This window comes from Salmo salar, chromosome 02 (genome assembly GCF_965601325.2).
Source record: "Salmo salar chromosome 02, fSalSal1, whole genome shotgun sequence".
Classification (NCBI taxonomy): domain Eukaryota; kingdom Metazoa; phylum Chordata; class Actinopteri; order Salmoniformes; family Salmonidae; genus Salmo; species Salmo salar.
This window is the reverse complement of record NC_138292.1, coordinates 86,582,915-86,871,272: the sequence shown is the minus strand read 5'-3', so window position 1 is coordinate 86,871,272 and position 288,358 is coordinate 86,582,915. Positions and strand designations below refer to the sequence as shown.

The following is a 288,358-nucleotide window of genomic DNA, read 5'->3' as shown; positions in this document are numbered from 1 at the left end:
TTGATAGGGTGCACCACGGGTGGCACGCTAGCGTCCCACATAGCCCCAAGAAGTTAAAGTGACTATGCATAGACGATAAACAGAGAATAGCAGCAGCGTAAAAGAGGGGGAGTGGTGGGACTCAATGCAAATAGTCCAGTTAGCCATTTGATTACCTGTTCAGGAGTCTTATGGCTTGGGGGGTAAAATCTGTTGAGAAGTCTAGACTTGGAACTCCGGTACTGCTTGTCATGCGGTAGCAGAGAGAACAGTCTATGACTGGGATGGTTGCGGTCTTTGACCATTTTTAGGGCCTTCCTCTGACACCGCCTGGTGTAGAGGTCTTGGATGGCAGGCAGCTTAGCCCCAGTGATGTACTGGGCCGTACGCACTACCCTCTGTAGTGCCTTGCGGTCGGAGGCCGAGCAGTTGCCGTACCAGGCAGTGATGCAACCAGTCAGGATGTAGAAACTTTTGAGGATCTGAGGACCCATGCCAAATCTTTTCAGCCTCCTCAGGGGGAATAGGTTTTGTCGTGCCCTCTTCACGACTGTCTTAGTGTGCTTGGACCATTCTAGTTTGTTGATGATGTGGACACCAAGGAACTTGAAGCACTCAACCTGCTCCACTACAGCCCCGTCCATGAGAATGGTGGCGTCCTCGGTACTCCTTTTCCTGTAGTCCACAATCATCTCCTTTGTCTTGATTACGTTGAGGGTTAGGTTGTTATTCTGGCACCAACTTAATGATTGTGTTGGAGTCGTGCCTGGCCATGCAGTCGTGGGTGAATAGGGAGTACAGGAGAGGACTGAGCACGCATCCCTGAGGGGCTCCAGTGTTGAGGATCAACATGGCAGATGTGTTGCTACCTATCCTCACCACCTGGGGGCGGCCCGTCAGGAAGTCCAGGATCCAGTTGCAGAGGGAGGTGTTTAGTCCCAGGTTCCTTAGCTTCGTGATGAGCTTTGAGGGTACTATGGTGTTGAACGCTGAGCTGTAGTCAATGAATAGCATTCTCACATAGGTGTTCCTTTTGTCCAGGTGGCAAAGGGCAGTGTGGAGTGCAATAGCGATTGCATCATCTGTGGATCTGTTTGGGCGGTATGCAAATTGGAGTGGGTCTAGGGTTTCTGGGGTAATGGTGTTGATGTGAGCCATTACCAGCCTTTCAAAGCACTTCATGGCTACGGACGTGAGTTCTACGGATCTGTAGTAATTTAGGCAGGTTGCCTTTGTGTTCTTGGGCACAGGGACTATGGTGGTCTGCTTGAAGCATGTTGGTATTACAGACTCAATCAGGGACATGTTGAAAATGTCAGTGAAGACACCTGCCAGTTGGTCAGCACATGCCCGGAGCACACGTCCTGGTAATCCATCTGGCCCCGCAGCCTTGTGAATGTTGACCTGTTTAAAGGTCTTACTCACGTCGGCTACGGAGAGCGTGATCACACAGTCGTCCGGAACAGCTGATGCTCTCATGCAGTGTTGCTTGCCTCGAAGCGAGCATAGAAGTGACTTAGCTCGTCTGGTAGGCTCGTGTCACTGGGCAGCATGCGGCTGTGCTTCCCTTTGTAGTCTGTAATAGTTTACAAGCCCTGCCACATCCGACGAGCATCGGAGCCGGTGTAGTATGATTCAATCTTAGCCCTGTATTGACGCTTTGCCTGTTTGATGGTTCGTCGCAGGGCATAGCGGGATTTCTTGTAAGTCCCGCACCTGAAAGTGGCAGCTCTACCCTTTAGCTCAGTGCGAATGTTGCCTGTAATCCATGGCTTCTGGTTGGGGTATGTACGGACAGTCACTGTGGGGACGACGTCCTCAATGCACTTATTGATAAAGCCTGTGACGGAAGAATCCTGGAACATGTTCCAGTCTGTGATAGCAAAACAGTCCTGTAGTTTAGCATCTGCTTCATCTGACCATTTTTTTATAGACTGAGTCACTGGTGCTTCCTGCTTGAATTTTTGCTTGTAAGCTGGAATCAGGAGGATAGAGTTGTGGTTGGATTTACCAAATGGAGGGCGAGGGAGAGCTTTGTTCGCGTCTCTGTGTGTGGAGTACAGGTGATCTAGAATTTGTTACCCTCTGGTTGCACATGTAACATGTTGATAGAGATTTGGTAGAACTGATTTAAATTTCCCTGCATTAAAGTCTCCGGCCACTAGGAGTGCCGCCTCTGGGTGAGTGGTTTCCTGTTTGCTTATTTCCTTATACAGCTGACTCAGTGTGGTCTTACTGCCAGCGTCTGTCTGTGGTGGTAAATAAAGAGCCACAATTTTTTTTAATAACTCTCTCGGCAAATAGTGTGGTCTACAACTTATCATGAGATTCTCTACTTCAGGCAAGCAAAATCTCGAGACTTCGTTATATTTCGTGCACCAGCAGTTGTTTACAAATATACACAGACCGCCCCCCTGTTCTGTCTAGCCGGTGCAGCGTATTTCCCGCTAGCTGAATGTTTTCCATGTCGTCATCCAGCTACGATTTGGTGAAACATAGGATATTACAGTTTTTGATGTCCCGTTGGTAGGATATTCGTGATCGTAGTCTAATTTATTGTCCAATGTTTGCAAGTAATGTTGATGGGTAAGGGCAGATTTCTTGCCGTCGGCTGGTCCTTCCTATATACCTGCGTCTCTTTCTCTTGCCAATGACGGGGATGTTGGCCTTGTCGGGTGTCTGAAGTACATCCTGTGCTTCCTGCTCGTTGAAGAAAAACCTTTGTCAAATCTGAGGTGAGTGATCGCTGTCCTGATATCCAGAAGCTCTTTTTTTGCCCTACAATACGGTGGCAGAAACATGATGTACAAAATAAGTTACAATTGACGCAGAAAAACACACATAATAGCACAGTTGGTTGGGCGCCCGTAAAACAGCTGCCATTTCTTCTGGCGCCATCTTGATCCAAGTGAATAATCTTGTAGTATGTGACAGATGGTCAGTGTGCTCACCACCACTACATTGGTAAGACTAGACCAAGTGAATAATCTTGTAGAATGTGACAGATGGTCAGTTTGCTCACCACCACTACGTTGGTAAGACTTAACTAGAGTAAAGACGGCCAGAAGGCCATCGCCGACGGTCGTTTAATGTGAGCTGGTCAGAGACACAATCGCTGTCTCCCCCCAATTAGTGCGCATTCATTGTTTCCTAATTTCAATGTGTGAATTGTTTGCCCTTTGATTGTTAGATGTCTCACTGTTTGACAAACATCGCTGTAGCTCTTTCACCACGGCTTAAACAGATAGATTTTTATGGGGGGGTTGTATTATGCTAATTATATTTCAGTGGGGGTGCAGACATCAACTCTAGAGGGTTAACCTGTCTCCCCCCTTCATCTACACTGATTGGACTGGATTTAACAAGTTACATCAATAAGGATCATATCTTTCACCTGGTCAGTCTGTCATGGAAAGAGCAGGTGTTAATAATGTTTTGTACACTCGGTGTATATAGTCTTTTATTCCTGTAAGTTCACGTGGAACTGCATGAAATGTGTTTTTACTTTAGTTTCCAGTCATTTAGAAATGTGTTTTTGTTTCCAGTCATTTACAAATGTGATCCCAATGTCCCACATTGTCCTCTTTATTAATAGAAAGACTCATATACAGTATAGTATTAGTTTAAAACTAAAATGGACCAATCCTGGATCGCCCCCTGTATTATCAGCCACTGAAATAGGACAGACTTTGTCCCCTCTCTGTTTGTCTACTCAACCCAGAGTGAAACCAAAACACCCCATGCAGCCCATGGCAACCTGATGACTCAGAGTCATGTCATAAACATGTACAACGGCCACCGTGAGGAAAAACAACTGATATTCACCATCTGGGACCATTCAACAGTCTAGATTTACCAGGTTATTACTAAATAAACTGTTCACCATCTGGGACCATTCAACAGTCTAGATTTACCAGGTTATTACTAAATAAACTGTTCACCATCTGGGACCATTCAACAGTCTAGATTTACCAGGTTATTACTTGTAAATAAACTGCTGCAAAGTGTAGCTACATCAATACCAGTGTACCGTTATAGCTTGCCATTGTTTACAGATGTCTCGTTGCGTGATGAAGCAACGTTAAGACAGCTAGCTGAGCTGGCCAGTTGCATTCTGCTGTGAAAGCATCCCCTTGACTGGACACAACCCAGCGAACATATATTTTGGAGAAGATCGGGACTTTTTCGATGAAAAGGCCGTGAACATTACATGTCCTGGTCCAAAGGGCAGGACAGAAATATGCTCTCAGGCTAGATGAATTTGTTCATTTAATGACCTGAACCAGAGTTACTCAAAGGATCTGATGATATAGGCCTCAGTCTAGATATTGGTTTGACCTTCATGTGTTTTAGGTTTTTCCTAATTGTAATCTACTACCTTTTAGTACTTGAAGTTAATAGGGTATTTTATGGTTGAAATCTTTATTTTTTTAAGCCTCACTGCTTTATCACATGGCCACATTCTCATGTTCCAATGTGAATTCTTTAAGAGATGGGCGGGTCTAAGGCTCTAGAGGGTGTGAAAGATGCTAAATGTCTATTGTTGTAGATATACAACAATAGACAATGTAATACTGTTAATGGTTTGCCTAATGGGGGAACCTGGTGAAATAATGTTCAGAGAATCCATTTAGACAATTTGGTGAAAGTATTCCTTTTCTAAATAATATGTTTCCCAAGGATTAATGTTTTGTGAACAAAGAGCAGCACTGTAGCTGTACAACAATAGACAAAAAGTAATATGGCACACTGCTTCGGGTTTCAGCAACTTCAATAATTTATTTATAGCCTAGACTCATCCATTATCCTGTTAGGGCTAGGGGGCAGTATTGACACGGCTGGATAAAAAACATACCCGATTTAATCTGGTTACCACTCCTACCCAGTAACTAGAATATGCATATACTTATTACATATGGATAGAAAACACCCAACATTTTCTAAAACTGTTTGAATGGTGTCTGTGAGTATAACAGAACTCAAATGGCAGGTCAAAACCTGAGAGATTCCTTTACAGGAAGTGGCCTGTCTGACCATTTCTTGAACTTCTTTTCCATCTCTATCATTTACTAAGGATCTCTGCTCTAACGTGACACTTCCCACGTCGTCCATAGGCGCTCAGAGCCCGGGAAAAAACAGAATGTCGTCATTCCAGCCCCAGGCTGAAACACATTATCGCCTTTCTCAAGTGGCCGATCAAGGGACACTGGGCTTATGCGCATGACCCCGACCGCCCCCGCCTTTGGGATTTTTTCCTCTGTTTGCCGAAAAGGAGATTCCCTGTCGGAATATTATCGCTTTTCTACGAGAAAAATGTCGTAAAAATTGATTTTAAACAGCGGTTGACATGCTTCGAAGTACGGTAATGGAATATTTAGAATTTTATTGTCACGAATTGCGCCATGCGCGCGACACTTCTTTACTATTTCGGATAGTGTCTGGAACGCACGAACAAAACGCCGCTATTCGGATATAACGATGGATTATTTTGGACCAAACCAACATTTGTTATTGAAGTAGCAGTCCTGGGTGTGCATTCTGACGAAGACAACAAAAGGTAATCAAACTTTTATAATAGTAAATATGATTATGGTGAGTGCTAAACTTGCCGGGTGTCTAAATAGCGAGCCCGTGATGCCTGGGCTATGTACTTAGAATATTGCAAAATGTGCTTTCACCAAAAAGCTATTTTAAAATCGGACATATCGAGTGCATAGAGGAGGTCTGTATCTATAATTCTTAAAATAATTGTTATGCTTTTTGTGAACGTTTATCGTGAGTAATTTAGTAAAATGTTAGCGAATTCCCCGGAAGTTTGCGGGGGGTATGCTAGTTCTGAACGTCACATGCTAATGTAAAAAGCTGGTTTTTTATATAAATATGAACTTGATTGAACAAAACATGCATGTATTGTATAACATAATGTCCTAGGGTTGTCATCTGATGAAGATCATCAAAGGTGAGTGCTGCATTTAGCTGTCTTCTGGGTTTTGGTGACATTATATGCTGGCTTGAAAAATGGGTGTCTGATTATTTCTGGCTTGGTACTCTGCTGACATAATCTAATGTTTTGCTTTCGTTGTAAAGCCTTTTTGAAATCGGACAGTGTGGTTAGATTAACGAGAGTCTTGTCTTTAAATGGCTGTAAAATAGTCATATGTTTGAGAAATTGAAGTAATAGGATTTTTAAGGTTTTGAAAATCGCGCCACAGGCTGCAAGTGGCTGTTACGTAGGTGGGACGCAAGCGTCCCACCTAGCCCATAGAGGTTAAACTACTGTGAAAACAATAAGACAAAATATGTATATTGTTGCTCACTTGACTGTCTTTTTAAGATAATTGTCAAATAAGTTTGTAAAAGCATTTAAACATTCATTAAGGACGTAAATTGTTGTACAACATCATGGGGATCACCTTTTAGCTAAAAGAAAGTTGATTTCTGCTGTTGTGGGCCTTTAACCTTCTGTCTGACTTTGTTGTTCACACAGGAGAGAGACAGGACTATCGTGGATCCTCTGGGGAGCCTCAACAACATCATGACGCTAACGAGGCAGAGAAGAGTCTCTCCACATCAGAACATCTCAAACACCAGCAGAGACCCTCAGGGAAGAAACCTCACCACTTCTCTGACTTTAGAAAGAGTTACTCAAGATCATATTCACTAAAAGTACACCAAAGAATTCACAAAGGAGAGAGAACATATCGCTGTAGTCAATGTGGAAAGAGATTTGCTCACTTAAAAACACTAATATTACACCTGAGAATACACACAGGGGAGAAATGTCACAGCTGCTCTGATTGTGGGAAGAGATGCACCTCTTTAGTCACCCTTAAAATACATCAAAGAATCCATACAGGAGAGAAACCTTATAGCTGCTCTGACTGTGGGAAGAGGTTTTTTTGGTCAGGACATTTAAAATCACACCAGAGAATACACACGGGAGAGAAACCTTATAACTGTGACCAATGCGGGAAGAGTTTTACTCAGTCAAACAACCTGATATCACACCAGAGAACACACACAGGTGAGAAGCCTTACCACTGCTCTGAATGCGGTAAGAGTTTCTCAAGAACAGATACACTAAAAGTACACCAGAGAATCCATACAGGAGAGAAACCTTATAGCTGCTCTGACTGTGGGAAGAGGTTTTTTTGGTCAGGACATTTAAAATCACACCAGAGAAGACACACTGGAGAGAAGCCTTACAGCTGTGATCAATGTGGGAAGAGTTTTACTCAGTCAAGCAACCTGATATCACACCGGAGAACACACACAAGAGAGAAATATCACAGCTGCTCTGATTGTGGAAAGAGATGCACCTCTTTAGTAACCCTTAGAATACACCAGAGAATCCACACAGGAGTGAAATGTTATAGCTGTGATCAATGTGGAAAGAGTTTTACTCAGTCAAACAACCTGATATCACACCAGAGAACACATACAGGAGAGAAGCCTTACCACTGCTCTGACTGCGGGAAGAGTTTCTCCAGATCAGATTCTCTAAAAAGACACCGGAGAACACACACAGGTGAGAAATCTCATAGCTGTGAACAATGTGACAAGAGATACTCTGATAAAAGATCTCTGATTAAACATCAGAAAATTCATACATGAAGGAGTTGTTCTATGATATCAATTAAATAATAATGAGTATTTTGACGATGTTCTATTGATTTCAGGGTAATATGGATATTAGCCTCATCAGGGGAAAAATCCAGGTTCTGAATTGAAAGAGTACTATTTAACAACAAAAAAGTGTTGCGTTACACTTACCGCATTGTTGACCCACGTGAATTAAAATGCAACATTTCAAAATGTAGTTAGCTGTTTGCTACTAATTGTTGTCTCACCGGTGATGTACACATTTTTCCCAGATTCCGTGTGGTTTTTGATCTGTTAGTTTTAACAGGACGTGCAACTTCATCTCCCCCCCCTCTCGCGCAATTTATTTCCAAGTGATATCGATATGAGTGATGACAAATAAGTGTTGCTTTTCTCTTAGTTTTGGGGACCCATACATTTAAATGCATCACTCCAAAATGTAGATGACAGTCTTCTGCAAATTGTTGTTATTACACTACTGAAGAAACATGACTCAAATCACCTCATATTTCAAACATCCAGTCTGACAAAATATACATGTTTTATTATTCCATGGCTCCACCATTAAGTTCATTATTGCTAATACCTATTAACAAAGGGGTGTACATTTGGCTTTGATATTGAATATTTCATAACATTTTCAATTCATGTAACATTTGCAACCAAATGACAATTTTTATACATGTTTATAAAACAATGTAAAACAAGCTTATATTTTGGGTTGGATATTACATCCTAGTCTTACTATTTTAGTCAATGGCATTTCCTTAGAATGCTCATTAGTCTTTCAGTTATTATTGTTATTCTTTAGTTTTTTTTATCCTTATGATTGTTGTGTAGGAAATATTCGTTTTTATTTTCATTGTTTTCCATTAGTTTTTTCCTGTGAAGCCATGTCTGAAATGTGCTGTATAAATGAAGCTTGATTTGATTTGAACATATTGCAAAACAAAATAACCCAATGACCGACCAATTTTTTGGTACAATTATATTGTTTTCTAACAATGTAATAAAACAAGCTTATATTTTTGGTTGGATATTCCGTCCTATTCTTACTATTTTAATCAATGGCATTTCCTTCGAATGCTTATTAGTCTTTCAGCTTTTATTGTTATTCTTTAGTTTGTTATCCATATGATTGTTGTGTAGTAAATATTTCAGAATTTATTTTTAATTAAAAAAAAAATTCCTGTGAAGCACGTTGCTTTGCATCCATGTCTGACGTGTGCTATATAAATAAAGCTTGATTTGATTTGAACATATTGTAAAACAAATTAACACAATGACCGACCAATCAACAGACTCTTGCAAAACAAAAGAACAAATATGTGTAAAAGCAACACATATCTTGGTCCATCTTAGTACGATAAACTATAAATTCAGTATAGGGCGGCAGGTAGCCTAGTGGTTAGAGCGTTGGGCCAGTAACCGAACAGGTTCTGGATCGAATCCCAGAGCTGACAAGGTAAAAATCTGTTCCTTGGTAGGCCGTCATTGTAAATAAGAATTTGTTCTCAACTGACTTGCCTATTTAAATAAAGGTTAAAGAAAAAAAGAGTTTCCATTGTGTAAAAATAGTGCATGGTATGTAAGTTTATCACTTTTCAACCAATCCACTACATTTTTGTTGAAAATGTTGAAATTGTAGTGTAATATGTAGGTTGGTGGAAAGGATCCAACCATTATGTAGGTTGGTGGAAATGATCCAACCATTATGTAGGTTGGTGGAAATGATCCAATCATTATGTAGGTTGGTGGAAATGATCCAACCATTATGTAGGTTTGTGGAAATGATCCAACCATTATGTAGGTTGGTGGAAATGATCCAACCATTATGTAGGTTGGTGGAAATGATCCAATCATTATGTAGGTTGGTGGAAATGATCCAACCATTATGTAGGTTGGTGGAAATGATCCAACCATTATGTAGGTTGGTGGAAATGATCCATCCATTATGTAGGTCGGTGGAAATGATCCATCCATTATGTAGGTCGGTGGAAATGATCCAAACATTATGTAGATTGGTGGAAATCCCCATCGACTGGATGAGTCACCATTTAGTTTGGAAATGATCCAACCATTATGTAGGTTAGTGGAAATGATCCAACCATTATGTAGGTTGGTGGAAATGATCCAACCATTATGTAGGTTAGTGGAAATGATCCAACCATTATGTAGGTTGGTGGAAATCCCCATCGACTGAGGATGAGGTGTCTCCATTTTGTAGATGTGTAATAATGATGTTGAATAATAATAAACTACATTCATCAATCTGACTCCATTATTGTGTGAATGCTATATATCAGGGCAGTGATTAATCAGGAATTCTTGATTCATAATTCAAAATGAGTAATACATTCAAATTAAAATCATAACATTATTAATATTCACCATCAATAACAATATATATTTTATATTAAAATGTAATTTAAATCTTAATGAGGAATTCTTCTTCAACGAGTCGGATGGGAAGGATTTACTTCGGACGCCTGACAAGGCCCTCATCCCCGTCACTCGCAGGAGGAAAAGACAGAGATATTGTGCACGACTGTCTGGGTGCCTTGTAAGGATCCGTCGCAGAGAGGGTAATCTACCTTTACCATCGGTCCTATTAGCCAACGTACAATCAATCGATAATAAAATAGAGGAACTACGAGCACATATATTCTACCAACGGGATATTAAAAACTGTAATATCTTATGTTTCATAGAGTTGTGGCTGAACGACGACATGATTAACATACAGCTGGCGGGTTTTAAGCTTTTTCGGCAGGTAGCAGCCTCTGGTAAGACAAGGGGCGAAGGGCTATGTATATTTGTAAACAACAGCTGGTGCACGAAATCGAAGGAAGTCTAGAGGTTTTGCTCGCTTGAGGTAGAGTATCTCATGATAAGCTGTAGACCACACTATCTACCAAGAGAGTTTACATCTATATTTTTTGTAGCTGTCTATATACCACCACAGACCGATGCTGGCATTAAGACCGCACTTAATGAGCTGTATACGGCTATAAGCAAATAGGAAAACGCTTATCCAGAGGTGGCGCTCCTAGTCGCTGGGAACTTTAATGCAGGAAAACTCAAATCCATTCTACCTAATTTCTATCAGCATGTTAAATGTGCAACAAGAGAAAAAACTCTAGCTCACCTTTACTCCAAACACAGAGACGCGTACAAAGCTCTCCCTCGCCCTCCATTTGGCAAATCTGACCATAATTCTATCCTCCTGATTCCTGCTTACAAGCAAAAACTAAAGCAGGAAGCACCAGTGACTCGGTCAATAAGAAAGTGGTCAGATGAAGCAGATGCTAAGGACTGTTTTGCTAGCACAGACTGGAATATGCTCCGGGATTCTTCCGATGGCATTGAGGAGTACACCACATCAGTCACTGGCTTCATCAATAAGTGCATCGACGACGTCCCCCCCACAGTGACCGTACGTACATACCCCAACCAGAAGCCATGGATTACAGGCAACATCCGCGCTGAGTTAAAGGGTAGAGTTACCGCTTTCAAGGAGCGGGACTCTAACCCGGAAGCTTATATGGAATCCCGCTATACTGATGGGGTCACCTTGGGGTCATGATAGGGGCTGCACCAAATGATTGATGTATTATAATAATTGATTATGCTTATGTTGAATTACTAGAAGGTGAAGGGCTATAAGACCCTCCCCCACTACATTTATTGGGTCCTGGACCACAGATTAACAATATATATATTTATATATATATTATATATATATATATATGCATTATAAGGTTTAAATACTGTTCCACGGTTCTTTTCTAGTCTCTGCCTCATATGAAATGGTCTGAGAGATGTGTGAGATATTGCAGTCAAAACAGGGCGTCTGTGAGAAAGCGCCTCAAGGCTAAAAGAGATTCAAAGACACAGAACCCTGCAGGGGAGTGAAAGAGATAAGAGACAAGTCAGACATACCACTGTAAGCCACACGGGAATGGAACATTACTGCTGAGCCCTTAGAAAACACTGGACTATTGTTCTCTCCTGCAAGTTTGTATAACTGTATATGCATGGGCTTGGTCTCATGAGTAGAAGGTGTTGACGTAGGCAGTTACATCACTAGGGGTTGACTGCAAGCATATTAAAACAACTTGGACCTTTTTTATTTTGCAGAACTTACTCTGAAACATACGTGCTGTGTTTCCGTTGTCAACTTCTGTCTGCAATTGCATTAATAAAGGTTTGATTGATTTACTTAAAGAAGATATTGTCTGATTGCTGATTTCACCAATAAGCCAATGATTGACAAGGAACAAGGAACCTACCCCAACAATACCCTCCGACAAACCATCAAACAGGCAAAGTGAAAAATAAGCCACTAGTTTTTTTGGAGCGATAATTAAGATGACTTTCAAGTAGGAAGACATGCATAACAGCAACAGATACCATTAATAAGAAGGGGCTAGAAGCGTCTACTTAAATTTTAAAAAAGGGGAAAAAAGAAGCGTCTTATATGGTGAGCTACCGAGTGGCTAGGACAGGCAAGCCCCGTACTATTGTGGAGGACTTAATTCTTCCTGCTACCGCGGATATGGCTGGGACAATGCTCAGGGAAAAGACCAAAAAAACTATACAGACAATGCCTTCATCAAACAACACTGTTTCACGACTTATCAGTCACATGGCAGGGGATGTTTTGAAACAATTACTGGTTTGCATACAAGCCAGTGAATTCTATGCATTACAGCTGAATGAGTCAACAGATATGGCGGGCCTGGCACAGTTCCTGGTATATGTCCATTACGTTTATGGGGGGTCAATTCAGGAAGACATCCTCTTCTGCAAACCACTGGAAACCAGGACAAAAGGAGAGGATATTTTTAAAGTACTGGACAGCTTTGTGACATCAAATGGACTTTGGTGGTCAAGATGTGTTGGTATCTGTACTGATGGCGCAAAAGCCATGACAGGGAGACACAGTGGAGTGGTAACACGTGTGCAAGCAGTTGCTCCCCATGCCTCTTGGGTACACTGCAGCATCCACCGAGAGGCTGTTGCTGCCAAGGGAATGCCTGACAGCTTGAAATATGTTTTGGACACTACAGTTGTGGCCAAAAGTTTTGAGAATGACACAAATATTAATTTTCACAAAGTCTGCTGCATCAGTTTGTATGATAGCAATTTGCATATACTCCAGAATGTTATGAAGAGTGATCAGATGAAGTCCCTCTTTGCCATGGAAATGAACTGAATACCCCAAAAAAACTTTCCACTGCATTTCAGCCCTGCCACAAAAGGACCAGCTGACATCATGTCAGTGATTCTCTCGTTAACACAGGTGTGTGTTGATGAGGACAAGGCTGGAGATCACTCTGTCATGCTGATTGAGTTCGAATAACAGACTGGAAGCTTCAAAAGGAGGGTGGTGCTTGGAATCATTGTTCTTCCTCTGTCAACCATGGTTACCTGCAAGGAAACACATGCCGTAATCATTGCTTTGCACAAAAAAGGGCTTCACAGGTAAGGATATTGCTGCCAGTAAGATTGCACCTAAATCAACCATTTATCGGATCATCAAGAACTTCAAGGAGAGCGGTTCAATTGTTGTGAAGAAGGCTTCAGGGCGCCCAAGAAAGTCCAGCAAGCGCCAGGACCGTCTCCTAAAGTTGATTCAGCTGCGGGATCAGAGCACCACCAGTACAGAGCTTGCTCAGGAATGGCAGCAGGCAGGTGTGAGTGCATCTACACGCACAGTGAGGCAAAGACTTTTGGAGGATGGCCTGGTGTCAAGAAGGGCAGCAAAGAAGCCACTTCTCTCCAGGAAAAACATCAGGGACAGACTGATATCCTGCAAAAAGTACAGGGATTGGACTGCTGAGGACTGGGGTAAAGTCATTTTCTCTGATGAATCCCCTTTTCCGATTGTTTGGGGCATCTAGAAAAAAGCTTGTCCGGAGAAGACAAGGTGAGTGCTACCATCAGTCCTGTGTCATGCCAACAGTAAAGCATCCTGAGACCATTCATATGTGGGGTTGCTTCTCAGCCAAGGGAGTGGGCTCACTCTCAATTTTGCCTAAGAACACAGCCACGAATAAAGAATGGTACCAACACATCCTCCGAGAGCAACTTCTCCCAACCATCCAGAAACAGTTTGGTGACGAACAATGCCTTTTCCAGCATGATGGAGCACCTTGCCATAAGGCAAAAGTTATCATTAAGTGGCTCGGGGAACAAAACATCGATATTTTGGGTCCATGGCCAGGAAACTTCCCAGACCTTAATCCCATTGACAACTTGTGGTCAATCCTCAAGAGGCGGGTGAACAAACAAAAACCTACAAATTCTGACAAACTCCAAGCATTGATTATGCAAGAATGGGCTGCCATCAGTCAGGATGTGGCCCAGCATGCCAGGGCGGATTGCAGAGGTCTTGAAAAAGAAGGGTCAACACTGCAGATATTGACTCTTTGCATCAACTTCATGTAATTGTCAATAAAAGCCTTTGACACTTATGAAATGCTTGTAATTATACTTTAGTATTCCATAGTAACATCTGACAAAAATTTCTAAAGACGCTGAAGCAGCAAACTTTGTGGAAATTAATATTTGTGTCATGACTGCACAGTGAAAATGGTTAACTTTGTTAATGCAAGGCCCCTGAACTCACGTGTATTTTCTGCACTATGCAATGATATGGGCAGCGACCATGTAACGCTTTTACAACATACAGAAGTGTGCTGGTTATCAAGCGGCAAAGTATTGACACATTTTTTTAAATTGAGAGACGAGCTTACAGTTTTCATTACTGACCATCATTTTCACTCACCAGACTGCTTGCATGATGACGAGTTTCTCACACAACTGGCCTATCTGGGTGATGTTTTTTCTTGCCTAAATGATCTGAATCTAGGATTACAGGGACTCTTCGCAAAATATATTCAATGTGCTGGACAAAATTTAGGCTATGATTAAGAAGTTGAAGCTCTTCTCTGTCTGCATTAACAAGGACAAAACACAGGTCTTTCCATCATTGTATGACTTTTTTGTGTGCAAATGAACTCAAGCTTACGGACAATGTCAAATGTGATATAGCGAAGCACCTGAGTGAGTTGGGTGCGCAATTATGCAGGTACGTTCCCGAAACGGATGACACAAACAACTGGATTCGTTATCCCTTTCATGCCCTGCCTCCAGTCCACTTACCAATATCTGAACAAAAAATCCTCATCGAAATTGCAACAAGCGGTTCTGTGAAAATGTAATTTAATTAGAAGCCACGCACAGATTTCTGGATTGGGCTGCACTCGGAGTATCCTGCCTTGGCAAATCGCACTATTAAGACACTGATGCCTTTCGCAACCACGTACCTACCTATGTGAGAAGGGATTGTCAGCCCTCACTAGCATGAAACTAAATACAGGCACAGACTGTGTGTGGAAAATGATTTAAGACTGAGACTCTCTCCAATACAACCCAACATGTGCATCCTTTCAAGCACACCATTCTCATTAACCTGTGGTGAGTTATTCGATGAACAAATAAGGTTTTATATGTAAGATGGTTAAATAAAGAGCAACATTATTGATTATTATTATATTACTATTTGCGACCTGGTCCTATAAGAGCTCTTTGTCACTTCCCATTAGCCGGGTTGTAACAAAAACTCACACTCATTCTTATGTTTAATAAATGTATCGAAAAGTGTGTGTGTGGCAGGCTTACAATGATGGCAACAAAAAAAACATTTGAGAGTGCGCTGACCCTGGTGCTAGAGGGGGTACAGCTGGAGGTTGAATGTTAGAAGGGGTACGGGAACCAGACCTACTCCAATTTGCATACAGATCCACAGATGATGCAATCTCTATTGCACTCCACACTGCCCTTTCCCACCTGGACAAAAGGAACATCTATGTGAGAATGCTATTCATTGACTACAGCTCAGCGTTCAACACCATAGTGCCCTCAAATCTCATCACTAAGCTAAGGATCCTGGGACGAAACACCTCCCTCTGCAACTGGATATTGCACTTCCTGACGGGTCGCCCCCAGGTGATAAAGGTGGGGAACAACACATCCGCCACGCTGATCCTCATAAAGGGGACTCCTCAGGGGTGCGTGCTGATCACCGACAACGATGAGACAGACTATAGGGAGAAGATCAGAGACCTGGCCGTGTAGTGCCAGGACAACAACCTCTCCCTCAACATGATCAAGACAAAAGAGATGATTGTGGACTACAGGAAAAAGAGGACCGAGCACGCCCCCATTCTCATCGACGGGGCTGCAGTGGAGCAGGTTGACAGCTTCAAGTTCCTTGGTGTCCACATCACCAACAAACTAACATGGTCCAAGCACACCAAAACAGTCGTGAAGAGAGCACGACAAAACCTATTCCCCCTCAGGAGACTGAAAAGACTTGGCATGGGTCCTCAGATCCTCAAAAGGTTCTACAGCTACACCATCGAGAGCATCCTGACTGGTTGCATCACTGCCTGGTATGGCAACTGCTCGGCCCCCGACCACAAGGCACTACAGAGGGTAGTGTGTACTGCCCAGTACATCACTGGGGCCAAGCTTCCTGCCATCCAAGACCTCACCAGGCGGTGTCAGAGGAAGGCCCTAAAAATGGTCAAAGACCCCAGCCACCCCAGTCATAGACTGTTCTCTCTGCTACCGCACGGCAAGCAGTACCGGAGCGCCAAGTCTAGGACCAAAAGGCTTCTTAACAGCTTCTACCCCCAAGCCATAAGACTCCTGAACAGCTAATCAAGGGCTACCCAGACCCCTCTTTTACGCTGCTGCTACTCTCTGTTGTTATCATCTATGCATAGTCACTTTAACTGTACCTACATGTACATATTACCTCAATTACCTCAACTAACCGGTGCCCTGCACATTGACTCTGTACCGGTACCCCTGCATATAGCCTCGCTACTGTTATTTTAATGCTGTTGTTTAATTATTTGTAACTTTTTTTTTTCTTAAAACTTAAACATTGTTGGTTAGGGATTGTAAGTAAGCATTTCACTGTAAGGTCTACAGCTGTTGTATTCGGCTCATGTGACAATAAACATTTATTTGATTTGATATAAGATGCAAGTGTCTAGGTTTACCATTATGCAATTATTATTAAGTTGAGGAACAAGGAGCTAATATCTTGCAATTGATGTATTAGCATTAAATTATTGAGTTAACCTTAGCTCAGAGATGCACAGTTAGAGACTGAGTATATATGCTATGTACAGTGTGTTTGACATATCATAAAAATAATAAATAAATATACATAAATATCATTTTCCCACATTATTATTGTTATTATTCTAAACGGGTCTTATTAATCAACAAATTATTCTAAAATGGATTTTAAAAAAAAAAATAATCCTCATCAATCTACACAAAATACCCCATAATGACAAAGCAAAAACTGATTTTTAGATTTTTTTGCTAATTTATAAAAATAAAAAAACGTAAATTTAACATTAACATAAGTATTCAGACCCTTTACTCTTTGTTGAAACACCTTTGGCAGCGATTACAGCCTCGAGTCTTCTTTGGTATGACACTACAAGCTTGGCACATCTGTATTTGGGGAGTTTCTCCCATTCTTCTCTTCAGATCATCTCAAGCTCTGTCAGGTTGGATGGGGAGCGTGGCTGAACAGCTATTTTCTGTTCAAGTCCGGGCTCTGGTTGGGCCACTCAAGGACATTCAGAGCCTTGTCCCGAAGTCACTCCTGCATTGTCTTGGCTGTGTCCTTAGGGCTGTTGTTCTGTTGAAAGGTGAACATTCGCCCAAGTCTGATGTCCTGAGCACTCTGGAGCAGGTTTTCATCAAGGATCTCTCTGTCCTTTTTTCCATTCGTCTTTCCCTTAATCCTGACTAGTCTCCCAGTCCCTGCTTCTGAAAAACATCCCCACAGCATGATGCTGCCACCACCATGCTTCACCGTAGCGATGGTGCCAGGTCTCTTCCAGATGTGACGCTTGGCATTCAGGGTAAAGAGTTCACTATTGGTTTCATCAGACCAGAGAATCTTTTTTTATCATGGTCTGAGTGGGCTCTCATGTGCCTTTTACTGAGGAGTGGCTTCCGTCTGGCCCCTCTACCATATAGGCCTGAATGGTGGAGTGCTGGAGAGATGGTTGTCCTTCTGGAAGGTTGTCCCATCTCCACAGGAACTCTGGAGCTCTGTCAGAGTGACCATCAGGTTCTTGGTCACCTCCCTGACCAAGGCCCTATTCCCCTGATTGTTCAGTTTGGCCGGGCGGAAAGCTCTAGGACGTGTCAGTGGTGTTTCCAAACTTCTTCCATTAAAGAATGGGTTCGGGTTATTTCATAGTAGAATTTTGTATTTTTTTTAACTGAGTAGATCCGAACTTTAGACTGGTACTGTAAATGCATGAAACGTACATTCTGGAAATCATGTCTCACGCTCAGTCATAGCTCCTAAGTAGCACAGTGGTCTAAGGCACTGCATCTGTAGTGCAAGAGGTGTCACTTCAGTCCCTGGTTCGAGTCCAGGCTGCATCACATCTGGCTGTGATTGGGAGTCACATAGGGCGGCGTACAATTGGCCCAGTGGCTGGAGTAGGTCGTCATTGAAAATAAGAATTTGTTCTTAACAGACTTGCCTAGTGAAATAAAGGTTAAATATATATTTTTTAAATAGTTAGTAGAATAATGACTGGTAAGATTTTAAACTTTTATAAGAGACAGTTAGCAGCAGCCTCTTCCCGTCCCGTCTGCAGCCTAGAGAAACCATTAACCTGGTGAGTCATCAAACGCTGTGAGCAAACCTCAAGTTCTATTTCTAGGAGCACCATTATACCCTCGCTCCTCTCTCTCCCACCAGCCTCTTCAAGCTGCTAGAAATAACAAGGTCATGTCTTTACTTCCCTTTTTTTTTCTTCATACTATCAAGATAATTCTTATTGCATGATGAATATTTCAAATGCACTCTAAAACATATATCTTTCATCAGACAGCAGCTCACGTTTTCACAAAAGGCTGTAGTTACATTGTAGATCAAAGCAGGCCATTGGCTGCCTACATCACCAGGGGTATGTACGGGACTTCTGATTGGTTCCAAGTTTAGGCGTTTTGGCATATTTGCCTGATCAAACAGTGTTCAAATATAATTTTTTTATGAGAAAATGTGCAAGAATTGAAGATGACAACAAATATTATAGTCATCGTAACAATATTTTACGGTGATATTTTACCCACTCTAGTCAGCATATGGCGATGTGGATTTTAAGGCAACACTGCTAGTGTGACGTATAATCTAGTGGACGGAACGTTTCTTTCAACAGCAGCAACAGTTAGTCAGCCACCTCGGTTGCTTGCTAGACAAAATAGCCGAACCAATAAAGCTCTTTAGACGCTTTCGTGTATATTAGCAACTGTGTTTTAAAACCCATTACTGTCGTTAGTTATCCGATTTAATTTGATATTTACGGTGTTGTTGTAATTAATCAGCTAGCGGGCTGGTTAAGTTAGCATTAGCCTAGTTAGCTAACATCTCCGACCATGAGTTCACGAAGCTACTCTCCTCCTGCTAAAGAAGAGGTCTGCTGGACGGAGAAAGAAGCTCTCGTTAAAGAGGAGGAGGAAGAGGAGTCTGTTACGATACAACAACAAGTAGAGGGTGAGGCTGTTACAGTGAAAGAAGAAGAGAAAGACATTACAGTGAAAGAAGAGGAGGATGATACAGTAAAAGAAGATGAAGAGCCGTTCAGAGTGAAAGAAGAGGAGGACGCGTTCAGAGTGAAAGAGGAAGAGGAGGATGTTACAGTAAAAGAAGAGGAGAAAGAGGAGGAGATGACTGTCACATCGAAAAAGGAGCAGGAAGAAACCGGATATCTGGGCCTGGATTCCCAAAGGCATCTTAAGGCGTCCAATGGTTCTAATGATGAACTTAGCCGTAAGATGGTTTTGAAAAAACAGGCCCTGATTAACACTAGTAAGTACTGTCTTAAAAACAGAGGCACAAACTCTGCAGTTGTTGAACTGATGTGTGGTGTTAAAGGGGAAATCGGCAGTTGCTACATCAATATTTGGACCTATAAATTATTTATGGCAGGCCATCCATAAGGTCAAAATGATCGTTTTAACCAGATTGAGGCTATACAGTGTTTGTTTACAAACAGTGGCGTTATACAAGCTTATGTTTTGGTTTCTGATGGGGAAATACAGTTGAAACATTTGAGGCATTTATAAGTTATATTCTTCAAGAATCAATGTCTATAATGCCTGACCCCATTTAGTCGACTGGTGGACAGGCTGTTGGTCAACCAACATGTTTTTAGTTGAGCAGTCACAAATTATATACATGTTTTATGGCACAAGAGACACTTGTCTGATTCGTTCTTGTCTCAGTGGACTAATCCATTACGGAGGCTGCGGGGATGGCACAGTCCAAGAAGGGGCATGTACACTACATGATTTTGGCCCTGATTTAGCTGTCTTATTCAAGTTTTTGTGACCGGAGACAAAATCCCCATGTCGTTGTCTACTCGAGGCATGCGGCCGTCACCGACACTCGTTTAATGTGAGCGTGTCAGAGACACAATCTGAGGGCTTCCGATCCCGTCTTTGAGCAGTCCAAGACGTCACGATATTTTCAAACATGTTTGATTTTATCTGCACAAAATAAGCAATGCTCAGCGGTGTTAGGATTTTGAAAGTCGTTTAGAGTCCACCTGGCATCAGATGCTCAAGGCATGTCTCTCTCCAGAAGGCATTCTCTCCCACCGACTTCTTGCGCCTTCATTGTTTCCTAACTTCATTGTGTGAATTGTTTGCCCTTTTAATTGTTAGTGTCTTCACTCCCTTTCTACACACTGTTCAGATGTTTTCATGAGAAGATTTTCACTTAAACAGACACATTTTCATGGGGGGTTTTGTATTATGCTAATTGTCTCTTTCACTTCATCTACACTGATTGGATTTAACAAGTGACATCAATAAGGATCATATCATTCGGTGTAAATAGTATTTTATTCCTGTAAGTTCACATGTGGAACTGCATTAAATGTTTTTTTTTTTATTATTGAATATTCAAAACATACAATCTACTTGCAGTGAAGCCGCTCAACAACTACATCATACCAGTCATCCAACAGATTCCCATTCAGAGTGACACACAGAAGCATCCAGGGTCAATGCCCTGCCCAAGGGCACGTTGACCAATCTACCACCAGGCCAAAAAACGTGAACCTGAACCATCCAAGATCCCCCCACAGTTCCCCAATAGCTGTCCCTCAACCATTCGAGACCACTCCCACAGTCCCCCCCATGAAAAAAAAAACCAATTTGTTTTTCTTTAGTTTCCAGTCATTTAGAAATGTGATCCCAATGTCCCACATTCTCCTCTTTATTAATATAAAGAGTCATATACAGCTTAGCATTAGTTTTAAAACTAAAATGGACCAATCCTGGATCGCCCCTTGTATTATCAGCCACTGAAATAGGAGAGACTTTGTCCTCTCTCTGTTTGTCTACTCAACCCAGAGTGAAACCAAAACACCCCATGTAGCCAATGGCAACCTGATGACTCAGAGTCACGTCATAAACAAGTAGAATGACCACCGTGGGGGAAAACAACTGATATTCACCATCTGGGACCATTCAACAGTCTAGATTTACCAGGTTATTACTAAATAAACTGTTCACCATCTGGGACCATTCAACAGCCTAGATTTACCAGGTTATTACTAAATAAACTGTTCACCATCTGGGACCATTCAACAGCCTAGATTTACCAGGTTATTACTAAATAAACTGTTCACCATCTGGGACCATTCAACAGTCTAGATTTACCAGGTTATTACTTCTAAATAAACTGTTCACCATCTGGGACCATTCAACAGTCTAGATTTACCAGGTTATTACTAAATAAACTGTTCACCATCTGGGACCATTCAACAGTCTAGATTTACCAGGTTATTACTTCTAAATAAACTGTTCACCATCTGGGACCATTCAACAGTCTAGATTTACCAGGTTATTACTAAATAAACTGTTCACCATCTGGGACCATTCAACAGTCTAGATTTACCAGGTTATTACTAAATAAACTGTTCACCATCTGGGACCATTCAACAGTCTAGATTTACCAGGTTATTACTTCTAAACAAACTGTTCACCATCTGGGACCATTCAACAGTCTAGATTTACCAGGTTATTACTAAATAAACTGTTCACCATCTGGGACCATTCAACAGTCTAGATTTACCAGGTTATTACTAAATAAACTGTTCACCATCTGGGACCATTCAACAGTCTAGATTTACCAGGTTATTACTAAATAAACTGTTCACCATCTGGGACCATTCAACAGCCTAGATTTACCAGGTTATTACTAAATAAACTGTTCACCATCTGGGACCATTCAACAGTCTAGATTTACCAGGTTATTACTTCTAAATAAACTGTTCACCATCTGGGACCATTCAACAGTCTAGATTTACCAGGTTATTACTTCTAAATAAACTGTTCACCATCTGGGACCATTCAACAGTCTAGATTTACCAGGTTATTACTTCTAAATAAACTGTTCACCATCTGGGACCATTCAACAGTCTAGATTTACCAGGTTATTACTAAATAAACTGTTCACCATCTGGGACCATTCAACAGTCTAGATTTACCAGGTTATTACTAAATAAACTGTTCACCATCTGGGACCATTAAACAGCCTAGATTTACTATGTTATTACTAAATAAACTGTTCACCATCTGGGACCATTCAACAGTCTAGATTTACCAGGTTATTACTAAATAAACTGTTCACCATCTGGGACCATTCAACAGTCTAGATTTACCAGGTTATTACTGCTAAATAAACTGTTCACCATCTGGGACCGTTCAACAGTCTAGATTTACCAGGTTATTACTAAATAAACTGTTCACCATCTGGGACCATTCAACAGCCTAGATTTACCAGGTTATTACTAAATAAACTGTTCACCATCTGGGACCATTCAACAGTCTAGATTTACCACGTTATTACTTCTAAATAAACTGTTCACCATCTGGGACCATTCAACAGCCTAGATTTACCAGGTTATTACTAAATAAACTGTTCACCATCTGGGACCATTCAACAGTCTAGATTTACCAGGTTATTACTAAATAAACTGTTCACCATCTGGGACCATTCAACAGTCTAGATTTACCAGGTTATTACTAAATAAACTGTTCACCATCTGGGACCATTCAACAGTCTAGATTTACCAGGTTATTACTAAATAAACTGTTCACCATCTGGGACCATTCAACAGTCTAGAATTACCAGGTTATTACTAAATAAACTGTTCACCATCTGGGACCATTCAACAGTCTAGATTTACCAGGTTATTACTAAATAAACTGATCACCATCTGGGACCATTCAACAGTCTAGATTTACCAGGTTATTACTAAATAAACTGTTCACCATCTGGGACCATTCAACAGTCTAGATTTACCAGGTTATTACTTCTAAATAAACTGTTCACCATCTGGGACCGTTCAACAGTCTAGTTTTACCAGGTTATTACTTCTAAATAAACTGTTCACCATCTGGGACCATTCAACAGTCTAGATTTACCAGGTTATTACTTCTAAATAAACTGTTCACCATCTGGGACCATTCAACAGTCTAGATTTACCAGGTTATTACTAAATAAACTGTTCACCATCTGGGACCATTCAACAGTCTAGATTTACCAGGTTATTACTAAATAAACTGTTCACCATCTGGGACCATTCAACAGCCTAGATTTACCATGTTATTACTAAATAAACTGTTCACCATCTGGGACCATTCAACAGTCTAGATTTACCAGGTTATTACTAAATAAACTGTTCACCATCTGGGACCATTCAACAGTCTAGATTTACCAGGTTATTACTAAATAAACTGTTCACCATCTGGGACCATTCAACAGTCTAGATTTACCAGGTTATTACTAAATAAACTGTTCACCATCTGGGACCATTCAACAGTCTAGATTTACCAGGTTATTACTAAATAAACTGTTCACCATCTGGGACCATTCAACAGTCTAGATTTACCAGGTTATTACTAAATAAACTGTTCACCATCTGGGACCATTCAACAGTCTAGATTTACCAGGTTATTACTAAATAAACTGATCACCATCTGGGACCATTCAACAGTCTAGATTTACCAGGTTATTACTAAATAAACTGTTCACCATCTGGGACCATTCAACAGTCTAGATTTACCAGGTTATTACTTCTAAATAAACTGTTCACCATCTGGGACCGTTCAACAGTCTAGATTTACCAGGTTATTACTTCTAAATAAACTGTTCACCATCTGGGACCATTCAACAGTCTAGATTTACCAGGTTATTACTAAATAAACTGTTCACCATCTGGGACCATTCAACAGTCTATATTTACCAGGTTATTACTAAATAAACTGTTCACCATCTGGGACCATTCAACAGTCTAGATTTACCATGTTATTACTAAATAAACTGTTCACCATCTGGGACCATTCAACAGTCTAGATTTACCAGGTTATTACTAAATAAACTGTTCACCATCTGGGACCATTCAACAGTCTAGATTTACCAGGTTATTACTGCTAAATAAACTGTTCACCATCTGGGACCGTTCAACAGTCTAGATTTACCAGGTTATTACTAAATAAACTCTTCACCATCTGGGACCATTCAACAGCCTAGATTTACCACGTTATTACTAAATAAACTGTTCACCATCTGGGACCATTCAACAGTCTAGATTTACCAGGTTATTACTTCTAAATAAACTGTTCACCATCTGGGACCATTCAACAGTCTAGATTTACCAGGTTATTACTAAATAAACTGTTCACCATCTGGGACCATTCAACAGTCTAGATTTACCAGGTTATTACTAAATAAACTGTTCACCATCTGGGACCATTCAACAGTCTAGATTTACCAGGTTATTACTAAATAAACTGTTCACCATCTGGGACCATTCAACAGTCTAGATTTACCAGGTTATTACTAAATAAACTGATCACCATCTGGGACCGGCAGGAGATCTCCAGCCGCAGGGTTTTCTTCAGGGGGTCGACCACCGTGGTGACACAAAGGCCCCTGAAGGATGGGGGCCAGCACCGGAATTGTAGTCGGTACCCCTCGAGCATTGTGGACAATACCCCAGGGGAACTCCACACCCTCCTCCCAATTTGCCCTTTGAGACTGGGAGAAGCGGCCGGGGAAGGGTGTGTCAGGGGTCCTGCCGGGGCCCATCTCTCCTCTGGCGCCCAGAGTGCCTGGGTCCCCCAGGCACGTCCCTATGGCGGTGACGGTTGACAGGTCGTAGCTCCACTGCACGCAGTGCCCCCCCCCCCCCTCTGTCGTCCCCCAGCACAAGACGATGGGGCAGGAGAGGGACCCCACCGTCGTTCAGTAATTAGTAATTAGCAGAGAACCCACGCTACGGCGGAGCAGAACCCGGAGCAACATGTTAAAGCAATTCACAACACACACATAGAACAAGCCAGTCGTCAAGTTGTGTAAAAGGTCAATTACAGTTTGTGGCAGCAAGCGCCACCATACTAATGGATACACGCCGAGTTGTAGTGTTGTGGCCAGCTGCTCCAGGCTGCAAACAGCCAGGGAGTTTCCTTCCACGTAAGATATTACACTTACCAGGCGAACTTCAGAAATGTTGTACCTCAAACCATACGGACGTCTGCCAATAAAATGAAAGAGAACGTGTGTCGCCGCCATGGGGTTAATATACAGGGTCGGACCCCAGCCCTGACACAGTTGTACACCGGAGTGAATCTGTAAATACTCACCTCGGATGTATCCCTCCGCCTCGGAGTGATACCAATATATTGGAGTGATCCAATATTGCTCACATAACCTGAGTTACATACGTAACCTTCGATCCAATATACTGAAACGTAACCTGGGTTACATATGTAGTAACCTTTGATCCAATATAGTGAAAAGTAACCGTGGTTACATATGTAGTAACCTTCGATCCAATATAGTGAAACGAAACCGTGGTTACATATGTAGTAACCTTCGATCCAATATAGTGAAAAGTAACCGTGGTTACATATGTAGTAACCTTCGATCAAATATAGTGAAACGTAACCGTGGTTACATATGTAGTAACCTTCGATCCAATATAGTGAAACGTAACCGTGGTTTCATATGTAACCTTCGATCCAATATAGTGAAACGTAATCTGGGTTACATATGTAGTAACCTTCGATCCAATATAGTGAAACGTAACCGTGGTTACATATGTAGTAACCTTCGATCCAATATAGTGAAAAGTAACCGTGGTTACATATGTAGTAACCTTCGATCCAATATAGTGAAACGTAACCGTGGTTACATATGTAGTAACCTTCGATCCAATATAGTGAAACGTAACCGTGGTTTCATATGTAACCTTCGATCCAATATAGTGAAACGTAACCTGGGTTACATATGTAGTAACCTTCGATCCAATATAGTGAAAAGTAACCGGGGTTACATATGTAGTAACCTTCGATCCAATATAGTGAAACGTAACCGTGGTTACATATGTAGTAACCTTCGATCCAATATAGTGAAAAGTAACCGGGGTTACATATGTAGTAACCTTCGATCCAATACAGTGAAACGTAACCTGGGTTACATATGTAACTTTCGATCCAACATAGTGAAACATAATTTGTGATATAGGCCTAGGTCTAGATATTGTTTTTACCTTTTTGTGTTTTAGGTTCTTCCTAATTGTAATCTACTACCTTTAGTACTTGAAGTTAATAAAGTATTTTATTGTTGAGATATTTTCTTAGTTTTTTTAAGCCTCACTGCTTTATCACATGGCCACATTCACATGTTCAAGCATTTCACTACGCTCGCAATAACATCTGCTAACCATGTGTTTTTTATTTGATTTTTCAATGTGAATTCTTTAAGAGATGTATGGGTCTAAGGCTCTAGAGGGTGTGAAAGATGCTAAATAGGCGTGACCAAAGAGAAGCACTGTAGATATACAACAATAGACAATGTAATACTGTTAATGGTTTGCCTAATGGGGTAACTTGGTGAGATAATGTTCAGAGAAGCCATTTTGGTAATTTGGTGAAAGTATTCCTTTTCTAAATATATGTTTCCTAAGGATTTTGCTGTGAAAATCACAGCAAAATGTTTGAATGCCTTTTTGTCCTGAATGGGATTCTAAGTGTATCACCTTTTTAAAGCTGCATTACTTCCCCATGTTTCCTCCAACTACAGATTATGATACGCCGTTTAGAAGCTCAGTCTGTACTTTTATCCAATGTAAAAAACACAATTTGAAAGGTTGCTACATAAGACTGAATAGAGACGGTGGGTCACATATTCAGCTAAAATAAACAGTGGATTTCTGTTGTGGGCTTTTAACCATCTGTCTGACTTTGTTGTTCACACAGGAGAGAGATGTGACTATCGAGGATCCTCTGGGGAGCCTCAACAACCTCATGATGCTGACGAGGCAGAGAAGAGTCTCTCCAGATCAGAACTCCTCAAGAAACAGCAGCGGAAACCCACAGGGAAGAAATCTCATCACTGCTCTGACTGTGGGAAGAGTTACTCAAGATCAGATTCACTAAAAGTACACCAGAGAATTCACACTGGAGAGAAACCTTTTAGCTGTGATCAATGTGGGAAGAGTTTTACTGAATCTAGACAGATGACTATACACCAGAGAAAACACACAGGAGAGAAACCTTACCTTTGCTCTTACTGTGGAAAGAGTTTTGTTTTCTCAGGTTATTTAAAAGCACACCAGAGAACCCACACAGGAGTGAAATCTTATAGCTGTAATCAATGTGGGAAGTGTTTTTCTCACTCAAACACACTGATATCACACCTGAGAAGACACACTTCAGAGAGATCTCACAGCTGCTCTGATTGTGGGAAGATATGCACCTCTTCAGCATCCCTTAAAATACATCAGAGAATCCATACAGGAGAGAAATCTCATAGCTGCTCTGACTGTGGGAAGTGTTTTTTTTTGTCAGCACATTTAAAATCACACCAGAGAACACACACAGGAGAGAAACCTTATAGCTGTTATCAATGTGGGAAGAGTTTTAGTCAATCAGGCAGCCTGAAAGTACATCATAGAATCCATACAGGAGAGAAACCTTATAGCTGTGATCAATGTGGGAAGAGTTTTACTGAATCTAGACAGCTGACTTTGCACCAGAGAAAACACACAGGAGAGAAACCTTACTATTGCTCTGACTGTGGAAAGAGTTTTGTTTCATCAGGACATTTGAAATTACACCAGAGAACACACACAGGAGAGAAACGTTATGGCTGTGATCAATGTGACAAGAGATACTCTGATAAAAGATCTCTGATTAAACATCAGAAAATACATACCTGAAGGAGTTGTTTCATGATATCAATGAAATAATGTCACAGTGGAGAATGTTTTAACATTTTAGTAGAAGTAGTATTTTAATGAATAATGTCACAATGTAGAACCCTAAACATTTTCACCCTGTTCTATTGATATCAGTATGATATGGATATTAGCCTCATCAGGGGACAAATCCAGGCTCTGAAATGAATGAGTACTATTTATAATATTTATTTGATAAACAAAAAGTGATTAACAAAGTGTTGCGTTTCACTTACCGCATTGGTGCCCCACTTGAATCAAAATGGAACACTTGTAAATATAGCTAGCTGTTTTCTATAAATTGTCTTCTAACCAGTGATATACCCAGATTCTGTGTGGTTTTTAACCTCATCTCGCGCAATTGATTTCAACGAGTGATGACAAATAAGTGTTGCGTTTCTCTTAGTTTTCAGGACCCCTACTTTTAAATGCATCACTGAAATGTAACGTACTGTCTTCTGCAGGTGCTCGTAAAAAAAAATACAATTAATATGATTACTGTTGTGGTATGTTTGTCATTTTACTACATTTTATGTTTAAATTTTCTGCATATTGGTTATTGATTTGGACACGTTAAAACTGTGTTTTGACATTGGGCTTTCCCACCTAGCAAAATGTTGTTGAAAATAAGACTCTGCCCGACGTCCAATCTGCGTTTGTTTTGGTTGAAAGTCAAAGTTGAAAATATGTATTTTTCTTGCAGCCTTGTCATTCAGGCCAAAGAGTTCAATCTTGGTTTCATCAGACCAGAGAATCTTGTTTCATGTGATGGAAATTGTTATGTTTGTGTTTTTCTATTAACCAATTTCTGTGTGCTATTTATATGCTTTTCTATAAAGTTTGAGTTTATATATTCTTTCTCACAGATGAAACTGAAGAAATGCAGAATATGCTAATAATTGAAAAACATAAAACAACGGGAGTATTTTAATGATGTCACAATGTAGAATGTTTTAACATTGTAGTGTGGCTTTCCTGTGGCTCAGTTGGTAGAGCATGGTGTGTGCAACGCCAGGGTTGTGGGTTCAATTCCCACGGGGGGCCAGTACAACAAAAAAAAAATGCATGAAATGAAATGTATGCACTCACTACTGTAAGTTGCTCTGGATAAGAGCGTCTGCTAAATGACTAAAATGTAAATGATGTAATGTAAATGTAAAGTATTTTAATCATATCACAATGTAGAAAACACTCATTTAAAATACATAACACAATCTGATAGCAGTGACATAAATAGAATATTTAACAATTGTAAACATTACAGGACATTTTTCACGATCGAAATTTAAATATTAAAATGTGATTTAAAAAATACTTTTTGGGAGGACCATGAGCTAGAGTTACTATACAGTCTGATAGCAGTGAGTAGAGTGGTGTTTCACAGGTGGTTCGAACAGACAGATATACAGGACAGATATGCAATCTGATAGCAGTGAGTAGAGTGGTGTTTCACAGGTGGTTCGAACAGACAGATATACAGGACAGATATACAATCTGATAGCAGTGAGTAGAGTGGTGTTTCACAGACAGTTCGTACAGACAGATATACAGGACAGATATGCAATCTGATAGCAGTGAGTAGAGTGGTGTTTCACAGGTGGTTCGAACAGACAGATATACAGGACAGATATACAATCTGATAGCAGTGAGTAGAGTGGTGTTTCACAGACAGTTCGTACAGACAGATATACAGAACAGATATACAATCTGATAGCAGTGGGTAGAGTGGTGTTTCACAGGCAGTTTGTACAGACAGATATACAGGACAGTATTACAGGACAGTTATACAGTCTGATAGTAGTGGGTAGAGTGGAGTTTCACAGGTGGTTCGTACGGGCAGTTATACAGGACAGTTATACAGTCTGATAGTAGTGGGTAGAGTGGAGTTTCACAGGTGGTTCGTACGGGCAGTTACACAGGACAGTTCGTGGCTGTTTCTCAGGAGCCTGGTGGTGCAGTTACCTCTTTTTGGAGGGAGCAGGTCATTCAGTGGATGGTCAAGAGTGTGCATGTCCTTCACCAGGTGCACTGCAGTCTGCTCTAGCCTGCTCTGCAGTGAGGGGAGCTGTAGTTGGACTGCTCCACCTCTGGAGATGATCCTCAAGGCCCTCCTCTGCAGCCTGCCTAGTTGGACCTGCTGCTTTTCACTGCATCCAACTAACAGCACTCCACTGTATTCCAGACAAGGCCTGACCAGTGTAGTATAGACTGTGACCAGATCTTCAGTGGGTAGGCAATTTCGGGCAAGAACAGTCAAAAAGTGCAGGTGTTTTGAGGCCTTCCTGAGTGACTGCTCCACGTGTGTCACCACTGAGGTTAGAGTCTAGATGAAAACCAAGATACTTAGTTGTTGTTACCACTGGTATTTCCTGTCCTCCTAGGATTAGTGGTGCAGGTTATGGATGGTCTCTAGAAAAACATCTGAATTTCCACAGACTTTTTCCCCATTCAGGACCATGTTGTTGGATGTGGCCCACTCTTCCAGCTGCTTTACCTCCAAGCCCATGGAAATGTCCTCTTTTGATGCTGGTTATGGTATGGCTCGGGACAGCCCTGCGTCGTCTGCATACCCAGTGTCCAGAGTGTCACTGAAGACAACTTTTTGGGTGGACATGTGAAGGAGAAACAGATATTGTGGCACACCAGAGGTGACCAATTAACCAATTTCTGGTGACCAATAAACCAATTTCTGTGTTCATGCAAGTGACTGATTGAACAAATCCTCACTATCAGTATATTCAATTTGGCAGTACGCCCAGACCCTTGTTTTGAGAACGAACGATATCTCAGTTTCAAGGTCTCAGATTAGAGAGAAGAAGCCTTGTGAGGTATTGATCTGTCACATGCATAAACCAGTATTGGTTGGTCAGATGAATGAAGCAAACGTTAATCAATTATGAATAAGCTAAATCATACAAATATAACTTGTCTGCAGTATATAAGAGAACTAACAGGACTGCTCCTGTAGAGCTCCTGATAGACATGTACTATGGTGCATTGAGTTGGTTGGAACCTCTCCAGCAAGCTGACAATAAAGAATGATTAATTAACTATTGACTTCGAGTGTCCCTTTGTTGAATTTCCACGACAGTCCTTTAGGGGTCTTTTTAGAAACCAACCGGGCTGACATTGTGCCTTTTACTGAGGAGTGGCTTCTGTCTGGCCACTCCACCATAAAGGCCTGATTGGTGGAGTGCTGCAGAGATGGTTGTCCTTCTGGAAGTTTATCCTATCTCCACAGAGGAACTCTGGAGCTCTGTCAGAGTGACCATCGGGTTCTTGGTCACCTCCCTGACCAAGGCACTTCTCCCCTGATTGCTCAGTTTGGCTGGCGGCCAGCTCTAGGAAGAGTCTTGGTGGTTCTAAACTTCTTCCATTTAGAAATGATGGAGGCCACTGTGTCCTTGAGGACCTTCAATGCTGCAGAATTGTTTTTGGTACCCTTCCCCAGATCTGTGCCTCGACACAATGCTGTCTCGGAGCTCTGGTTTTTGCTCTGACATGCACTGTCAACTGTGGGACCTTATATGGACAGGTGTGTATCTTTCCAAATCATATCCAATCAATTGGATTTGCCACAGGTGGACGGAAATCAAGTTGTAGAAACATCTCAAGGATGATCAATGGAAACAGGATGCACCTGAACTCAATTTTGAGTCTCATAGAAAAAGGTCTGACTACTATGGAATACAAAGGGTCTGATATTTCTGTTTTTAATTTTTTATTAATTTGCTAACATTTCTAAAAACCTGTTTTTGCTTTTTTTATGGGATATTGTATGTAGATTGATGAGAGAAAAAAAAGCTATTTAATATATTTTAGAGTAAGGCTGTAACCTAACAAAATGTGGAAAAAGTCAAGGGGGTCTGAATACTATCCAAAACGGCCCTTCTCCGCCGATTGCGTCACGTCTGGAGGAAACCTGGCAACATCCCTACTGTGAAGCATGGTGATGGCAGCATCATGCTGTTGGGGTGTTTTTCAGTCAAGTTTGGCTACTTCGAAGAATCTGAAATATAAAATATATTTTGTATTGTTTCACTATTATTCTACAATGTAGAAAATAGTAAAAATAAAGAAAAACCCTTGTAAGTGTGTCCAAACTTTTGACTGGTACTGTATATGATTGGAATGTATCTTCAAGCCTGCAGCTAGTTATTTGAAATTAGACATACAGTGCCTTGCGAAAGTATTCGGCCCCCTTGAACTTTTCGACCTTTTGCCACATTTCAGGCTTCAAACATAAAGATATAAAACTGTAATTTTTTGTGAAGAATCAACAACAAGTGGGACACAATTATGAAGTGGAACGAAATTTATTGGATATTTCAAACTTTTTTAACAAATAAAAAACAGAAAAATTGGGCGTGCAAAATTATTCAGCCCCTTTACTTTCAGTGCAGCAAACTCTCTCCAGAAGTTCAGTGAGGATCTCTGAATGATCCAATGTTGACCTAAATGACTAATGATGATAAATAGAATCCACCTGTGTGTAACCAAGTCTCCGTATAAATGCACCTGCTCTGTGATAGTCTCAGAGGTCCGTTTAAAGTGCAGAGAGCATCATGAAGAACAAGGAACACACCAGGCAGGTCCGAGATACTGTTGTGGAGAAGTTTAAAGCCGGATTTGGATACAAAAAGATTTCCCAAGCTTTAAACATCCCAAGGAGCACTGTGCAAGCGATAATATTGAAATGGAAGGAGTATCAGACCACTGCAAATCTACGAAGACCCGGCCGTCCCTCTAAACTTTCAGCTCATACAAGGAGATGACTGATCAGAGATGCAGCCAAGAGGCCCATAATCACTCTGGATGAACTGCAGAGATCTACAGCTGAGGTGGGAGACTCTGTCCATAGGACAACAATCAGTCATATACTGCACAAATCTGGCCTTTATGGAAGAGTGGCAAGAAGAAAGCCATTTCTTAAAGATATCCATAAAAGTGTTGTTTAAAGTTTGCCACTAGCCACCTGGGAGACACACCAAACATGTGGAAGAAGGTGCTCTGGTCAGATGAAACCAAAATCGAACTTTTTGGCAACAATGCAAAACGTTATGTTTGGCGTAAAAGCAACACAGCACATCACCCTGAACATACCATCCCCACTGTCAAACATGGTGGTGGCAGCATCATGGTTTGGGCCTGCTTTTCTTCAGCAGGGGCAGGGAAGATGGTTAAAATTGATGGGAAGATGGATGGAGCCAAATACAGGACCATTCTGGAAGAAAACCTGATGGAGTCTGTAAAAGACCTGAGACTGGGACGGAGATTTGTCTTCCAACAAGACAATGATCCAAAACATAAAGCAAAATCTACAATGGAATGGTTCACAAATAAACATATCCAGGTGTTAGAATGGCCAAGTCAAAGTCCAGACCTGAATCCAATCGAGAATCTGTGGAAAGAACTGAAAACTGCTGTTCACAAACGCTCTCCATCCAACCTCACTGAGCTCGAGCTGTTTTGCAAGGAGGAATGGGCAAAAATTTCAGTCTCTCGATGTGCAAAACTGATAGAGACATACCCCAAGCGACTTACAGCTGTAATCGAAGCAAAAGGTGGCGCTACAAAGTATTAACTTAAGGGGGCTGAATAATTTTGCACGCCCAATTTTTCAGTTTTTTATTTGTTAAAAAAGTTAGAAATATCCAATAAATTTCGTTCCACTTCATGATTGTGTCCCACTTGTTGTTGATTCTTCACAAAAAATTACAGTTTTATATCTTTATGTTTGAAGCCTGAAATGTGGCAAAAGGTCGAAAAGTTCAAGGGGGCCGAATACTTTAGCAAGGTACTGTATAATCAGGCCAAAACATGATAAAAAAATGCTATTAACTGACATGGATAGCTAGCTAATGAAACACAAATTGACATTTACAGTAGCTGGCTAGGCTATTCAAACTGTAACATTGGCTAGCTTTCAATACATTGGATAAATGGTGGAGTTACCTCTTCATACTATCAAGAGAATTCTTATAGCATGCTGAATATTTCAGATATAAATATATGTTTTATAAATATAAATCTTATTTCAGTCTATGGGAGATAGATAAATATGTTTCTCTTCATCAGACAGCAGCTCACGTTTTCACAAGAGGCTGTATTTATATAGTAGATAATAGCAGGCCATTGGCTGCCTACATCACCAGGGGTATGTACGGGACTTCTGATTGGTTCCAAGTTTAGGAGTTCGGGAAATTTGCCTGATCAGACAGAGTGTTAAAATATACTTTTTTTGGAAAATGTGCAACAATTGAAGGTGACAACAAATGTTATAGTCATCATAACAATATTTTACTGTGATATTTTACCCACTCTAGTCAGCATATAGCGATGTGGAATTTAAGGCAATGCTGCTGGTGTGACGTATAATGTAGTGGACGGAACGTTTCTTTCAACAGCAGTAACAGTTCGTCAGCCACCTCGGTAGCTTGCTAGACAACATAGCCGAACCAATAAAGTACTATAGACGCTTTAGTGTATATCAGCCACTGTGTTTTAAACCCATTACTGTCGTCTAGTTAGTAATACGATTTAATTTCATATTTACAGTGTTGTTGTTATTGGTCAGCTAGCGGGCTGGTTAAGTTAGCATTAGCCTAGCTAGCTAACATCCCCGACCATGAGCTCACTAAGCTACTCTCCTCCTGCTAAAGAAGAGGAGATCTACTGGACGGAGAAAGAAGCTCTGGTGAAAGAGGAGGAAGAGGAGGCTGTTACAATACAAAAACAAATAGAGGGTGAAGCTGTTACAGTGAAAGAAGAAGAGAGAGACGTTTCAGTTAAAGAAGAGGAAAACGCGTTCAGAGTGAAAGAGGAGGATGTCACCGTAAAAGAAGAGGAAGAGGAGGATGCTGTTTTTGGAGTGAAAGAGGAGGGGGAGATTACTGTCACATTGAAAAAGGAGGAGGAGGAAACTGGATATCTGAGCCCGGTTTCCCAAAGGCATCTTAAGGCGTCCAATGGTTCTAATGATGAACTTAGCAGTAAGATGGTTTTGAGAAACCGTTCCCTGATTAACACTAGTAAGTATTGTCTTAAATACAGAGGCACAAACTCTGCAGTTGCTGAACTGATGTTTGGTGTTAAAGGGGAAATCTGCAGTTGCTACATCCATATTTGTACTTTTAAATCATTGATATATAGCCAGTGGTCAGTCCTTGCATCCATAGGTCTCTCTATGAATTTGGAATGACAGCTTTGTTAATATTTGAACTGCAGATTGGTTGATTGATTGATGTGGCTTTTTTAAAGGTACAACCTAGGTTTTAAACAGCAACAAAATGGCTGCCCAGAGACTTGGTTTGGTAAACAGCTGAGGGATGGGGGCTGGAGAAATGTAACCACTCTCAAATTCATAGAGAAAGATATTGTAGCAACCTTGATCCTAAACCTAGCGACCTCGTCAAGAAGTTCAGACATCTTGGCATAACGGTTATAAGGCGTTGCCTTGACAATCACTGAATTCACTATGTATACAAGGACCTTCTAGAAGGTCAAAATAAGGTTTAACCAGGTTGAGGCTATACAGTGTTTGTTTACAAACAGTGGTGTTATAGGAGCTCATGTTTTGGTTTCTGATGGGGAAATACAGTTGAAACATTTGAGGCATTTATAAGTTATATTCTTCAAGAATCAATGTCTATAATGCCTGACCCCATTTAGTCAACTGGTTGATTGTTTGGTCGACTGGCTGTTGGTCGACCAACATCTTTTTAGTTGAGCAGTCACAAATTATATACATGTTTTATGGCACAAGAGACACTTGTCTGATTCGTTCTTGTCTCAGTGGACTAATCCATTGTGGAGGCTGTGGGGATGGCACAGTCCAAGAAGGGCCGTGTACACTACATGATTTTGGGCCCGATTTAGCTGTGTCATGCTTTTGTGATTGGAGACAAAATCCCCATGTCGTTGCCTACTCGAGGTGTGCGGCCGTCACCAACACTCGTTTAATGTCAGCTGGTCAGAGACACAATCCGAGGTCTACCAATCACGTCTTTGAGCAGTCCCAGATGTCCCAATATTTTTCAAAACATGTTTGATTTTATCGGCCCTAATTACAAAAGCATTGTAGATGGTGAGATGTGCAATGACATGTTTTGAGAACGGTGATCAGAAATAGCCAATGAGAGCTCACCAGAGAAGAAGCCATGGAGATGATGATGTTGTGTAGACTCCAGCAGGAGAGATGACTACTAGTATGTGTTTGTATTTGCCTTTAACCAAAGCCAGTGGGAAATCGTTACAGCTTTGATGTTCACAAGCAATGTTATTCAAAATGTTTGGTAGATATTTCAACTCTGTAGTGTAAGGGTGAATATCTGACTGCTTTGAGCCACAGCTTGTTCTAGCTATGTTAACAATCTAATTACATCATCACGTCATTGTTACATCATAAACGTTTATAAGACAGCATGAGGAGCTAGAGGAAAGACTCTTGTTTAATGTGATTTAATGTTAATGTTTAAGGCTCAGATGTTAGGATCTGTAGTGCTGAGTGGCGCAGCGGTCTAACGCACTGCATCTCAGTGCTTGAGGCGTCACTACAGACACCCTGGTTCGAATCCAAGCTGTATCACAACCCGACCGTGATTGTGAGTCCCATAGGGCGGCGCATAATTGGCCCAGTGTCGTCCGGAATTGGCCGGTGTAGACCGTCATTGTAAGTAAGAGTTTGTTCTTAAATGACTTTCCTCTTAACTTTTATTTTAAATACATTAAAAGAAAATCTAAATAAGATGCTTATGGCATGTCTCTCTCCAGATTCCCTCCCACCAATTGGTGCTCATTCATTGTTTCCTAACTTCATGGTGTGAATTGTTTGCCCTTTTGATTGTTAGTGTCTATCAGTTCCCCTATAATATATATATATATATATATCACCAGTTCTACATTTACCATTAATTCCCATCATGTATCATCCATCTACAGTGTTTGTTTGGTTACGGTAACTTCTGTTAATGCATTCCATATATTATTATTATTACAGTCTTATTGTTGTCATTGTCAGAGTGGACACGTTGTTTACAGAGCTTATAACCTATGCTACACTGGTGAGAAACATGTTGGTTTATTTCATTCCATTTATTAGTTTTGTCAATTTATTAATTGTCTTTTTATTTGTAGCGCTTCTGTCAATCTTGAATAAGGACACTCACCTGATTACACATAGAAGCAGGCCTAGGCTACCTGGCCCCCAAATGTAGGCCTATAAATGTGCCCATTTGGGGATGTCTGATAGTATTTCTGATTGTCTTAACTCACCACCACTAATGAGTTGTGGAGCTTCTCAAAGTATTTTTTTCTTCACCTCAAACAGAAAGTAAACAAAGTCTGCTTTTACATCCATTGAGAATTACAATAGTTCCTCAATGTAGCAGATTTAGGTCGTTCCCTTTTAGATAACAAAAAATATATAAGTCGTCCTCTGATTCATTGCAGACATCAGAAAATAGGCCAGATTACTTCCTGTGTCTGTTTGGATCTCACCGGCGCGTGAAACTAAGAGCATATTGGATGATGTCATATTTCATTCTCCCAATTTTCACTGTACCCATCATGAGGTTGCTACCCATCACAAATGAAAGTTTACAACAACGTAGGGTGCACAGGTTGAGAGAAACACTTGAGTTATTCCTTCTCGCATCAACACGCTCTCCTCCTCCTCACCTTTTCCTTTTGTTTGTGGACTTCAATGCACAACACATCAGCTGTATGTGACCAGGATAAAAAACGAATTCCAAGCCAAACCATATCATAACTGCTACACACAGCCTACATCGTTGTCACCATATTAGCTAAAGTAACATCATAGTCAACATAGCTAATAGGACTAACGCGTTAGTAAACCTGCTACAATCATGCAGTAACTTTACAGTGTACAGTCAGTAAGCAGTTTAGCAGTTACACCGGCATGCCATGGTGGTTTTCCTTTGTAAAACTTAAAGCTTACCTTTGATTTAGAAGAGTTCAATTTTGTGTTGGATAGCCAGCTAGCTAACATAGCATCCCTCTGTTTGAGCAGGGTGTTTGAGTAGACTAAACAAGCTAGCTGCATTTGCTAGCTAAGAAAGTCAAACTGAAAAAAATGACACACTATTGCTTCTCCTTAATTTAAGAAATACATTTGTTTAAAACTGTTTAACTATTGTCTTTCTCTCTTTGAGTCAACTACTCACCACATTTTATACACTGCAGTGCTAGCTAGCTGTAGGTTATGATTTCAGTACTAGATTAATTCTCTGATCCTTTGATTGGGTAGACAACATGTCAGCTCATGCTGCAAGAGCTCTGATAGGTTGGAGGACGTCCTCCGGAAGTTGTCATAATTACTGTGTAAGTCTATGGAAGGGAGTGAGAACCACGAGCCTCCTAGGTTTTGTATTGAAGTCAATGTACCCAGAGGAGGACGGAAGCTAGCAGTTCTCTAACTACACCATGGTGCTACCCAGTGGTGTAAAGTGTTTAAGTAAAAATACTTTAAAGTACTACTTAAGTCATTTTTGGGGTATCTGTACTTTACAATTTATATATTTTTTACTACTTTTACTTCACTACATTCCTTAAGAAAATGTTGTACTTTTTACTCCATACATTTTCCTTGACACCCAAAAGTACTCGTTACATTTTGACTGCCTAGCAGGACAGGAAAATAGTCCAATTCACACACTTAAGAACCGAACATCCCTGGTCACCTCTACTGCCTCTGATCTGGCGGTCTCACTAAACACTCATGCTTTGTTTGTAAATTATGTTGGAGTGTGCCCCTGGCTTTCTGTAAATAAATAAAAAACAAGAAAATGTTGCCATCTGGTTTGCTTAATATAAATAATTTGAAAATATGTATATTTTTACTTTTGATACTTAAGTATATTTTAAACCAAATACTTTTAGACTTTTACTCAAGTCGAATTTTACTGGGTGACTTTTATTAGAGTCATTTTCTATTAAGGTCTCTTTACTTTTACTCAAGTATGACAATTTGGGTACTTTTATTCCAACACTTGTGCTACCCAACAGAGTGCTGCTGAGGCTACTGTAGACCTTCATTGAAACACAGTGTGTTTTAATCTATTATTTGGTGAAGTGAATATATTTATTATAGTTTTATCTACAAAGTTATGATCAGGGAAGAAGAAGAAAACACTCCAAATAGCACAATTGGTTAGGATCCCATAAGATGGCCGGCTTTCCAATGCAGCGCCATTCTTAATAACATTCTTAACGTGAACAAGGAACAACATATTTTAATGGATGTGAGATAATTACCTTCTGTAATATAGCATAGCTTTGTAATCATGACATTATGTACTTTCATGGAAAATAAGCAGGTTTCTCAACTCATACCCTGAAATTTAGAAGGGATTTTTCGTGAATATTGGCTTAGCAACCGTGTGACGCGGCATGACAACGTGAACGCGGTTGGTCGACAGTCTGTTGGACAGGCGTTAGACGTTTGGAAAGTTATGAAACTTCCTGAAAAGGTTTCCTTTAAAACATTTTTGTTTACTAGCCTGTTTAATTTGGATCCTGTAACGCGGTTAGTCCCGGACTTGTGTCTGTTTAAATTCCTGCTGTTTGTTGTGATTTCCATCGGCTTTACGAGGTGTGACTGGAATTGTGTCGAGTACCAACGTACTCCAACTTCAAAGAAAGTAGGGAGTGTTTAGCCAGGTACAAAAAAATATGTCTACAGGCAATTTTTACAGCAATAGGAAAATAGCTTCAACAGCCTTGTCCAAATTCTGGTGGATTCAACTAACAAAAGAAAGGACGATCTGACCAGAGAGGTGCAAGACCTTAAGAACAGTTTACAGGTCTCCCAGGGAGAGGTTCATGTCCTGAAAGAGACTTGCAGCAAGATGGCAACAAACTGTATGTCCCCGTGAGATGACATCATCACTGTCTGTGAATTATTATTATTACAGATGACATCATCACTGTCTCTGAATTATTATTACAGATGACATCATCACTGTCTGTGAATTATAAATACAATGTGATTTCTCAAAGCTGTTTAGACATGGAGAAAATACAATATATTGCCTAGCCATGATTGGTTGAGATGATGAGGGGGCTGGGACTTTCACGAGAAAGAGAGTCCATTCTGTGACTCAAGGCTTCTCTGTCAAATGGCACATCCTGCTCTCTGTTACCGTGGAGATTTCAAAGATCCATTGGATTTACTAATATTGTCATCATGAACTACATGAAAAGTGTAGCTACATATTTCAATACCAGTGTTGTCCTGAGTACAGCTGCTGGTATCAACACAGCTCTGTCTACTGTGGATAAAGCAGTCTGAACTGGTTGTCCTGAGTACAGCTGCTGGTATCAACACAGCTCTGTCTACTGTGGATAAAGCAGTCTGAACTGGTTGTCCTGAGTACAGCTGCTGGTATCAACACAGCTCTGTCTACTGTGGATAAAGCAGTCTGAACTGGTTGTCCTGAGTACAGCTGCTGGTATCAACACAGCTCTGTCTACTGTGGATAAAGCAGTCTGAACTGGTTGTCCTGAGTACAGCTGCTGGTATCAACACAGCTCTGTCTACTGTGGATAAAGCAGTCTGAACTGGTTGTCCTGAGTACAGCTGCTGGTATCAACACAGCTCTGTCTACTGTGGATAAAGCAGTCTGAACTGGTTGAAGCTGAGTGGGAAGGATTATTCAGAAAGTGTTTCAGTCTGCTGTGAATCATCATAATCCATACACTAGTAAGAGTCTACAGTTAAAATGGCAAGATACCTACAGGTACATACGGTATTGTCTCAACTGTATCAAAAAGTCATTTTCATATTAGCTATAGAGCTAGTTAGACAGTTGCATACAGGTACCGTTATAGCTTGCCATTGTTTACAGATGTCTCGTTGCGGGATGAAGCAACGTTAAGACAGCTAGCTGAGCTGGCCAGTTGCATTCTGCTGTTAATGTTGATTGGGACACATGCTAAGATGGCTGGCTAGCTAGCTAGATACTATGAAATGATAGCTAAATAGCTAGCTAGCTATTGGGTTATAGATTTTGAGATCGTTTTTTTGCATGTTCAACTAGCTGGCTAGCTAGATGAATACCTTTTACATCTAGCCAGCTGGTAATTATGAAGCTAAATCTAGCTAGTTATCTTGTTTGCATTTCCATTGTTGGGCTGGAAGCAGGTTAAGTGTGAAAATGGCATTTAAGTACCGCAGTCTACAGGCAATAACAAGCTATAGGACATCAATGAATTCATGTTTTAACCTATTTTTCTGTAATTTGTCTACCAGTACATAGAGATGGTCGAGGGTGAACAAGTAATACTTCAGGTATTTTGTCTTTGTACTCTGAGCTTGTTGCTTGGACTTGGGGGTCAATTCATGTTATTGCTGGTATACAGCTTTGAATGACTATTTTAGTCTACTTTCCTCCTTTACAGTTTTAATTGTCTGGAGCCTGGTGTTGTTGTGGCCAAGGAGCTTTCACTCAGATGGAACCAGGTTTCAGCTGCTGCTCATTGTTGACGTCCTTCCTCCAAGAGAGGTGATAGCATCCCCTGGACTGGACACGACCCGGCCTTTTCACTTTTTCAATGAAAAGGCCGTGAACATTACATGTCCTGGTCCAAAGGGCAGGACAGAAATATGCTCTCAGGCTAGATGAATTTGTTCATTTAATGACCTGAACCAGAGTTACTCAAAGGATCTGATGATATAGGCCTCAGTCTAGATATTGGTTTGACCTTCATGTGTTTTAGGTTTTTCCTAATTGTAATCTACTACCTTTTAGTACTTGAAGTTAATAGGGTATTTTATTGTTGAAATCTTTGTGTTTTTAACCACTAGCTCACTGCTTTATCACATGGCCACATTCTCATGTTCCAATGTGAATTCTTTAAGAGATGGGCGGGTCTAAGGCTCTAGAGGTTGTGAAAGATGCTAAATGGGCGTGAACAAAGAGCAGCACTGTAGATATACAACAATAGACAATGTAATACTGTTAATGGTTTGCCTAATGGGGGAACCTGGTGAGATAATGTTCAGAAAATCCATTTAGACAATTTGGTGAAAGTATTCCTTTTCTAAATAATACGTTTCCCAAGGATAAATGTTTTGTGAACAAAGAGCAGCACTGTAGCTGTACAACAATAGACAAAAAGTAATCTGGCACACTGCTTCGGGTTTCAGCAACTTCAATAATTTATTTAAAGTCAAGAATCATCCACTATACTACTACAAATAAGTTTGTAAAAGCATTTAAACATTCATTAAGGACGTAAATTGTTGTACAACTTTATGGGCATCACCTTTTAGCTAAAAGAAACAGTCGATTTCTGCTGTTGTGGGCCTTTAACCATCTGTCTGACTTTGTTGTTCGCACAGGAGAGGGATGTGACTATTGTGGATCCTCTGGGGAGCCTCAACAACATCATGAAGCTGATGTGGCAGAGAAAAAATCACAATCATACCAGAGAATATACACAGGAGAGAAACCTTTTACCTGTGATGAATGTGGAAAGAGTTTTACTCAGTCAAGCAACCTGATATCACACCAGAGAACACACACAGGAGAGAAGCCTTACCACTGCTCTGACTGCGGAAAGAGGTTCTCAAGAGCAGAGAACCTAAAAGTACACCAGAGAATCCATACAGGAGAGAAACCTTATAGCTGCTCTGACTGTGGGAAGAGGTTTTTTTTGTCAGGACATTTAAAATCACACCAGAGAATACACACAGGAGAGAAACCTTATAGCTGTGATCAATGTGGGAAGAGTTTTACTCAGTCAAGCAACCTGATATCACACCAGAGAATACACACTGGAGAAAAATATCACAGCTGCTCTGATTGTGGGAAGAGATGCACCACTTTATCAGACCTCAAAAGACATCAGAGAATCCATACAGGAGAGAAATGTCATAGCTGTGATCAATGTGGGAAGAGTTTTACTCAGTCAAAGAACCTGATATCACACCAGAGAACGCATACAGGAGAGAAGCCTTACCACTGCTCTGACTGCGGGAAGAGTTTCCCCAGATCAGATTCACTAAAAAGACACCAGCGAACACACACAGGTGAGAAATCTCTTAGCGAGAAATCTCATAGCTGTGAACAATGTGACAAGAGATACTCTGATAAAAGATCTCTGATTAAACATCAGACAATTCATACATGAAGGAGTTGTTCCATAATATCAATGAAATAATGTCACAATGTAGAATGTTTTAACATTGTAGTAGGAGTATTTTAATGATGTCACAATGTAGAATGTTTTAACGTTCTAGAAAAATCCAGGTTCTGAATTGAAAGAGTACTATTTAACAAAAAAAAAGTGTTGCGTTACACTTACCGCATTGTTGACCCACGTGAATTAAAATGCAACATTTCAAAATGTAGTTAGCTGTTTGCTACTAATTGTTATCTCACCGGTGATGTACACATTTTTCCCAGATTCCATGTGGTTTTTGATCTGTTGGTTTTAACAGGACGTGCAACTTCATCTCCCCCCCTCTCGCGCAATTTATTTCCAAGTGATATCGATATGAGTGTTGACAAATAAGTGTTGCATTTCTCTTAGTTTTGGGGACCCCTACATTTAAATGCATCACTCCAAAATGTAGATGACAGTCTTATGCAAATTGTCGTTATTCCACTACTGAAGAAACATGCCTCAAATCACCTCATATTTCAAACATTCAGTCTGACAAAAGATACATGTTTTATTATTCTATGGCTCACCATTAAGTTCATTATTGCTAATACCTATTAACAAAGGGGTGTACATTTGGCTTTGATATTGAATATTTCATAACATTTTCAATTCATGTAACATTTGCAACCAAATGACAATTTTTATAAATGTTTATAAAACAATGTAAAACAAGCTTATATTTTGGGTTTGATATTACATCCTAGTGTTACTATTTTAATCAATGGCATTTCCTTAGAATGCTCATTAGTCTCAGTTTTATTGTTATTATTTTTTTTTTTATCCTCTTATGTTTGTTGTGTAGTAAATATTTCAGTTTTTATTTTCATATTTTTTTTTATTACATTTTCCCTGTGAAGCCATTGTGTTGCATCCATGTCTGAAATGTGCTATATAAATAAAGCTTGATTTGATTTGAGCATATTGTAAAACAAATGAACCCAATGACCAACATATTCTTTCAAAACCAATGACCAAATATGTGTAAAAGCAACATATATCTTGGTCCATCTTAGTACGATAAACTATAAATTCAGTATAGGGTGGCAGGTTGCCTTGTGGTTAGAGCGTTGGGCCAGTAACCGAAAGGTTTCTGGATCAAATCCCTGAGCTGACAAGTTAAAAATCTGTCGTTCTGAACACGGCAGTTAACCCACTGTTCCCCATCTTCATTGTAAATAAGAATTTGTTCTTAACTGACTTGCCTAGTTAAATAAAAGGTCAAATTGAAAAACAGTATATATATTCAGTATATCTAAATAGAAAAAATAGTGCATAGTATGTTAGTTCCCTATCACTTTTCAACCAATCCAGTACATTTTTGTTGAACATTTTGAAATTGTAGTGTAATATAGAAATACTTATCAACTGGATGAATCACCATTTAGTTTGGAAATGATCCAACCATTATGTAGGTTGGTGGAAATCCCCATCGACTGGACGAGTCTCCATTTAGTTTAGAAATGATCCAACCATTATGTAGGTTGGTGGAAATCCCCATCGACTGGACGAGTCTCCATTTAGTTTAGAAATGATCCAACCATTATGTAGGTTGGTGGAAATGATCCAACCATTATGTAGGTTGGTGGAAATGATCCGTCCATTATGTAGGTTGGTGGAAATGATCCGTCCATTATGTAGGTTGGTGGAAATGATCCAACCATTATGTAGGTTGGTTGAATAATAATAAACTACATTCATCAATCTGACTCCATTATCATGTGAATGCTATAGGGCCCATAATAGAATCCAGTGGATTTAGCCACGGTTGTGAGCCTTGCGTCACCACTCAGAATAGTATAGAGATAATAATGTCGCCGAAGGAGATGGCTGTCATTTTACGATCCCATAACCAGTTAATCTACCTTTACCATCGGTCCTATTAGCTAAAGTACAATCAATCGATAATAAAATACACAAACTATGAGCACGTATATCTTACCAACGGGACATTTAAAACAAATATCTTATGTTTCACCGAGTCGTGGCTGAACGACGACATGATTAAGCTTTTTCGGCAGGATAGAACAGCTGCCTCTGGTAAGACAAGGGGCGACGGCCTATGTATATTTCTAAACAACAGCTGGTGCACGAAATCTAAGTAAGTCTCGAGGTTTTGCTCACCTGAGGTGGAGTATCTCATGATAAGCTGTAGACCACACTATCTACCTAGAGAGTTTACATCTATATTTTTCATAGCTGTTCTATATACCACTGCACACCGATGCTAGCACTAAGACCGCACTCAATGATCTGTATAAGGCCATAAGCAAACCGGAAAATGCTAATCCAGAGGCAGCACTCCTAGTGGCTGGGGACTTTAATTCAGGGAAACTCATCCATTCTACCTAATCTCTACCAGCGTGTTAAATGTGCAACGAGGGGAAAAAATAGACCACCTTTACTCCACACACAGAGACACGTACTGTCATAACGTCCACAGAAGGTGGCGCCACTCCCCGGTCGAGTGACGCTCGGCGGTCGTCGTCACCGGCCTACTAGCTGCCACCGATCCATGTTTCATGTGTCTGTTGGTTATGTCTGTTTAGTACGCACCTGTTCCTTGTTTGTAATTAGTGGGAGAGTATTTAGTTTGTCTGTTTCTTGTTTGGGATTTGTGCGGGATTGTTCTGTGTTACGTTAAGGTTAAGGGCTGGATGTTTTTTCCTATGTGTTTTATTTACACAACATTTTTGATAGGCTATAGGGTTGCCGGGCTGCGCCCCGTGTATTTTTTGAGTTTGGAGCTGTTCTCCTTCGTGGTTGTGGTTTTCACCCTGCCTAGTCGTTGTATTCACTCTGGACATTATTAAATATATATTCTACGGACATTTAGTCTCCTGCGCCTGACTCACCCGTTTCCTGCTCCTTGAGATACGTGACAGAATCCCTCACCTGAAGATGGAGTCAGCAGGAGCTGAAGCACCATCCATGGCAGATCAAGTTTCACAACATGCCAGCCTCCTTCAACGACTGGGCACGGCCATGGATCAGGTGCTGGCCCGTTTGGAGAGCTGGGAGAGAGCTGCTCCCTCATCCACCCCAGTGCCTACTCACCACCCTGCGCCCCTACCAGCACCTACCGAACCCAACATGAGTGGGATCCGGATCATGGCTCCCAGGGAGTTTGATGGTATGGCCTCTGGGTCCAAGTTTTTTTTTTTACTACAACTAGATCTGTACCTGGCGACCGTCCGCCCCTCCCCCCCCCCGGACGAATAGAGGGTGAGCGTCCTCGTCTCATGCCTTACGGGTAAAGCCCTAGAATGGGCCAACGCAGTCGGCTAGGATTGACTACCCGGAGTTCGCCCGTCGCTTCCGGGCGGTATTCGATCATCCCCCGGAGGGCAAGGCGGCAGGTGAGCGATTATTCCACCTGAGGCAGGAGACGAGGAGCGCTCAGGACTTTGCCCTGGATTTCCGGACTCTCGCCGCCGGATCGGGGTGGAATGAGCGGGCCCTGATTGACCACTACAGATGTAGTCTTCGTGAGGACGTCTGCCGGGAGCTGGCTTGCCGGGACAATACGACCACTCTGGACCAGCTTATTGATTTGTCCATTAGGATGGACAACCTGCTGGCTGCCCGGGGGCGTTCTAGTCGGGGTCTGTTTGTTCCACCTCCCAGCCCTCCTGCTCCAACGCCCATGGAGATAGGAGGGGTTGCAGCTAGGAGGACCGGAGGGGGGAGCCTCTCCTGCGCCCATTGTGGTCGTAGAGGGCACACTGCGAACCTGTGCTGGAGAGGTCCACCTGGGAATTCAGATGGCAAGCAGAGCACCACATCGACCCCCCAGGTGAGTCAGCACCAGTCACACCCAGAGTCCTCTGTCGATCACATGTACACCTCTGTTTGTTTCCCTGAGTTTTTCCCTCACTTCCTGTATAAGGCACTAGTCGATTCAGGCGCAGCTGGGAGTTTTATGGACCGTGGGGTCGCCACTAAGTTAGGTATTCCCCTGGTTCAGTTGGACCAAACCTTTCCTGTGCACGCCCTAGATAGTCGACCACTAGGGTCCGGCCAAGTGAGGGAAGTCACAGTGCCACTAGTCATGGTGACGCGGGGGGGTCATGAGGAACGTATCAGCCTGTTCCTCATTGATTCCCCGGCGTTTCCGGTGGTACTGGGGATTCCCTGGCTGGCCACTCACAACCCTAAGATTTCGTGGAGGCAGAGGGCTCTTAAGGGGTGGTCGAAGGAGTGCTCAGGCAGGTGTATAGGAGTTTCCACCGGTGCGACCACGGTGGAAAGTCCAGAACCAGTCTCCACCGTGCACATTCCCTCTGTATATGCCGATTTGGCTATCGCCTTCAGTAAAAAGAAGGCGACTCAATTACCCCCTCATCGTCAAGGGTATTGTGCGATAAACCTCCAGGCTAACGCGGCCTTTTCTAGGAGTCACGTGTCTCCTCTGTCTAAGGAGGAGACAGCGGCTATGGAGACATATGTCGATGAGTCCTTGAGACAGGGATACATTCGGCCATCTAAGTCACCCCTCTCCTCGAGCTTTTTGTGAGGAAGAAGGAGGGACGTCTGCACCCGTACATTGATTATAGAGGTCTAAATTCCATCACGGTGGGTTTCCGTTACCCACTACCTCTCATTGCCACGTGAGTGGAGTCTTTTCACAGGGCGCGCTTCTTCACAAAATTAGATCTCAGGAGTGCGTATAACTTGGTGCGTATCCGAGATGGAGACGAGTGGAAAACCACATTTAGTACCACATCTGGCCATTATGAGTACCTCGTCATGCCGTATGGGTTAAAGAATGCTCCCGCCGTCTTCCAATCCTTTGTAGACAAGGTTCTTCGAGACCTGCTCGGTCAGGGTGTGGTGGTATATATCGATGACATTATGATTTACTCCGCCACACGCGCCGAGCATGTGTCTCTGGTGCGTAAAGTGCTTGGACGGCTGCTGGAGCATGACCTATTCGTCAAGGCTGAGAAATGTGAGTTCTTCAAACGAGCCGTCTCTTTTCTGGGATATCGCATTTCCACCAATGGAGTAGAGGTGGAATGTGACCGCATTACAGCCGTGCGTAATTGGCCGACTCCAACCACGGTGAAGGAGGTGCAGCGGTTTTTGGGGTTTGCCACTTACTACCGGAGGTTTATCCGGGGCTTTGGTCAGGTAGTGGCTCCCATTACCTCACTGTTGAAGGGGGGGCCGGTGCAGCTGCAGTGGTCGGCAGAGGCGGACGGAGCCTTTAGTCGTCTGAAGGCTTTGTTTACCGACGCACCGGTGCTGGCTCATCCGGACCCCTCTTTGCCATTCATAGTGGAGGTGGACGCGTCCGAGGCTGGGTTAGGAGCAGTGCTGTCGCAGTGCTTGGGCGTGCCTCCGAAGCTTCGCCCCTGTGCGTTCTTTTCTAAGAAGCTGAGTCCGGCTGAACGCAACTATGATGTGGGGGACCGGGAGTTGTTGGCTGTGGTCGAGGCCCTGAAGGTGTGGAGACATTAGCTTGAGGGGGCACGTCACCCTTTCCTCATCTGGACTGATCACCGTAACCTGGAGTACATCCGGGCAGCGAGGAGACTTAACCCTCGTCAAGCCAGGTGGGCCATGTTTTTTACGAGGTTTCAATTCACCTTGTAGTACATTCCAGGTTCCCGGAACCGGAAGGCCGATGCACTGTCGCGTCTCCACGACACCGAGGAGCGGACCATCGATCCTACTCCCATCCTCCCTGCCTCCTGTCTGGTGGCACCTGTGGTTTGGGAGGTGGATGCGGACATCGAGCGGGCGGGGCAGTCAGAACCTATTCCACCTCAGTGTCCCGCTTAGTGTTCGCGATCGTCTGATCCGGTGGTCGCACACTCTACCCTCGTCGGGTCATCCTGGTGTGGAACGGACAGTGCGGGCCCTGAGAGGGAAGTACTGGTGGCCCACCTTGGTTAAGGATGTCAGGCACTATGTCTCTTCCTGTTCAGTGTGCGCCCAGTGTAAGGCTCCTAGGCACCTGCCGCGAGGGAAACTACAGCCCCTCCCTGTTGCACAGTGACCGTGGTCCCACCTGTCGGTGGATTTCCTTACGGATCTCCCGCCTTCTCAGGGGAACACCACAATCCTGGTCGTTGTGGATCGGTTCTCTAAGTCCTGCCGTCTGATCCCTTTTCCCGGTCTTCCTACGGCCCTACAGACCGCGGAGGCCCTGTTTACGTATGTCTTCCGGCACTACGGGGTGCCCGAGGACATCGTCTCTGATCGGGGTCCCCAGTTCACGTCCAGGGTGTGGAGGGCAATTATGGAGAGGCTGGGGGTCTCGGTCAGTTTGACTTTGGGTTTTCTCCCCAAGAGTAATGGGCAGGTGGAACGTATTAACCAGGATGTGGGCAGGTTTCTATGGTCCTATTGCCAGGACCGGCCAGGGGAGTGGGTGAAGTTTTTGCCATGGGCTGAGATGGCGCAGAATTCTCTGCGTCATTCCTCTACTAACCTGTCGCCCTTCCAGGTGTTATTAGGATACCAGCCGGTCCTGGTGCCTTGGCATCAGAGCCAGATAGAAGCTCCTGCGGTGGAGGAATGGGTTCAGTGCTCGAAGGAGACCTGGAGTGCCGTCCAGGAGTGCCTTAAACGAGCTGTAGGACGGCACAAGGAGAGCACTGACCGCCGCCGCAGTGAGGCCACCGTGTACAAACCGGGGGACAGAGTCTGGCTCTCGACCCGGAACCTGTCCCTCCGCCTGCCCTGCCGGAAGCTGGGTCCGCGATTTGTGGGGCCGTTCAAAGTCCTGAGAAGAATAAACGAGGTGTGTTATAGGTTACAACTTCCTTCACATTACCGTATTAACCCCTCGTTTCATGTGTCTCTCCTCAGGCCGGTGGTAGCTGGTCCGCTACAGGACGCTGAGGTGCGGGAGGTCCCTCCACCCCCCCTGGACATCAGGGGGGGCCCCGGCGTACACAGTCCGGTCCATCTTGGACTCCCGACGTCGGGTAGGGGGCCTGCAGTACCTCGTGGACTGGGAGGGGTACGGTCCGGAGGAGAGGTGCTAGGTCCCGGTGGGGGATATTCTGGATCCAACCCTGTTGAAGAGATTCCACAGCCTCCGCCCGGATCGCCCTGCTCCTCGTCCTCCGGGTCGTCCCCGAGGCCGGCGTCGGCGCGCTGCAGGAGCCGCGCATCAGGGGAGGGTACTGTCACAACGTCCACAGAAGGTGGCGCCACTCCCCGGTCACCGGCCTACTAGCTGCCCCCGATCCATGTTTCATGTGTCTGCTGGTTATGTCTGTTTAGTACGCACTTGTTCCTTGTTTGTAATTAGTGGGAGAGTATTTAGTTTGTCTGTTTCTTGTTTGGGATTTGTGCGGGATTGTTCTGTGTTACGTTAAGGTTAAGGGCTGGATGTTTTTTCCTATGTGTTTTATTTACACAACATTTTTGATAGGCTATAGGGTTGCCGGGCTGCGCCCCGTGTATTTTTTGAGTTTGGAGCTGTTCTCCCTCTTGGTTGTGGTTTTCACCCTGCCTAGTCGTTGTATTCACTCTGGACATTATTAAATATATATTCTATGGACATTTCATCTCCTGCGCCTGACTCACCCGTTTCCTGCTCCTTGAGATACGTGACACGTACAAAGCTCTCCCTCGCCCTCCATTTATCAAAACTGACCATAATTCTATCCTCCTGATTCCTGCTTACAAGCAAAACCAAGCAAAAACTAAAGCAGGAAGCACCAGTTTTTTATTAAATGAGTAGGTGTGTCCAAACTTTAGACTGGCACTGTATATGCATGAAACATACATTCTGGAAATCATGTCTCACACTCAGTCATAGTTAGTAGAATAATGCATGGATTGGTAAGATTTTGTGTGGAGGAAAGTGAATTTTGTATTTTATTTAACCTTTATTTAACTAGGCAAGTCAGTTAAGAACAAAGTCTTATTTACAATGACTGCCTACCCCAGCCAAACCATGTAAACCACCTAAATATACTCACATTCACAGAACAGTTAGTATTTGAAACTCAAACATGAATTTCCCAACTGCTTTTTCTGTAATCCTACCGGCTCTTTATCACTTTCCATGGTATTGGTCAACTGCTATTTGAGAACTCATGTGGTTTAGAAATCAAACTTTGGGTATCTTATTGCACAGCACATTGTACAACTGTTTTTAGAGAAGATTGTACTGTAAGGTATGCTATATGTGTAGGCTATGCTATATCTATTGCACAGCACATTGTACAACTGTTTTTAGAGAAGATTGTACTGTAAGGTATGCTATATGTGTAGGCTATGCTATATCTGTAGGCTATGCTATATGTGTAGGCTACGCTATATGTGTAGGCTATGATATATCTGTAGGCTATGCTATATGTATTGGCTAATATGCAGCAGTCATCTTTAAACCTCCATTCTAGGATACATTACACAAACACTTCTTTCTATATACATGTTTTTATTTGGGTTTCTGTGCAAAGTATATGATTGGAATGTTTCTTTAAGCCTGCAGCTAGTTACCTGAAATGAGACATATAATCAGGCCAAAACATGATTTAAAAAAATGCTATTAACTGACATGGATAGCTAGCTAATGAAATACAAATGGACATGTACAGTAGCTGGCTAGGCTATTCAAACTGTAACATTGGCTAGCTTTCAATAAATTGGATAAATGGTGTAGTTACCTCTTCATACTATCAAGAGAATTCTTGTCCTGAATATTTCAGTCTTTGGGAGATAGATTTATCTGTTTCTCTTCATCAGACAGCAGCTCACGTTTCACAAGAGGCTGTAGTTATATAGTAGATAAAAGCAGGACATTGGCTGCCTCCATCACCAGGGGTATGTACGGGACTTCTGATTGGTTCCAAGTTTAGGAGTTGGTCAAATTTGCCTGAGAAGACAGAGTGTTGAAATGTAATTTTTATGAGCAAATGTGCAAGAATTGAAGGTGCCAACAAATGCTATAGTCTTCATAACAATATTTTACTGTCATATACAAAAAAAATCAGGTCCTCCCTCGACTGGGACCGATTAACTTCACTATTTTCAGCTTCGGCCCACCACCTAATAACACAACCACTACAGATAGAACAATGAGCCAGATATTTCACCTGATGAATAAATGTGAAACATCCGGTTGGCGTTTCCACTCACTACCAAATATGCTGATGAGAGGAAGCCCTGTGGGAGAAGAAGTAGCCGGATGGATTCTGGCCGACATTCTGCAAACATTTCTCATTGATGATCTCAATACAGTTTTCTGTTTCCATAACTATAATATGTAATAAACAGAGTGGACTACATTTTAGTTACTATAAGACCTCCGTAGCACAGAGTACATCAATTTGACATTTCAAAATTGTACATTCTGGGTAGTTTAGAAGATATCTGGAAATAAGTTAAGATATATGTAATAAAAACAAAAATAACTCTTTGTACTTATAGGTAACCATATCGTAACTACAACTAAGTTACTAAGTCTTTAACCACACTGTGTTGTTACACTGGTGAGTAAAACTCATGATTCCTACACTTTAACTTTTTGTCTGAAAATAAAATATAGATTTTACTCAACTGCGTTACCCACTCCAGTCAGCAGATGGCGGTCAGGGAATTTAAGGTAATGCTGTTGGTGTGACGTATAATCTAGTGGACGGGACGCTTCTTTCAACAGCAACAACCGTTATTCAGCCACCTCGGTAGCTTGCTAGACAAAATAGCCGAACCAATAAAGCTCTTCAGAGGCTTTCGTGCATATTAGCCACTGTGTTTTAAACCCACTTCTGTCGTCTAGTTAGTTATCAGATTTAATTTCATATTTACGGTGTTGTTATTATTAGTCAGGTAGCGGGTTAGCATTAGCCTAGCTAGCTAACATCGCCGACCATGAGTTCACTAAACTACTCTCCTCCTGTTAAAGAAGAGGAGGCCTGCTGGACGGAGAAAGAGGGTCTCGTGAAGGAGGAAGAGGAAGCTGTTACAATACAAAAACAAGTAGAGGGTGAGGCTGTTACAGTGAAAGAAGAAGAGAAAGACGTTTCATCAGTGAAAGAAGAGGAAGATGCGTTCAGAGAGAAAGAGGAGGAGGAAGAGGACGATGTTACAATACAAAAACAAGTAGAGTGTGAGGCTGTTACAGTGAAAGAAGAAGAGAAAGACGTTTCAGTGAAAGAAGAGCAAGATGCGTTCAGAGTGAAAGAGGAGGAGGATGTTACTGTAAGAGAAGAGAAAGACGAGGATGCAGTTTTTGGAGTGAAAAAGGAAGAAGAGGAGGAAACTGGATATCTGGGCCCAGTTTACCAAATGCATCTTAAGGCGTCCAATGGTTCTAATGATGAACTTAGCCGTAAGATGGTTTTGGGAAACCGGGCCCTGATTAACACTAGTAAGTACTGTCTTAAATACAGAGGCACAAACTCTGCAGTTGTTGAACTGATGTTTGGTGTTAAAGGGAAAATCTGCAATTGCTACATCCATATTGTGACTTTTAAATTATTTATATATAGCCATTGATTCTTGAAGAATATAACACAGGCCTCATGAGCTTAGTTCAACTGTTGTACCCCATCAGAACCCCAAATAAGCTTTTTTTCCTCCAATGTTTAGAAACAATGTAAATCAACACTGTATAGCCTCAACATGGTTAAAACTATAATGTTGATATCAGGGATAGTCAGTCCTTGCGTCCATAGGTCTGTCTATGAATTTGAGAGTAGTTACATTTCTCCAACCCCATCCATCATCTTACTACCTAAACAGTGGCAGAGTGACGCTTTGTTATTGTTTAAACTGCTGATTGGTTGATTGATTGATGTGGCTTTTTTAAAGGGACAACCTAGGATTTAAACAGCAACAAAATGGCAGCCCTGAGACTTGGTTTGGTAAACAGCTGAGGGATGGGGGCTGGAGAAATGTAACCACTCTCAAATTCATAGAGAAAGCTATTGTAGCAACCTTAACCCAAAACCTAGAGACCTCGTTAAGAAGTTCAGACATCTTGGTGTAACAGTTATAAGGTGTTGACTTGACAGTCAGTGGACCCAGGTTTGAGTCCAGCTCAGGGCTACCCCCTGAATTCACTACACTATGAATACAAGGACTGGCCATCCATAAGGTTATAGTTTTAACCTACTTTTGAAGCTATACAGTGTTTGTTTACAAACAGTGGAGTTTTCAAGCTTATGTTTTGGTTTCTGATGGGGTAATACAGTTGAAAAATTTGAGGCATTTATAAGTTATATTCTTCAAGAATCAATGGCTATAAGGGCTGACCCCATTTTGTCGACTGGTTGATTGTTTGGTTGACAGGCTGTTGGTTGAACAGTCGCAAATATACAGTCAGTGTTTACTCATTTAAGTGTGTCTCTGCGCCACGATAGAATCATTGCCGCCACACCAAAAGAAACATCCTATTTCTACCAAACATAGTTTCAATAAAGTTCTGTAAAGCACATTTGCTTTTCTTGGTAAATAGATCATCTGTCTGGGTTCAACACAGTTCTGAAGGTTATTTAGCTCTGTGAGCTGTGGCAGGCAGCCTGCAACTCAAGAAACACAGCACGCCAGTGACCAGTGCGCAAGTGACCGGTTCGTAGTACAGAAGCTCTGCTGCACGAAACACAATTGCCTTGAATCAACCTCAGAGTGCTCCTGGGTGAGAAACTGCAATAAAGGTACATTAGCTTGTTTTGATTGACTAACGTTAGCTAGCCAGCTAGTTAACTACATCAGCTAGCTATAACCTACAAACTCTACAAACATCATTCAGATCTATGATATTGTAACTTTAACTATCTAATATCCACCAGTATGTTGATGATGGATACATTGTTAACTAACGTTACTTGGCTAGCAAGTTAGCTAGCTAGTTGTTTTGGAACTGTATCAAGCGCAAGCAAGATAGATAAATGTAGCTGTCTTCCATTCGTTTTTTTTTTTCTCAGATGAGTTTATTGAAATATTTCCAGGCACAGCTGCGAAAGAGAAAGGGGGAGCTTGGACAAGAGTGTCAGGTAATGTTAACTTAGCTAGCTAACCTCAAATCAGCCTGAATTAAATGAAACTTTCTTTAGTTAACTCTTTTAAAAGCTTAAGCTATCATTTTTATAACAAGTGTATGGCTTACTTTTCTAGACAGAGAAGAGGCAGAATCCTGGGAGAGAGGTAGGGATGCATGAGGGACAGAGTGGAACAGAGGAGAGTAGAGAAGGAGAAGAAATAGGAGTAGATAAAAGGAGAGGAGGAGAGAGGAGGAAGGCCAAGTGAGCACCACCGCCAACCCATATGGAACCCAAAGTGGCTTAAAATTGATAAGACTGAAGCCTTGGCTTTATAATACGCCACATGGTGAGTCACATTTCCTTTAATTAGGCGAAGGGTTAAACATGTTGGTGCATATTTAGTCTGAACTAGTCGACAGCGTTATGTGTTTATTTCTGAGCCAACTCCACCAGGACCTCGATGACCCAATGGGTCTGGGACCATTCAACATCAAGGAAGAGGAGGAGGAGGAGAGGGAGAGGCCAGGTGGAGAAGACCAAAGACCAGGGAGCAGTTCTGGGCTCTGTTCAGAGAGGAGGTAAAAACATTTTGTTTTTAAATGCTGTGAATGAAACCAATGTGTTGGATAAACTAAAACAAACTAGTTATTAATCACTTTTTTTTTTTTCAGTAGCATGAATCTGAATTGAAATGAAGCATTATATAGATTTTATGTATTTCTATAAAATCAAAACTGTAATTTTTATTCAAAACAAAGGTGGTAAAAGTAGGCTAGACATTTATAGAATAAATCATACCTAGTTTGATGTTTCTGTGACAATCAATTAATTAGTTATTGATTTTTACAATTTTAAATGGCATTTGGCCAATGTCTGTTGAATGTGTGAATATAAATCCAACTTTACCTCAGAAAGAAGGTCTCTGTTGTGTTTCTTTAGAAAGCTGCAGTACTCAATCTTAAATTGCATCCTGTATACTATAATAATTTTACCAATACGTTATTGAGCTCATTTCTGGGGATGGAAATGATATTTTAGATGGTTTGTTTGAGTTTTTTCCTTTAAAAAACGTCACCAGAACCAAGCTTTTGAGGACTTATACATTTTTGTTTTGGGGGGGAGGCCCCCGGAACTCCCCTTAAATGCCCCCACCAACTTTCCCCCAGAGGAAACACTGTATACACTGTATATCCCTTGACCTTTTTCCTTTTTTTTTCTTTTTCCACATTCACAGCCTTATTCTAAAAATGGATTCAATGTTTTTTTCCCTCATCTACACACAATACCCCAATGACAAAGCAAAAACAGTGTCTTAAAGAAATGTTTGCATAATAAATATAATAAGTATTGAAGACCCTTTACTCAGTACTTTGTTGAAGCATCTTTGGCAGCGATTACAGCATTGAGTTTTCTTGGGTATGACGCTACAATCTTGGCCAACGTGTATTTCGGTAGTTCCTCCCATTCTTCTCAGCAGATCCTGTCAAGCTCTGTCAGGTTGGATGGGGAGTGTTGCTGCGCAGCTATTTTCAGGTCTCTCCAGAGATGCTCGATCGGGTTCAAGTCTGGGCTCTGGCTGGGCCACTCAAGGGCATTCAGAGACTTGTCCCGTATCCACTCCTGCATTATCTTGGCTATGTGCTTAGGGTCTTGTCCGTCTTGAAGGTAAACCTTCGTCCCAGTCTGAGGTCCTGAGCACTCTGGAGCAGGTTTTCATCAAGGATCTCTCTGTACTTTGCTCGGTTCATCTTTCCCTTGATCCTGATTAGTCTCCCAATTCCTGCCGCTAAAAAAACATTCCCACAGCATGATGCCGCCACCACCTTGCTTCACCGTAGGGATGGTGCCAAGTTTCCTCCAGATTTGACACGTGACGTTCAAGCCAATGAGTTCAATCTTGGTTTCATCAGTCCAGAGAATCTTGTATCTCATGGTCTGAGAGTCTTTAGGTGCCTAAGGCCCTTCTCCCCCGATTGCTTAGTTTTGCCGGGCGGCGAGCTCTAGGAAGAGTCTTGGTGGTTCCAAACTTCTTCCATTTAAGAATGATGGCCACTGTGTTCTTGGGGAACTTCAAAGCTGCAGATATTTGTTAGTATCCTTCCCCAGATCTGTGCGTTGACACAATCCTGTCTCGGAGCTCTACGGACAATTCCTTCAACCTCATGGCTTGGTTTTTGCTCTGACATGCACTGTCAACTGTGGGACCTTATATAGACAGGTGTGTGCCTTTCCAAATCGTGTCCAATCAATTGAATTTACCAGGTGGACTCCAATCAAGTTGTAGAAAGAATGATCAATGGAAACAGGATGCACCTGAGCTCAATTTCAAGTCTCATAGAAAAGGGTTTGAATACTTATGTAAATAAGGTATTTCTGTTTTTTATTTTGAATACATTCGCAAAAATATAAACTTGTTTTCATTTTGTCAGCATGGGGTATTGTGTGTAGATTTCTTAGGATTTTATTTTATCCATTTTAGAATAAGGCTGTAACATTTACGTCATTTAGCAGACGCCCTTATCCAGAGCGACTTACAAATTGGTGCATTCACCTTATGATACCCAGTGGAACAACCACTTTACAATAGTACATCTATCTTTTTTGGGGGGGGGGGGGGGGGGGGGGGGGTAGAAGGATTACTTAATCCTATCCCAGGTATTCCTTAAAGAGGTGGGCTTTCAGGTGTCTCCGGAAGGTGGTGATTGACTCCGCTGTCCTGGCGTCGTGAGGGAGCTTGTTCCACCATTGGGGTGCCAGAGCAGCGAACAGTTTTGACTGGGCTGAGCGGGAACTGTGCTTCCGCAGAGGTAGGGAGGCGAGCAGGCCAGAGGTGGATGAACGCAGTGCCCTTCTTTGGGTGTAGGGACTGATCAGAGCCTGAAGGTACGGAGGTGCCGTTCCCCTCACAGCTCCGTAGGCAAGCACCATGGTCTTGTAGCAGATGCGAGCTTCAACTGGAAGCCAGTGGAGTGTGCGGAGGAGCGGGGTGACGTGAGAGAACTTGGGAAGGTTGAACACCATACGGGCTGCAGCGTTCTGGATGAGTTGTAGGGGTTTGATGGCACAGGCAGGGAGCCCCGCCAACAGCGAGTTGCAGTAATCCAGACGGGAGATGACAAGTGCCTGGATTAGGACCTGTGCCGCTTCCTTTGTGAGGCAGGGTCGTACTCTGCGAATGTTGTAGAGCATGAACCTACAGGATCGGGTCACCGCCTTGATGTTAGTGGAGAATGACAGGGTGTTGTCCAGGGTCACGCCAAGGCTCTTAGCACTCTGGGAGGAGGACACAATGGAGTTGTCAACCGTGATGGCGAGATCATGGAACGGGCAGTCCTTCCCTGGGAGGAAGAGCAGCTCCGTCTTGCCAAGGTTCAGCTTGAGGTGGTGATCCGTCATCCACACTGATATGTCTGCCAGACATGCAGAGATGCGATTCGCCACCTGGTTATCAGAAGGGGGAAAGGAGAAGATTATGTGTCGATTATGTGTCGTCTGCGTAGCAATGATAGGAGAGACCATGTGAGGATATGACAGAGCCAAGTGACTTGGTGTATAGCGAGAATAGGAGAGGGCCTAGAACTGAGCCCTGGGGGACACCAGTGGTGAGAGCACGTGGTGCGGAGACGGATTCTCGCCATGCCACCTGGTAGGAGCGACCTGTCAGGTAGGACGCAATCCAAGAGTGAGCCGCGCCGGAGATGCCCAACTCGGAGAGGGTGGAGAGGAGGATCTGATGGTTCACAGTATCAAAGGCAGCAGATAGGTCTAGAAGGATGAGAGCAGAGGAGAGAGAGTTAGCTTTAGCAGTGTGGAGAGCCCCCGTGACACAGAGAAGAGCAGTCTCAGTTGAATGACCAGTCTTGAAACCGGACTGATTTGGATCAAGAAGGTCATTCTGAGAGAGATAACAAGAGAGCTGGCCAAGGACGGCACGCTCCAGAGTTTTGGAGAGGAAAGAAAGAAGGGATACTGGTCTGTAGTTGTTGACATCGGAGGGATCGAGTATAGGTTTTTTGAGAAGGGGTGCAACTCTCGCTCTCTTGAAGACGGAAGGGACGTAGCCAGCGGTCAAGGATGAGTTGATGAGCGAGGTGAGGTAAGGGAGAAGGTCTCCGGAAATGGTCTGGAGAAGAGAGGAGGGGATAGGGTCAAGCGGGCAGGTTGTTGGGCGGCCGGCCGTCACAAGTCGCAAGATTTCATCTGGAGAGAGGGGAGAAAGAGGTCAAAGCATAGGGTAGGGCAATGTGAGCAGGACCAGCGGTGTCATTTGACTTAACCTCTTACATCTAGACGTTCCGCTAGCGGAACACCTGCTCCAATATCCAATGATGGGCGTGGCGCGAAATACAAATTCCTCTAAAATCCGAAAACTTCAATTTTTCAAACATATGACTATTTTACAGCATTTTAAAGACAAGACTCTCGTTAATCTAACCACACTGTCTGATTTCAAAAAGGCTTTACAACGAAAGCAAAACATTAGATTATGTCAGCAGAGTACCCAGCCAGAAATAATCAGACACCCATTTTTCAAGCTAGCATATAATGTCACAAAAAACAAAACCACAGCTAAATGCAGCACTAACCTTTGATGATCTTCATCAGATGACAACCCTAGGACATTATGTTATACAATACATGCATGTTTTGTTCAATCAAGTTCATATTTATATAAAAAAACTGCTTTTTTACATTAGCATGTGACGTTCAGAACTAGCATACCCCCCGCAAACATCCGGTGAATTTACTAAATTACTCACGATAAACGTTCACAAAAAACATAACAATTATTTTAAGAATTATAGATACAGAACTCCTCTATGCACTCGATATGTCTGATTTTAAAATAGCTTTTCGGTGAAAGCACATTTTGCAATATTCTCAGTAGATAGCCCAGCCATCACGGCTAGCCATTTAGACACCGACCAAGTTTAGCCCTGATCAAACTCCGATTTACTATTACAAAAGTTTCATTACCTTTGTTGTCTTCGTCAGAATGCACTCCCAGGACTGCTACTTCAATAACAAATGTTGGTTTGGTCCAAAATAATTCATAGTTATATCCAAATTGCGGCGTTTTGTTCGTGCGTTCCAAGACACTATCCAAAATGGTAAATCAGGGTCGCGAGCATGGCGCAATTCGTGACAAAAGATTTCTAAATATTCCATTACCGTACTTCGAAGCATGTCAACCGCTGTTTAAAATCCATTTTTATGCCATTTTTCTCGTAAAAAAGCGATAATATTCCGACCGGGAATCTCCGTTTAGCTAAACAGAGGAAAGAAAACAAAGCTTTCGGTCGACGCGGGCACGAGCCTGAGTCTCACAGTACTGTAACCAGCCACAATCCAAACGCGCTACTTTGTTTCAGCCAGAGCCTGCAAAGCCACGATTCGGCATTTTGCCGCCTTCTGAGAGTCCATGTGAGCCGTAGAAAGTGTCACGTAAGAGCAGAGATCCCCTGTAATAGATAGAGATAATCAACAAGGCCAAGAAATGGTCAGACAGGGTACTTCCTGTACAGAATCTTCTCAGGTTTTGGCCTGCCAAATGAGTTCTGTTATACTCAGACACCGTTCAAACAGTTCTAGAAACTTTGGAGTGTTTTCTATCCAAAGCTAATAATTATATGCATATTCTAGTTTCTGGGCAGGAGTACTAATCAGATTAAATCGGGTACGTTTTTTATCCGTCCGTGAAAATACTGCCCCCTAGCCATAACAGGTTAACAAACGATGATCGGATGTCGTCAACCTTCTTTTCAAAATGGTTGACAAAGTCGTCCGCAGAGAGGGAGAAGGATTCAGGAGGGAGGAGAAGGTGGCACAGAGCTTCCTATGGTTAGAGGCAGATGCTTGGAATTTAGAGTGGTAGAAAGTGGCTTTAGCAGCAGAAACAGAGGAAGAAAATGTGGAGAGGAGGGAGTGAAAAGATGCCAGGTCCGCAGGGAGGCTAGTTTTCCTCCATTTCCGCTCGGCTGCCCGGAGCCCTGTTCTGTGAGCTCGCAATGAGTCGTCAAGCCACGGAGCAGGAGGGGAGGACCGAGCCGGCCGGGAGGATAGGGGACATAGAGAGTCAAAGGATGCAGAAAGGGAGGAGAGGAGGGTTGAGGAGGCAGAATCAGGAGATTGGTTGGAGAAGGATTGAGCAGAGGGAAGAGATGATAGGATGGAAGAGGAGAGAGTAGCAGGAGAGAGAGAGCGAAGGTTGCGACGGCGCAATACCATCTGAGTAGGGGCAGAGTGAGTAGTGTTGGATGCTCCTCCCTATGAGAGATGCCTGGTCCAAGCTGATTCAATTTAAAGTGTTCAATCAGATTTATTGGACTCCTCTGAGGCAGAACAGAATGGGTTTGATAGAATCCAACCTATGCTGGAGATGTCAGTCAAGTACAGGTGATATCATCCGTATGTTCTGGAACTGTCCAAGGATAACCTTTAAACAGAAGGGTCATGGAAAATATTGTGGATATTCAGGGTCATGGTAGGGCACTCCCTAAGCAGCCTCTCTCCCACTGGCATATAGCAGCAAGGGGCAAAGGTTACCTTGCTGTGTATGCGCCTACTCCACCAGCGGTCTGGCAACATCTTGGGCAATATTTAAAGGTTTGACTGTAGGAAATATTTGTGAATGGGTGTAGACAAAGAAGAGCTATCCAGTAGGTGTAACAAAACATTCAAGGGCCATATTACAAGTTTATCAACTTTAAAAGCAGATTTACTTTCCCATTGTTCCTCAACTGTAGTGTATGATATACCATTTTCTAGCTCTTGAGTCTCTACTTTTATCCAATGTTAAAAACACAATTTCTAATGTTGCTACATAAGACAGAATCGAGCCGGTCGGTCACCTGTGATCCGTTACAAAAAGCTGGGTGTATTTCGCACGTCACTATTTCACAGGAGAGGCATTTGAACATAAAAAACTACAATTTTTATCAAAATGTCTCTTTTTTTTGGCAGAAATTCCTCCTTGAACATGTGAACTTTCATGTACTTTACTAACAAACTATTATGTAATCTGGAAATATAAATAAAATGTGATTTCACAAAGCTGTTTAGAAAATACAGAATGTAGCACAGCCATGATTGGTTAAGATAATGAGGGGGCTGGGACATTCACGAGAAAGAGTCCATTCTGTGACTCAAGGTTTCTCTGTCAAATTGCACATCCCCCTCTCTGTTATCGTGGTATTTCAAAGATCCATTTGGATCTATTAATATTGTCATCTTGGACTACAAACAAAGTGTTGCTACATCTTTCAGCTGCTTTTATCAACACAGCAGTCTGAACTGGTTGAAGCTGAGTGGGAAGGATTATTCGGAAAGTGTTTTTGTCTGCTGTGAATCATCATAATCCATACACCAGTAAGAGTCTACAGTTAAAATTAGAGGTCAACCGATTATGATTTTAACGCCGATACCTATTATTGGATGACCCCAAAAAAAAAGCTGCTACCGATTAATCGGCCGATTGTTATTTATTTATTTATTTGTAATAATGACAATTACAACAATACTGAATAAACACTCATTTTAACTTAATATCTAAATACTATCAATTTAGCCTCAAATAAATAATGAAACATGTTGAATTTGGTTTAAATAATGCAAAAACAAAGTGTTGTAAAAGTGCAATATGTGCGATGTAAAAAAGCTAACGTTTAAGTTCCTTGCTCAGAACATGAGAACATATGAAAGCTGGTGGTTCCTTTTAACATGAGTCTTCAATATTCCCAGGTAAGAAGTTTTAGGTTGTAGTTATTATAGGAATTATAGGACTATTTCTCTCTATACGATTTGTATTTCATATACCTTTGACTATTGGATGTTCTTATAGGCACTTTAGTATTGCCAGTGTAACAGTATAGCTTCCGTCCCTCTCCTCGCTCCTACCTGGGCTCGAACCAGGAACACATCGACAACAGCCACCCTCGAAGCAGCGTTACCCATGTAGAGCAAGGGGAACAACCACTCCCAAGTCTCAGAGTGAGTGACGTTTGAAACGCCATTAGCGCGCACCCGCTAACTAGCTAGCCATTTCACATCGGTTACACCAGCCTAATCTCGGGAGTTGACAGGCTTGAAGTCATAAACAGCACAATGCTTGAAGAATTGCGAAGAGCTGCTGGCAAAACGCACGAAGGTGCTGTTTGAATGAATGCTTACGAGCCTGCTGCTGCCTACCACCGCTCAGTCAGACTGCTCTATCAAATCATAGACTTAATTATAACATAATAACACACAGAAATATGAGCCTTTGGTCATTAATATGGTCGAATCCGGAAACTATCATTTCGAAAACGAAACGTTTATTATTTCAGTGAAATACGGAACCGTTCCATATTTTATCTAACGGGTGGCATCCCTAAGTGTAAATATTCCTGTTACACTGCATAACCTTCAATGTTAATTTATAATTATGTACAATTCTGGCAAAATAATTATGGCCTTTGTTAGGAATAAATGGACTTCAAACAGTTCGCAATGAGCCTGGCGGCCCAAACTGCTGTATATACCCTGACTGCTTGCACGGAACGCAAGAGAAGTGACACAAATTCATGTTAGCAGGCAATATTAACTAAATATGCAGGTTTAAAAATATATACTTGTGTATTGATTTTAAAGAAAGCCATTGATGTTTATGGTTGGTGCAACGACAATGCTTTTTTCGCAAATGCGCTTGTTAAATCATCACCCGTTTGTCGAAGTAGGCTGTGATTCGATGAGAAATTAACAGGCACCGCATCGATTATATGCAACGCAGGACACGCTAGATAAACTAGTAATATCATCAACCATGTGTAGTTAACTAGTGATTATGTTAAGATTGATAGTTTTTTATAAGATAGGTTTCATGCTAGCTAGCAACTTACCTTGGCTTCTTGCTGCCCTCGCGTAACAGGTAGTCAGCCTGCCGTGCAGGCTCCTTGTGGAGTGCAACGTAAGGCAGGTGGTTAGAGCGTTGGACTAGTAACCGGAAGGTTACAAAAACGAATCCCCGAATCCCCCCTGAACAAGGCAGTTAACCCCCATTCCTAGGCCGTCATTGAAAATAAGAACGTGTTCTTAATCTGACTTGCCTAGTTAAATAAAGGTGTACATTTATTTTTTTTTTAAATTGGCAAATCGGTGGCCAAAAATACCAATTACCAATTGTTATGAAAACTTTAAATCGGCCCTAATTAATCGGCCATTCCGATTAATCGGTCCACCTCTAAATGCCAAGATACCTACAGGTACATACGTTATTGTCTCAACTGTATCAAAGTCATTTTCATATTAGCTATAGAGCTACCTAGACAGTTGCATACAGGTACCGTTAAAGCTTGCCATTGTTTACAGATGTCTCGTTGCGGGATAAAGCAACGTTTAGACAGCTAGCTGAGCTGGCCAGTTGCGTTATGCTGTTAATGTTGATTGGGACACATGCTAATTTGGCTGGCTAGCTAGCTAGACATTATGCAATTATAGCTAAAAAGCTAGCTATTGGGTTATAGCTTGAGGTTGTTTATTTACATGTTCAACTAGCTGGCTGGCTAGCTAGACATTATGAAATGATAGCTAAATAGCTAGCTATTGGGTTATTGATTGAGGTAGTTATTTTGCATGTTCAGCTAGCTGGTAATTATGAAGCTAAATGTTTGCTAAATCTAGCTAGTTATCTTGTCTGCATTGCCATTGTTGGGCTGGAAGCAGGTTAAGTGTGAACAGGGCATTTGAGTACCGCAGTCAACAGGTAATAACAAGCTATAGAACATTAATTAATTCATGTTTTAACCTATTTTTCTGTAATTTGTCTACCAGTACATAGAGATGGTCGAGGGTGAACAAGTAATAGTTCAGGTATTTTGTCTTTGTACTCTGAGCTTATTGCTTGGACTTGGGGGTCAATTCATGTTATTGATGGTGTACAGCTTTGAATGTCTATCTAAAAAAAATAAAAAAATAAAAAAATAAAATAAACTGTTCTCAGGCAATTTGGTGAAAATATTCCTTTTCTAAATATGTTTCCCATTAATGTAGAGAAAGTGTGAAAATCACAGCTAAATGTTTGAATGCCTTTTTGTCCTGAATGGGATTCTAAGTATATCACCTTTTTAAAGCTGCGTTAGAGGGCACAGCGGTACTGCTAAAGGCGTCACTACAGACCCGGTTTTGATTCCGGGCTGTATCGCAACCGTCTGTGATCGGGAGTCCCATAGGGCGGCGCACAATTGGCCCAGCGTCGTCCAGGTTAAGGGAGGATTTGGCTGGGGGGGCTTTACTTGGCTCATCGCGCTCTAGTGACTCCTTGTGGCGGGCCGGGCGCCTTCAGGCCGAGCTCAGTCATAAAGTGAACAGTGTTTCCTCCGACACTTTGGTGCGGCTGTCTTCCTGGTTAAACTGGCGGGTGTTAAGAAGCGCAGTTTGTCGGGTCATGTTTTGGAGGACGCATGACTCGACCTTCGACTTCCCAAGGAGTTGCAGTGACGAGACAAGATCGAAATTGGGGGTTAAAAAATGTAAATAAATAAAGCTGCATTACTTCCTCATGTTTCCTCCAACTACAGGTTATGCCATTTAGAAGCTCTGTCGAAGGCCTTGAGGCCGATACGTAAAGCTTAATAAAGAGCAGTGTGGGAGTTACTTCTTTTTTCTCTCATGTTATTCCATTGATACCAGGCACCTGCAACAAAAAGATCAGCTCTTTTTCGAAGTTGTGGTAGTTGCAAAATATGTATTTTGGATGCAGCAGCTGTTAGCTTGAATGCTAACGCTCATTGACATAGGCTGGTAGCAAAGCTAGCCAAGAGCATTTTATTGGTTGAAGTCAGAAGTGTTTTTTTTAAGTATTAAAGGAGTTGATCTGCGATGATGACACAAACATATTAAGCAGGACATTCAAATGAGCCTTACAATTGTAATTCAAAAGTAGTGTGAAATGCACTCATAAGCAATCTGTAAATGGAGGCTATTTTTGCTGGCAGCCTATGAGAACTTCCCTGAGTTTTCCCCCAGGTGGTGAATTCGTGAATAGCAACACAGATCTTAATGCCGCAATTTTTTTGCAATTACAGAAAGGGGCCTATATTGGAGGGGCCTGAATTGGATGGGCATGTATTGGTGGGGTCTACATTGGAGGGCCCTATATTGGTGACTAAAAGTCTGCTTAGGGTTTCAGCAACTGTAATAAATTATTTCTAGCCTACAATCATCCACTTTACTGCTAATAGGAAAGAAATAAGACAATGACTATTGTTGCTCACTTGACTAAGACAATTGTCAAATAAGTTTATAAAAGCATTTAAACATTAAGGACAAATTATTGTACGTCATGGGCATCACCTTTTAGCTAAAATAAACAGTGGATTTCTGCTGTTGTGGCCTTTAACCATCTGTCTGACTTTGTTGTTCACACAGGAGAGAGACGTGACTATTGTGGATCCTCTGGGAAGCCTCAACAACGGCATGAAGCTGACGAGGCAGAGAAGAGTCTCTCCACATCAGAACATCTCAAGAAACAGCAGCAGACACCCACAGGGAAGATAACTAACCACTGCTCTGTCTGTGGGAAGAGTTACTCAAGATCAGATTCACTAAAAGCACACCAGAGAATTCACACTGGAGAGAAATCTTATCTCTGTGATCAATGTGGGAAGAGTTTTGCTACATCTAGCAAGCTGACTATACACCAAAGAAAACACACAGGAGAGAAATCTTTCCACTGCTCAGACTGTGGGAAGAGTTACTCAAGATCAGATTCACTAAAAGCACACCAGAGAATTCACACTGGAGAGAAATCTTATAGCTGTGATCAATGTGGGAAGAGTTTTACTACATCTAGCCAGCTGACTATACACCAGAGCAATCACACAGGAGAGAAACCTTACAACTGCTCTGACTGTGGAAAGAGTTTTGTTATATCAGGATATTTAAAATCACACCAAAGAATACACACAGGAGAGAAACCTTATAGCTGTGATCAATGTGACAAGAGTTTTAGTCACTCAAGCAGCCTGATAGTACACCAGAGAACACACACAGGAGAGAAACCTTATAGCTGTGATCAATGTGGGAAGAGTTTTACTGAATCTAGTCAGCTGACTAAGCACCAGAGAACACACACAGGAGAGAAGTCTCATAGCCGAAAACAACGTGACAAAAGATACTCTGATAAAATATCTGATTAAACATCAGACAATTCATACATGAAGGAGTTGAATGCTTTTAACATTGTAGGAGGAGTATTTTAATGAATAATTTCACAATGTAGAACCCTAAACGTTTGCCCCCTGTTCTATTGATTGCAGCATGATATGGATATTAGCCTCACGGACAAATCCAGGCTCTGAATTGAAAGAGTACTATTTATATTATATTTATGTGATTAAAAAAAAAAGTTCTTGCACTATTTTTGTTTTTTTAATCGTCTTATGTTTGTTGTGTAATAAATATTTCAGTTTTTATTTTCATTGTTTTTATTAGTCCATGTCTGAAATGTGCTATATAAATAAATCTTGATTTGAACAAAATTTGCAAAACAAATTAACCCAATATAACTGACCTTAACGAATCCAGTGCATTTATGTTGAAAATAAAAACAAACAAATGGATCAAACAGATCAATTCCACTTTTCCAGCCTGTTGAAGGCGTGGTGGAGTGGTAAACACCACTCCCGGCTCTACCAGGGGCTTGAGGTGGTCTCCCACAGCTCTGTTTATGTCATGTTCTGTGGCCTTGCTGTTCCATTTCTTGACTGCCCCTGCAACACAGAAACACATTTAGTCATATTATATAAAACACTCAAAGTAATGGATATGAAGCATCTATGGCCTCAGTTACACCTGGCACCTAAATGTGACTTCTGTCATCTGATCACTCCAAGCTGCATTAGGTCTGGATGCACAAAAGTCACAATGTGCTGCATTAGGTTTAGGTATACCAGGATGGGCATTGACGGCCTGGACGCAATCGGGCCACCGAATATGCATAAGCAATGTAAAGAGATGTGAGGAAAGAGCATTCTACACTTTACAAAAATATAAACACAACATGTAAAGTGTTGGTCCCATGTTTCATGAGCTGAAATAAAAGATCCCAGAAATGTTCCATACACACAAAAACCTTGTTTACATCCCTGTTAGTAAGCATTTCTCCTTTACCAAGATAATCCATCCACCTGACAGCTGGGATATCAAGAAGCTGATTAAACAGCATGATCATTACACAGGTGCACCTTGTACTGGGGACAATATAAGGCCACTCTAAACTGTGCAGTTTTGTCACACAACACAATGCTACAGATGTCTGAAGTTTTGAGAAAGCGTGCAATTGACATGATGACTGCAGGAATCTCCACCAGAGCATTTGCCAGAGAATTGAATGTACATGTTTCTACCACAAGCCGCCTCCAACATCGTTTTTGAGAATTTGGTAGTACATCCAACTACAGACCACATGTATGGCGTTGTGTGGGCGAGCGGTTTGCTGATGTCAACGTTGTGAACAGAGTTCCCCATGGTGGCGGTGGAGTTACGGTATGGGCAGGCATACGCTACGGATAAGTAATACAATTGCATTTTATCGATGGCAATTTGAATGCACAGAAATACCGTGACGAAATCCTGAGGGCCATTGTGAGGTCATTTTTTTTTAAAGGTATCTGTGACCAACAGATGCATATCTGTATTCCCAGTCGTGAAATCCATTGATTAGGGCTTAAGGAATTTATTTCAATTGACTGATTTCCTTAAATGAACTGTAACTCAGTAAAATCTTTGAAATTGTTGCATGTTGCGTTTATATTTTTGTTCACAATCCACAAATTACCTTCATACTAAGAAAGAACAAATGTGTGTGTCTGATGGGAAATTAACTTTCATCCAGCCAAAAGGGTTGAGAAATTACACCAATATCAGTGGACAATTTGCACTAATGTAAATAAATCAAATCACATTTTATTGGTCACATACACATGGTTAGCAGATGTTAATGCGAGTGTAGCGAAATGCTTGTGCTTCTATTTCCGACCATGCAGTAATATCTAACAAGTAATCTAACAATTCCACAACACCTATATTATACACACAAGTGTAAAGGAATGAAGTGTGGAGTGGGTCTAGGGTATGTACATATAAATATATGGATGAGCGATGGCCGAACGGCATAGGCAAGATGCAGTAGATGGTATAGAGTACAGTATATATATATATATATATATATATATGAGATGAGTAATGTAGGGTATGTAAACATTATATAAAGTGGCATTGTTTAAAGTGGCTAGTGATACATTTATTCCATCCAATTTGTAATTATTAAAGTGGCTAGAGATTTGAGTCAGTATGTTAGCAGCAGCCACTCAATGTTAGTGATGGCTGTTTAACAGTCTGATGGCCTTGACATAGAAGCTGTTTTTCAATCTCTCGGTCCCAGCTTTGATGCACCTGTACTGACCTCGCCTTCTGGATGATAGCGGGGTGAACAGGCAGTGGCTCGGGTGGTTGTTGTCCTTGATGATCTTTTTGGTCTTCCTGTGACATCGGGTGGTGTAGGTGTCCTGGAGGGCAGGTAGTTTGCCCCCGGTGATGCGTTATGCAGACCTCACTACCCTATGGAGAGCCTTATGGTTGTGGGCGGAGCAGTTGCCGTACCAGGCGGTGATACAGCTCGACAGGATGCTCTCGATTGTGCATCTGAAAAAAATTGTGAGTGTTTTTGGTGATAAGCCAAATTTCTTCAGCCTCCTGAGGTTGAAGAGACGCTGTTGAGCCTTCTTCACCACGCTGTCTGTGTGGGTGGACCATTTCAGTTTGTCCGTGATGTGTACGCCGAGGAAGTTAAAAGTTTCCACCTTCTCCACTACTGTCCCGTCGATGTGGATAGGGGGGTGCTCCCTCTGCTGTTTCCTGAAGTCCATGATAATTTCCTTTGTTTTGTTGACATTGAGTGTGAGGTTATTTTCCTGACACCACACTCCGAGGGCCCTCACTTCCTACCTGTAGGATGTCTCGTCGTTGTTGGTAATCAAGCCTACCACTGTAGTGTTGTCTGCAAACTTGATGATTGAGTTGGAGGTGTGCATGACCATGCAGTCATGGGTGAACAGGGAGTACAGGAGAGGGCTGAGAACGCACCCTTGTGGGGCCCCAGTGTTGAGGATCAGCGGAGTGGAGATGTTGTTTCCTATCCTCACCACCTGGGGGCGGCCCGTCAAAGTCCAGGACCCAGTTGCACAGGGCGGGGTCGAGACCCAGGGTCTCGAGCTTAATGACAAGTTTGGAGGGTACTATGGTGTTAAATGATGAGCTGTAATCGATGAACAGCATTCTTACATAGGTATTCCTCTTGTCCAGATGGGTTTGGCCAGTATGCAGTGTGATTGCGATTGTGTCATTTGTGGACCTATTGGGGCGGTAAGCAAATTGGAGTGGGTCTAGGGTGTCAGGTAGGGTGGAGGTGATATGATCCTTGACTTGTCTCTCAAAGCACTTCATGATGACAGAAGTGAGTGCTACAGGGCGGTAGTCATTTAGCTCAGTTACCTTAGCTTTCTTGGAAACAGGAACAATGGTGGCCCTCTTGAAGCATGTGGGAACAGCAGACTGGGATAGGGATTGATTGAATATGTCCGTAAACACACCAGCCAGCGGGTCTGCGTATGCTCTGAGGACGCGGCTAGGGATGACGTCTGGGCCGGCAGCCTTGCGGGCATTAACATGTTTAAATGTTTTACTCACGTTGACTGCGGTGAAGGAGAGCCCGCAGGTTTTGGTAGCGGGCATAAACATAGATGATGGAACATATTACCTTTTGCTTATGTGATGAACCACTAAGGGGACATAAATATTTACCATCTAAACCATGTGTGACCTCTCACCTCTCTGGCTGTAGAAGTGTTCTTCCTATCCAGTCCCTCAACAGCTCTCAGACTGAGCTCCACCCTCATTGGGTCTTCAGAGGAGAGGAAGGCTGAGGAGGGATGGAAGGATGAATGGATCAATCACTCAACAAGTCAGTAATATAAAGAGAGTGTTCATCATCTTAACCTGTTGGGGGTAGGGGGCAGTATTTACACGGCCGGATAAAAAACGTACCCGATTAAATCTGGTTATTACTACTGCCCAGAAACTAGAATATGCAAATAATTATTGGTTTTGGATAGAAAACACCCTAAAGTTTCTAAAACTGTTTGAATGGTGTCTGTGAGTATAACAGAACTCATATGGCAGGCAAAAACCTGAGAAGATTCTGTACAGGAAGTGCCCTCTCTGACCATTCCTTGAGCTTCTTGACTCTGTTTATTGAAGACTGAGGATCTTTGCTGTAACGTGACACTTCCTACGGCTCCCATAGGCTCTCAGAAGGCGGGAAAAAGCTGAATGATGTAATTCCAGCCACTGGCTGAAAAACATTAGCGCTTTTGGCAAGTGCTCTATCAGAGGACAATGGGCTGAGGCGCGTGCACGAGTCGACCCCATGTTTTATTTTCTTTCGTCTTTGAACCTAAACACGCTTTCCCGTTCGGAATATTATCGCTTTTTTACGAGAAAAATGACATAAAAATTGATTTTAAACAGCGGTTGACATGCTTCGAAGTACGGTAATTTAGAAATTTTTTGTCACGAAATGCGTCGTGCGCGTCACCCTTCTTTACCATTCGGATAGTGTCTTGAACGCACGAACAAAACAGAGGATATTTGGATATAACTATGAATTATTTTGAACCAAACCAACATTTGTTATTGAAGTAGAAGTCCTGGGAGTGCATTCTGACGAAGACAGCAAAGGTAATAACATTTTTCTCATAGTAAATCTGATTTTGGTGAGTGCTAAACTTGGTGGGTGTCTAAATAGCTAGCCCTGTGATGCCGGGCTATCTACTGAGAATATTGCAAAATGTGCTTTCACCGAAAAGCTATTTTAAAATCGGACATAGCGAGTGCATAGAGGAGTTCTGTATCTATAATTCTTAAAATAATTGTTATGTTTTTTGTGAACGTTTATCGTGAGTAATTTAGTAAATTCACCGGAAGTTTGCGGGGGGTATGCTAGTTCTGAACGTCACATGCTAATGTAAAAAGCTGGTTTTTGATATAAATATGAACTTGATTGAACAAAACATGCATGTATTGTATAACATAATGTCCTAGGGTTGTCATCTGATGAAGATCATCAAAGGTTAGTGCTGCATTTAGCTGTGGTTTGGGTTTATGTGACATTATATGCTAGCTTGAAAAATGGGTGTCTGATTATTTCTGGCTGGGTACTCTGCTGACATAATCTAATGTTTTGCTTTCATTGTAAAGCCTTTTTGAAATCGGACAGTGTGGTTAGATTAACGAGAGTCTTGTCTTTAAAATGGTGTAAAATAGTCATATGTTTGAGAAATTGAAGTAATAGCATTTCTAAGGTATTTGAATAACGCGCCACGAGATTCAACTGGCTGTTGAGTAGGTGGGACGATTTCATCCCACCGACCCTAGAGAGGTTAAATGTCCATCTCCCACCCATGGAGAGACCTATATACTGTATCCAGGGCTGGGTAGGTTACTTTCTAAATGTAATCTGTTAGTTACTAGTTACCTGTCTAAAAGTGTCATCAGTAACATTGGATTCCCTAAACTCGGTTACGTAATCTGATTACGTTCAGTTCTTTTTTAGATTGCTTTCCCTTTAAGAGCCTCAGGTTAGTACATTTACATTTACATTACATTTACGTCATTTATCAGAGGCTCTTATCCAGAGCGACTTACAAATTGGTGCATTCACCTTATGATATCCAGTGGAACAACCACTTTACAATAGCACATCTATACCTTTTTTGGGGGGGGTTAGAAGGATTACTTTATCCTATCCCAGGTATTCCTTAAAGAGGTGGGGTTTCAGGTGTCTCCGGAAGGTGGTGATTGACTCCGCTGTCCTGGCGTCGTGAGGGACCTTGTTCCACCATTGGGGTGCCAGAGCAGCGAACAGTTTTGACTGGGCTGAGCGGGAACTGTGCTTCCGCAGAGGTAGGGAGGCAAGCAGGCCAGAGGTGGATGAACGCAGTGCCCTTCTTTGGGTGTAGGGACTGATCAGAGCCTGAAGGTACGGAGGTGCCGTTCCCCTCACAGCTCCGTAGGCAAGCACCATGGTCTTGTAGCAGATGCGAGCTTCAACTGGAAGCCAGTGGAGTGTGCGGAGGAGCGGGGTGATGTGAGAGAACTTGGGAAGGTTGAACACCAGACGGGCTGCGGCGTTCTGGATGAGTTGTAGGGGTTTAATGGCACAGGCAGGGAGCCCCGCCAGCAGCGAGTTGCAGTAATCCAGACGGGAGATGACAAGTGCCTGGATTAGGACCTGCGCCGCTTCCTGTGTAAGGAAGCGAATGTTGTAGAGCATGAACCTACAGGATCGGGTCACCGCCTTGATGTTAGCGGAGAACGACAGGGTGTTGTCCAGGGTCACGCCAAGGCTCTTAGCACTCTGGGAGGAGGACACAATGGAGTTGTCAACCGTGATGGCGAGAGCATGGAACGGGCAGTCCTTCCCCGGGAGGAAGAGCAGCTCCGTCTTGCCGAGGTTCAGCTTGAGGTGGTGATCCGTCATCCACACTGATATGTCTGCCAGACATGCAGAGATGCAATTCGCCACCTGGTTATCAGAAGGGGGAAAGGAGAAGATGAATTGTGTGTCGTCTGCGTAGCAATGATAGGAGGGACCATGTGAGGATATGACAGAACCAAGTGACTTGGTGTATAGCGAGAATAGGAGAGGGCCTAGAACTGAGCCCTGGGGGACACCAGTGGTGAGAGCACGTGGTGCGGAGACAGATTATCGCCACGCCACCTGGTAGGAGCGACCTGTCAGGTAGGACGCAATCCAAGAGTGAGCCGCGCCGGAGATGCCCAACTCGGAGAGGGTGGAGAGGAGGATCTGATGGTTCACAGTATCAAAGGCAGCAGATAGGTCTAGAAGGATGAGAGCAGAGGAGAGAGAGTTAGCTTTAGCAGTATGGAGAGCCTCCGTGACACAGAGAAGAGCACTCAGTTGAATGACCAGTCTTGAAACCTGACTGATTTGGATCAAGGTCATTCTGAGAGAGATAGCAAGAGAGATGGCCAAGGACGGCATGCTCAAGAGTTTTGGAGAGAGAAGAAAGGAGGGATACTGGTCTGTAGTTGTTGACATCTGAGGGATCGAGTGTAGGTTTTTTGAGAAGGGGTGCAACTCTCGCTCTCTTGAAGACGGAAGGGACGTAGCCAGCGGTCAAGGATGAGTTGATGAGCGAGGTGAGGTCGGGGAGAAGGTCTCCGGAAATGGTCTGGAGAAGACAGGAGGGGATAGGGTCAAGCGGGCAGGTTGTTGGGCGGCCGGCCGTCACAAGTCACAAGATTTCATCTGGAGAGAGAGGGGAGAAAGAGGTCAAAGCATAGGGTAGGGCAATGTGAGCAAGACCAGCGGTGTCGTTTGACTTAACAAACGAGGATCGGATGTCGTCAACCTTCTTTTCAAAATGGTTGACGAAGTCATCTGCAGAGAGGGAGGAGGGGGGGAGGAGGATTCAGGAGGGAGGAGAAGGTGGCAAAGAGCTTCCTAGGGTTAGAGGCAGATGCTTGGAATTTAGAGTGGTAGAAAGTGGCTTTAGCAGCAGAAACAGAGGAAGAAAATGTAGAGAGGAGGGAGTGAAAAGATGCCAGGTCCGCAGGGAGGCTAGTTTTCCTCCATTTCCGCTCGGCTGCACGGAGCCCTGTTCTGTGAGCTCGCAATGAGTCGTCAAGCCACGGAGCAGGAGGGGAGGACCGAGCCGGCCGGGAGGATAGGGGACATAGAGAGTCAAAGGATGCAGAAAGGGAGGAGAGGAGGGTTGAGGAAGCAGAATCAGGAGATTGGTTGGAGAAGGATTGAGCAGAGGGAAGAGATGATAGGATGGAAGAGGAGAGAGTAGCAGGAGAGAGAGAGCGAAGGTTGCGATGGTGCAATACCATCTGAGTAGGGGCAGAGTGAGTAGTGTTGGAGGAGAGCGAGAGGGAAAAGGATACAAGGTAGTGGTCGGAGACTTGGAGGGGAGTTGCAGTGAGATTAGTAGAAGAACAGCATCTAGTAAAGATGAGGTCAAGCGTATTGCCTGCCTTGTGAGTAGGGGGGGACGGTGAGAGGGTGAGGTCAAAAGAGGAGAGGAGTGGAAAGAAGGAGGCAGAGAGAAATGAGTCAAAGGTAGACGTAGGGAGGTTAAAGTCACCCAGATCTGTGAGGGGTGAGCCATCCTCAGGAAATGAACTTATCAAGGCGTCAAGCTCATTGATGAACTCTCCAAGGGAACCTGGAGGGCGATAAATGATAAGGATGTTAAGCTTGAATGTGCTAGTGACTGTGACAGCATGGAATTCAAAGGAGGAGATAGACAGATGGGTCAGGGGAGAAAGAAAGAATGTCCACTTGGGAGAGATGAGGATTCCAGTGCCACCAACCCGCTGACCAGATGCTCTCGGGTATGCGAGAACACGTGGTCAGACGAGGAGAGAGCAGTAGAAGTAGCAGTGTTTTCTGTGGTAATCCATGTGTCCGTCAGCGCCAAGAAGTCGAGGGACTGGAGGGTAGCATAGGCTGAGATTAACTCTGCCTTGATGGCCGCAGACCGGAAGTTCCATGGCTGCCGGAGACCTGGAACTCCACGTGGGTCGTGCGCGCTGGGACCACCACGTTAGAGTGGCAGCGACCACGCGGTGTGAAGCGTTTGTGTGGCCTGTGCAGAGAGGAGAGAACAGGGATAGACAGACACATAGTTGACAGGCTACAGGAGAGGCTATGCTAATGCAAAGGAGATTGGAATGAAAATTAACTAAACAACTGGGGAAGCGAGAGAGCAGGGCCTCCCTCACTAACCATTCACTGAAACACTCAAATATAACTTTTCCAACTTCCACTTTAGAAATGATAATTGATGTAAACTACAGTGGTTCAATGTTTCCAGGAATAGGCTCAAACTTAGTACCACAGTCATAAAATCTGATTTGAAACCTAACCTTAACCACACTGCTAACCCCAATGCCTAACCCTTACCTTAACCACACTGCTAACCCTAATGCCTAACCCTTACCTTAACCACACTGCTAACCATAATGCCTAACCCTAAGCTTACATTATTGTTTTTCATGAATTGAATGCCAAGAGTGTGCAAAGCTGTCATCAAGGCTACTTTGAAGAATATAAAATATATTTTGATTGTTTTGAAGTTCTTTGGGTTACTACATGATTCCATATGTGTTATTTCATCGTTTTGATGTCTTCACTATTATTCTACAATGTAGAAAATAGTAAAAATAAAGAAATACCCTGGAATGAGTATGAGTGTCCACATTTTTGACTGGTACTGTATGTCTGAAAGCTATCAAAGTAACAGTAAGTAATTAGTGGTAATTACCTATTATTACACAGCATGTACAGTTGAAGTCGGAAGTTTACATACACTTAGGTTGGAGTCATTAAAACTCGTTTTTCAACCACTCCATCAATTTCTTGTTAACAAACTATAGTTTTGGCAAGTCGGTTAGGCCATCTACTTTGTGTTGACACAGATAATTTTTCCAACAATTGTTTACAGACAGATTATTTCACTTATAATTCACTGTATTACAATTCCAGTGGGTCAGAAGTTTACATACAGTAAGTTGACTGTGCATTTAAACAGGTTGGAAAATTCAAAATGACTTTAGAAGCTTCTGATAGGCTAATTGACGTCACTTGAGTCAATTGGAGGTGTACCTGTGGATGTATTTCAAGGCCTACCTTCAAACTCGGTGCCTCTTTGCTTGACATCATGGGAAAATCAAAAGAAATCAGCCAAGACCTCAGAAAAAAAATTGTAGACCTCCACAAGTCTGGTTCGTCATTGGGAGCAATTTCGAAGCGCCTGAATGTACCACATTCCTCTGTACAAACAATAGTACGCAAGTATAAACACCATGGGACCACACAGCTGTCATACCGCTCAGGAAGGAGACGCGCTCTGTCTTCTACAGATGAACGTACTTTGGTGCGAAAAGTGCAAATCAATCACAGAACAACAGCAAAGGACCTTGTGAAGATGCTAGAGGAAACATGTACAAAAGTATCTATATCCACAGTAAAATGAGTCCTATATCGACATCGCTCAGCAAGGAAGAAGCCAGTGCTCCAAAACCGCCATAAAAAAGCCAGACAATGGTTTGCAACTGCAAATGGGGACAAAAATCGTACTTTTTGGAGACATGTCCTCTGGTCTGATGAAACAAAAATAGAACTGTTTGGCCATAATGACCATCGTTATGTTTGGAGGAAAAGGGGGAGGCTTGCAAGCTGAAGAACACCATTCCAACCATGAAGCACGGGGGTGGCAGCATCATGTTGTGAGGTGCTTTGCTGCAGGAGGGACTGGTGCACTTCACAAAATAGATGGCATCATGAGGAGGGAAATTATGTGGATATATTGAAGCAACATCTCTTGACATCAGTCAGGAAGTTAAAGCTTGGTCGCAAATGGGTCTTCCAAATGGACAATGACCCCAAGCATACTTCCAAAGATGTGGCAAAATGGCTTAAGGACAACAAAGTCAAGGTATTGGAGTGGCCATCACAAAGCCTTGACCTCAATCCTATAGAAAGTTTGTGGGCATTACTAAAAAAGCGTGTGCGAGCAAGGAGGCCTACAAATCTGACTCAGTTACACCAGCTCTGTCAGAAGGAATGGGCCAAAATTCACCCAACTTATTGTGGGAAGCTTGTGGAAGGCTACCTGAAACGTTTGACCCAAGTTAAACAATTTAAAGGCAATGCTACCAAATACTAATTGAGTGTATTTACACTTCTGACCCACTGGGAATGTGATGAAGGAAATAAAATCTGAAATAAATCATTCTCTCTACTATTATTCTGACATTACACATTCTTAAAATAAAGTGGTGTTCCTAACTGACCTAAGACAGGGAATTTGTACGATGATTACATGTCAGGAATTGTGAAAAACTGAGTTTAAATGTATTTGGCTAAGGTGTATGTAAACTTCCGACTTCAACTGTAAAACCACCGACAAACCCTCCTGCAACTTACATTTCGATGGACTGACAACATTCATGTTACTGTCGACAATAAAAAGTCCTCAGAAACAGGCTTCTTCTCCCTTCAGACAATGATGACACTTACCTGAGTGGGCAGGTGCAGTGTCCAGACGATAACAGGTTGTCCCGCACGCGGCAGGTAGCCTAGTGGTTAGAGCGTTAGTCCGGTAACCGAAAGGTTGCTGGATCGAATCCCCGAGCTGACAAGGTAAAAGTCTGTCATTCTGCCCATGAACAAGACGTCAAGCTCATTGATGAACTCTCCAAGGGAACCTGGAGGGCGATAAATGATAAGGATGTTAAGGTTAAATACATTTATTTTTTTTAAACACTCTGACCTGAGTGGGCGGGTGCAGTGTCCAGAAGCACATTTCCAAGCTCTCTGATTGGTTGGGAATGGCATGGCTATGATGGGTGAGGGATATTTTAGCTAGGCTGAGCAGCCAAACTAACAGGACTTAAGGTAAACTGAAGGGACTGTAAGGGGACGTTGGGTAGAGAGGAGAGGAGCAGGATGGACTTTTTACACACTCAGTGAAAGCCCAGTGAAAGATGATAGAGTGAGATGGATTTTGTCCAACATCCAACATTCTGCACATTTTCTCATCGATGAAACGTTTGATCTCAATACAGTTTTCTGTTTCCATAACTAGAATCTGTAACAAACAGAGTGGACTACGTTGTAGACTTTTCCCTTTGCCAAAGTTTCTAAAAATTGCGATGTTTAGAAGGAGTGCGAGGACATATTGAGTTGTTGCACACGCGCACTTCACACAGTAGGCGTTCCCTAACGGAAATATGCAAATAAATTGTAGAACGCGCCAATAGGATCTCGCTAGCTCCTGCTTGGCTCTGCCCATTTCCCTGCTTGTTCTGTCCACTATGATTCATTTGCTCCCATTGGAAACAACAGGCCCTTTTCTATCTTGGGTAAATTATACAAATATTTGGCCACACGGTCTGTGAAGGGCATGAGGTGTGGCTGACGTTAGCCATCTTGAGCTAGCTACCGAGCTAGCATACAAACTTTATTTTTTATTTTTTATTAACAACAAATCAATATTAAAAGTACATGGTATATATAAGTATATACAAAGGACATTTAGGCTAGGGGGGATAGGGGCGGGGCAATATCACATTACACAAGGACCTTAAAAGGGACATGCACAGAGTTATAATTCTAACAGATTTTTGTTGGGAAAGTATTTCATTGTCTTAATTCAAATATAATTACATTTATTTTTGTAAGGTAATAAAATGTGGTGTTTTGTTTGTACATTTACATTTGTGAATTTAAAATTGTAATCAACTTATTTCTATCGTAAGTAAAGAATCCCAGCAGTACATCTCTCCATAATAGTGTAAAATCTTCATAAATGTGTTCAATTATCAGTGGTGTAAAGTACTACTTAAGTCGTTTTTTGGGGTATCCGTACTTTTAATATTTCTATTTAAGCCAACTTTTACTTTTACTTCACTTCATTCCTAAAGAAAATTATGTAATTTTTACTCCATACATTTTGACAGGAAAATGGTCCAATTCACACAATAATCAAGAGAACATCCCTGGTCATCCCTACTGCCTCTGATCTGGCGGGCTCACTAAACAGAGAACATCCCTGGTCATCCCTACTGCCTCTGATCTGGCGGGCTCACTAAACACAAATGCTTCATTTGAAAGTTATTTTTTTTTTACTTCATATAGTGCTTGGCAGGATAATATTTATGAATAATTTTAAAATAAACTTCCTTAATTTTGTTCATAAGTTGGATTGTGTGTGGCAACATTCAAACTTTTTCCCATCAGATATTATCAATAAAAGCATTCCAATAAGGCATGACATAAGGAATAGATACAACATCCTGTTGAAACAAGGCATGTATAGATCTATTGTTGTTGAATGGACTGACATGACAAGGCACAGACACAACATCCTGTTGAAACAAGGCATGTATAGATCTATTGTTGATGAATGGACTGACATGACAAGGTATAGATACAACATCCTGTTGAAACAAGGTTCCTATAGATCTATTGTTGTTGAATTGACCAACATGACATAAGGAATAGATACAACATCCTGTTGAAACAAGGCATGTATAGCTCTATTGTTGTTGAATGGACTAAAAGAAAAACAAATCTTTCCTACTGATGAGTCAACAGGGGTAATCGTAGGTATGTTCTGAGGGTCAGGTCTTGACATGTTCCTGAATAATAAAGCAACACCTGAGGGAATGACATCTAAAATGATTGCAAAATGTTTATGTGAAGTGATCAGAATTCCTTACTATGAAGTAAAAGATCCTCTGCATTTACCAGTTGGCTCACCAATAGGATATTATTTAGGAAACAATATTCTAAAAACCAAGAAGTATTTTTATATAATATGTCCCGATTATTCCATATATAATATATGTGTGGAGAAAAATGATGCTTATAAATGAAGGAGCACGAAAAGAAAAGCTGCTGATATAAAGCAGAGAGTTTCACTGGAACTTTCTCAGTATTATAACGGCAAACCAACAGAGTAGATCAATATGACGTTGCAAAATATTGCATTGTGGGTAGAATTGAAGATAGCCGGAAATAAGTTAATAAATATGTAATAACGTAAAAACATTTGTACTTTTGTACATATAGGTAACCAGATCGTGACTGCAACTACGTTACTAAGTCTTTAACAACACTGTTGTTACATTGGTGGGTAAAAACTCATGCTTCCTACACTTTAACTTGTCTGAAAATTATAATATGCGTTTTACTCAACTGCGTTACCCACTCCAGTCAGCAGATGGCGGTGTGAGAATTTAAGGCAATGCTGTTAGTGTGACGTATAATGTAGTGGACGGAACTCTTCTTTCAACAGCAACAACAGTTAGTCAGCCACCTCGGTAGCTTGCTAGACAAAATAGCTTAACCAATAAAGCTCTTTAGACACTTTCGTGTATATTAGCCACTGTGTTTTAAACACACTTCTGTCGTCTAGTTAGTTATCCCATGTACGGTGTTGTTATTAGTCATCTAGCTGGCTGGTTAAGTTAGCATTAGCCTAGCTAGCTAACATCCCCGACCATGAGCTCACTAAACTACTCACCTTCTGCTAAAGAGGAGATCTGCTGGACAGAGAAAGAGGGTCTGTGGCTGAACGTTGTCGTAAAAGAGGAAAAGGAAGAGGAGGATGTCACTATACAAAAACAAGTAGAGGGTGAGGCCACGGGTATGATAAAATATTATTTTTTACTGCTGTAACTACGTTGGTAAACAGTTTATAATAGCAATAAGGCACCTCGGGGGTTTGTAGTAAATGGCCAATTTACCACGGCTAAGGGCTGTGTCCGCGATGCGTCGTGCCTAAGAACAGCCCGTAGCCGTGGTATATTGGCCATATACCACATCCCCTCGTACCTTATTGCTTAAATATAACACATGCCTATAACACATGTCTCATGAGTTAAACTGTCAGAATCCAAAATAAGCTTTTTTTACTCCAATGTTTAGAAACAATCTAAATGTAAACCAACACAGTATAGCCTCAACATGGTTAAAACTATAATGTTGATATATCGTGGATGGTCAGTCCTTGCGTCCATAGGTCTGTCTATGCATTTGAGAGTAGTTACATTTCTCCAGACCAATCATCATCTTATTACCAAAACAGTGGTGGAATTACAGCTTTGTTATTGTTTGGACTGCAGATTGATTGATTGTGGCTTTTTTAACTTCTACAGGATCAGTGTCTCGAAGTCTGGACAGTTGCTGCTCTGACGGTAAGTAATGTACTTACATTCAGTAATCTTGCTCTGATTTGTCATCCTGAGGGTCCCAGTAGTTTTGTTTGATAAAATCCATGTTTATATCCTAACCCGATCCATGTTGTATACAGCATTTTGCATGAATTCCTGACTCTTTCAACTTGCAACAAAACAATTTATGAAAATCTAATCTGCAAAATGTTGTTTAACCCGGTCAAGTTTGGTTTCTGTGCAATCCTCAGACACTCAAGAAGGCAACCAAACTTGTTTCATCATTCTACATTACGTATTGGCTACGCAACACGTCAATTATCCCATGAAGGTCAACCACCATTACGCACCAATGAGACGAGCTGTGTTCACTTGATTGACAGTGTCTTGGTCCAATGACCACCTATCGTTTTGAAACATAGCTAGCTAGATAGCCAATAAGCTGGGCTTTCCAGCAGTATGTGAACGGAAACAGGACGTACAGTAGTTTACGTTACGCAGCAGTTCGTTCTCTTCTACAAACTTTTCTCAAAGCTGAAAAAGTAAAACATGACTACTAAGAGTGGAAAAGCTAAATCAAAGTCCCAAGTATAAACATTTTGATGATATTATTGCAGAAATTGACTGGGAGAGTGACACAGAAGGAATGGATGAGGACTCTGTGAGTGACCACAGTTTGGATTCCAGCGAGGAAGAAATGTTTTTGGAAGAAAAATATCCACTTTTAGATCAGTAAGTAAAATAGGTTTTTGTTTCTCGTGCTAATGCATTTGTTTAAATGGTTGCATATTAATTTGAGAGATTTTTATGTATGTAATGTATGTATGTATGTATGTATGTAGAATAATAGTGAAGACATCTAAACTATGAAATAACACATATGGAATCATGTAGTAACCAAAAAAGTGTTAAACACATACAAATATATTTATATTTTAGACTCTTCAAAGTAGCCACCCTTTGCCTTGATGAGAGCTTTGCACACTCTTGGCATTCTCTCAACCAGCTCCATGAGGTAGTCACCTGGAATGCATTTCAGTTAACAGGTGTGCCTTGTTCAACCTTGTTGAGGTATACACATAGGCTATGCTAATACATTGTATGTTATGTTGGCTATGACATGCTGTGGCTTTTTGACTGTCTTATTGGTCAACATATTTCATTAGTGATTGTGTTCCTTATACATGGTGATTGTGTTCCTTATACTCTATATAATATACATGTTTATAGATATGTGTATGTTCCTTATACTCTATATAATATATATGTTTATAGATATGTGTATTTGATGTATTGATGCAGGGCTCACCCGTAATGTATTGATGCAGGGCTCACCCGTAATGTATTGATGCAGGGCTCACCTCTACTAAAATAAATAAATAACAGTACATTTGAGATCTAACTGAATGTGTTTTAATCCTCAATAGTGGTAGAGACTCTGACTCTGATGACCTCTGGGTGCCACTCCAAAGAGACCACAGTCCTCCATCCCCAACTCATTCAAACGTAGGAACTGGTTCCTCCGGTATGACCCCTGCTGCTGCTGTCTCTGGCTCCACACCCACCCCAGCCCGGCCATCTAGAGGTGTGATGAGGTCAGCCCAGAAGCGGAGGAGGGCCAGTGAACCAGCGGTAACTACCAGCGAGGCAGAGGACCGTTGGCACACTGTGCTAGAGGATGACGTGGAGCCACTTCCACCATCATTTCAACCTAAAAGGCAGCCAGGACCTCAGCTGGACATGACTGCAAAGTACAGCCCCCTTCATCTTTTCCAGATGTTTTTCTCCTTGTCAGTTCTGGATTCGCTGGTGTCTAACACCAACAAGTATGGGGCTAAGAAACAAGCAGGCAAGAAAGAGGCATGGAAGCCCATTTCCATCCAAGACCTATACTGTTACATCTCACTGGTTATTTACATGGGGCTTGTGAAGTTGAAAAACCTGAAGGACTACTGGAGAAGCTCAACACTCTACCAACTGCCTTTCCCCACAACTGTCATGTCTTCTAACAGGTTTCTGACTGTCTCACGGGCGCTTCATATCAGTGACCCACAAGTTGATGAGGACAATGACAAGAAGAGAGGCACATCAAGCTTTGATAGGCTCTGCAAAATCAAACCTCTCTACCCCAGCATGGTTGAGGCCTGCAAGACCCATTTTCAGCCCAACCAGAACCTGTCCATAGATGAGAGGATGGTAGCCTCAAAGGCTAGAATTGGTCTCAAACAATATATGCGTAACAAGCCAACAAAATGGGCTTACAAACTGTTTGTATTGGCCGATTCTGTGTGTGCCTACACTTGGAACTTTTTTGTTTACGAAGGTAAATCCATCTCAGCCACTGGTAAGGGACTTAGTAATGATGTCGTTATGGAATTATTGGATTTTCCATTGCTTGGGACGGGCTACAAACTGTTTGTGGACAACTTTTACACAAGCCCTACCCTGTTTACAGACCTGAAGAAGCTGAATGTATGGTCTTGTGGCACCATTTGTCCCAACAGAGTAGGTTTTCCCAAAACAAAAGTAAATGACATGCCTAAGAGGGCTGATAGGGGTACCATGCGATGGATTCGTAAAGATGACCTGCTCTTTGTAAAGTGGATGGATACCAGACAGGTGGTCATGTGCTCCAGTATCCACAAATCCTTCAGTGGCGATCACGTCGTCAGGCGTGTGAAGGACGCTAATGGGGCACGGACCACAAATGATGTCCCCATTCCTGCTGCTGTAAAGGATTACAACAAGAGCATGGAAGGTGTGGACCTGTCAGACGCTCTGATAGGCTACAACAATGTTCTCCACAAGACAAGGAAATGGTACAGGACATTGTTCTATCACTTCATTGACATTGCTGTGGTGAATGCATTCATCCTTCATAAGGAAATGGCTAAGAGCTCTGGACAGACCTCCATGACACAGCTAGCCTTCAGAGAGCTGCTCATCCAGGAGCTTGCTGACTATGGCACAAAGTCCACAGCAGCACCTTCTGTCCGCTCTACATCTGTCCCCTCTACTCCTGTCACCAGAGGTGCTCACCTGCCAAAATACATCACTGCAGACCTGAATGTGCCTCAGGGCCAAAAGAGCAAAGCAGGGAGGCGTCGTTGTATTCTGTGCCACAAGAAATCTCCCATCACCTGCACTACTTGTTCTGTTACCCTCTGCTTCACAGCAGAAAGAGACTGCTATGGGACTTGGCATCAGCAGCACAACCTGGTGTAGAGGACTGTGGGTTGAAAAAAATAATAATCTAATTGTAAATAGTTTTTTTTCTCTTCTCACTTTGTGTGTGGCTTGTGGTGCATTTATGACATTAGTTCAGTGTTGGCTGCTAACTTGACCCTTATCTAAGGTACTACAGACCATGGTTCGATTCCAGGCTATATCACAGCGGTCTGAGGTACTACAGACCCTGGTTCCAATCCAGGCTGTATCACAGCGGTCTAAGGCACTGCATCTCAGTGCAAGAGGCGTCACTGCAGGCCCTGGTTCGAATCCAGGCTGCATCACATCCGGCCGTGATTGGGAGTCCCATTGGGTGGCGCACAATTGGCCCAGCGTTGTCCGGGTATGGCCGGGGTAGGCCGTCATTGTAAATAAGAATTTATTCTTAACTGACTTGCCTAGTTAAATAAAGGTTAAATAAAATATTGTTATATTCTCCTACATTAATTTCACATTTTCACAAACTTATTTTCAAATGGTATCAAGAATATGCATATCCTTGCTTCAGGTCCTGAGCTACAGGCAGTTAGATTTGGGTCATTTTAGGTGGAAATTAAGATGAGATGAAGGGTCCCATCCAGAAGAGGTTAAACGGACAACCTAGGTTTTAAACAGAAACAAAATGGCTGCCCTGAGACTTGGTTTGGTAAACAGCTGAGGGATGGGGGCTGGAGAAATGTAACCACTCTCAAATTCATAGAGAAAGCTATTGTAGCAACTGTAACCCAACACCTAGCGACCTCATCAAGAAGTTCAGACATCTTGGCGTAACAGTTATAAGGTGTTGGCTTGACAGTCGCTGGACCCAGGTTTGAGTTCAGCTCAGGGATACCCCCTGAATTCACTACACTATGAATACAAAGACTGGCCATCCATATTGTCATAATGATAGTTTAACCAGGTTTCTAGGATATATAGTATATTCTAGAATTCATCCATGATGTCATAATGATAGTTTAACCAGGTTTCTAGGCTATATAGTATATTCTAGAATTCATCCATGATGTCATAATGATAGTTTAACCAGGTTTCTAGGATATATAGTATATTCTAGAATTCATCCATGATGTCATAATGATAGTTTAACCAGGTTTCTAGGCTATATAGTATATTCTAGAATTCATCCATGATGTCATAATGATAGTTTAACCAGGTTTCTAGGCTATATAGTATATTCTAGAATTCATCCATGATGTCATAATGATAGTTTAACCAGGTTTCTAGGATATATAGTATATTCTAGAATCCATCCATAAGGTCAAAATGATAGTTTTAACCAGATTTTGAGGCTATACAGTGTTTAGTTTACCAACAGTGGCGTTAAACAAGCTTATGTTTTGGTTTCTGATGGGGGTAATACAGTTGAAACAATTGAGGCATTTTTAGTTAAATTCTTCAAGAGTCAATGGCTATTAGGGAAGACCCCATTTAGTCGACTGGTCGATTGTTTGGTCGACAGGCTGTTGGTCGACCAAGATTGTTTGACAAAAACAGTCTCAAATATATACTTATGTACGTACAGTCACTGTGGTGACGACGTCGTCCATGCCCTTATTAATGAAGCCGTTGACTGATGTGGTAAACTCCTCAATGCCACCGCATGAATCCCTGAACATATTCCAGTCTGTTTTAGTGAAACAGTCCTGTAGCTGAGCATCCGCTTCATCGGACCACTTCCTTATTGAGCTGGTACTTCCTGTTTCAGGGTTTGCTTGTAGCAGGAATCAGGAGGATAGAGTTATGTTGATATTTACCAGATGGAGGGTGAGGGAGAGCTTTGTATGTGTCCCTATGTGTGGAGTAAAAGTGATCTAGAGTTTTTCCCTCTAGTCCCCCCTGATCTTACCAGACTCTGCTGTTCTGATCTAGTTTTTCCCTCTAGTCCCCCCTGATCTTACCAGACTCTGCTGTTCTGATCTAGTTTTTCCCTCTAGTCCCCCCTGATCTTACCAGACTCTGCTGTTCTGATCTAGTTTTCCCCTCTAGTCCCCCTGATCTTACCAGACTCTGCTGTTCCGATCTAGTTTTTCCCTCTAGTCCCCCCTGATCTTACCAGACTCTGCTGTTCTGATCTAGTTTTTCCCTCTAGTCCCCCCTGATCTTACCAGACTCTGCTGTTCTGATCTAGTTTTTCCCTCTAGTCCCCCCTGATCTTACCAGACTCTGCTGTTCTGATCTAGTTTTCCCTCTAGTCCCCCTGATCTTACCAGACTCTGCTGTTCTGATCTAGTTTTTCCCTCTAGTCCCCCCTGATCTTACCAGACTCTGCTGTTCTGATCTAGTTTTTCCCTCTAGTCCCCCCTGATCTTACCAGACTCTGCTGTTCTGATCTAGTTTTTCCCTCTAGTCCCCCCTGATCTTACCAGACTCTGCTGTTCTGATCTAGTTTTTCCCTCTAGTCCCCCCTGATCTTACCAGACTCTGCTGTTCTGATCTAGTTTTCCCCTCTAGTCCCCCCTGATCTTACCAGACTCTGCTGTTCTGATCTAGTTTTTCCCTCTAGTCCCCCCTGATCTTACCAGACTCTGCTGTTCTGATCTAGTTTTTCCCTCTAGTCCCCCCTGATCTTACCAGACTCTGCTGTTCTGATCTAGTTTTTCCCTCTAGTCCCCCTGATCTTACCAGACTCTGCTGTTCTGATCTAGTTTTTCCCTCTAGTCCCCCCTGATCTTACCAGACTCTGCTGTTCTGATCTAGTTTTTCCCTCTAGTCCCCCTGATCTTACCAGACTCTGCTGTTCTGATCTAGTTTTCCCTCTAGTCCCCCCTGATCTTACCAGACTCTGCTGTTCTGATCTAGTTTTCACTCTTGTCCCCCCTGATCTTACCAGATTCTGCTGTTCTGATCTAGTTTTTCCCTCTAGTCCCCCCTGATCTTACCAGACTCTGCTGTTCTGATCTAGTTTTCCCTCTAGTCCCCCTGATCTTACCAGATTCTGCTGTTCTGATCTAGTTTTTCCCTCTAGTCCCCCTGATCTTACCAGACTCTGCTGTTCTGATCTAGTTTTTCCCTCTAGTCCCCCTGATCTTACCAGACTCTGCTGTTCTGATCTAGTTTTTCCCTCTAGTCCCCCTGATCTTACCAGACTCTGCTGTTCTGATCTAGTTTTTCCCTCTAGTCCCCCCTGATCTTACCAGACTCTGCTGTTCTGATCTAGTTTTTCCCTCTAGTCCCCCTGATCTTACCAGACTCTGCTGTTCTGATCTAGTTTTTCCCTCTAGTCCCCCCTGATCTTACCAGACTCTGCTGTTCTGATCTAGTTTTTCCCTCTAGTCCCCCCTGATCTTACCAGACTCTGCTGTTCTGATCTAGTTTTTCCCTCTAGTCCCCCCTGATCTTACCAGACTCTGCTGTTCTGATCTAGTTTTTCCCTCTAGTCCCCCCTGATCTTACCAGACTCTGCTGTTCTGATCTAGTTTTTCCCTCTAGTCCCCCCTGATCTTACCAGACTCTGCTGTTCTGATCTAGTTTTTCCCTCTAGTCCCCCCTGATCTTACCAGACTCTGCTGTTCTGATCTAGTTTTTCCCTCTAGTCCCCCCTGATCTTACCAGACTCTGCTGTTCTGATCTAGTTTTTTCCCCTCTAGTCCCCCTGATCTTACCAGATTCTGCTGTTCTGTCCTGTTGATATATAGAAAAACCAGCTAGACGTATATTATCCTTGTTCAGCCATGACTCTGAGAAGCAGCTATATTATATTAGTAAATTAAAATTCTTAATGTTTATTTTACTTATTTAACCTTTATTTAACTAGGTAAGTCAGTTAAGAACAAATTCCTATTTTATAATGACGGCCTACCACGGCCAAACCCTCCCCTAACGACGCTGGGCCAATTGTGCGCCGAGAATTTCAAGTTCCTTGGTGTCCACATCACGAAACAAACCATGGTCCAAACACACCAAGACAGTCGTAAAAAGAGGGTACAATTACACCTTTCCCCCCTCAGGAGACTGAAAAGATTTGGCATGGGTCTCCAGAGCTTCTAAAAGTTATACAGCTTCACCATCGAGAGCATCCTGACTGGTTGCATCACCGCCTGGTACATGTACAAATTACCTCGACTAACCTGTAGCCCCGCACATTGACTCGGTACCGGTACCCCCTGTATAAAGCCTCATTATTGTTATTTTATTACGTTACCTTTTATATTATTTAGTAAATATTTTCTTAACTCTTTCTTATACTGCATTGTTGGTTAAGGGCTCTTAAGTAAGCATTTCGCGGTGAGGTTGTATTTGGCGCATGTGACAAATAAAATTTGATTTGATTTTTACAAAAAAGTTATGATTAGCATAAACAAAATACACAATTGGTCAGGAGCCCATAAAACGTCTACTTTCCAATGCAGCGCCATTCTAGATAGCATTCTAAATAGCATTCTAGATAACATTCTAGATAACATTCTAGGTAACATTCTAAATAGCATTCTAGGTAACATTCTAAATAGCATTCTAGGTAACATTCTAAATAGCATTCTAGATAACATTCTAGATAACATTCTAGGTAACATTCTAAATAGCATTCTAGGTAACATTCTAGATAACATTCTAGATAACATTCTAGATAGCATTTTAAATAACATTCTAAATAACATTAGCATGAATTAGCCTACGTGAACAAGAAGCACAACATATTTTCAGAGATGTGAGATAATTCACTTATCTGAAATATAGTATAGTTTTGAAATCGTGACATTATGTACTTTCGAGGAAAATAGGCAGGTTTCTTGGCTATCTTAGCAACCACGTGACGCAGCATGAAAACGTGAACTCGATTGGTCAATAGTCTGTTGGACGGGCGTTAGGCATTTGGAAAGTTTTGAAACTTTCTGAAAAAGTTTTTATTTTAAAATATTTTTGTTTATACTAGCCTGTTTAATTTGGATCCCGTGACGCGGTTAGCTTCAGTTAGTCCTGTGCTTGTGGATATTTAAATTCCTGCTGTTTTTTGCAGTTTCCATCGGCCTTACGAGCTGTGCAGGCTAGTGTTGCGTGGAGTACCAGTGTTAGCCTATGTTGCTACCAGTGCTTAACTTGACAGGTGTGGCATATCAAGAAGATGATTAAACAGCATGATCATTATATAGGTGCACCTTATGAAGGGGACAACAAAAGCCAACTCTAAAATGTGCAGTTTTGTCACACAACACAATGCAACAGATGTCTTAAGTTTTGAGGGAGCCACCAGAGCATGCAATTGGCAACCTGACTGCAGGAATGTCCACCAGAACAGATCATTTAATGTTAATTTCTCTACCATAAACTGCCTCCAATGTCGTTTTAGAGAATTTGGCAGTATGTCCAACCGGCCTCACAACTGCAGACTTTGTTTAACCACACCCTCCGACTTCTTCACCTCTGGGAGTGTTTGAGACCAACCACCCGGACAGTTGATGAAACTGTAGATTTGCACAAACTAAGAATTTCTGCACAAACTGTCAGAAAGCGTCTATATTCCGCATCCTATGTACATTTGTGGACATTATAAAAGGGCCATAGTTTTTCTAATAAATCAATGGCCAGTTTTGGCCAGTTATAGGCACGGTTTTCTGTTATAACAAACATCATAGTCTATGACTGAAAATGAGTTGTTTTATCAATATGGCCCATCTGCTGATTTGAGTTTGACAACCCCAGATCTAGAGGGACAATCCAGGAGGAATAACATTGTTGTGGATGTCATATCAGAGTCTTCACATAAGACCTGGATGGAGTCTGAGGAGAAAGTATCATCACAGAAAATCTGCAGATGGAACATAGAAAGATTGAGGTGGAGCCACACCCACACAGGTCTGGAAAACCTGTAACCAGCCCAGGCGACAGAACCAGGACGATTAGTGGTCAAGTTCCTGAGGTTCAAGGACAAGATGGCTGTTCTGGAGAGAGACAAGAACTAAAGGGGATTCAACATATTCCTCAACAAGGACTTCTCTGAAGCTGTGCGCCAGAGACAAAATAACTTAACCCAGCTATGAAACCTGCCAGAGAGCATGGGGACGATGCTTAAATCCGCTATGACAAGCTCATTGGCTACCTTCCTTCCCAAAAGCCTGGGAGGAGTGAGAGAGCCAAGCTTTCAGGTCAGCAGCTTCAACCCAACAGTCAGTATCTTCAACCCAACAGTCAGTATCTTCAACCCAACAGTCAGCCGCTTCGACCCAACAGTCAGCCGCTTCGACCCAACAGTCAGTATCTTCAACCCAACAGTCAACACCTTCAACCCAACAGTCAGCCGCTTCGACCCAACAGTCAGTATCTTCAACCCAACAGTCAACACCTTCAACCCAACAGTCAGCCGCTTCGACCCAACAGTCAGCCGCTTCAACCCAACAGTCAGTATCTTCAACCCAACAGTCAACACCTTCAACCCAACAGTCAGCCGCTTCGACCCAACAGTCAGTATCTTCAACCCAACAGTCAACACCTTCAACCCAACAGTCAGCCGCTTTGACCCAACAGTCAGTATCTTCAACCCAACAGTCAGCCGCTTCGACCCAACAGTCAGCCGCTTCGACCCAACAGTCAGCCGCTTCAACCCAACAGTCAACACCTTCAACCCAACAGTCAACACCTTCGACCCAACAGTCAACACCTTCGACCCAACAGTCAGCCGCTTCGACCCAACAGTCAGCAGCTTCAACCCAACAGTCAGCAGCTTCGACCCAACAGTCAGCAGCTTCGACCCAACAGTCAACACCTTCGACCCAACAGTCAGCCGCTTCGACCCAACAGTCAGCAGCTTCAACCCAACAGTCAGCAGCTTCGACCCAACAGTCAGCAGCTTCGACCCAACAGTCAGCAGCTTCAACCCAACAGTCAGTATTAGGGAGAAAAAGGGGTAGGCTTCTGGGCGTCCACATGTAGGTGTTGGTGAGAGACTTATCTTTCCACAGTGGGATCATATTAGTTCAAACTGTTCAGATGTTTTTTGTGGGATGACTGATTTTCAGGATGTCTCATGGTCTGACAAACACTGATGTATCTCTACCACTTTTCGAAGGCGTGGTGGAGTGGTAAACACCACCCCCGGCTCTACCAGGGACTTGAGGTGGTCTCCCACAGCTCTGCTTATGTCATGTTCTGTGGCCTTGCTGTTTCATCTCTTAACTGCCCTTGCAACACAGAAAGAAACACATTTAGTCATATTATATAAAACACTCAAAGTAATGGATATGGAGCATCTACGGCCTCAGTTACACCTGGCACTTAAATGTGACTTCTGTCATCTGATCAAGTTGCATTAGGTCTGGATGCAGAAAAGTCACAATGTGCTCAAATTAGGTTTAGATCTGCCGGGATGGGCATTGTGTTCGGAATTTGACATAGCCTGGACGCAATCAGGCCACCAAATATGCATAAGCAATGTAAAGAGATGGTGTGAATGAGTGGGGAAAGAACATTCTACACTGAACAAAAATATAAACGCAACATGTAAAGCGTTTGTCCCATGTTTCATGAGCTGAAATAAAAGATCCCAGAAATATTCCATACGCACAAAAACCTTATTTCTCTCACATTTTGTGCACAAATTTATTTACATCCCTGCATTTCTCCTTTGCCAAGATAATCCATCCACCTGACAGGTGTGGCATATCAAGAAGCTGATTAAACAGCATGATCATTACACAGGTGCACCTTGTGCTGGGGACAATAAAAGGCCACTCTAAAATGTAGTTTTGTCACACAACACAATGCCACAGATGTGTCAAGTTTTGAGGGAGCGTGCAATTGGCATGCTGACTGCAGGAATCTCCATCAGAGCTGTTGCCAGAGAATTCAATGTTCATTTCTCTACCACAAGCCGCCTCCAACGTTGTTTTTAAGAATTTAGCAGTACGTCCAACTGGCCTCACAACCACAGACCACGTGTATGACATTATGTGGGCGAGCGGTTTGCTGATGTCAAGGTTGTGAACAGAGCACCCCATGGTGGCGGTAGGGTTATGGTATGGGCAGGCAGACGCTATGGACAATTTGAATGCACAGAAATTCCGTGACGAGATCCTGAAATTAACTTTAATATCCTGTTTCTCCCACATTCTGAAATTGCACTTTTGTCCACCCCAGTTTTATCATTGCAATGTGATACAACAAGCGTCAACGGTGTGCTTTAGGACCATGCAGACGCCTCAGAGCAGCTGTTTGGAGTTTTCAGTCTGCTGGATTTAGGAACTGGCCATCCAGCATTATGCATGTCCACCATGGTACTGGCCATCCAACATTATGCATGTCCACCATGGTACTGGCCATCCAGCATTATGCATGTCCACCATGGTACTGGCCATCCAACATTATGCATGTCCACCATGGTACTGGCCATCCAACATTATGCATGTCCACCATGGTACTGGCCATCTAGCATTATGCATGTCCACCATGGTACTGGCCATCCAACATTATGCATGTCCACCATGGTACTGGCCATCCAGCATTATGCATGTCCACCATGGTACTGGCCATCCAACATTATGCATGTCCACCATGGTACTGGCCATCCAACATTATGCATGTCCACCATGGTACTGGCCATCCAGCATTATGCATGTCCACCATGGTACTGGCCATCCAACATTATGCATGTCCACCATGGTACTGGCCATCCAGCATTATGCATGTCCACCATGGTACTGGCCATCCAACATTATGCATGTCCACCATGGTACTGGCCATCCAGCATTATGCATGTCCACCATGGTACTGGCCACCCAACATTATACATGTCCACCATGGTACTGGCCATCCAGCATTATGCATGTCCACCATGGAACTGGCCATCCAGCATTATGCATGTCCACCATGGTACTGGCCACCCAACATTATACATGTCCACCATGGAACTGGCCATCCAACATTATGCATGTCCACCATGGTATTGGCCATCCAGCATTATGCATGTCCACCATGGTATTGGCCATCCAACATTATGCATGTCCACCATGGTACTGGCCATCCAGCATTATGCATGTCCACCATGGTACCATGGTACTGGCCATCCAACATTATGCATGTCCACCATGGTACTGGCCATCCAGCATTATGCATGTCCACCATGGTACCATGGTACTGGCCATCCAACATTATGCATGTCCACCATGGTATTGGCCATCCAGCATTATGCATGTCCACCATGGTATTGGCCATCCAGCATTATGCATGTCCACCATGGTACTGGCCATCCAGCATTATGCATGTCCACCATGGTACTGGCCATCCAGCATTATGCATGTCCACCATGGTATTGGCCTTCCAGCATTATGCATGTCCACCATGGTATTGGCCTTCCAGCATTATGCATGTCCACCATGGTATTGGCCATCTAGCATTATGCATGTCCACCATGGTATTGGCCTTCCAGCATTATGCATGTCCACCATGGTACTGGCCATCCAACATTATGCATGTCCACCATGGTACTGGCCATCCAGCATTATGCATGTCCACCATGGTACTGGCCATCCAACATTATGCATGTCCACCATGGTACCATGGTACTGGCCATCCAGCATTATGCATGTCCACCATGGTACTGGCCATCTAGCATTATGCATGTCCACCATGGTACTGGCCAGCTGCTATTTGAGAACTCATCTGGTTTAGACATCAAACTCTTATTGCACAGCATATTTTTTTTATTTAACTTGGCAAGTCAGTTAAAAACAAATTCTCATTTACAATGACGCTCTACATCGGCCAAACCCGGACGACGCTGGGACAATTGTGCGCCGCCGTATGGGACTCCCAATCACAGCCGATTGTGATACAACCTGGATTCGAACCAGGGTGTCTGTAGTGACACCTCAAGCACTGAGATGCAGTACCTTAGACCGCTGCGTCACTTTGGAGTCGTTGTACAACTGTTTTTAGAGAAGATTGTACTGCAAGGTATGCTATATGTGTAGACTATGCTGTATGTGTAGGCTATGCTATATGTGTAGGCTAGACTATATGTATTGGCTGTGCTATATGTGTAGGCTAGACTATATGTATTGGCTATGCTATATGTGTAGGCTAGACTATATGTATTGGCTATGCTATATGTGTAGGCTAGACTATATGTATTGGCTAATATGCAGCAGTTGTCTTTAAACCTCCATTCTAGGATACGTTACACAAACACTTCTTTCTATATACATGCTTTTATTTGGGTTTCTGTTCAAAGTATATGATTGGAATGTATCTTTAAGCCTGCAGCTAGTTACCTGAAATGAGACATATAATCAGGCCAAAACATGAAAAATACAATTAACTGACATGGATTGCTAGCTAATGAAACACAAATGGACATTTACAGTAGCTGGCTAGGCTATTCAAACTGTAACATTGGCTAGCTTTCAATAAATTGGATAAATGGTCCATGGAGTTACCTCTTCATATTATCAAGAGAATCCTTATTGCATGCTGACTATTTTAAATGCACTCTAAAACATATATTTATCTTATTTCAGTCTTTGGGAACTAGACATATCCGTTTCTCTTCATCAGACAGCAGCTCACGTTTCACAAGAGGCTGTAGTTATATCGTAGATAAAAGCAGGCCATTGGCTGCCTACATCACCAGGGGTATGTACGGGACTTCTGATTGGTTCCAAGTTTAGGAGTTCGGCAAATTTGCCTGAGCAGACAGTGTTGAAATATACTTTTTATGAGAAAATGTGCAATAATTATTTAAGGTAGCAACAAATGTTATAGTCATCATAACAATTGTAACTGACAATTAATCAGTAAATCTATGTCGTTGTTTTTTGTTTGAATTGTTTACGTGTTCGCTATGCGGGTGAAATGATAAGACAAGTGGAACTACGTGGCTAATAACTGTTGTAACTGGGATCATTATCGTAGCAACACACCTTTGGGGGTGAAGGCATTCCCGCGCGGTGTTAGCTACGTTTTCATGTTACCGGGTGTAGTTTGTAAAGGTTGATATGTGTATGTTAGGATGAAGCGTGAATTCATGCCAGGAATAATAAGTGTGAGGTTTGATTTCCTCCCTTCTGTAATAAGCAGCCAATTAGGTATTTTTCCTTTATTCGTGTGTTGAATCTGATACTGTTATAGCTCCGGCTAAACTGTTTATGTATGTAAGCACTTCAGAGTTATACCAAGCTAATAAGTCACTCATAAGACAAGAAGGTGTAAGAGTGTGCTTAAACTGTATTTTCATTTACTTTATAGTTCTCACGGAAGGTGATAATTCTGACTAAACTACAGAATAAAGCCGCCAGTTAAAACCAAGGAACGGTTGTGCTCCTGGTTACCGGAGGGCGCTACAACAATATTTTACTGTGATATTTTACCCACTCCAGTCAGCAGATGGCGTTCTGGGAATCTAAGGCGATGCTGTTGGTGTGACGTATAATGTAGTGGACGGAACGCTTCTTTCAACAGCAACAACAGTTCGTCAGCCACCTCGGTATCTTGCTACACAAAATAGTCGAACCAAGAAAGCTCTTTAGACGCTTTCGTGTATATTAGTAACTGTGTTTTAAACACACTCCTGTCGTCTACTTAGTTATCCGATTTAATTTCTTATTTACGGTGTTGTTGTTATTAGTCAACTAGCGTGCTGGTTAAGTTAGCATTAGCCTAGCTAGCTAACATCCCCGACCATGAGCTCACTAAGCTACTCTCCTCCTGCTAAAGAAGAGGAGGTCTGCTGGACGGAGAAAGAAGTTATCGTTAAAGAGGAGGAGGAAGAGAAGGCTGTTACAGTAAAACAAGAAGTAGACGGTGAGGCTGTTACCGAGAAAGAAGAGGAAGCCGCGTTCAGAGTGAAAGACGAGGATGTTACAGTAAAAGAAGAGGAGGATGCAGTTTTTGGAGTGAAAGAGGAGGAGGGGGAGATGACTGTCACGTCGAGAAAGGAGGAGGAAGAAGAGGAGGAAACTGGATATCTGGGCCCGGTTTCCCAAAGGCAACTTAAGGCATCCAATGATGAACTTAGCTGTAAGATGGTTTTGAAAAACCGGGCCCTGATTAACACTAGTAAGTACTGTCTTAAAAACAGAGGCACAAACTCTGAAGTTGTTGAACTGATGTGTGGTGTTAAAGGGGAAATATGCCATTGCTACATTCATATTTGGACTTTTAAATAGTTTATTTGTAGCCATTGATTCTTGAAGAATATAACACATGCCTCATGAGCTTAGTTCAACTGTTGTACCACAACAGAACCCCAAATAAGCTTTTTTTACTCCAATGTTTATAAACAATGTAAACCAACACTGTAGCCTCAACATGTTAAAACTATAATGTTGATATCATGGATGGTCAGTCCTTGCATCCATAGGTCTGTCTATGAATTTGAGCATAGTTACATTTCTCCAGCCCCCTAGAGGCGCAGCGGTCTAAGGCATTGCATCACAGTGCTAGAGGCATCACTACAGACACCCTGGTTTGAATCCAGGCATATCACAACTGGCTGTGGTTGGGAGTCCCATAGGGCGGCGCACAATTGGCCCAGCATCGTCCGGGCTTGGCCGGTGTAGGCCGCCATTGTAAATAAGAACTGACTTGCCTAATTAAATCAAATAAAAAATATACATCTTATTACCAAAACAGTGGTGGAATGACAGCTTTGTTATTGTTTCAACTGCAGATTGAATAATAAATGTGTGGCTTTTTTAAAGGGACAACTTAGTTTTTAAAAAAGTAACAAAATGCTAACCCTGAGACTTGGTTTGGTAAACAGCTGAGGAATGGGGGCTGGAGAAATGTAACCACTCTCACATTCATAGAGAAAACTATTGTAGCAACCTTAACCCCAAACCTAGCGACCTTGTCAAGAACTTCAGACATCTTGGCATAACAGTTATAAGGTGTTGGCTTGACAGTCTCTGGACCCAGGTTTGAGTTCAGCTCAGGGATACCCCCTGAATTCACCACACTCTGAATACAAGGACTGGCCATCCATGATGTCATAATGATAGTTTAACCAGGTTTCTAGGATATATAGTATATTCTAGAATTCATCCATGATGTCATAATGATAGTTTAACCAGGTTTCTAGGCTATATAGTATTTTCTAGAATTCATCCATGATGTCATAATGATAGTTTAACCAGGTTTCTAGGCTATATAGTATATTGTAGAATTCATCCATGATGTCATAATGATAGTTTATCCAGATTGAGGCTATACAGTGTTAGTTTACAAACAGTGGCATTATACAAGCTCATGTTTTGGTTTCTGATGGGGGTAATACAGTTGAAACATTTGAGACATTAATAAGTTATATTCTTCAGGAATCAATTGCTATAATGCCTGACCCCATTTAGTCGATTGTTTGGTCGACAGGCTGTTGGTCAACCAACATGTTTTTAGTTGAGCAGTCACAAATTATATACATGTTTTATGGCACAAGAGACACTTGTCTGATTCGTTCTTGTCTCAGTGGACTAATCCATTGTGGAGGCTGCGGGGATGGCACAGTAGATGAAGTGGCGTGTACGCTACATTATTTTGGCCCTGATTTAGCTGTCTTATTCAAGTTTTTGAGATCGGAGACAAAATCCCCATGTTGTTGCCTGCTTGGGGTGTTCAGCCGTCACCGACGGTCGTTTAATGTGAGCTGGTCAGACACACAATCGCTCTGTCTCCCACCAATTAGTGCTCATTCATTGTTTCCTAACTTCATGGTGTGAATTGTTTGCCCTTTTGATTGTTAGTGTCTATCAGTTCCCCTATAATATATATATATATATATATATATCACCAGTTCTACATTTACCATTAATTCCCTCCCTTTCCTCAGATCATATTAGTGTGTAGCCCAAAACTGTTCAGATGTTTTCATGAGAAGATTTTCAGGATGTCTCACTGTCTGACAAACATCACCGCAGCTTAAACACATTTTTATGGTGATTTTAGTATTATGCTAATTAGATTTCAGTGGCGGTGCAGACATCAACTCTAGCGGGTTAACCTGTCTCCCCCCCTTCATCTACACTGATTGGACTGGATTTAACAAGTTACATCAATAAGGATCATATCTTTCACCTGGTCAGTCTGTCATGGAAAGAGCAGGTGTTCCTAATGTTTTGTACACTCAGTGTATAAAGTCTTCTGTCCCTGTAAGTTCACATGTGGAACTGCATGAAATGTGTTTTTGTTTCCAGTCATTTAGAAATGTGATCCCAATGTCCCACATTGTCCTCTTTATTAATAGAAAGACTCATATACAGTATAGTATTAGTTTAAAACTAAAATGGACCAATCCTGGATCGCCCCCTGTATTATCAGCCACTGAAATAGGAGAGTCTTTGTCCCCTCTCTGTTTGTCTACTCAACCCAGAGTGAAACCAAAACACCCCATGTAGCCCATGTTACCCTGATGACTCAGAGTCACGTCATAAACAAGTACAACGGCCACCGTGGGGGAAAAACAACTGATATTCACCATCTGGGACCATTCAACAGTCTAGATTTACCAGGTTATTACTAAATAAACTGTTCACCATCTGGGACCATTCAACAGTCTAGATTTACCAGGTTATTACTAAATAAACTGTTCACCATCTGGGACCATTCAACAGTCTAGATTTACCAGGTTATTACTAAATAAACTGTTCACCATCTGAGACCATTCAACAGCCTAGATTTACCAGGTTATTACTTGGAAATAAACTGTTCACCATCTGAGACCATTCAGCAGTCTAGATTTACCAGGTTATTACTAAATAAACTGTTCACCATCTGGGACCATTCAACAGTCTAGATTTACCAGGTTATTACTAAATAAACTGTTCACCATCTGGGACCATTCAACAGTCTAGATTTACCAGGTTATTACTAAATAAACTGTTCACCATCTGGGACCATTCAACAGTCTAGATTTACCAGGTTATTACTAAATAAACTGTTCACCATCTGGGACCATTCAACAGTCTAGATTTACCAGGTTATTACTTGTAAATAAACTGTTCACCATCTGGGACCATTCAACAGTCTAGATTTACCAGGTTATTACTTGTAAATAAACTGTTCACCATCTGGGACCATTCAACAGTCTAGATTTACCAGGTTATTACTAAATAAACTGTTCACCATCTGGGACCATTCAACAGCCTAGATTTACCAGGTTATTACTAAATAAACTGTTCACCATCTGGGACCATTCAACAGTCTAGATTTACCAGGTTATTACTAAATAAACTGTTCACCATCTGGGACCATTCAACAGTCTAGATTTACCAGGTTATTACTAAATAAACTGTTCACCATCTGGGACCATTCAACAGTCTAGATTTACCAGGTTATTACTAAATAAACTGTTCACCATCTGGGACCATTCAACAGTCTAGATTTACCAGGTTATTACTTGTAAATAAACTGTTCACCATCTGGGACCATTCAACAGTCTAGATTTACCAGGTTATTACTAAATAAACTGTTCACCTTCTGGGACCATTCAACAGCCTAGATTTACCAGGTTATTACTAAATAAACTGTTCACCATCTGGGACCATTCAACAGTCTAGATTTACCAGGTTATTACTAAATAAACTGTTCACCATCTGGGACCATTCAACAGTCTAGATTTACCAGGTTATTACTAAATAAACTGTTCACCATCTGGGACCATTCAACAGTCTAGATTTACCAGGTTATTACTAAATAAACTGTTCACCATCTGGGACCATTCAACAGTCTATATTTACCAGGTTATTACTAAATAAACTGTTCACCATCTGGGACCATTCAACAGTCTAGATTTACCAGGTTATTACTAAATAAACTGTTCACCATCTGGGACCATTCAACAGCCTAGATTTACCAGGTTATTACTAAATAAACTGTTCACCATCTGGGACCATTCAACAGTCTAGATTTACCAGGTTATTACTAAATAAACTGTTCACCATCTGGGACCATTCAACAGTCTAGATTTACCAGGTTATTACTAAATAAACTGTTCACCATCTGGGACCATTCAACAGCCTAGATTTACCAGGTTATTACTAAATAAACTGTTCACCATCTGGGACCATTCAACAGTCTATATTTACCAGGTTATTACTAAATAAACTGTTCACCATCTGGGACCATTCAACAGTCTAGATTTACCAGGTTATTACTAAATAAACTGTTCACCATCTGGGACCATTCAACAGCCTAGATTTACCAGGTTATTACTAAATAAACTGTTCACCATCTGGGACCATTCAACAGTCTAGATTTACCAGGTTATTACTAAATAAACTGTTCACCATCTGGGACCATTCAACAGTCTAGATTTACCAGGTTATTACTTCTAAATAAACTGTTCACCATCTGGGACCATTCAACAGTCTAGATTTACCAGGTTATTACTAAATAAACTGTTCACCATCTGGGACCATTCAACAGTCTAGATTTACCAGGTTATTACTAAATAAACTGTTCACCATCTGGGACCATTCAACAGTCTAGATTTACCAGGTTATTACTAAATAAACTGTTCACCATCTGGGACCATTCAACAGTCTAGATTTACCAGGTTATTACTAAATAAACTGTTCACCATCTGGGACCATTCAACAGCCTAGATTTACCAGGTTATTACTAAATAAACTGTTCACCATCTGGGACCATTCAACAGTCTAGATTTACCAGGTTATTACTAAATAAACTGTTCACCATCTGGGACCATTCAACAGTCTAGATTTACCAGGTTATTACTAAATAAACTGTTCACCATCTGGGACCATTCAACAGTCTAGATTTACCAGGTTATTACTAAATAAACTGTTCACCATCTGGGACCATTCAACAGCCTAGATTTACCAGGTTATTACTAAATAAACTGTTCACCATCTGGGACCATTCAACAGTCTAGATTTACCAGGTTATTACTAAATAAACTGTTCACCATCTGGGACCATTCAACAGTCTAGATTTACCAGGTTATTACTAAATAAACTGTTCACCATCTGGGACCATTCAACAGTCTAGATTTACCAGGTTTATTACTTCTAACCAAAAACACTTTTTGGGGTTCTCAAAATGCTTACAATTGTTGTTTTTATTATTGCTTGAACAGTCGCTAAAATAATTTTTGGTTCTGATAGGTGCAAAATACCAATTTTGGATGCAGCACTTTTTAGCTTGAATGCTAGTAGCAAATCTAGCATTTTTGCTCCATGCAGATTTACTACATCCTTAACTAACGGTTTCTCTATTAGCAGGGACGAGTTTCTGCAACCAAATTGCGTGCACATCACCCTCGTGCGGCAATTTTTACAAACACAGAAAGGGGCCTATATTCTAACCTAGAATCATCAATGTTACTACTGAAGTGAAAAAAATAAGACTAAAAATGACTGTTGTTGTTCACTGACTGTCATATTAAGACAATTGTCAAATAAGTTTGTAAATGCATTTAAATATTCATTACAGATGTAAATTGTTGTACAACTTTATGGGCATCACCTTTTACCTCAAATAAACTGTGGATTTCGACTGTTGTGGGCCTTTAACCATCTGTCTGACTTTGTCGTTCACACAGGAGAGAGACGGGACTATCGTGGATCCTCTGGGGAGCCTCAACAACCTCATGATGCTGACGAGGCAGAGACGAGTCTCTCCCCATCAGAACGCCTCAAGAAACACCAGCGGAAACCCACAGGGAAGAATTCTCACTGCTGCTCTGACTGTGGGAAGAGTTACTCAAGACTAGATTCACTAACAGTACACCAGAGAATTCACACAGGCGATACAGCTCACTGCTCTGACTGTGGGAAGAGATTCACCACTATAGCAAACCTTAAAATACATCAGAGAATTCATACAGGAGAGAAACCTTATAGCTGTGATCAATGTGGGAAGAGTTTTACTCACTCAAGCTGCCTGAAGGTACATCAGAGAACACACACAGGAGAGAAACCTTATAGCTGTGGTCAATGTGGGAAGAGATTTGTGACATCTAGCAGTCTGACTATACATCAGAGAACACACACAGGGGAGAAACCTTTTGGCTGTGATCAATGTGGGAAGAGATTTGTTTCATCTAGCCGCATGACTATACACCAGAGAACACACACAGGGGAGAAACCTTTTAGCTGCTCCGACTGTGGGAAGACCTTTTCAAAATTATATACATTACAACTACACCAGAGAATTCACACTGGAGAGAAACTTTATGGCTGTAATCAATGTAGGAAGAGTTTTAATCGCTCAAGCTTGCTGAAGGTACATCAGAGAACACACACTGAAGATAAATCTTTTATAGCTGTGATCAATGTGGGAGATTTGTTACATATAGCAGTCTGACTAGACACCAGAGAACACACACAAGAATCAAATCTTATAGCTATGATCAATGTAGGGAGAGATACTCTCGTAAAAGATCTCTGATTAAACATCAGAAAATATATACATGAAGGAGTTGTTTCATGATATCAGTGAAATAATGTCACAATGTAGAATGTTTTATCATTGTTGTAGGAGTATTTTAATGTCACAATGTAGAATGTTTAAAAATTGTAGAAGGAGTATTTTAATGATGTCACAATGTAGAACCCTAAACGTTTGACCCCCGTTCTATTGATTCCAGCATGATACGGATATGAGCTTCATCAGGGGAAAAATACAGGCTCTGAAATTAAAGAGTACTATTTAAGTGATTAACATAAAAAAGTGTTCCGTACACTTACAGTGTTGGCCAACATGAATCAAAATGGAACACTTCAAAATGTAGCTAGCTATTTTCTACAAATTGTCCTCTAACCAGTGATGTACACATTATTTCCATATTCCATGTGGGAATGACAAATAAGTGTTCAAATCAAACTTTATTTGTCACAAGCGCCGAATACAACAAGTGTAGACTTTACCGTGACATGCTTACTTACAAGCCCTTAACCAACAGTGCCGTTCAAGAAGAAAATATTTACCAAGTAGACTAAAATAAAAAGCAATACAATAAGAATAACAATAACGAGGCTATATACAGGGGGCACCGGTACCGAGTCAGTGTGCGGGGGGTACAGGCTAGTTGAGGTTATCTGTACATGTAGTTGGGGGCGAAGTGACTATGCATAGGTAACTAACAATGAGTAGCGGCAGTGTACAAAAGAGGGGGTCAATGTAAATTGTCCAGTGGCGATTTTATGAATTGTTCAGCAGTCTTATGGCTTGGGGGTAGAAGCTGTTGAGGAGGCTTTTGGTCATAGACTTGACACTCCGGTACCGCTTGCCGTGAGGTAGCAGAGACAACAGTCTATAACTTGGCTGACTGGAGTCTCTGACAATTTTATGGGCTTTCCTCTGACACCACCTATTATATAGGTCCTGGATGGCAGGAAGCTTGGCCCCAGTGATGTACTGGGCCGTTCAAACTACCCTCTGTAGCGCCTTACGGTCAGATGCCGAGCAGTTGCCATACCAGGCAGTGATGCTCTCGATGGTGCAGCTGTAGAACCTTTTGAGAATCTGGGGGCCCATGCCAAATCTTTTCAGTCTCATGAGGGGGAAAAGGTTTTGTCGTGCCCTCTTCACAACTGTCTTGGTATGTTTGGACCATTCTAGTTTGTTGGTGATGTGGACACCAAGGAACTTGAAACTCTCGACCCACTCCACTACAGCCCTGTCGATGTTAATGGGGGCCTGTTCGGCCCACCTTTTCCTTTAGTCCACGATCAGCTCCTTAGTCTTGCTCACATTGAGGGAGAGGTTGTTGTCCTGGCACCACACTGCCTGTTCTCTGATCTCGCTGATCAGGCCTACCACTGTTGTGTCGTCAGCAAACTTAATGTTGGTGTCGTGTTTGGCCATGCAGTCGTGGGTGAACAGGAAATACAGGAGGGGACTAAGTACACACCCCTACTCTTATCACCTGAGGATGGCCCATCAGGAAGTCCAGGATCCAGAGGGAGGTGTTTAGTCCCAGAGTCCTTAGCTTAGTGATGAGCTTTGTGGGCACTATGGTGTTAAATGCTGAGCTGTAGTCAATGAACAGCATTCTCACATACATTTTAGTCATTTAGCAGACGCTCTTATCCAGAGCGACTTACAGTAGTGAATGCATACATTTCATACAATTTCATACATTTTTTTGCTGGCCCCCCGTGGGAATCGAACCCACAACCCTGGCGTTGCAAACACCATGCTCTACCAACTGAGCTACAGGGAAGGCTAGTTGTTCCTTTTGTCCAGGTGAGAAAGGGCAGTGTGGAGTGTGATTGAGATTGCGTCATCTGTGGATCTGTTGGGGCGGTATGTGAATTGGAGTGGGTGTAGGGTGCCCGGGAGGATGCTGTTGATGTGAGCCATGACCAGCCTTTCAAAGCACTTCATGGCTTTCATTTCTCTTCAGTTTGGGGACCCCTAAATTTAAATGCATCACTCCAAAATGTAGCTGACTGTCTTCTGCAGGTTGTCCTCTAACCAGTGAGGTAACATATATCTCCCATTTCCATGTGTTTTTTTAGTTGTTAGTTTCAACAGCACGTACAACCTGATTTCCCCCCTAATCGATATCAGTGATTTATTGGCAGTTGTCAAAACAACAATGTTGTTGGTGCTTGTGCAGTTTATAAGGTGCTTGTTTTAAAAAAAATACAAGTTATATGATTACTATTGTGGAACATGTTTGTAGATAGTACATTTTATGTTTAGTTTTTCAATATATCACAAACCGTTTCTGCATATTTGTTATTGATTTGGACAAGTTAAAACTGTTTTGACATTGGGCTATCCCACCTAGCAAAATGTTGTTGAAAAGACAAGACTATGCCCGAGGTCCAATCTACATTCGGTTTTGGTTGAAAGTAAAAGTTGAAAATATGTATTTTTCAGGTCGTTGTTTCAACGACTTGAAAATAACTTTAGTAAATATAAAACTGGACACAGTATAAAAAATGGGTATACGAACAATTTTTATTGACAATACATCACTCCAGTATTTCTTTGCAACATTCAAGTGCTAATTGTCTTTATTCCACTACTGAAGAAGCATGACCCAAATCACCTCATATTTCAAACATTCAGCCTGACAAAAGATACATGTTTTATTATTCCATGCCTCACCATTAAGTGAATTATTGCCAATACATATTAACAAAGGGGTGTACATTTGGTTTTGATATTTCATATTTACATTTCATGTAACATTTAGTAATCATAATTATTTATGCAACCAACTGACAATTTTTTGGTACAATTATATTGTTTACTAACAATGTAGTAAAACAAGCTTGTATTTTTGGTTGGATATTACGTCCTATTCTTACTATTTTAATCAGTCATTTCCTTAGAATGCTCATTAATCTTTCAGTTTTTGATATTCTTTAGTTTTTTAAATTATTTTCATTGTTGTGTAGTAAATATTAGTTTTTATTTTCATTGTTTTCCATTTGTTATTTCCTGTGAAGCCATGTCTGAAATGTGCTGTATAAATAAAGCTTGATTTGTTTTGAACATAGCAAAACAAAATAATACAATGACCAACTAATCAACAGACTCTTGCAAAACGAATGAACAAATGTTTGCAAAAGAAACACATATCTTGGTCCATCTTAGTAGATCTTAGTATGAAAAACAGTATAAATTCTGTATATCTTCCACTATCATGATTTTGCATGGTATGTAAATGGTATGTAAATTTAGTATCTCTTTTCAACCAATCCAGTACATTTTTGTTAAATTGAAAACTGAAACAAACAAATTGTTACCTACCCTTACCACCCGAGGTTGGCCCGTCAGGAAGTCCAGGATCCAGTTGCAGAGAGAGGTGTTTAGTCCCAGGGTCCTTAGATTAGTAATAAGCTTTGAGGTTACTATGGTGTTGAACGCTGAGCTGTAGTCAATGAATCTCATTCTCATGTAGGTGTTCTTTTTGTCCAGGTGGGAAAGGGCAGTGTGAAGTGCAGTAGAGATTGCATCATCTGTGGATCTGTTGGGGCGGTATGCAAACTGGAGTGGGTGTAGGGTTTCTGGGATAATTGATGGGGTCAAATTGGGGTCATGATCGGGGCTGCACCAAATGTTTGATGTATTATAATAAATGATTATGCATATGTTGTATTGATAGAAGGGGAAGGGTTATAAAACCCCTCCCCCACTACATTTATAGGGTCCTAGACTACCGATTAACAATATATATGCATTATAAGGTTTAAAATTGTTTCACAGTTCTTTTCTAGTCTCTGCCTCTTATAAAGAAAAGGTCTGAGAGATGTGTGAGTTATTGCATGGAGTCTGTGAGAAAGCACTTCAAAGATAAACACAGAACCCTGCAGGGGAGTAAAAGAGATAAGAGACTAGTCAGTCATATCTCTATAAATCAACTTGGGGAGTGGACATTTACTGCTGAGCCCTTAGAAACACTGTAACTATTGTATCTCTCTTGCAAGTTTGTATTGCTGTGTATGCATGGGCTTGGTCTGATGAGTAGAAGGTAATGACGTATGCAGTGACATCACTAGGGCTGGACTTCGGGCTTAATAAAATAACTTGGGACTTTTCCTATTTTGCAGAACTCAGGAGAGATATCAGTTGTATGTGTGATGTTTGATCTTTGACTTCTGTCTACAGCTGTATTTTGATTAAAGTTATGATTTATAAGTGCACATTTTGAGTGTTCCTTATTTGTTAAGTATAAAAACGGAGCACAGAAAAATGGAACCAACATAATGGTGAGCCATGACCAGGCTTTCAAAGCACTTCATGGCTACAGACGTGAGTGCTACGGGTCGGTTGTCGTTTAGGCAGGTTACCTTGCTGTTCTTGGGCACAGGAACTATGGTGGTCTGCTTGAAACATGTTGGTATTAGAGACGGGTTGAAAATGTCAGTGAAGACACATGCCAATTGGTCAGCGTATGCTCAGAGTACACGTCCTGGTAATCCATCTGGCCTTGTGGCCTTGTGAATGTTGACCTGTTTAAACGGAGAACAGCTACGGAGAACGTGATCACATAGTTATCCGGAACAGCTGATGCTCTCATGCATGCTTCAGTGTTGATTGCCTCGAAACGAGCATAGAAGTTATTTAGCTCATCCGGTAGACTCGTGTCACTGTGCAGCTTGCGTCTGTGCTTCCTTTTGTAGTCTGTAATAGTTTGCAAGCCCTGCCACATCCGTTGAGTGTCGGAGCCAGTGTAGTACGATTCAGTCTTAGTCCTGTATTTGCGCTTTGCCTGTTTGGTTTGTCCGGGTTATAGTCCCGCTCCTTGAAAGCAACAGCTCTACCCTTTAGCTCAGAGCGGATGTTGCCTATAATCCATGGCTTCTGGTTGGGGTATGTACGTACGGTCACTGTGGGGACGACGTCATCGATGCACTTATTGATCAAGCCAGTGACTGATGTGGTGTACTCCTCAATGCCATCAGAAGAATCCCAGAACTTATTCCAGTCTGTGCTAGCAAAACAGTCCTGTAGCTTAGCATCTGTGTTATCTGACCACTTATTTATTGACCGGGTCACTGGTACTTCCTGATTTAGTTTTTGTTTGTAAGCAGGAATCATGAGGATAGAATTATGGTCAGATTTGCCAAATGGAGGAAGAAGGAGAGCTTTGTACGCGTCTCTGTTGTGGAGTAAAGGTTGTACATTTAACACAATAGTAGAAATGAGGTCAAATGGATTTAAGTTTCCCTGCATTAAAGTCCCTGGCCACTAGGAGCGCCGCCTCTAGATGAGCGTTTTCCTGTTTGCTTATGACTTTATACAGCTCATTGAGCGCGGTCTTAGTGCCGGCATCGGTTTGTGGTAGTAAATAGACAGCTACGAAAAAATATAGATGAAAATTCTCTTGGTAGATAGTGTGGTCTACAGCTTATCGTGAGATACTCTACCTCAGGTGAGCAAAACCTTGAGACTTCCTTAATATTAGATTTTGTGCACCAGCTGTTGTTTACAAATATACACACACCCCCACCCTTGTCTTACCAGACATAACTTCTCTGTCCTGCCCATGCATGGAAAAGCCTGCCAGCTCTATATTATCCGTGTCGTCGTTCAGCCACGACTCGGTGAAACATAAGATATTCAGTTTCAATGTCCAGTTCATAGGATAATCTTGATCGTATACAGTGCCTTGCAAAAGTATTCATCCCCTTGGTGATTTTCCTATTTTGTTGCATTACAAGCTGTAATTTAAATAGATTTTTATTTGGATTTCATGTTGGTGAAGTGAAATGAAAAAAAAACTTCTTTCAAAAAATGCAAAAGAATTCAAAACTGAAAAGTGGTGCGTACATATGTATTAACCCCATTTTCTATGAAGCCCCTAAATAAGATCTGGTGCAATCAATTACCTTTAGAAGTCACATAATTAGTTCAATAAAGTCTAAGTGTCACATGATCTGTCACACGATCTCAGTATATATACACCTGTTCTGAAAGGCCCCAGAGTCTGCAACACCACTAAGCAAAGGGCACCACCAACAAGCGGCACCATGAAGACCAAGGAGATCTCCAAACAGGTCAGGGACAAAGTTCTGGAGAAGTACAGATCAGGGTTGGGTTATAAACAAATATCCGAAACGTTGAACATCCCACGGAGCACCATTAAATCCATTATTAAAAAATGGAAAGAATATGGCACCACAACAAACCTGCCAAGAGAGGGCTGCCCACCAAAACACACAGACCAGGCAAGGAGGGCATTAATCAGAGTCAACAAAGAGACCAAAGATAACCCTGAATGAGCTGCAAAGCTCCACAGCGAACATTGGAGTATCTGTCCATAGGACCACTAAGCCGTACACTTCACAGAGCTGGGCTTTATGGAAGAGTGGCCAGAATAAAGCCATTACTTAAAGAAAAAAATAAGCAAACACGTTTGGTGTTTGCCAAAAGACATGTGGGAGACTCCCCAAACATATGGAAAAAGGTACTCTGTTCAGATGAGATTAAAAGTGAGCTTTTTGGCCATCAAGGAAAACGCTATGTCAGGCACAAACCCAACACCTCTCATCACCCCGAGAATACCATCCCCACAGTGAAGCATGGTGGTGGCAGCATCATGCTGTGGGGATGTTTTTCATCGGCAGGGACTGGGAAACTGGTCAGAATTGAAGGAATGATGGATGGTGCTAAATACAGGGAAATTCTTGAGGGAAACCTGTTTCAGTCTTCCAGAGATTTGAGACTGGGACAGAGGTTCACCTTCCAGCAGGACAATGACCCTAAGCATACTGCTAAACCAACACTCAAGTAGTATAGGGGGAAGCAATTAAATGTCTTGGAATGGCCTAGTCAAAGCCCAGACCTCAATCCAATTGAGAATCTGTGGTATGACTTAAAGATTGGTGTACACCAGCGGAATCCATCCAACTTGAAGGAGCTAGAGCAGTTTTGCCTTGAAGAATGGGCAAAAATCCCAGTGTCTAGATGTGCCAAGCTTATAGAGACATACCCCAAGAGACTTGCTGCAAAAGGTGGCTCTACAAAGTATTGACTTTGGGGGGGTGAATAGTTATGCACGCTCAAGTTTTCAGTTTCTTTGTCTTATTTCTTGTTTGTTTCACAATAAAAAATATTTTGCATCTTCAAAGTGGTAGGCATGTTGTGTAAATCAAATGATACAAACCCCCCCAAAAATCTATTTTAATTCCAGGTTGTAAGGCAACAAAATAGGAAAAATGCCAAGGGGGGTGAATACTTTCGCAAGCCACTGTACACCTCTCCCACGCTAACTTGACCAAATTCAAAACAGCAATCCTTCGCTTTCACTATTTGATCTTTTACACAAAAATATTATGGTTCACTGTTCAATGTTGTCATTTCACTTGTGAGTTTTTCCACTTTTGAAGTGAAATAGCCATTGAAATGATTGGCAATATCACAAAGATTTGTTATAAACGACCCATCAACTTTAATGAATGCTGGAGATTAAGTGGGTTTTCTGCCCATGATACCATTTAAGGTACTCCAAAGTATTTTTCCATTGTGTTTTATTTCATTTAACTTGGTTTGGTAATATAATTTATTGTTATTTTTGTTAAGTTCAGCCACAACATTTCTAAATTGACAGTATGTTAACCAATTAGCTAGCAGCACTGACTTGTTTCCCACCTCTTTTGCATAATTTATTTGTATTTTATTTAGTTAACCTTAATTTAACTAGGCAAGTCAATTAAAGACAAATTACTATTTGCAATGACGGCCTACATTGAATCATACCATTTGTTCAATTCATCATCAATCCAGGGGGCTTTAACAGTTAGTTTCTTAGCAACAATTGATTAGAATAATTGGACAAATACTTCCAGTGCTGCTTCTGGATTCACTTCCTGATACACATCAGACCAACATACATGTTGGACTTCCACTTCCTGATACACATCTATACTGCTCCTACATGGTGTAACAATACATCATGTAGATGTATATAATGAACAGACTAGGTCTATACTGCTCCTACATGGTGTAACAAGACATCATGTAGATGTATATAATGAACTGACTAGGTCTATACTGCTCCTACATGGTGTAACAATACATCATGTAGATGTATATAATGAACAGACTAGGTCTATACTGCTCCTACATGGTGTAACAATACATCATGTAGATGTATATAATGAACAGACTAGGTCTATACTGCTCCTACATGGTGTAACAAGACATTATGTAGATGTATATAATGAACAGATTAGCTCTATACTGCTCCTACATGGTGTAACAATACATCATGTAGATGTATATAATGAACAGACTAGGTCTATACTGCTCCTACATGCGACAATACATAGATGTACAGTGGCAAGAAAAAGTATGTGAACCCTTTAGAATTACCTGTATTTCTGCATAAATTGGTCATCAAATTTCATCTGATCTCAAATGATCTTCATCTACGTCACAACAATAGACAAACACTGTGTGCTTAAACTAATAACACAAATTTTATTTTTCTTGTCTATATTGAATACATCATTTAAACATTCACAGTGTAGGTTGGAAAAAGTATGTGAACCCCTAGGCTAATGGCTACTCCAAAAGCTAATTGGAGTCAGGAGTCAGCTAACCTGAATTCCAATCAATGAGGTGAGATTGGAGATGTTTGTTAGAGCTGCCTTCCCCTAGTAAAAACACTCACAAAGTTTTTGTTTGCTATTCACAAGAAGCATTGCCTGATGTGAACCATGCCTCGAACAAAAGAGATCTCAGAAGACCTAAGATTAAGAATTGTTGACTTGCATAAAGCTGGAAAGGGTTACAAAAGTATCTAAAGGCCTTGATGTTCATCAGTCCACGATTAGACAAATTGTCTATAAATGGAAAAAGTTCAGCACTGTTGCTACTCTCCCTTGAAGTGACCATCCTGCAAAGATGACTGCAAGAGCACAGCGCAGAATGCTCAATGATGTTAAGAAGAAACCTATAGTGTCAGCTAAAGACTTACAGAAATCTCTGGAACATGCTAACATCTCTGTTGACGATTCTACAACACGTAAAACACTTAACAAGAATGGTGTTCATGGGAGGACACCACAGAAGAAGCCACTGCTGTCCAAAAAAACCATTGCTGCACGTCTGAAGTTTGCAAAAGTGCACCTAGATGTTCCGCAACGCTTCTGGCAAAATATTCTGTGGACAGATGAAACTACAGTTGAGTTGTTTGGAAGGAACCCACAACATTATGTGTGGAGAAAAAAAGGCACAGCACACCAACATCAAAACCTCATCCCAACTGTAAAGTAAGGTGGAGGGAGCATCATGGTCTGGGGCTGCTTTGCTGCCTCAGGGCCTGGACAGCTTGCTATCATCAACAGGAAAATGAATTCCCAAGTTTATCAAGACATTTTGAAGGAGAATGTTAGGCTATCTGTTCGCCAATTGAAGCTCAACAGAAGTTGGGTGATGTAACAGGACAACAACCCCAAATACAAAAGTAAATCATCAACAGAATGGCTTCAACAGAAGAAAATACGCATTCTGGAGTGGCCCAGTCAGAGTCCTGACCTCAACCCGATTGAGATGCTGTGGCATGACCTCAAGAGAGCAATTCACACCAGACATCCCAAGAATATTGCTGAACTGAAACAGTTTTGTAAAGAGGAATGGTCCAAAATTCCTCCTGACCGTTGTGCAGGTCTGGTCCGCAAGTACAGAAAACATTTGGTTGATGTTATTGCTGCCAAAGGAGGGTCAATCAGTTATTAAATCTAAGGGTTCACATACTTTTCCACCCTGCACTGTGAATGTTTACACAGTGTGTTCAATAAAGACACGAAAACATATAATTGTTTGTGTGTTATAAGTTTAAGCAGACTGTGTTTGTCTATTGTTGTGACCGAGATTAAGAAATCCAGGTATTTCCAAAGGGTTCACATACTCTTTCTTACCACTGTATATAATGAACATACTAGGTCTATACTGCTCCTACATGGTGTAACAATACATCACGTAGATGTATATAATGAACATACTAGGTCTATACTGCTCCTACATGGTGTAACAATACATCATGTAGATGTATATAATGAACAGACTAGGTCTATACTGCTCCTACATGGTGTAACAATACATCACGTAGATGTATATAATGAACAGACTAGGTCTATACTGCTCCTACATGGTGTAACAATACATCACGTAGATGTATATAATGAACAGACTAGGTCTATACAGCTCCTACATGGTGTAACAATACATCACGTAGATGTATATAATGAACAGACTAGGTCTATACTGCTCCTACATGGTGTAACAATACATCACGTAGATGTATATAATGAACAGACTAGGTCTATACTGCTCCTACATGGTGTAACAATACATCACGTAGATGTATATAATGAACAGACTAGGTCTATACTGCTCCTACATGGTGTAACAATACATCACGTAGATGTATATAATGAACAGACTAGGTCTATACTGCTCCTACATGGTGTAACAATACATCACGTAGATGTATATAATGAACAGACTAGGTCTATACTGCTCCTACATGGTGTAACAATACATCATGTAGATGTATATAATGAACAGACTAGGTCTATACTGCTCCTACATGTACCAATACATAGATATACAGTACCAGTCAAAAGTTTGGACACACCTACTCATTCCAGGGTTTTTGTTATATTTTTTTTTTTACTATTTTCTACATTGTAGAATAATAGTGAAGACATCAAAACTATGAAATAACACATATGGAATCATGTAGTAACCAAAAAAGTGTGTAATAATCATGCTGTTAAATCAGCTTCTTGATATGCCACACCTGTCAGGTGGATGGATTATCTTGGCAAAGGAGAAATGTTCACTAACAGGGATGTAAACAAATGTGTGCATAAAATTAGAGAGAAAGAAGTTTTTTTTTTTTTTACATATGGAACATTTCTGGGATCTTTTATTATTATATGTTATATGAAACATGTTTATATATTTTTCACTATAATATCCCTAAATATCAGTCAAGAAATGGAACAGCAAGGCCACAGAACATGACATAAACAGAGCTGTGGGAGACCACCTCAAGCCCCTGGTAGAGCCGGGGGTGGTGTTTACCACTCCACCACGCCTTCAACAGGCTGGAAAAGTGGGATTGATATGTTTGATCCATTTGTTTGTTTCAGTTTTCAGTAGTTGAATCCTTTCACATATTGTTGATTTCAAAAATGTACTTGATTGGTTGAAAAGAGATACTAAACTTACATACCACACAAGCACAATTTTGACAGTGGACGATATATTGAAATTATTTAGTTTTTCATACTAATATGGACCAAGATGTGTTGCTTTTGAACAGACTTGTTCATTGGTTTTGCAAGAGTCTGTTGATTGGTCAGTCATTGGGTTCATTGTTTTACAATATGTTCAAATCAAATCAAGCTTTACTTATATAGAACATTTCAGACATGGATGCAACGGAATGCGCTTTACAAGAAAAAAACGAATGAAAAACAATTAATAAAATTATATGCATTTTCCAAAATACTAAACAATAACAATAAAACTGAAAGATTAATGCGCATTCTAAGGAAATACCATCGATTAAAATAGTAAGAATTGGATGTAATATCCAATCCAAAATATAAGCTTGTTTTACTACATTGCTAGTAAACAATATAATTGTGCCAATAAAATTCAGTTAGTCGCATAAATTATTGTGATTAATAAGTGTTACATTACATTGAAATATTATGAAAATATAAAAACTGAATGTACACCCCTTTGTTAATATGTATTGGCAATAATTCACTTAATGGTGAGGCATGGAATAATAAAACATGTATCTTTTGTCAGGCTGAATGTCTGAAATATGAGGTGATTTGAGTCATGCTTCTTCAGTAGTGGAATAAAGACAATTAGCACTTGAATGATGTAAATAAAAACTGTGTGTAAAAACTGGAATGATGTATGATTGTTAATAAAACTGTTCATAGACCATTTTTTTTATACTGCCTCAATGTTGCAAGTACGTTGAAACTAAGTTGTTTTCAAGTCGTTTAAACAAAGACGTGAAAATTACGTCTTTTCAACTTTCAACCAAAACCGAACGTAGATTGGACCTCGGGCATAGTTTTCTTTTCAACAACATTTTGCTTGGTGGGATAGCCAGTTTTAACAAGGCCAAACCAATAACCAATATGCAGAAACAGTTTGATATATTGAAAACCTAAACATAAAATGTACTATATACACAAACACAATAGTAATCATTTTATTTGTATTTTTTAAGACGAGCACCTTATAAATTGCACAAGCACCAAAAACGTGTTGTTTTGACAAGTAGCAATAAATCACTGATATCGATTAGGGGGGAAATCAGGTTGTACGTGCTGTTGAAACTAACACAACTAAATAAAACACATGGAAATGGGAGATATCTTTTACCTCACTGGTTAGACGACAACCTGCAGAAGACAGTCAGCTACATTTTGGAGTGATGCATTTAAATGTAGGGGTCCCCAAAACGAAGAGAAACCAAACACTTATTTGTCATCACTCATCGATATCACATTGAAATCAATTGCACGAAAGGGGGGAGATGAGTTGCACTTCCTGTTAAAACTAACAGCTCAAAAACCACACGTAATCTGGGAATAATGTGTTCATCACTGGTTAGAGGACAATTTGTAGAAAACAGCTAGCTACATTTGAAGTGTTGCATTTTGATTCATTTGGGTCACCAACGCGGTAAGTTTAACAATATTTATTTTGTTGTTAAATTGTACTCTTTCAATTCAGAGCCTGGATTTTTCCCCTGATGCTAATATCCATATGACACTGAAATCAATAGAACAGGGCAAACGTTTAAGGTTCTACATTGTGACATTATTAATTAAAATACTCCTACTACAATGTTTAAACATTCTACATTGTGACATTATATCATTGATATCATGTAACAACTCCATCATGTATTTTCTGATGTTTAATCAGAGATCTTTTATCAGAGTATCTCGTCACATTGATCACAAATATGAGTTCTCTGGTGTGATTCTAAACATCCTGACGAAACATAACTCTTTCCACAGTCAGAGCAGGGAAAAGATTTCTCTCCTGTGTGTGTTCTATGGTGTATAGTCAGACTGCTAGATGTAACAAAACCGTTCCCACATTAATCACAGCTATGAGGCTTCGCTCCTGTGTGTATTCTCAAGTGTCGAGTCAGATGGCTAGATGTAACAAAACTCTTCCCACATTGATTACAACTATAGGGTTTCTCTCCGGTGTGAATTCTCAGGTGTGCTATCAGGTTGCTAGATTGAGCAAAACTCTTCCCACATTCATTACAGATATAAGGTTTTTCTCCTGTATGTGTTCTCTGGTGTAGTATCAGACTGCTAGATGAAACAAAACTCTTCCCACACTGACCACAGCTATAAGATTTCTCTCCTGTGTGTATTCTCTGGTGTATAGTCAGACAGCTAGATGTAATAAAACTCTTCCCACATTGATCACAACTATAAGGTTTATCTCCTGAGTGTGTTCTCTGGTGTGCTTTCAGATTACTTGAATGTGTAAAACTCTTTCCACATTGATCACAGCTATAAGGTTTCTCTCCTGTATGGATTCTCTGATGTCTTTTGAGGTCTGCTGAAGAGGTGAATCTCTTCCCACAGTCAGAGCAGCAGTGAGGTTTCTTCCCTGTGGGTTTCCGCTGGTGTTTCTTGAGGAGTTCTGATGGGGAGAGACTCGTCTCTGCCTCGTCCGCTTCATGATGTTGTTGAAGCTCTCCAGAGGATCAACGATAGTCAAGTCTCTCTCCTGTGTGAACAACAAAGTCAGACAGATGGTTAAAGGCCCACAATAGCAGAAATCCACTGTTTATTTTAGCTAAAAGGTGATGCCCATGATGTTGTGTACAAACTTATTTGACAATTGTCTTAATAAGACCAGTCAAGTGAGCAACAATAGACATGTTTAGTCTTATTTTATTTTTTTAAACTTTAGTAGTAAGGTTGATGATTCTGATTCTAGGCTATTACAGTTGCAGACCACATTTGCTGACCAATATAGGGCCCTTTCAATATATTGGTTGCAGAAACTGCTCCCTGCTAATGAGGAAACAGCTAGTTATTGATGTAGTAGATCTGCATGGAGCAAAAATTGTGAATTTAGATTTTAGTTTTTCACAATGTATTCTGAATATTACAGCACATTATCAGCGCAAGATCAGGAGTGCTACTCAAGGAAACTCACATTAAGTTCTGTGTCGCTATTTACTAATTCACCAAATCTCAGGGGAGTTCTCATAGGCTGACAGCAAAAATAGCCTCCATTTACAGGTTGCTTATGAGTGCATTTCAAACTACTTTTGGATTCAAATTGTAAGGCTTGTTTGAATGTCCTGCTTAATATAATGTTTTTGTCATCCTCCCAATTCAACTGCTTTATACTTAAAAAAAAAACACTTCAACTTCAACCAGTAAAATTCTCTGGTTGCTTTGCTGTCAATGAGCTTAAGCATTCAAGCTAACAACTGCTGCATCCAAAATAGGTATTTTGCAAATATTATCTTGCGACTGTTCAAGCAATAATCAAAACAACAATTGTAAGCCTACGACAACCGCAAAAAGCATTTTTATTCAGAAGTAATAACCTGTTAAATCTAGACTGTTGAATGGTCCCAGATGGTGAACAGTTTATTTAGTAATAACCTGGTAAATCTAGACTGTTGAATGGTCCCAGATGGTGAACAGTTTATTTAGTAATAACCTGGTAAATCTAGACTGTTGAATGGTCCCAGATGGTGAACAGTTTATTTAGTAATAATCTGGTAAATCTAGACTGTTGAATGGTCCCAGATGGTGAACAGTTTATTTAGTAATAACCTGGTAAATCTAGACTGTTGAATGGTCCCAGATGGTGAACAGTTTATTTAGTAATAACCTGGTAAATCTAGACTGTTGAATGGTCCCAGATGGTGAACAGTTTATTTAGTAATAATCTGGTAAATCTAGACTGTTGAATGGTCCCAGATGGTGAACAGTTTATTTAGTAATAACCTGGTAAATCTAGACTGTTGAATGGTCCCAGATGGTGAACAGTTTATTTAGTAATAACCTGGTAAATCTAGACTGTTGAATGGTCCCAGATGGTGAACAGTTTATTTAGTAATAACCTGGTAAATCTAGACTGTTGAATGGTCCCAGATGGTGAACAGTTTATTTAGTAATAACCTGGTAAATCGAGACTGTTGAATGGTCCCAGATGGTGAACAGTTTATTTAGTAATAACCTGGTAAATCTAGACTGTTGAATGGTCCCAGATGGTGAACAGTTTATTTAGTAATAACCTGGTAAATCTAGGCTGTTGAATGGTCCCAGATGGTGAACAGTTTATTTAGTAATAACCTGGTAAATCTAGACTGTTGAATGGTCCCAGATGGTGAACAGTTTATTTAGTAATAACCTGGTAAATCTAGACTGTTGAATGGTCCCAGATGGTGAACAGTTTATTTAGTAATAACCTGGTAAATCTAGACTGTTGAATGGTCCCAGATGGTGAACAGTTTATTTAGTAATAACCTGGTAAATCGAGACTGTTGAATGGTCCCAGATGGTGAACAGTTTATTTAGTAATAACCTGGTAAATCGAGACTGTTGAATGGTCCCAGATGGTGAACAGTTTATTTAGTAATAACCTGGTAAATCTAGACTGTTGAATGGTCCCAGATGGTGAACAGTTTATTTAGTAATAACCTGGTAAATCTAGACTGTTGAATGGTCCCAGATGGTGAACAGTTTATTTAGTAATAACCTGGTAAATCTAGGCTGTTGAATGGTCCCAGATGGTGAACAGTTTATTTAGTAATAACCTGGTAAATCTAGACTGTTGAATGGTCCCAGATGGTGAACAGTTTATTTAGTAATAACCTGGTAAATCTAGACTGTTGAATGGTCCCAGATGGTGAACAGTTTATTTAGTAATAACCTGGTAAATCGAGACTGTTGAATGGTCCCAGATGGTGAACAGTTTATTTAGTAATAACCTGGTAAATCGAGACTGTTGAATGGTCCCAGATGGTGAACAGTTTATTTAGTAATAACCTGGTAAATCTAGACTGTTGAATGGTCCCAGATGGTGAACAGTTTATTTAGTAATAACCTGGTAAATCTAGACTGTTGAATGGTCCCAGATGGTGAACAGTTTATTTAGTAATAACCTGGTAAATCTAGGCTGTTGAATGGTCCCAGATGGTGAACAGTTTATTTAGTAATAACCTGGTAAATCTAGACTGTTGAATGGTCCCAGATGGTGAACAGTTTATTTAGTAATAACCTGGTAAATCTAGACTGTTGAATGGTCCCAGATGGTGAACAGTTTATTTAGTAATAACCTGGTAAATCTAGACTGTTGAATGGTCCCAGATGGTGAACAGTTTATTTAGTAATAACCTGGTAAATCTAGACTGTTGAATGGTCCCAGATGGTGAACAGTTTATTTAGTAATAACCTGGTAAATCTAGGCTGTTGAATGGTCCCAGATGGTGAACAGTTTATTTAGTAATAACCTGGTAAATCTAGACTGTTGAATGGTCCCAGATGGTGAACAGTTTATTTAGTAATAACCTGGTAAATCTAGACTGTTGAATGGTCCCAGATGGTGAACAGTTTATTTAGTAATAACCTGGTAAATCTAGGCTGTTGAATGGTCCCAGATGGTGAACAGTTTATTTAGTAATAACCTGGTAAATCTAGACTGTTGAATGGTCCCAGATGGTGAACATCAGTTGTTTTCCCCCACGGTGGTCATTCTACTTGTTTATGACGTGACTCTGAGTCATCAGGTTAACATGGGCAACATGGGGTGTTTTGGTTTCACTCTGGGTTGAGTAGACAAACAGAGAGGGGACAAAGACTCTCCTATTTCAGTGGCTGATAATACAGGGGGCGATCCAGGATTGGTCCATTTTAGTTTTAAACTAATACTATACTGTATATGAGTCTTTCTATTAATAAAGCGGACAATGTGGGACATAAGGATCACATTTCTAAATGACTGGAAACTAAAACACATTTCATGCAGTTCCACATGTGAACTTACAGGGACAGAAGACTTTATACACTGAGTGTACAAAACATTATGAAGACCTGCTCTTTCCATGACAGACTGACCAGGTGAAAGATATGATCCTTATTGATGTAACTTGTTAAATCCAGTCCAATCAGTGTAGATGAAGGGGGGGAGACAGGTTAACCCGCTAGAGTTGATGTCTGCACCCCCACTGAAATCTAATTAGCATAATACTAAAATCACCATAAGAATCTGTCTGTTTAATCTTCAGATATCTGTATCTGTATATAGGCTGCATCTCAATATCAGCCTTCCGCATCAGCGGCGAAAGGTAGCAGAGCTACAGCGGTGTTTGTCAGACCAGCGGTGTTTGTCCCGAGAATCTGTCTTCTCACGTAGAATAAAATAGTTTTGTTTTTGTTAAGCCTACAACATGTTTAAACTTTCAGTCTGGTAGATACCATTAGTTATATGATACAGCACACTGGCTGGTTCGTGTGTGGATCTGGGAAGAGGGGTGTGTCTGTGGCATTCCACTGATGTTTGGCGTGTAGCACGTTGGCAGTTCTTGCTGGGACTTGTAGTGCAGTCCATCCCGGGCAGTATGGAAGCGGGCCAAACTGAATTGCCAACCCAAATAAGTGCATGGGCCAGATAGACGTGTCACGGGCCGGATTGGGCCGGTGGTCCTTGTGTTTGACACGTGCTCTAGATAGTCTGTTTCCCCAGTCATCTGTAATAATAATTCACAGACAGTGATGATGTCATCTCACGGGGACTTACAGTTTGTTGCCATCTTGCTGCAAGTCTCTTTCAGGACATGAACCTCTCCCTGGGAGAACTGCAAACTGTTCTTAAGGTCTTGGACCTCTCTGGTCAGATCGTCCCTTCTGTTGTTAGTTGAGTCCACCAGTATTTGGACAAGGCTGTTGAAGCTATTTTCCTGTTGCTGTAACGATTGCTTGTGGACATATTTATGTTGATGTAAAAGATCACGTAGCTGTCATAGTTAAACACTGTCCTCTCCATTACTCCAACCTTCTTTAACTTTGGGCGGCATGATGGTAGCAACGTAGGCTAACGCTGGTACTCGATGCAATTCCAGCCAGCACAGCTCGTAAAGCCGATGCAAACCGAAACAAACAGCAGGGATTTAAATATCCACAAGCACAGTATTGAGGCTAACCGCGTTATGGGATACAAATTAAACAGGCTAGTAAACCAAAATGTTTTAAAGGAAAAACTTTTCCCTAAAGTTTCAAAACTTTCCAAACATCTAACACCTGTCCAACAGACTGTCAACCCATCGAGTTCACGTTGTCATGCTGCGTCAAAGAGTTGCTAAGATAGTCACAAAATCCCTTCTAAAAACCAGTCGAGAAAATCGACCTATTTTCCTCGAAAGTACGTAATGTCACAATTTCAAAGCTTTACTATATTACAGAGAAGTTAATTATCTCACATCTCTGAAAATATGTTGTGCTTCTTGTTCACGTAGGCTAATTCATGCTAATGTTATTTAGAATGTTATCTAGAATGTTATCTAGAATGGTATCTAGAATGTTATCTACAATGTTATTTAGAATGTTATCTAGAATGTTATTTAGAATGTTATCTAGAATGTTATCTAGAATGCTATCTAGAATGGTGCTGCATTGGAAAGCAGACGTTTTATGGGCTCCTGACCAATTGTGCAATTATTATGATTTTTTAAGCTGATCACAACTTTTTTTTTGTACATAATGTTTCCACCATCGCTTCCTATGACCAAAAAGAGCTTCTAGACATCAGAACAATTTTCACTAACCTTGATTTGGACAACAAATTCTACTTCAATGAGTCATGAGTCAGAGGAGAAAGACATATTGACTGTCCGGGATCAGGCCCAAATCCCCGACTCTCGAAGAAGGTTCTATAGAGGCCGGCGCAGGGGGCACCCTGATGAGACTAGAGTGAATAAATCACCTCTACACTCAGTTCTATTGGCGATTGTGCAATCACTGGAGAATAAACTGAACAAGGTCTCTCCTATCAACGGGACTCCCGAGTGGGGCTCCCGAGTGGCTCAGCGGTCTAAGGCACTGCATCTCAGTGCTAGAGGCATCACTACAGACCCTGGTTCGATCCCGGGCTGTATCACAACCGGCTGTGATCGGGAGTCCAATTAAGGTGGCGCACAACTGGCCCAGTGTCGTTAGGGAGGGTCTGGCCATGGTAGGCCGTCATTGTAAAATAGGAATTTGTTCTTAACTGACTTGCCTAGTTAAATAAAGGTTAAATAAAAATTACAAATAAACATTAAGAACTGTAATATACTAATATAATATAGCTGCTTCTCAGAGTAATGGCTGAACAAGGATAATATACGTCTAGCTGGTTTTTCTATATATCAACAGGACAGAACAGCAGAGTCTGGTAAGATCAGGGGGACTAGAGGGAAAAACTAGATCAGAACAGCAGAGTCTGGTAAGATCAGGGGGGACTAGAGGGAAAAACTAGATCAGAACAGCAGAGTCTGGGAAGATCAGGGGGAACTAGAGGGAAAAACTAGATCAGAACAGCAGAGTCTGGTAAGATCAGGGGGGACTAGAGGGAAAAACTAGATCAGAACAGCAGAGTCTGGTAAGATCAGGGGGGACTAGAGGGAAAAACTAGATCAGAACAGCAGAGTCTGGTAAGATCAGGGGGACTAGAGGGAAAAACTAGATCAGAACAGCAGAGTCTGGTAAGATCAGGGGGGACTAGAGGGAAAAACTAGATCAGAACAGCAGAGTCTGGTAAGATCAGGGGGGACTAGAGGGGAAAAAACTAGATCAGAACAGCAGAGTCTGGTAAGATCAGGGGGACTAGAGGGAAAACTAGATCAGAACAGCAGAGTCTGGTAAGATCAGGGGGGACTAGAGGGAAAAACTAGATCAGAACAGCAGAGTCTGGTAAGATCAGGGGGGACTAGAGGGAAAAACTAGATCAGAACAGCAGAGTCTGGTAAGATCAGGGGGACTAGAGGGAAAAACTAGATCAGAACAGCAGAGTCTGGTAAGATCAGGGGGGACTAGAGGGAAAAACTAGATCAGAACAGCAGAGTCTGGTAAGATCAGGGGGGACTAGAGGGGAAAACTAGATCAGAACAGCAGAGTCTGGTAAGATCAGGGGGACTAGAGGGAAAAACTAGATCAGAACAGCAGAGTCTGGTAAGATCAGGGGGACTAGAGGGAAAACTAGATCAGAACAGCAGAGTCTGGTAAGATCAGGGGGGACTAGAGGGAAAAACTCTAGATCACTTTTACTCCACACATAGGGACACATACAAAGCTCTCCCTCACCCTCCATCTGGTAAATATGAACATAACTCTATCCTCCCGATTCCTGCTTACAAACAAACCCTGAAACAGGAAGTACCAGCTCAATAAGGAAGTGGTCCGATGAAGCGGATGCTCCGCTACAGGACTGTTTCACTAAAACAGACTGGAATATGTTCAGGGATTCATCCGGTGGCATTGAGGAGTTTACCACATCAGTCAACGGCTTCATTAATAAGTGCATGGACGACGTCGTCGCCACAGTGACTGTACGTACATACGTATATATTTGAGACTGTTGGACTACATAAATCTTGCTGATGCCTTGGTCCGGGCTTGTGCTGACTGGCAGGTGTCTTCACTGACATTTTCAACTTGTCCCTGATTGAGTCTGTAATACCAACATGCTTCAAGCAGACCACCATAGTCCCTGTGCCCAAGAACACTAAGGTAACCTGCCTAAATGACTACAGACCCGTAGCACTCACATCCGTAGCCATGAAGTGCTTTGAAAGGCTGGTTATGGCTCACATCAACACACCATTATCCCAGAAACCCTAGACCCACTCCAATTTGCATACCGCCCAAACAGATCCACAGATGATGCAATCTCTATTGCACTCCACACTGCCCTTTCCCACCTCTCACCTATGTGAGAAAGCTGTTCATTGACTATAGCTCAGCGTTCAACACCATAGTGCCCTCAAAGCTCATCACTAAGCTAAGGAACCTGGGACTAAACACCTCCCTCTGCAACTGGATCCTGGACTTCCAGGACAGTCGTGAAGAGGACACGACAAAACCTATTCCCTCTCAGGAAACTGAAAAGATTTGGCATGGGTCCTGAGATACTCAAAAGGTTCTACAGCTGCACCATCGAGAGCATCCTGACTGGTTGCATCACTGCCTGGTACGGCAACTGCTCGGCTTCCGACTGCAAGGCGCTACAGAGGGTAGTGCGTACGGCCCAGTACATCCCTGGGGCTAAACTGCCTGTAATCCAGGACCTCTACACCAGAGGAAGGCCCAAAAATTGTCGAAGACCCCAGCCACCCCAGTCATAGAATGTTCTCTCTACGACTGCATGGCAAGCGGTACTGGAGTGCCAAGTCTAGGACCAAAAGGCTTCTCAACAGTTTTACCCCCAAGCCATAAGACTCCTGAACAGGTAATCAAATGGCTACCCGGACTATTTGCGTTGCCCCCCCCCCAACCACTCTTTTAGGCTGCTGCTACTCTCTGTTCATCATATATGCATAGTCACTTTAACCATATCTACATACTACCTAATCAGCCTGACTAACTGGTGCCTGTATATAGCCTCGCTACTGTATATAGCCTCGCTACTGTATATAGCCTCAATACTGTTATTTTTCACTGTCTTCTTTACTGTTGTTTTTATTCCTTTACTTATCTATTGTTCACCTAATACCTTTTTAAAATTAGAAATTGCACTGTTGGTTAGAGCCTGTAAGTAAGCATTTCACTGTAAGGTCTACACCTGTTGTATTAGGCGCACGTGACAAATACACTTTGATTTGATTTTAACAACAGCCTATCAACCTCTGTTTTTAAGACAGTACTTACTAGTGTTAATCAGGGAACGGTTTCTCAAAACCATCTTACGACTAAGTTCATCATTAGAACCATTGGACGCCTTAAGTTGCCTTTGGGAAACCGGGCCCAGATATCCAGTTTCCTCCTCTTCTTTCGATGTGACAGTCATCTTCCCCTCTTTCACTCCAAAAACTGCATCCTCCTCTTTCTCTTCCTCCTCTTCTTTAACTGTAACATCCTCCTCCTCTTTCACTCTGAACGCGTCTTCCTCTTCTTTCACTGAAACGTCTTTCTCTTCTTTCACTGTAACACCCTCTACTTGTTTTTGTATTGTGACAGCCTCCTCTTCCTCCTCCTCTTTCACTGAAACGTCTTTCTCTTCTTCTTTGACGGTAACAGCCTCACCTTCTACTTGTTTTTGTATTGTAACAAACCCCTCCTCTTTCTCCGTCCAGCTGACCTCATCTTTAGCAGGAGGAGAGTAGCTTAGTGAACTCATGGTCGGAGTTGTTAGCTAACTAGGCTAATGCTAATGCTAATTTAACCAGCCCGATAGCTGACCAATAACAACAAAACCGTAAATATGAAAGTGAATGGGATAACTAACTAGACGACCGAAGTGGGGTTAAAACACAATGGCTACATGAACGCATCTAAAGAGATGTTTTGGTTCGGCTATTTTGTCTAGCAAGCTACCGAGGTGGCTGACAAACTGTTGTTGCTGTTGAAAGAAGAGTTCCGTCCACTACATTATACGTCACACCAACAGCATCGCCTTAAATTCCCACATTGTGGTTAAAGATTTAGTAACTGAGTTGTAGTCACGATCTGGTTTCTTATAAGTACAAACCGTTATGTTTTTGCGTTATTACATATTTATTAACTTATTTCCGGATATCTTCTAAACTACCCACAATGCACAATTTTGCAATGTCAAATTGATGTACTCTGTGCTACCGAGTTCTATGCTAGCTCGGTAGCTAGCTTATGCTGGCTAACATTAGCCACACCTCAATCAATCAATCAATCAATCAATCAATCAATCAATCAATCAATCAAATGTATTTATAAAGCCCTTTTTACAACAGCCGATGACACAAAGTGCTATACAGAAAAATGTGCTATACAGAAACCCAGCCTAATACCCCAAACAGCACACCTCTTCAAATCAAATCAAAGTTGATTTGTTACGTGCGCCGAATACAACAGGTGTAGACCTTACAGTGAAATGCTTCCTTACAGGGTCTAACCAACAGTGCAAAAAAAGTATTTGCTGAACAATAGGTAAGACAAGAAATAAAAACAACAGTAAAAAGACAGTGAAAAATAACAGTAGCGAGGCTATAACAGTAGTGAGGCTACATACAGGCACCGGTTAGTCAGGCTGATTGAGGTAGTATGTACATGAATGTATAGTTAAAGTGACTACACATATATGATAAACAGAGAGTAGCAGCAGGGAAAAAGAGGGTTTGGGGGGCACACAATGCAAATAGTCCAGGTAGCCATTTGATTACCTGTTCAGGAGTATTATGGCTTGGGGGTAAAAACTGTTGAGAAGCCTTTTTGTCCTAGACTTGGCACTCCGGTACCGCTTGCCATGCGGTAGTAGAGAGAACAGTCTCCGACTGGGGTGGCTGGGGTCACCGCCTGTTGTAGAGATCCTGGATGTTGCATCCTCTTGCTCTTCACTGACTGTGTGGCAAAATATTTGTATAATTTACCCAAGATAGACCAGAGCTTATCGTTTCCAATGGGAGCAAATTAATCATAGTGGGCAGAACAAGAGAGGTGGGCAGAGCCAAGCAGGAGCTAGAGAGATCCTATTGGCGCGTTCTAAGTATTTATTTGCATATGTCCTACTGTGTGAAGTGCAATAACTCAATTCTCCCTTGCACTCCTTTTAACCAACGTAATCTTTTGAAACTTTGGCATAAGGTATAGGCTACAAAACGTAGTCCACTGTTTGTTACAGATTCTAGTTATGGAAACAGAAAACTGAATTGAGATCAAACGTTTCATCGATGAGAAAATTTGCAGGATTTCAGCCAGAATCCATCTGGCTACTTCTCGCACAGGGCTTCCTCCCATAACCAAATTTGGTAGTGAGTGGAAAATACAACCAGATGCTTCACATTTATACATCAGGTGCTAAGCTGAAAAGAGTGAAGTTAATCGATCCCAGTCGAGGGAGGACCTGATTTTTTTTGTAGATAATGTTGATGCTACCATCTCTTATGACCAAAAATAACTGCTGGACATCAGAACAGCGATTACTCACCTCTAATGGAACAAAGATTCTTTCTTTAACTAGTCTGACGCGAAGGATATACTGCTGACTCGGGAACGGCCCAAATCCCCATCATTTACGTGAAGAAAAGACTGAGAAAAAGGGGGCTGAGGTCAGGCTGCCTTCTGAGAATTCGCAGGTGAATGAGTAAACCACCACTACCATTTGTTATATGCGCCACTTTTCTGTGTTTTTTTTTGTTGCATTTCTTGAAACAAGTACTTTTTTTTCATTTCACTTGACCAAATTAGACTATTTTGTGTATGTCCATTACATAAAATCCTATTTTAAAAAAACATTTAAAATACAGGTATGTTATGCAACAAAATAGGAAAAAACGCCAAGGGGGTAAATACTTTTGCAAGGCACTGTAAAACTATTGCTATCTATCAATAATGATGAGCCACCAGGTATGGACAACCTGGATGGGAAACTATGGAGAATGGTAGCAGACTGTATTACCACCAGGTATAGACAACCCGGATGGGAAACTATGGAGAATGGTAGCAGACTGTATTACCACCAGGTATAGACAACCTGGATGGGAAACTATGGAGAATGGTAGCAGACTGTATTACCACCAGGTATAGACAACCTGGATGGGAAACTATGGAGAATGGTAGCAGACTGTATTACCACCAGGTATAGACAACCTTGATGGGAAACTATGGAGAATGGAAGCAGACTGTATTACCAACAGGTATAGATAACCTTGATGGGAAACTATGGAGAATGGAAGCAGACTGTATTACCACCAGGTATAGATAACCTTGATGGGAAACTACTGGTAGCAGACTGTATTACCACCAGGTATAGACAACCTTGATGGGAAACTATGGAGAATGGTAGCAGACTGTATTACCACCAGGTATAGACAACCTGGATGGGAAACTATGGAGAATGGTAGCAGACTGTATTACCACCAGGTATAGACAACCTTGATGGGAAACTATGGAGAAAGGTAGCAGACTGTATTGCCACCCCTATTTGCTATACAGTGCATTTTGAAAGTATTCAGAGACCTTTTCCACATTTTGTTACATAACAGCCTTAATCTAAAATTGATAAAATTATACTTTTTCCTCATCAATCTCCACACAATCAATCAAATGTATTTATAAAGCCCTTTTTAAATCAGCCAATGTCACAAAGTGCTGTACAGAAACCCGGCCTAAAACCCCAAACAGCAAGCAATGCATGTGAAAGAAGCACGGTGGCTAGGAAAATCTCCCTAGGAAAAACTCCCTAGAAAGGCCAAAAACCTAGGAAGAAACCTAGAGAGGAACCAGGCTATGAGGGGTGGCCAGTCCTATTCTGGCTGTGCAGGGTGGATATTATAACAGAACATGGTCAAGATGTTAAAATGTTCATAAATGACCAGCATGGTCAAATAATAATAATCATAGTAGTTGTCGAGGGTGCAACAAGCACGTCCGGTGAACAGGTCAGGGTTCCATAGCCGCAGGCAGAACAGTTGAAACTGGAGCAGCAGCACGGCCAGGTGGACTGGGGACAGCAAGGAGTCATCATACCAGGTAGTCCTGAGGCATGGTCCTAGGGCTCAGGTCCTCCGAGAGAAAGACAGAAAGAGAGAATTAGAGGGAGCATATTTAAATTCACACAGGACACCGGATAAGACAAGAGAAATACTCCAGATGTAACAGACTGACCCTAGCCCCCCGACACATAAACTACTGCAGCATAAATACTGGAGGCTGAGACAGGAGGGATCAGAAGACACTGTGGCCCCATCAGATGATACCCCCGGACAGGGCCAAACAGGCAGGATATAACCCCACCCACTTTGCCAAAGCACAGCCCCTACACCACTAGAGGGATGTCTCCAACCACCAACTTACCGTCCTAAGACAAGGCCGAGTATAGCCCACAACGATCTCCGCCATGGCACAACCCAAGGGGGGGCGCCAACCCAGACAGGAAGACCACGTCAGTGACTCAACCCACTCAAGTGACGCACCCCTCCCATGGACGGCATGGAAGAACACCAGTAAGCCAGTGACTCAGCCCCTGTAAAAGGGTTAGAGGCAGAGAATCCCAGTGGAAAGAGGGGAACCGGCAAGGCAGAGACAGCAAGGGCGGTTCGTTGCTCCAGCCTTTCCGTTCACCTTCACACTCCTGGGCCAGACTATACTTAATCATAGGACCTACTGAAGAGATAAGTCTTCAGTAAAGACTTAAAGGTTGAGACTGAGTCTGCGTCTCTCACATTGGTAGGCAGACCATTCCATAAAAATGGAGCTCTATAGGAGAAAGCCCTACCTCCAGCCGTTTGCTTAGAAATTCTAGAGACAATTAGGAGGCCTGCGTCTTGTGACCGTAGCGTACGTGTAGGTATGTACGGCAGGACCAAATCGGAAAGATAGGTAGGAGCAAGCCCATGTAATGCTTTGTAGGTTAGCAGTAAAACCTTGAAATCAGCCCTTGCCTTAACAGGAAGCCAGTGTAGGGAGGCTAGCACTGGAGTAATATGATGAAATTTTTTGGTTCTAGTCAGGATTCTAGCAGCCGTATTTAGCACTAACTGAAGTTTGTTTAGTGCTTTATCCGGGTAGCCGGAAAGTAGAGCATTGCAGTAGTCCAGCCTAGAAGTAACAAAAGCATGGATTAATTTTTCTGCGTCATTTTAGGACAGAAAGTTTCTGATTTTTGCAATGTTACGTAGATGGAAAAAAGCTGTCCTTGAATATGTTCTTCAAAAGAGAGATCAGGGTCCAGAGTAACGCCGAGGTCCTTCACAGTTTTATTTGAGACGACTGTACAACCATCCAGATTAATTGTCAGATTCAACAGAAGATCTCTTTGTTTCTTGGGACCTAGAACAAGCATCTCTGTTTTGTCCGAGTTTAAAAGTAGAAAGTTTGCAGCCATCCACTTCTTTATGTCTGAAACACAGGCTTCTAGCGAGGGCAATTTTGGGGCTTCACCATGTTTCATTGAAATGTACAGCTGTGTGTCGTCCGCATAGCAGTGAAATTTAACATTATGTTTTCGAATGACATCCCCAAGAGGTAAAATATATAGTGAAAACAAGATTGAACTCTTTGGCCAAGTGTCACATCTTGCACCCTCCCTACGGGGAGGCATGGTGGTGGGAGTATCATGCTGTGGGGATGTTTTTCAGCGGCAGGGACTGGGAAACTAGTGAGGATCGAGGGAAAGATGAATAGAGCAAAGTACAGAGAGATCCTTGATAAAAACCTGCTCCAGAGCTCTCAGGACCTCAGACCGGGGCGAAGGTTCCCTTTCCAACAGGACAACGACCCTAAGCACACAGCCAAGACAATGCAGGAGTGGCTTCGTGACAAGTCTCGGAATGCCCTTGAGTGGCCCAGCCAGAGCCCGGACTTGAACCCAATCGAACATCTCTGGAGAGGTCTGAAAATTGCTGTGCAGCAACGCTCCCCATCTGACCTGACAGAGCTTGAGAGGATCTGCAGAGAAGAATGGGAGAAATACAGATGTGCCAAGCTTGTAGAGTCATTCACAAGAAGTCTCGAAGCTGTAATCGCCCACAAAGGTGCTTCAACAAAATACTCAAGGGTCTGAATACTTGGTCAACATACTTATGTAAATGTTATATTTTTTATTTTTAATATGTTTGCAAAAATTTCTAAAAAACTGTTTTTGCTTTTTCATAATGGGGTATTGTGTGTAGATTGACGAGGATTTTTTTTTTTTAAATATATTTTAGAATAAGTCTGTACTTCATCAAAAAGTTAAGGGGTCTGAATACAACACCTTTTCATATTTACCTTAAAACCAGGGAAGCAGATAATGTGGACGTGTTTATCATAGCCTTATCATAGCCTTGCAGTCCATCTTTTTGGTATTTTGTACCAGTTTCTGTCCCTGTACAAAAGCATGGTCTTCAAACTATGGAAGATGTCAAATCATTTAATAATAATTTATTGGAATTACCTGGCACTTTTCCAGACACCCAAAGCTCTTTAAAGTGTACAGGGGGAAATTCACCAACCTAACCCCACTTACATACATTTCCCCTGGTGGCATTCATACGTGTTTGTGCCCAGATCTTGAAAGGGAACAAAAGACAATTTCACTCCACCAGAGGAAAGACAGACAATCAAAAGCCAAAGAGAAATATGCTGCTGAAATGTAACAAGAAGGCAGTAAGTTCAAAGACAGATCACTGTAATACACTTGTACAACATAAATTGGGACTTTAAGATGGGACTTTAAAATGGGTGTCCCAACTCTGTGGTCACTAAAGATCCCATGGCACTTATGAAGCCACTTATGAAGCCGGTCAGCATACAATCTCTCTCATCTGATTGGTCGAGGAGGCGGACCTTCTGACTTTGTGGCTGTGGTCACTAAAGATCCCATGGCACTTATTGCAAGAATATATAAGTGTGGTTAGGGAGCTGAGTTTCCCTGTACACTGTAAAGCGCTTTTGGGCGTCTAGAAAAGTGCAATGTAATTCCAATCAATTATTATTATTATTAAATGTTTTTCCATCTTCCATAGCTTGAAGACCATTCCTTTGTACAGAGACAGGAACTGATACATAATACCTAAAAGGTGGTCTGCAAGGCGATAATAAACAGCATCCACGTTATCTGATTTCCTGGTTTTCAGGTAAATATGAGGAAGTATATCACCTTACTGTTTAAGGTAAAAATCTCAAGATGTTAAATAAATAAATTACTATAATAAAGGTGCCAGAGTGACAAATAAAGTAAAAAGGTTGACGTTTTCATCTTAATATCAGCCAAAAAAATCTGGCAATTTCAAAAATTGTAAATTTTTGTGCACAATGCTGTGAAACTGTGCACATTTGAAACTAAAATATATATTTTTTAAACAATGCAGATATTAGAGTAAACCTATTTGGCTTAGGACAAGTAACTGAGTAAGAGCCAACATCATGATAAGCTTGCAAGCTGAGTTTGAATAAGACATCCAATTACCATTTTGTATTTATAACGGTTGGTTGCATACGCGTCATCACACACCCTCATCTGATTGGTCATTTTCCGAGAACAGTAAAGCGATATTAGTGTCATCACACGAGTAGGCGGGCCTTCTGACTTTGTGACTTTTATGGCCAATTTGAAAAAATAAGAAAAAGAGAATGGACCCCTTTACCTGACACAATTTACAGGTGAGTATGTACGGGGCATATTTTTTCAATATATTTTTTTCCATTTGTTTAACTTGCCAACTCTTTCTTACTTTCAATGACGGCCTACCAGGGAACTGCCTTGTTCAGGGGCAGAACGACAGAGTTTTACCTTGTCAGCTCGGGGATTCGATCCAGTAATCTTTGGTTACTAGCCCAACGCTCTAACCACTAGGCTACCCTGCCGCCCCAATAAATGATAGGAGTACACAGCAAAAATATTAGTGACCATTTAGATAAAAATATATACATAACAATAAACAAATAAATCACATCATTTTGCATCATTTTCTCACAAATTATTAATTTAGAAAGTATACAGGACAAGACTTATTCTAAAGGATTCTAAAAATCCGTGACCCGGAAGTACTTAGTTAATCTTACCCGTTTCACGACAGCCTAATCAGTCACCGCTGTGGCTTGCTGTCCAACATTGCCGAAACATTGGAGCTCTTTAGACGCTGTCGGTGTATATTTGCCTCTGTGTTTTAAACTTCTTTCGTGTAGCTAGTTGTCCCATTTAAGTTAATATTTACGTTGTTAGTCAGGTAGCTAGCTGGCTTGCTAAGTTAGCTTAGCACCACGCTACTCGTTAATGCTAACTAACGTTAGCTAGCTAGCATCACCAACCATGAGTTCACTAAGCTGCTCCCCTCCTGCTAAAGAAGAGGGGATATACTGGTCGGAGAAAGAGGGTCTGGAGATGAACATTGTCGCAAAAGAAGAACAGGAGGATGCTTTCAGAATGAAAAAGGAGATCGAGGTAGAGGATGTTACAGTGAAAGAAGAGGAAGAAGGGATAGAGGCTGTCACAGTGGAAGAGGAAGAGGGGATAGACGCTGTCACAGTGGAAGAGGTATTCGTTTTCAGAATTAAAAAAGAGGAAGAGGCAATAACATTGAAAGAAGAAGAGGATGTTATAGTGAAAGAAGAGAAAGAACCTTATGAAGAGGAAGAGGAGATCGAGGCTGTCACAGTAAAAGAGGAGGAGGTAGAATCTTTCAGAATTAAAAAAGAGGAAGAGGAGGCCATCACATTGAAAGAAGAAGAGGATGTTATAGTGAAAGAAGAGGGAGAACCTTTTGTAGTGGAAAAGGAGGCTATCTTAAGAAAAGAGGAGGGGGAAGACGTTTTGGGAGAGGAAGAAGAGACTGAAGATCTGATTAACACCAGTGAGTACCGTCAGGGTCACAAACTGCCCTTGTTGAATTAATGTATCGTTTTAATATATGCTCTGGGCCTCGCCATTGATTCTTGGAGAATATAACTTATAAATGTCCACTGAGCTCAGAACCTAAAATATAGGCTTGTTTTACTCCATTGTTTGTGAACAATGTAATTGTAAATTAACACTGTATATCCTCAAAACATGGAGGTAGTTAAATGATGCTGAACCTGAGACATGAGACTGTTATGAAATGCATTATGATGTATTTAGAGAATTGGTCCAACTTTTAGAATGTTGAATATTGTTCAAATTCTAGACATTCAGTTGAAATATTCCCCATGTATTGTTAGTGGTGCTCTGACATGGCTGCCGTCATAGGGATGTGACAAATGTACAATTTCTCTTAATGTTTAAACTGCCATTTCTTTTCTCACGTTTAAACGATTTTTTCGGGTGGGGTTTATCATAAAAGGACCTGAATTCACAATTCAGATGTGGTTCAGTCTACTACTGTCCTGGCTTCCTACCGATCCTCACTAGTTATTAGTCAGTAAGTCTAAGTATCATAGTAAAATATGATTTTAAACCTAACCTTATCCACAAAGCTAACTTTATGCCTAACCTTAACCACAAAGCTAACTTTATGCCTAACCTTAACCACAAAGCTAACTTTATGCCTAACCTTAACCACAAAGCTAACTTCATGCCTAACCTTAACCACAAAGCTAACTTTATGCCTAACCTTAACCACAAAGCTAACTTTATGCCTAACCTTAAATTAAGACAAAAAATATATTTTTTGTTTTCATTCATTTGACTTTGTGGCTGTGGTAACTAGTGGAACCCCTACCAGACGCCCCCCCCCCCCCCCCCCCCCCCCACACTTAATGCTGTCCCCCACCCACTCAGTAACAATGGTATTCATGCTGTTCCCCACCCACTCAGTAACAATGGTATTCATGCTGTCCCCCACCCACTCAGTAACAATGGTATTAATGCTGTCCCCCACCCACTCAGTAACAATGGTATTAATGCTGTCCCCCACCCACTCAGTAGCAATGGTATTAATGCTGTCCCCCACCCACTCAGTAGCAATGGTATTTGTATTTATTATGGATCCCCATTAGTTCATGCCAAGGCAGCAGCTACTCTTCCTGGGGTTTATTATGGATCCCCATTAGTTCCTGCCAAGGCAGCAGCTACTCTTCCTGGGGTTTATTATGGATCCCCATTAGTTCATGCCAAGGCAGCAACTACTCTTCCTGGGGTTTATTATGGATCCCCATTAGTTCCTGTTAAGGCAGCAGCTACTCTTCCTGGGGTTTATTATGGATCCCCATTAGTTCATGCCAAGGCAGCAACTACTCTTCATGGGGTTTATTATGGATCCCCATTAGTTCCTGTTAAGGCAGCAGCTACTCTTCCTGGGGTTTATTATGGATCCCCATTAGTTCCTGCCAAGGCAGCACCTACTCTTCCTGGGGTTTATTATGGATCCCCATTAGTTCCTGCCAAGGCAGCAGCTACTCTTCCTGGGATCCAAACACATTAAGGCACTTACATTACACAGAAAACAAAAGATAAAACGGTACATCATATAACATTATTACACCACTACGTATCTACAATACTAAATGTATAATACCAACATACAACAATATCACAATGTATGCTTATGCATGTGTCTGTACCTTTTGTGTTTGCCTCTTCACAGTCCCCGGTATTCATGCTGTCCCCCACCCACTCAGCAACGATGGTATTAATGCTGTCCCCCACCCACTCAGCAACGATGGTATTAATGCTGTCCCCCACCCACTCAGCAACGATGGTATTAATGCTGTCCCCCACCCACTCAGCAACGATGGTATTCATGCTGTCCCCCACCCACTCAGCAACGATGGTATTAATGCTGTCCCCCACCCACTCAGCAACGATGGTATTAATGCTGTCCCCCACCCACTCAGCAACGATGGTATTAATGCTGTCCCCCACCCACTCAGCAACGATGGTATTAATGCTGTCCCCCACCCACTCAGTAACGATGGTATTAATGCTGTCCCCCACCCACTCAGCAACGATGGTATTAATGCTGTCCCCCACCCACTGAGCAACGATGGTATTCATGCTGTCCCCCACCCACTCAGCAACGATGGTATTAATGCTGTTTCATATTCTCTGTTGTGTCTCTCCTCCATGTTCTCTGTTGTGTCTCTCCTCCATATTCTCTGTTGTGTCTCCTCCATGTTCTCTGTTGTGTCTCTCCTCCATGTTCTCTGTTGTCTCTCCTCCATGTTCTCTGTTGTCTCTCCTCCATGTTCTCTGTTGTCTCTCCTCCATGTTCTCTGTTGTCTCTCCTCCATATTCTCTGTTGTGTCTCTCCTCCATGTTCTCTGTTGTCTCTCCTCCATGTTCTCTGTTGTCTCTCCTCCATGTTCTCTGTTGTCTCTCCTCCATGTTCTCTGTTGTCTCTCCTCCATGTTCTCTGTTGTCTCTCCTCCATGTTCTCTGTTGTCTCTCCTCCATGTTCTCTGTTGTCTCTCCTCCATGTTCTCTGTTGTCTCTCCTCCATGTTCTCTGTTGTCTCTCCTCCATGTTCTCTGTTGTCTCTCCTCCATGTTCTCTGTTGTCTCTCCTCCATGTTCTCTGTTGTCTCTCCTCCATGTTCTCTGTTGTGTCTCCTCCATGTTCTCTGTTGTCTCTCCTCCATGTTCTCTGTTGTCTCTCCTCCATGTTCTCTGTTGTCTCTCCTCCATGTTCTCTGTTGTCTCTCCTCCATGTTCTCTGTTGTGTCTCTCCTCCATGTTCTCTGTTGTGTCTCTCCTCCATGTTCTCTGTTGTCTCTCCTCCATGTTCTCTGTTGTCTCTCCTCCATGTTCTCTGTTGTCTCTCCTCCATGTTCTCTGTTGTGTCTCTCCTCCATGTTCTCTGTTGTCTCTCTTCCATGTTCTCTGTTGTCTCTCCTCCATGTTCTCTGTTGTGTCTCTCCTCCATGTTCTCTGTTGTGTGTGTCTCTCCTCCATGTTCTCTGTTGTGTGTGTGTCTCTCCTCCATGTTCTCTGTTGTGTGTGTGTCTCTCCTCCATGTTCTCTGTTGTGTCTCCTCCATGTTCTCTGTTGTCTCTCCTCCATGTTCTCTGTTGTGTGTGTGTCTCTCCTCCATGTTCTCTGTTGTGTGTGTGTCTCTCCTCCATGTTCTCTGTTGTGTGTGTCTCTCTCCTCCATGTTCTCTGTTGTGTGTGTCTCTCTCCTCCATGTTCTCTGTTGTGTGTGTCTCTCTCCTCCATGTTCTCTCCATAATGACAAATCAAAAACAGGTTGTTTATAATTTTTTGTTAAATATATAAAAAATAAAAACTGAAATATGACATTTACATAAGTATTCAGTACTTTGTTGAAGCACCTTTGGCAGCGATTACAGCCTCAAGTCTTCTTGGGTATGGCGCTACAAGCTTGGCACACCTGTATTTGGGGAGTTTCTCCCATTCTTCTCTGCATATCCTCTGAAGCTCTGTCAGGTTGGACGGGGAGCGTCACTGCACAGCTATTTTCAGGTCTCTCCAGAGATGTTCGACCAGGTTCAAGTCCTGGCTCTGGCTGGACCACTCAAGGACATTCCGAGACTTGTTCTGAAGCCACTCCTGCGTTGTCTTGGCTGTGTGCTTAGGGTCATTGTCCTGTTGGAAAGATGAGGACCCCAGTCTGAGGTCCTGAGCGTTCTGGATCAGGTTTTCATCAAGGATCTCTCTGAACTTTGCTCCATTCATCTTTCCCTCGATTCTGACTAGTCTCCCAGGCCCTGCCGCTGAACAACATCCCCACAGTATGATGCTGTCACCACCACGCTTCACCGTAGGGCTAGTGCTAGATTTCCTCCAGATTTGACATTCAGGCCAATGAGTTAAGTTTTGGTTTCATCAGACCAGATAATCTTGTTTCTCATGGTCGGACAGTCCTTTAGGTGCCATTTGTCAAACTCCAAGCAGGCTGTCATGTGCCTTTTACTGAGGAGTGGCTTCTGTCTGGCCACTCTACCATAAAGGCCTGATTGGTAGAGTGCTGCAGAGATGGTTGTCCTTCTGGAAGGTTCTATATAAACAGGTGTGATGTCCAATCAATTGAATTTACCACAGGTGGTATCCCAATCAAGTTGTAGAAACATCTCTAGGATGATCAATGGAAACGGGATGCAACTGATCTTAATTTTGAGTCTCATAGCAAAGGGTCTGAATACTTATGTAAATAAGGTATTTCATTTTTTTTTTTTTAAACCTGTTTTCACTTTGTCATTATGAGATATTGTGATGTCATTATGGGATATTGTGATGTCATTATGGGATATTGTGATGTCATTATGGGGTATTGTGTGTAGATTGTTGAGGAACATGTTTTATTTAATCAATTTTTGAATAAGGCTGTTCCGTAACAAAATGTAGAAAAAGTCAAAGGATCTGAATACTTTCCGAAGGCACTGTATGTATGCCATTGACCCAACTGTTGACCAGACTATGTTAGAGCTGCTGTCTGACCTTGTTACCTAACAGAATGCCCTGGTTGGTTTAAAACTTGTACTGTAATTTGGACAAGACTAAATACATGTTGTTCTGTAGTTCTCTCCAGGATGTTTCAGATGAACTACCGTAATTTCCGGACTATTAAGCGCACCTGAATATAAGCCGCACCCACTGATTTTTTTAAATTTTGAACATAAATAAGCCGCACATGTCTATAAGCCGCAGGTGCCTACCGGTACATTGAAACAAATGAACTTTACACAGGCTTTAACGAAACACGGCTTGTAACAAAAATAAATAGGCTTTAACGAAACACGGCTTGTAACAAAAAATAAAACATTTGCAGTAAGCTTTAGTTGTCTTTTTGCACTGAGTCAATTCCTCACGCTGCTGTTTCCAACGTCTTATCATCGACTCATTAAGACCAAGCTCCCGTGCAGCAGCTCTATTTCCTTTTCCAACAGCCAGATCAATTGCCTTCAACTTGAAAGCTGCATCATATGCATTTCTCCGTGTCTTTGCCATGATGAGGGTGACAAAATGACTACTGTAATCAGAATGATGGGAAGTTTGAGAGCGCTCGATTTAATCTAAACAGTAAACAAAAAAGTTGTTTGACCTTAACCCGTTCGGCAATTTCATTGGTCTAATAAAAGCTTCATGCCGCCAAAAAACTGAGCACGTCACAGAATGTTTTTTTAATTTTTATTTTTTAATTGAAAGCGGGAAAAATCCATATATTAGCCGCATCATTGTTTAAGCCGCGAGGTTCAAAGCCTGGGAAAAAAGTTGGGGCTTATAGTCCGGAATTTACGGTATATATTTATTCACTGGATGGTTCTCCCATCGATCGGGTTCCTATAAATATTTGGGCATTTGGATTGACAAAGACTTAATGTTTTTAAAGAAGCATACGGGTGAGATAGTTAAAGAAAATCTAAGATTTAAACCGGGCTTCTTTTTTTCTAGATCTTGCTTCCCTAAACAGCAGAAGCAGATTGAACAGTCAACTTTCCTGACAGTTATAAAAAAGGGTTTCTACTATTTCCTTTCATGTTCTGGAAATATCTGATTTTCTGTGGTGTTTTAGTGACCTCATGGCACAGTGTGGGTGGGTTTACATTGTTTGTTTTATTATTATTTATACATTATCAGAAAGCCTAAATCTTCCCCTAAAAAAAATAGGATGGATGGAACTTTTAAAAGGCATTACATGAGATTATCACAAATAACCAATCAGCATTTTATAATGAGGGATCTAGTCTGGATTAAACCTCATAGGAACACAGTTTAATCATGTGGAGGTTTCATTCAGGAATATTTGTTAACAAAATAATCTGTTTTATCTTTGGCAGGAGAGAAACCAGACTCTCACTCTGACAGCGGGACGAGTCCTTCAGGGGATCCAGACCCAGAGATTCCCAAACCAGCGACACGACACAACTGCTCCCAGTGTGGAAAGAGTTTTAAGTGGTTATGTAAGCTCAAAGAGCATGAGAGAACACACACAAGAGAAAAACTCTTCCAATGCTCCCATTGTGAAAAGAGATTTAACCAGTCATCACTTCTGAAAGAGCATGAGAAAATACACACAGGAGAGAAGCCTTTCCGATGTTCCCAGTGTGGAAAGGGTTTTACATGGTTAAGGCACCTAAAAGAGCATGAGAGGATACACACAGGAGAGAAGCCTTTCCATTGCTCCCAGTGTGGAAAGCGTTATACTCGATTAGCACACCTAAAAATACATGAGAGAATACACTCTGGAGTGAAGGCTTACCTCTGTTCCCAGTGTGGAAAGAATTTTAGGTGGTTAGAGAACCTGAAGCAGCATGAAAGGACACACACAGGGGAGAAGCCTTACCATTGCTCTCAGTGTGGAAAGGATTTTACCACATTAGGGAACGTAAAAGAGCATAAGAAGAAACACACAGGAGAAAAACCTTTACAATGTACCCAGTGTGGAAAGAGATTTACACATTTAGGAAATCTGAAAAGGCATGAAGGAATACACACAGGAGAAAAACTCTACCACTGCTCTCAGTGTGGAAAGCGGTTTACCCAGTTAGGGTATTTGAAAAAACATGAGAAAATACACTCTGAAGAGAAGCCTTACCCCTGCTCTCACTGTGGAAAGAGTTTTAGGTGGTTAGGGGACCTGAAAGAGCATGAGAGGACGCACACAGGGGAGAAACCGTACCACTGCTCCTTGTGCGGAAAGGATTTTACCAAGTTAGGGAACCTAAAAGAGCATAAGAAGAAACACACAGGAGAAAAGCCTTACCAATGCTCCCTGTGTGAAAAGACTTTTACGCAGTTAGGGGGCCTGAAATATCACGAGGGGACACACACAGAAAAAAAGACCTACCACTGCTCTCAGTGTCAAAAGACATTTACCCGATTAGGGAACCTGAAAAAGCATGAGAGAATACACACACTCAGGTGAGGATAAGACCGTCCACTGCTCACAGTGTAGAAAGAGTTTAGGTCAGTTAGGGAACCGGAAAGAGCATGAAAAACACATACAGCAGAGAAGCCTTACTACTGCTCTAATGACGGAAAGACATTTTCCCGGTCAGAGGACTTGAAATCACATGACAGAATAGAGGCTGTATTCTGAAATGTGTGTTTTGTTTATACCACATGAAATCATATTGTTTATACGAAATCATATTGTTTATATGAAATCATGTTTTGATTATGACATGTTTAGATTATGACATGTTTTGATTATGGATTCTGATTGATGGAACCCTTAGATGTTCATAATTGTGTTCCAATTGTTCATTATGTATTTTGGGGCTCCCGAGGGAGGCAGGCACTACATCGGTCTGAGGCACTACATCTCAGTGCTTGAGGCGTCACTTCAGACCCTGGTTTGATTCCAGGCTGAATCACAACCGGCCGTGATTGGGAGTCCCGTAGGGCGGCGCAAAATTGGCCCAGCGTCGTCCAGGTTAGGGTTTGGCCGGGGTAGGCCGTCATTGTGAATAAGAATTCATTCTTACCTGACTTGTCTAGTTAATGGTTAAATGATTATTCTTTTTTAATTATTAGATGTTAATTAATACGATTAATACGAAATTTTCAAATGTAAATTAAAATTGGATGAATAGAATGTTATTTTAAATATACTTTTTTTTTATTCGAACCTTAACTTCTCATGAGGGTGGATGTGTCATCTGACCATGCCACCAATTCTAATTCAAGTGCCAAAGAACTGTACCCAGTACCACAACATTTTAGCCAAAAACCTGGTTGCCTCTGCCAGGAGGCTGACACTCGAGACCACTGTGTCCTTAGGAACCTTCAATGCTGCAGGCATTTTTTGGTACCCTTCGCCAGATCTGTGCCTTCGACACAATCCTGTCTCTGAGCTCTTCGGACAATTCTTTCGACTTCATGGCTTGGTTTTTGCTCTTACATGCACTGTCAACCTTTATAGATAGGTGTGTGCCTTTCCAAATGATGTCTATTCAATTGAATTTACCACAGGTGTTGTCCAATCAAGTTGTAGAAACATCTCAAGGATGATCAATGGAAACAGGATGCACCAGAGCTCAATTTCGAGTCTCATATCAAAAGGGTCTGAATACTGATGTAAATAAGGTATTTTCGTTTATTTGTAATAAATTTGCAAAAATGTAAAACCTGTTTTCTCTTTGTCATTATAAGGTATTGTGTGTAGATTAGTAAAAAAAGGGGTTTCATCCATTTTAGAATAAAGCTGTTAGGTAAGAAAATGTGGAAATGGTGAAGGGGTCTGAATACACTGTAGATGGTGATGCTAGATGTTATTGATAATGTTTGTTTGTGGGTGAAGGATGGGTAGCCTACTTCCAGTACTTTTTTACTTGTAGCTACCCTAGCTAGTTGTACTATTTTGGTCTGTTTTTTTTACTTGTAGCTACCCTAGCTAGTTGTACTATTTTGGTCTGGTTTTTTGAGAGGTTTCGGAGATGAACTGATTAGCATCCTCTCTTGAGTCAATAGTGTGCTAACTTTACTGCAGGAAGATATTGATCTGTTTGCTCTTACCTTCTGGACAGCAGATCATTAGTATAGCAAGTAGACAAGGTGTGAAAGTGAAAGTCACCCAGTAAAATACTACTGGAGTAAAACTATAGATACCTTAATAGAAAGTCACCCAGTAAAATACTACTGGAGTAAAACTATAGATAGCTTAATAGAAACTCACCCAGTAAAATACTACTGGAGTAAAACTATAGATAGCTTAATAGAAGGTCACCCAGTAAAATACTACTGGAGTACAACTATAGATAGCTTAATAGAAGGTCACCCAGTAAAATACTACTGGAGTAAAAGTATTTGGTTCTAAATATACTTTACTATCAAGAGTTAAAGTATAAATCACTTCAAATTCCTTCTATTATGCAAAGCAGACAGCACCATTTTCTTGTTTTTTTAAAAGTTATGGATAGCCAGGGGCACACTCAGACATAATTTACAAAAGATACATTTGTGTTTAGTGAGTCCGCCAGATCAGAGGCAGAAGGGATGACAATATATTGTCTTGATAAAAAACTACTTAAGCAGTACTTTAAAGTATTTTTACTTAAGTATTTTACACCGCTGGAGCTCTCTGATAGTCATTATAGAATATGGAGCTCTCTGATAGTCATAATAGAATATGGAACTCTCTGATAGTCATAATATCATAACCGCCATCGATAAGAGACATTACTGTGCAGCTGTATTTATCGACCTGGCCAAGGCTTTCGACTCTGTCAATCACCACATTCTTATCGGCAGACTCAACGGCCTTGGTTTCTCAAATGACTGCCTCGCCTGGTTCACCAACTACTTCTCAGACATAGTTCAGTGTGTCAAATCGGAGGGCCTGTTGTCCGGACCTCTGGCAGTCTCTATGGGGTTGCCACAGGGTTCAATTCTCAGGCCGACTTTTTTCTCTGTATACATCAATGATGTCGCTCTTGCTGCTGGTGATTCTCTGATCCACCTCTACGCAGACAACACCATTCTGTATACTTCTGGCCCTTCTTGGGACACTGTGTTAACTAACCTCCATACAAGCTTCAATGCCATACAACTCTCCTTCCGTGGCCTCCAACTGCTCTTAAATGCAAGTAAAACTAAATGCATGCTCTTCAACCGATCGCTGCCTGCACCTGCCTGCCTGTCCAGCATCACTACTCTGGACGGTTCTGACTTAGAATATGTGGACAACTACAGATACCTAGGTGTCTGGTTAGACTGTAAACTCTCCTTCCAGACTCACATTAAGCATCTCCAATCCAAAATTAAATCTAGTATCAGCTTCCTATTTCACAACAAAGCATCCTTCACTCATGCTGCCAAACATACCCTCGTAAAACTGACTATTCTACTGATCCTTGACTTCGGCGATGTCATTTACAAAATAGCCTCCAACACTCTACTCAACAAATTGGATGCAGTCTATCACGGTGCCATCCGTTTTATCACCAAAGCCCCATATACTACCCACCACTGCGACCTATACGCTCTTGTTCCCTCGCTTCACATTCGTCGCCAAACCCACTGGCTCCAGGTCATCTATAAGTCTTTGCTAGGTAAAGCCCCGCCTTATCTCAGCTCACTGGTCACCATAGCAGCACCCACCCATAGCACGCGCTCCAGCAGGTATATTTCACTGGTCACCCACAAAGCCAATTCCTACTTTGCCCGCCTCTCCTTCCAGTTCTCTGCTGCCAATGACTGGAACGAATTGCAAAAATCACTGAATCTGGAGACTCGTATCTCCCTCACTAACTTTAATCACCAGCTGTCAGAGCAGCTCACAGATCACTGCACTTGTACACAGCCCATCTGTAAATAGCCCATCCAACCACCTCATCCCCATACTTTTATTTATTTATTTATTTATTTTTGCTCATTTGCACCCTAGTATCTCTACTTGCACATTCATCTTCTGCACATCTATCACTCCAGTGTTTAATTGCTAAATTGTAATTATTTCGCATAATGGCCTATTTATTGCCTTACCTCCCTTATCTTACCTCATTTGCACACACTGTATATAGACTTTTTCTATTGTGTTATTTATTGACTGTATGTTTGTTTATTCCATGTGTAACTCTGTGTTGTTGTTTGTGTTGCACTGCTTTGCTTTATCTTGGCCAGTCGCAGTTGTAAATGAGAACTTGTTCTCAACTGGCCTACCTGGTCAAATAAAGGTGAAATATATATACTGCTCAAAAAAATAAAGGGAACACTTAAACAACACATCCTAGATCTGAATGAAATACATAATCTTATTAAATACTTTTCTCTTTACATAGTTGAATGTGCTGACAACAAAATCACGCAAAAATAATCAATGGAAATCCAATTGATCAACCCATGGAGGTCTGGATTTGGAGTCACACTCAAAATTAAAGTGGAAAACCACACTACAGGCTGATCCAACTTTGATGTAATGTCCTTAAAACAAGTCAAAATGAGGCTCAGTAGTGTGTGTGGCCTCCACGTGCCTGTATGACCTCCCTACAATGCCTGGGCATGCTCCTGATGAGGTGGCGGATGGTCTCCTGAGGGATCTCCTCCCAGACCTGGACTAAAGCATCTGCCAACTCCTGGACAGTCTGTGGTGCAACGTAGCGTTGGTGGATGGAGCGAGACATGATGTCCCAGATGTGCTCAATTGGATTCAGGTCTGGGGAACGGGCGGGCCAGTCCATAGCATCAATGCCTTCCTCTTGCAGGAACTGCTGACACACTCCAGCCACATGAGGTCTAGCATTGTCTTGCATTAGGAGGAACCCAGGGCCTACCGCACCAGCATATGGTCTCACAAGGGGTCTGAGGATCTCATCTCGGTACCTAATGGCAGTCAGGCTATCTCTGGCGAGCACATGGAGGGCTGTGCGGCCCCCCAAAAAATGCCACCCCACACCATGACTGACCCACCGCCAAACCGGTCATGCTGGAGGATGTTGCAGGCAGCAGAACATTCTCCACGGCGTCTCCAGACTCTGTCATGTCTGTCACGTGCTCAGTGTGAACCTGCTTTCATCTGTGAAGAGCACAGGGCGCCAGTGGCGAATTTGCCAATCTTGGTGTTCTCTGGCAAATGCCAAACTCCCTGCACGGTGTTGGGCTGTAAGCACAACCCCCACCTGTGGACGTCGGGCCCTCATACCACCCTCATGGAGTCTGTTTCTGACCATTTGAGCAGACACATGCACATTTGTGGCCTGCTGGAGGTCATTTTGCAGGGCTCTGGCAGTGCTCCTCCTGCTCCTCCTTGCACAAAGGCGGAGGTAGCGGTCCTGCTGCTGGGTTGTTGCCCTCCTACGGCCTCCTCCACGTCTCCTGATGTACTGGCTTGTCTCCTGGTAGCGCCTCCATGCTCTGGACACTATGCTGACAGACACAGCAAACCTTCTTGCCACAGCTCGCATTGATGTGCCATCCTGGATGAGCTGCACTACCTGAGCCACTTGTGTGGGTTGTAGACTCCGTCTCATGCTACCACTAGAGTGAAAGCACCGCCAGCATTCAAAAGTGACCAAAACATCAGCCAGGAAGCATAGGAACTGAGAAGTGGTCTGTGGTCCCCACCTGCAGAACCACTCCTTTATTGGGGGTGTCTTGCTAATTGCCTATAATTTCCACCTGTTGTCTATTCCATTTGCACAACAGCATGTGAAATTTATTGTCAATCAGTGTTGCTTCCTAAGTGGACAGTTTAATTTCAAAGAAGTGTGATTGACTTGGAGTTACATTGTGTTGTTTAAGTGTTCCCTATATTTTTTTGAGCAGTGTATATATATATATATATATATATATATATATATATATATGTATATATATATATACAGTGTGGCAAAAAAGTATTTAGTCAGCCACCAATTGTGCAAGTTCTCCCACTTAAAAAGATGAGAGGCCTGTAATTTTCATCATAGGTACACTTCAACTATGACAGACAAAATGAGAAAAAAAATTCTTGAAAATCACATTGTAGGATGTTTTATGAATTTATTTGCAAATTATGGTGGAAAATAAGTATTTGGACAATAACAAAAGTTTATCTCAATACTTTGTTATATACCCTTTGTTGGCAATGACACAGGTCAAACGTTTTCTGTAAGTCTTCACAAGGTTTTCACACACTGTTGCTGGTATTTTGGCCCATTCCTCCATGCAGATCTCCTCTAGAGCAGTGATGTTTTGGGGCTGTCGCTGGGCAACACGGACTTTCAACTCCCTCCAAAGATTTTCTATGGGGTTGAGATCTGAAGACTGGCTAGGCCACTCCAGGACCTTGAAATACTTCTTACGAAGCCACTCCTTTGTTGCCCGGGCGGTGTGTTTGGGATCATTGTCATGCTGAAAGACCCAGCCACGTTTCATCTTCAATGCCCTTGCTGATGGAAGGAGGTTTTCACTCAAAATCTCACGATACATGGCCCAATTCATTCTTTCCTTTACACGGATCAGTCGTCCTGGTCCCTTTGCAGAAAAACAGCCCCAAAGCATGATGTTTCCACCCCCATGCTTCACAGTAGGTATGGTGTTCTTTGGATGCAACTAGGCATTCTTTGTCCTCTAAACACGACGAGTTGAGTTTTTACCAAAAAGTTCTATTTTGGTTTCATCTGACCATATGACATTCTCCCAATCCTCTTCTGGATCATCCAAATGCTCTCTAGCAAACTTCAGACGGGCCTGGACATGTACTGGCTTAAGCAGGGGTAAACGTCTTGCACTGCAGGATTTGAGTCCCTGGCGGCGTAGTGTGTTACTTACTGATGGTAGGCTTTGTTACTTTGGTCCCAGCTCTCTGCAGGTCATTCACTAGGTCCCCCCGTGTGGTTCTGTGATTTTTGCTCACCGTTCTTGTGATCATTTTGACCCCACGGGGTGAGATCTTGCGTGGAGCCCCAGATCGAGGGAGATTATCAGTGGTCTTGTATGTCTTCCATTTCCTAATAATTGTTCCCACAGTTGATTTCTTCAAACCAAGCTGCTTACCTATTGCAGATTCAGTCTTCCCAGCCTGGTGCAGGTCTACAATTTTGTTTCTGGTGTCCTTTGACAGCTCTTTGGTCTTGGCCATAGTGGAGTTTGGAGTGTGACTGTTTGAGGTTGTGGACAGGTGTCTTTAATACTGATAACAAGTTCAAACAGGTGCCATTAATACAGGTAACGAGTGGAGGACAGAGGAGCCTCTTAAAGAAGAAGTTACAGGTCTGTGAGAGCCAGAAATCTTACTTGTTTGTAGGTGACCAAATACTTATTTTCCACCATAACGTGCAAATAAATTAATTAAAAATCCTACAATGTGATTTTCTGGATTTTTTCTTCTCATTTTGTCTGTCATAGTTGACGTGTACCTATGATGAAAATTACAGGCCTCTCTCATATTTTTTAAGTTGGAGAATTTGCACAATTGGTGGCTGATTAAATACTTTTTTGCCCCACTGTATATATATATATATATATATATATATAAAGAATATGGAGCTCTCTAGTAATATAATATGGAGCTCTCTGATAGTCATAATAGAATATGGAGCTCTCTGATAGTCATAATAGAATATGGAGCTCTCTGATAGTCATAATAGAATATGGAGCTCTCTGGTTGTCATAATAGAATATGGAGCTCTCTGATAGTCATAATAGAATATGGAGTTCTCTGATAATAGAATATGGAGCTCTCTGGTAGTCATAATAGAATATGGAGCTCTCTGATAATAGAATATGGAGCTCTCTGATAATAGAATATGGAGCTCTCTGGTAGTCATAATAGAATATGGAGCTCTCTGATAATAGAATATGGAGCTCTCTGGTAGTCATAATAGAATATGGAGCTCTCTGATAGTCATAATAGAATATGGAGCTCTCTGATAATAGAATATGGAGCTCTCTGGTAGTCATAATAGAATATGGAGCTCTCTGATAGTCATAATAGAATATGGAGCTCTCAGATAATAGAATATGGAGCTCTCTGATAATAGAATATGGAGCTCTCTGATAGTCATAATAGAATGTGGAGCTCTTTGATAGTCATAATAGAATATGGAGCTCTCTGATAGTCATAATAGAATATGGAGCTCTCAGATAATAGAATATGGAGCTCTCTGATAACAGAATATGAAGCTCTCTGGTAGTCATAACAGAATATGGAGCTCTTTGATAGTCATAATAGAATATGGAGCTCTCTGATAGTCATAATAGAATATGGAGCTCTCTGATAGTCATAATAGAATATGGAGCTCTCTGATAGTCATAATAGAATATGGGGCTCTCTGGTAGTCATAATAGAATATGGAGCTCTCTGATAACAGAATGTGGAGCTCTCTGATAGTCATAATAGAATATGGCGCTCTCTGATAATAGAATATGGAGCTCTCTGATAGTCATAATAGAATATGGAGCTCTCTGATAGTCATAATAGAATATGGAGCTCTCTGGTTGTCATAATAGAATATGGATCTCTCTGATAGTCATAATAGAATATGGAGCTCTCTGGTTGTCATAATAGAATATGGAGCTCTCTGATAGTCATAATAGAATATGGAGCTCTCTGGTTGTCATAATAGAATATGGAGCTCTCTGATAGTCATAATAGAATATGGAGCTCTCTGATAGTCATAATAGAATATGGAGCTCTATGATAGTCATAATAGAATATGGAGCTCTCTGATAGTCATAATAGAATATGGAGCTCTCTGATAGTCATAATAGAATATGGAGCTCTCTGATAGTCATAATAGAATATGGGGCTCTCTGGTAGTCATAATAGAATATGGAGCTCTCTGATAACAGAATGTGGAGCTCTCTGATAGTCATAATAGAATATGGCGCTCTCTGATAATAGAATATGGAGCTCTCTGATAGTCATAATAGAATATGGAGCTCTCTGATAGTCATAATAGAATATGGAGCTCTCTGATAGTCATAATAGAATATGGAGCTCTCTGATAGTCATAATAGAATATGGAGCTCTCTGATAGTCATAATAGAATATGGGGCTCTCTGGTAGTCATAATAGAATATGGAGCTCTCTGATAACAGAATGTGGAGCTCTCTGATAGTCATAATAGAGTATGGCGCTCTCTGATAATAGAATATGGAGCTCTCTGATAGTCATAATAGAATATGGAGCTCTCTGATAGTCATAATAGAATATGGAGCTCTCTGGTTGTCATAATAGAATATGGAGCTCTTTGATAGTCATAATAGAATATGGAGCTCTCTGATAGTCATAATAGAATATGGAGCTCTATGATAGTCATAATAGAATATGGAGCTCTCTGTAGTCATAATAGAATATGGAGCTCTCTGATAGTCATAATAGAATATGGAGCTCTCTGATAGTCATAATAGAATATGGAGCTCTCTGATAGTCATAATAGAATATGGGCTCTCTGTAGTCATAATAGAATATGGAGCTCTCTGATAGTCATTATAGAATATGGAGCTCTCTGATAGTCATAATAGAATATGGAGCTCTCTGGTAGTCATAATAGAATATGGAGCTCTCTGGTTGTCATAATAGAATATGGAGCTCTCTGATAGTCATAATAGAATATGGAGCTCTCTGGTTGTCATAATAGAATATGGAGCTCTCTGATAGTCATAATAGAATATGGAGCTCTCTGGTTGTCATAATAGAATATGGAGCTCTCTGATAGTCATAATAGAATATGGAGCTCTCTGATAGTCATAATAGAATATGGAGCTCTCTGATAGTCATTATAGAATATGGAGCTCTCTGATAGTCATAATAGAATATGGGCCTCTCTGGTAGTCATAATAGAATATGGAGCTCTCTGATAACAGAATGTGGAGCTCTCTGATAGTCATAATAGAATATGGCGCTCTCTGATAATAGAATATGGAGCTCTCTGGTTGTCATAATAGAATATGGAGCTCTCTGATAGTCATAATAGAATATGGAGCTCTCTGATAGTCATAATAGAATATGGAGCTCTCTGATAGTCATAATAGAATATGGAGCTCTCTGATAGTCATAATAGAATATGGAGCTCTCTGATAGTCATAATAGAATATGGGGCTCTCTGGTAGTCATAATAGAATATGGAGCTCTCTGATAACAGAATGTGGAGCTCTCTGATAGTCATAATAGAATATGGCGCTCTCTGATAATAGAATATGGAGCTCTCTGATAGTCATAATAGAATATGGAGCTCTCTGATAGTCATAATAGAATATGGAGCTCTCTGGTTGTCATAATAGAATATGGAGCTCTCTGATAGTCATAATAGAATATGGAGCTCTCTTATAGTCATAATAGAATATGGAGCTCTCTGGTTGTCATAATAGAATATGGAGCTCTCTGATAGTCATAATAGAATATGGAGCTCTCTGATAGTCATAATAGAATATGGAGCTCTCTGATAGTCATAATAGAATATGGGGCTCTCTGGTAGTCATAATAGAATATGGAGCTCTCTGATAACAGAATGTGGAGCTCTCTGATAGTCATAATAGAATATGGCGCTCTCTGATAATAGAATATGGAGCTCTCTGATAGTCATAATAGAATATGGAGCTCTCTGATAGTCATAATAGAATATGGAGCTCTCTGGTGTCATAATAGAATATGGACTCTCTGTAGTCATAATAGAATATGGAGCTCTCTGATAGTCATAATAGAATATGGAGCTCTCGATAAGAATTGGAGCTCTCTGATAATAGAATATGGAGCTCTCTGATAGTCATAATAGAATATGGAGCTCTCTGATAGTCATAATAGAATATGGAGCTCTCTGATAGTCATAATAGAATATGGAGCTCTCTGGTAGTCATAATAGAATATGGAGCTCTCTGATAGTCATAATAGAATATGGAGCTCTCTGATAGTCATAATAGAATATGGAGCTCTCTGATAGTCATAATAGAATATGGAGCTCTCTGATAGTCATAATAGAATATGGGGCTCTCTGGTAGTCATAATAGAATATGGAGCTCTCTGATAACAGAATGTGGAGCTCTCTGATAGTCATAATAGAATATGGCGCTCTCTGATAATAGAATATGGAGCTCTCTGATAGTCATAATAGAATATGGAGCTCTCTGATAGTCATAATAGAATATGGAGCTCTCTGGTTGTCATAATAGAATATGGAGCTCTCTGATAGTCATAATAGAATATGGAGCTCTCTGGTTGTCATAATAGAATATGGAGCTCTCTGATAGTCATAATAGAATATGGAGCTCTCTGGTTGTCATAATAGAATATGGAGCTCTCTGATAGTCATAATAGAATATGGAGCTCTCTGGTTGTCATAATAGAATATGGAGCTCTCTGATAGTCATAATAGAATATGGAGCTCTCTGGTTGTCATAATAGAATATGGAGCTCTCTGATAGTCATAATAGAATATGTAGCTCTCTGATAGTCATAATAGAATATGGGGCTCTCTGGTAGTCATAATAGAATATGGCGCTCTCTGATAATAGAATATGGAGCTCTCTGATAGTCATAATAGAATATGGAGCTCTCTGATAGTCATAATAGAATATGGAGCTCTCTGGTTGTCATAATAGAATATGGAGCTCTCTGATAGTCATAATAGAATATGGGGCTCTCTGGTAGTCATAATAGAATATGGCGCTCTCTGATAATAGAATATGGAGCTCTCTGATAGTCATAATAGAATATGGAGCTCTCTGATAGTCATAATAGAATATGGAGCTCTCTGGTTGTCATAATAGAATATGGAGCTCTCTGATAGTCATAATAGAATATGGAGCTCTCTGGTGTCATAATAGAATATGGAGCTCTCTGATAGTCATAATAGAATATGGAGCTCTCTGATAGTCATAATAGAATATGGAGCTCTCTGGTAGTCATAATAGAATATGGAGCTCTCTGATAACAGAATATGGAGCTCTCTGGTAGTCATAATAGAATATGGAGCTCTCTGGTAGTCATAATAGAATATGGAGCTCTCTGATAACAGAATATGGAGCTCTCTGGTAGTCATAATAGAATATGGAGCTCTCTGGTAGTCATAATAGAATATGGAGCTCTCTGATAACAGAATATGGAGCTCTCTGGTAGTCATACTAGAATATGGAGCTCTCTGATAACAGAATATGGAGCTCTCTGGTAGTCATACTAGAATATGGAGCTCTCTACCATCTGGTATAAAATACAGTATATACATGTGATATGAGTAATGTAAGATATGTAAACGTTATTAAAGTGGCATTGTATAAAGTGACTGGTGATCCATGTATTAACGTGTCCAGTGATTGGGTCTCAATGTGGGCAGCAGCCTCTCTGTGCTAGTGATGGCTGTTTAGCAGTCTAATGGCCTTGAGATAGAAGATGTTTCTCAATCTCTCGGTCCCAGCTTTGATGCACCTGTACTGACCTCGCCTTCTGGATGATAATGGTGTGAACAGGCAGTGGCTTGGGTGGTTGTTATACTTGATGATCTTTTTGGCCTTCCTATGACATCGGTTGCTATAGGTGTCATGGAGGGCAGGTAGTTGCAGTTGCCGTACCAGGATGTGATACAGCCCGACAGGATGCTCTCAATGCACTGAGATGCAGTGCCTGAGACCGCTGTGCCCAGGTCCTGTACTTCTACATTAGGTATTGTTACACCATGTAGGAGCAGTGTGGAGATAAAGTGGGGTCTGAAATGATTGACATCCTTGATAAAGATGAGCAAAAACGACTGTACAAAATAAATAATTCAAACAATGAGCTATAAAATTGGAAAATATATAATTTGATTCTAATACAATTGCTCAGAAAAATTGATTTTGTGTAACAAGTAATTGTAATCCAGCACCCCCCCTAATATTCTCTCTCTCTCTCTCTCTCTCTCTCTCTCTCTCTCTCTCTCTCTCTCTCTCGACCTAAGCCCTAGGACTCCTTGCTGTCCCCAGTCCACCTGGTCGTGCTGCTGCTGCAGTTTCAACTGTTCTGCCTGCGGCTATGGAACCCTGACCTGTTCACCGGACGTGCTACCTTGTCGCGGACCTGCTGTTTTCGACTCTCTCTTCCGCACCTGCTGTCTCTAACTCTGAATGATTGGCTATGAAAAGCCAACTGACATTTACTCCTGAGGTGCTGACCTGTTGCACCGTCTACAACCACTGTGATTATTATTGTTTGACCCTGCTGGTCATCTATGAATGTTTGAACATCTTGGCCATGTTCTGTTATAATCTCCACCCGGGAACAGCCAGAAGAGGACTGGCCGCCCCTCATAGCCTGGTTCCTCTTTAGGTTTCTTCCTAGGATCTGGCCTTTCTAGGGAGTTATTCATAGCCACCGTGCTTCTACACCTGCATTGCTTGCTGTTTGGGGTTTTAGGCTGGGTTTCTGTATTGCACTTTGTAACATCGGCTGATATAAAAAGGGCTTTATAAATCAATTTGATTGATATAAAGTTTATTTGAAATTCGTACTAAAAATCAGAACTAATCAATCAACACATTATTTTCTTTGTAAAAGTGTTAATATAATTTTAATTAATATTTTTTTTTAAATAAACATTTCCCCCAACTGCGTTACCCACTCCAGTCAGCAGATGGCAATGTGTGTTTTTCAGGGTATACTGCTAGTGTGACGTATAATCTAGTGGACGGAAAGCCTCTTCAACAACTGCAGCCTCCTCGGTACCTCGCTTGCTAACATTGTCGAAACATTCAAGCTCTTTAGACAATTTCGTGGTTTATTTGCGACTATGTTTTAAACGCACTTCTGTGGAAGCAACTAGTTACACCATTTAATGTCATATTGACGTTGTTGTCAGTCAGCTAGCTGGCTGGTTAAGTTAGCACTAGTTTAGCTAACATCCCCGACCATGAGTTTACTATGCTACTCTCTTCCTGCTAAAGAAGACGTTTGGTGGACGGAGAAAGGAACTATCGTGAAAGAGGAGGCTGTTACCGTCAAAAAAGAAGTTAAAGGTGAGGCTGTTACGGTGAAAGAGGAGGAAGACGCGTTCAATTTGAAAGAGGAGGATTACGATTTTGGAGTGGAGGAGGAAGATAAGGAGATTAATGTCACATTGGAGGAGGAAGAAGCAGAAAAGAAGACTGGAGATCTGATTAACTCCAGTAAGTACTATCTTAAACAGGGACACAAACTCTGCAGTTGTTGAACTGTGTGTTTTAAAAAAAACATTTTTTAAAGGGCGCTACACTTGGATATGTTTGTCTGTACTGTAGGAATTGTTAAAGACATCCTCCGGTGACGTTTGAACGTTTCCTGTTGAAAAGCGATATATAAATACACTAAAGATCAACATTGTGTTTTTTTTAAAGACACAACTGCAAACTTCAAGGAGTTTGATGGGAAGACACGATGTCACCAGCTGGAACTCCAGTTGGCATTCTGCATTCTCACTACAGATTTCAGCCGTTCGCTTAGCCCGGCGACTGGCTCATGTGAACTACAATCAAGAAGCGTGTGTTACAACCTGGTCTCAGAAGGGGAAGGGTTAGCTAACATGCTAAGTAGTTGCAAACTAGCTAAAAAGTAGTAAGTAGCTAAAAATGCTAAAGTTATCCGTGTTGAAATTCGAACTAGCAACCTTTGGGTAGCTAGACGTTCGTGTTATACGCTCACTCATCCACACCAGTCAACCACCCTACCTTCATTTTTGCCTTAAGTAGCCATCTGTCTTATGTAACCATACCAAACATATCATACTAATTTCAGTGTCCTGGATTTACATGTACCATGTTACGTCTAGTCTATGAGACAAGGCTGTGTGTGTTTAGAAAGTAAATCATTGCTTGCGATACTGCTTTCAAAACAGCGAGAAAGAATCCTTCAAATTAAAAAGATACTTACTGCAGCAGTTACAGATCCATACAGCTATGGGTGACTCCATCCTACTAAACTACACTGTAGCAGTTACAGATCCATACAGATATGGAGCCTCCATCCTACTAAACTACACTGTAGCAGTTACAGATCCATACAGCTATGGGTGACTCCATCCTACTAAACTACACTGTAGCAGTTACAGATCCATACAGCTATGGAGCCTCCATCCTACTAAACTACACTGTAGCAGTTACAGATCCATACAGCTATGGGTGACTCCATCCTACTAAACTACACTGTAGCAGTTACAGATCCATACAGATATGGAGCCTCCATCCTACTAAACTACACTGTAGCAGTTACAGATCCATACAGCTATGGGTTACGTTAATAGAACGGTACATAAGGGGTTACGTTAAGATGGGGCTAGAACGGTACATAAGGGGTTAAGGTTAGATGGGGCTAGAACGGTACATAAGGGGTTAAGGTTAGATGGGGCTAGAACGGTACATAAGGGGTTAAGGTTAGATGGGGCTAGAACGGTACATAAGGGGTTAAGGTTAGATGGGGTTAGATGGGGCTAGAACGGTACATAAGGGGTTAAGTTAATTGTAAACACCTTATTCTTCGTTCCAGCTGCAGCGTTTCCAGAGTTGACTGAGTCATAGTTCAGGAAATCAGTCAACTGAAATACATTCATTAGGCCCTAATCTATGGATTACAGATGACTGGGAATACAGATATAATAAAAATATATATATTTGGCTGAATCAAGCTACCTTATCTGACTAAATCGGTAATAGAATTACCACAGAATATAGAAATGTGAAATAGATAAAACAACTGTAGAATAGATAAAACACCAGGATATAGAACTGTGGAATAGATAAAACACCAGGATATAGAACTGTGGAATAGATACAACACCAGGATATAGAACTGTGGAATAGATACAACACCAGGATATAGAACTGTGGAATAGATAAAACACCAGGATATAGAACTGTGGAATAGATACAACACCAGGATATAGAACTGTGGAATAGATAAAACACTAGGATATAGAACTGTGGAATAGATAAAACACCAGGATATAGAACTGTGGAATAGATACAACACCAGGATATAGAACTGTGGAATAGATAAAACACCAGGATATAGAACTGTGGAATAGATACAACACCAGGATATAGAACTGTGGAATAGATAAAACACCAGGATATAGAACTGTGGAATAGATACAACACCAGGATATAGAACTGTGGAATAGATACAACACCAGGATATAGAACTGTGGAATAGATACAACGCCAGGATATAGAACTGTGGAATAGATAAAACACCAGGGTATGGAACTGTGGAATAGATAAAACACCAGGGTATGGAACTGTGGAATAGATAAAACACCAGGGTATAGAACTGTGGAATAGATAAAACACCAGGGTATAGAACTGTGGAATAGATAAAACACCAGGATATAGAACTGTGGAATAGATACAACACCAGGATATAGAACTGTGGAATAGATACAACACCAGGATATAGAACTGTGGAATAGATACAACACCAGGATATAGAACTGTGGAATAGATAAAACACCAGGATATAGAACTGTGGAATAGATACAACACCAGGATATAGAGCTGTGGAATAGATACAACACCAGGATATAGAACTGTGGAATAGATACAACACCAGGATATAGAACTGTGGAATAGATACAACACCAGGATATATCCCTTTGTTTTGGCAAGCTTAAATACGTTCAGGAGTAGAAATTTGCTTAACAAGTCATCTAAAAGTTGCATGGACTCACTGTGTCTAATAATAGTGTTTAACATGATTTTTTTATGAGTACCTGATCTCTGTACCCCACACATACAATTATCTTTAAGGTCCCTCAGTCCAGCAGTGAATTTCAAACACAGATTCAACCACAAACAACGGAGGTTTTCCAATGCCTCGCAAAGAAGGGCACCTATTGGTAGATGGGTAAAAATTAAAAAAGCAGACATTGAATATACCTTTAAGCAGTGACTGGCCGTAGTGATGTTGTAGTGACTGGCCGTAGTGATGTTGTAGTGACTGGCCGTAGTGATGTTGTAGTGACTGGCCGTAGTGATGTTGTAGTGACTGGCCGTATTGATGTTGTAGTGACTGGATGTATTGATGTTGTAGTGACTGGATGTATTGATGTTGTAGTGACGTTGTAGTGACTGGTCGTAGTGATGTTGTAGTGACTGGATGTATTGATGTTGTAATGACTGGATGTATTGATGTTGTAGTGACTGGATGTAGTGACTGGATGTAGTGACTGGATGTATTGATGTTGTAGTGACTGGATGTAGTGATGTTGTAGTGACTGGATGTAGTGATGTTGTAGTGACTGGATGTAGTGATGTTGTAGTGACTGGTCGTAAAGAATAATAATTCAAATGCAACTTTGAACAGGTATTACCTGGGATTATCTAATGGCTATCAACCAATCAGCATCCAGAATCCATATTTACCATTTTATAATGAGGGATCTAGTCTGGTTTAAACCTCATAGGAAGACAGTTTAATCATGTGGAGGTTTCATTCATGCCTCTGTTTAACAAAATTAATCTGTTTGTCTTTGGCAGGAGAGAGACCAGACTCTCACTCTGACAGCGGGACGAGTCCTTCAGGGGATCCAGACCCAGAGATTCCCAAACCAGCGACACGACACAACTGCTCCCAGTGTGGAAAGAGTTTTAAGTGGTTATGTAAACTCAAAGAGCATGAGAGAACACACACAGGAGAAAAGCTCTTCCAATGCTCCCATTGTGAAAAGAGATTTAACCAGTCATCACATCTGAAAGAGCATGAGAGAATACACACAGGAGAGAAGCCTTTCCAATGCTCCCAGTGTGGAACGAAATTTACACGGTTAAGGCACCTGAAAGAGCATGAGAGGATACACACAGGAGAGAAGCCTTTCCAATGCTCCCAGTGTGGAAAAGGTTTTACACGGTTAGGGAACCTGAAAGAACATGAAATAATACACACAGGAGAGAGGCCTTACCATTGCTCCCAATGTGGAAAGAGTTTTACCCGAGTAGGGCACCTAAAAATACATGAGAGAATACACTCTGGAGTGAAGCCTTACCTCTGTTCCCAGTGTGGAAAGAATTTTAGGTGGTTAGAGAACCTAAAGCAGCATGAAAGGACACACACAGGGGAGAAGCCTTACCATTGCTCTCACTGTGGAAAGGATTTTACCACATTAGGGAACGTAAAAGAGCATGAGACGAAACACACAGGAGAAAAACCTTTCCAATGTTCCAAGTGTGGAAAAAGTTTTACACATTTAGGAAGTCTGAAAAGGCATGAAGCAATACACACAGGAGAAAAACCCTACCACTGCTCTCAGTGTGGAAAGAGTTTTACCCAGTTAGGGTATCTGAAAAAACATGAGAAAATACACACTGGAGAGAAGCCTTACCACTGTCCCCACTGTGGAAAGAGTTTTACCCGGATAGGAAGCCTTAAAGAGCATGAGAGGATACATACAGGAGAAAAGCCTTTCCAATGTTTCCAGTGTGGAATGAGTTTTACCCATTTATTGAGCCTGAAAAATCATGAAGGAATACACACAGGAGTGGAGAAGACCTACCACTGCTCTCAGTGTGGAAAGAGTTTTTCCCACTTAGGGAACCTGAACAAACATAAGAGAATACACTCTGGAGAGAAGCCTTATCCCTGTTCCCATTGTGGAAATAATTTTAGGTGGTTAGGAGACCTGAAGGAGCATGAGAAGACACACACAGGGGAGAAACCTTACCACTGCTCCTTGTGCGGAAAGGATTTTACCAAGTTAGGGAACCTAAAAGAGCATAAGAAGAAACACACAGGAGAAAAGCCCTACCAATGCTCCCTGTGTGGGAAGACTTTTACCCAGTTAGGGGGCCTGAAATATCACGAGAGGACGCATACAGAAAAAAAGACCTACCACTGCTCTCAGTGTCAAAAGATATTTACCCGGTTAGGGAACCTGAAAAAGCATGAGACAATACACACACTTAGGTGAGGATAAGACCGTCCATTGCTCCCCATGTGGAAAGAGTTTAGGTCAGTTAGGGAACCTGAAAGAGCATGAAACACAAATACAGCAGAGAAGCCTTACTACTGCTCTAATTGTGGAAAGACATTTTCCTAGTCAGACGACCTGAAATAAGGTTTTGTTTATATGAAATCATATTGTACAGCTTTCCCAGGACTGCCGTGCAGAAGAAATACCTGTAGAGACGCACAAGATTGAACTTCACTTCACTTTTTACTTTGCCCCGTTAACACTATCAACGTTTCCCACTACTGAAATGGGGAATTATTATTATTATTATTATACTACTATGGGAATTGTGAATTAATCAACCTAATATCAGCCCCTTTCAATGCAAAACAAATCTAACTATGCAAGACTTAGTCTGTGATTTTTTTTAAATCATTTTTTTAGGCAGAGTGCGTGGGAGGAGGATTCTATCGCACTGAAAAGTCAGGTGGGAGTGGGGATGTGCTTGTTTTGAAATCAAACCATGTTTATATTATATCCTGGTGTTCTATCTATCTATTCTACACAGTTGTTCATGTTTTTTTTGCTAGTTATTAGCCCAGTTCTAGCTCATTTCTGGTCAGCAATGGGGAGTGATGGCTTCCTACGGGTACATTTCTAGCCATCTTTGAAAAGCAAGTAAGATTAAAAAAATATATATATATCTTAAAGGGAGAGGGTTGTATTTTGAGACAAGCTTGAATAAGCTAACTGGCCAATAGGCAAAGGGTATTATATGTTTTTGTCTGACTGTATTGATTATAGTATGGGAATAATAATGACTTTTATTTTGAAAAGTGGTTTCTTGCATCATACATTACAACAACATTTTCAGTCACCTACTTGTCTGAAGGCTAAAAAGTCAAGCCCTGCATGTTTTCAAAAGTCTCATGGAATGTAGGGCCTACATTGAACACCACACATTGGCTGCTACTCTAGGCTGAATGATAGAACAGCTATTTCCATGTTAAAATGTTATGGGGTGCATTTTCTCCATTGTTTTTGATGGTAGACCACTCTGGTAATAGACCATTTAAAATTACGTGAGGAGACAGGAGAAAAGCCCTACCACTGCTCCCAGTGTGAAGCGTTTCAACCAGCTACAGCACCTAAAATCACATGACAGGAAACACAAATGAGAATCTACCACTGCTCTCTGTGTGGAAAGAGATTCATCCGGTCAGAGGAGCTGAAATCACATGAGAGAATAGAGAGGCTGTGTTCTGACATATGTTTTTGACTGAGAATATATGTTTTTGTTTATGCCACACAAAACCAAATTGTATATATGAAAGCTTGCTCAAAAATAGGCCTACATTTCTTTGTCATCTCGAGACATGGTCATATCTAAATTTAGATTAAAATTCATAAAAAGTGTTTTATTTTGATTACGAACGTAGTGATTGGATAAAGTATAAACCCTTAAATGTTGTTTATTATGGATATTGCCCTTAAATGTTTAATTATTATATAGCTGGATGGAATTTTCCCTTTCTTGATTTTAACCTTGAAACCCCTTGAATTTAATTGGATGATTTGGATATTGATAAATACATTTGATTGGATATTGATAAATACATTTCAATATATGATTTGGATTTCTCAACAACAAAAAATGTGATTGGATTCATGATTTGGATATTGCAAAATGTACAGTATTAAATGGATGACTATAATGGGCATACAATTAATTATAACCTTGAAACCACTTGAATTGAGTCGTTTAGTTTCATTGAGATAATTTGTGTAATATTCATCAAGCTAATTAATACATTTTTTCACTTTTTCATTCCGGGATATTGTGATGTCATTATGGGATAGTGTGATGTCATTATGGGATATTGTGATGTCATTATGGGGTATTGTGATGTCATTATGGGGTATTGCGTGTAGATGGGTGAGGGGGAAATATATAATTAATACATTTTGAATTCGGGCTGTAACAATAAAATGTGGAAGAAGTCAAGGAGTCCTGTACATCTACATTAGGTATTGTTACACCATGTAGGAGCAGTATAGACCTAGTCTGTTCATTATATACATCTACATGATGTATTGTTACACCATGTAGGAGCAGTATAGACCTAGTCTGTTCATTATATACATCTACATTAGGTATTGTTACACCATGTAGGAGCAGTATAGACCTAGTCTGTTCATTATATACATCTACATTAGGTATTGTTACACCATGTAGGAGCAGTATAGACCTAGTCTGTTCATTATATACATCTACATTAGGTATTGTTACACCATGTAGGAGCAGTATAGACCTAGTCTGTTCATTATATACATCTACATGATGTATTGTTACACCATGTAGGAGCAGTATAGACCTAGTCTGTTCAATATATACATCTACATGATGTATTGTTACACCATGTAGGAGCAGTATAGACCTAGTCTGTTCATTATATACATCTACATGATGTATTGTTACACCATGTAGGAGCAGTATAGACCTAGTCTGTTCATTATATACATCTACATGATGTATTGTTACACCATGTAGGAGCAGTATAGACCTAGTCTGTTCATTATATACATCTACATGATGTATTGTTACACCATGTAGGAGCAGTATAGACCTAGTCTGTTCATTATATACAACATTAGGTATTGTTACACCATGTAGGAGCAGTATAGACCTAGTCTGTTCATTATATACATCTACATTAGGTATTGTTACACCATGTAGGAGCAGTATAGACCTAGTCTGTTCATTATATACATCTACATGATGTATTGTTACACCATGTAGGAGCAGTATAGACCTAGTCTGTTCAATATATACATCTACATGATGTATTGTTACACCATGTAGGAGCAGTATAGACCTAGTCTGTTCATTATATACATCTACATGATGTATTGTTACACCATGTAGGAGCAGTATAGACCTAGTCTGTTCATTATATACATCTACATGATGTATTGTTACACCATGTAGGAGCAGTATAGACCTAGTCTGTTCATTATATACATCTACATGATGTATTGTTACACCATGTAGGAGCAGTATAGACCTAGTCTGTTCATTATATACATCTACATGATGTATTGTTACACCATGTAGGAGCAGTATAGATCTAGTCTGTTCATTATATACATCTACATGATGTATTGTTACACCATGTAGGAGCAGTATAGATCTAGTCTGTTCATTATATTCATCTACATGATGTATTGTTACACCATGTAGGAGCAGTATAGACCTAGTCTGTTCATTATATTCATCTACATTAGGTATTGTTACACCATGTAGGTGCAGTGTGGAGCTACAGTTGGGTCTGAAATTGACACCCTTGATAAAGATTAACAAAAACTGTATAAAATAAATAATTCAAACAATGAGCTATAAAATTTTTGTATGTACAAAAAAAAGAGGAAAATATACAATTTGATACTAATACAATTGCTCAGAGATTGAGATTTTGTGTAACAAGTAATTGTGCTCCAGCAACCTCCCCTTGGGATGATAATGACACTAAAATGTTTGAGTTCTAGAACACATTGGGAGGGATCTTACACCATTCCTCCATACAGAATCCTTCCAGATGTTTGATGAGTTCTAGAACACATTGGGAGGGATCTTACACCATTCCTCCATACAGAATCCTTCCAGATGTTTGAGTTCTAGAACACATTGGGAGGGATCTTAGACCATTCCTCCATACAGAATCCTTCCAGATGTTTGAGTTCTAGAACACATTGGGAGGGATCTTAGACCATTCCTCCATACAGAATCCTTCCAGATGTTTGATGAGTTCTAGAACACACTGGGAGGGATCTTACACCATTCCTCCATACAGAACCCTTCCAGATGTTTGAGTTCTAGAACACATTGGGAGGGATCTTAGACCATTCCTCCATACAGAATCCTTCCAGATGTTTGATGAGTTCTAGAACACATTGGGAGGGATCTTAGATCATTCCTTCATACAGAATCCTTCCAGATGTTTGATGAGTTCTAGAACACACTGGGAGGGATCTTAGACCATTCCTCCATACAGAATCCTTCCAGATGTTTGAGTTCTAGAACACATTGGGAGGGATCTTAGACCATTCCTCCATACAGAATCCTTCCAGATGTTTGAGTTCTAGAACACATTGGGAGGGATCTTAGACCATTCCTCCATACAGAATCCTTCCAGATGTTTGATGAGTTCTAGAACACACTGGGAGGGATCTTACACCATTCCTACATACAGAATCCTTCCAGATGTTTGATGAGTTCTAGAACACACTGGGAGGGATCTTAGACCATTCCTCCATACAGAATCCTTCCAGATGTTTGAGTTCTAGAACACATTGGGAGGGATCTTAGATCATTCCTTCATACAGAATCCTTCCAGATGTTTGATGAGTTCTAGAACACACTGGGAGGGATCTTAGACCATTCCTCCATACAGAATCCTTCCAGATGTTTGAGTTCTAGAACACATTGGGAGGGATCTTAGACCATTCCTCCATACAGAATCCTTCCAGATGTTTGAGTTCTAGAACACATTGGGAGGGATCTTAGACCATTCCTCCATACAGAATCCTTCCAGATGTTTGATGAGTTCTAGAACACACTGGGAGGGATCTTACACCATTCCTACATACAGAATCCTTCCAGATGTTTGATGAGTTCTAAAACACACTGGGAGGGATCTAGACCATTCCTCCATACAGAATCCTTCCAGATGTTTGATGAGTTCTAAAACACACTGGGAGGGATCTAGACCATTCCTCCATACAGAATCCTTCCAGATCCTTGATATCCTTTGTCTGTGATTATGGACTGCCCTCTTCAATTAAAACCACAGGTTTTCAATGAGTCCGGAGACTGAGAAATGTTGATTTTTGTGCCCATTAACCATTTCTTTGTGTATTTTGATGTGCACTTGGGGTTATTGTCTTCCTGGGAAGATCCAATTGGGATTGTCTTGCTGGGAAGATCCACTTGGGGTTATTGTCTTGCTGGGAAGGTCCACTTGGGGCCAAGTTTAAGCCTCCTAGCAGAAGCAACCAGGTTTTGGTACTGGGTAAAGTTCATGATGCCATTGACCTTAACAAGGGCCCCAGGATCAATGGATGCAAAATAGCCCCATAACGTCAAAAATCCAGCATCAATTTACAACAGGTACGGGGTTCTTTTGTGCTCATGCATTCTCATTTAGACTCTAAACCCACCAAGGAGCTCTATTTTAATCTATCACTTAGCAACAGATGTAAAGTTGGTTTTGAATTACTAATCAATCAACACATGCTTTTATTTAAGTGTTCATTTTATTTAACAGAAGAAAGAAAAAAACATTCCAACTGCGTTTACCCACTCCAGTCAGCAGATGGCAATGCTGCTACTGTGAAGTATAATCTAGTGGACGGAAAGCTTCTTCAACAACTGCAGCCACATCGGTAGCTTTCTAGCCAACACTGTCAAAACATATACGCTCTTTAGACAATTTTGCGGATTATTTGCGACTGTTTTAAACGCACTTCTGTGGAAACAACTATTTACCCCATTTAATTTCAAATTGACGTTGTCAGTCAGCTAGCTGGCTGGTTAAGTTAGCACTAGTTTAGCTAACATCCCTGACCATGAGTTTACAAAACTACTCTCCCCCTGCTAAAGAAGAGGTCTACTGGACAGAAAAAGGAACTATCGTGAAAGAGAAGGAAGAAGAGGCTGTTACTGTCAAAAAAGAAGTTAAGGGCGAGGCTGTTACACACGTGCATTTAATCTCTTTCTCTTATTAACACAATGTATTACATTTACACTACAGTTGTGTTACGTTCCCCAGTTTCTGTGTTTTGTGTTTATTTCAGGAAATAGCTGCCTGGATTCCAAAGCAGCTGATTGGTCGGCCCATCACTAATTGGAGCGCTGACCCCGCCCTCTCGTCAGGGGATAAAGCTGTCTGCAATTACTGACTCCTTCTGCAGCTTTAAAAGCCAGTGTTCCTTTGTTAGGAGTGAGAGCTTCTTTGTATGTCCTGTGTTGGTTGTTGGTCTGGTAAAGTGTTTTGTAGCTGCTCCTGTAGAGGTATGTGTATGCGATAGTACGTAGTGTTTTTGGTTTATTCAAATTGTTCACTAAGTTTGGTGAAGTATTCGGTTTCATTTGTTCCCAGGGGGAGGGGAAAAGGAAGGCACCTTGGGAGTGTTTAAGAAAGAGACCACCCCCTGTATTTTGGTTAGGGCGCCAGGTAACCAGTGGGTAGGCAGGTAAGGTAGGAGAGGAGGAACTTTAACTTTCTTTGCTTTGTTTCCATCCAGCCCCTTTTCCCCACATTACCGTGTGAAGGAAGAATAAATTCCCTGTAAACGGTAATATTCTCTGTCATCCTTACCCGCAATCACATACCTTTTTTCACTCCACGGGGAGTTGAGTTGTAGCAAGGTGTTGTGTTCCCTCCTCCAAGAGGCGTACGTAACAGTTGTATTACAGTTTTATTACATTACCACTGCAGTTACATTACAGATGTATTACATTTCCATTACAGTTGTTACATTTCCACTACAGTTGTATTAAATTACATTTCCACTACAGTTGTATTACAGTACATTTGTATTACATTTCCACTACATTTCCACTACAGTTATTATTATTTAAAGCTGCAATATGTCACTTTTGTATTTTTTTTTTAATGTTCAAATGCTCCAATAAGTCGCTAGTGGTCAGCCAATGTGATGCAACAGTAACAATATAGCACTCATAGCCTGCCTGAGAACCGTTGGATTCACTGCTATTCATTTTCCTGGTAGGGTCTGGTTTTCCAGACAGATTTTGTGGCACGCACAATGAGTGACATGTTTTCAGTCAGTAAGGAGGCGGTCTGACACATGGGATAAACAAATGTACAGTCAATAACACAATAGAAAAATCTATATACAGTGTGTGCAAATGTAGTAAGATTAGGGAGGTAAGGAAATTAATAGGCCATAGTGGCAAAATAATTACAATTTAGCATTAACACTGGAGTGATAGATGTGCAGACGATGAATGTGCAAGTAGAGATACTGGGGTGCAATGGAGCAAAAAAATAAATAATATGGGTAGGTAGTTAGGTGGGCTATTTACAGATGGGCTGTGTACAGGTGCAATGATCGGTAAGCTGCTATGACAGCTGATGCTTAAAGTTAGTGAGGGAGAGATAAGACTCCAGCTTCAATGATTTTTGCAATTCATTCCAGTCATTGGCAGCAGAGAACTGGAAGGAACGGCGGCCAAAGGAGGAGTTGGCTTTGGGAATGACCAGTGAAATATACCTGCTGGAGCGCGTGCTATGGGTGGGTGCTGCTATGGTGACCAGTGAGCTGAGATAAGGTGGGGCTTTACCTAGCAAAGACGTATAGATGACTTGGAGCCAGTGGATTTTGGCAATGAATATGAAGCGAGGGCCAGCCAACAAGATCATACAGGTCACAGTGGTGGGTGGTATATGGGGCTTTGGTGACAAAACGGTTGGCACTGTGATAGACTACATCTAGTTTGCTGAGTAGAGTGTTGGAGGCAATTTTGTAAATGACATCGCCGAAGTTAAGGATCAGTAGGATAGTCAGTTTTACGAGGGTATGTTTGGCAGCATGAGAGAAGGATGCTTTGTTGCGAAATAGGAAGCCGATTCTAGATTTAATTTTGGATTGGAGATGCTTAATATGAGTCTGGAAGGAGAGTTTACAATCAAACCAGACACCTAGGTATTTGTAGTTGTCCACATATTCTAAGTCAGAACCGTCCAGAGTAGTGATGCTAGATGGGCAGGTGAGTGCGGGCAGCGATCGGTTGAAGAGCATGCATTTAGTTTTACTTGCATTTAAGAACAGTTGGAGGCCACGGAAGGAGTGATGTATGGCACTGAAGCTCATCTGGAGGTTTGTTAACACAGTGTCCAAAGAAGGGCCAGAATGGTGTTGTCTGCGTAGAGGTGGATCAGAGAATCACCAGCAGCAAGAGCGACATCATTGATGTATACAGAGAAAAGAGCCGGCCCAAGAATTGAACCCTGTGGCACCCGCATAGAGACTGACAGAGGTCCGGACAACAGGCCCTGCTTTCCTACACCAGATGGTGAGGAAAGCACTTTTAAAGAATAACCAGGCATCCTCTACTGACGGAATGAGGTCAATATCCTTCCAGGATACCCGGGCCAGGTCGATTAGAAAGGCCTGCTCGCTGAAGTGTTTTAGGGAGCGTTTGACCTCAGACCCATTATGGACGCAGGCAATGAGGCAGTGATCGCTGAGATCCTGGTTGAAGACAGCAGAGGTGTATTTAGAGGGCAAGATGGTCAGGATGATATCTATGAGGGTGCCTGTGTTTATGGATTTAGGGTTGTACCTGGTAGGTTCCTTGATCATTTGTGTGAGATTGAGGGCATCTAGCTTAGATTGTAGGATGGCCAGGGTGTTAAGCATATTCCAGTTTTGGTCACATAACAGTACGAACTCTGAAGATAAATGGGGGGCAATTAATTCACATATGGTGTCCAGCGCACAGCTGGGGGCTGAGGGGGCTCTATAACAAGTGGCAACAGTGAGGGACTTATTTCTGGACAGGTGGATTTTTAAAAGTAGAAGCTCGAACTGTTTGGGCACAGACCTGGATAGCATGACAGAACTCTGCAGACTATCTCTGCAGTAGATTGCAACTCCTACCCCTTTGGTAGTTCTATCTTGGCGGAAAATGTTGTAGTTGGGGATGAAATTTCAGAATTTTTGGTGGCCTTCCAAGGCCAGGATTCAGACATGGCAAGGACATCAGGGTTGGCGGAGTGTGCTAAAGCAGTGAATAAAACAAACTTAGGGAGGAGGCTTCTGATGTTATCATGCATTAAACCAAGGCTTTTACGGTTACAGAAGTCAACAAATGATAGTGCCTGGGGAATAGGAGTGGAACTAAGTGCTACAGGGCCTAGATTAATCTCTACATCACCAGAGGAAGGGTACGGCTAAAGGCTATAAGAACTGGTCGTCTAGTGCTTGGGAACAGAGAATAAAAGGAGCAGACTCCTGGCCGTGGTAGAATAGATTCAGGGTATAATGTACAGACAATGGTATGGTAGGATGTGAGTACAGTGGAGGTAAACCTAGGCATTGAGTGACGATGAGAGAGGTTTCTTCTCTGGAGGCACCAGTTAAGCCAGGTGAGGTCTCCACATGTGTGTGGGGTGGGACAAAAGAGCTATCTAAGGCATGTTGAGCCGGACTGAGGGCTCTACAGGGAAATTAAACAATAAGAAATAGCCAAGACAGCAGTAGACAAGGCATATTGACAATATAGAGGCATAAAGCAATCACAGGTGTTGATCACGAGAGCTAAGACAACGGATAAATGGCGATGAATGAGCAGAGCGGCTGGGGCCGACAGGTAAACAAAATGAGGTACCGTGTTATTGAAACACTCCAGGGGGCATCAGCTGTGTAGCCGAGTGATCATGGGGTCAAAAGAGCAGCAATAGGTGAGCCAGGGTGCCGTTCAGTAGTCACTACTACGCTAGGCGAGCAGGGGACCCAGCGTTCAGAAAAGCTAGCGACATCGTAACAGAATAGCCTGTTGAGACCACATCGGGCGATCACGTTGGCAGTCCAGTTGTGATGGATCGGCGGGGATCCGTGACGTCAATAAAGGGTCCAGGCCAATTGGCAAAGGAGGTATTGTAGCCCTAGAATTAGCTGGTATATAGGCCTAGATTGAGTGTGTAGAGTCCTGTCAGTGTGTAGAATCATGGTGCAAAACTAAAACAAGGGTCAACTCAAGTTCACCTAGATCTTGGTGACATTGGGTTTGTACAGTGCCTTCGGAAAGTATTCAGACCCCTTGACTTTTTCCACATTGTGTTACATTTCAGCCTTATTTAATTTATTTATTTTAATACATTTGCAAAAATGTATAAAAACCTGTATTTGCTTTGTCATTATTGGGTATTGTGTATAGATTGAGTTTTAAAAAAACGATTTAATTAATTTTAGAATAAGGCGTAATAATAACGTAACAAAATGTGGAAAAAGTCTAGGGGTCCGAATAATTTCCGAAGGCACTGTATATCATGACTGCCCTTACGAAAAAATATTGCAGTCAGGGTGCAATATAAGTGCAGTATGCTGCAAATAAGTTAATTTTACTGCAGTTATTCTACAATTACTGCATCCGAAATACCAGTCACCGCACTTTTACTGCAGTTTCAAAATCGCAATCTTTTTTTGTTTGTTGTAAGGGTCTAAACACATCTTGCTTTAACATTTCCAAAACAGCACCACCGTGGCTACTGTGCAGCCTCACTCTACCCGTGATATCAAAGTAACTGTTGATAAGGCACAAAACAAATGAAATAAAATGCACGACTCCAACTGTGTATGAGAGAGCATCTGACTCAGTTTCCCAGAAAAAAAACGTGTTTTTGTATTCACGCACGCAAATTCAGGAGGAAACTGGAGAGCGGATGGCGAGTACCGGCTCACGTGGCCACAGTGAAACACCGAAGTGCTCTGATTTTGCCGCTATTTTTGGCTATCGAGTAGCTGTTGTTGTTGGGTCACCACAGCCACAAATAGCTAAACCCTCCCCATTTCTAAACAAGTTCTTATTAAAATCTGATTTAACACCTAACCTTAACCACACTGCTAACCTTATAGATGGGTTGGTTGTTTAGGAACAAAACCGACACGTGCTCAAATATGGGGCAAAACAGACGGGATTGGTCTAGATTATTGACATTTACACTATATTTCTCAAATTGTTGATCGAAAACATAAATAAATCGGCACAATGCGCACCTGTTGTCTCTCAGATACATTGTTACAGTTGGTTAGCCAGCTAGCGAAGTTTAACATAGATGTGCCGTCAGTCAAAACAACTCAAAACGAGACGTATCAAGAACAAGATGAAACTAGGTGAAACGACCATTTACGATTCCCCACATGGCAGCTTCTTGTCATTGTTCATAGCCATCTGGCCACCCAGAATCACAACAGCACACTGACTTCTGCCCCGTGGATGCACGTTTTCGTCATGTCAGTTAACCTGTATGTCTAACCTTAAATTAAGACAAAAAAAACAACATTTTTTGCATTTTGAACAAAGAAGCATCTCGTACTCTAGATTATGTCACGCTAGAAGCATCGCCTGAGACGCACATCGCCATCTGCTGACTGGAGTGTACAGGAATTGTTTAATTTATTTTTCATTTCTTTCAAAAGTTTAATATTATATTGAGACTTAGAAAGACAAGTTAATGTTGATCGATTAGTGAGAATTTAAAATAAACGTTACATCTACTACACATCTGTATTCAATGCAAATTCTGATTCATTAAGTCAAACAAACAGATAATATCAAAATAAACAACTAGCTCTATACTGCTTCTACATAGTGGTATAACATTGATGGGAACACTCATGTTTTTCATGTTAACAACTTATCAATGTTATTATAAAAACGTCATCACATTGTCATTGTAGTTTAGCTTGACGACTAGTAAACAAATTAACTCAATGAAACTAAACGACTAAATTCAAGAGGTTTCAAAGTTCAAAATCAAGAAATGCACATTCTATTAATCTATTCAATATCTAAATCATGTAAAAACAATTAATTTAGTGAAAAGCCAGATCACATCACATTCAAGAGGATAAACGTTAAAATCAAGAAATACAAAACTCCATTAATCTATATAATAATATCCCCAAAATACACTGCTCCAAAAAATAAAGGGAACACTAAAATAACACATCCTAGATCTGAATGAATGAAATAATCTTATTAAATACTTTTTTCTTTACATAGTTGAATGTGCTGACAACAAAATCACACAAAAATAATCAATGGAAATCCAATTTATCAACCCATGGAGGTCTGGATTTGGAGTCACACTCAAAATTAAAGTGGAAAACCACACTACAGGCTGATCCAACTTTGATGTAATGTCCTTAAAACAAGTCAAAATGAGGCTCAGTAGTGTGTGTGGCCTCCACGTGCCTGTATGACCTCCCTACAATGCCTGGGTATGCTCCTGATGAGGTGGCGGATGGTCTCCTGAGGGATCTCCTCCCAGACCTGGACTAAAGCATCCGCCAACTCCTGGACAGTCTGTGGTGCAACGTGGCGTTGGTGGATGGAGCGAGACATGATGTCCCAGATGTGCTCAATTGGATTCAGGTCTGGGCAACGGGCAGGCCAGTCCATAGCATCAATGCCTTCCTCTTGCAGGAACTGCTGACACACTCCAGCGACATGAGGTCCAGCATTGTCTTGCATTACGAGGAACCCAGGGCCAACCGCACCAGCATATGGTCTCACAATGGGTCTGAGGATCTCATCTCGGTACCTAATGGCAGTCAGACTACCTCTGGCGAGCACATGGAGGGCTGTGCGGCCCTCCAAAGAAATGCCACCCCACACCATGACTGACCCACTGCCAAACCGGTCATGCTGGAGGATGTTGCAGGCAGCAGAACGTTCTCCACGGCGTCTCCAGACTCTGTCACGTCTGTCACGTGCTCAGTGTGAACCTGCTTTCATCTGTGAAGAGCACAGGGCACCAGTGGCGAATTTGCCAATCTTGGTGTTCTCTGGCAAATGCCAAACGTCCTGCACGGTGTTGGGCTGTAAGCACAACCCCCACCTGTGGACGTCGGGCCCTCATACCACCCTCATGGAGTCTGTTTCTGACCGTTTGAGCAGACACATGCACATTTGTGGCCTGCCGGAGGTCATTTTCCAGGGCTCTGGCAGTGCTCCTCCTGCTCCTCCTTGCACAAAGGCGGAGGTAGCGGTCCTGCTGCTGGGTTGTTGCCCTCCTACGGCCTCCTCCACGTCTCCTGATGTACTGGCCTGTCTCCTGGTAGCGCCTCCATGCTCTGGACACTACGCTGACAGACACAGCAAACCTTGCCACAGCTCGCATTGATGTGCCATCCTGGATGAGCTGCACTACCTGAGCCACTTGTGTGGGTTGTAGACTCCGTCTCATGCTACCACTAGAGTGAAAGCACCGCCAGCATTCAAAAGTGACCAAAACATCAGCCAGGAAGCATAGGAACTGAGAATTGGTCTGTGGTCACCACCTGCAGAACCACTCCTTTATTGGGGGTGTCTTGCTAATTGCCTATAATTTCCACCTGTTGTCTATTCCATTTGCACAACAGCATGTGAAATGTATTGTCAATCAGTGTTGCTTCCTAAGTGGACAGTTTGATTTCACAGAAGTGTGATTGACTTGGAGTTACATTGTGTTGTTTAAGTGTTCCCTTTATTTTTTTGAGCAGTGTATAATGAACAATAGAAGGTTTATAGTTGTATCCATTAAAGTTTCATAATCAAAACAAAATAAACTTGTATAGTATTTAATCTGATTTTAGACATCAGGTCAACAGCTGAAAACTAAAACAAAAGTACATCTATTTTGTTAATGATTTCATATAAACAATAGGATTTCATTTGGCAAGAACAAAAACCTAAATTCTCAGGTCAAAAAGATAAGTCAGAACACAGCCTCTCTATTCTCTCATGTGATTTCAGGTCTTCTGACTGGGAAAATGTCTTTCCACACTGAGAGCAGTGGTATGTCTTCTCCTCCTGTGTATGCATTATTGCATGCTTATTCAGATGTCTTAAATTGATAAAACTCATTCCACACTGGGAGCATTGGTAGGGCTTTTCTTGTGTGTGTGTTGTCTCATGCTCTTTTAGGGTCCCTAACTGGGTAAACCGCTTTCCACACAGAGAACATTGGAAAGGCTTTTCCCCTGTGTGTATCCTCTCATGCGCCTTCAGGCTCCCTAAGCAGGTAAGACGCTTTCCACACGGGGAACATTGGAAAGGCTTTTCCCCTGTGTGTATCCTCTCATGCGCCTTCAGGCTCCTTAAGCGGGTAAGACGCTTTCCACACTGGGAACATTGGAAAGGCTTTTCCCCTGTGTGTATCCTCTCATGTTGCTTTAGGCTCCCTAACCAGGCGAAACTCTTTCCACACTGGGAACAGTTGTACGGTTTCTCTCCAGAGTGTATTCTCTTATGCTCCCTCAGGTTTCCTAACAAAGTAAAACTCTTTCCACACTGGGAACATTGGAAAGGCCTTTCTCCTGTGTGTATCCTCTCATGCCGTTTTAGGTCCCATGATAGGGAAAATCTCTTTTCACATTGGGAGCAGTGGTGTTGTCTCGCTGGTTTGGGTGTCACTGGGTCTGGTCCCCCTGAAGGACTCTTTCCCCTGTCAGAGTGAGAGTCTGGTCCCTCTCCTGCCAAAGACAAACAGATTATTTAGTTAAATACTTAATAGAGACCTGAATAAAACTTCTACATGATAAAACTAGCTCCGGTTAAAGGAGGAGCCTGGTGAAGAGCTCCGGTCTGAGTAACTAACTGACATCGCTGCTCCCTCTGTGACATCGCTGCTCCCTCTGTGACATCGCTGCTCCCTCTGTGACATCGCTGCTCCCTCCTTTTAAACTACTGCCCAGCCTTTCTGAACTGCCTGGCTGAACAACACCTTATCATCTAAAGCTGTGGAAGACCATCACCAAGACCTGCCAGATCTCTACATGTGTTTTGTTAGTTTTTACAGTTTTTACAGTCTGAGATTGTCTTTGTGATGAAAAGCATTGTATAAAATACATTATTATTATTATTACTACTATTGTTATACTACCAGGTTTAGTCCCCCAATCACCTCATGAATTTTAAAAAAGTACTACTCTGCCATTTTTTGTATTTTTACCCCTCTTCAGTCCTTGATTTTCCCTCAATAAATCTATATGATGCACTGTCATTGTTACAATCTTAATTTCACTGACGGAACTGGCGTTACCCACTTTGAGGAGGGCATATCATTTACCCACTTTGAGGAGGGCATGTCATTTACCCACTTTGAGGAGGGCATATCATTTACCCACTTTGAGGAGGGCATATCATTTACCCACTTTGAGGAGGGCATGTCATTTACCCACTTTGAGGAGGGCATGTAATTTACCCACTTTGAGGAGGGCATATCATTTACCCACTTTGAGGAGGGCATGTCATTTTATTGAATAGTTTCCCCCCATCCCGTCCCCCAGTCCATCTCCTGAAAATAGCCCCTGCTCCTCTCCTTCTCCTGACAGGTTAAAGTCCATTATTGGGCTAAAAGAGGCTCCTGTTATTCATTTTTGACATTTACATTTTAGTCATTTACATTTTAGTCAGCGACTTTAGTGAATGCATACATTTCATACTTTTTTTTTTCCTGTGCTGGCCCCCCGTGGGAATCGAACCCACAACCCTGGCATTGCAAACACCAAGCTCTACCAACTGAGCTTCAGGTAGTACTTACTGGTGGTAATCAATAGCTCCTCTCCTTCTCCTGACAGGTTAAAGTCCATTATTAGGCTAACAGAGGTTCCTGTTATTCAGGTAGTACTTACTGGTGGTAATCAATAGCTCCTCTCCTTCTCCTGACAGGTTAAAGTCCATTATTGGGCTAACAGAGGTTCCTGTTATTCAGATAGTACTTACTGGTGGTAATCAATAGCTCCTCTCCTCCTCCTGACAGGTTAAAGGGGCGTGACTAGTTGATAATCATCCCCAATCATTTCTTCCAAACTGAACCTAACCTCTATTCAGACGTAGAACAACGGATTCAATTAAGTAAAGTATGGTGGGGGAGAAAGGGGGAGAACGGGTGAGTTGATGAGTGAGGGAAGATAATTATTTAATAACCAATTGTGAATGAAGAACAGCAGTCCTATCAGTCTACTCTGGTCTACTTGACGTCCACAGTGAGAGTGTGCCTAATTTACAAAATCTGAACGAAAACTACTTGGATGGCGGGGAAGAAATGAATCAAGACATCTCTGATGATTATTCTTGGGGAGGCCCTCCACCTATAAAATGGATTGAACATGGGGGAAAGGCCCTCCACCTATAAAATGGATTGAACATGGGGATGAAAGGCCCTCCACCAATAAAAATGGTTTGAACATGGGGATGAAAGGCCCTCCACCAATAAAAATGGTTTGAACATGGGGGGGGGGAAGGCCCTCCACCAATAAAAATGGATTGAACATGGGGGGAAAGGCCCTCCACCAATAAAAATGGATTGAACATGGGGGGAAAGGCCCTCCACCAATAAAAATGGTTTGAACATGGGGGGGAAAGGCCCTCCACCAATAAAAATGGATTGAACATGGGGGGAAAGGCCCTCCACCAATAAAAATGGATTGAACATGGGGGGAAAGGCCCTCCACCAATAAAAATTGATTGAACTTGGGGGGGAAAGGCCCTCCACCAATAAAAATGGTTTGAACATGGGGGGGAAAGGCCCTCCACCAATAAAAATGGATTGAACATGGGGGGAAAGGCCCTCCACCAATAAAAATGGATTGAACTTGGGGGGGAAAGGCCCTCCACCAATAAAAATGGATTGAACATGGGGGGAAAGGCCCTCCACCAATAGAAATGGATTGAACATGGGGGGAAAGGCCCTCCACCAATAAAAATGGATTGAACTTGGGGGGGAAAGGCCCTCCACCAATAAAAATACTGAATGAACACTTATTTTAACTTAATATAATACATTAATAAAATAAATGTACCCTCAAATAAATAAGGAAACATGTTCAATTTGGTTTAAATAATGCAAAAACAAAGTGTTGGAGAAGAAAGTAAAAGTGCAATGTAAAAAAGCTAACGTTTAAGTTCCTTGCTCAGAACATGAGAACATATGAAAGCTGGTGGTTCCTTTTAACATGAGTCTTCAATATTCCCAGGTAAGATGTTTTAGGTTGTAGTTATTATAGGACTATTTCTCTCTATACGATTTGTATTTAATATACCTTTGACTATTGGATGTTCTTATAGGCACTTTAGTATTGCCAGTGTAGCAATATAGCTTCCGTCCCTCTCCTCGCTCCTACCTGGGCTCGAACCAGGAACACATTGACAACAGCCACCCTCGAAGCAGCGTTACCCATGTAGAGGAAGGGAAAAAACTACTCCAAGTCTCAGAGCGAGTGACGTTTGAAACGCTATTAGCGCGTACCCGGCCAACTAGCTAGCCATTTCATATCGGTTACACCAGCCTAATCTTGGGAGTTGACAGGCTTGAAGTCATAAACAGCGCAATGCATTGCGAAGGGCTGCTGGCAAAACGCTTGAAAGTGCTATTTTGAATGAATGCTTACGAGTCTGCTGGTGCCTACCATCGCTCAGTCAGACTGCTCTATCAAATCATAGACTTAATTATAACATAATAACACACAGAAACACGAGCCTTAGGTCATTAATATGGTCGAATCCAGAAACTATCATCTCGAGAACAAAACGTTATTCCTGTTACATTACACAACCGTCAGTGTTATGTCATAATTACACACAATTCTGGCAAATTAGTCCGCAACGAGCCAGGCGGCCCAAACTGTTGCATATACCCTGACTGCGTGCAATGAACGCAAAATGACACAATTTCACCTGGTTAATATTGCCTGCTAACCTGGATTTCTTTTAGCTAAATATGCAGGTTTAAAAATATATACTTCTGTGTATTGATTTTAAGAAAGGCATTGATGTTTATGGCTAGGTACAGTCGTGCAACGATTGTGCTTTTTTCACAAATGCGCTTTTGTTAAATCATCCCCGTTTGGCGAAGTCGGCTGTCTTTGTTAGGAAGAAATAGTCTTCACAGTTCGCAACGAGCCAGGCGGCCCAAACTGCTGCATATACCCTGACTCTGTTTGCAAGAGAAGTGACACATTTTCCCTAGTTAAAAGAAATTCATGTTAGCAGGCAATATTAACTAAATATGCAGGTTTAAAAATATATACTTGTGTATTGATTTTAAGAAAGGAACTGATGTTTATGGTTGGAGCAACATGTACCTAAGCGATTATATGCAACGCAGGACAGGCTAGATAAACTAGTAATATCATCAACCATGTGTCGTTAACTAGTGATTATGATTGACTGATTGTTTTTTTACAAGATAAGTTTAATGCTAGCTAGCACCTTAGCTTCTTACTGCATTCGCATAACCTCGTGGAGTGCAATGTAAAGCAGGTGGTTAGAGCGTTGGACTAGTTAACTGTAAGGTTGCAAGATTGAATCCCTGAGCTGACAAGGTAAAAATCTGTCATTCTGCCCCTGAACAAGCAGTTAACCCCCGTTTCTAGGCCGTCATTGTAAATAAGAATGTGTTCTTAACTGACTTGCCTAGTTAAATAAAGGTCTAAAAAAAAATATATATACAAAAAAAAAAATCGTCCAAATCGCCGTCCAAAACAAGCTTTCCGATTGTTATGAAAACTCGAAATCGGCCCTAATTAAATCGGCCATTCCGATTAAATCGGTCGACCTCTATTGTCAACCCTGTTACGGTAAACTTTCCCCAGTTCATTGTTGTAAATGACGATTGTTTTTTCAGTCAACTCACAAGGAATATATATTTTTTTAATTAAACCCAGTTACTTTATTTAGCACTTACTTTAGTTGATTTATTTACGGTCTTGATAGGAAACTAGTTGTTTTAATGAATTTGAACATGTGGGTCTTTATGACAGAATGTTAAAATTATCAAGTAACACTTATCAAAAGGCAGCGAATTGGTAGAACGATCCAATAATAGATATTGAGGACAACAGTATTCATGCATTTAGCTGGTGGCCAACATATTTTTTACAGTTTAGCTTTTAACAATTCCTACAGTACAGAACAACATGTTCAAATGTAAAATTTCAGTAGAATGCCGCTTTAAAAACACATTAGTTCAACAACTTCAGACAGAGGCCCTTAATCGTTCCATTACACATCAGAGTCGTTGGAAGAAGGCTTTCTCTGTACAGGGGAGTTTTGTTAAGAGCCCCGACGTCTCGGTCTGAACATAAACACGCATGCTTGTTGTAAGGTTCTGGAAGCATAAGGACCTTATCTTTCAGACCAGCAAGGAAAAGAGAAAGATGAAACTAAAGTTTTAATTGCTACCTTTATGGGGTTACTGTTCCCACATGGCCATATTTCCATGTTACAGCGTGTTTGAGGAAAACAGATGGAAGACAGATGATAGACAGAGGCATACCTGGACTAATTAGCTATCAGCGACTCCTAACACCTGTGTGTAAACGGAATACGGACGCCACAAAGGTGTTGTCGCTGAAAAACACTGTCGGCTGCAACTGTGTTAAAACCAGTTAGAACAGTGTGCAGTAAGAGTATATTTGTGAAATTATTTTTGATGAGATATGAAAGTAGAGAGATTTAGGTTTCTGGACCACAATTGAGAATCGATTCACATTAGATGTAGTATTTGTCTGTTTTGGAGCCAGTTCACCTCAAAGCAGAACATGTCTGGTCCTTGGACTATATTGAGTAACGTCAGGCTTCTTCCGTCCATTATTGGTTTAACAGAGGTTGTGATCCTGTTATTTAGATAGTACTTACTGGTCTCAATCAAATCTTCTGTCTCCTCCTCGTCTTCTTCTTTCAATGTGACAGTCATCTCCCCCTCCTCCCCTGCCACCTCCTCTTGCTCTTCCTCCTCCTCTTTCACTCTGAACGTGTCTTCCTCTTCTTTCACAGTAACGTCTTCCTCTTCTTCTTTCACGGGAACAGCCTCAACCTTTACTTGTTTTTTAACTGTGACATCCTCCTCTTCTTTCTCCTCTTTCACGACAATGTTCAGCCATATACCCTCTGGAGCCTTATTCTCCGTCCAGCAGACCGCTTCTTCTTTAGCAGGAGGAGAGTAGCTTAGTGAACTCATGGTCAGGGATGTTAGCTAGCTAGCATTAGCGACTAGCCTAGTGCTAGGCTAACTTATCAAGCCAGGTAACTGACTAACAATATACATATAACATTAAATAAGGTAACTAGCTAAACGACACAACTGTGTTTAAAACACTGAGACAGTCTAAAGAGCTTCAATGTTTCGGTTATGTTGGCGAGCAAGCTACCGAGGTGTCTGACTAGCTGTTGTTGTTGTTGAAAAAACGTCCCGTCCACTAGATTAAACATCACAATGGCAGCATCGCCTGAAAGACGCTCATCGCCATCTGCTGACTGGAGTTGGTAACGCAGTTGAGAGAAAAGTGCATTTTATTTCATTTAAAACATACTTTCCATCTGCTACGTATCTGACTGCATTTAAGGAAATGTCATATTAATTCTGTCAAACAAACAATCTATACCGTGGTTTAACAGGGATCAACGTTCTATGAAAGCAGCTGGGAGCAAACTGGAGAATAGCTAGAGGAAAACAAGGCGAACTGTATATACATATGAAGTGTGTACAACAGTATGTAAGCATTATTAAAGCGACCAGTGATTCCATGTCTATGTACATAGGGCAGCAGCCTTGAAGGTGCAGGGTTGAGTACCGGGCGGTAGCCAGCTAGTGACAGTGACAGGGCAGGGTACTGGGTGGAGGGCGGCTAGTGATGGCTATTTAACAGTCTGACGGCCTTGAGATAGAAGCTGTTTGGTGCAGTTGCTGTACCAGGTGGTGATACAGACTGACAGGATGCTCTCAATGGCATATCTGTATAAGTTTGTGAGGGTCTTAGGGGCCAAGCCACATTTCTTCAGCCTCCTGAGGTTGAAGAGGAACTGTTGCTCCTTCTTCACCACACTGTGTGGATGGACCATGTTCAGATTGTCAGGGATGTGTACGCCGAGGAACTTGAAGCTTTTCACCTTCTCCACTGCGGCTGGTCTCCTGAAGTCCACGATCAGCTCCTTTGTTTTTGTTGACGTTGAGGGAGAGGTTATTTTCTTGGCACCACTCCGCCAGGGCCCTCACCTCCTCCCTGTAGGCTGTTTCGTCATTGTTGGTAATCAGGCCATTCACTGTTGTGTCGTCTACAAACTTGATGATTGAGTTGGAGGTGTGGCCATGCAACCATGGATTCATTGTAAGACACGAGGACCTTGTGCATTTCAGATAACATAACAACCCAATGTTTATATCCCAGGACAAATTAGCCAGCAACAGCAAGCTAACAAGCTAAATTGCCATGAATGCTTTTCGACCTGTCCCCAAATTCATGTACTTGGTTCAGAGTTAATTTTGATATTTCAACCTGCGTGTCCTGATCGCGTCTGGTATGGATGGACAAAATCAACATAGACTAGTCAGTATAGGATACATGTATTAGACCTAATGGATAAATAGACTAGTCAGTATAGGATACATGTATTAGACCTAATGGATAAATAGACTAGTCAGTATAGGATACCTGTATTAGACCGAATGGGTAAAAAGACTAGTCAGTATAGGATACAATTATGGTAACTTATTATAGCCTAATATATTAGCTACCATGGAGCCTTATTCTAATGTATTAGCTCCATGGTGCCTTATTCTACTGTATTAGCTACCATGGATCCTTACTCTAATCTAATGTATAAGCTTCCATGGAGCCGTATTCTAATGTATTAGCTCCATGGTGCCTTATTCTACTGTATTAGCTACCATGGATCCTTACTCTAATCTAATGTATAAGCTTCCATGGAGCCGTATTCTAATGTATTAGCTCCATGGTGCCTTATTCTACTGTATTAGCTACCATGGATCCTTACTCTAATCTAATGTATAAGCTACCATGGAGCCTTATTCTACTGTATTAGCTACCATGGATCCTTACTCTAATCTAATGTATAAGCTTCCATGGAGCCGTATTCTAATATATTAGCTCCATGGTGCCTTATTCTAATGAAATGTATTAGATCCATGGAGCCTAATTCTACTGTATTAGCTACCGTGGATCCTTACTCTAATCTAATTTATTAGCTACCATGGAGCCTTATTCTATTCTAATGTATTAGCTACCATGGACCTTATTCTATTCTATTAGCTACCATGGAGCCTTATTCTATTCTAATGTATTAGCTACCATGGAGCCTTAATCTATTCTAATTTATTAGCTACCATGGTGCCTGAATCTCTTCTAATTTATTAGCTACCATGGTGCCTTATTCTATTCTAATGTATTAGCTACCATGGAGCCTTATTCTATTCTAATGTATTAGGTACCATGGAGCCTTATTCTATTCTAATGTATTAGCTACCATGGTGCCTTATTATATTCTAATGTAATAGCTACCATGGAGCCTTAATCTATTCTAATGTATTAGCTACCATGGACCTTATTCTATTCTAATGTATTAGCTACCATGGAGCCTGATTCTATTCTAATGTATTAGCTACCATGGTGCCTTAATCTATTCTAATGTATTAGCTACCATGGACCTTATTCTATTCTAATGTATTAGCTACCATGGAGCCTTATTCTATTCTAATGTATTAGCTACCATGGAGCCTTATTATATTCTAATGTATTAGCTACCATGGAGCCTTATTCTATTCTAATGTATTAGCTACCATGGAGCCTTATTCTATTCAATTGTATTAGCTGCCATGGTGCCTTATTATATTCTACTATATTTGCTACCATGGAGCCTTATTCTATTCTAATGTACTAGCTACCATGGTGCCTTATTCTAATGTAATAGCTACCATGGAGCCTTATTATATTCTAATGTATTAGCTACCATGGAGCCTTATTATATTCTAATGTATTAGCTACCATGGAGCCTTATTATATTATAATGTATTATCTACCATGTAGCCTTATTATATTGTAATGTATTAGCTACCATGGTGCATTATTCTACTTTTTATTTTTCATTTCAAAGATACGTTTTTGCTAATCAATTAGTAAGAATTTAAAATAAACTTCACATCTACTACACATCTGTATTCAATCGAAACTAGCTCTATACTGCTTCTACATAGTGGAATAACATTGATGGGAACACTCATGTTTTTCATGTAAACAACTTATCAATGTTGATATAAAAACGTCATCACATTTTCATAGTCCTTTACCTTGATGACTAGTAAACAAATTAACTAAATGCAACAAAAACGACTAAATTCAAGAGGTTTCAATGTTCAAAAAAAAGAAATGCACATTCTATTAATCTATTCAATAATTTACATGGTGCAATATCTAAATCATGTAATACAATTCATTTAGTGAAAAACCAGATCACATCAAATTCAAGAGGTTTAAGGTTAGAATCAAGAAATGCAAACTCCATTCATCAACATTTAGCAATATCATCAACATTTAGCAATATCCCAAAAACATAATGAACAATATTAGAGGGTATGCAATGGATTAAAGTTCATAATCAAAACACATTGTATAGTATTTATCATCTCCAGATGAAAACTTAAACAAAAGTAGGTCTGTTTTGTTAATGATTTCATATAAACAATATGATTTCATGTGGTATAAACAAACACCTAAATTATCAGGTCAAAAACATAAGTCAGAACACAGTCTCTCTATTCTCTGATGTGATTTCAGGTCCTCTGACTGGGAAATGTCTTTCCACAATGAGAGCACTGGTAAGTGCATGCTTATTCAGATGTCTTAAATTGATAAAACTATTTCCACACTGGGAACATTGGAAAGGATTTCCCCTGTGTGTATCTTCTCATGCTTCTGCAGGCTCCTTAAACGGGTAAAATGCTTTTCACACTGGGAACATTGGAAAGGATTTTCCCTTGTGTGTACCCTCTCATGACTCTTCAGGTTCCTTAAGCGGATAAAACGCTGTTCACACTTGGAACATTGGAAAGGCTTTTCCCCTGTGTGTAGCCTCTCATGCTCCGTCAGGCTCATTAAGCGGGTAAAACGCTTTCCACAGTGGGAACATTGGAAAAGATTTTCCCCTGTGTGTGTCCTCTCATGCTCCTTCAGGCTCCTTAAGCGGGCAAAATGCTTTCCACAGTGGGAACATTGGAAAGGCTTTTCCCCTGTGTGTGTCCTCTCATGCTGTTTTAGGGCCCATGATAGGGAGTGGTGTTGTCTCGCTGGTTTGGGTGTCACTGGGTCTGGTCCTCCTGAAGGATTCTTTCTGCTGTCAGAGTGAGAGTCTGGTCTTTCTCCTGCCAATGACAAACAGATTATTTAGTTAAATACTTAATAGAGACCTGAATAAAACTTCTACATGATAAAACTGGCTCCATGTTAGAGGGGGAGCCTGGTGAAGAGCTCCCTCTGTGACGTCGCTGCTCCCTCTGTGACGTCGCTGCTCCCTCTGTGACGTCGCTGCTCCCTCTGTGATGTCGCTGCTCCCTCTGTGACGTCGCTGCTCCCTCTGTGACATCGCTGCTCCCTCTGTGACATCGCTGCTCCCTCTGTGACGTCGCTGCTCCCTCTGTGACATCGCTGCTCCCTCCTTTTAAACTACTGCCCAGCCTTTCTGAACTGCCTGGCTGAACAACACCTTATCATCTGAAGCTGTGGAAGACCATCACCAAGACCTGCCAGATCTCTACATGTGTTTTGTTAGTTTTGACAGTTTTTACAGTCTGAGATTGTCTTTGTGATGAAAAGTGTTGTATAAAATACATTATTATTATTATTATTATTATTACTACTATTGTTATACTATCAAGTCCCCCAATCACCTCATGAATTTAAAAAAAAGTATTACTTTGCCATTTTTTGTATTCATGCCCCTCTTCAGTCCTTGATTTTCCCTCAATAAATCTATATGATGCACTGTCATTGTTACAAACTTAATTTCACTGACAGAACTGGCGTTACCCACTTTGAGGAGGGCATGTCATTTACCCACTTTGAGGAGGGCATGTCATTTTATTGAATAGTTCCCCCCTGCCTGTCCATCTCCAGACAATAGCGCCTGCTCCTCTCCTTCTCCTGACAGGTTAAAGTCCATTATTAGGCTAACAGAGGTTCCTGTTATTCAGGTAGTACTTACTGGTGGTAATCAATAGCTCCTCTCCTCCTCCTGACAGGTTAAAGTCCATTATTAGGCTAACAGAGGTTCCTGTTATTCAGGTAGTACTTACTGGTGGTAATCAATAGCTCCTCTCCTTCTCCTGACAGGTTAAAGTCCATTATTGGGCTAACAGAGGTTCCTGTTATTCAGATAGTACTTACTGGTGGTAATCAATAGCTCCTCTCCTTCTCCTGACAGGTTAAAGTCCATTATTGGGCTAACAGAGGTTCCTGTTATTCAGGTAGTACTTACTGGTGGTAATCAATAGCTCCTCTCCTCCTCCTGACAGGTTAAAGTCCATTATTGGGCTAACAGAGGTTCCTGTTATTCAGATAGTACTTACTGGTGGTAATCAATAGCTCCTCTCCTCCTCCTGACAGGTTAAAGGGACGTGACTAGTTGATAATCATCCCCAATCATTTCTTCCAAACTGAACCTAACCTCTATTCAGACGTAGAACAACGGATTAAATGAATGAAGTAAAGTATCGTGGGGGAGAAAGGGGGAGAACGGGTGAGTTGATGAGCGAGGGGAAAATAATTATTTAATCACCAATTGTGAATGAAGAACAGCAGTCATATCAGTCTACTCTGGTCTACTTGGAGTCCACAGTGAGAGTGTGTCTAATTTACAAAATCTGAACGAAAACTACTCGGATGGCGGGGAAGAAATGAATCAAGACATCTCTGATGATTATTCTTGGGGAGGCCCTCCACCAATAAAATGGATTGAACATGGGGATGAAAGGCCCTCCACCAATAAAAATGGATTGAACATGGGGGGGGAAAGGCCCTCCACCAATAAAAATGGATTGAACATGGGGGGAAAGGCCCTCCACCAATAAAAATGGATTGAACATGGGGGGGAAAGGCCCTCCACCAATAAAAATGGATTGAACATGGGGGGAAAGGCCCTCCACCAATAAAAATGGCTTGAACATGGGGGGAAAGGCCCTCCACCAATAAAAATAGATTGAACATGAGGGGGAAAGGCCCTCCACCAATAAAAATGGATTGAACATGGGGGGAAAGGCCCTCCACCAATAAAAATGGATTGAACATGAGGGGGAAAGGCCCTCCACCAATAAAAATGGATTGAACATGAGGGGGAAAGGCCCTCCACCAATAAAAATGGCTTGAACATGGGGATGAAAGGCCCTCCACCAATAAAAATGGATTGAACATGGGGGGAAAGGCCCTCCACCAATAAAAATGGATTGAACATGGGGGGGAAAGGCCCTCCACCAATAAAATGGTTTGAACATGGGGATGAAAGGCCCTCCACCAATAAAAATGGCTTGAACATGGGGGGGAAAGGCCCTCCACCAATAAAATGGTTTGAACATGGGGATGAAAGGCCCTCCACCAATAAAATGGATTGAACATGGGGATGAAAGGCCCTCCACCAATAAAAATGGATTGAACATGGGGGGGAAAGGCCCTCCACCAATAAAAATGGATTGAACATGGGGGGAAAGGCCCTCCACCAATAAAAATGGATTGAACATGGGGGGGAAAGGCCCTCCACCAATAAAAATGGATTGAACATGGGGGGAAAGGCCCTCCACCAATAAAAATGGCTTGAACATGGGGGGAAAGGCCCTCCACCAATAAAAATGGATTGAACATGAGGGGGAAAGGCCCTCCACCAATAAAAATGGATTGAACATGGGGGGAAAGGCCCTCCACCAATAAAAATGGATTGAACATGGGGGGGAAAGGCCCTCCACCAATAAAATGGTTTGAACATGGGGATGAAAGGCCCTCCACCAATAAAAATGGCTTGAACATGGGGGGGAAAGGCCCTCCACCAATAAAATGGTTTGAACATGGGGATGAAAGGCCCTCCACCAATAAAAATGGCTTGAACATGGGGGGGAAAGGCCCTCCACCAATAAAAATGGATTGAACATGGGGGGAAAGGCCCTCCACCAATAAAAATGGATTGAACATGGGGATGAAAGGCCCTCCACCAATAAAAATGGCTTGAACATGGGGGGGAAAGGCCCTCCACCAATAAAAATGGATTGAACATGGGGGGAAAGGCCCTCCACCAATAAAAATGGATTGAACATGGGGGGAAAGGCCCTCCACCAATAAAAATGGATTGAACATGGGGGGAAAGGCCCTCCACCAATAAAAATGGGTTGAACATGGGGGGAAAGGCCCCCCACCAATAAAAATGGATTGAACATGGGGGGAAAGGCCCTCCACCAATAGAAATGGATTGAACATGAGGGGGAAAGGCCCTCCACCAATAGAAATGGATTGAACATGGGGGGAAAGGCCCTCCACCAATAGAAATGGATTGAACATGGGGGGAAAGGCCCTCCACCAATAAAAATGGCTTGAACATGGGGATGAAAGGCCCTCCACCAATAAAAATGGATTGAACATGGGGGGAAAGGCCCTCCACCAATAAAAATGGATTGAACATGGGGGGGAAAGGCCCTCCACCAATAAAATGGTTTGAACATGGGGATGAAAGGCCCTCCACCAATAAAAATGGCTTGAACATGGGGGGGAAAGGCCCTCCACCAATAGAAATGGATTGAACATGGGGGGAAAGGATCAGAAAACCAGTCGGTATCTGGTGTGACCACCATTTTCCTCATGCAGCGTGACATCTCCTTCACATAGAGTTGATGTGGAAGGTTGTCCCACTCCTCTTCAATGGCTGTGCGAAGATGCTGGATATTGGTGGGAACTGGAACACGCTGTCGTACATGTCGATCCAGAACATCCCAAACATGCTCAACGGGTGACATGTCTAGTGAGTCTGCAGGCCATGGATGAACCGGACATGTTCAGCTTCCAGGAATTGTTTCCAGATCCTTGAGACATGGGGCATTATCTTGCTGAAACATGAGGTGATGGCAGCGGATGAAAGGCACAACAATGGGCCTCAGGATCTTGTCACATTATCTCTGTGCATTGAAATTGCAATCGATAAAATGCAATTGTGTTCGTTGTCTGTAGCTTATGCCTGCCCATACCATAACCCCATCATCACCATGGGGCACTCTGTTCACAACGTTGACATTAGCAGACCGCTCACCCATACGACGCCATACATGCGGTCTTCCATCTGTCCAGTACAGTTGAAACCAGGATTCATCCATGAAGAGCACACTTAACCAGCATGCCAGTGGTAATTGAGCATTTGCCCACTTTATTTATTTTACTTAATCTTTTATTTAACTAGGCAAGTCACTTAAGTTGGTTACGACGCCAAACTGTAGTTAGGTCAAGAAAACCCTGGTGAGGACGACGTGCACACAGATGAGCTTCCCCGAGACCATTTCTGACAGTTTGCGCAGAAATTCTTCAGTTGTGCAAAATCCAGTTTCATCACTGCACATTTTAAGAATGGCCTTTTATTGTCCCCAGCACAAGGTGCACCTGCTTAATGATCATGCCGTTTAATAATCTGCCACACCTGTCGGGTGGATGGATTATCTTGGTAAAGGAGAAACGCTCACTAACAGAATGACTGCCCATTAACTTGAAGGAGGGTCCCCTTGAGACCCAGTGGTTCTGGTGTTAAAAAGACTTGGTGGCTTTAAATAACAATGATAATGTAGAGCTTCAAATCTTCCTCTAATGGAATGGCCTGTTTCTAGACTGAGTAAAGCACTCTAACAGGGTCCTTCCACCAGAAGACTGCCTTTTGCATCCCTTTGATATTTTAAGTAGAAATTGTGCACCAATTCTGAATTCTAAAAGCCTGTTATATTAAATGAAGTGCCCTTTTAATATAGACCACATGGAGAATTCAATACATTTTTTATATGAATAAAAGCTTGCTAGAATGACCAAAGTCAGCATTTTGACATGTCCCTCCGTCAAACATGTATCACTTCCAGGATCATTTTAACCCACTTAATCCCCCCCAAAATGCTGTAAATTTCACCATAATTGTAAAGCCCAAGTTATTTAGTTTCTTTGACAGTCATTTCTGATGATTATTATTCTTTATTTAACATGAGTCCTTTACATTTGTCCCTCATCTTAAGGTCAACGGCAGGTAGCCTAGTGGTTAGAACGTTGGACTCGTAACCGAAAGGTTGCAAGATCGAATCCCCGAGCTGACAAGGTAAAAAATATGTCGTTCTGCCCCTGAACAAGGCAGTTAACCCACTGTTCTTAGGCCGTCATTGAAAATAATAATTGGATCCTAACTGACTTGAAAAATGTTTTTTTTAATTGTGTGTGTTTTTTTGTATAACAGCTTCCATTCCACCCTGTCACGAGGGGATTTATGGTGATTTAAGAAGAAATTGTCAACCCTGTTACGGTAAACTTTCCCCAGTTCATTGTTGTAAATGACGATTGTTTTTTCAGTCAACTCACAAGGAATATATATATTTTTTTATATAAACCCTGTTACTTTATTTAGCACTTACTTTAGTTGATTTATTTACGGTCTTGATAGGAAACTAGTTGTTTTAATGAATTTGAACATGTGGGTCTTTATGACAGAATGTTAAAATTATCAAGTAACACTTATCAAAAGGCAGCGAATTGGTGGAACGATCCAATAATAGATATTGAGGACAACAGTATTCATGCATTTAGCTGGTGGCCAACATATTTTTTACAGTTTAGCTTTTAACAATTCCTACAGTACAGAACAACATGTTCAAATGTAAAATTTCAGTAGAATGCCGCTTTAAAAACACACATTAGTTCAACAACTTCAGACAGAGGCCCTTGATCGTTCCATTACACATCAGAGTCGTTGGAAGAAGGCTTTCTCTGTACAGGGGAGTTTTGTTAAGAGCCCCGACGTCTCGGTCTGAACATAAACACGCATGCTTGTTGTAAGGTTCTGGAAGCATAAGGACCTTATCTTTCAGACCAGCAAGGAAAAGAGAAAGATGAAACTAAAGTTTTAATTGCTACCTTTATGGGGTTACTGTTCCCACATGGCCATATTTCCATGTTACAGCGTGTTTGAGGAAAACAGATGGAAGACAGATGATAGACAGAGGCATACCTGGACTAATTAGCTATCAGCGACTCCTAACACCTGTGTGTAAACGGAATACGGACGCCACAAAGGTGTTGTCGCTGAAAAACACTGTCGGCTGCAACTGTGTTAAAACCAGTTAGAACAGTGTGCAGTAAGAGTATATTTGTGAAATTATTTTTGATGAGATATGAAAGTAGAGAGATTTAGGTTTCTGGACCACAATTGAGAATCGATTCACATTAGATGTAGTATTTGTCTGTTTTGGAGCCAGTTCACCTCAAAGCAGAACATGTCTGGTCCTTGGACTATATTGAGTAACGTCAGGCTTCTTCCGTCCATTATTGGTCTAACAGAGGTTGTGATCCTGTTATTAAGATAGTACTTACTAGAGGTCGACCGATTAATCGGAATGGCCGATTAATTACGGCCGATTTCAAGTTTTCATAACAATCGGTAATCGGTATTTTTGTCCACCGATTTGCCGATTAAAAAAAATATATATTTATTGATTTTTTACACCTTTATTTAACTAGGCAAGTCAGATTAAGAACACATTCTTATTTACAATGACGGCCTAGAAACGGGGGTTAACTGCCTTGTTCAGGGGGGATTCGTTTTTGCAACCTTCGGTTACCAGTCCAACGCTCTAACCACCTGCCTTACATTGCACTCCACAAGGATTAACAGGCTGACTACCTGTAACGCGAGGGCAGCAAGAAGCAAAGGTAAGTTGCTAGCTAGCATTAGGCTTATAAAAAACTATCAATCTTAACATAATCACTAGTTAACTACACACTGTTTATGATATTACTAGTTTATCTAACGTGTCCTGCGTTGCATATAATCGATGCGGTGCCTGTTAATTTTCATTGAATCACAGCCCACTTCGACAAACGGGTGTTGATTTAACAAGCGCATTTGCGAAAAAAGTACTGTCGTTGCACCAATGTACCTAACCATAAACATCAATGCCTAACAGGAATATTTAGACTTAGTCACCTGTTAGATAAAATACGGAACGGTTCCGTATGTCACTGAAAGAAAAAAACTTTTGTTTTGGAGATGATAGTTTCCGGATTCGACCATATTAATGACCCAAGGCTCGTATTTCTGTGTGTTTATTATATTATAATTAAGTCTATGATTTGATAGAGCAGTCTGACTGAGCGGTGGTAGGCAGCAGCAGGCTCGTAGCATTCATTCAAACAGCCCTTCGCTGTGCTTCAAGCATTGCGCTGTTTATGACTTCAACCTGGGTGGGTATAATTTGTGGAACGTTCCAACAGGAATCTATTCCAAAAACTTCGTAAATAACAAGGTTTCCAAAAAACAACGCATACAAAGTTGTATAGCGGCAGAATAAGATACCGGGTAGGGAGTGGTCTATTTCATTGCGTTTTTCACTCATCACATTTATTCCGAAAAATGTCTGTCCTCACATGTCTGTTTGCCTATGGACAAACATTAAGAATAAGCTACGTGGTGAGTTGATGCCTATTCGGCAGCAAGTTAGCTAGGTTTGTATGCGTTGCTACTTTGTATGCGTTGTTGGTTGGCAACCTTTTACTTTACGTTTTTTGGAACAGATTCCTGTTGGAACGTTCCACAAATTATACCCACCCCTTCAATCCTATCAACTCCCAAGATTAGGCTGGTGTAACCGATGTGAAATGGCTAGCTAGTTAGCCGGGTGCACGCTAATAGCGTTTCAAACGTCACTCGCTCTGAGACTTGGAGTAGTTTTTTCCCTTCCTCTACGTGGGTAACGCTGCTTCGAGGGTGGCTGTTGTCGATGTGTTCCTGGTTTGAGCCCAGGTAGGAGCGAGGAGAGGGACGGAAGCTATACTGTTATACTGGCAATACTAAAGTGCTTATTAGAACATCCAATAGTCAAAGGTATATGAAATACAAATCGTATAGAGAGAAATAGTCCTATAATTCCTATAATAACTACAACCTAAAAAACTTCTTACCTGGGAATATTGAAGACTCATGTTAAAAGGAACCACCAGCTTTCATATGTTCCCATGTTCTGAGCAAGGCACTTAAACATTAGCTTTCTTACATGGCACATATTGCACTTTTACTTTCTTCTCCAACACTTTGTTTTGCATTATTTAAACCAAATTGAACATGTTTCATTATTTATTTGAGGCTAAATTGATTTTATTGATGTATTATATTAAGTTAAAATAAGTGTTCATTCAGTATTGTTGTAATTGTCATTATTACAAAAAAATATTTAAAAATAATTGGCCGATTAATTGGTATGGCTTTTTTGGGTCCGCCAATAATCGGTATAGAAAAATCATAATCAGTCGACCTCTAGTACTTACTGGTCTCAATCAGATCTTCTGTCTCCTCCTCGTCTTCTTCTTTCAATGTGACAGTCATCTCCCCCTCCTCCCCTGCATCCACCTCTTGCTCTTCCTCCTCTTCTTTCACTGTAACATCCTCCTCCTCTTTCACTCTGAACGCGTCTTCCTCTTCTTCTTTCACGGGAACAGCCTCAACTTTTACTTGTTTTTTAACTGTGACATCCTCCTCTTCTTTCTCCTCTTTCACGACAATGTTCAGCCATATACCCTCTGGAGCCTTATTCTCCGTCCAGCAGACCGCTTCTTCTTTAGCAGGAGGAGAGTAGCTTAGTGAACTCATGGTCAGGGATGTTAGCTAGCTAGCATTAGCGACTAGCCTAGTGCTAGGCTAACTTATCAAGCCAGCTAACTGACTAACAATGTACATATAACATTAAATAAGGTAACTAGCTAAACGACAAAACTGTTTTTAAAACACTGAGACAGTCTAAAGAGCTTCAATGTTTCGGTTATGTTGGCGAGCAAGCTACCGAGGTGTCTGACTAGCTGTTGTTGTTGTTGAAGAAACGTCCCGTCCACTAGATTATACGTCACAATGGCAGCATCGCCTGAAAGACGCTCATCGCCATCCGCTGACTGGAGTTGGTAACGCAGTTGAGAGAAAAGTGCATTTTATTTCATTTACAACATACTTTCCATCAGCTACATATCTGACTGCATTTAAGGAAATGTCATACTAATTCTGTCAAAGAAACAATCTATACCGTGGTTTAACAGGGATCAACGTTCTATGAAAGCAGCTGGGAGCAAACTGGAGAATAGCTAGAGGAAAACAAGGCGAACTGTATATACATATGAAGTGTGTACAACAGTATGTAAGCATTATTAAAGCGACCAGTGATTCCATGTCTATGTACATAGGGCAGCAGCCTTGAAGGTGCAGGGTTGAGTACCGGGCGGTAGCCAGCTAGTGACAGTGACAGGGCAGGGTACTGGGTGGAGGGCGGCTAGTGATGGCTATTTAACAGTCTGACGGCCTTGAGATAGAAGCTGTTTGGTGCAGTTGTTGTACCAGGTGGTTATACAAACTGACAGGAAGCTGTCAATGGCATATCTGTATAAGTTTGTGAGGGTCTTAGGGGCCAAGCCACATTTCTTCAGCCTCCTGAGGTTGAAGAGGAACTGTTGCTCCTTCTTCACCACACTGTGTGGATGGACCATGTTCAGATTGTCAGGGATGTGTACGCCAAGGAACTTGAAGCTTTTCACCTTCTCCACTGCGGCTGGTCTCCTGAAGTCCACGATCAGCTCCTTTGTTTTAGTTAATTTTGAGGGAGAGGTTATTTTCTTGGCACCACTCCGCCAGGGCCCTCACCTCCTCCCTGTAGGCTGTTTCGTCATTGTTGGTAATCAGGCCAATCACTGTTGTGTTGTCTACAAACTTGATGATTGAGTTGGAGGCGTGGCCATGCAATTATGGATTCATTGAAGGACAAGAGGACCTTGTGCATTTTAGATAACGTAACAACCCAATGTTTATATCCCAGGACAAATTAGCAACAGCACCAGTTGGACTATGAAAATGTGGACTATGAAAGGACTATGAAAATGTGGACTATGAAAAGGACTATGAAAATGTGATGGCGTTTTTATAACAACATTGATAAGTTGTTGACATAAAAAATATGAGTGTTCCCATCAATGCTATACCACTATGAAAAGCAGTATAGAGCTAGTTTAGATTGAATTTAGATTGAATACAGATGTGTAGTAGATGTGAAGTTTTGTTTTAAATTGGGTAAAAAGACTAGTCAGTATAGGATACAATTATGGTAACTTATTATTGTCTAATGTATTAGCTACCATGGAGCCTTATTCTAATGTATTAGCTCCATGGTGCCTTATTCTACTGTATTAGCTACCATGGAGCCTTATTCTATTATAATGTATTAGTTACAATGGTTCTTTATTCTATTCTAATGTATTAGCTACCATGATGCCTTATTCTAATGTATAAGCTACCATGGAGCCTTATTCTAATGTATTAGCTTCCATGGAGCCTTATTCTATTCTAATGTATTAGCTACCATGGAGCCTTATTCTATTCTAATGTATTAGCTACCATGGAGCCTTATTCTATTCTAATGTATTAGGTACCATGGAGCCTTATTCTATTCTAATGTATTAGCTACCATGGAGCCTTATTCTATTCTAATGTATTAGGTACCATGGATCCTTATTCTATTCTAATGTATTAGCTACCATGGAGCCTTATTCTAATGTATTAGCTACCATGGAGCCTTATTCTATCTACTGTTTTAGCTACTGTAACAGTGTAGGTTCCGTCCCTTTCTTCGCCCCAACCTGGGCTCGAACCAGGGACCCTTGCACAAATCAACAACTGACACCCCCACGAAGCATCGTTACCCATCGCGCCACAAAAGCCGCGGCCCTTGCAATGCAAGGGGAAACCCTACTTTAAGTCTCAGAGCGAGTGACGTCACTGATTGAAACGCTATTAGCGCGCACAGCCGCTAACTAACTAGCCATTTCACATCGGTTACACTACCAAGGAGCGTTATTATATTCTAATGTATTAGCTACCATGGAGCCTTATTCTATTCTAACATATTAGCTACCATGGAGGCTTATTATAATGTATTAGCTACCATGGAGCCTTATTATATTCTAATGTATTAGGTACCATGGAGTCTTATTCTATTATAATGTATTAGCTACCATGGTGCCTTATTATTTACTAATGTATTATCTACCATGGTGCCTTATTCTATTCTAATGTATTAGCTACCATGGAGCCTTATTCTAATGTATTAGCTACCATGGTGCCTTATTCTATTCTCATGTATTAGCTACCATGGAGCCTTATTCTATTCTAATGTATTAGCTACCATGGAGCCTTATTCTAATGTATTAGCTACCATGGAGCCTTATTCTATTCTATTGTATTAGCTACCATGGAGCCTTATTATATTCTAATGTATTAGCTACCATGGAGCCTTATTCTATTCTAATGTATTAGCTACCATGGAGCCTTATTCTAATGTATTATCTACCATGGTGCCTTATTCTAATGTATTAGCTACCATGGTGCCTTATTCTATTCTAATGTATTAGCTACCATGTAGCCTTATTATATTGTAATGTATTAGCTACCATGGAGCCTTATTCTAATGTATTAGCTACCATGGAGCCTTATTCTATTCTAATGTATTAGCTACCATGGAGCCTTATTATATTCTAATGTATTAGCTACCATGGAGCCTTATTCTATTCTAATGTATTAGCTACCATGGTGCCTTATTCTATTCTAATGTATTAGCTACCATGGACCTTATTCTATTCTAATGTATTAGCTACCATGGAGCCTTATTCTATTCTAATGTATTAGCTACCATGGACCTTATTCTATTCTAATGTATTAGGTACCATGGAGCCTTATTCTATTCTAATGTATTAGCTACCATGGAGCCTTATTCTATTCTAATGTATTAGCTACCATGGAGCCTTATTCTATTCTAATGTATTAGCTACCATGGTTCCTTATTCTATTCTAATGTATTAGCTACCATGGACCTTATTCTATTCTAATGTATTAGCTACCATGGTGCCTTATTCTATTCTAATGTACTAGCTACCATGGTGCCTTATTCTAATGTAATAGCTACCATGGAGCCTTATTATATTCTAATGTATTAGCTACCATGGAGCCTTATTCTATTCTAATGTATTAGCTACCATGGACCTTATTCTATTCTAATGTATTAGCTACCATGGAGCCTTATTCTATTCTAATGTATTAGCTACCATGGAGCCTTAATCTATTCTAATGTATTAGCTACCATGGACCTTATTCTATTCTAATGTATTAGCTACCATGGAGCCTTATTCTATTCTAATGTATTAGCTACCATGGAGCCTTAATCTATTCTAATGTATTAGCTACCATGGACCTTATTCTATTCTAATGAATTAGCTACCATGGACCTTATTCTATTCTAATGTATTAGCTACCATGGACCTTATTCTATTCTAATGTATTAGGTACCATGGAGCCTTATTCTATTCTAATGTATTAGGTACCATGGAGCCTTATTCTATTCTAATGTATTAGCTACCATGGAGCCTTATTCTATTCTAATGTATTAGCTACCATGGAGCCTTATTCTATTCTAATGTATTAGCTACCATGGAGCCTTATTCTATTCTAATGTATTAGCTACCATGGAGCCTTATTCTAATGTATTAGCTACCATGGAGCCTTATTATATTCTAATGTATTAGCTACCATGGAGCCTTATTCTAATGTACTAGCTTCCATGGAGCCTTATTCTACTTTTTATTTTTCATTTCTTTCGAAAGTTTAATATTATATTGAGACTGACAGACACGTTTTTGCTGATCGATTAGTGAGAATTTAAAATAAACTTCATCTACTACACATCTGTATTCAATGCAAATTCTGATTCATTCAGTCAAACAAACAGATAATATCAAAATAAACAACTAGCTCTATACTGCTTCTAACTAGTGGTATAACATTGATGGGAACACTCATGTTTTTCATGTAAACAACTTATCAATGTTGTTATAAAAACGGCATCACATTGTCATAGTCCTTTAGCTTGATGACTAGTAAACAAATTAACTCAATGAAACAGAACGACAAAATTCAAGAGGTTTCAAAGTTCAAAATCAAGAAATGCACATTCTATTAATCTATTCAATAATTTACATGGTGCAATATCTAAATCATGTAATACAATTCATTTAGTGAAAAACCAGATCACATCAAATTCAAGAGGTTTAAGGTTAGAATCAAGAAATGCAAACTCCATTCATCAACATTTAGCAATATCATCAACATTTAGCAATATCCCAAAAACATAATGAACAATATTAGAGGGTATGCAATGGATTAAAGTTCATAATCAAAACACATTGTATAGTATTTATCATCTCCAGATGAAAACTTAAACAAAAGTAGGTCTGTTTTGTTAATGATTTCATATAAACAATATGATTTCATGTGGTATAAACAAACACCTAAATTATCAGGTCAAAAACATAAGTCAGAACACAGTCTCTCTATTCTCTGATGTGATTTCAGGTCCTCTGACTGGGAAAATGTCTCTCCACAATGACAGCACTGGTAAGTTCATGCTTATTCAGATGTCTTAAATTGATAAAACTATTTCCACACTGGGAACATTGGAAATTATTTCCCCTGTGTGTATCTTCTCATGCCTCTTCAGGTTCCTTAAGCGGGTAAAACTCTGTTCACACTTGGAACATTGGAAAGGCTTTTCCCCTGTGTGTATCCTCTCATGCTCCTTCAGGCTCATTAAGCGGGTAAAACGCTTTCCACAGTGGGAACATTGGAAAAGATTTTCCCCTGTGTGTGTCCTCTCATGCTCCTTCAGGCTCCTTAAGCGGGCAAAACGCTTTCCACAGTGGGAACATTGGAAAGGCTTTTCCCCTGTGTGTGTCCTCTCATGCTGTTTTAGGGCCCATGATAGGGAGTGGTGTTGTCTCGCTGGTTTGTGTGTCACTGGGTCTGGTCCTCCTGAAGGATTCTTTCTGCTGTCAGAGTGAGAGTCTGGTCTTTCTCCTGCCAATGACAAACAGATTATTTAGTTAAATACTTAATAGAGACCTGAATAAAGCTTCTACATGATAAAACTGGCTCCATGTTAGAGGAGGAGCCTGGTGAAGAGCTCCGGTTTGAGTAACTGACTGACATCGCTGCTCCCTCTGTGACGTCGCTGCTCCCTCTGTGACGTCGCTGCTCCCTCTGTGACGTCGCTGCTCCCTCTGTGACGTCGCTGCTCCCTCTGTGACGTCGCTGCTCCCTCTGTGACGTCGCTGCTCCCTCTGTGACATCGCTGCTCCCTCTGTGACGTCGCTGCTCCCTCTGTGACGTCGCTGCTCCCTCTGTGATGTCGCTGCTCCCTCTGTGACGTCGCTGCTCCCTCTGTGACATCGCTGCTCCCTCTGTGACATCGCTGCTCCCTCTGTGACATCGCTGCTCCCTCCTTTTAAACTACTGCCCAGCCTTTCTGAACTGCCTGGCTGAACAACACCTTATCATCTAAAGCTGTGGAAGACCATCACCAAGACCTGCCAGATCTCTACATGTGTTTTGTTAGTTTTGACAGTTTTTACAGTCTGAGATTGTCTTTGTGATGAAAAGTGTTGTATAAAATACATTATTATTATTATTATTATTATTACTACTATTGTTATACTATCAAGTCCCCCAATCACCTCATGAATTTAAAAAAAAGTATTACTTTGCCATTTTTTGTATTCATGCCCCTCTTCAGTCCTTGATTTTCCCTCAATAAGTCTATATGATGCACTGTCATTGTTACAATCTTAATTTCACTAACAGAACTGGCGTTACCCACTTTGAGGAGGGCATATCATTTACCCACTTTGAGGAGGGCATGTCATTTTATTGAATTGGTTTCCCCCCATCCCGTCCCCCAGTCCATCTCCTGAAAATAGCCCCTGCTCCTCTCCTTCTCCTGACAGGTTAAAGTCCATTATTGGGCTAACAGAGGTTCCTGTTATTCAGATAGTACTTACTGGTGGTAATCAATAGCTCCTCTCCTCCTCCTGACAGGTTAAAGTCCATTATTGGGCTAACAGAGGTTCCTGTTATTCAGGTAGTACTTACTGGTGGTAATCAATAGCTCCTCTCCTTCTCCTGACAGGTTAAAGTCCATTATTGGGCTAACAGAGGTTCCTGTTATTCAGATAGTACTTACTGGTGGTAATCAATAGCTCCTCTCCTCCTCCTGACAGGTTAAAGGGACGTGACTAGTTGATAATCATCCCCAATAATTTCTTCCAAACTGAACCTAACCTCTATTCAGACGTAGAACAACGGATTAAATGAATGAAGTAAAGTATCGTGGGGGAGAAAGGGGGAGAACGGGTGAGTTGATGAGCGAGGGGAAAATAATTATTTAATCACCAATTGTGAATGAAGAACAGCAGTCATATCAGTCTACTCTGGTCTACTTGACGTCCACAGTGAGAGTGTGTCTAACTTACCAAATCTGAACGAAAACTACTTGGATGGCGGGGAAGAAATTAATCAAGAAATCTCTGATGATTATTCTTGGGGAGGCCCTCCACCAATAAAATGGATTGAACATGGGGATGAAAGGCCCTCCACCAATAAAATGGATTGAACATGGGGATGAAAGGCCCTCCACCAATAAAAATGGATTGAACATGGAGGGGATAGGCCCTCCACCAATAAAAATGGATTGAACATGGGGGGAAAGGCCCTCCACCAATAAAAATGGATTGAACATGGGGGGGAAAGGCCCTCCACCAATAAAAATGGATTGAACATGGGGGGGAAAGGCCCCCCACCAATAAAAATGGATTGAACATGGGGGGAAAGGCCCTCCACCAATAAAAATGGATTGAACATGGGGGGGAAAGGCCCCCCACCAATAAAAATGGATTGAACATGGGGGGAAAGGCCCTCCACCAATAAAAATGGATTGAACATGGGGGGAAAGGATCAGAAAACCAGTCGGTATCTGGTGTGACCACCATTTTCCTCATGCAGCGTGACATCTCCTTCACATAGAGTTGATGTGGAAGGTTGTCCCACTCCTCTTCAATGGCTGTGCGAAGATGCTGGATATTGGTGGGAACTGGAACACGCTGTCGTACATGTCGATCCAGAACATCCCAAACATGCTCAACGGGTGACATGTCTAGTGAGTCTGCAGTACATGGATGAACCGGACATGTTCAGCTTCCAGGAATTGTTTCCAGATCCTTGAGACATGGGGCATTATCTTGCTGAAACATGAGGTGATGGCAGCAGATGAAAAGAACAACAATGGGCACTCTAACAGGGTCCTTCCACCAGAAGACTGCCTTTTGCGTCCCTTTGATATTTTAAGTAGAAATTGTGCACCAATATTGAATTCTAAAAGCCTGTTATATTAAATGAAGTGCCCTTTTAATATAGACCACATGGAGAATTCAATACATTTTTTATATGAATAAAAGCTTGCTAGAATGACCAAAGTCAGCATTTTGACATGTCCATATTTCCATGTTACAGCGTGTTTGAGGAAAACAGATGGAAGACAGATGATAGACAGAGGCATACCTGGACTAATTAGCTATCAGCGACTCCTAACACCTGTGTGTAAACGGAATACGGACGCCACAAAGGTGTTGTCGCTGAAAAACACTGTCGGCTGCAACTGTGTTAAAACCAGTTAGAACAGTGTGCAGTAAGAGTATATTTGTGAAATTATTTTTGATGAGATATGAAAGTAGAGAGATTTAGGTTTCTGGACCACAATTGAGAATCGATTCACATTAGATGTAGTATTTGTCTGTTTTGGAGCCAGTTCGCCTCAAAGCAGAACATGTCTGGTCCTTGGACTATATTGAGTAACGTCAGGCTTCTTCCGTCCATTATTGGTTTAACAGAGGTTGTGATCCTGTTATTAAGATAGTACTTACTGGTCTCAATCAGATCTTCTGTCTCCTCCTCGTCTTCTTCTTTCAATGTGACAGTCATCTCCCCCTCCTCCCCTGCATCCTCCTCTTGCTCTTCCTCCTCCTCTTTCACTCTGAACGTGTCTTCCTCTTCTTTCACAGTAACGTCTTCCTCTTCTTCTTTCACGGGAACAGCCTCAACCTTTACTTGTTTTTTAACTGTGACATCCTCCTCTTCTTTCTCCTCTTTCACGACAATGTTCAGCCATATACCCTCTGGAGCCTTATTCTCCGTCCAGCAGACCGCTTCTTCTTTAGCAGGAGGAGAGTAGCTTAGTGAACTCATGGTCAGGGATGTTAGCTAGCTAGCATTAGCGACTAGCCTAGTGCTAGGCTAACTTATCAAGCCAGCTAACTGACTAACAATGTACATATAACATTAAATAAGGTAACTAGCTAAACGACAAAACTGTTTTTAAAACACTGAGACAGTCTAAAGAGCTTCAATGTTTCGGTTATGTTGGCGAGCAAGCTACCGAGGTGTCTGACTAGCTGTTGTTGTTGTTGAAGAAACGTCCCGTCCACTAAATGATACCTCACACAGCATTAACGCCTGAAAGACGCTCATCTCCATCTGCTGACTGGAGTTGGTAACGCAGTTGAGAGAAAAGTGCATTTTATTTCATTTAAAACACGTATCTGACTGCATTTAAGGAAATGTCATTTTCATTCTGTCAAACAAACAATCTGCACCATGGTTTAACAGTGATCAACGTTCTATGAAAGCAGCTGGGAGCAAACTGGAGAATAGCTAGAGGAAAACAAGGCGAACTGTATATACATATGAAGTGTGTACAACAGTATGTAAGCATTATTAAATTGACCAGTGATTCCATGTCTATGTAAATATGGCAGCAGCACACCGGGCGGCAGCCAGCTAGTGACAGTGACTAAGTTCAGTGTAGGGTACTGGGTGGAGGCCGGCCAGTGATGACTATTTAAAAGTCTGATGGCCTTGAGATAGAAGCTGTTTGGTGCAGTTGCTGTACCAGGCGGTGATACAGACTGACAGGATGCTCTCAATGGCATATCTGTATAAGTTTGTGAGGGTCTTAGGGGCCAAGCCACATTTCTTCAGCCTCCTGAGGTTGAAGAGGAACTGTTGCTCCTTCTTAACCACACTGTGTGGATGGACCATGTTCAGATTGTCAGGGATGTGTACGCCAAGGAACTTGAAGCTTTTCACCTTCTCCACTGAGGCTGGTCTCCTGAAGTCCACGATCAGCTCTTTTGTTTTTGTTGACGTTGAGGGAGAGGTTATTTTCTTGGCACCACTCTGCCAGGGCCCTCACCTCCTCCCTGTAGGCTGTTTCGTCATTGTTGGTAATCAGGCCATTCACTGTTGTGTCGTCTACAAACTTGATGATTGAGTTGGAGGTGTGGCCATGCAATCATGGATTCATTGTAAGACACGAGGACCTTGTGCACTTCAGATAACATAACAACCCAATGTCTATATCACAGGACAAATTAGCCAGCAACAGCAAGCTAACAAGCTAAATTGCCATGAATGCTTTTTGACCTGTCCCCAAATTCATGTACTTGGTTCAGAGTTCATTTTGATATTTCAACCTGCGTGTCCTGATCGCGTCTGGTATGGATGGACAAAATCAACATGCGCAGGTACATGTATTAGACCTAATTGATAAATAGACTAGTCAGTATAGGATACATGTATTAGACCTAATGGATAAATAGACGAGTCAGTATAGGATACATGTATTAGACCTAATGGATAAATAGACTAGTCAGTATAGGATACATGTATTAGACCTAATGGATAAATAGACTAGTCAGTATAGGATACATGTATTAGACCTAATGGATAAATAGACTAGTCAGTATAGGATACATTTATTAGACCTAATGGATAAATAGACTAGTCAGTATAGGATACATTTATTAGACCTAATGGATAAATAGACTAGTCAGTATAGGATACATGTATTAGACCTAATGGATAATAGTCTAGTCAGTATAGGATACATGCATTAGACCTAATGGATAAATAGACTAGTCAGCATAGGATACATTTATGGTAACTTATTATATTCTACTGTATTAGCTACCATGGAGCCTTATTCTATTCTAATGTATTAGCTACCATGGAGCCTGATTCTATTCTAATGTATTAGCTACCATGGTGCCTTATTCTATTCTAATGTATTAGCTACCATGGACCTTATTCTATTCTAATGTATTAGCTACCATGGAGCCTTATTTTATTCTAATGTATTAGCTACCATGGAGCCTTATTATATTCTAATGTATTAGCTACCATGGAGCCTTATTATATTCTACTGTATTAGCTACCATGGAGCCTTATTATATTCTAATGTATTAGCTACCATGGAGCCTTATTATATTCTAATGTATTAGCTACCATGGAGCCTTATTATATTCTACTGTATTAGCTACCATGGAGCCTTATTCAACAGTATTAGCTACCATGGAGCCTTATTCTACTATAATATATTAGCTGCCATGCTGCATTATTCTATTATAACGTATTAGCTTCCATGGAGCCTTATTATATTCTAATGTATTAGCTACCATGGAGCCTTATTATATTCTAATGTATTAGCTACCATGGAGCCTTATTCTAATGTACTAGCTTCCATGGAGCCTTATTCTAATGTACTAGCTTCCATGGAGCCTTATTGTACTTTTTATTTTAAATTTCTTTCGAAAGTTTAATATTATATTGAGACTGACAGACACGTTTTTGCTGATCGATTAGTGAGAATTTAAAATAAACTTCATCTACTACACATCTGTATTCAATGCAAATTCTGATTCATTCAGTCAAACAAACAGATAATATCAAAATAAACAACTAGCTCTATACTGCTTCTACATAGTGGAATAACATTGATGGGAACACTCATGTTTTTCATGTCAATAACTTTATTATAAAAACACCATCACATTGTCATAGTCCTTTAGCTTGACGACTAGTAAACAAACTAACTCAATGAAACAAAACGACTAAAATCAAGAAATGCATTTTCTATTAATCTATTCAATAATATACATGGTGCAATATCTAAATCATGTATTCAATCAAATTCATTTAGCGAAAGCCAAATCCAAGAGGTTTAAGGTTAGAATCAAGAAATGCAAAACTCCATTCATCTATATAATCATTAACATTTAGCAATATCCCAAAAACATAATGAACAATATTAGAGGGTTTATACTTGTATGCAATGGATTAAAGTTCATAATCAAAACACATTGTATAGTATTTATCATCTCCAGATGAAAACTTAAACAAAAGTAGGTCTATTTTGTTAATGATTTCATATAAACAATATGATTTCATTTGGCATAAACAAAAACCTAAATTCTTAGGTCAAAAACATAAGTCAGAACACAGCGCCTCTATTCTCTCATGTGATTTCAGGTCCTCTGACTGGGAAAATGTCTTTCCACACTGAGAGCAGTGGTAAGTCTTCTCCTCCTGTGTATGTATTCTTGCATGCTTATTCAGATGTTTTAAATTGATAAAACTCTTTCCACACAGGGAGCATTGGTAGAGCTTTTCTTGTGCGTGTGTTGTCTCATGCTCTTTTAGGGTCCCTAACTGGGTAAAACGCTTTCCACACTGGGAACATTGGAAAGGCTTTTCCCCTGTGTGTATCCTCTCATGCTCCTTCAGGCTCCTTAAGCGGGTAAACCGCTTTCCACACTGGGAACATTGGAAAGGCTTTTCCCCTGTGTGTATCCTCTCATGCTGCTTTAGGCTCCCTAACCAGGCGAAACGCTTTCCACACTGGGAACAGTGGTACGGTTTCTCTCCAGAGTGTATTCTCTTGTGCTCCCTCAGGTTTCCTAACAAAGTAAAACTCTTTCCACACTGGGAACATTGGAAAGGCCTTTCACCTGTGTGTGTCCTCTCATGCCGTTTTAGGGCCCATGATTGAGAAAATCTCTTTTCACATTGGGAGCAGTGGTGTTGTCTCACTGGTTTGGGTGTCACTGGGTCTGGTCCCCCTGAAGGACTCTTTCCACTGTCAGAGTGAGAGTCAGGTCCCTCTCCTGCCAAAGACAAACAGAATATTTAGTTAAATACTTAATAGAGACCTGAATAAAATTTCTACATGATAAAACTGGCTTTAGCAATTGTTCGATGTCTTTAGCAATTGTTCGATGTTGTCTTTTTGAAAAATGAAGAAGTAGTCGTATTCTTTGTAAGTGTCACTCAGGTGGACTCTAGTCTTTTGGTGCGCATGAATGAGAGTGCGCTCCGTGTTGTTTTTCTCCGGTATTGGAAACAGTTTATTCCATCTTAAATTTGATCGATTATTTACATTTTAGGGTTTCTGAGGTTGGATTAGAAATGTTGTTTGAAATGTTTGGACCAAGTTTACAGGTAACTTATTAGATCCTTTGTAGGCATGTTGGGTGAGTTGGAACTGGTGTATTTCTGAATCAAATGTGCCAAATAAACTGACATTTTTGGGATATAAAGAAGGACTTTAACAAACAAAATGACCATTCATTGTGTAACTGAGACCTTTGGGATTGCAAAAATATGAAGATCTTCAAAGGTAAGCGATTTATTTTATCGCTATTTCTGACTTTCGTGATGCATCTGTTTGGTTGGAAAATGTTTTTCATGCTTTTGTCTGCAGGGCGCTGTCCTGAGATAACCACATGGTATGTTTTCGCCGTAAAGCCTTTTTAAAATCTGACAAAGCGGCTGGATTAACAAGAAGTTAATCTTTAAGCCGATGTATAACACTTGTATTTTTTATGAATGTTTATTATGACTATTTCTGTATTTTGAATTTGGCGCTCTGCAATTTCACCGGATGTTGTCGAGGTGGGTCGCTAGCGGAACGCCTACGCCAGAAAGGTTAAAGGGCCGTTTCATCCATTATTGGACTAACAGAGCTTCCTGTTATTCAGATAGATCTGATTACCACCAGTAAGTACTACCTTCTCTTCCTCCTCCTCTCTGAACTCTCCTTCCTCTTCTTTCACGGTAACAGCCTCACCCTCTACTTATTTTGTTACTGTGACATCCTCCTCTTCATTCTCTTCTTCACAACAATGTTCAGCCCCAGACCCTCTTTCTCCGTCCAGCAGACCTCCTCTTCTTTAGCAGGAGGGGAGTAGCTTAATCGGGGATGTTAGCTAGGAAGCATTAGCCACTAACCTAGTGCTAGGCTAACTTATCAAGCCAGCTAGCTGAGTAACAATGTAAATATAATATTAAATATGGTAAATAGCTAAACAACAGAAATGTGTTTAAAACACAGAGGCACATATACAAAGTCTAAAGAGCTTCAATGTTTCGGTAATGTTTGCTAGAAAGCTACCGAGGTGACTGACTAGCTGTTGTTGTTGAAGAAACGTCCCGTCCACTAGATTATACGTCACAATGGCAGCATCGCCTGAAAGACGCTCATCGCCATCTGCTGACTGGAGATGGTAACGCAGTTGAGAGAAAAGTGTATTTTATTTCATTTAAAACACGTATCTGACTGCATTTAAGGAAATGTCATTTTAATTCTGTCAAACAAACAATCTATACCGTGGTTTAACAGGGATCAACATTCTATGAAAGCGGCTGGGAGCAAACTGGAGAATAGCTAGAGGAAAACAAAGCTAACTGTGCATCCCCAGGCCCTGGTGTATCACCAGACTGTACAAACCTAACTGCATCCCCAGGCCCTGGTATATCATCAGACTGCATACAAACCTAACTGCATCCCCAGTCCCTGGTATATCATCAGACTGCATACAAACCTAACTGCATCCCCAGTCCCTGGTATATCACCATACTGCATACAAACCTAACTGCATCACCAGGCCCTGGTATATCACCAAACTGTACAAACCTAACTGCATCCCCAGGCCCTGGTATATCATCAGACTGCATACAAACCTAACTGCATCCCCAGTCCCTGGTATATCACCATACTGCATACAAACCTAACTGCATCCCCAGTCCCTGGTATATCACCAGACTGCATACAAACCTAACTGCATCCCCAGTCCCTGGTATATCACCAGACTGCATATAAACCTAACTACATCCCCAGTCCCTGGTATATCACCAGACTGCATACAAACCTAACTGCATCCCCAGTCCCTGGTATATCACCAGACTGCATACAAACCTAACTGCATCCCCAGTCCCTGGTATATCACCAGACTGCATACAAACCAAACTGCATCCCCAGTCCCTGGTATATCACCAGACTGCATACAAACCTAACTGCATCCCCAGGCCCTGGTATATCACCAGACTACATACAAACCCAACTACATCCCCAGTCCCTGGTATATCACCAGACTGTATACAAACCTAACTGCATCCCCAGTCCCTGGTATATCACCAGACTGCATACAAACCTAACTGCATCCCCAGGCCCTGGTATATCACCAGACTACATACAAACCCAACTACATCCCCAGTCCCTGGTATATCACCAGACTGTATACAAACCTAACTACATCCCCAGTCCCTGGTATATCACCATACTACATACAAACCTAACTGCATCCCCAGGCCCTGGTATATCACCAGACTGTACAAACCTAACTGCATCCCCAGTCCCTGGTATATCACCATACTACATACAAACCTAACTGCATCCCCAGGCCCTGGTATATCACCATACTACATACAAACCTAACTGCATCCCCAGTCCCTGGTATATCACCATACTACATACAAACCTAACTGCATCCCCAGTCCCTGGTATATCACCAGACTGTACAAACCTAACTGCATCCCCAGTCCCTGGTATATCACCATACTACATACAAACCTAACTGCATCCCCAGTCCCTGGTATATCACCATACTACATACAAACCTAACTACATCCCCAGTCCCTGGTATATCACCATACTACATCCAAACCTAACTGCATCCCCAAGCCCTGGTATATCACCAGACTGCATACAAACCCAACTGCATCCCCAAGCCCTGGTATATCACCAGACTGCATACAAACCTAACTGCATCCCCAGTCCCTGGTATATCACCAGACTGCATACAAACCTAACTGCATCCCCAGTCCCTGGTATATCACCAGACTGTACAAACCTAACTGCATCCCCAGTCCCTGGTATATCACCAGACTGCATACAAACCTAACTGCATCCCCAGTCCCTGGTATATCACCAGACTGCATACAAACCTAACTGCATCCCCAGTCCCTGGTATATCACCAGACTGTACAAACCTAACTGCATCCCCAGTCCCTGGTATATCACCAGACTGTACAAACCTAACTGCATCCCCAGTCCCTGGTATATCACCAGACTGTACAAACCTAACTACATCCCCAGTCCCTGGTATATCACCAGACTGTACAAACCTAACTGCATCCCCAAGCCCTGGTATATCACCAGACTGTACAAACCTAACTGCATCCCCAGTCCCTGGTATATCACCAGACTGTACAAACCTAACTGCATCCCCAGTCCCTGGTATATCACCAGACTGTACAAACCTAACTACATCCCCAGTCCCTGGTATATCACCAGACTGTACAAACCTAACTGCATCCCCAAGCCCTGGTATATCACCAGACTGTACAAACCTAACTACATCCCCAGTCCCTGGTATATCACCAGACTGTACAAACCTAACTACATCCCCAGTCCCTGGTATATCACCAGACTGCATACAAACCTAACTACATCCCCAGGCCCTGGTATATCACCAGACTGTACAAACCTAACTACATCCCCAGTCCCTGGTATATCACCAGACTGCATACAAACCTAACTACATCCCCAGGCCCTGGTATATCACCAGACTGTACAAACCTAACTACATCCCCAGTCCCTGGTATATCACCAGACTGCATACAAACCTAACTACATCCCCAGTCCCTGGTATATCACCAGACTGTACAAACCTAACTACATCCCCAGTCCCTGGTATATCACCAGACTGTACAAACCTAACTACATCCCCAGTCCCTGGTATATCACCAGACTGCATACAAACCTAACTACATCCCCAGGCCCTGGTATATCACCAGACTGTACAAACCTAACTACATCCCCAGTCCCTGGTATATCACCAGACTGCATACAAACCTAACTACATCCCCAGTCCCTGGTATATCACCAGACTGTACAAACCTAACTACATGCCCAGTCCCTGGTATATCACCATAATACATACAACGAGGCACTGAACACTGCACACAAGTTATACTTTACCAATCTCGTTGCAAGTGTTGAGGGGAACCCCAGAATTCTATTTTCTGTTATAAAGAAATGAGTTCAACCACCAGTTAACTCCTCCTTTACCCACTCCATTGAGTAAAGTAAAAGCCAATGGCCAGTATACAGTCTCCCTTCTCTATGTTTGACAAGTTGTAGCTGTGGCTAGGAGTGTTATTTATTCATTATTATTATATCATATATAATTAATACAGTGAATTTGGTGGTGTTTTTTCTCCTGTTCAGATCATTTAGAAGTCGCTTGCATTTTGCCCCATAAATAAGTGTGAAAGTACCCCGTTTTTCCCACTAGATGCCGCTGTTCCTGCTATTGCCACAAGTTTTCATACATTTTGCTGTGTTTATTAAATGGATCACAACAATTTCTTTCCAACTTTGGGTAGAAAACCAATAGCTTTTTTCTCACAATGAAAATATATTGTCCTCCGATTCAGTCCTCCATGAAAGCAATTCAGTCCTTCTCTTAGGCTTAATCTGTGTCCAGGAAACGGCGTGTGGTTTATTCCCTTCAAAGAAGGGATCTGGATTAGTTAAGACCATTCCTGGTTGGTGGGGGGTCCATGGGAAGCTTTTAACCATTTAACTGGAATCCTCATGTCTTACTCAAGTGTTGGAAGGAGTTTGATCCCAATCGGATGTTGGATACTATATTTATTGAATATTATCAATCAAAAGGGCCAATTTGGGTGCTATCAATTAGCTTCATTTCTCAGATCAAATTAGATGTCAACAAAATAATGTTGCTGAAATGACATGAAACGACTTAGCTGTTTTTCCATCCCTGTGATTGGGTATGGTAACTCCTACTCCTATAGGTTAGTAAAGAGGTCAGGTAATATGGGAGTTTTTGCAATAGGGCTTTATAAATGAATAAAATGCAGTGTTTCAACCTACGTGAGGTCAAAGAGGGTCATCCTACTTTCTGATAGAGCGAGCGGTGGAGTGCAAAACCTGTCACCCGTTATGAAACGAAGAGCGCCTTGATAAACTGCATCTAACGGCTTTAATGAAGTGGAAGCTGCATTCATGTAGATCAGGTTGTCATACCTGTGGTATATGGACCTTATTGCTTAAATAAACTATTTATACTTCCCTACGTATTTATCTGGACAGGGAAGATAAACCGTTTAATGTGGCTCTGTACTCCCCTACGTATTTATCTGGACAGGGAAGATAAACCGTTTAATGTGGCTCTGTACTTCCCTACGTATTTATCTGGACAGGGAAGATAAACCGTTTAATGTGGCTCTGTACTTCCCTACGTATTTATCTGGACAGGGAAGATAAACCGTTTAATGTGGCTCTGTACTTCCCTACGTATTTATCTGGACAGGGAAGATAAACCATTTAATGTGGCTCTGTACTCCCCTACGTATTTATCTGGACAGGGAAGATAAACCGTTTAATGTGGCTCTGTACTTCCCTACGTATTTATCTGGACAGGGAAGATAAACCGTTTAATGTGGCTCTGTACTTCCCTACGTATTTATCTGGACAGGGAAGATAAACCGTTTAATGTGGCTCTGTACTCCCCTACGTATTTATCTGGACAGGGATGATAAACCGTTTAATGTGGCTCTGTACTTCCCTATGTATTTATCTGGACAGGGAAGATAAACCGTTTAATGTGGCTCTGTACTCCCCTACGTATTTATCTGGACAGGGAAGATAAACCGTTTAATGTGGCTCTGTACTTCCCTACGTATTTATCTGGACAGGGAAGGTAAACCGTTTAATGTGGCTCTGTACTCCCCTACGTATTTATCTGGACAGGGAAGATAAACCGTTTAATGTGGCTCTGTACTTCCCTACGTATTTATCTGGACAGGGATGATAAACCGTTTAATGTGGCTCTGTACTTCCCTACGTATTTATCTGGACAGGGAAGATAAACCGTTTAATGTGGCTCTGTACTTCCCTATGTATTTATCTGGACAGGGAAGATAAACCGTTTAATGTGGCTCTGTACTCCCCTACGTATTTATCTGGACAGGGAAGATAAACCGTTTAATGTGGCTCTGTACTCCCCTACGTATTTATCTGGACAGGGAAGGTAAACCGTTTAATGTGGCTCTGTACTCCCCTACGTATTTATCTGGACAGGGAAGAGTGACTCTATACTCCAGCATTTTAGATTTGAGAACAAATGTTTCATATGAGACAGTACAGAACGTCACCTTTTATTTTAGGGTATTTTCAGGGTATCTGTTTTACCATTTAGAAATAAAATCACTTCATGTATCTAGTCCCCCCACTTATATGTGTATTAAAATATTTGGTCCCATATTCCTATAACGCAATGACTACATCAAGCTTGTGACTCTTCAAACTTGTTGGATACATTTGCAGTTTGTTTTGGTTGTGTTTCAGATGATGTTGTACCCAATAGAAATGAATGGTGTTGGGTTCTGAGAGTATGAAATATAGTTATTCATGAACATGTGGGCGAGAGGGTAATGTATAACGTTTACATTATATCAGGGACCCTACTGAAAGACTGAGTGCAGGGAAGCGGTCACATGTGGCAGGCATCGATAAGGGGAGAGAGCCACGGATTAGTGATGAAGGGGGGTCGAGGTCAGGTCACGTTAAGGGAGGAAGAAAAGTTTATGGCCCATATTATTTAGTGTCCAGCAATGTGAAGTAAAGTGCAGTAAAGTGCAGTAAAGATACAATGTTTGTACAGATGTGTAGGAGGAGGTTTTTTTTGTCTAATCCAGCTGGATTGACCATCTGGGAAGAATAAACTGGTTCAGCTTTTTCCGTTGGGTTTTCACTCTGAGAATTAGAACCTAACAACGGTAAATAATGTACAGTGAGGGAAAAAAGTATTTGATCCCCTGCTGATTTTGTACGTTTGCCCACTGACAAAGAAATGATCAGTCTATCATTTTAATGGTAGGTTTATTTGAACAGTGAGAGACAGAATAACAACAAAAAAATCCTGAAAAACACATGTCAAAAATGTTATAAATTGATTTGCATTTTAATGAGGAAAATAAGTTTTTGACCCCCTCTCAATCAGAAAGATTTCTGGCTCCCAGGTGTCTTTTATACAGGTGACGAGCTGAGATTAGGAGCACACTCTTAAAGGGAATGCTCCTAATCTCAGTTTGTTACCTGAATAAAAGACACCTGTCCACAGAAGCAATCAATCAATCAGATTCCAAACTCTCCACCATGGCCAAGACCAAAGAGCTCTCCAAGGATGTCAGGGACAAGATTGTAGACCTACATAAGGCTGGAATGGGCTACAAGACCATCGCCAAGCAGCTTGGTGAGAAGGTGACAACAGTTGGTGCGATTATTCGCAAATGGAAGAAACACAAAAGAACTGTCAATCTCCCTCGGCCTGGGGCTCCATGCAAGATTTCACCTCGTGGAGTTGCAATGATCATGAGAACGGTGAGGAATCAGCCCAGAACTACACGGGAGGATCTTGCCAATGATCTCAAGGCAGCTGGGATCATAGTCACCAAGAAAACAATTGGTAACACACTACGCCGTGAAAGAACTGAAATTCTGCAGCACCCGCAAGGTCCCCCTGCTCAAGAAAGCACATATACATGCCTGTCTGAAGTTTGCCAATGAACATCTGAATGATTCAGAGGACAACTGGTGAAAGTGTTGTGGTCAGATGAGACCAAAATGGAGCTCTTTGGCATCAACTCAACTCGCCGTGTTTGGAGGAGGAATGCTGCCTATGACCCCAAGAACACCATCCCCACCATCAAACATGGAGGTGGAAACATTATGCATTGGGGGTGTTTTTCTGCTAAGGGGAAAGGACAACTTCACCGCATCAAAGGGACAATGGACGGGGCCACGTACCATCAAATCTTGGGTGAGAACTTCCTTCCCTCAGCCAGGGCATTGAAAATGGGTCCTGGATGGGTATTCCAGCATGACAATGACCCAAAACACACGGCCAAGGCAACAAAGGAGTGGCTCAAGAAGAAGCACATTAAGGTCCTGGAGTGGCCTAGCCAGTCTCCAGACCTTAATCCCATAGAAAATCTGTGGAGGGAGCTGAAGGTTCGAGTTGCCAAACGTCAGCCTCGAAACCTTAATGACTTGGAGAAGACCTGCAAAGAGGAGTGGGACAAAATCCCTCCTGAGATGTGTGCAAACCTGGTGGCCAACTACAAGAAACGTCTGACCTCTGTGATTGCCAACAAGGGTTTTGCCACCAAGTACTAAGTCATGTTTTGCAGAGGGGTCAAATACTTATTTCCCTCATTAAAATGCAAATCATTTTATAACATTTTTTACATGCGTTTTTCTGGATTTTTTTGTTGTTATTCTGTCTCTCACTGTTCAAATAAACCTACCATTAAAATTATAGACTGATCATTTCTTTGTCAGTGGGCAAACGTACAAAATCAGCAGGGGATCAAATACTTTTTTCCCTCACTGTATTGTGTCATACGAGTCACACAAGAATAGAATATGTTTCTTAACACTTTGTGGATGCTAACATGATGGGTTCGGTAGGTAGCCTAGTGGTTAGAGCGTTGGGCCAGTAACCGAAATGTTGCTGGGTAGAATCCCCGAGCAGACAAGTTAAAAATCTGTCGTTCTGCCCTTGAACAACCCACTGTTCCCCGGTAGGCCCCAATTGTAAATAAGAATATGTTCTTAACTGATTTGCCTGGTTAAATAAAATACAAATATTTTTTTGGGGGGGGGGGTAATCATGAATGGATCATGAATAATAATGAGTGAGAAAGGTAGAGCCATAAATATCATACACCTTATTGGTAATTAAGCGTTTTATATCTCGACAGTCCTAATAAACAGATAGGGAAGAGTAGCTGAGGGTTTGAATAAATGGAACAACTCTAATTCATAGACAGAGCTGTGATGCAAGGACCGACCATGAGATCAAAATGATTGTTTTAACCACGTTTTGAGTCAAATACAGTGTTTGTTTACATTTGCATTGTTTACACACAACGAGAGTTTTACAAGCTTATATTTGGGGTTCTGGTGAGGAGCACATTTCAGTGCAATGACCCTTTGGCTTTCAAACCACACATTAGTTCAACAACTGCAGAGTTTCTGGCTGTGTTTTTAAGACAGTACTCACTGGTGTTAATCAGATCTTCAGTCTCCTCTTCCTCCCCTTCATCTCCCAAAACATCCTCCTCTTCTTCTATCAATGTTATGGCCTCCTCTTCCTCCTTTTTCATCCTGAAAGCTTCTACCTCCTCCTCTTCTTCCACTGTGACAGCCTCTATCCCCTCTTCATCTTTCACTCTAAAATGTTCTTCCTCCACTATAATATCCTCCTCTTTCATTCTGAAAGCGCCTACCTCCTCTTCTTTCACTGTGACAGCCTCTATCCCCTCCTCTTCTTTCACTGTGACAGCCTCTATTACCTCCTCTTCTTTCACTGTGACAGCCTCTATTACCTCCTCTTCTTTCACTGTGACAGCCTCTATCCCCTCCTCTTCTTTCACTGTGACAGCCTCTATCTCCTCCTCTTCTTTCACTGTGACAGCCTCTATTACCTCCTCTTCTTTCACTGTGACAGCCTCTATCCCCTCCTCTTCTTTCACTGTGACAGCCTCTACCTCCTCCTCTTCTTTCACTGTGACAGCCTCTATCCCCTCTTCTTTCACTCTAAAAGGTTCTTTCTCTTCTTTCACTGTAACATCCTCTTCTTTCACTGTAACGTTCTTCTCCTCTTCTTTCAATGTGATACTGATAGCCTCTTCTTCCTCCTCTTTCATTCTGAAAGCTTCTTCCTCTCCTTTTACTGTAATATCCTCCTCCTCCTCTTCTTTCCTGACAATGTTCAGCCCCATAGTTTCTTTCTCCGTCCAGCAGACCTCTTCTTTATCAGGAGGAGAGTAGCTTAGTGCCCTCATGGTCGGGCTAGCTAGCATTAGCGATAAGCTTAGTGCTAGACTTAGTATAATCAACACATTTGTACATTTAACATGCAAATTACTTTAAGTTAAATAGTAGATACGTAAAGAGGATTGTGTTAAAAACACCGAGATCAACATACACAAAAATGGTCCAAAGAGCTTGTTTTCGGTTGTATGTTGGCTACCAGGCTACGGAGGTGGTTGAATGAGTCAGTATCCGTGTTGTTGAAACAGCATCCGGTGTCGATTAGTCCACTAGATATGACGTCACCATCTGAAGACGCATATCGCCGTCAGCTGACTGGAATGGGTAACGCAGTATAGAAAAAATATTCACTACATTGTTTATTCATTTAAAGATGAGGAAATATGTTTTGTCTGACTTCTTAAAGCCAAAACTTTCGTCTATGCAGACCTGTAGCTACATGTGAATATGTACATTATGAATACATACTGTTAGAATAGTTTAATGCAGACCTGTAGCTACATGTGAATATGTACATTATGAATACATACTGTTAGAATAGTTTAATGCAGACCTGTAGCTTCATGTGAATATGAACATTATGAATACATGAGGATACATGAAGTGAGAATAGTTCCGTGTAGCTCAGTTGGTAAACATGGCGCACGCAACGCGAGGGTTGTTGGTTTGATACCCGCGGGGGACCAGTACGAAAATGTATACACACACTAATGTAAGTGGATCTGTGTCTGCTTAATTAATAAATTGTTTAACAAAATTAAGACCTAGTTAAGGATTGAACTCCAATCTTGACAATATAATGTCAGTTGCAAGCTACTGCAACTATTGCTAGCTGCTGTTGTTGAAGAAGCGTCCCGTCTTCTAGATTACACGTCACGCTGGTAGCGTCGCCTCAAAGAAGCACATCGTCATCTGCTGACTGGTGTCATACGTTTATTTAATTTTCATAAAGTTTTTTTCCCCATCTATTTCATTAGATACTTATTAGATTGATTAGACGTCATGACAATTTAAAACATACTATCCTACTATTTTGTCATTCAGTGAAACGAACAGATAATTGTTTGTTTAATTTATTAAGAAAAGATGCGAAATGGAGAGTTGAAAATAAAGAGAAGGGAGGGTCACAAAAGTAATGTTTGGGAAAGATTTGCTGAAGTGGTAAAAGAGGATGATAGCTATGTCATGTGTGATGAATGTGAGGCACGATACAACTTTGCTCCCATTGGAAACAACGCCAATGATATATCTGGACAGGGGCGAAAATCTGATATCAACTTTGGAGGGGACAATTACATTACATTTTCTCAAGAGCAATTCCTGAGGGGGACACCAAAAGTAGTGCTGTAACACATAGCCTACATTGTAATATGGTAAATGTATATTGAGGAACCAAAGAAATAAGGTGTTTGCCGTACTCCTAACTACCGGTACCCAAAACTACACAACTAATCACAACAGCAATACCATTGCCTTTAACAAATCTTAGTTCAGTCACCAGTTTAAGTTGAGAGTGGGGGTATCCATGGCATTTTCCAATTATGTTCCTATTTTACAAGTCAAAAAAATGGAGAACCTTTCATAATGTTGCCAAACAAAGACTCAACAAACCTACCTGAGACTCCCTGTCTCAGCCAGTCTGCCCCTGCATATCTGTCCCCAACTCTGCTGTCTGTGTGCCATCTGTTGCCTGCTCTGCCTAATGACATCATTGTGAAACATTTCCATTAGAATTTCATTTCTTTCTTATGAACATTTTATCAACTAGTCTTTGAGATATTAGGCTACTAGGGTTCTTACTTTGCGTTTTGGTGTACTGAAAAATACTCTGATGTCCGTCTTTTATTTTTCTGCCATTTTTCTACCTGGCTGGCTGGCTGGCTACACACACACACAGTGTGTAGGTTATTTACAGTAGGAGATGGGCTTCTATCATCTTATCTTTTATCATTCTATTTGGGCTTCGATCTAAAAGGTAGCTAGCAAATGTGAAACGGATTAAAATGACAAGAGTTGACAGCTGTATGAGTTCATCATTTACACAACATATGCTGCAACCTTTTGTAATTTTAATAGTTTGTTTCATATTGGCTGGCTTCCAACAATAGCTGAATTTGCAAAGCTAGCGAGCACCAATTCCGTTTCAGTGGTGTTTGCTATAATCTTTGCTACCCGGGTTAAATAAAGGTGAAATTAAATAAATAAATAAAAATTCCCTTGCGACAATTTAGCTTTTGCAACGAGACCATTAAATATATTTAAGACAATGGTAGAAGAGAGTGTAGTTCTGTTCAGTTTGGACTTCAGTTTATCGCTAACCTTATCGCAGAGACTTTGAAGCACTAACTTACATCATCTGCATGCTGATCTTGGAATAAATTGACGATAGCAAAGATTCCATCTTTGATGAGGCCACATAAATTGAATAGGTACTAGCTAGCTTAATAGTTCATATTTGCGCGCTAGCTCTGCATATTCAGCTAGTGTGTGTGTGCGCGATTGACTGGATTAACCTCACTTCAGTTACGTTCATTGAGTGCCATTCAGACAGTAGATATGACCCCTCTGTTACCTTGCCAACTAAGGAACTGGCAGTGGATCAAAACATTGTGAGGCAAAGGGTGGGGGGGTCGCAATCTTTTGAAACTTAAAAACGCGCTATTAAGTGTCAATAATCAGCACAATTGCTTTCATTGCGTATTATTAATATTATTTAAATTACATAGTTATGTTTCAGTGATATATTGGGGGGGACAAATCATATTTTTCCAAGGATGGGGGGGTCGTGTCCCCCCCGTCCCCCCCGGGATTTCCGCCCCTGCATCTGGGGTTAGTTATCAGTACGCTGCATAGATAACCGAGTGGGAATTTAGCACATACCACTGGGAAAGTCCACTGGAACGGCCATCCAACTGGTATTTGCAAACACAGCATTATTGGTTGCCACACCTCAGTCCACCTCATTCACCTGAAAGGGGTGGGGCTAGCTCTTTAAATGCCCCCACCTGCAGTCTTCAGCAGTGTTCCTCTGCTCAGACGTTGCTGACACCTGACAGAGCTTACAATGCCTGGACAGGTAGTTGCACATGTTATGGCAATGGGCTCTTACGAGCGAATCACTGTTGTCAAGTCACCACCTTTCAAAGAGTGATGCATTTTGGGGATAGAAAGTGTCCAACTTGCTGACATGTCGACTACATAAACTTTACAACAATGACTTTACTATTGACAATGATGATCTGGCAAAAGGTCCTTGAAGTCGTGGTCTCAGCTACAGAACTGCCTCTCTACCAACAATCTGCATGAACCCTTCCAGTCTGACTAGATACTACAGAACTACCTCTCTAGCAACAACCTGCACGAACCCTTCCAATCTGGCTAGATACTGCAGAACTACCTCTCTACCAACAATCTGCATGAACCCTTCCAGTCTGGCTGTATACAACTACAGAACTACCTCTCTACCAACAATGCCAAGAGTCTGCAAAGCTGTTATCATGGCAAAAGGTGGCTACTTTGAAGAAGCTCAAATAGAAAATATATTTTGATTAGTTTAGTTTTTTGGTTACTACATGATTCCATATGTGTTATTTCATAGTTTTGATGTCTTCACTAATATTCTACAATGTAGAAAATAGTAAAAATAAAGAAAAACCCTGCAACGAGTAGGTGTGTTGAAACTTTTGACTGGTACTGTAAGTATTCCAACACTTTGCTATGAGACTCAAAATTGAGTTTTGATGCATCCTGTTTTCACTGATCATCCTTGAGATGTTTCTACAACTTGATTGTCTATACAAGGCCCCACAGTTGACAGTGCAAAAACCAAGCCATGAGGTTGAAGGAATTGTCCATAGAGCTCTGAGACAGGATTGTGTCGAGGCATAGATCTGGGGAAGGGTACCAAAGCATTTCGGCAGCATTGATGGTATCAAAGACCACAGTGGCCTCCATCATTCTTAAATGGAATTAGTTTGGAACCACCAAGATTCTTCCTAGAGCTGGCCGCCCGGCCAAACTGACCAATCGGAGAAGGGCCTTTGTCAGGGAGGTGACCAAGAACCCAATGGTCACTCTGACAGAGTTCCTCTGTGAAGATGGGAGAACCTTACAGAAGGACAACCATCTCTGCAGCAGTCCACCAATCGGGCCTTTATGGTAGAGTGGCCAAACGGAAGCCACTTCTTAGTTAAAGACACATGACAGCCCGCTTGGAGTTTGCCAAAAGGAACCTAAAGGACTCTCAGACCATGAGAAACAAGATTCTCTGGTCTGATGAAACTAAGATTGAACTCTTTGGCCTGAATGCCAAGCGTCACGTCTGGAGGAAACCTGGCACCATCACTGCGGTGAAGCATGGTGGTGGCAGCATCATGCTATGGGGATGTTTTTCAGAGGCAGGGACTGGGAGACTAGTCAGGATCGAGGGAAAGGTGAACGGAGCAAAGTACAGAGAGATCCTTGATGAAAACCTGCTCCAGAGCGCTCAGGACCTCAGACTGGGGTGAAGGTTCATCTTTCCAACAGGACAACGACCCTAAGCACACAGCCAAGACAACCCAGGAGTGGCTTCGGGACAAGTCTCTGAATATCCTTGAGTGGCCCAGACAGAGCCCGGACTTGAACCCGATCAAACACCTCTGGAGAGATCTGAAAATAGCTGTGCAGTGACGCTCCCCATCCAACCTGACAGAGCTTGAGAGGATGTGCAGAGAAGAATGGGAGAAACTCTACAAATACAGGTGTGCCAAGCTTGTAGCGGCATACCCAAGAAGACTCGAGGCTGTAATCGCTGCCAAAGGTGCTTCAACAAAATACTGAGTAAAGGGTCTGAATACTTATGTAAATGTAGTACTTACTGGTGGTAATCAATAGCTCCTCTCCTTCTCCTGACAGGTTAAAGGGACGTGACTAGTTGATAATCATCCCCAATCATTTCTTCCAAACTGAACCTAACCTCTATTCAGACGTAGAACAACGGATTAAATGAATGAAGTAAAGTATTGTGGGGGAGAAAGGTGGAGAACGGGTGAGTTGATGAGCAAGGGGAAGATAATTATTTAATCACCAATTGTGAATGAAGAACAGCAGTCCTATCAGTCTACTCTGGTCTACTTGGAGTCCACAGTGAGAGTGTGTCTAACTTACCAAATCTGAACGAAAACTACTCGGATGGCGGGGAAGAAATGAATCAAGACATCTCTGATGATTATTCTTCTGATTCTTAACCTCTGACCTACACCTCTGAGAGGCAGAAAGGTGAGTAGCACTGAGCAGATGCCTGCGCCACGACCAAATAACAACGGTGAGACAGGAAGAGAGGACGAGACGGCACCATTTGGACAGAACAAAGATGGTGACAATGTTACGGAACTATTATCAGCATAAAATGAGCAGATGCCTGCGCCACGACCAAATGAAAACGGTGAGACAGGAAGAGAGGGCACCGTTTGGACAGAACAAGATGGTGACAATGTTACGGAACTATTATCAGCATAAAATGTCATCACTCAGCAATGCACTCACCAGCTTTCATTGTTTATGTGACAAGGATATGCTCCAACCGATGTCGTCGTTCAGGTGACATGGACGTGCTCCAACCGATGTCGTCGTTCGGGTGACATGGACGTGCTCCAACCGATGTCGTCGTTCAGGTGACATGGACGTGCTCCAACCGATGTCGTCGTTCGGGTGACATGGACGTGCTCCAACCGATGTCGTCGTTCAGGTGACATGGACGTGCTCCAACCGATGTCGTCGTTCGGGTGACATGGACGTGCTCCAACCGATGTCGTCGTTCAGGTGACATGGACGTGCTCCAACCGATGTCGTCGTTCAGGTGACATGGACGTGCTCCAACCGATGTCGTCGTTCGGGTGACATGGACGTGCTCCAACCGATGTCGTCGTTCAGGTGACATGGACGTGCTCCAACCGATGTCGTCGTTCAGGTGACATGGACGTGCTCCAACCGATGTCGTCATTCGGGTGACATGGACATGCTCCAACCGATGTCGTTGTTTATGTGACATGGACATGCTCCAACCGATGTCGTTGTTTATGTGACATGGACATGCTCCAACCGATGTCGTCGTTCGGGTGACATGGACATGCTCCAACTGATGTCGTCGTTCGGGTGACATGGACATGCTCCAACCGATGTCGTTGTTTATGTGACATGGACATGCTCCAACCGATGTCATTGTTTATGTGACATGGACATGCTCCAACTGATGCCGTTGTTCAGGTGACATGGACATGCTCCAATCGATGTCGTTGCGTGAACACCATGTACTATGTAAGCACGAGCTGACAATAACTGACTATATTTGACTGCTGACACATCGACACATACTGTATTCATTATAATGTCATTATGGCATTTGAGTAAGACATTTAAGCGTGTTAACCCTCGCAAGGCTGCCGGCCCAGACGGACGTTCTTCCTCTCCTTTTACTGTAACATCCTCCTCCTCTTCTTCTTTCACGACAATGTTCAAAGCTTCTTTCTCCATCCATCAGACCTCTTCTTCTTTAGCGGGGGGGGGGGGGGGGGGGGAGGGGGGGAGTAGCTTAGTGAGCTCATGGTCAGGGATGTTAGCTCGTTAACATTAACGACTAGCCTGGTGCTAAGCTAATTTAGCAATCCAGCTAGCTACTAACCTGATTAACAATGTAAATATTAAATTAAATGGGGCAAGTTGCTATACAAAACAAGTATGTTAAAAACACAGGGACCAAAATACACCTAAAGCTTGAATGTTTGGGCTACATTGGCTAACAAACTACCGATGTTGTTGTTGAAGAAACTATGATTTTTATTAACAACAAATCAATACAAAAAGTACAAGAACAACAGGTTTGTATAAAGAATATACAAAGGACATTTTGCAAGGGGCGGGGCTGGGGGCGTGACTGGGGGGTACAATATCACGTTACACAAGGACCTTAATGGACACAAACGCATTTATCGTTCGAACAGGCCGAGTATTTAATTGTCTTAATAAAATATAGTTCAATTTCATTTTGCAAAGTAATAAAATGTGGTGTTTTGTTTGTAAATTTACATTTGTAAATATGATATTTGGCCAAAAGAATAATGAAATTAATTACATTAAATGTTTTAATTTATTTCTATCATAAATAAAGAATCCAAGCAGTACATCTCTCCACAATAGTGTACAATCTTCATAAATGTGTTCATTTATAAATCTACTGATGTCTTGCCGCAGATTCTTACATGAATACATTGCCAAAAAAGATGCAACAATGTTTCTGGGTGGTTATTACAAAAGGTACAATTTCATTTTTTTTTTTTTACATCTTCATATAGTGGTTGTCAGGATAATATTTATGAATAATTTAAAAAGAAACTTCCTGAATTTTGTTAATAAGTAGGTATGTGTGTGGCAACATCCAAACTTTTTCCAACAGACATTATCATCAATAAAAACATTCCAATAATGCATGACAAGGTATAGATACAACATCCTGTTGAAACAAGGTTCCTATAGATCTATTGTTGTTGAATTGACCAACATGACATAAGGAATAGATACAACATCCTGTTGAAACAAGGCATGTATAGCTCTATTGTTGTTGAATGGACTAAAAGAAAAACAAATCTTTCCTACTGATGAGTCAACAGGGGTAATCGTAGGTATGTTCTGAGGGTCAGGTCTTGACATGTTCCTGAATAATAAAGCAACACCTGAGGGAATGGCAGCTAAAATGATTGTAAAATGTTTAGTTGTTACAGGGACCTTGTGAAGTGATCAGAATTCCTTATAATTAAGTAAAAGACCCTCTGCATTTACCAGTTGGCTCACCAATAGGATATTATTTACCAGTTGGCTCACCAATAGGATATTATTTACCAGTTGGCTCACCAATAGGATATTATTTACCAGTTGGCTCACCAATAGGATATTATTTACCAGTTGGCTCACCAATAGGATATTATTTACCAGTTGGCTCACCAATAGGATATTATTTAGGAACCAATATTCTAAAAACAAAGAAGTATTTTTATACAATATGTCCCGATTACTTCATATATAATATATATAATATACATATATAAAATTATGCTTATAAATTAAGGTCCGTAACAACAAAAGCTGCAGATGAAAACCTGAGAGTTTCACTGGAACTCGTAGTACAGAGTAGATCAATATGACATTGCGACATATTGCATTGTAGGTAGTTTAGAAGATATCCGGAAATAAGTGAATAAATATGTAATAACGCAAAAACATAACTGTTTGTAAAAACTCAAGCTTCCTAACCTTCAACGTGTTATCAGAAAATAAAATATAAATTTTACTCAACTGCGTTACCCACTCCGGTCAACAAAAAGCAATGTGGGACTTTAAGACGATGCTGTTAGTGTGACGTATAATGTAGTGGACGGGACGCTTCTTTCAACAGCAACAACAGTTAGTCAGCCACCTCGGTAGCTTGCTAGCCAAAATAGCTTAACCAATAAAGCTCTTTAGACGCTTTCGTGTATATTAGCCACTGTGTTTTAAACCCACTTCTGTCGTCCAGTGAGTTATCCGATTAAATTTCATATTTACATTGTTGTTGTTATTAGTCAGCTAACGGGCTGGTTAAGTTAGCATTAGCCTAGCTAACTAACATCTCCGACAATGAGTTCACCAAACTACTCTCCTCCTGCTAAAGAAGAGGAGATCTACTGGACGGAGAAAGAACCTCTCGTGAAAGAGGAGGAGGAGGAGGAGGCTGTTACAGTGAAAGAAGAAGAGAAAGACGTTTCAGTGAAAGAAGAGGAAGACGCGTTCAGAGGGAAAGAGGAGGAGGATGTTACAGTAAAAGAAGAAGAGAAAGAGAAAGAGGAGGATGCTGTTTTTGGAGTGAAAGAGGAGGAGGGGGAGATGACTGTTACATCGAAGAAGGAGGAGGAAGAAGAGGAGGAAACTGGATATCTGGGCCCCGTTTCCCAAAGTTATCTTAAGGCATCCAATGGTTCTAATGATGAACTTAGCCGTAAGATGGTTTTGGGAAACCGGGCGCTGATTAATACTAGTAAGTACTGCCTTAAAAACAGAGGCACAAACTCTGCAGTTGTTGAACTGATGTGTGGTTTTAAAAGGAAAATCTGCAGTTGCTTTTAAATTATTTATATATAGTCATTGATTCTTGAAGATTATAAACTGTGTGGTTCCAGCCCTGAATGCTGATTGACAGACAGCCGTGGTATATCAGACCGTATACCACGGGTATGACGAAACATTTTATTTTTACGTTTGTAACCAGTTTATAATAGCAATAAGGCACGTCAAGGGTTTGTGGTATATGTAAACCAACACTGTATAGCATCAAAACATGGTTAAAACTAGAATGTTGATATCGTGCATGGTCAGTCCTTGCATCCATAGGTCTGTCTATGAATTTGAGAGTAGTTACATTTCTCCAGCCCCATCATCATCTTATTACCAAAACAGTAGCAGAATGATATCTTTGTTATTGTTTGAACTGCAGATTGGTTGGTTGGTTGATTGATTGTGGCTTTATTTTTACTTCTACAGGATCAATGTCCCGAAATCTGGACAGTTGCTGCTCTGAAGGTAAATAATGTACTTCTATTCAGTAATCTTGCTCTGATTTGTCATCCTGAGGGTCCCAGAGATAAAATGTAGTAGTAGATTTATATCCAAACACGATGTTTTGCATGAATTCCCGACTCTTTCAACTTGCAACAAAACTATTTATGAAATCTAATCTGCAAAACGTTGTTTAACCCGGTCAAGTTCGGTTTCTGTGCAATCCCCAGACACTCTAGAAGACAACCAAACTTGTTTCATCATTCTACATTACATATTGGCTACGCAACACGTCAATTATACCATGGAGGTCAGCCATCATTAAGCACCAATGAGACGAGCTGTGTTCACTTGATTGACAGTGTCTTGGTCCAATGACCACCTATCGTTTTGAAATATAACTAGCTAGATAGCCAATGAGCTGGGCTTTCCAGCAGTATGTGAATGCCCTTTATAACGACAAACAGCCATCTTGCTAGAGCTGTGTGCAACAGTGTTCATTCTCAGGTTAAAGGAAACAGGTAGTTTACGTTACGCAGAGGTTCGTTCTATATATTCCAACAATATTCCTGAATTTAAACAGTTTTGTAAAGAGGAATGGTCCAAAATTCGTCCTGACCGTTGTGCATGTTTGATCTACAACTACAGAAAACGTTTGGTTGAGGTTATTGCTGCCAAAGGAGGTTCAACCAGTTATTAAATCCAAGGGTTCACATACTTTTCCCACCATGCACTGTGAATGTTTACATGGTGTGTTCAATGAAGACATGGACACTTATAATTGTTTGTGTGTTATCAGTTTAAGCAGACTGTTTGTCTATTGTTGTGACTTAGATGAAGATCAGATCAAATTCTATGACCAATTTAAGCAGAAATCCAGGTAATTCCAAAGGGTTCACATACTTTTTCTTGCCACTGTATGTATATGTGTGTATATATGCTCAAAAAAATAAAGGGAACACTTAAACAACACAATGTAACTCCAAGTCAATCACACTTCTGTGAAATCAAACTGTCCACTTAGGAAGCAACACTGATTGACAATACATTTCACATGCTGTTGTGCAAATGGAATAGACAACAGGTGGAAATTATAGGCAATTAGCAAGACACCCCCAATAAAGGAGTGGTTCTGCAGGTGGTGACCACAGACCACTTCTCAGTTCCTATGCTTCCTGGCTGATGTTTTGGTCACTTTTGAATGCTGGCGGTGCTTTCACTCTAGTGGTAGCATGAGACGGAGTCTACAACCCACACAAGTGGCTCAGGTAGTGCAGCTCATCCAGGATGGCACATCAATGCGAGCTGTTGCAAGAAGGTTTGCTGTGTCTGTCAGCGTAGTGTCCAGAGCATGGAGGCGCTACCAGGAGACAGGCCAGTACATCAGGAGACGTGGAGGAGGCCGTAGGAGGGCAACAACCCAGCAGCAGGACCGCTACCTCCGCCTTTGTGCAAGGAGGAGCAGGAGGAGCACTGCCAGAGCCCTGCAAAATGACCTCCAGCAGGCCACAAATGTGCATGTGTCTGCTCAAACGGTCAGAAACAGACTCCATGAGGGTGGTATGAGGGCCCGACGTCCACAGGTGGGGGTTGTGCTTACAGCCCAACACCGTGCAGGACGTTTGGCATTTGCCAGAGAACACCAAGATTGGCAAATTCGCCACTGTGCTCTTCACAGATGAAAGCAGGTTCACACTGAGCACATGTGACAGACGTGACAGAGTCTGGAGACGCCGTGGAGAACGTTCTGCTGCCTGCAACATCCTCCAGCATGACCGGTTTGGCGGTGGGTCAGTCATGGTGTGGGGTGGCATTTCTTTGGAGGGCCGCACAGCCCTCCATGTGCTCGCCAGAGGTAGCCTGACTGCCATTAGGTACCGAGATGAGATCCTCAGACCCCTTGTGAGACCATATGCTGGTGCGGTTGGCCCTGGGTTCCTCCTAATGCAAGACAATGCTAGACCTCATGTGGCTGGAGTGTGTCAGCAGTTCCTGCAAGAGGAAGACATTGATGCTATGGACTGGCCCGCCTGTTCCCCAGACCTGAATCCAATTGAGCACATCTTGGACATCATGTCTCGCTCCATCCACCAACGCCACGTTGCACCACAGACTGTCCAGGAGTTGGCGGATGCTTTAGTCCTGGTCTGGGAGGAGATCCCTCAGGAGACCATCCGCCACCTCATCAGGAGCATGCCCAGGCGTTGTAGGGAGGTCATACAGGCACGTGGAGGCCACACACACTACTGAGCCTCATTTTGACTTGTTTTAAGGACATTACATCAAAGTTGGATCAGCCTGTAGTGTGGTTTTCCACTTTAATTTTGAGTGTGACTCCAAATCCAGACCTCCATGGGTTGATAAATTGGATTTCCATTGATTATTTTTGTGTGATTTTGTTGTCAGCACATTCAACTATGTAAAGAAAAAAGTATTTAATAAGATTATTTCATTCATTCAGATCTAGGATGTGTTATTTTAGTGTTCCCTTTATTTTTTTGAGTAGTGTATATAAAACTTTTGACTGGTAGTGTGTGTGTGTATATAAGTTTTAGACTTACCATATCAGTGTGTAGCCCAAACTGTTTGGAGGCTACAGACGTTTACTTGAGAAGACAGATTTTCGGGACAAACACTGCTAGTCTGACAAACACCATTGTAGCTCTGCCACCTTTTCGCCACTAATGCAGTTATTAGTTCTAAATAAAAATGTTTTTTTGTTTTTTTTGCGGTTGTCATAGGCAACCGTTGTTGTTTTGATTATTACTTGAACAGTCGCTAAGATAACATATGGTTGTGATATTTGCATAATACTTATTTTTGATGCGGCCCTGATTAACACCAGTAAGTACTTTCTTAAAAAGCAGGCATAAACTCTGCAGTTGTTGAACTGATGTGTGGTGTTAAAAGGGAAATCTGCAGTTGCTTGTAAATTATTTATATTAGCTTGAATGCTAACGCTCATTGATAGGCTGGTTGCAAAGCTAGCCAAAGACTTAAAGTAGTTAAAGCTAGCCAAAGAGCATTTTACTGGCTGAAGTTAAAGTATTTTTTAAAGTATAAACCAGTTGATTTGTGACAATGACATAAACATTATACATTCTAACGAGCCTTACAATTATAATCCAAAAGTTAAATGTACTCATAAGCAACCTGGAAATGGAGGCTATTTTTGCTGGCAGCCTACGATCTTGAGCTGATAATGTGTAGTAATATTCAGAATACATTGTGAAAAACTAAAATCTTTGTTCACCATTTTTGCTCCATGCAGATATACTACATCCATAACTAGTGGTTTCCTCATTACCAGATATACTACATCCATAACTAGTGGTTTCCTCATTACCAGATATACTACATCCATAACTAGTGGTTTCCTCATTACCAGATATACTACATCCATAACTAGTGGTTTCCTCATTAGCAGTTATAGTACATCCATAACTAGTGGTTTCCTCATTACCACATATACTACATCCATAACTAGTGGTTTCTTCATTACCAGATATACTACATCCATAACTAGTGGTTTCCTCATTACCAGATATACTACGTCCATAACTAGCGGTTTCCTCATTACCAGATATACTACATCCATAACTAGTGGTTTCCTCATTACCAGATATACTACATCTATAACTAGCGGTTTCCTCATTAGCAGGGAGGAGTTTCTACAACCAGATTGCATACGCATCGCTCTCTTGTGGCAATGTTTGCAAACACAGAAAGGGCCCTATATTGGAAACCGAAAGTTATCTGGCACACTGCTTAGGGTTTCAGGAACTTTAACTTATTTCTAACCTAGAATCATACATCCTAATTACTACTAATGTGAAAAGAATAAGACAAAATATGGCTGTTTTTGATCACTTGACTGTCTTAAGACAATAGTCAATTAAGTTTGTAAAAGCATTTAAACATTCATTAAGGATGTAAATTGTTGTACAACATCATGGGGATCACCCTTTAGCTGAAAGATACAGTGGATTTCTGCTGTTATGGGCCTTTAACCATCTGTCTGACTTTGTTGTTCACACAGGAGAGAGACGGGACTATCGTGGATCCTCTGGGGAGCCTCAACAACATCATGAAGCTGACGAGGCAGAGAAGAGTCTCTCCACATCAGAACACCTCAAGAAACACCTGCGGAAACCCACAGGGAAGAAATCTCACCACTGCTCTGACTGTGGGAAGAGTTATTTAAGATCAGATTCACTAAAAATACACCAGAGAATACAAACTGGAGAGAAATCTTACAGCTGTGATCAGTGTGGGAAGAGTTTTACTTCATCTAGCCATCTGACTATACACCAGAGAACACACACAGGAGAGAAACATTATAGCTGTGATCATTGTGGGAAGAGTTTTGTTACATCTAGCCGTCTGACCATACACCAGAGAACACACACAGGAGAGAGACCTTACCAGTGCTCTGACTGTGGAAAGAGTTTTGTTATCTCAGGAAATTTAACATCACACCAGAGAACACACACAGGAGAGAAGCCTTATAGCTGTAATCAATGTGGGAAGAATTTTTCTCACTCAGGCAACCTGATAGCACACCTGAAAATACACACTGGAGAGAAACCTCATTGCTGCGCTGACTGTGGGAAGAGATTCATCTTTTTAGCAGATCTTAAAATACATCAGAGAATCCATACAGGAGAAAAACCTTACCACTGCTCTAACTGTGGAAAGAGTTTTGTTTCCTCAAGACATTTAAAATCACACCAGAGAACACACACAGGAGAGAAGCCTTATAGCTGTGATCAATGTGAGAAGAGTTTTGTTACATCTAGCAGCCTGAAAACACACCAGAGGACACACACAGGAGAGAAACCTTATAGCTGTGATCAATGTGGGAAGAGTTTTGTTACATCTAGCAGTCTTACTATGCACCAGCGGACACACACAGGAGAGAAACCTTATAGCTGTAGTCAATGTGACATGAGATACTCTGCAAAAAGATCTCTGATTAAACATCAGAAAATACATACATGAAGTTGTTTCATGATATCAATGAAATAATGTCACAATATAGGATGTTTTAACATTGTAGTAGGAGTATTTTAATTGATAATGTCACAATGTAGAACCTTAAACCATTGCCCTGTTCTATTGAGTTCAGTGTCATATGGATATTAGCCTCAGGGGAAAAATCCAGCCTCTGAATAGAAAGAGTACTTATTTAACCAAAAAAGTGTTGCGTTACACTTACCACGTTGGCGACCCACTTAAATCAAAATGCAACTCTTCAAAATGTAGCTTTTTGCTAGAAATTGTCCTCTAACCAGTGATGTACACATTATTCCCAGATTCTGTGTGGTGTTTGAGCTGTTCGTTTTTACAGGATTTGCAACCTCATCTCCCCCTCATGCGCAATTGATTTCAACGTGATATTGATATGAGTGATGACAAATAATTGTTGCGTTTCTCTTCGTCAAGCCCCCGACTCTACCAGCTTGATGTGGTCTCCCACAGCTCTGTTCTGTAATGGAAAGTCATGTTCTGTTGCCTTTCCATTACATTGCTTGACTGTCCCTGCAACACAGAAAGAAACCATTTAGTCATATTATACTGAACAAAAATATAAACGCAATATGTTTCATGAGCTGAAATTTGTTTACATCCCTGTTAGTTAGCATTTCTCATTTGCAAAGGTAATCAATCCACCTTACAGGTGTGGCATATCAAGAAGCTGATTAAACAGCATTATCATTACACAGGTGTACCTTGTGCTGGGGACAATAAAAGGCCACTCTAAAATCTGCAGTTTTGCCATACAACACAATGCCATAGATGTCTCATATTTTGGCATGGAATATCCACCAGAGCTGTTGTCAGAAAATTGAAAGTTAATTTCTCTACCAAAAGCCACATCCAACATTGTGTTAGAGAATTTGGCAGTAAGTCCAACCGGCCTTAGCCCACATGATGACGTTATGTGGTCGAGCAGTCTGTTGTTGTCAATGTTGTGAATTCCCAATGGTGTCGTTTGGGGTTATGGTATGGGCAGGCGTAAGCTACGAAGACAATTGCATTTTATTGATGGCAATTTGAACACCGTGACAAGATCCTGAGGCCCATTGTTGTGACATACGTCCGGCTCTATCACCTTATGTTTCAGCAGGGTACTGCACGGCCCCATGTCGCAAGGATCTGTACACAATTCCTGGAAGCTGAAAATGTCCCAGTTCTTCCATGGCCTGCATACTCACCAGACAAATTACCCATTAAGCAAGTTTGGGATGCTCTGGATCGATGTGTATGACGGCGTATTCCAGTTCCCGCCAATATCCAGCAACTTCGTCACAGCCATTGAAAAGCAGTGGGACAATATTCCACAGGCCACAATCAACAGCCTGATCCTTTCACAGCATTTTAAGGCTGCACTGAGACAATGACATATCAATGACCCAAGCCCTGTTCAGTTCATCTCTACCATTTTGTTGCTTAGTTGTCATAATGCGTCATCAAATGTACATTTTTATAAAAAAAATTATATTTTTTATTTCACCTTTATTTAACCAGGTAGGCTAGTTGAGAACAAGTTCTCATTTGCAACTGTGACCTGGCCAAGATAAAGCAAAGCAGTTCGACACCTACAACAACACAGAGTTACACATGGAATAAACAAACATACAATCAATAATACATTATCCCAGGGGTGTTGGACGACACAGTGTAAGTGACCTAATTTATGTCCCGTTAACTGCCCTGAATGCCTCTGCTGATGCTACAGCTACTGTATATAGTAATCATGTGCCTATGAACCAGAGATGCACTGTTAGCACTGAGGCGGTGTGCCCTAGGAGGAAGTCCACTGTGTGCAGCTCACCCTGCACTAACATAAATAACATGAGTATGTCTACTTTTCCTCAGCTTCACAATAAAGCAATGAAAACAAGCAAGCATCCCAGAAAAGTGCTAAAAATAGCCCACTTTAACATATGTTGCTTAAGAAACAAGGTTCATGAAGTCAATAATTTGCTTGTAACAAATGATGTGCATATTCTGACATTCTCTGAAACTCACTTAGATAATAGCTTTGATGTTACAATTGTAGCATTACATGGTTATAACATCTACAGAAAATACAGAAATATCAAAGGTGGAGGTGTTTCCGTTTATATTCAGAACCACATTCCTGTAAAGCTTAGAGAGGATCTCAAGTTAAATACTGTTGAAGTAATATGGCTACAGGTTCATTTGCCTCGCCTAAAGCCCATTCTGGTGGGAAGCTGCTATAGACCACCAAGTGCTAACACAGTCAGTATCTGGATAACATGTGTGAAATTATTGATAATGTATGTGATGTCAACAGAGAGGTATATTTTCTGGGTGATTTAAATATTGACTGGCTTTCATCAAGCTGACCACTCAAGAAAAAACTTCAAACTGTAACTAGTGCCTGCAACCTGGTTCAGATTATCAGTCAACCTACCATGGTAGTAACAAACAGCATAGGAATTAAATCATCAACATGTGTTGATCATATCTTTACTTATGCTGCAGAAAATAGTTTGAAAGCAGTATAGAAATCCATTGGATGTAGTGATCACTATATAGTAGCCATATCGAGACAAACCCAAGTTCCAAAGGCTGGGCCTGATGTTCTGTAAAAGAGGTCATACAATAAGTTGTAGTGATTCCTATGTTGTTGATGTAAAGAATATTTGTTGGTCCGTGGTGTGTAATGAGGAGCGACCAGACGCAGCACTTGACACATTTATGAAATTGCTTATTCCAGTTACTAATAAGCATGCACCCATTAAGAAAAGGACTGTAAAAACTGTTAAATTCCCTTGGATTGATGAGGAATTGAAAGAGTGTATGGTTGAGAGGGATGAGGCAACAGGAATGGAAAATAGGTCTGGCTGCACAACCGATTGGCAAACGTACTTCAAACTGAGAAATCATGTCACTAAACTGAATAAAAAGGAGAAGAAACTATACAATGAAACAAAGATAAATGACATAAAGAATGATAGTAAAAAGCTTTGGAGCACCTTAAATGAAATGTTGGGCAAAAAGGCAAACTCAGCACCATTGTTTATTGAATCAGATTGAATCTCAATAAATCACAAAACCCACTGATATTACCAAGTACTTTAATGATTTTTCCATTGGAAAGATTTCAGAGAGAAGAGAAGCAAACTTAGGGATGGCGTACACATCCGAGGAAAAAACAATGACAAATAAAATCTGAAATATTTACTAAACAAACATAAGATAGAAAACAAAAAGAATGACAAACTAAACAACTAAAAAGCACCCTGAGGAAAATCAAGGTTCTCTGGCAGACTATTCCAGAAGCTGGAGGCATAGTAACTAAAGGCTGCCTCTCCATGCCTCTTGGTCCCCCTCAGGTTCTCTGACAGGCTATTCCAGAAGCTGGAGGCATAGTAACTAAAGGCTGCCTCTCCATGCCTCTTGGTCCCCCTCAGGTTATCTGGCAGGCTATTCCAGAGGCTGGGGGTATAGTAACTAAAGGCTGCCTCTCCATGCCTCTTGGTCCCCCTCAGGTTATCTGGCAGGCTATTCCAGAGGCTGGGGGTATAGTAACTAAAGGCTGCCTCTCCATGCCTCTTGGTCCTAGGCTTTGGGATAGTTAAAAGGCCAGAGGACCTGAGGGACCTACTGGGTACATAACTTAAAAACATGTCTGACATGTATTGCGGTGCACAATCATGGATTGATTTAAAAACCAATAGGATGATTTTTAAATGAATTCTAAAACTGACAGGCAGCCAGTGCAGAGACCATAAAACCAGTGTAATGTGTGCTCTCCGTCTGGTCTTGGTCAGTACCCCTGCTGCAGTATTCTGTATGTTTTGCAGTTGACCAATGACTTTCTTGGGTAGTCCAGAATAGAAGAGCATTACAGTAGCTTGCTTGTAATTAAAGCATGGATGAGTCTCTCTGTATCAGCCTGAGATAGAAATGATCACACCTTGGCAATGTTCCTCATGTGGTAAAAAGCTATTTTGGTCACATTCCTAATGTGTGAATCGAAATTTAGTTCAGAAACTAAAATAACACCTAGGTTTTTTACCTGGTGTTTTATGTTTATTGCCTGTGAATTAAAATGTGCGGCCAGATTCTCTCTCTGTGCTTTGGTTCCAACAATAATTACCTCGTTCTTGTCTTGATTTAGCTGGAGGAAGTTGGGACTCATCCAAGTATTTAAATCACTAATACAGTCTAATAATTTATCTGTGGAGCTAAAATCCTCTGGTGACACAGAAATGTAAAGTTGTGTATCTTCTGAGTAGCAGTGAAAATATATGCTGTGCAATCTGATAACGCTACCAATGAGTAACTCACTACCTGTCAAAAGTTTTAGAACACATACTCATTCAAGGTTATTTTTTATTTTTTTGAAACTATTTTCTACATTGTAGAATAACAGTGAAGAAATCAAAGGGCCCCAGGATCAATGGAAGCAAAATAGCCCCATAACATCAAATATCCTGCATCGATTTACAGCAGGTACGGGGTTCTTTTGTGCTCATGCGTTCTCATTTAGACTCTAAACCCACCAAGGAGCTCTATTTTCATCTTTCACTTAGCAACAGATGTAAAGTTTGTTTTAAATTCTCACTCATAAAAAATCTGAACTAATCAATCAACACATGCTTTTATTTGTAAAAGTGTTATTAATCTATATATATAATATTATTTAATAGACAAAAATTAAACATTCCCTCAACTGCGTTGACTCCCTCCAGACAGCAGATGGCGATATGTGTCTTTCAGGCGATGTTTCTAGTGTGACGTATAATCTAGTGGACGGTACGCTTCTTCAACAACTGCAGCCACCTCGGTAGCTAACATTGTCGAAATATATACACTCTTTAGACAATTTCGTGGTTTATTTGCCACTATGGTTTAAACGCACTTTTGTGGAAACAAATAGTTACCCCATTTAATTTTATATTAACGTTGTTGTCAGTCAGCATTAGCCTAGCTAGCTAACATCCCGACCATGAGTTTACTAAGCCACTCTCCCCCTGCTAAAGAAGAGGTCTTCTGGACGGAGAAAGGAACTATAGTGAAAGAGGAGAAGGAAGAGGAGGCTGTTACCGTCAAAAAAGAAGTTAAAGGTGAGGCTGTTACGGTGAAAGAAGAGGAAGACGCGTTCAATTTGAAAGAGGAGGCTGTTTCAGTGAAAGAAGATGAAGACGTTTTCAGAGTGAAAGAGGATGATGTTGCTGTCACAGTGAAAGAAGAGGAAGACGTTTTTGGCGTGAAGGGGATAACTGTCACATTGGAGGAGGAAGAAGCAGAAAATACTGGAGATCTGATTAACTCCAGTAAGTACTATCTTAAACAAGGACACAAATTCTGCAGTTGTTGAACTAATGTGTGATTTTTAAAAGGGCACTACACTTGGATATGTTTTTCTGTACTGTAGGAATTGATAAAGACATCCTCTTATTCCTCTGGGAAGATATGTCATCAGCTAGCTCTCGAGAACTCTAGGAGGCATTCTGCATTCTCCCTACAGATTTCAGCCATTAGTTTGCATGTACTATGTTACGTCTAGTCTATGAGACCAGGCTGTGTGTGTTTAGAAAGTCAATCATTGCTTGCGATACGGCTTTTGAAGCAGCGTGAAAGAATCCTTCAAATTAAAAATATACACTTACTGTAGCAGTTACAGAGCCATACAGCTATGGAGCCTCCATCCTACTAAACTAGTCTTCCGCTAGACACCCTGACTTAGGCTTACACACAGGAGCTAGATAGTTAATTAGCACAGGTATGTCGCCTCTTGTCTTCCATCGGGGTTCTGTAAACACGTGCTGTAACATGACCCTGTGGGAACACTAACCTTATAAAGGTGTGTATCTTTTTAACCTTTTTTAAAAATGATTATTATTTCTTGCTTATATGAAAGATAAGGTCCTTATGCTTCCAGAACAGTACTCCCAGGGGGACTTTCCTTGGCTCATCGCGTTCCAGCAACTCCTTGTGGCGGTCCGGGCACCTGCAAGCTGACTTTGGTCATCACATTGGTGCTGCCTTCCAGGTTAAGCGAACATGGTGTTCAGAAGTTTCGGAGAATGCTTGTCTAGTCCTTCGCCTCTCCCTAGCCCTTTGGGGAGTTGCAGCGATGAGACGATTGTAACTACCAATTGGATATCACAAAAAAAATCAAGAAATAAAATAACCCCCCCCCCCGCGCCACAGACTCACTGAGCCATCCATCCACACAGAGAGCCATCCTTCCACACAGAGAGCCATCCATCCACACAGAGAGCCATCCATCCACACAGTGAGCCACATATACCATCCACTGAGCCATCCATCCACACAGAGAGCCACATATACCATCCAATGAGCCATCCATCCACACAGAGCGCCACAGACGCAACGAGACACCATCCAACAAGCCATCCATCCACACAGAGATCCATCCATCCACACAGAGAGCCATCCAGCCACACAGAGAGCCACATATACAATCCACTGAGCCATCCATCCACACAGAGAGCTACATATACCATCCACTGAGCCATCCATCCACACAGAGAGCCACATATACCATCCAATGAGCCATCCATCCACACGAGCGCCACAGCGCACGGCCCTCCAACAAGCCATCCATCCACACAGAGATCCATCCATCCACACAGAGAGCCATCCATCCACACAGAGAGCCATCCATCCACACAGAGAGCCATCCATTCACACAGAGAGCCATCCATCTACACAGAGAGACATCCATCCACACAGAGCACCACAGACACCATCCAATAAGCCATCTATCCACACAGATAGCCATCCATCCACACAGATAGCCATCCATCCACACAGAGAGCCCAAGTGCAGACAGCCTGTGGCTCCCAAAACATAAGTAATGTGGAAAAGTTCCAGAAAAAACATTCCCATTGTTAAAATCCACAATCTAAAGAGAACCTGGCTCAATAAAAACAAAATGTTTTCTGAACACTTCTAAATGAATCCTGATAATGCCATAATTACGAAATCATTGATGACTGAGAATCTTAGAGGCTACTACAAAACATGTATTATGTTCTTCCATGTCATTGGTAATGGTGACCCAATGGAGACTATATTAGCATGTGTTGTTGTAGCTTCTGTACGTTTCTCACTAATCATTATTCATTATTCATTCATGTTTTTTTTTCTTAATCATGGTATATCAGGAATAATTTACAAGTGTTCAGATTTTTTTTAAATTCTTAATTGAATAGAAAATGGCACAAGATATTATTCACCATTCACTTCTGGTTGGAAAAAACTCAGAACACAACCTCGCAAAAAAACTGCAAATTCATCCAAGGAGTTTGTAGAGTTACAAGCTTGATGAGGTCATTGCATGCAAGGAATATGGAACCAAATACTACAGTTTTGACTACTTTAATACACTTTGAGAGGTTCATTTAGAGGTTCACATACTTTTCCCCACAAGGAAATTGAATGTTGGCTCAATTTGCTCAATACAGATATTAAGTGGTTTTTGTGTTATTAAAAAAAGAAAATCTGGTGCACTTGATCTATTATTAGGACTTGAATGAAGATCTGATCACATTTTTAGGTCAATTTCATGTAGAAATACAGAAAATGCAAAACGCAGGTGTCTCCAACCCTGTTTCCTGGAGCGCTAACCGACTGTAGGGTTTTTCCGCTCCGACCCCCATTTTGAACTAACCTGGTTTATCTTCACAACCAGCTGATAATTAGAATCAGATATTCTAGATTAGAGGTTGGACACGTATTCCTGCCCTATCAAGCAAAAAAAGGCAGTAACTGCTCATTTGGTAGAAAATTAGTTAATGTTATTTTTGCTACATTTTTAGCTACGTTAAATACATGCTTAATCATGTGGACATATCTCTATTGTATTGTGTTTTGGAGAAAATGGGGACCATGTTAGCAGTAACTGCATAAAGTTCCTGTGAAACCAAGGTAAATAAAAGCAATTTTTCTCAGTTCCACGCTATGAGCAGTTACTGCCTTTTTGCTTGGTAGGGTAGTATAGGAACAGGGTTAACAAACTTTCTCTCAGCACTGGATGCCTATAGAAGGTTCTAGAAGGTTTTACAGAAAGTCAACACCCTAACATACATTGTATTCAGAAAGTCTGGAAGGTTCTTCCATCTCCACAGAGGAACTCTGGAGCTCTGTCAGAGTGACCATTGGGTTCTTGGTCACTTCCCCGACCAATGCACTTCTCCCCCCGATTGCTCAGTTTGACCGGGCAGGCCAGCTCTCGGAAGAGTCTTGGTGGTTCAAAACTTCTTCCATTTAAGAATGATGGAGACCACTGTGTTCTTGGGGGACCTTCAATGCTGCAGACATTTTTTTGGTACCCTTCCCAGGATCACAATCCTTCAACCTCATGGCTTGATTTTTGCTCTGACATGCACTGTCAACTGTGGGACCTTGTATAGACAGGTGTGTGCCTTTCCAAATCATGTCCAATCAATTGAATTGACCACAGGTGGACTCCAATGAAGTGGTAGAAACATATCAATGATGATCAATGGAAACAGGATGCACCGGAGCTCAATTTCGAGTCTCATGTCAAAGGGTCTGAATACTTCTGTAAATAAGATATTGTTTATTTTTTATAAATTTGCAGAAATGTCTAAAAACCTGTTTTCACTTTGTTATTATGGGGTATTGTGTGCTGATAAGGTGAAAAAAATATTTTAATACATTTTAGAATAAGGCTGTAACGTAACAAAATGTGGAAAAAGGGAAGGGGTCTGAATACTTTCAAAATGCACTGTATAAAGAACAGTAAAACTGTATCTTTATCCATCTTTCAATAGACTCCTATCACCTGTTCTAATCACTATCTCTCTGTTTAACTAAATACTATGTTTGTCTTTGGCAGGAGAGAGACCAGACTCTCACTCTGACAGACGGAAGCGTCCTTCAGGGGAACACGACCCTGAGACGTCCAATCCAGTGAGACAACACCACTGCTCCCAGTGTAATAAGAGTTTTAAGTGGTTATGGAAGCTGAAAGAGCATGATAGAACACACACAGGAGAAAAGCCCTTCCAATGCTTCCAGTGTGGAAAAAGTTATACCCAATTAGTGAGCCTGAAAAGGCATAAAGGAATACACTCAGGAGAAAAGGCTTATCACTGCTCTCAGTGTGGAAAGAGTTTTACCCAGTTAGGGAACCTGAACAAACATAAGAGAATACACTCTGGAGAGAAGCCTTACCCTTGTTCCCATTGTGGAAAGAACTTTAGGTTGTCAGATAATCGGAAGGAGCATGAGAGGACACACACAGGAGACATACCTTACCATTGCTCCATCTGTAGAAAGGGTTTTACCAAGTTAAGGAACCTAAAAGAGCATGAGAGGAAACACACAGGAGAAAAGCCTTTCCGATGCTCCCAGTGTGGAAAGAGTTTTTCCCATTTAGGGAACCTGAACAAACATAAGAGAATACACTCTGGAGATAAGCCTTACCACTGTTCCCATTGTGGAAAGAATTTCAGGTTGTCGGATAACTTAAAGGAGCATGAGAGGACACACACAGGGGAGAAAACTTGCCATTGCTCCCAGTGTGGAAAGAGTTTTTCTAATTTAGGGAACCTGAACAAACATAAGAGAATACACTCTGGAGAGAAGCCTTACCATTGTTCCCAGTGTGGAAAGAGTTTTACCCAGTTAGGGAGCCTGAAAAGGCATGAGAACATACACACACAGGGGAAGATAAGCTCACAGTTTGGAAAGCGTTTTAGTGAGGGAACCTAATTGTGGAAAGACATTTTCCCAGACAAAGGACCTGAAATCATATGATAGAATAGACAGGCTGTGTTCTGATGAGTCACTGTGTTCTGATTGATGTTTGACTGTTGTTTTATGCTACATTAAATCATGTTGTTTATATGAAATCTTACTCAAAATTAGGCCCATTTTTTATTTATTTTTTCTCTAGAGACATGATCATGTCTAAAATCAGATTACAATTAAAACATTTCTCTTTTTTTATTATTATGGATTTGGACTGATTGAATTCATCTATAAAGATGTTCTTTATATGATTTTGATATTTTACAATATAAATTATTAAACGGATGAATAATGGGTCCCTAAGCAACCATTTTAAATGTAAACAGGTTCTCCAGCACAAAATGGGTATCGGCCAATTAAAATAGTTCATTTACTTGCATGTTCTGACTGACAAGTTGTGTTATACACCTTCCGGCCATCCATTCACCCACTCAGACGAGCTCATTTCTGTAAGTACAATGAAGGCAGTTGACAGAACACTAAATTGTACATGTTGTAACAATCTCATATTTTTTCCCCCTCAAAGCACATGGATGTGTCAAACAGAAACAATAACATGGGATTTTGTCATACTGTATATGCAAAAACATGAAAATGTTGTCTAATGTTAGTAGTAGCTAGTAGTCTAGTCAAGGAAGCATCAATGCAATATTGGTACACAACATTATGTTACAGACCAATGAATTTGTAGGTTTAAAATATCCCTCTAGTAGCCAAAGTTTACCTATTTTAAAAAATGCCATTGGTTGGTCAACGTAAAGTCTAAAGTCTTTGATAGGCTGATGAAGAATTTGTTCAGGTGAGCATAGGGCGTCATAGCATCGTGTGCTAGGTTATCCAGTGGTACCAGCTACAATTTAGCTTTCTGTCAACTGCAAGTACATTTTTTTTTTAATTGTGCCGACGAACCTGTTTCAATTGTAATGGTTTCTTATGTTCGCAACTATGGACTCGGTGTATTTCTTGACTCTAACCTCATGAATTTAGTCTTTTGGTTTAATTTAATTAATTTGTGTACTAGGACTCTATTCAGTCTGTACAGCTGAAGTGTTACAGATTCCGCTATAGAAATGTAAAGGTCATTTCGGATTGAGCCGACATATGCAGGGTTTACCTTGAATGCAGTCTCCACTAAAGCGGTAACACTGCCTTTAAATTTCAATAACGCTGCAAAGCTGAACTTCCGCGATGCGAATTGAATAGAGCCCTCAGTCTTCAAGCTAAGAAAACACAGAGTGCAGATTGTATTTTTTTTTGCAACATGTTATCTGAATAAAAATGTAAATGAATATTTTTAACTGTGTTAGCCACTAGTGGACATTGATTATGTACATGTACATCTATGTACTTACAGAAATGAGCTCGTCTGAGTGGGTGATTGGATGGCTGGAAGGTAGATAACACAACATGTCAGTCAGAACATCACTAGAGGTCTCTTCTGAGTGGGTGATTGGATGGCTGGAAGGTAGATAACACAACATGTCAGTCAGAACATCACTAGAGGTCTTCTGAGTGGGTGAATGGATGGCTGGAAGGTAGACAACACAACATGTCAGTCAGAACATCACTAGAGGTCTTCTGAGTGGGTGAATGGATGGCTGGAAGGTAGATAACACAACATGTCAGTCAGAACATCACTAGAGGTTTTCTGAGTGGGTGAATGGATGGCTGGAAGGTAGATGACACACTGTCAGCCTGAAAACCAATCACTTAAAACAAAATGTTACCTTTATTTAACTAGGCAAGTCAGTTAAAAATAAATTCATATTTACAATGACGGCCTACTCCAGCCAAACCCGGACGACGCTGGGCCAATTGTGCGCCGCCCTGTGGGGCAGGTCTCCCAATCACGGCCGGATGTGAACCAGGTACTATAGTGACGCCTCACGCAGTGCCTTAGACCGCTGTGATCCGGCCTGGATTCAAACCAGGTACTATAGTGACGCCTCACGCTGTGCCTTAGACCGCTGCGATACGGCCTGGATTCAAACCAGGTACTATAGTGACGCCTCACGCAGTGCCTTAGACCGCTGCGATACGGCCTGGATTCAAACCAGGTACTATAGTGACGCCTCACGCAGTGCCTTAGACCGCTGCGATACGGCCTGGATTCAAACCAGGTACTATAGTGACGCCTCACGCAGTGCCTTAGACCGCTGCGATACGGCCTGGATTCAAACCAGGTACTATAGTGACGCCTCACGCAGTGCCTTAGACCGCTGCGATACGGCCTGGATTCAAACCAGGTACTATAGTGACGCCTCACGCAGTGCCTTAGACCGCTGTGATTCAGCCTGGATTTGAACCAGGGTCTGTAGTGCCTTAGACCGCTGTGATACAGCCTGGATTCGAAACAGGGTCTGTAGTGCCTTAGACCGCTGCGCCACTTGGGAGCCCACATCACCTCAGGATCGCACACTCTTCCTTCTCTCTTCTGTGGCAGTTGTAAAAGAAACACAGACGGACAACTAGATGCACAATGGATTATCTTGGTCATCTAGTTGCTCCCAACTACATCGCACAGTTCAGGCATGATCTGATTTATCTCTACAGAAACTACAACTCCCTACTACATTGCACAGTTCAATCTGGGTCTGATTTATCTCTACAGAAACTACAACTCCCTACTACATTGCACAGTTCAGTCTGGGTCTGATTTATCTCTACAGAAACTACAACTCCCAACTACATCGCACAGTTCAGGCATGATCTGATTTATCTCTACAGAAACTACAACTCCCTACTACATTGCACAGTTCAATCTGGGTCTGATTTATCTCTACAGAAACTACAACTCCCTACTACATCGCACAGTTCAGTCTGGGTCTGATTTATCTCTAGAGAAACTACAACTCTCTACTACATCGCAAAGTTCCGGCTTGATCAGATGTATTTCTTGAGAAACTGCGATGTACACATTGAAGTAAAAAAAAAAAAAAATGTCATTGAAATAATTAAAATAACGTTGGCCAATTCGTTGTTTAAAAAAACATTATTTTGGTTAATCGCTCAGCACTAAGTGAACAGACTTTGAGGAATTGTTGGTTTGCTCCAGTTGGTGGGTGTGGCTTAAAGCAATGAGTGACACATTAAGGGCAGCAGTGCATTTTCAACCCAATAGTTTAACTAGTCGCTCAGTGCAGCACATTTTCCTTTTAATTCATGTTCCACTACTTTTTTCATACTGAATGCAGCTCAGTACACTGTATATGAGCAGTTTGGACTTATTCAGTACTGTTACACCGTGTAGGAGCAGTTTGGACCTACTCAGTACTGTTACACCGTGTAGGAGCAGTTTGGACCTACTCAGTACTGTTACACCATGTAGGAGCAGTTTGGACCTACTCAGTACTGTTACACCGTGTAGGAGCAGTTTGGACCTACTCAGTACTGTTACACCGTGTAGGAGCAGTTTGGACCTACTCAGTACTGTTACACCGTGTAGGAGCAGTTTGGACCTACTCAGTACTGTTACACCGTGTAGGAGCAGTTTGGACCTACTCAGTACTGTTACACCATGTAGGAGCAGTTTGGACCTACTCAGTACTGTTACACCGTGTAGGAGCAGTTTGAACCTAGCTACCTTATTGGATTATTATCTGTTTGATTGATTGATTTCCTAAATGCAGATGTGCAGGAGTAAATTGTTTTAAATTCTCACTCATTAAAGATATTCACTAATTAACACATGCTTCTCTTTGTACGTCACAATATAATAATATTATATAATGAAATACATTTAAAAAAAAAAATGTTTTGGTCTGGAAAATGAAAATAAAAATGTTCCTCAACTACGTTACCAACTCCAGTCAGCAGATGGCGATGAGCGTCTTTCAGGAGATGCTGCCAGCGTGACGTATAATTTAGTGGACGGGACGTTTCTTCAACAACAACAGCTAGTCAGACACCTCGGTAGCTTGTTCGCCAACATAGCCGAAGCTTTCAAGCTCTGTAGACACTTTCGGTGTATATTTGCCACAGTGTTTTAAGCCATGAGCTCGCTAAACGACTCTGCTAAAGAGGGGGTCTGCTGGACGGAGAAAGAAACTCTGGGGCTGAACATTGTCGTGAAAGAGGAGAAGGAAGAAGAGGATGTCACAGTTAAGAAAGAAGCAGAGGTTGAGGCTGTTACAGTGAAAGAAGTTAAATTGACACAAGATGAAGACGCGTTCAGAGTGAAAGAGGAGGAGGATGTTACAGTAAAAGAAGAGGAGGATGAGAAAGAGGAGGATGCAGTATTTGGATTGGGGGAGGTGACTGTCACAGTGAAAGAAGAGGCAGATATTTTTGGAATGAAGGAAGTGGGGGAGATTACTGTCACATTGGAAGAAGAGGAGGAGACAGGAGATCTGATTAACAACAGTGAGTAATATCTTAAAAACAGGGGTACAAACTCTGCAGTTGTTGAACCGATGTGTGGTTTTCAAGGGGCATTCTACTGAAGTTCTACACTTTAATAGTTCTGTACTGTAGGAATTGTGAAAGATACAAAGAGTGGGGGGGCGGCCAACAAAACGTTTATGGAGCAAATGCTTCAAAATATAATTTTCACTACATTTGTAAACATCTGAATATCTCTTTCTGTAGTGCTTTGATCACATAAAAGCAAAAATCAACTCAGGACCAGGATCATTTTGATCTGGATGAAATGTATTTCAAATTAACTGACCAGGTTATTTAACCAATAAAGCACTAGAACCTGTGGATTATTGTAACACAAACTAAGGCCTGTTCGAGTGTTAATCACAATAATCCAGGGGTTGAAAGCTTTTAGTAAAAATGACAAAAAATATTAACATGTTTTTATTTATACCAGAGGATATAGTCTAATCACACCAACATTCACAATGTTGGAAATTATGACAAAATAACACTGTCAAACACGAACACTTTTGTAACAAAGGTAAATGGTTTACATTTCTCAGAATAAGCCTATTTTAACATGTAACTCGAGGCCCTTCTCTCCCGATTGCTCAGTTTGACCGGGCAGCTAGATCTAGGAAGAGACTTGGTGGTTCCAAACTTCTTCCATTTAAGAATGGAGGTGGTCACTGTGTTCTTGGGAACCTTCAATGCTGCAGAAATTTGGTACCCTTCCCCAGATCTGTGGCTCAACACATTCCTGTCTCGGAGCTCTACGGACAATTCCTTTGACTGCATGTCTTGGTTTTTGCTCTGACATGCACTGTCAACTGTGGGACCTTATATAGATAGGTGTGTTCCTTTCCAAATCATGTCCAATCAATTGAATTTACCACAGGTGGACTCCAGTCAAGTTGTAGAAACATCTCAAGGATGATCAATAGAAACAGGATGCACCTGAGCTCAATTTTGAGTCTCATGTCAAAGGGTCCGAATACTGTATTTCTGTTTTTTTTCTCCCCATAAATTTGAAAAACCTGTTTACTTTGTTATTAGGGGGTATTGTATATAGATTGATTAAGGAGAAAAATGTATTTAATAAATTCTAGAGTAAGGCTGTAACGTAACAAAATGTGGAAAAAGGGAAGGGGTCTGAATAATTCCTAGCCTACCTCTTCCAGGTAATAAATTCAGTGCAGTATTAGCCTTATTAATTAGCAAAATAAGATGGGTTATGCATAATTAAGCTTCTAGCCTCTGTCTCTTGTACAATACGCAACACCAGTGCTCGCTGGCCTCCCCTTAAAAAACGCTCCTAGCTAGACTAAAACAGCTGGACATCAAATCATATTTATTCATAAAGCCCTTCGTACATCAGCTGATATCACAAAGTGCTGTACAGAAACCCAGCCTAAAACCCCAAACAGCAAGCAATGCATGTGAAAGAAGCACGGTGGCTAGGAAAAACTCCCTAGGAGTGGACATCTGTTTTTTTTGCCATTTCTTATACCAATAGACTATTCGAAGAGGGACGCAAGCTCTTTTTTGCTGAATGTTACACTGAACAAAAATATAAACACAACATGTAAAGTGTTGGTCCCATGTTTCATGAGCTGAGATAATGAGCCCATACATTTTCCATATGCAGAAAAAGCTTATTTCTCAAAAAATTTTGTGCACAAATTTGTTTAAATCCGTTAGTGAGCATTTCTCCATTGACAAGAGAATCCATCCACCTGACAGGTGTGGCATATCAAGAAGCTGATTAAACAGCATGATCATTACACAGGTGCACTTTGTGCTGGGGACAATAAAAGGACACTCTCTAAAATGTGCAGTTTTGTCAAACAATACAATGCCACAGGCATCTCAACTTTTGAAGGAGCGTGCAATGGGCATGCTGACTGCAGGAATGTGCACCAGAGCTGTTGTTAGAGAATTGAATGTTCATTTCTCTACCATAAGCCGCCTCCAATGTAATTTTTGAGAATTTGGCAGTACGTCCAACCGGCCTCACAACCACAAACCACATATATGGCGTTGTGTGGGCGAGCGATTTGCTGATGTTAACATTGTGAACAGAGTGCCCTATGGTGGTGGTGGGGTTATGCTATGGGCATATAAGCTACGGACAACGAACACAATTGCATTTTATCGATGTCAATTTGAATGCACAGAGATACCGTGACGAGATCCTGAGGCCCATTGTCGTGCCATTCATCCGCCGCCATCACCTCATGTTTCAGCAAGATAATGCACGGCCCCATGTTACAAGGATCTGTACACAATTCCTGGAAGTTGAAGAGGTCCCAGTTCTTCCATGGCCTGCATACTGACCAGACATGTCACCCATTGAGCATGTTTGGGATGCTCTGGATTGACGTGTACAACATTGTTCCAGTTCCCACCAATATCCAGCAACTTTGCAGAGCCATTGAAGAGCAGTGGGACAACATTCCACAGGCCACAATCAACAGCTTGATCAACTCTATGTGAAGGAGATGTGTGGCGCTGAATGAGGCAAATGGTGGTCACACCAGATACTGACTGGTTTTCTGATCCACGCCCATAACTTTTTTTTTTATAGGTATCTGTGAACAACAGATGCATACCTGTATTCCCAGTCATGTGAAATCCATAGATTAGGGCCTAATGAATTTATTTCAATTGACTGATTTCCTTATTTGAACTGTAACTCAGACAAATCTTTGGAATTGTTGCATGTTGCATTTTATATTTTTGTTCAGTATAGATTTATTTTTGTTTGTTTGACCTGTTTTTCTGTTGATATTTCTTTGTATATCATAATAATATATTCCTAATAGTGCTGATGCTTGATTTCACCAGGCTGTTTCACCAGGCTGGTCACGTTCGTTCCCTATGGCAGGTCAGAGGTCACATTCCTTCCCTATGGCAGGTCAGAGATCACATTCCTTCCCTATGGCAGGGCAGAGATCACATTCCTTCCCTATGGCAGGTCAGAGATCACATTCCTTCCCTATGGCAGGTCAGAGATCACATTCCTTCCCTATGGCAGGTCAGAGATCACATTCCTTCCCTATGGCAGGTCAGAGATCACATTCCTTCCCTATGGCAGGTCAGAGATCACATTCCTTCCCTATGGCAGGTCAGAGATCACATTTCAAAATGTCAACATTGTTTCTGTAGTGGCTTCAAACAACGTCCCAATATTCTAATTAGCCATTTCCTTTAGACCTTTACAAGGATGTTTTAACACGTCTCCATGTGTCCAAGAAAATGTCTAAGATATATTTTATTGGTTGAACAGAAAGCACATGTATTATACTCAAAGGTTTGTCACACAGTTATTTTGTTGCTGAATGGTAAAGAAAGCAATTTGTCCAGGTAAACATAGACCGGTCCCAGTTGATAATGATGGTAAAACAGGTTCCAGTTGATAATGATGGTAAAACAGGTTGTAATTGATGTTGATGGTAAAACAGGTTCCAGTTGATATTGATGGTAAAACAGGTTGTAATTGATGTTGATGGTAAAACAGGTTGTAATTGATATTGATGGTAAAACAGGTTGTAATTGATATTGATGGTAAAACAGGTTGTAATTGATATTGATGGTAAAACAGGTTGTAATTGATATTGATGGTAAAACAGGTTGTAATTGATATTGATGGTAAAACAGGTTGTAATTGATATTGATGGTAAAACAGGTTGTAATTGATATTGATGGTAAAACAGGTTGTAATTGATATTGATGGTAAAACAGGTTGTAATTGATATTGATGGTAAAACAGGTTGTAATTGATATTGATGGTAAAACAGGTTGTAATTGATATTGATGGTAAAACAGGTTGTAATTGATATTGATGGTAAAACAGGTTGTAATTGATATTGATGGTAAAACAGGTTGTAATTGATATTGATGGTAAAACAGGTTGTAATTGATATTGATGGTAAAACAGGTTGTAATTGATATTGATGGTAAAACAGGTTGTAATTGATATTGATGGTAAAACAGGTTGTAATTGATGTTGATAGTAAAACAGGTTCCAGTTGATATTGATGGTAAAACAGGTTGTAATTGATATTGATGGTAAAACAGGTTGTAATTGATATTGATGGTAAAACAGGTTGTAATTGATGTTGATGGTAAAACAGGTTGTAATTGATATTGATGGTAAAACAGGTTGTAGTTGATATTGATGGTAAAACAGGTTGTAATTGATATTGATGGTAAAACAGGTTGTAATTGATATTGATGGTAAAACAGGTTGTAATTGATGTTGATAGTAAAACAGGTTCCAGTTGATATTGATGGTAAAACAGGTTGTAATTGATATTGATGGTAAAACAGGTTGTAATTGATATTGATGGTAAAACAGGTTGTAATTGATGTTGATGGTAAAACAGGTTGTAATTGATGTTGATGGTAAAACAGGTTGTAATTGATATTGATGGTAAAACAGGTTGTAGTTGATATTGATGGTAAAACAGGTTGTAATTGATATTGATGGTAAAACAGGTTGTAATTGATATTGATGGTAAAACAGGTTGTAATTGATATTGATGGTAAAACAGGTTCCAGTTGATATTGATGGTAAAACAGGTTGTAATTGATATTGATGGTAAAACAGGTTGTAATTGATATTGATGGTAAAACAGGTTGTAATTGATATTGATGGTAAAACAGGTTGTAATTGATATTGATGGTAAAACAGGTTGTAATTGATATTGATGGTAAAACAGGTTGTAATTGATATTGATGGTAAAACAGGTTGTAATTGATATTGATGGTAAAACAGGTTGTAATTGATATTGATGGTAAAACAGGTTGTAATTGATATTGATGGTAAAACAGGTTGTAATTGATAATGATGGTAAAACAGGTTGTAATTGATATTGATGGTAAAACAGGTTGTAATTGATATTGATGGTAAAACAGGTTGTAATTGATGTTGATAGTAAAACAGGTTCCAGTTGATATTGATGGTAAAACAGGTTGTAATTGATATTGATGGTAAAACAGGTTGTAATTGATATTGATGGTAAAACAGGTTGTAATTGATATTGATGGTAAAACAGGTTGTAATTGATGTTGATGGTAAAACAGGTTCCAGTTGATGTTGATGGTAAAACAGGTTGTAATTGATGTTGATGGTAAAACAGGTTGTAATTGATGTTGATAGTAAAAACACAAAAATTATGGGAGTGAAATAAATGGTAAATCCAAAGGTATAAATTCATAAATGAAAAGGTGTAAATATAATGGTGTAAATCACGGTTTCTAATTAAATTTTATTTGTAACATGCGCCAAATCCAACAGGTATAGTACCGTGAAATGCTTACTTACAATCGCTTAACCAACGCCTAACCAACAATGCAGTTCAAGAAATAGAGTTAAGAAAATATTTACTAATTAAACTAAAGTAAAACAAAAAATGTTTTAAGTAACACAATAAAATGACAATATCAAGGCTATATACAGGGGGTACCAGTACTGAGTCAATGTGCGAGGGTAGAGGTTAGTCGAGGCAAATTGTATTATTATTCTTTTATTATACCTTTTATTTCAACAAGGAACACAGACTGAGACCAAGGTCGATTTTACAGCTGGGCCCTGCGTATACATGTTTACACATTCAGTTTAGGTACAATGATTAAAAAACTACACAATACAAACAAAATGATCACAGATAACACAAAAACAATACAGCAACAGATTACATTTACACATAGGTTACTCCCCTAACAGCACAAGAACTTACATTACCCAAAACAGTTACAAGCAATACAAAAAAAAATATGTACATGTAGGTAGGGGTACAGTGACTATGCATAGATAATAAACAGCGAGTAGCAGCAGTGTAAAAACAAAGGGGGGTCAATGTAAATAGTCCGATGGCCATTTTAATTAATTGTTCAGCAGTCTTATGGCTTGGGGGTAGAAGCTGTTAAGGAGCCTTTTGTACCTAGACTTGGCGCTCCGGTACCACTTGCCGTGCGGTAGCAGAGAGAACATTCTATGACTTGGGTGACTGGAGTCTTTGACAATTTTTTGGGCCTTCCTCTGACACCGCCTAGTATATAGGTCCTGGATGTCAGGAAGCTTGGCCCCAGTGATGTACTGGGCTGTATGCACTACCCTCTGTAGCGCCTTACGGTTGGATCCCGAGCAGTTGCCTTACCAGGCGGTGATGCAACCAGTTCAGGATGCTCTCGATGGTGCAGCTGTAGAACTTTTTGAGGATCTGGGGACCCATGCCAAATGTTTTCAGTCTCCTGAAGAAGGAAAAGGTGTTGTCTTGGCCTCTTCACAACTGTCTTGGTGTGTTTGGACCATGATCATTTGTTGGTGATGTGGACACCAAGGAACTTGAAACTCTCAACCCGCTCCACTTCTAACCCCATCTTAACCCCTTATGTACCACTCTAGCCCCATCTTAACTTAACCCCCTATGTACCATTCTAGTAGCAAACCAACAATTGTCCACTAGGTGACATTCTAGCAGGTAAAGGAGATTATAAACATTTTTCATACATTTACATTCAATAATAAATCACCAACATTTTAGAGGTCAGAGCAAGGTTTATACAAATCCCCTTTGTTGCAAACCAAATTCTAGACTAGAAAACGTGGTAATAATGTCTAGATGCTTTTTCCCAGTGGAGATTAGTTTATGAATTGCCTGGCTGGGCTGTGGGACAGTGGAGATTAGTTGATGAATTTCCTGGCAGGGCTGTGGGACAGTGGAGATTAGTTTATGAATTGCCTGGCTGGGCTGTGGGACAGTGGAGATTAGTTTATAAATTGCCTGGCTGGGCTGTGGGACAGTGTATGCATAGGGATCAGTGGCCATTTTAATAATTGTTTTCATGAGCATGGCCTTATTTCTATTAAAGCATATTGGATGACTGTCATTCATATTCCATTCACCCAGTTCATTGTATCATAGATAGGTTTAGGCTACTACATGATACTCTAATTTTCCCTTTACCCATCACGAGGTTGCTACAACCTAGTCTATGAATGAAAGTTTACAACGTAGGTGCACACAGTTTGAGATCAATTTTAGTAATCAAGGTAACAGACAGTGACACATTCAATACCGCCTTGCACAATCTTGCCTGCATCTAGCTGATCTAGGGTGTAATCATTAGTCCAACAGTTGCAAACAAGAGTTTCTATTGAACACAGTCAGGCATGTTTATCCCCGTTTTCATTCTGTTTAAGAAATGTTTTTCAACCGAATCGGTGGAATGAATACACCCCTGATCACCGCAAACACAGTTCACTTTCATAGCAGCCACATACAAACAGTATGATCACTTTCATAGCAGCCACACACAAACAGCATGATCATTTTCGTAGCTGCCACATACAAACGGCATGATCATTTTCATAGCTGCCACATACAAACAGCATGATCACTTTCGTAGTTGCCACATACAAACAGCATGATCACTTTCGTAGTTGCCACATACAAACAGCATGATCACTTTCGTAGTTGCCACATACAAACAGCATGATCACTTTCGTTGTTGCCACATACAAACAGCATGATCACTTTCGTAGCTCCCACATACAAACAGCATGATCACTTTCGTAGCTGCCACATACAAACAGCATGATCACTTTCGTAGCTGCCACATACAAACAGCATGATCACTTTCGTAGCTGCCACATACAAACAGCATGATCACTTTCATAGCTCCCACATACAAACAGCATGATCACTTTCATAGCAGCCACATACAAACAGCATGATCACTTTCATAGCAGCCACATACAAACAGCATGATAGTTGTATAATTCCTTCTTCTGCATCTCCTCTAACCTTTTCCCTTCACTTGTGGACTTCAGTGCACAACACATCAGCTGTCTATGACCAGGCGGGGGAAAAAACGTTCTAAGCCAAACCTTTATATTATTACCATTAACCGCTACACAGCCTACATCGTTGTCACCATATTGTCATAGTCAACATAGCTACTAACGCGTTAGTAAATCCACTACAATCATTCAGTACAGTGTACAGTCAGCAAGCAGTTTAGCAGTTACACCGGCGGGCCCCGGTGGCAATAAATGAATCCAACCAAAAGCTTACCTTGACTTGGAAGAGTCGCAGTGTTGGATAGCCAGCTAGCCAGCTAACAAAGCATCCCTCTCTGTTTGAGCCAGGTGTTTGAGTAGGCTAAACATAGCTAGTTGCATTCGCTAGCTAGGGAAGTGACAGTAAAAAAAAATACAACCAAATATAGCTTTCTCTCTCTTGATTCTCCTTCAGTTTTGAAGAAATTCATTTGTTAAAAACTGTTCAACTATTGTCTTTCTCTCTCTTTGAGTCAATCTCAACATGTTATGCACTGCAGTGCTAGCTAGCTGTAGCTTTTGCTTTCCGTACTAGATTCATTCTCTGATCCTTTGACTGGGTGGACAACATGTCAGTTCATGGACGGGGGTGAGAATCACAAGCCTCCTAGGTTTTGTATTGAAGTCGATGTACCCAGAGGAGGATGGAAGCTAACTGTCCTCCGGCTACACCATGGTGCTACCCTACAGAGTGCTGCTGAGACTACTGTAGACCTTCATTGCAAAACAGTGTGTTTTAATAATTTATTTGGTGACGTGAATATATTTATTATAGTTTTATCTAAAAAGGATAACCTTTCTAATATTTATTTTTCTGAAATTCACTGAGGATGGTCCTCCTCTGAGGAACCTTGACTAGTAGAAGTAATTCAAATGGAACTGTTAACAGGCATTACGCAGGGATTATCATGAATAACTAACTGCTATCAACCAATCGGTATCCAGGATCCAAATGTACTGTTTTTATAATGAGCGATCTCGTCTAGATTAAACCTGATTTATCATGTGGAGTTTTCATTCAGGTCTCTTTGTTTAACTAAGTGCTCTGTTTGTCTTTGGCAGGAGAAAGACCAGACTCTCACTCTGACAGTGTGAAGACTTCTTCAGGGAAACCATACCCAGAGATGTCCAAACCAGTGAGACAACACCACTGCTCCCAGTGTAATAAGAGTTTTAAGTGGTTATGGAAGCTGAAAGAGCATGATAGAACACACACAGGAGAAAAGCCCTTCCAATGCTCCCAGTGTGGAAAAAGTTATACCCAGTTAGTGAGCCTGAAAAGGCATAAAGGAATACACTTAGGAGAAAAGCCTTATCACTGCTCTCAGTGTGGAAAGAGTTTTACCCAGTTAGGGAACCTGAACAAACATAAGAGAATACACTCTGGAGAGAAGCCTTACCCTTGCTCCCATTGTGGAAAGAACTTTAGGTTGTCCGATAATCTGAAGGAGCATGAGAGGACTCACACAGGAGAGAAACCTTACCATTGCTCCGTGTGTGGAAAAGATTTTACCAAGTTAGGGAACCTGAAAGAGCATGAGAGGAAACACACGGGAGAAAAGCCTTACCACTGCTCCCAGTGTGGAAAGATATTTTCAAGATCAACAGACCTTAAAATGCATGAGAGGACACACACAGAAGAAAAGCCTTACCACTGCTTGCAGTGTGGAAAGAGTTTTACTGACTTAGATAGCCTGAACATACATAAGATAATACACTCTAAAGAGAAACCTTACCATTGTTGCCAGTGTCGAAAGCGTTTTACCAAGCTAGGGAACCTGAAAAGGCATGAGAACATACACACACAGGGGAGGATAAGCTCACAGTTTGGAAAGAGTTTTAGTTAGGGAACCTAATTGTGGAAAGACATTTTCCCTGGACAGTTTTTTGACTGTTGTTTTATGTCACATTAAATCATATTGTTTATTTGAAATCTTAATAAAAAATAGGCTTGGTTTTGTTTCTTTTTTCCTCTGAAGGCATGATCATGTCTAAAATCAGATTACAATTCATTTATTTTTTATTTTTTATGGCTCCATAAGCAACCATTTTAAATGTAAACACGTTATCCAGCACAAAATGGGTATCAGCCAATTAAAATCATTGATTTACTTGCAGTTGACAGAATGCTAAATTGTACATGTTGAAAGGACCTCATCATGGATGTATGTCAAACAGAAACAAAAACATTTTGTCATACTGTATATGCAAAAACGTGACAATGTTGTCTAATGTTAGTAGTCGCTAGTAGTCTAGTCAAGGAAGCATCAATTTAATATTTGAACACAACATTTTTGTTACAGACCAATGGAACAAAAGTAAACCTTGAATTTGTAGGTTTAAAATATCCCTCTAGTGGCCAGGGTTGACCTATTTTAAGAAATTACATTTGTTGGTGGATATGAAGTGTAATGTTAAGTCTTAGATATGCTGATTAATGATTTGTTCCAGGTGAGGTTAGCATTGGGGCATTTATCTGATGAGACCAGCTACAATTTAGTGTTCTGTCATGTGCAATTAAATCAACCATTTTAGTTGGCTGATATTCATTTTGTGCCGGAAAAATTGTTTTACATTTAAACGGTTGCTTATGTTCGCAACTATGGACTCAGTGTATTTCTGGACTCTAACCTCATGAATTTAGTCTTGGTTTTATTTGTTTCATTTAATTAATTTGTGTACTAGGACTCTATTCAGTCTGTACAGCTGAAGTGTTTAAGGTAATTTCGGATTGAGCCGACATATGCAGGGTTTACCTTGAATGCAGTCTCCACTAAAGCGGTAACATTGCCTTTAAATTTCAATAACGCTGTAAAGCTGAACTGCCGCGATGCGGATTGATTGTAGCCTCAACCCCGCAGCACACCCACAGCAATTGATTAATGGACTGCTGAATGTATTTTTACCCCTTGCTTTGTCTGCTCTTTTCAATATTATGTCTATCTCTGATAAGCTAACCAGGAAAGGGCTGACAATAGCCCATATTAATATATGTAGCCTTAAAAATAAGTTTCATGAAATGAATAACTTGCTAACATCAGATAACATTCATATATTAGACATTTCTGAGACTCACTTAGATCATTAATTTGATGATACATCAATGGCAGTACAATGATATAACATTTATAGAAGAGACATAAATGCTTATGGTGGAGGTGTTGCTGTATATATTCAGAGCCATATCCCTGTAATGCTTAGAGAAGATCTTATATCAAGTGTTATTGAAGTGTTGTGGTTGCAGGTTCACTTGGCACATCTAAAGCCTTTTCTTTTGGGGTGTAGCTATAGGCCACCAGGTGCTAACAGTCCGTATCTAAATAATATATGTGAAATGTTTGATAGTGTATGTGATGTAAACAGAGAGGTCTACTTTCTTGGGGACCTGAATATTGACTGGTTTTCATCAAGCTGTTTACTCATGAGGAAGCTTCTTACTGTAACCAGTGCCTGTAATCTGGTTCAGGTTATTAATCAACCTACCAGGGTGTTTACAAACACTACAGGGAAAGGTTCATCCACATCTATCAATCACATTTTTACTAATGCTGTAGAACTTTGTTCTACACTATATCCGTACCCACTGGATGCAGTGATCACAGTATAGTGGCTATATCCAGGAAAGCCAAAGTTCCAACAGCTGGGCCTAAAATAGTGTATAAGAGATCATACAAAAGATTTTGCTGTGACTCTCCAAATAGTTGTTGGTCTGATGTGATTAATGGGGAGCATCCACACGCTGCACTTGATGAATTTATGAAATTGCTCCTTCCAATTATTGATAAACATGCACCTGTTAAGAAACTGACTGTTAGAACTGTTAAGGCTCCATGGATTGGTGAGGAATTGAAAAACTGTATGGTTGAAAGAGATTGGGCAAAAGGACTGGCTAATAAGTCTGGCTGTACATCTGACTGGCTTACTTACTGCAAATTGAGAAATTATGTGACTAAATTCAACCAAAAGAAGAAGAAACTGTATTATAAAGCCAAGATCAATGATATAAAGAATGATGTAAAAAAACTTTGGAGTACTTTAAATGAAATTATGGGCAGAAAGACAAATTGAACTCTGTCTTTTATCGAATCAGATGGCTTATTCATCACAAAACCATTTGATGTTGCCAATTATTGTAATGATTATTTCATTGGCAAAGTGGGCAACCTTAGGCAGGAAATGCCTATGACAAACAGTGAGCTATTATATTCATGCATAAAAAAACAAATAATGAAAGAAAAGCAGTGCAAGTTTGAATTTTGTAAAGCTAGTGTGGGAGAGGTGGATTTTCTTGTTTGTTAACGATCAATAATGACAAACATCCTGGCATTTGCAACTTAGATGGAAAGCTACTGAGGATGGTAGCTGACTCTATAGCCACTCCTATCTGTCATATTTTTAATCTGAGCCTGGAGGAATGTCTTTGTCCTCAGGCCTGGAGGGAACCCGAAGTAATTCCACTACCCAAGAGTGGTAAAGTGGCCTTTACTGGTTCTAACAGCAGACCTATAAGCTTGCTGCCAGCTCTTAGCCAACTGTTGGAAAAAATGGTGTTTGACCAAATACAATGCTATTTCTCTGTAAACAAATTAACAACAGACTTTCAGCATGCTTATAGAGAAGGGCACTCAACATGTACTGCACTGACACAAATGACTGATGATTGGTTGAAAGAAATTGATAATAAGAAGATTGTGGGAGCTGTACTGTTAGATTTCAGTGCAGCCTTTGATATTATTGACCATAACCTGTTGTTGAAAAAACATATGTGCTCAAAACATATAGATTCAATGGTTGCAAAGATGGGGAGAGGTCTAGATGTAATAAAGACATGCTCTGCTTTCTTGACACCACACTCCAAAAATCAAGTTCTGCAGGCTCTAGTTTTATCTAATCTTGATTATTGTCCAGTCGTGTGGTCCAGTACTGCAAGGAAAGACCTAGTTAAGCTGCAGCTGGCCCAGAACAGAGCGGTACGTTTTGCTGTTAATTGTAATCAGAGGGCTGATATAAATACTATGCATGCCAGTCTCTCTTGGCTAAGAGTTGAGGAGAGACTGACTGCATCACTTCTTTTTAATAAGAAACATTAATGTGTTGAAAATCCCAAATTGTTTACAGTGTCAACTTACACACAGCTCTGACACACACACTTATCCCACCAGACATGCCACCAGGGGTCTTTTCACAGTCCCCAAATCCAGAACAAATTCATGAAAACATACAGTATTATATAGAGCCCTTATTGCATGGAACTTCCTTCCATCTCATATTCCTCAAACATCAAACCTGGTTTCAAAAAACAGATAAAGCAACACCTCGCAGCACAACGCCTCTCCCCTATTTGGCCTAGGTAGTTTGTGTGTATGCATTGATATGTAGGCTACGTGTGCCTTTTAATTTTTTTAAATGTATTTCTGTCCTTGAGCTGTTCTTGTCTATTAATGTTCTGTATTATGTTTCATGTTTTGTGTGGACCCCAGGAAGAGTAGCTGCTGCTTTTGCAACAGCTAATGGGGATCCTAATAAAATACCGGATAGAACTCTTAGTCTTCAAGCTAAAGGTTAATGTGATGATGTTCTTCTGATAATGTTGATAAGTTGTTGAAATGAACAACATTCACTACCTGATGAATGTTCCCATCAGTATTATTCCCCCATGTTGGAGAAAACACTGGGTTCTGATTGTAAAAAAATAAATACAATTGTGCAACATGTTTTCTGAATAAAAATCGAATTAATATTTTGTTAACTATGTTAGCCACAAGTGGACATTCATTATATTGAGCTTTTCTTAGTATGTGAATGGATGGCTGGAAGGTAGATAACACAACATGTCAGTCAGAACATCACTAGAGGTCTTCTGAGTGGGTGAATGTATGGCTGGAAGGTAGACAACACAACATGTCAGTCAGAACATCACTTGAGGTCTTCTGAGTGGGTGAATGGATGGCTGGAAGGTAGACAACACAACATGTCAGTCAGAATACCAATCACTTAGATCAGGGTTTCCCAAACTCGGTCCTGGGACCCCCCTTGGGTGCGTGTTTTGGTTTTTGCCTGATTTATCTCTAGAGAAACTACAACATCACACATTTCAGGCTTGGTCTGATTTATCTCTAGAGAAACTACAACTCTACTACATCACACATTTCAGGCTTGGTCTGATTTATCTCTAGAGAAACTACAACTCTACTACATCACACATTTCAGGCTTGGTCTGATTTATCTCTAGAGAAACTACAACTCTACTACATCACACATTTCAGGCTTGGTCTGATTTATCTCTAGAGAAACTGTGCAATGTGCGCATTGAAGTCACAGGATAAAAAAAAGAGAACAAAATGGTATTGAAATAATTGCAACTTCAGTCTATTAGTGTGGTTTGTGTAGCTTAAAGCAAGGAGTTATACATTAAGGGCACATTATACATTAACAGTGCATTTTCAAACCAATAGTTTTTTCAACCAGTCGCTCAGTACAGCACCTTTTCCTTTTAATTCAACGTTCCACTACTTTTGCATGTAATTCATTCAGTTTTGTGTTTGGGTGATACTCAGTTTGGGAAAATTTGGTGATTGAGGTAATCTGACGATCTAAAATGGCCACCTCTATGGTTGTTATAGGAGATATGGACACCAGTGGATATGACCTATATGGGCACCAGTGGATCTGACCTATATGGGCACCAGTGGATCTGACCTATATGGGCACCAGTGGATATGACCTATATGCACACCAGTGGATATGATCTATATGGACACCAGTGGATATGACCTATATGGGCACCAGTGGATATGACCTATATGGGCACCAGTGGATCTGACCTATATGGGCACCAGTGGATCTGACCTATATGGGCACCAGTGGATATGACCTATATGCACACCAGTGGATATGATCTATATGGACACCAGTGGATATGATCTATATGGACACCAGTGGATATGATCTATATGGACACCAGTGGATATGAACTATATGGGCACCAGTGGATATGATCTATATGGACACCAGTGGATTTGATCTATATGGACACCAGTGGATATGATCTATATGGACACCAGTGGATCTGACCTATATGGACACCAGTGGATTTGATCTATATGGACACCAGTGGATTTGATCTATATGGACACCAGTGGATATGATCTATATGGACACCAGTGGATATGATCTATATGGACACCAGTGGATTTGATCTATATGGACACCAGTGGATATGATCTATATGGACACCAGTGGATCTGACCTATATGGACACCAGTGGATTTGATCTATATGGACACCAGTGGATATGATCTATATGGACACCAGTGGATATGATCTATATGGACACCAGTGGATTTGATCTATATGGACACCAGTGGATTTGATCTATATGGACACCAGTGGATATGATCTATATGGACACCAGTGGATTTGATCTATATGGACACCAGTGGATATGATCTATATGGACACCAGTGGATATGAACTATATGGACACCAGTGGATTTGATCTATATGGACACCAGTGGATATGATCTATATGGACACCAGTGGATCTGACCTATATGGACACCAGTGGATTTGATCTATATGGACACCAGTGGATATGATCTATATGGACACCAGTGGATATGATCTATATGGACACCAGTGGATTTGATCTATATGGACACCAGTGGATTTGATCTATATGGACACCAGTGGATATGATCTATATGGACACCAGTGGATTTGATCTATATGGACACCAGTGGATATGATCTATATGGACACCAGTGGATATGAACTATATGGGCACCGGAGCCATCAGTCTTTCAACTCTGGAATGCTATGGATTATCAACTCCTTTCCAATTGTATCTGAAAGATCAGACTCTCACCTTCGTATTTATAGACATTTGACTGGAAGCTAAATATGTATACAGTTTTGTTGTTATTTTTTAGTTATAGTGGCTGTCATGCCCCCCCCCCCCCCCCCCCCCCCCCCCCCAAAAAAAAATAACGCAATCTCCAGATTGTCTTGATGTAGTTACGCATTTCAAATATATGGACAGTCCAGATTAATGTCTTCATTTTCTTTATAAGAAATGACCATACCAGACACTTTTGGATAACATAAATAGTAAAGAAATAAAATAATAGTACACCAACATTAGTTTCCATTTATACAAAGCGTGGGGTAAATTTCCACAGATTTGTCGTGGTAAACGAGGAAATACTTCATTTCTGTTGTAGAGAATGCTCGCCCTTAGCAACCAGAGGGCGAACATATTGTAGCGACCCGCACAGACAGCTGTGGGTTATGTGCTAGGCTATTAGTGGGTTGTGTCATACTTACCAGTGTTCGTGGGGTCATGCCAATCAACTTGCTATCTGCCAATCACGGGAATTACATTTTACATTTTAGTCATTTATCAGACACTCTTATCCAGAGCGACTTACAGTAGTGAATGCATACATTTATTTTCCGTAGTGGTCCCCCGTGGGAAACGAACCCACAACCCTGGCGTTGCAAACACCATGCTCTACCAACTGAGCCACACGGGACTGTGCCTGGAATGTTCTGATACCGGGTAGCCTGGTGGTTGGCGGAGTGGCGTGGAGGGGGGTTGGGCAGGGGGATGGAGCATTGGAAGTTAAGACCGGGTTTAGCCATTGTTCTCTCTCTTACGTCTGGGCTTCACAAGAGAAGGTCACGGTTGGTTTGTAGGGTATCTTTCATTTATTTGGCGTGGGCTACGGCCAAACAGTAGCCTGTGTTAAGTTGTGTTAATAAATCGTCCATTCGTTAACTCCATCCTCTGTCTGGACAATTGTTCCTTTATGATCTAGTCAGGTCATTACAATATCTTGAAAGACTTTGCTTGCAAGCAGGACCAAGGCAGAGAGGTAGAGGCGAAGCGAGAAGGCTCACTCTCGCCAAAATAAACCCAATGAGTTTCTATGGGATTAAAATGCAGACCTAAGCTTGTCGCCTGCCTTCCTGCCTTTGGGACGACTCCCATTGTTAGGACGGAGACATGAGCATCTCGTCATTATATACAGATCTCTGACATCCTCTTTTAGGGAGCGGTAGAGGTGACCAATAATGGTTGAGATCAGCTGTGACATCAGCTGTGTGGGTGAATTTAGAACATATTGATGGTTTAACGAGACATCAGCTGTGTGGGTGAATTTAGAACATATTGATGGTTTAACGAGACAACAGCTGTGTGGGTGAATTTAGAACATATTGATGCTTTAACGAGACATCAGCTGTGTGGGTGAATTTAGAACATATTGATGGTTTAACGAGACATCAGCTGTGTGGGTGAATTTAGAACATATTGATGGTTTAACGAGACATCAGCTGTGTGGGTGAATTTAGAACATATTGATGGTTTAACGAGACATCAGCTGTGTGGGTGAATTTAGAACATATTGATGGTTTAACGAGACATCAGCTGTGTGGGTGAATTTAGAACATATTGATGGTTTAACGAGACATCAGCTGTGTGGGTGAATTTAGAACATATTGATGGTTTAACGAGACATCAGCTGTGTGGGTGAATTTAGCACTGTCACGACTTCCGCCGAAGTCGGCTCCTCTCCTTGTTCGGGCGGCGATCGGCGGTCGACGTCACCGGCTTTCTAGCCATCGCCGCTCCATTTTTCATTGTTCCATTTGTTTTGTCTTGTTCCCTGCACACCTGGTTTTCATTCCCTAATCACACTGCATGTATTTATTCATCTATTCCCCTCCATGTCTTTGTGTGAAATTGTTTATTGTTATGTGGTTATTGTGACGCGCCACGCTATGTTTCCATATTCCGTGTTTGTACACGTTGTATGTTCATTTGGTACATTATCTTTGTGTTTGACCACATACAATGCTATTTCACAGTAACCTAATTAACAACAGACTTTCAGCACGCTTATCGGGAAGCACAGCAAATGACTGATGATTGGCTGAGAGAAATTGATGATAAAATGATTGTGGACGGTTGTCTTGTTAGACTTCAGTGCAGCTTTTGACATTATCGATCATAGTCTGCTGCTGGAAAAACGTATGACTTTACACCCCCTGCTATAATGTGGATAAAGAGTTACTTGTCTAACAGGACACAGAGGGTGTTCTTTAATGGAAGCCTCTCAAATATAATCAAATCAAATCAAACTTTATTTGTCACATGCGCCAAACACAACATGTGTAGACCTTGTTGTGAAAATGCTTACGTACAAGCCCTTAACCAACAGTGCAGTTCAAGAAAGAGTTAAGAAAATATTTACCAAATAAACAAAAGTTAAAAAGAATAAGAAAGTAAGACCATAAAATAACAATAACAAGGCTATATACAGGGAGTACCGTACCGAGTCAATGTGCGGGGGTACAGGTTAGTCAAGGTCATTTGTAATCCAGGTAGAATCAGGAATTCCCCAGGAGAGCTGTTTAGGCCCCTTACTTTTTTCAATCTTTTAAGAGAATGCCAAGAGTGTGCAAAGCTGTCATCAAGGCAAAGGGTGGCTACTTTGAAGAATCTGAAATATAAAATATATTTGGATTTGTTTGGTAACTACATGATTCCAAATGTGTTATTTCATAGTTTTGATGTCTTTGCTATTATTCTACAATGTAGAAAATAGTAAAAATAAAGAAAAACCCTTGAATGAGTAGGTGTGTCCTACCTGGTACCGTACAACTGGTACTGTACAATTTATACAACTTGAAACTTGAACTTGAATTCTGTTACTGCAATTCTGTTACCGGGTTTAAATCCACTTCACTTACTGTAGTTCAATAGCCAAAATATATTTGTTCTAACTTCAGGTGTGATGTCATAGCTGACACCCCATTCTTTCTGCAGACATCTTTGAATCTTAATTCAGAGAAGATACAGTATTTGGAAAATGTGGTCACATTAAAAACTGAGCGACATTTTACAGAAATTCTTTTACCAAACGTTGCAGCTCCACAATTCTTCCAGTAAATGTGTTTTTGTAAACTGTTCAGTTTAAATTGTTAAAAGTAGTCCGTGTGCATAAAGTTGTATGGCTTGTTAAACTTTTAAACAGCACACTAGCTGTATTTTCATTTGTTCACTTTTTTAAGCTATCAACCAATCAGGATCCACATTTACAGTTTTATAATGAGGGATTTAGTCTGGATTAAACCGCATAGGAAAACACTTTTATCTTGTGGAGGTTTCAATCACACTCCGTTTAATTAAATACTATGTTTGTTCTTTGGCAGGAGAGATACCATTCTCTCACTCTGACAGCAGGAAGAGTCCTTCAGGGGAACCAAACCCAGAGACGCCCAATCCAGTGAGACTGCTCCAAGACTGCTCCAAGTGTATTAAGAGTTTTAAGTGGTTATGGAAGCTGAAAGAGCATGAGAAAATACACACAGGAGAAAAGCCTTTCCAGTACTCCCAGTGTGGAAAGAGTTTTACCCTGTTAGTGAACCTGAAAAAGCATAAACGAATACACTATGGAGAGAAGCCTTATTCATGTTCCCATTGTGGAAAAAGATATTCACACTCACAGGACCTAAAATCACATGAGAGGACACACACAGGGGAGAAATCTCACTCTTGCTCCCAGCGTGGAAAGAGTTTTACCCAGTTAGCGACCCTGAAATAGCATAAACGAATACACACAGGAGAAAAGCCTTACCACTGCTATCAGTGTGGAAAGAGTTTTACCCAGTTAGGGAGCCTGAACATACATAAGAGAATACACTCTGGAGAAAAGCCTTACCCTTGTTCCCAGTGTGGAAAGAGTTTTACCAAGCTAGGGAAGCTGAAAAGGCATGAGAACATATACACACACAGGAGAGGATAAGCTCACAATTTGGAAAGAGTTTTAGTTAGGGAACCTAATTGTGGAAAGACATTTTCCCGGACAGAGGACCTGAAATCACATGACAGAATAGACAGGCTGTGTTCTGATTGATGTTTTGACTGTTGTTTTATGCCACATTAAATTATATTGTTTATATAAAATCTGCATATTATGTGTGTGATCACCATATAATTGTATTTTCAGAACCAGTTGTTGTTTTATTCAGAAAATAAAGACAAATGCCATAGTACTTCTTATGGCCATCAGTGAGCTTGCTGCCCTTGTCTACTGGCAATTTGGCCCACTCTTCAGCAGCAAACTGTCAATGTTTGAGGGTTGCCCTCCACCAACTGCTGTTTTCAAATATCACCATAGGTTATGGATGTGATTCAGATCTGGACTCTTTGCTGGCCACTCCAGAACACAACACTCCAGAACAGAACAGTCCACTCCAGAACAGAACAACCCAGAACGGTCCAGAACACTCCAGAACAGAACACTCCAGAACAGTCCAGAGTTTCTTCTTGAACCATTCTAATCCATTTGAGTTTGGGGTTGTTGTCCTGCTGGAAAACCCACAACCTTCAACAGAGACACTGGTTTTAGACACTGGGTTGAACATTGAACTCCAAAAAACCTTTGATAATCTGCTGATTTCATGATGTCTTGCACGAGTTCAAGGTCCACAGTACCAGAGGCAGCAAAGCAACCCAACAGCCCTATCAAACCTCCCCCATGTTTGATTGTAGGGGGAGAGATGTTCTTTTCTTTAAATACTTCATTTGTTTCTTTGAATGCTTCATTTGGTTGTCAGTACACAAAGGACTAAGTACTAGCACCGGGGTGCTAATAATTTTGTCCCCATGCCATTTATCTTTATTTTCTAAAAGAAAAATCATAAACCAAATAAAATTAGTTCTGCAATGTTGAAAAGCCAATGAAGAAATAGGGATTTATTTATTTAAGAAAAGTACAAGGGTGACACTATATTTGGCCGCATTTGAATATGATTTGGATATTCCAAAACGTAAATAATTAAATTGATGAATAGAATGTGCATTTCTTGATTCTAACCTTGAAACCTCTTGAATTGAGTTGTTTTGTACTGGTCATCAAGATGAAGGTGTATGAAAATGTGATGACGTTGTTCTGATAACATTGTTGCCATGAAACATTTTTCCCAACCTTATTAATCTTACCATCAGTATTATTCTTCCGCCACAAGTACTGAATGTAAAATTGATTTCATTAATATTTAATTTATTTAGAATTTTGATTGTATTATTTAATTAATATATTTTTGTCTGAACATAAATAAAATGTAATCAAGGCAAAGAAAGGGTGGCTATTTGAAGAATCTCAAATATATTTTAATTTGTTTAACACTTTTTTTTGGTTACTACATGATTCCATATGTGTTATTTCATAGTTCTGATGTCTTCACTATTATTCTACAATGTAGAAAATAGTAAAAATAAAGAAAAAACATTGAAAGATTAGGGGTTCTAAAACTTTTGACCAGTGGTGTAGGTGCTTACAGTATTTTGATACTATCTGTTTATTTGACTGAATGAATCAGAAATGGCCTTAAATGCAGATGTGTAGTAGATGTAAAGTTGGTTTTAAATTCTCACTCATTAAAAATCTGCACTAAGCAATCAAATCAAATCAAATTTTATTTGTCACATGCGCCGAATACAACAGGTGTAGACCTTATAGTGAAATGCAAGCCCTTGACCAACTATTAAAAAAAAAAAAAAACATTTAAAATCCCCCCCCCCAAAAAAAATACGAATAAGAAATAAAAGTAACAAGTAATTAAAGAGCAGCAGTAAAATAACAGTAGCGAGGCTATATACAGGGGGGTACCGGAACAGAGTCAATGTGCGGGGGGAACCGGTTAGTCGAGGTAATTGAGGTAATATGTAAATGTAGGTAGAGTTATTAAAGTGACTATACATAGATAATAAACATAGAATAGCAGCAGTGTAACAGAAGAGGTGGGGGGGGGGGGGCAATGCAAATAGTCTGGGTAGCCATTTTATTAGATGTTCAGGAGTCTTATGGCTTGGGGGCAGAAGCTGTTTAGAAGCCTCTTGGACCTAGACTTGGCACTCCGGTATCGCATGCTATGCGGTAATAGAGAGAACAGTCAATGACTAGGGTGGCTGGAGTCTTTGACAATTTTTTTGTGCCTTCCTCTGACACCGCCTGGTATAGAGGTCCTGGATGGCAGGAAGCTTGGCCCGTCAGGAAGTCCAGGATCCAGTTACAGTGGGAGGTGTTTAGTCCCAGGGTCCTTAGCTAAGTGATGAGCTTTGAGGGCACTATGTTGTTAACTCACATTGTAGTTAATGAACAGCATTCTCACATAGCATTCTCACATAGCATTCTCACATTGTAGTCCATGAATAGCATTCTCACATAGCATTCTCACATAGCATTCTCACATAGCATTCTTACATAGCACCACAGATGAATGGCATTCTCACATCCTTTTGTCTAGGTGGGAAAGGGCAGTGTGGAGTGCAATAGAGATTGCATCATCTGTGGATCTGTTGGGACAGTACAGTATGCTAATTTGGTGGGTCTAGAGTTTCTGGGATAATGGTGTTGATGTGAGCCATGACCAGCCTATCAAAGCATTTCATGGCTACAGACGTGAGTGCTACGGGTCGGTAGTCATTTAGGCAGGTTACCTTAGTGTTCTTGGGCACAGGGACTATGGTGGTCTGCTTGAAACATGTTGGCATTACAGACTCAGACAGGGGTTGAAAATGTCTGTGAAGACACTTGCCAGTTGGTCAGCTCATGCTCAGTGTACACGTCCTGGTAACCCGTCTGGCCCTGTGGCCTTGTGAATGTTGACCTGTTTAAAGGTCTTACTCACATCGGCTGCGGAGAGCGTGATCACACAGTCGTCCGGAAGAGTTGATGCTCTCATGCATGTTTCAGTGTTACTTGCCTCAAAGCGAGCATAGAAGTATCCTGTCACTGGGCAGCTCTTGGCTGTGCTTCTCTTTGTAGTCTGTGATAGTTTGCAAGCCCTGCCACATCCGACGAGCATCAAGCCGGTGTAGTACGATTCGATCACCACATGCTGGTCTTTGTACATCTCAATTTAATATTATTATATAATAAAATAAAAATATATGTACACTTCTTGTAAAAGAAAATACAAAAAAAGCCCTGCTTTACCCACTCCAATCAGCAGATGGCGATGTGTGTCTTTCAGGCAATGCTGCCAGTGTGACGTTTAATCCAGTGGACGGAACGCTTCTTCAACAACAACAACAACAGCAGCAGCAGCTATTCAGCAACCACGGTAGCTTCCTAGCCAACAATGCCTAGGCATTGGAGCTCTTTAGACGCTTTCGTTGTATATTTGCCTCTGTGTTATAAAATATAACGTACTTCTTTCGTATAGCTAGTTGACCCATTTAATTTCATATTTACGTTGTTAATCAGGTTAGTAGCGAGCTGGCTTGCTAAATTAGCTTAGCACCGGGCAAGTCGTTTATCCTAACTAACTTAGCTAGTTAACATCGCCAACCATGAGCTCATTAAGCTACTCCCCTCCTGCTAAAGAAGAGGAGGTGGTTTGCTGTACATTATCGTAAAAGAAGAAGAGGAGGGTATTACAGTGAAAAGAGAAATAAGCTTTCAGAATGAAAAAGAAGGAAGAGGAGGAGAATGTTACAGTGAAAGAAGAGAAAGAACATTTTGGCGAGGAAGAGGGTATAGAGACTGTCACAGTGGAAGAGGATGAGGTAGAATCTTTATTCAGAATGGAAGTGGAGGCTATCAGTGTCACATTGAAGGAGGAGGTAGAAGCTTTCAGAATGGAAGCAGAGGCTATCAATGTCACATTGAAGAAAGAGGAGGATGTTACAGTGAAAGAAGAGAAAGAACATTTTAGAGTGAAAGATGAAGAGGGGATAGAGGCTGTCACAGTGGAAGAAGAGGAGGAGGTAGAAGCTTTCAGGATGAAAAAGGAGGAAGAGGAGGCCATCACATTGAAAGAAGAAGAAGAGGAGGATGTTATAGTGAAAGAAGAGAAAGAACCTTTTGGAGAGGAAGAGGAGGCTATCTTAAGAGAAGAGGAGGAGGAAGACGTTTTGGGAGATGAAGAGGTGGAAGCTTTCAGAATGAAAAAGGAGGAAGAAGAGGATGATGTTATAGGGAAAGAAGAGAAAGAACCTTTTGGAGTGGCGGAGGAGGCTATCTTAAGAAAAGAGGAGGAGGAAGATGTTTTGGGAGATGAAGAGGAGGAGGAAGGAGAGGAGACTGAAGATCTGATTAACACCAGTGAGTACTGTCCTAAAAGCAAACTGCAGTTGTTGAATTAATGTATCGTTTTAATATATGGCTCTGGGCCTAGCCATTGATTCTTGGATAATATAACTTAAAAAATGTCCACTGAACTTAGTTCAACTGTCGTACCCCATCAGAACCCAAAATATAAGCTTGTTTTACTCCTTTGTTTGTAAACAATGTAATTGTAAATAAACACTATATCCTTAAAACATGGAGGTAGTTCAATTAGGCTGAACCTGAGACATGAGACTGTTATTTAAAGCACTATAGAAATGTAATAATTTATTACTATGCATTAAGAATGATGAATCATTTTGAATATGGTTCTAATTCTAGATATTCAGTTACATAATATAATTGAAATATTCCCAGTTATTGTTAATGGGGAAGCTAACATGGCTGCCATAATGTCACGTTCAGACTTTCAGTCGTATATATGTATTGATAATGGGGGAGCTAACATGGCTGCCATAATGTCACGTTCAGACTTTCAGTCGTATATATGTATTGATAATGGGGGAGCTAACATGGCTGCCATAATGTCACGTTCAGACTTTCAGTCTATATATGTATTGATAATGGGGGAGCTAACATGGCTGCCATAATGTCACGTTCAGACTTTCAGTCGTATATATGTATTGATAATGGGGGAGCTAACATGGCTGCCATAATGTCATGTAAAGGCACCATAATGCAGAAACCTGGCCCAAACCTCTAAATACCTCTGGACTGTACCAGGTTGAGCCGGTCTAAAGCCTGAACTGGGTTGAGCTGGGCTAAAGCCTGAACTGGGTTGAGCTGGGCTAAAGCCTGAACTGGGTTGAGCTGGGCTAAAGCCTGAACTGGGTTGCGCTGGGCTAAAGCCTGAACTGGGTTGAGCTGGGCTAAAGCCTGAACTGGGTTGAGCTGGGCTAAAGCCTGAACTGGGTTGCGCAAGGGCCAAGGCCTAAACCGTGTTGCGCAAGGGCCAAGGCCCGTCGTTTGACCGGGTAAAAGCTGTGAGGGAGGAGCGCCCTTCTTAAAACAGTAATCTGCACTAACTGGTCATATTGGCAGCATGGTTCATCGTTCCATGAAATATATGTTAGAATGATCTAACTAGTTTTCCTTGGGAAGACGGATAGAGCACGACTGTGTTTTTGTTAAAGGAACGATCCACTGCTTGTCTCCACGACTCCACAGCAAGTTGTTTTGTGGCCCTAGTTATCCAAACTTTTTTTTAGAGCTAATAAGGGATAAATAGCCTTTTGTCGAACAAGGATGTAATTTGTTAGAAAGATGAGATGACTACAGCGTCCATGATTCTTTGCATCTGGAAGGCAGGTACAGGGAGGAGCGTCTAACAAGATGGGTGTTAGATGGGGTTAGCTCTGGTTAAATAAAAAAAAAACGGACAAAAGTCAATCTAGTAACAATGCACTTTACAACACTACACTGAGTATACCAAACACTACACTGAGTATACAAAACACTACACTGAGTATACCAAACACTACACTGAGTATACCAAACACTACACTGAGTATACCAAACACTATACTGAGTATACCAAACACTATACTGAGTATACCAAACACTACACTGAGTATACCAAACACTACACTGAGTATACCAAACACTACACTGAGTATACCAAACACTACACTGAGTTTACCAAACACTATACTGAGTATACCAAACACTACAGCACTACACTGAGTATACCAAACACTACACTGAGTATACCAAACACTACAGCACTACACTGAGTATACCAAACACTACACTGAGTATACCAAACACTACAACACTACACTGAGTATACCAAACACTACACTGAGTATACCAAACACTACACTGAGTATACCAAACACTATACTGAGTATACCAAACACTACAGCACCACACTGGTATACCAAACACTACACTGAGTATACCAAACACTACACTGAGTATAACCAAACACTACACTGAGTATACCAAACACTACACTGAGTATACCAAACACTATACTGAGTATACCAAACACTACACTGAGTATACCAAACACTATACTGAGTATACCAAACACTACAGCACTATACTGAGTATACCAAACACTACACTGAGTATACCAAACACTACACTGAGTATACCAAACACTATACTGAGTATACCAAACACTACAGCACTATACTGAGTATACCAAACACTACACTGAGTATACCAAACACTACACTGAGTATACCAAACACTACACTGAGTATACCAAACACTACAACACTACACTGAGTATACCAAACACTACACTGAGTATACCAAACACTACACTGAGTATACCAAACACTATACTGAGTATACCAAACACTACAGCACTACACTGAGTATACCAAACACTACAGCACTATACTGAGTATACCAAACACTACACTGAGTATACCAAACACTACAACACTACACTGAGTATACCAAACACTACAGCACTACACTGAGTATACCAAACACTACACTGAGTATACCAAACACTACACTGAGTATACCAAACACTATACTGAGTATACCAAACACTACAACACTACACTGAGTATACCAAACACCACACTGAGTATACCAAACACTACACTGAGTATACCAAACACTACACTGAGTATACCAAACACTACACTGAGTATACCAAACACTACAAAACTACACTGAGTATACCAAACACTACACTGAGTATACCAAACACTACACTGAGTATACCAAGCACTACACTGAGTATACCAAACACTACACTGAGTATACCAAACACTACACTGAGTATACCAAACACTACACTGAGTATACCAAACACTACACTGAGTATACCAAACACTATACTGAGTATACCAAACACTACACTGAGTATACCAAACACTATACTGAGTATACCAAACACTACACTGAGTATACCAAACACTACACTGAGTATACCAAACACTACACTGAGTATACCAAACACTACACTGAGTATACCAAACACTATACTGAGTATACCAAACACTACAGCACTACACTGAGTATACCAAACACTACACTGAGTATACCAAACACTACAGCACTACACTGAGTATACCAAACACTACACTGAGTATACCAAACACTACAACACTACACTGAGTATACCAAACACTACACTGAGTATACCAAACACTACACTGAGTATACCAAACACTATACTGAGTATACCAAACACTACAGCACTACACTGAGTATACCAAACACTACACTGAGTATACCAAACACTACAGCACTACACTGAGTATACCAAACACTACACTGAGTATACCAAACACTACAACACTACACTGAGTATACCAAACACTACACTGAGTATACCAAACACTACACTGAGTATACCAAACACTATACTGAGTATACCAAACACTACAGCACTACACTGAGTATACCAAACACTACACTGAGTATACCAAACACTACACTGAGTATACCAAACACTACACTGAGTATACCAAACACTACACTGAGTATACCAAACACTATACTGAGTATACCAAACACTACACTGAGTATACCAAACACTACACTGAGTATACCAAACACTACACTGAGTATACCAAACACTACAGCACTATACTGAGTATACCAAACACTACACTGAGTACACCAAACACTACACTGAGTATACCAAACACTATACTGAGTATACCAAACACTACAGCACTATACTGAGTATACCAAACACTACACTGAGTATACCAAACACTACACTGAGTATACCAAACACTACACTGAGTATACCAAACACTACAACACTACACTGAGTATACCAAACACTACACTGAGTATACCAAACACTACACTGAGTATACCAAACACTATACTGAGTATACCAAACACTACAGCACTACACTGAGTATACCAAACACTACAGCACTATACTGAGTATACCAAACACTACACTGAGTATACCAAACACTACAACACTACACTGAGTATACCAAACACTACACTGAGTATACCAAACACTACACTGAGTATACCAAACACTATACTGAGTATACCAAACACTACAACACTACACTGAGTATACCAAACACTACACTGAGCATACCAAACACTACACTGAGTATACCAAACACTATACTGAGTATACCAAACACTACAACACTACACTGAGTATACCAAACACTACAGCACTACACTGAGTATACCAAACACTACACTGAGTATACCAGACACTACACTGAGTATACCAAACGCTACACCGAGTATACCAAACACTACAGCACTACACTGAGTATACCAAACACTACACTGAGTATACCAAACACTACACTGAGTATACCAAACACTACAGCACTATACTGAGTATACCAAACACTACACTGAGTATACCAAACACTACAGCACTACACTGAGTATACCAAACACTACACTGAGTATACCAAACACTACAGCACTACACTGAGTATACCAAACACTACACTGAGTATACCAAACACTACACTGAGTATACCAAACACTACACTAAGTATACCAAACACTACACTGAGTATACCAAACACTACAGCACTACACTGAGTATACCAAACACTACACTGAGTATACCAAACACTACACTGAGTATACCAAACACTACAGCACTATACTGAGTATACCAAACACTACAGCACTACACTGAGTATACCAAACACTACACTGAGTATACCAAACACTACACTGAGTATACCAAACACTACACTGAGTATACCAAACACTACAGCACTACACTGAGTATACCAAACACTACACGGACTATACTGAGTATACCAAACACTATACTAAGTATACCAAACACTATACTGAGTATACCAAACACTACAACACTACACTGAGTATGCCAAACACTACACTGAGTATACCAAACACTACACTGAGTATACCAAACACTACACTGAGTATACCAAACACTACACTGAGTATACCAAACACTACAACACTACACTGAGTATACCAAACACTACACTGAGTATACCAAACACTATACTGAGTATACCAAACACTACAGCACTACACTGAGTATACCAAACACTACACTGAGTATACCAAACACTACACTGAGTATACCAAACACTACACTGAGTATACCAAACACTACAGCACTACACTGAGTATACCAAACGCTACACCGAGTATACCAAACACTACAGCACTACACTGAGTATACCAAACACTACACTGAGTATACCAAACACTACACTGATTATACCAAACACTACAGCACTATACTGAGTATACCAAACACTACACTGAGTATACCAAACACTACAACACTACACTGAGTATACCAAACACTATACTGAGTATACCAAACACTATACTGAGTATACCAAATACTACACTGAGTATACCAAACACTACACTGAGTATACCAAACACTACAGCACTATACTGAGTATACCAAACACTACACTGAGTATACCAAACACTATAGCACTACACTGAGTATACCAAACACTACACTGAGTATACCAAACACTATAGCACTACACTGAGTATACCAAACACTACACTGAGTATAGCAAACACTATACTGAGTATACCAAACACTACACTGAGTATACCAAACACTACACTGGGTATACCAAACACTACACTGAGTATACCAAACACTACAGCACTATACTGAGTATACCAAACACTACACTGAGTATACCAAACACTATACTGAGTATACCAAACACTACACTGAGTATACCAAACACTATACTGAGTATACCAAACACTACACTGAGTATACCAAACACTACAGCACTACACTGAGTATACCAAACACTACACTGAGTATACCAAACACTATACTGAGTATACCAAACACTACACTGAGTATACCAAACACTACAACACTACACTGAGTATACCAAACACTACACTGAGTATACCAAACACTACAGCACTACACTGAGTATACCAAACACTACACTGAGTATACCAAACACTACAGCACTACACTGAGTATACCAAACACTACACTGAGTATACCAAACACTACACTGAGTATACCAAACGCTACACTGAGTATACCAAACGCTACACTGAGTATACCAAACACTACACTGAGTATACCAAACACTACACTGAGTATACCAAACACTACACTGAGTATACCAAACATTAGTAGTTTGTAACCACCACAATGTGCCCTACTCTTAAACCTTTTCTTCAATGCCTCTGTAATTTGTAGCGCTTCGAATTGGTAATAATTTAGGCAGGATACCTTGATGTTCTTTGTTACAGTGAGTATGGTGGTCTGCTTAAAACATGTAAGTATTACAGACTCAGTCAGGGACAGGTTGAAAATGTCTGTGAAGATACTTGGCAGTTGTTCAACGCATGCTCTGAGTACACTTCCTGGTAATCTGTCTGGCCCTGCGGCCTTATGAATGTTGACCTGTTTAAAGGTCTTACTCACATCGGCTGCGGAGAGCGTGATCACACAGTCGTCCGGAACAACTGGTGCTCTCATGCATGCTTCAGTGTTGCTTGCCTCAAAGTGCCTATAGAAGTAATTTAGCTCGTCTGGTAGGCTCGTGTCACTGGGCAGCTCGCAGCTGGGCTTTCCCTTGTGGTAATTAATTGTTTGCAAGCCCTGCCACATCCAACTAACCAGTGTAGTAGGATTCAATCTTAGTCCTTTATTGACGCCTTACCTGTTTTATGGTTCGTCGGACGGCATAGCGGGATTTCTTATAAGCGTCCGGGTTAGAGTCCCGCTCCTTGAAAGCGGCAGCTCTACCCTTTAGGTCAGTGCGGATGTTGCATTTAATCCATAGCTTCTGGTTGGGGTATGTTAGTACTGTCACTGTGGGGACAATGTCATCGATACACTTATTGATTTAGCTGGTGACTGATGTGATTAAACCTCATAGGAAGACAGTTTAACCATGTGGAGGTTTCATTCAGGTCTCTCAATTTAACCAAATACCCTGTTTGTCTTTGGCAGGAGAGGGACCAGACTCTCACTCTGACCGTGAGAAGAGTCCTTCAGGGGATCCAGTCCCAGTGACGCCCGGACCAGTGAGACGACACCACTGTTCTCAGTGTGGAAAGAGTTTTACTCTGTTAGGGAACCTGAAAAGGCATGAGAAGACACACACGGGAGAGAAGTCTTTCCAATGTTCACAGTGTGGAAAGAGTTTTACACGATTAGGGAACCTGAATATGCATGACAGAACACACACAGGAGAGAAACCTTTCCAGTGCTCCCAGTGTGGAAAGGGTTTTACAGGGTTAGGGCATCTGAAGGAACATAAAAGAATACACACAGGAGAGAAACCTTTCCAATGCTCCCAGTGTGGAAAGGGTTTTACCTTGTTAGGGAACCTGAATATGCATGACAGAACACACACAGGAGAGAAGCCTTTCCAATGCTCCCAGTGTGGAAAGGGTTTTACACAGTTAGGAAATCTGAAGGAGCATGAAAGAACACACACAGGGGAGACATCTTACCATTGCTCTTTGTGTGGAAAGGATTTTGCCAAGTTAGGGAGCCTAAAGGAACATAAAAGAATACACACAGGAGAGAAACCTTTCCAATGCTCCCAGTGTGGAAAGAGTTTTACAAGGTTAGGGCATCTGAAGGAACATGAAAGAATACACACAGGAGACAAGACTTTCCAATGTTCCCAGTGTGGAAAGAGTTTTACACGGTTAGGGAACCTGAAAAGGCATGAGAGAATACATACAGTCTTTCCAATACGCCCAGTGTGTAGCAGGAACCGGCTCAGAGAACAGAACCAAAAACTGGAAAAAGTTGAGAAACAGAACCTGGAAAGAAAGTGATCTCTACTTTTCTGGAACAGAACCGTTATTTTAATTGCGTTGGAAACGGTTAATAACTTTCTTTTAAAGTAACTGCCCAGTGAAAATCTCACTTTAAAAGTTCATTCTGTTAACTCATATGTAAATGTTGTTGACTTGTCCTATACTTGTGTTTGTAGACAAAGCATAAATTGAGGAAAAACACTTTGAAAAAAAAACAAACAGACCATTTAATTTTTTTTTGCAATTTCCTCATAGAACATGATGTCATCTCGCTGAGGAGGATGAGCTGGCCAATCAGTAGTCTACTTGCATGAATATTTTAGTGACTGGTATACGCCCACACCATTCAGTTTTTTTGGGGTAGCCCACACCATAACAACACAGAAAAGCTGCTTTTTAACATGCTTAATAAATACAAATTTGAAGGAAAACTATTTCACTCATATTGTAATTAATTATAGGTCATGTTTCATAGAAATCTGGAAACACTGGGAATTTAATTTAAATTCTGCCCATTTTTTTTTTGTCCTACAAAAATTGCCAACAAAGCGCTTATGCAAAGCCTTTCTGCCCTTCCCCCTCCGGAGCTACTTGCTCTCTCCCGTCTCAGTCGCATCTCGTGCCCTACACTTGTTGTCTGTCCATCATACAACTAGCTTGTCCACTCCATAGCATGCTGATCCATCCACACTGATTGGTGAAGTCATTTAATTAGCTACATGTTAAAAAAGGAACAGAAAGGAACGATATAAACCGGTACGAACCAGTTCAGAACTTTATTTTGATGGTCGGAACCTATGACGTATATAAACCCTGGATTGCTGATGCTATGTATTGGCCATTGAGAGGCTTTGAAGCCACTGGTCGATCGTATTGGCACTCCCCATTAGGAGCAGTCCTCCATAGGAATGAATGGAATCCTACAGTATTTCAATTAAATGTTTTCAAGGACAAAATTACATGTAATTAAGAAAAAAGCCCAGCAGCGTTGCAGTTCTTGACACAAACCGGTGTGCCTGCACCTACTACCATACCCCGTTCAAAGGCACTTCAGTCTTTTGTCATGCCCATTCATGGCACACACACACACACAATCCATGTCTCCACTGTCTCCTCCCCTTCATCTATACTGATTGAAGTGGAGTTAACAAGTGACATCAATAAGGGACCCTGGCTTTCACCTGGATTCACCTGGATTCACCTGGTCAGTCTATGTCATGGAAAGAGCAGGTGTTCTTAAAGTTTGTCCACTCAGTGTATAAACAGTACATATTATGTTTAGCTCACACAATAGAATTTAAACGTATTAATTTGTCTGTAAACGTGTCCAAAATGAATGTAGACATTAATAAATGTATTTCTATATCTCCCATGGGGTACGAAGGTGGTGGCTTCAATACAGCCCCGCCCCCTTTTCAGTCATCCAGGGTTTGTACACCTTTCAGTCATCCAGGGTTTATACACCTTTCAGTCATCCAGGGTTTATACACCTTTTCAGTCATCCAGGGTTTATACACCTTTCAGTCATCCAGGGTTTATACACCTTTCAGTCATCCAGGGTTTATACACCTTTCAGTCATCCAGGGTTTATACACATCATTGGTCGGAACAGTAGAATGTAACAAACAAATGGCGATTGGATAAAATTATTTTGGTTCCAACCCATGGGGTATATTCATTCCGCCGATTCTGTTGCAAAACGTTTCTTAAGTTAAATGGCAGCAAAAGGAACGAAAATGGAGAGGGACTTGAATTCGTCCAATAACTTTGTCCAACATTCAGGCAGAATGAACACACCCCAGGTGTGGAAAGAGTTTTACCAGTTAGGGATCCCGAAAACACATGAGAGGGAACACAGGAGAAAAGCCTTTCTAATGTTCTGTGTGGAAAGAGTTTTACCCAGTTAAGGAACCTAATTGTGGAAAGACATTTTTCATGACTTGAAATTAGAGAATAGAAAGTCTGTGTTCCGACTTATGTTTTTGTCTGAGAATTTTCCTTTTTGTTTATGCCACATAAAATCATATTTTTTGTATGAAATCTTACTTTCGTTTTTTTCCTCTCAAGACATTATTGTTAAAAACAGATTAACATTTTAAATGTGTATTTTATTTTGACTATGGATTTTGATTGATTAAATACAAGTCTGAATGCTTAGATGTTCATGATATGATTTGGATATTTTGATATAGTGGCTAGAATGGGGCTAACATTCTAGAACACGAAGCCTAATTCTTGATTCTAACCTTGGAACCTCACCAATGTATTCGTTTTGTTTCATTGAAGTAATTTGTGTACTAGTCTTCAAGCTGAAGGTGTATGAAAATGTGATGATGTTGTTCTGATAACGTCAGGTAAGTTGTTGACATGAAGAACATTTACTAGCTACCCCATCAGTATTATTCCACCATGTCAGAGAAAACACAGGTGCTGATTGTAAAAAAACATTTGATTAATGCAACATATTTTTGTCTAAATATAAATCAAATTGTGGAACACCACTAGTTGACATTCATTATTTTACCAGGTAAGTTGACTGAGAACACATTCTCATTTACAGCAACAACCTGGGGAATAGTTACAGGGGGATGAATGAGCCAATTATAAACTGGGGGTTATTAGGCAACCATGATGGTATGAGGGCTAGATTGGGAATTTAGCCAGGACACCAGGGTTAACACCCCTACTCTTACAATAATTGCCATGGGATCGTTAATGACCTCAGTGAGGTCAGGACACCCATTTAACATCCAATCTGAAAGACAGCACCCTACCCAGGGCAGTGTCCCCAATCACTGCCCTGGGGCTTGGGATATTTTTTTAGACCAGAGGACAGAGTGCCTCCTACTGGCCCTCCAACACCACTTCCAGCAGCATCTGGTCTCCCATCCAGGGACTAACCACAACCAACCCTGCTTAGCTTCAGAAGCAAGCCAGCAGTGGTATGCAGGGTAGTATGCTGCTGGCATTATATGCATACCTCTATGTATTGTTACATGTAGGAGCCGTATAGAGCTAGATGCTTATTTTAATATCTGTTTGACTGCATAAGAAATTGCCTTATGCAGATTTGTATTAGATGTTAAGTTTTTTATTTTATTCTCACTCATTAAAACTAATCAATCAACTCTTGCTTCTCAATACAATATTGTTTTTTGTTGTTGTTTTTTTTTACAATATTGTTAGCTATTTAGTTAAATAAATTAAAAATAAACTTTTGGTCTGGAAAAAAATACTTTTCCATGAACTTCAGGGTCAGTAGCTTCAGCCCCAATATCACCATCACAAGTGCCTGATTGACTATCTCCGATAAGCAGGAACAATGGAGAGTAGAGTTTTTCAGGATCATGGATCAGTACCATGTTAAAGTACCGTGTTTTTCAGGATCATGGATCAGTACCGTGTTTTTCAGGATCATGGATCAGTACCATGTTAAGGTACCGTGTTTTTCAGGATCATGGATCAGTACCGTGTTTTTCAGGATCATGGATCAGTACCATGTTAAGGTACCGTGTTTTTCAGGATGATGGATCAGTACCATGTTAAGGTGCCGTGTTTTTCAGGATCATGGATCAGTACCATGTTAAGGTACCATGTTTTTCAGGATGATGGATCAGTACCATGTTAAGGTGCCGTGTTTTTCAGGAACATGGATCAGTACCGTGTTAAGGTGGTAATTTGCTGGTTTGATTATTCTCGTATTTCCCCACAATATTCTCAATGCACCTTTTGTTTGGCAAAATGCCATTCTCATTTGCAACCTACATGGTAGTCTTTACTATTGTGACTGTCTTTATGGTCGTCTTTACTATTGTGACTGTCTTTATGGTAATCTTTATTATAACTGTCTTTTTGGTAGTCTTTACTATTGTGACTGTCTTTATGGTAATCTTTATTATAACTGTCTTTTTGGTAGTCTTTACTATTGTGACTGTCTTTATGGTAGTCTTTACTATTGTGACTGTCTTTATGGTAGTCTTTACTATTGTGACTGTCTTTATGGTAGTCTTGATTGTAGTCTTCATTATTATGACTGTCTTTATGGTAGTCTTTACTATTGTGACTGTCTTTATGGTAGTCTTGATTCTAGTCTTCATTATTGTGACTGCCTTTATGGTAGTCTTTATTATTGTGACTGTCTATGGTAGTCTTCATTATTGTGACTGTCTTAATGGCAGTCTTTATTATTGTGACTGTCTATGGTAGTCTTCATTATTGTGACTGTCTTTATGGTAGTCTTTATTGCAATGAGATTGGTATAGTCTAACTTGTATGCAGTGTTTAGTGCCTCTTTGTATGCAGTCTGGTGATATACCAGGGCCTGGGCATGCAGTTAGGTTTGTGCAGTGTGATGATATACCAGGGCCTGGGCATGCAGTTAGGTTTGTATGCAGTCTGATGATATACCAGGGCCTGGGCATGCAGTTAGGTTTGTATGCAGTCTGATGATATACCAGGGCCTGGGCATGCAGTTAGGTTTGTATGCAGTCTGATGATATACCAGGGCCTGGGCATGCAGTTAGGTTTGTGCAGTGTGATGATATACCAGGGCCTGGGCATGCAGTTAGGTTTGTATGCAGTCTGATGATATACCAGGGCCTGGGCATGCAGTTAGGTTTGTATGCAGTCTGATGATATACCAGGGCCTGGGCATGCAGTTAGGTTTGTATGCAGTCTGATGATATACCAGGGCCTGGGCATGCAGTTAGGTTTGTATGCAGTCTGATGATATACCAGGGCCTGGGCATGCAGTTAGGTTTGTATGCAGTCTGATGATATACCAGGGCCTGGGCATGCAGTTAGGTTTGTATGCAGTCTGATGATATACCAGGGCCTGGGCATGCAGTTAGGTTTGTGCAGTGTGATGATATACCAGGGCCTGGGCATGCAGTTAGGTTTGTATGCAGTCTGATGATATACCAGGGCCTGGGCATGCAGTTAGGTTTGTATGCAGTCTGATGATATACCAGGGCCTGGGCATGCAGTTAGGTTTGTATGCAGTCTGATGATATACCAGGGCCTGGGCATGCAGTTAGGTTTGTATGCAGTCTGATGATATACCAGGGCCTGGGCATGCAGTTAGGTTTGTATGCAGTCTGATGATATACCAGGGCCTGGGCATGCAGTTAGGTTTGTGCAGTGTGATGATATACCAGGGCCTGGGCATGCAGTTAGGTTTGTATGCAGTCTGATGATATACCAGGGCCTGGGCATGCAGTTAGGTTTGTGCAGTGTGATGATATACCAGGGCCTGGGCATGCAGTTAGGTTTGTTTTCCTTTATCTTCTCACTCAATACAAATCAGCACCACTCAATCAACACATGCTTTCCTTTGTACATCAGAATACAATAATATTATTATTTTTTTATTAAAAAGGAGAAAACAATTTTTTATCTAAATAAAATCTACTTCTCTGAACTGCGTAACCCACTCCAGTCAGCAGATGGCGATGTGCGTCTTCCAGTCAATGCTGACAGAGTGCTGCTACACACCTCAAGCCTTGTTTTCAGGGCACCGTTGAAGGGAGAGATTTCTGGGGTAGCATTAAGTATGGAGGTGGAACAAATGAAGTTGAAGATTCCTGGGTGGGAGAGCGTGGTGAAACAGAGGTGACACAGTCTGTTCTTTTTGAGCTTTGATTCAGAGTCTTTACCTGACAAAGTAATGTTTGGATACATGAGTTATGCTGTTAGAGCTTTTTGTGCCGTATCCACTGCAGTGTTCTAGGTGTCACGTTTATGGGCATGTCACAGCAGTTTCAAAGAGGGAGATTCCAAGATGTGAGAAGTGCAAGAGGACATGGGACAGAGGAATGTGTCATTTTGGTAGAAAAGGTTGTGTATATCAACTGTAAGGGTGCCCATGTTGCTGGGGATAGGAGGTGTCCAGTGCGAGAAATGCAGGTTGAGGTGGCCAGGGTCAGAGTAGTGCAGAATGTGTCGTATGCTGAGGCAGTGAAGAAAAGTAGAGGAGGGTGGGTCAAGGGTGAGGGATTCTGAGAGGATCCCTGCGAATAGTAGATCTGAGCCAGAACAGAGGGATAGACCAATGAGTTATATGTTTCAGTAAGGTTGGCTTCTTACCATTCATAGCAAAGGTTATCAACTGTACCAAAGAGATGGAACGTACAGTGATTTTGGAAAATATTCCGACCCATTGACTTTTTCCACATTTTGTTACGTTACAAGCTTATTCTAAAATTGATTAAAGAAATGTTTTTCCTCATCAATCTACACACAATGCTGCATAATTACAAAGTGAAAACAGGTTGTTTAGAATTTTGTGCAAAAAACAGAAATACCTTATTTACATACAGTTGAAGTCGGAAGTTTACAAACTCGTTTTTCAACCACTCCACAAATTTCTTGTTAACAAACTATAGTTTTAGCAAGTCGGTTAGGACATCTAATTTGTGCATGACACAAGTCATTTTTCCAACAAGTGTTTACAGACAGATTATTTCACTTATAATTCACTGTATCACAATTCCACTGGGTCAGAAGTTTACATACACTATGTTGACTGTGCCTTTAAACAACTTGGAAAATTCCAGAAAAGGATGTCATGGCTTTATAAGCTTCTAATAGGCTAACTGACATCATTTGAGTCAATTGGCGGTGTACCTGTGGATGTATTTCAAGGCCTACCTTCAAACTCAGTGCCTCTTTGCTTGACAGCATGGGAAAATCAAAAGAAATTAGCCAAGACCTCAGAAAATAAATTGTAGCCCTCCACAAGTCTGGTTCATCCTTTGGAGCAATTTCCAAACGCCTGAAGGTACCACGTTCATCTGTATAAACAATAGTATGCAAGTATGAACACCATGGGACCATGCAGCCGTCATACCGCTCAGGAAGGAGACGCGTTCTGTCTCCTAGAGATGAACGTACTTTGGTGCGAAAAGTGCAAATCAATCCCAGAACAAGAGCAAAAGACCTTGTGAAGATGCTGGAGGAAACAGGTACAAAGGTATCTATATCCACAGTAAAACAAGTCCTATATCAACATAACCTGAAAGGCCGCTCAGCAAGGAAGAAGCCACTGCTCCAAAACCGCCATAAAAATGCCAGACTACATCTTCCCTTCAGCAGTGATGAATTCATGAACTTCTTTGAGGAAAAGATCATGATCATTAGAAAGCAAATTACGGACTCCTCTTTAAATCTGCGTATTCCTCCAAAGCTCAGTTGTCCTGAGTCTGCACAACTCTGCCAGGATCTAGGATCAAGGAAGACACTCAAGATTTTTAGTACTATATCTCTTGACACATTGATGAAAATAATCATGGCCTCTAAACCTTCAAGCTGCATACTGGACCCTATTCCAACTAAACTACTGAAAGAGCTGCTTCCTGTGCTTGGCCCTCCTATGTTCAACATAATAAATACATCTCTATCCACCAAATGTGTACCAAACTCACTAAAAGTGGCGGTAATAAAGCCTCTCTTGAAAAAGCTGAATAACTCTGAAGGACCTCGGCGTTACTCTGGACCCTGATTTCTCTTTTGACGAACATATCAAGACTGTTTCAAGGACAGCTTTTTTCCATCTACGTAACATTGCAAAAATCAGTAACTTTCTATCCTAAAATGATGCATAAAAATGAATCGATGCATTTGTCACTTCTAGGTTAGACTACTGCAATGCTCTTCTTTCCGGCTACCTGGATAAAGCACTAAATAAACTTCAGTTAGTGCTAAACACGGCTGCTAGAATCTTGACTAGAACCCAAAAAATTGATCATATTACTCTAGTGCTCTAGCCTCTCTACACCGGCCTCCTGTTAAGGCAACTGCTGATTTCAACGTTTTACTGCTAACCTACAAAGCATTACATGGGCATGCTCCTACCTATCGTTCCGATTTGGTCCTGCCGTACATACCGACATGTACGCTACGATCACAAGACGCATGCCTCCTTACTGCCCCTAGAATTTCTAAGCAAACAGCTGGACGCAGGGCTTTCTCCTATAGAGCTCAATTTTTAATGGAATGGTCTGCCTACCCATGTGAGAGACGCAGACTCGGTCTCGACCTTTAAGTCTTTATTGAAGACTCATCTCTTCAGTAGATCCTATGATTGAGTGTAGTCTGACCCAGGGGTGTGAAGGTGAACGGAAAGGCGCTGGAGCAACGAACCGCCCTTGCTGTCTCTGCCTGGCCGGTTCCCTTCTCTCCACTGGGATTCTCTGCCTCTAACCCTATTACAGGGGCTGAGTCACTGGCTTACTGGTGCTCTTCCATGCCGTCCCTAGGAGGGGTGCGTCACTTGAGTGGGTTGAGTCACTGACGTGGGTCTTCCTGCCCAGGTTGGCGCCCCCCCCTTGGGTTGTGCTGTGGCGGAGATCTTTGTGGGCTATTCTCGGCCTTGTCTCAGGATGGAAAGTTAGTGTTGGAGATTTCCCTCTTGTGGTGTGGGGGCTGTGCTTTGGCAAAGTGGGTGGGGTTATATCTTGCCTGTTTGACCCTGTCCGGGGGTATCGTCGGATGGGGCCACAGTGTCTCCCGACCCCTCCTGTCTCAGCCTCCAGTATTTATGCTGCAGTAGTTCATGTGTCGGGGGGCTAGGGTCAGTCTGTTATATCTGGAGTATTTCTCCTGTCTTATCCGGTGTCATGTGTGAATTTAAGTATGCTCTCTCTAATTCTTTCTTTCTTTCTTTCTTTCTTTCTTTCTTTCTTTCTTCTCTCTCTCTCTCTCTCTCTCTCTCTATCTCGGAGGACCTGAGCCCTAGGACCATGCCTCAAGACTACCTGGCCTGATGACTCCTTGCTGTCCCCAGTCCACCTGGCCGTGCTGCTGCTCAAGTTTCAACTGTTCTGCCTGCGGCTATGGAACCCTGACCTGTTCACCGGACGTGCTACCCGTCCCAGACCTGCTGTTTTCAACTCTCTAGAGACAGCAGGAGCAGTAGAGATACTCTGAATGATCAGCTATGAAAAGCCAACTGACTGACATTTACTCCTGAGGTGCTGACCTGTTGCACCCTCGACAACCACTGTGATTATTATTATTTGACCCTGCTGGTCATCTATGAACATGTGAACATCTTGGCCATGTTCTGTTATAATTTCCACCCAGCACAGCCAGAAGAGGACTGGCCACCCCTCATTGGCTGGTTCCTCTCTAGGTTTTTTCCTAGGTTCTGGCTTTTCTAGGGAGTTTTTCCTAGCCACTGTGCTTCTACACCTGCATTGCTTGCTTTTTGGGTTTTTTAGGCTGGGCTTCTGCAAAGCACTTTGTGACATCAGCTGATGTAAGAAGGGCTTTATAAATACATTTGAATTGATTTGCAATAGCACATAGGAACAAAGATCGTACTTTTTGGAGAAATGTCCTCTGGTCATACTGTAAGTATTCAAACCCTTTGCTATGAGACTCGAAATTGAGATCAGGTGCATCCTGTTTCCATTAATCATCCATGAGATGTTTCTACAACTTGATTGGAGTCCACCTGTGGTAAATTCAATTGACTAGACATGATTTGGAAAGGCACACACCTGTTTATATAAGGTCCCACAGTTGACAGTGTATGTCAGAGCAAAAACCAAGCCATGAGATTGAAGGAATTGTCCATAGAGCTTCGAGACAGGATTGTGTCAAGGCACAGATCTGGAGAAGGGTACAAAAATGTCTGCAGCATTGACGGTCCCCAAGAACACAGTGGCCTCCATTATTCTTCAATGGAAGAAGTTTGGAAACACCAAGAAGCAATTTTCCAGATTGACTGACCTTCATGTCGTAAAGTAATGGACTGTCGTTTCTCTTTGCTTATTTGTGCTGTTCTTGCCATTATATGGACTTGGTATTTTACCAAATAGGGCTATCTTCTGTATACCCCCCCACCTTGTCACAACACAACTGATTGGCTCAAACGCATTAAGAAGGAAAGAAATTCCACAAATTAACTTTTAACAAGGCACACCTGTTAATTGAAATGTATTCCAGGTGACTACCTCAAGAAGCTTGTTGAGAGAATGCCAAGCGTGTGTAACGCTGTCATCAAGGCGAAGGGAGGCTACTTTGAAGAATCTCAAATATGAAATATATTTTGATTTGTTTAACACTTTTTTTGGTTACTACAATTTGTGTTATTTCATAGTTTTGATGTCTTCACTATTATTCTACAATGTATAAAAAAAATTAAATAAAGAAAAACCCTGGAATGAGTAGGTGTGTCCAACTTGTTGACTGGTACTATATATAAATATAGACTGAAGGAGCCAAGATGTGTGGGGATTATCACTTTGATGGAGACTGTGTAGCAGAAGAGTGTCATGAAGTGGCCCTTTTTTGGTATAGGTAGTGGCTTCCCCCTCTCTCTCTCTTTCTCTCTCTCCTACACCCAGGTTCTGTTATCTCAGGTCGTAAATTCCTGAAGGAGACTCTCTTCCCCTGGCCATGCAGAAAAAGACACAGAGAGAACAAAGGATTTCATATGGCTAACTCCTAAATCCCCAAAATAGGGATTTGATACAAAATGTCCACTTGTGGGAATGGTCCGTGGACACTTAAGGGACGGGTATGATGAGTGTGTTTCATTTGGTGACCTCAGAGAGGACAGGAAACACACATGACTATATCTCTGAATGTGTACATTTCTCAATTACACGGTTTGCATCTAATTCTTGTATAAAATGAATAAGTAAAGATGAAACTATTTGTGAAATGATGTAAGGTGATGTTAAACCTTTAATGAAAGAGAATTGTATTCCCTTTAAAGTTTAACCAAGTCATTGGCCCGCCCGCATGAACACAGACTGGAACAGCCCTTTTCTACTGTTACGAATAAAAACCCCTCCTGAGGAAATCATCTTCAGATCGAATGAACATGATTGCAGGCTAAACACACAGCTATGCAACCACAACTTCCCACAAAGGGACAGGTGAAAACAGGCTACCTAAGTATGACTCTCAATCAGCAACAACGATGTACAGCTGTTCCTGATTGAGAGCCATACCAGGCCAACAAAGAAATACACAACATAGACAGAACATAGAAATACGAAATAAAGAACATAACCCAAAAACCCCGGAATACTCTAACCAAACACCCCTCTACATAAACACATATACTAACAAACCCCGAACCACATAAAACAAATACCCCCCTGCCACGTCCTGACCAAACTACAATAACAAATAACCCCTTTACTGGTCAGAATGTGACACACGGGTGGAAATGGTTAAACTCTGAGACTATTGATCCCAACAGAATAAGAGCAAATCTTAGATACTAATTACTAGTCTGTAGCTAGAAATTATGTCAACGTGGGATGCGAAGACCGACAACCGCCGAAACATCTATTCTATGAGAACATTTCTGAATGGTACTCTGAAAAATCCATTCTAACCATGGAAGACACAACTCTTCAGGGAGGCAGAGAGAGAGAGATAGACGATGATGAACTGACTCTCCAACAGAAGGACTGACGATTCCAACAGAGATCACGACGACACATGGGCGTAAATATATATTGATTGCAATTATTCCCGAATGAGTGAGTGTTCATGTGCAAAGGATTAGCATTTCATTTAATATAATTATCAACTGTGTGGTGACACCTTTTTGTCTTTCCCGCCCTTCTCAGTCCACACCCACTTCCCTTTGTCCACCAAGATGTCATATCGGCTTAGCCCACTAGGGAATCTTCCATATCATTTGTTAGTAACAGATCTACTGTGTGTTTGTTTATGCATTTCTGTGATTATTTAGTTAGTAAGTAAATAAATGATTAAGACAATTGGTGTATGGATGATTCATAGTAAAGGCTGGGTTCGTGCAGATAACCAACAATTTACGACGTTTGAAATGAGACTAATGTGAGGTAAAGAATAATTCATGATTTAGAAGACTAATTGATGAGATATTAAAATATCTGAAGAGTTATATTAGGAAAATTATAACTTTGTAATCTGAAGATTTTCCTTGGTGCCCCAACTTCCTAGTTAATTACATTTACATGATTAGTTTAATCACGTAATAATAATTACAGAGAATTGTTTTGATAAAATAACAGTCTTTAATGATGCCAAAGACATGACAAAAGAATTGAAAAGGAATAAAGGGTTGAAACTGTGGATGAGAACACGACGCGACATCCTTGGAAGGCCCAAATAGGGTGAAAGAGATGGAGGTCAAAATCAGAGCAGTCTGTATGTGGAGGAAGTAAAAAGGGCAGAAAGAGTGGAAGTCCCGATGGTGAATAAGAGGGGATCTATACAGTAACATGAGGCCTGAGGGTCTCCAGCAAGACCCAGACATGCTTCAAGTCCCTAGTGAATAAGAGGAGAGATATACAGCAACATGAGGCCTGAGGGTCTCCAGCAGAACGTAGACTTTGTGTCTGTTATAGCAATGGTGTTAAACAACAAATTGAAAAAAAGTCAAGAAAGATTGACATCATTGAGTATGGATACCTACACACAATAATGTTATTATTGTGGATAATCAGATTCATATAATAGCTTGATTAAAACGTTAACATTGCTTTGCAAGAAGAACAATTGCCCTAATAACACTTTTTACATGGACACATCTGAAATCAGGCTACCTGATGGTACTCTGATATCCTGTTTCCATGGACACATCTGAAATCAGGCTACCTGATGGCACTCTGATATCCTGTTTCCATGGACACATCTGATATCAGGCCACCTGATGGCACTCTGATAAATGTAGAAAATCACCAATCAAAATAAACATTCTACCAAAGGGACCATGTTATTTTTGGAAGAATATTTTAATCTGATTTCGGACATATAAAGTTTGTATGTGAAAACTACCTCTAAGACGGATACATTGTTCTTCTGAACTCACTCGGGCTAAAGAGGGAGGCTCGCTCGGCTGGTGATAGCACATGAGCAGATCAAATACACAGCTGGAACACACATGAGCAGAACAAATACACAGCTGGAACACACATGAACAGATCAAATACACAGCTGGAATGCACATGAGCAGATAAAATACACAGCTGGAACACACATGAGCAGATCAAATACACAGCTGGAACGCACATGAACAGATCAAACACACAGCTGGAACGCACATGAGCAGATCAAATACACAGCTGGAACACACATGAGCAGATCAAACACACAGCTGGAACACACATGAGCAGATCAAACACACAGCTGGAACACACATGAGCAGATCAAATACACAGCTGGAACACACATGAGCAGATCAAACACACAGCTGGAACGCACATGAGCAGATCAAACACACAGCTGGAACGCACATGAGCAGATCAAATACACAGCTGGAATGCAAATGAAGGTGTTTACATGTCTTAATACTTCAAAAATTAATATTTTTTTCCCCCACTTTTTTTCCCCAATTTCAATCTTATCTCATCGCTGCAACTCCCCAACGGGCTCAGGAGAGGTGAAGGTGGTGTCGTGCGTCCTCTGAAACATGACTCACCGCACTCCTTAACAACCGCCAGCAAGCCAGCCGCACCAATGTGTCAGAGGAAACACCATTCAACTGGTAACCGTGATCAGCCTGCAGGCACCTGGCACCCCACAAGGAGTCGCAAGAGCGCGATGAGCCAAGTAATATATATATATATATATATATATATGTTTTTATTATTATTTTATTTTTGTTCACTCACCTTTTGAGTTCGCCAAAAAACCCAAAGAAGAAGAAGTCAGCAACCTATCGGAGGTGTTCGGTGAGAGAAAGTTAGGTTGAGGTTGCCAGGGTTACAGTAGGACAGAAAGTGTTGTATGCCGAAGCAGTGAAGAGAGTGGTAGAGGAAGATCGGTGAGGGATCCTGAGAGGATTCCTGTGAATAGGCAGAGACCAAGGGAGAGTGCAGAACAGTTGCAG

At 41.2% G+C, this 288,358-nt stretch overlaps 14 protein-coding genes across 16 annotated transcripts in view; 10 read left to right on the top strand and 4 right to left on the bottom strand.

Moving 5' to 3' along the window:
• The window catches only part of LOC106592137 (uncharacterized), a 15,246-nt gene extending 5,394 nt beyond the window's left edge, over positions 1–9,852 (top strand). The window contains exon 2 of the mRNA XM_082967888.1: positions 6,467–9,852. Coding sequence (XP_082824014.1) covers positions 6,467–7,593 — 1,127 coding nt within the window. The 3' untranslated portion in view covers positions 7,594–9,852. The remainder of the gene's footprint in view (positions 1–6,466) is intronic.
• An 8,997-nt stretch (positions 9,853–18,849) lies between these two features.
• LOC123732206 (uncharacterized) lies at positions 18,850–28,809 on the top strand. Its single transcript, XM_045711504.2, has 2 exons — positions 18,850–19,510; positions 26,977–28,809. Exons 1-2 carry the CDS (start codon positions 19,078–19,080, stop codon positions 27,936–27,938), a joined length of 1,395 nt encoding a protein of 464 aa, XP_045567460.2. The 5' UTR covers positions 18,850–19,077; the 3' UTR covers positions 27,939–28,809.
• A 5,554-nt stretch (positions 28,810–34,363) lies between these two features.
• LOC123723684 (uncharacterized) lies at positions 34,364–50,666 on the top strand. The gene is made up of 2 exons (XM_014187087.3): positions 34,364–34,987; positions 42,322–50,666. The coding sequence occupies exons 1-2, from the start codon at positions 34,585–34,587 to the stop codon at positions 43,110–43,112; spliced, it is 1,194 nt and encodes a 397-aa protein (XP_014042562.2). The 5' UTR covers positions 34,364–34,584; the 3' UTR covers positions 43,113–50,666.
• A 2,075-nt stretch (positions 50,667–52,741) lies between these two features.
• On the top strand, positions 52,742–67,545 carry LOC123732223 (uncharacterized). 2 transcript variants are annotated; one of them, XR_014382285.1, is made up of 3 exons: positions 52,742–53,481; positions 54,571–55,674; positions 66,500–67,545. XR_014382285.1 is itself a non-coding variant. In XM_045711517.2 (2 exons), exons 1-2 carry the CDS (start codon positions 52,983–52,985, stop codon positions 67,267–67,269), a joined length of 1,269 nt encoding a protein of 422 aa, XP_045567473.2. In that variant the 5' UTR covers positions 52,742–52,982; the 3' UTR covers positions 67,270–67,545. The 2 variants fall into 2 exon arrangements, 1 of the variants encoding a protein (XP_045567473.2); XM_045711517.2 differs by lacking the exon at positions 54,571–55,674.
• A 28,448-nt stretch (positions 67,546–95,993) lies between these two features.
• Positions 95,994–107,673, top strand: LOC106595716 (uncharacterized). Its single transcript, XM_045711507.2, has 2 exons — positions 95,994–97,111; positions 102,612–107,673. Exons 1-2 carry the CDS (start codon positions 96,736–96,738, stop codon positions 103,373–103,375), a joined length of 1,140 nt encoding a protein of 379 aa, XP_045567463.2. The 5' UTR covers positions 95,994–96,735; the 3' UTR covers positions 103,376–107,673.
• An 8,037-nt stretch (positions 107,674–115,710) lies between these two features.
• Positions 115,711–126,137, bottom strand: LOC123732165 (uncharacterized). The gene is made up of 2 exons (XM_045711503.2): positions 125,413–126,137; positions 115,711–117,274 (listed from the first exon to the last, which is right to left on the bottom strand). The coding sequence occupies exons 1-2, from the start codon at positions 125,879–125,881 to the stop codon at positions 117,252–117,254; spliced, it is 492 nt and encodes a 163-aa protein (XP_045567459.2). The 5' UTR covers positions 125,882–126,137; the 3' UTR covers positions 115,711–117,251.
• Positions 126,138–133,229: 7,092 nt separating this feature from the next.
• On the top strand, positions 133,230–142,162 carry LOC106595687 (uncharacterized). Its single transcript, XM_082967897.1, has 3 exons — positions 133,230–134,009; positions 135,720–136,157; positions 139,871–142,162. The coding sequence occupies exons 1-3, from the start codon at positions 133,469–133,471 to the stop codon at positions 140,956–140,958; spliced, it is 2,067 nt and encodes a 688-aa protein (XP_082824023.1). The 5' UTR covers positions 133,230–133,468; the 3' UTR covers positions 140,959–142,162.
• An 11,958-nt stretch (positions 142,163–154,120) lies between these two features.
• Positions 154,121–161,338, top strand: LOC106595670 (uncharacterized). Its single transcript, XM_014187037.3, has 2 exons — positions 154,121–154,589; positions 157,929–161,338. Exons 1-2 carry the CDS (start codon positions 154,334–154,336, stop codon positions 159,353–159,355), a joined length of 1,683 nt encoding a protein of 560 aa, XP_014042512.1. The 5' UTR covers positions 154,121–154,333; the 3' UTR covers positions 159,356–161,338.
• Positions 161,339–165,795: 4,457 nt separating this feature from the next.
• Positions 165,796–192,029, bottom strand: LOC123732122 (uncharacterized). Of its 2 annotated transcripts, XM_045711480.2 has the most exons (4): positions 191,456–192,029; positions 182,857–183,285; positions 178,629–178,639; positions 165,796–173,474 (listed from the first exon to the last, which is right to left on the bottom strand). In XM_045711480.2, the coding sequence occupies exons 1-4, from the start codon at positions 191,775–191,777 to the stop codon at positions 172,833–172,835; spliced, it is 1,404 nt and encodes a 467-aa protein (XP_045567436.2). In that variant the 5' UTR covers positions 191,778–192,029; the 3' UTR covers positions 165,796–172,832. The 2 variants fall into 2 exon arrangements, with proteins under 2 accessions (XP_045567436.2, XP_045567424.2); XM_045711468.2 differs by lacking the exons at positions 178,629–178,639; positions 182,857–183,285; positions 191,456–192,029 and adding an exon at positions 178,770–179,326 and having other exon boundaries at positions 165,796–173,602.
• Positions 192,030–195,898: 3,869 nt separating this feature from the next.
• LOC106562516 (uncharacterized) lies at positions 195,899–200,524 on the bottom strand. The gene is made up of 2 exons (XM_014127436.3): positions 199,964–200,524; positions 195,899–197,066 (listed from the first exon to the last, which is right to left on the bottom strand). Exons 1-2 carry the CDS (start codon positions 200,283–200,285, stop codon positions 196,633–196,635), a joined length of 756 nt encoding a protein of 251 aa, XP_013982911.1. The 5' UTR covers positions 200,286–200,524; the 3' UTR covers positions 195,899–196,632.
• A 2,364-nt stretch (positions 200,525–202,888) lies between these two features.
• LOC106562514 (uncharacterized) lies at positions 202,889–214,926 on the bottom strand. The gene is made up of 2 exons (XM_014127434.3): positions 213,308–214,926; positions 202,889–204,040 (listed from the first exon to the last, which is right to left on the bottom strand). Exons 1-2 carry the CDS (start codon positions 214,107–214,109, stop codon positions 203,355–203,357), a joined length of 1,488 nt encoding a protein of 495 aa, XP_013982909.3. The 5' UTR covers positions 214,110–214,926; the 3' UTR covers positions 202,889–203,354.
• Positions 214,927–222,496: 7,570 nt separating this feature from the next.
• Positions 222,497–239,737, top strand: LOC106595752 (uncharacterized). The gene is made up of 5 exons (XM_045713449.2): positions 222,497–223,126; positions 223,630–223,668; positions 227,684–228,636; positions 233,615–233,960; positions 237,518–239,737. The coding sequence occupies exons 1-5, from the start codon at positions 222,730–222,732 to the stop codon at positions 238,393–238,395; spliced, it is 2,613 nt and encodes an 870-aa protein (XP_045569405.2). The 5' UTR covers positions 222,497–222,729; the 3' UTR covers positions 238,396–239,737.
• Positions 239,738–242,313: 2,576 nt separating this feature from the next.
• Positions 242,314–256,383, top strand: LOC123732116 (uncharacterized). The gene is made up of 2 exons (XM_045711463.2): positions 242,314–242,796; positions 251,708–256,383. Exons 1-2 carry the CDS (start codon positions 242,427–242,429, stop codon positions 252,490–252,492), a joined length of 1,155 nt encoding a protein of 384 aa, XP_045567419.1. The 5' UTR covers positions 242,314–242,426; the 3' UTR covers positions 252,493–256,383.
• A 9,358-nt stretch (positions 256,384–265,741) lies between these two features.
• Positions 265,742–276,675, top strand: LOC123732096 (uncharacterized). Its single transcript, XM_045711438.2, has 2 exons — positions 265,742–266,763; positions 273,698–276,675. Exons 1-2 carry the CDS (start codon positions 266,124–266,126, stop codon positions 274,534–274,536), a joined length of 1,479 nt encoding a protein of 492 aa, XP_045567394.1. The 5' UTR covers positions 265,742–266,123; the 3' UTR covers positions 274,537–276,675.
• The last annotated feature ends 11,683 nt before the right edge of the window (positions 276,676–288,358 follow it).

Bases quoted from the DNA above. Each gene is read 5' to 3' on its own strand.
- LOC123732223 (XM_045711517.2), top strand. From the start codon at position 52,983: ATGAGTTCACTAAACTACTCTCCTCCTGTTAAAGAAGAGGAGGCCTGC. The intron at 53,482-66,499 runs GTAAGTACTGTC...TTGTTCACACAG, and splicing joins CCGGGCCCTGATTAACACTA to GAGAGAGACGTGACTATTGT.
- LOC106562514 (XM_014127434.3), bottom strand. From the start codon at position 214,109: ATGCTAGCTAGCCCGACCATGAGGGCACTAAGCTACTCTCCTCCTGAT. The intron at 204,041-213,307 runs GTGAGTACTGTC...TGTCTTTGGCAG, and splicing joins TGAAGATCTGATTAACACCA to GAGAGGGACCTGACTCTCAC.
- LOC106595670 (XM_014187037.3), top strand. From the start codon at position 154,334: ATGAGTTTACTATGCTACTCTCTTCCTGCTAAAGAAGACGTTTGGTGG. The intron at 154,590-157,928 runs GTAAGTACTATC...TGTCTTTGGCAG, and splicing joins TGGAGATCTGATTAACTCCA to GAGAGAGACCAGACTCTCAC.
- LOC106562516 (XM_014127436.3), bottom strand. From the start codon at position 200,285: ATGAGTTCACTAAGCTACTCTCCTCCTGCTAAAGAAGAAGCGGTCTGC. The intron at 197,067-199,963 runs GTAAGTACTATC...TGTCATTGGCAG, and splicing joins AGAAGATCTGATTGAGACCA to GAGAAAGACCAGACTCTCAC.
- LOC106595716 (XM_045711507.2), top strand. From the start codon at position 96,736: ATGAGCTCACTAAGCTACTCTCCTCCTGCTAAAGAAGAGGAGGTCTGC. The intron at 97,112-102,611 runs GTAAGTACTGTC...TCGTTCACACAG, and splicing joins CCGGGCCCTGATTAACACTA to GAGAGAGACGGGACTATCGT.
- LOC106595752 (XM_045713449.2), top strand. From the start codon at position 222,730: ATGAGTTCACCAAACTACTCTCCTCCTGCTAAAGAAGAGGAGATCTAC. The intron at 223,127-223,629 runs GTAAGTACTGCC...TTACTTCTACAG, and splicing joins CCGGGCGCTGATTAATACTA to GATCAATGTCCCGAAATCTG. The intron at 223,669-227,683 runs GTAAATAATGTA...TTGTTCACACAG, and splicing joins GGACAGTTGCTGCTCTGAAG to GAGAGAGACGGGACTATCGT.
- LOC123723684 (XM_014187087.3), top strand. From the start codon at position 34,585: ATGAGCTCACTAAGCTACTCTCCTCCTGCTAAAGAAGAGGAGATCTAC. The intron at 34,988-42,321 runs GTAAGTATTGTC...TTGTTCGCACAG, and splicing joins CCGTTCCCTGATTAACACTA to GAGAGGGATGTGACTATTGT.
- LOC123732096 (XM_045711438.2), top strand. From the start codon at position 266,124: ATGAAAAAGAAGGAAGAGGAGGAGAATGTTACAGTGAAAGAAGAGAAA. The intron at 266,764-273,697 runs GTGAGTACTGTC...TGTCTTTGGCAG, and splicing joins TGAAGATCTGATTAACACCA to GAGAGGGACCAGACTCTCAC.
- LOC106595687 (XM_082967897.1), top strand. From the start codon at position 133,469: ATGAGTTCACTAAGCTGCTCCCCTCCTGCTAAAGAAGAGGGGATATAC. The intron at 134,010-135,719 runs GTGAGTACCGTC...GCCTCTTCACAG, and splicing joins TGAAGATCTGATTAACACCA to TCCCCGGTATTCATGCTGTC. The intron at 136,158-139,870 runs GTATTAATGCTG...TATCTTTGGCAG, and splicing joins CCACCCACTCAGCAACGATG to GAGAGAAACCAGACTCTCAC.
- LOC123732206 (XM_045711504.2), top strand. From the start codon at position 19,078: ATGAGTTCACGAAGCTACTCTCCTCCTGCTAAAGAAGAGGTCTGCTGG. The intron at 19,511-26,976 runs GTAAGTACTGTC...TTGTTCACACAG, and splicing joins ACAGGCCCTGATTAACACTA to GAGAGAGATGTGACTATCGA.
- LOC123732165 (XM_045711503.2), bottom strand. From the start codon at position 125,881: ATGAGTTCACTAAGCTACTCTCCTCCTGCTAAAGATGAGGTCAGCTGG. The intron at 117,275-125,412 runs GTAAGTACTGTC...TTGTTCACACAG, and splicing joins CCGTTCCCTGATTAACACTA to GAGAGAGACTTGACTATCGT.
- LOC123732122 (XM_045711480.2), bottom strand. From the start codon at position 191,777: ATGAGTTCACTAAGCTACTCTCCTCCTGCTAAAGAAGAAGCGGTCTGC. The intron at 183,286-191,455 runs GTAAGTACTAGA...TGTCATTGGCAG, and splicing joins AGAAGATCTGATTGAGACCA to GAGAAAGACCAGACTCTCAC.
- LOC123732116 (XM_045711463.2), top strand. From the start codon at position 242,427: ATGAGCTCGCTAAACGACTCTGCTAAAGAGGGGGTCTGCTGGACGGAG. The intron at 242,797-251,707 runs GTGAGTAATATC...TGTCTTTGGCAG, and splicing joins AGGAGATCTGATTAACAACA to GAGAAAGACCAGACTCTCAC.